Here is a 235,581-nt window from a genome sequence, read left to right as displayed (position 1 = left end):
ATATGTTGAAACCTTTAATTTTAGTCTTGTAGCAGTTTTTAATGTAATTTTCTAGGCTGCAGTACCAGGGGATGTCAGAGCTGGAGCTTATTGTGTTGAAACCTTACCAGTAGGAAAACTCTCTTGTCATTATAGAAGGGCACTAAGGAATAAGCCTGTGTGAAGAAACCAGATGCATAACAGGCAAATTGTTAATACCCTTGGGATTTCAGTTATATATATTTTCTCACAAAAGACAATTGCCAATAGTTGCTTAATACTCTGGGAAAAATAAGCACCATTTCATTATTTTTCTTCAGAATTGAGTCATATGAATATACTTAATCAAGCAATTCAGTTGTGTTCACTTAATGCAGCTGTTGGTTACTACTTTTATTTTTATCACCTATAAAAATGTATTATGAAGTTGGGCTTCTTGTTCCCACCAATGATAAACTGCAACATTAAAAAGAATACAGCTTGAGAAATGTAGCATAACTTAACTTTGTGAACTGTCAGCAATATTACTGCTTTTCAGTCATACTTTGATATTCCAGTTCTAGGAGAAACTTTTTTTACAGATACTGCTTTCAGTTAGTAGAAATGCTATACTGCTTAAAAATGTAAAAGAAAGGAGAAATGGGAAGATGATTGAACTCTTTCGTTAAACTGCTTAACAGTGAGGCAGCAAAATCTTTTCTAACTCTCATCAGTTGAGTAAGAAATTTTATTTCTTAAAAAAAAAAAATATTGAATTCGTTTCAATTTTATTTCTTTAGAAAGCTTTCTGTAAGGTGGTTAGTACAAATTCACTTCAATTTGGAGACCGTAATGTCATGGAGAAATAAGAGCATGGGTATTTAAAGGTATTGACAAATTCGTAGATCTCCTGATCATGTGAACTTAAAAATACTTGCTGAATCAAAGCCTGCAAAATCAGTTCCATAAAATAAGAATTCCTGTGAGAGTGTTCATAACTCCGGTACTGCTGACTTGAAGATTCCAACCATCCTTTTCTTTGGTATGGTCTCCTTTTCTTGTTAGGTCTGTACAAAGTTCCCTAAAATAATTTTATTGCCTTGCGTAGTTTGATGTATAATCCCTCTTCACTAATCTTGAATGAATTTCCTCTGTATTGGAGTTCTTGTCCAAAATTGTCTGTATTTGGTGTCTATTAGGGTGGTGAGGCGCTGGCACAGCTGCCCATAGAAGCTGTGGTGCCCTATCCGTGGAAGTGCTCCAGGCCAGGTTGGATGGGGCCCTGGGCAGCTGAGCTGGTGGCTGGCAGCCCTGCCCAGGGCACAGGGTTGGGGCTGGGTGATCTTCAAGGAGCCACTCTGTGGTTCTGTGATTTTTAAATTTTTTTTTAAAGAACTTGTTAGAGGCAGAACAGCCAAGATCCTAACTTGGTAACTCAGCACTGTTTAAGTGCTTTACTGTAGTTGTGTTCTTAGTAGTTTGTATTTTGGTGGTTTTTCTTTTAAAAGTGTAAGCCATATCTTATTTTAATGATCTCTTCTTATCTTGCATCCCATTAGGTATTGCCCAGAGAACATTCCTCAAATTCTCAGAAGTTTCCTTAGTGTGCTGTTAATGTATACACAGCTTTCCTTAGTCAGGCCAAGGAGGAGTTTGCTATGCACAGTCAGCCAACTGAATCTTCACAGATCAGTTTGAATACTGTGAGTTAAAATATTAACAACTTGAAGTGCTGTTGGAGACTAAGATTTCTTCTTATAAAAGCAGGTGGCAAGCCCTGGAATTTGTTTGCACATTCAGAGTAACGGAAAGCTGCAGCAACAACAAGATTCACACGTTCTTCAATAAGCATCAAATAAAAGTAGTGTAACAAATCAGGAAGTTCCAGATGAATTCACAGGTGGAGAAGTTTTCTCAAGTTCACCTTATTTCACTAATCATGTTATTTTGTTTGCTTTACAGTCAATACAATCACACAATGGCTAAGTTTTCAAAGTCAGCAGCAGTTGCATTTAATAGCAATGGAAGTTATTAGTTTTGGAAGGGCTTTCAGAGAGCTGCTGATGTCAAAAGCTGGGCACTCACTCACAAAAATCTAGCATTGCTTGTTTTAAATGCTGGAACACTTACTTAGCTGTATTGTGCTTCATCTTTGAGCTGAATATCTTTAAGTGACATAATTTCATTTTTTTCATGCTGATTGCTTTGCAAGACCTAAAATAAAACAGAAGTGCAATTTCATTTTATGAATTACATCCAAGTGTATTGAATATGTGAATACTTATAATTCCAGATTAAGGTTTAAAAATAATTTGGCAGTTTAGATACATGAAGAATAACTTTCCTTTTACGTGCAGCCACTTAACTGTAGGAACATCTAAAGGCTGTTCTCATTGTAAAGTGACTGAATATATGCATCATTTTATTTCTTCCATCTTTTTAGACTAGTTTAAATATAAACCCATTTATTTTGTACTGCAATGAAAAAAATGAAAAATTGAATGCGTTCATTCATTTCTTAAGCATCTGTAGTGTCACTGATTTCAGCATATCTGTTTCTTGAAAACTTGTGTCTGCATTGAACGTGCAGATTTCAGTTGAAAAAGATGTAGAATTAATCCTGTAGAATTAAGCCTGTCATAAGTGTTAAAGGCAGAGGCACAGCCAGTATTATCTCTGTTCCTCTGTTTACTGTTAACATAGTTTTTAGAAGCTCTTTTTGCTGTCCAGAACTGTACTGACCAGCTTCAACTCTTATGTAGCTTAGTCTGGGCTGCACAGATTTTTCTCCTTACAATGGCAGATGGCATCTCCATAGTCTTCTGACCTTGCTGTCAGCAGTCATACACTTTCTTATTCTACTTAAGTTCTAGAAGAACCCTATTCTTCCAGGCTAGCCTTCTGTCCTGTATACTTGTCTTCCAACCCTTTGGAATTGCCTGTTCCTGTGCTCTCAAGAGGTTGTAATTAAAAAGTGAGAAGCACTGATGGGCCCCAATGCCTTCAAAAGCTGTTTCCCAGGGGACCTCATTAACTAGTTCCCTGAGCAACCTGAAATCTGCTTTCCTTGTATCCAGAGCTGAAGTCTTGGTGGCAGTTTTTGTCCTATCTCCAAAGATTTAAAAATCAGCTGCTTCATGATCACTATAACTAAGGCTTTCTACAATTGCTGCTCCATCCGTGAGACCCTTTCTCTTTACAAGTAACAAACCTCTATAGGTTACTCCGAAAGTAATTCCTCCTGTTTATTTCTGTGGAAAATATAACAGATAGAAAGAGCACTATTTTATAGAGCAAATTCTCAGCTACAAAGCACAGTCTCCACCATTAACTATGCATTTTCATCAGTGGTGATCAAGAGCATGCATGCTGCTGTTGTAAAATTCTGCACCAGTGGAAGTGACCTGCTGTTGCCACTGCTGAAATGCACCTCCTACCACTTCATTGTAATCACATCCACTGCTTGTTCTCCATAAACATTCAGCAAGTGTCAGTGAATGTCAGTGGGTGCTATTTTTTCTGCATGGAGGAATTTGATGACACACCTATGCTCCATATGCACTTCCTTGTCAGACACCATTCTATCAGACTGCCTCTCTGTTGCCATCTGTCACGCAGCAATAAAATATAATATTGGCAGGAAAGTTCAACCTCTACTGCCATACCATCAATATGTGCCTCTTACATCACAGGGCGACACCTTAAATGGGAAGCATTACTTTCAGAGCAGTCTCTCATAAGAACAAGGGTGGTTTGGTCTAGAAATCTTGCATGGTTCCTTAAAGAATAATTCATCAGTGTTGTCATCCTTGCTGGACGGTCCATAGTAGACTCACCCGGTGACATCTGCTTTATTTGCTTGTCCCTTAATCCTTAACCAGCGGCTCTCAACTGTGTCATCACCAACTACGAGCTCTGTAACCAGCTCCTCCCTCACACAGCACCAGCCCCTGCCTTGCCTGTCCCTGCTGAAGGCCAAGAATGACACACAAGTCATCCATCATGACATGGTACTCTTCCCACCAGGTTTCACTTGTGCCAATGATGTTGTTGGGACTGAGCCAAGGCTTCTACCTCCTCTTGCTTGTTCCTCATGCTATGTGCATTCATGTAGAAACATTTCAAATTTGTTGTACCCAGCACCTTGTGGAGCAGACTGAAGGATCTCACTGTCACACTCTTGAAGTTTGGCATGTCATCCTGTAGCTTATCACTGCCGAGTCTAGTTTTATCCTTTTGCCTCTTCAAATCTAGTTTAAAGCCCCAGTAACTTCTGTGCAAGAATCCTTTCCCCCTTCTGAGAAAGGTACATCCAGTCAGGTCCCTGCAGACCTGGTGTTGCATAGACTATCCTGTGAAGAAAAAACCTCAAATTCTGTTGGTTACACCAGCATTGAAGCCACACATGTATCAGCTGGGTCTGCCTGTTCAGTATTGTTCTCTTCTACTGAAAGGGTAAAGGAAAATACTACCCACCCCCCATTGCTTTAGACATTTGCCCCATGGCCCCAAACTCCCTTTGGGTTGCCCTGGGACTTCTTGCTACCTCATTTGCTGACATGGAAAACTAATTATAGTCAGAAGGCTGTACTAGGCTAGTGAGTTTTCTAGTGATATCTCTTACCTGGGCCCCAGGGAGGCAGCAAACTTCCCTATGGGTTTGGTCTGGTCAGCATATCAAGCCTTCTATTCTCCTTGGAAGGGAGGCGCCCATGACAACAACCCTTCTTTTCTTCGTGACAGAGGTGGCTCTGTTTTAGGGGACAGGCTGACTTGCCCTGGGTGACTCCTTCAGCCTGGATGGACCTTCATCTACACCACTGTTTGCCTGTCCATCAAATTCCTGAGCCTCATATCTGTTGTATAAGGGCATCTCAGAGGGTTGGGTAGGCAGGGAGGGGATTCACCTGCTGCCCTGAGCAGAAATCTATCTTTACCTTCTGTCTTCTACCTGCTTTTGTCTCCCCCTGTATCTCAAGTTCCCTCCTTCTACCTGGTGATAAGAGGCCAGGGAGTCCCTTGTTTCCTGCATCATGGCTGGACGCATCACTGCCACATCTTAGAGCTGGTGCTCTTCACAGTATTTTTATCACTGTCATAGTAGGACTGAGTGCACCTTCGGCAGGTTTGCTGATGACACCAAGCTGAGCGGTGCAGCTGACACAACAGAAGAAAGGGATGCTACCTAAAGGTACCTGGACATGCTTGAAATGTGGGCCCACATGAACATAATGCAGTTCAACAAGACCAAGTGCAAGGTGTTGCACTCGGGTTGAGGCAATCCCAGATATGAGTACAGGCTGGGAGAAGAATCTAATTGGGAGCAGACCTGTGGAAATGAACTTGGGGGTTCTGGTGAATGAAAAGCTGGGCATGAGCCCACAGTGTGCACCTGCAGTCTGGAAGGCCAACTGGGCTGTGCCAAAAGGGGGTGGGAGGGGGAAGGGGTGCAGCTGGGAGAGGGAGGGGATTGTCCCCACTGTGCTCTGCCCTTGTGAGGTTCCATCTCGAGTATTGCATCCAGGTCTGGGGCCTCAGAACAAGAAATGGAACAGAGTGTGAGTCCAGAGGAGGGCCATAAGGATGGTCAGAGAGCTGGAGCATCTCTCTTATGAAGAAAGGCTGAGGGAGCTGTGCTGAACCCGCAGCCTCGAGGCAGAGAGTCGAAGCTACCGGACACCTCGGCCACCGCCGCACACCTCTCAGCCGGCCCCGAACCCCGCTAAGCCGGCACGCAGGGAGTTAACCGCGCCCGGTGCCGCGCTCCTTCGGGGCGGGGCGGCTCAGCCCAGCAGCGCTGCCGCTGCCGGGAGGCGGCACGGCTGGGTCTGTGGGAACGCTCCGAGTGGTGTTCGCTACCCCGTGGCGCCCAGGTGAGATCGCCGCACGAGGGGGCGGCACAGGCGGGCGCGGGGTCCGCGCGTCCCAGTGGAGCGAGCGCGGTGCTCCGCTGCGGCCGCCCCCATTGCGCCGCCGTAAGGATGCCGGGCCGGTGCTGAGCGGGGTTGTGAGCGTTCCCTCCGTCCCGTGCGGAGGTGAACGTATGAAAGAGTTTATTGTTTTAAGTGAGGGAGATTTATCACCCTTTATGAATTGTAATACATTTCCTTTATTCGGTGGCTTTTAACGTGCAGCCTTCAGTTTTCTCTCACGCGGTTCTTTCTCGACTCTTTCCAAATGCATCCCTTTTGTAATTCTGTTGCAGAACCGGGTGGTTTCCGTTTCGTCGTAGTACCTCCGTGCGATCGGTCCCTTTGTAAGGAGCGGGAGGAGGAAGGCTTTGTCACTCGGATCTTCCTGGAAAGGGCATCCCCTGATAGAGCTAGCTTTGCACGTAGTCACTGCTGAAAATGATAGCAGATCATCTTGTTTATTTATGCATTTATTTCGTGTAGGTTAGGGTAATGGGTTAGAAAAGGGGATGAGCGAGGGATAGGAGCGCTGTTATTTCTGGGAACTCGTGTTTGGTCACCTTTACTCTGCAGGAGGCACAGATAGAAGTGCTTTTAGGGTTACGAGGAGGAGCTTCGGGAGGAGGAGATGATGAGTAAGAGGTTCCCTGGAACTCGTGTTTCAGGCGTATGACAGTTAGAGAGGGGCTGCGGGGACCGGCCAGAGCCATCAGAGGAACAGACAGAGCCCCCACAGGGGCCTCTCTCCGGCAGTAAGGCAGGTGCTGCTGGACAACAGAAGCAGTGGTGAGGTGGGGATTGTCTCAGGAGGAGGGCGGGGGGGAGAGGGGGGTGCTTAGCCATGTAAACAGCGGGTGCTCATTTTGCCAGAGTTCTAAAAGCTATAGTGTGGTGGAATTGGTTTTTTCTTTGTTTTTGTTTTAGTATTTGTGACAGTGTTTTCTATGTAGGGGGTTTCTATCAGTGTTAATGTTAAAGACGAGACTGTTCTAATGCATTTATAGCAAATGATTTTAAAATATAATTCTAGGTTCAAGCATACATGGCTCCCGGTGTCTCAAATGAGAAGAAAATGGAAGATGAACAGTCTTCAAGGTGAGATTGAGAAATTTCTTCTCATGTCCAAGTTCACTCTTACTTTCCTTCCCAAACTTTAAAATTCATTACACAGCTGTTTAGTGGAAGATGAAATGTTATAGGAATACTGACTGTAACATCAAGTATCTACAAAGAGAGCTTTTCTGGAAAACCATTTTCATGTGAAATTTTTCAGGCATAGATGATGCTGTGATGGCTTTTAATCCGGTGAGCTGTTGAAATGCTGACTTTGGTTGCTGCCTGTAAGTTGACCTGCAGCCTGAAGAGACAGAACAAAAATGTCCACCTGTTTGTCTCATCCTTTATCTCATTTTAGTAAAGCCGTATGTGTGTGTTTAGCCCTCAGATATTCATGTTCTCATGAAACCCCCAGAATTATAGGTGCCTTGAGCAGTGTGAGGGAATAAACTGTCTGCTCCATTGAGCTCAAGATTTTTATCAGGCAAACTTTGCCTTAACTGTAAAAGCAGGGCATTGGCTCCATATGCAGATAGCAATATGCTTACTTTTATTGCCCATTACTCCAGGGTCCAAGTCTGCAATTAGATTTGGATGGGCAGATAACAAGCACATGTCAGTTACAGCATTTAAATGCAATGAGACTGTGGGGTGAGGAGTGCTGCTGAAGGATAGGAGATGAAAGAGGTGGAAAGCAGACACAGCTGAGGAAGGAAGCTCTAGTTGGGCAGGGCAGGAAGACAGCAGTGCTGGTACAAACCACTTGAGTTTCACAGCCTTCTAATAGGGGCCTCGCCTTTTTCCAGTTTATTTCCTGGAGAGAAGCTTTTACTGCTGGTGTTCTCATAAAGAAGGAAATATATTTTACATGTCCAAGAACGAACTGCAAAGTGATTTCAGATTATATCCTCTTTATATCTAATAGCCATTACTATCAGGATCAGCCCAGCCAGCTATTTGCTCTGTGTTAGCGATCCAGTTGGTTTTGGCAGAGAGTCCCACGAAACAGCTCTGAGAAGGCAGCCTGGGAATTCTGCTTGAGGGAGCTGGCAGTCTCCTGGGTGATGTGCACTGTGCCGAAGTGCCATAACCTGCTCTTTGTTTCTCCTGGTCTCACCATACCAAAATTCTTTCCGTAGGCAGGAGTTAAGCTGGGTGGAAGGAGAAGAGCTGCTCACCGTGTCAGACTGCTCTTTCAGTTACTGAAAAGCATTAAGCAGTGGTGAGCAGAAGCAAAGTGAGTGGGTTGGGGTGCCTTATGTTGGTTGTAATAGCTGCTGATGAACTGATGGTAACATTAGAGAAGGACTTTCAAAAATAAGTGATAGAGCACTGGGTTTTTAACTACTTTCTCTGCTTTTTAAGGAACAATTCAGTGAACTCAGTATGGGCATATAGGCAGTTTTAGGCTTCTTAAGGTAACAACAGATCCTGCATAGAATTGGTAGATAAAGATGTAGGTCCAACAGGAAAGTACTAGAGGCATTAGAAGACAGGATAACCTAAAACATCTAACATCCAAATAACACAGACACTTGCGTTTAGGCTTCAGAGTTTTTCCTGGAAAGTCTTTATTCTTATTTTATATGTTTTATTTTTCATAAACTCCAGAGAAACTCTTTCATTTGTCTCCTCTGACAAACTAGCCCAAATTTGCTGAGCCACGCTGTGTCTGCAGTAAGCATTCATTAAGCTGTTAAGTCATCTTCTTTTGTCTGGAAGATACTTTATTCTTTATTTCATCTCTCAAAAACTGCTTTGAAGTATTGATTGGTATTTTACTTCAGCTTGTTATTATTGACTCATATTTCCTACCTGTTTCAGCTGAGCGGTAAACATGGAGTACAGAGAGAAGGAAGATGTTTTATGAGTCATTTAGCTTGCTTAGTTCACCACCAAATTTTCCATGAAGGCGGTCCCACACGCTAACTAGTTCATTTTTCTCTCATTGCTTTGGTATTTCCTGGTTTTCCAAAAGTTGTCTTTTTTAGGTGTATCACTTCCTTACAAGAAGCAACTTAAGAGGAAATGAATTCTTTTTACTTTTCCTTCCCTCTCTTCTTGTACTGTATTTCCTTTCTTTTCTTTTTTAATTTCTTTCTTTGCTTCATATTTTCATTTGCTTCTTTCCTGGACTATTCAGTTTCTCTGTGCTCTCTTTACTGATTTCAGGACATAGGTTATTTTCTCCTGGCTGGATGACAGAGTAAACAGTGAGGCAAACTGCCAAAAATTGTGTTTGGGCTTGTCTGTAAAGCCCAACTCTCCCCACCTGTCCCAGGTAGCTAGGAGGGTCTTTCAAAACACAGAGGTCAAGTTTGCTTTTCGGCTTTGTTGTATACTGTCTGTGTACTAAAGTGATCTATTGAATATCCCCTGGTCTTGTTCCCATTGCTCTGCTCACCTCCAAGCCCCACCCTGGGTCACAGCTTTGATATTGTTCAAGGTAAAGGTTGCACTGTTGTAAATGTTTTCCACTGCCTGTGTTTTTCTTCAGCACTTGCATCCTGTGCAGTGAATGGAATGCTTACTATCAGGTGTGACTTATTACATGATAGAAGGAGATTATAAAATTTAGGATTTCCCTAACATAATCTGTGTGGAACCAAGATCAGGTAGTGTAGGCAGGCTTTGATGTGGCATTTCCCAACTTTTACTGCCCGACTTTGCAAAATTAGAATGTTTGATGTGTTTTTATGTATTTTATATGTTCCACCATGCTGCTGTCCTGACAGAGAAAATTCTATCCATCTGTGCAACCCTCACCTGGAAAAAATGAAAGAAGACATCCTATACCATTTTGCTCTTGGGACCGGTACCCATGATTTTCCTGCACTGTTTGGAGACGTAAAGGTAAGAAGCTGCATTTCATTCAGCAAGCTTAAAGCTTTTCTGCAGAAGGAAAAAGTAGAGCTGACTAAATAAAATTAAACAAGGCAGCATATTGCCAGTTGAGGGAGGAATGGAAAGGGGATAAGACTTGCAGGTTGTTGGTTTTTTTTTTTACTATCCATATCAGTTATAATAGTTTCTGATTGTCTTTTTTCAGGAAGTAAAAGACAAATATTGCAGTCTCTATTTAAGTAGAGAAATCCATTTTTGAGGTCTTGAAGTCAAAATCTGTATTTTACTAGTTTAATCAGGTTGAAGGCCTTTGAGTTCTGTATTGAATTTTTTTGGGGTATACTTTTTCTTAATGGCTTTTTAGCATGATAGAGAAAAGAACCACGTCTACGAGTAGCTTTGTGTTAAGGTGCCAGCATACTCTTGTTTACCTCTGCATGAATCATCCAATCAATTTTTGTTTTGTTGAATGCCATCCGCACCAGTTTGTGTGTGTAGGAGGAAGTCCTTCACGGATGAAAGCTTTTATTGCCTACATAGCTGAAGAACTTGGACTTGGGAGCCCTGGTGGTGACTACCCCAACATCTGTGCGGGAACTGACCGTTATGCCATGTACAAAGTGGGACCCGTTCTGTCAGTCAGTGTAAGTGACCTTTAGGAAACAGAACGTAAAAATGTCCATCCAGATACTACACGTACGTCAGATATTGAACATGATTTAGTGATGCTGTTCAAAGTAGAAAATATGAAGCATGTTTCTTTTAAACGCTTTTGATGAAGTCCGCCTTTTATGTGTTTTCATCCATGTTCACAGTAGTCCTGTTGTCTATTTAAGAGTTTCTGTTTATCCCTTTCTTGTAAAAGGGCTTATCCCCGAGACACTGATTCTTTTCTTGCCTTCTTTTCCCTCAGTGTAAAGTAACCCTGAGGTGTTGCAAAGCCTTAGAAATGTTTTGAGCGGAATCACTGCTGTCTCATCCCTGTTTTTTATCCTGAATAATGGAATCATCACTTGATATATGTGGGACACTGGAAAAAATGCATCTATTGCACATTCCTACAGTGGCATTTTCAAGTGTGCTAACATAGCTTACGATGGGCATTCCATGAGAGTTATGCCACCAACTTGTGTACGCATTCTAAAAATTCGCACCTTTAATTTGTAGATGCAATTACACACTTGAATTGCAATAACATAACTGTAATATCATTCTCACCCTTTCCCTTGACATCATCATACAAGCTGAATGGACTTGCATTTGAACTTTGTGACTAAATAAACAATGGTTGTGTTTTGAAAAATTTGAGCTTAATTAGTCACTAGCATTTCAAGTCGGTAAAAAGAGGGTTTTTTACCATGTTTAAGAAGAAATCCGTGGTGAAGTAAACTTAATGTAAGCGTAGGAAAGGATACTGATTATATTTTCAAGAGCATAAATATTTTATGAGTCATGATTATTAGAAATACCGAACTTCATCTATAGTCCACAGATTCAATGGGAGTCCTTGTGTTTACTGTTCAGAAGTTTTTCAGTGGGCCCATGAGTGTTTTTTGATGGTGAGTTAAGTGGCATTTGGAAAAAGTATCAAGAAGGAGATAACACCTAACTCCTTCCATGTATATTTTTCATTGTCTTTGTGAATGTCGAACATGAATTTCTGCTTTCATTTCAGCACGGTATGGGCATTCCTTCTATTTCAATCATGTTGCACGAGCTGATCAAAATGTTGTATCATGCCAAGTGTTCCAACATAACCATTATTCGCATTGGCACCTCGGGTGGAATAGGTATTTCCCCTCTTGATTTCCTTTTTTCTTCAAACCAAAGCATTTGGCATCTCTGTTGGAGAGCAAAGTGTTTCTCCCCAAGTGATTTGTGTTCAGAACAGATTTCCACAGCAGGTTGTCTGAGTACATTTAATCATATAATAGAATCACAGAGTGGCTTGGGTTGAAAGGGACCTCAAAGCCCACCCAGCTCCAACCCCATGCCATGAGCAGGGCTGCCACCCACCAGCTCAGCTGTCCAGGGCCCCATCCAACCTGGCCTTGAGTGCCTTCAGGGATGGGGCATCACAGCTTGTATGGGCAGCTGTGCCAGCGCTTTACTGCCCACTGAGTAAAAAAGTTTTCCCTAACATCTTTCCTCTTTTAGCTTAAAACTGTAATATTTCTTTTATTTCCTGGGTCCTAATGTCCTTCCATTTCAAAACAATAAATAATTTTAATAGAAAAGGAGGTATCTACCTCTCTAGATAGATAAAATGCACTTACAAGATCTGACAGAGGGAGAAGGACATTCCTGTACTGTATAAAATAGCAAAAATAAGAAAGAATATACCATGAAAAAGTCAATATTTCATTTTTTCCCAAATATATTTGCAATAATAAACTGATGCGGTGAGGCATACACACACAAAAAATATCTCTTTGTGATTTCAGGGGTAAAATTATCACTTTTAAAAGAAACAGGATTGGGTGAAGGTGTGTGTTTCTGTCTGTGGAAACTAAGCATTACGTGTATCTGTTATTGAAACTGCATCTGTTTCTTCCCACTGCAGGTCTGGAGCCAGGCTCAGTGGTTATAACCAGGCAGTCTGTAGATGCCACCTTCAAACCTCAGTTTGAACAGGTTGTCCTGGGAAAAACTATAATTCGCAGCACAAATCTAGATGAAGAGCTGGCTAAAGAGCTGCTGCAGTGCAGTAAAGAAATCAATCAGTTCAATACTGTCATTGGAAACACTATGTGCACTTTGGATTTCTATGAAGGTATGACTGCAACAGACTAGCAGAAGTATGGATTGACATACAGACATCAGGTGCTTCTCTGGTCTCTCAAATATGTTAACAAAATCTTTCAAATCTCATGAGAATGGGTTGAAGACAGCAACTAATCCTGCTTTTCAGGCAGTTACTGGGTGTGTGACAAAGGGTGCTATGTGCAGAGGGACACATGCACATAGTCCCCAAGATGGATCAGAAGCAAACAGTGTCAGCTTGTGCATTTATTCAGACCAATTGCAGAGACAGGCTGCACTGAAAAAAGGAGTCAGGAATATTTTCGATACAGATAGCAGGAGCTGAAAAGAGGCTTAAGGGTGTGAATTTCAGAATACGCCTCCTGAAAACAAATAGATAGTAAAGTACCATGTCATTTAATTATGCTGTATGTGATGTGCTGCCAGCTTACCTGTAGGTGTTAATCTCAAATAATCTGAATAAATTTTAATTTCCAAAGAATGGTATTGCACAGAATTGAGGGGTTTAGAAGGGACCTTTGGAGCTCACCTGGTCTAACCCCCCTTAACAAAGCAGGTTCCCTACAGGAAAGTGTCCAAGTGGGTTTTTAATATCTTGAGAGAAGGATACTCCACAACCTCTCTGGGGAGATTGTTCCATCACACCCACAGAAAAGAAGTTCTTGCTCATGTTCAGATGGAACATTCTAGGTTCCAGTTTGTGCCCTTTGTCCCTTATTCTGTTGCTGGGCACTGCTGAAAAGTCCAGGCTGAACAGTCCCAGCTCTCTCAGCCTTTCCTCATAAGGGAGATGCTCCATGCTCCTCATCATCCTTGTAACTCTCCACTGCTCTCTCTCTAGAAGTTGCCTAAGAATTAGTATTAACTATTTAGCAGAAGATACTCCCAATCTCTAACCATTTGAAGCTAGTATCAGGAAGGCATTTTCAGGCCTGGTGGTTTTTCTTGACAATGATTATATACAGGAAAAAGTGCTGTACTTCCATACAGCTTAAAGCAGATGTAGTTTGCTGCGAAATTCGGACATGTGCCCCATGTGGGGAAAGCCACTTGATGTATTTTTCTGTTTGTGAGTTTGAAAGTTTAAGCTGGAGAAAACCAGTAAAGTTACTGTGAGTCACATTATAAAAAATGCAAGTAATACCTAGAAGCTCTAGCAGTAACTGAGAGTCACTTTTGTCTTATTTGTCTTTGGGGATGGAGGAAAATGTTAGTAAAATCTAGACACTGTGGATGGGAAATTGCAATAAATGGGTATTTTAGAAATTTAACTTGGTTTATGACTTATTGTATTTCTACAAAATGGCTTTGCAGGACAGGGAAGGTTGGATGGTGCGATCTGCTTGTATAATGAAGAAGAAAAACTGCAATATTTGAAGGAAGCTTATGATTCTGGTGTCAGAAACATTGAGATGGAATCTTCTGTCTTTGCTGCCATGTGCAATCTCAGTGGTGTCAGAGGTAAACTAACTTAAAGTTGCTTTAATCCAACATCAGAATTTTTTCTTCAGTGCAGGAGAATTCAGGTAAAAATTATCAATGGGGTACTGCATAATATACCATCTGCATGAAACAGCTCTGGTTGTAGAACTGTTACTATGATTGCTTGATTTAGTCACATATATTCAAAATTTATGCAAACTTCTCATAGTTCTCATATACTTCAATTCTGATCAACTGCTATTCCACCCATTGGCAAGCACATAAGTCATAAAAGCACCTAATTACCCTGTAGCACTGATTTGTTTTCCTCAGCTAGGTTTTGAAGTTTGCTGGAAGCAACTGGTTAATTTAATCAACCAGATGGTTTTAAAATGTATGGTGCTAAAATCGCTGTCTACACTTCTATATAGATTTGAAAGCAGATTTTGTGTAGACTTACGGCTGTAATTCTTAAACAGTTACAGATTTTTGGTAGCATCATAAATCTTTCCTAATTATAAAGTGAGATTTTTTTTTTTTACACAAGATAATTAATTTTCAGTAAATTACAGGAAAAAAAGAATAATTATAGTGTTCTTATGTTTGTTCAAATGTTTATGATTTTTAGACTGTCTGAGTACCAGAGTGCCATATCTAACTAGAATGTCTTTTCATTTCTAGCTGCTGTAGTGTGTGTCACTCTCCTGAATCGGCTCGAAGGGGACCAGATCAGCAGCTCACACGATATACTTGTGGAGTATCAGCAGAGACCACAGAAATTAGTGGGATATTTTATTAAGAAAAGTCTTGGGAAAGTATGACGTGTCTGTCTTTGGTTTTTAGAGACAGAAGGCTTTTGCACAGCGGAAGTCGTGGTCACGACCTCCGTGCATTAAAGGTTCTTTGCCTCAGAATAGCTTTCAGCATTCCATGTACATGTGGAAGTTAATCATTTGTGTCAGTGTGCTTTGGGAACTGAGTGTGCTGAATGCGCTTCAGTTAAGATTAGTTTAGTTATTGTTGCTGGGATTTAAGATTCCCTTTTCTGAGTGGAAAGTGGATCTGTTGTGAAGGAGAAGCTTGCTGTGACATATGAAAAAGCTTCATTTATCCCTGCTGCTAAAGAAAAAGTAGGAAGAAAACAAAGTACTTTTTTGGAAAGTACTTACAAACCACCAAATTAAAATTAATTTAAGAATGTTAATACCTTCCTTGTTGTTTTTTAAAAAATATATAAAGTTATATAAATTATAACAGCTGCCTTTGTTGTTTCACTTTGTAAAGAAAACTTAGAGTGAATGCACTTTGTTTTTTCCAGACATTGACAAATAAACAGTATTGTTTTCATATGGTGATATTTCAGTAAATTGCAAAGTGTGAGACTGGATTTCCTCAGATTTATGGATTTGACACTGAGCTGTTGAATATCTGTACTTGCTAGATACCGATCCAACAACATCATTTGTATCTCATTTAAACTACACCATTGGGTGAATACCCACGGAACACTTTTACTGTAGTCATTTTGCATGGAAGAACATAAAATCTTTTGCTGAATTGTTGCTCCTGCAGCCTGAAGGCAAAGTTAGAGGCATTCAGGAGATGCACAACATCTTCACAGGACTGCATGATGCGGTTCATTTTCTTCCTCCCACTTCATTTCTTTTTAAATTTTTTTTTCATTAACACTTAACACTCACTCTTGCAGTTGTTTCCAGTTCTGAAAAACTGGAGAATAACTATTGACTGCACGTGCCACCGAAAATGTCTGCATATTTTTTTCTGCTGTCATTAGCCTAGTTTGTTTTAGTGCAGGTAGTTTTTGTTTTTCATTTTTATTTTTAAAATCATAGTCATTTATTTGCTGCTGCAGTTGAAGTATGTGATCAAATAAAGAACAATGTGTTTCTCTCTCTCTCTATAGCCCCATTCTAGTAGGGGTCACAGGTCAAGAGACTCAACTCAGAACAGTTGTTCCTAATATCAGCGTGGAACCAATAGCCAACAGGTACCATAAGGGAAAGTTAAAAAGAACTTTGAAGAGAGAGTTCAATGGAGCATATAAACAGGAGGGGGAACGGCTGTTTACATGGGGGGGATGTGATAGGAATGGTTTTAAATTGAGACAGGGGAAGTTTAGGTTAGCTATTAGGAGGAAGTTTTTCACACAGAGTGTGGTGATGCACTGGAACAGGTTGCCCAAGGAGGTTGTGGATGCCCCATCCCTGGAGGCATTCAAGGCCAGGCTGGATGTGGCTCTGGGCAGCCTGGTCTAGTGATTGGTGACCCTGCACATAGCAGGGGGATGAAACTAGATGATCATTGTGGTCCTTTTCAACCCAGACCATTCTATGATTCTATGATCTTATGATTCTATATATTTAGCTAATGTAGGTTTTATTTTGGTGACAATAGTCTACAACCCTCTGAGAACACGAGAGTTAGATCAGAAAGGGAGTGATGCAGCAGTAGGCATGTTCACTGAGACAAAAACTGGAAGAATTTGATCAATTCATCAAAAATGGAAGGGAGGTCTATTGCAAATTGGAAACTGCAAACAACGACTAACGTCCTACTTTTTATAACTTTTTAACTGGGAACATATTGGGAATGGATAGTGGAAAAGATGAAAACGGTGTTGTCATTGTTCTCTTTTTAATCCAAACATGCTTTAAATACCTTTGATTTATTTATTCTCCTTATTCTAAAAATTCACTTTCTTATTTTATGTTCAGGATAAGCAATGAAGGTAAGCTTTTCAGAAAATGTTTTTTTTTCCCCCTCTAAGTTCAGGAAGTGTTTTGGGTGAAACGCAATCTCCACATTTTGTTAGAACTGTTTCTCTCTTAAAAAAATAATTGTGTAGTTCTACCCAGTGCTTGCCTGTGCTTTGCAGGAAGTGAGATATGTGACAAAGAGCAGCCTTGCTCTTTAACCTCCAATTCCCAGAACAGTAGGAAGGAAATAAGAAGAGTGCTTTAAGAAGAAACATGCTGCACTCTAGGCTGAAGCAGTGGTGCCTACGCAGAGTTGAATGGTGTGGGCTTGGAAGAAAGAACTCCTAGAAAACTTCAGCCATGTCCTTCTCCTTCCCTCCGTTCCTTAGGGCATCATATTTTTCTTCCTCTTAAAATAATTTTCTTCTTTCCAAAAAGTGATATAAAGGATTACATCATCATAAAAAAAATTAGAAATCAAAGGAGACCAAATACGCTGTTTTTTTCCCACTGTCAACATCCTGCAATACTTAATTCCTAATACAAGAGGGTGCTGTATAAACGCATCCTACGTGCCAAAAAATCTCTTGGCTAAAGAGGAAACTTGCCAGTAAGTTACCTGATAAGAACAATTGAATTAGACCTTGTGACTGTGTATGGACAGAAAGATAAAGACATGAATCAGCTGTGCGTGCATCCGGCGGTGAAGCTACTTTCCGGTAGATTTTACAGAGGTCCATTACCAAAAGCAACCAAAGTTCCACTTGTGCTGTCTAGTCAGCATATACTTAACAATACGCTACAGAAACAGTTTATTCCAGACATCAGTAGGGATAACAACAAAGGGGGAAGGCAGATGTGATGAGCATGGAAGAATGACAAGAAAACAATTTTTCTACCAATGATTCCTAGCGTTCTGGCTTGATCTAATCTTTCTGTGAAAGAAATGGTTGAGAGCACAATGTAAGATAGCTTAAAACACATCTGTTGCAAATTTGAAAGAGACCGAGAGTGGGCAGTAACTTGATGAAGTTGAGTTCACTTGAGGAAGTTAATTTTTATTTCTTGCATCTTGATGTTTTTCTTTGGTGGAAGTTATGAGAAATCCTAAAGGGAAGTGTGATGCAATGACCAATTTCCAAAAATGCTTGCAGTATAGATGTTTTTATCTCTTCAAAACAAATAACATAATTCCTATTAGAGGGTATTTTGGGGATTTCCTGGAAGCATAATTACACACATTTAATACATAACATCTTTTTAAAGATTCTTCTTGTGTCCTTTCAAGGGACTTTCATTGTGCTGTGCAGCAGAGCTGGATTTCCATCTCAAGTCCTCCTGGATCTGAGAATATTTTGAAATAAAATGTACAAAGTACTGCAGTTAACATCCTCAAATCAGAGATGTGTTTCATTTCCAATGGCAAGCTAGGAGAAAGAAGCCAAAGACAGAGCATGTGGATGTGCCATCAGCACTCCCTTCCTGGTGCAGGGAACAGCTGAGGTTTGAGATCAGGCCTGTGTGCAATGAGTTGCAGGAAAGCACAGCAGTGATAATATTACAGTTGCTTTATGTGAGATATTATGTTTTCCTTTCCCAAAAAGTTATTCAGTCATTAAGTTGGAGTGACTCAAATACATAGTTTCTTTTTCTAAAATAATTGCCACATTGTATTTTAATCCAGAGTATGAATTAAATTACAGTTAAAAAAAGGTCCTCTGCCTGCTGTATAATGGAGAGAAGACAGGTTACTGAGAGAAACAGCACTAAATCTGAAATTCTGCCACTGTAATAGCAGGAATTGTGCTGACAGGGGCAATGCTTCTGTGTAGGCTGCAGGAAAATGCTGGAGTGGGAAAAGACAGACAAAGCCGGTTTTACACGACACAGAAACCTGATTCCAGATGCTTCTCATCAGCTTGTAACTGTGAGAAAATTTCCCGTAGTTTACCACCAGTTTGTCCATTACAAGAACACACTTCCTATTGCTGCCCAGAAGCGCAGCCCCACCAGCAGCCCTGCTTGCCGAGTTCGGGCTGTTGTCTTTGTTCACTGCACGGCTCTGTTTTAATCAAATCTTTTACCAGACCCTGCCTGCAACCAACGTTTTTAGTTGTCTCCTGACTTAGCCCATGGGAAGCATCTCCCAGGAAGACTAATTGAATTGTGTTGAATCGTTGTCATTCTGCTTTGTCTGTGCTGAAGGGCTGTTCTGTGTCAATATTCATGAGCAGCACTCCTCACTGGTTCAAAGGGAAGCCTTGTGATCACACAGTGAGCCTTGTGAGACGAGTTGTGGGTGGTGGTAGGAAAACAGGCCAGTCTGCCTGATTCCTAGCCATGCTCTCTCACAATTAGACTGTGTTCCTGTCTACCAACCAGTACGCGTAGCTCCTGGCCTGTAATATACTTAACATACAAAACAAAGTTTCTTTGAATGTTTTTGCCAGCTGAGCTGTAATTAGAATGCACTAAAGCTGTAGGACAGACATGGAGAGTTGGTGGTGCTGTAAAGCAGACAGGTTTTGAAGCTGAGGCTGAATGCTGGTGGAGAGTTTGCTGCCTTTTCTGCCCCCGTGGTTCCAGATATCCTGTGCACTCAAACAAGAAATGTCCAATTCAGCACTGTGACAGCCTGCTCAAGCTGAGCAGAAATCAGAGAGCATGCATTGCTCTATTTTGTCCCACCCTGTCCAGCTGATTCTGAGCATATATATATTTCCTATTCCAGAAAGAATGAGTGGAGCACATAGTAAAATATATTACCTTCTAATTTGCTCTGTAATATTCAAGACTCCCTGACACTGTGCTGACGAAACATAGACCACTCAAGAACATCCAGGTTGGCAGCAAAACAGCTGATGTGTTTTCAGAAACTATTTAGAACTGATCTGCATGTCTGCTTAATTTTTAATAGTCATCTCTTTGGTGCCAAGGGTTTGTCAGGAAGGGTTGATCTCATATTTCTCATCTTTCTAGAACACTTCAAATAATACAATGAAGCCTGTCTTAGAGGTAATTTCCCAGAATGGCCCCACAGGGATTGCTCTTGGATGAATGTTTATGATGTTATCTTTGGCTTTCATCTGTTTTGTTCTAGAAAAACAAGTGTGCTACTGGAGAACACCTTATGGGCAGGAATGGATTTCTTTAGGAAGGGACGATGATACTCGAGGGCAAATGAATTTAATATTGAGGAAGAACTTTTTTACTGTGGGGGTATCAGAGCAGTGGACAAGGCTGCCCAGAGAGGGTGCAAAGTCTCCTTCTGTGAGGATTTTCAAAGCCTGCCTGGACATTTTCCTGGGCAGCCCACTACAGGGAACCTGCTTTAGCAGGGGTGTGGACTAGATGGTCTTCACAGCTCCCTTCCAATCCCTATCACTCTGTGATTCTGTGATCTCACTAGTGAAAGTTGTTTATTTCTGCGTGTCTTATATAGTAAAATGAGGAGTTGGTTACTAATTAGTGCTGAAAATTAATTGCATACAAATCAGTTGTTTTCTATATTCACAAAGAGCGGTTTAGCATTAAAAATCGGAATGCGTTTATGAGCATGTAATTATATAGAGCATATCAAATTATGTACATCGTACGGTCAGATGAACAGAGATTTTGCAGAATTACTTGTTCAGAATAATTTGGCAGATGGTTTGCATACTGTTGAGAACCGTATCAGTTACTTTGATAATAACTGTTTGAAATTCATTATACTGAATGATTAGTTTATCATTTCCTACAAAACATTCAATATAGATTCTGGCCTCCAGCCTTCCAAAATTGCTGCGTGAGCCCATACACATATTCATAGCATTCAAGTATTGACAAATAAATTTGTAAAAATGCATATTTGGACTGTATACAGAATAGCCCTCACACAGAAGGTGATGATGCACTGGAACAGGTTGCCCAAGGAGGTTGTGGATGCCCCATCCCTGGAGGCATACAAGGCCAGGCTGGATGTGGCTCTGGGCAGCCTGATCTGGTGGTTGGAGACCCTGCACACAGCAGGGGGTTGAAATTTGATGATCATCTGTGGTCCTTTTCAACCCAGAGCATTCTATGATTCTATGATTCTGTGATGAATGGTTGCTTAATGCAGAAATATCAGACTTCTTAATTTTTTTTGATTGCCTTCTTAGCTTAAATCTTGAGAAAGTCAGACTCCTCACTAAAGTCTTCTGTACCTAAAAGGTTTTTAAGTGTTTGAGGATTTTACACTCTAAGAAGAAAAACAGCCATGCATGTTAAGATGCCTCTTTCATTCACTTGTATACAATTTGCAGAAAATGTAATGATCCAATTTATTTAGCAGTAGAAAAAGATAAAGAATGCTTGTTCATGCATAGCACTGTTTTAGTTTGTATGTGTGATTCTGTCCAGAATATACAGTTTTTCCATAGGTAGTGTTTAGCGAAAAAGAAAAAAATAAATGTCAAAAAAACACCCACTGTAAGATAAAATTACATATACGTATGTATATATTACATATACATTATATACATAAGATGATGTGATGGGATCACCACAGTGTTAGATGCGTCCTTATAAGGCTAAATAGCATACGTACTTTCTCACTTCTTTTTTTTCAAAAGGCTACAAATCTGCATATGAAATGACATTAATACTGCAGATACAAAAAGTCACTGAACTCTGGAAAAAGACAAAAGTGTTTAACATGCTGTCCATTTTTTTTTTTCCCCTGTTATTTGCATTGATTTTTCATGGCAGAAAAATAAAAACAAGAGCGGAATATATGCGGGAGAGTAAAGCACCCTGAAGGCATTCATATAAACCCATCCCCTCACTGTTCATTGCACTGAGAAGCAAGAGGAAAGATGAGATTCCTCCATGAAAGCAAAACAAGAGGCAGAAACATAATATCATTTGTTCTCAACAAGCAGGCAAATCTCTTGCACCTTTCCTCACTGCTGGAATCACTCAGCTACTGAACAGTATGTTCGGACTGCTTGGTGAGATGATCCTTGGCTAGAAAGTCCTGAAGAAGCCATTCTCCAAGTAGATGAAGAAAAGAGGATAATGGGGCACGCAGTACGCCAGTTCAAGGCACTGTTTTGGAAGAATTGGCTCTGCCGTGTGAGGCAACCGGTGAGTTTTTGGAAATGATAAAATAACATAAATATTTCAAACCTTATGTTGCTAGGAAGAGTGTATTCTGAGCTCTCTGCTGGAAATAGTGTATCTGTCAGTCTGTCTTGATTTTCCCTTCTCATTGCACACTGTTAAAGGATTGGCTGACTGCTAGTGGTTCTTGTTTTGCTTTTTGTCTCCTTGTTGTTGGAAATACAAATATAGAACAGTAGTGTGATTTAATTCTAAAATGGCTGAAGTCAGTAATGCTTCACAGTTTGAAATTAAGATAGAAAATCTCATTAAAGTTTTTGAAGAGCCACAGATAGTCTTTTAATTATCATTAGATACTACCAGTGCTTGTAGCAGTAACAAGGATTAAAATTAATTTCCTTCACATTAGAAGTAATCATTGGTGATACCAGTGATTGGTGTAATGCGTGTGTAATTAGTACCAAATTTTAATTATTTTAAGACAGAAAGGAGAGAATTCTGTCAAGTGAAGTAGCATTTTTGCAGGAAAAAGATGTCACTACAGTTACTAGTTTCTCATTGATTTCCCTTGTCTGTGTCAATCTAGGGATTTGCAGTGAGGCACGATGGCTACTTCAGATTTGATTACTTCAATTAAATAAAAATAGAGCTTTCCATTTCAGAAATATTTTACATAAGCTGTGATTTAGAGAGAGAATTTCATTTTCATATGATTTCAGGTGGTATATTTTAAAAATATTGTTATATTTTTGGAAGGGATACTGTTTGTTATATTCTTCATCGCTCCCAAATGCTTCTGAATGCTTCCAGTTCCTCATAATTCAACCTATGTGTCTTAAATGGCTTAATACCTCCTGCTGTCCTCCATGCTGATCATTCTCTCATCCTGCTCTGCCTAATATATTTTTTGAAGGAAAAAGTTTTAATTCTTTTTAATTCTAAGCTTTCCTTAACGGTTCGTTTCCTGAATAGAGAACTTAGTGAGATGCAAAATTCCCCAAACCAGGAACTATAATGAATGACCCGAATCAAACTTAATTCTGCATGTCTAGAGCCAGAACTGCCCTGAGAAATTTTTGAAAATCTCCTTATATGCTCACTGCATGAATACCAAGCCATGAATGTGCCTTATCTGCATATACTCAAGAGTATTCAAGGCGGATCACTAAGGATGAAGTTTTAAACTATGTATTTTAGAAGCTCAGGAGATACATACTGCCAGCAGCAGAGGCTCAAGGCTAGGTTGGATGAGGCCCTGGGCAGCCTGAGATGGTGAGTATCAGCCTGAGTAGGTGGGAAGCAGCCCTGCCCGTGGTAGGAAGCTGGAACTGAATAATCTTTAAGGTCCCTTCCAACCCAAACAATTCTATGATTCACAATTCCTCCTGGCTGCTACTGCTTACAAAAAGATAACTGAAAGCAAAAAAAGACAGTGAAAGAAAAAAACCTCTGCCCTTTTTAAAGGATGTTATAAGTACATAAATGCACCAAAAGTTTCTAGTCAAACAAAAGAATCAAGGACTCTAGGAGCAAAGATTGGTCTTAATCAGCCTAACCAGCCTCACCTGGGACCTCCAGCTACTCTCCCAGCCTGGTCTATTTAGCTCAGTCTGGCTCCACTGTGCCTGGTCATGGTTTTGTCTAGGTAGCATAAGATAGTGATTGATTCTGGTTGCTCTTATTGGACCTTACATTGATCTGCAAGTTCAATTTCTGACCTTTTTTCTGATCTGCTTCATCACTATGATGTGATCTGAACTTCTGGTTGAAGCTGGTAGTTTTTGGGATTGTCCTTTTCATCTCATGGGACCCTGAGGGATGGCTCCTGTCCAGCCAAGTTTTGTCCTTCACTATTACCCAAAAATGTAAAAGTACTTGGCCTGGTGTTCTTTGGCTTGCTTCTACCTGATTTTAAATGGGTTTAGCTGGCCTTTTTCACAGGTCTGATTCTGCTTCTGGGTTTTGTTCTTATGTACTTTTCCCAGCTGTTTTTGTAACACACCTAAGCTTAGAAATTGCTTTCTCAGTGGAATTTTGATCAACAACTAAGCTATGTTTTGAAGTAAAAATACTCAATAATTTTCAGAGAAGCTAAAAGCCTCTTCCAGTATCTCTAATGGGAGATATTTAATGTGCCTTTTCTACTGCATTCTTGTTTTCAAGATTGGTCTTCACACTTCCCTAACTCCCTTATTGTTCCCACCTTCACTGCCTTCATAGCACTGATTTCTTTTTGAAATTTTGCCAAAGATCAGGTTCTGTCTTTTTTTTCTTTTTTCAGCTGGAAACTGAGGCACCTGTGGAGTCTTTGTTTGCTTCTTTTCCTTCATGGAATCTTTCTGGCGAGAGCTGCATCCTCTCCCTGGAGATGGAAGCAGATGCTTTTTGCTCATAAGAAATATGCTTTGTTTCTATACATCTCACACTGTATCAGCTTGGATATGTTTCCATTGTGGCCCTAGGAATGGGAAGGTGGGGAAATGAGAGGTGGCCATGGGTAGCCTGAGGCCTATTAGCTAGTCTTCAGAGTGCCTTACTGCTGAGGTGATGAAGGCAACTTTTAGAGAGTGATGACTGCAGCTGAAAGCAATGATACACTGCATCAGCTGAGGAGGATGAGGGGATATGCCAGTCAAGGTTCAGGACAGCAGGCAACAGGGGAGCATGAAGAATTTCATCAAGATGCATTGCAACACAGGGTTCTCAAGAGGATCAGCTGTAGGAATGCTGTAATTCTGTAGTGTCAGGCTTATTTTGTATTGACCAGAGGATATTACGTAACATTATCAGCAGAAGAGCTGAAAACTGCATTTGTACATATTTGGTAAATTTATAAGGAGTTTGAAATAAACTGTAAATTGCTATTTTGTTGTTATTTTATTTTGCTGTAAGCATTTATAGATGAGATTTTTTTTTTATTAAAAGGTATTTAGACTTAAGTTATGTGCTACCAAATTCTTCTTTTTTTTCTTTTTCTTTTTTCTGTATCACTAATATTGTTTTCATTTCCCTTTTCAGGTCTTGTTCCTCTCTGAAATACTCTGGCCATGCATGCTCTTCCTGATTTTGGCTGCAATCCGCTTCCAAGAGCCCCCGAAACATAAGGAAAACTGTATGTTTTGTTTCACTTGTGCTGTTTTTCCTCTGGACTCTCTTTTAAGAAGCATTCAGGAAATACTGAAGATAAAGCAGGAGGGGTGACTTACATGTAGTGGAGACAAGAGATAGAAACCTAGGGTGTGATTAGATCTTATCCAGCTGTGGTCCTGAGCAAGTCATTTTTAGATGGGGGAAAAAATACAGAGTTTAAGGTACCATCTATCAGACTAGTTCTAGATATTTACTCCTTAATTTGATATATTGGTTGCCAAAAGGAAGTTATGTTGAGGAAAGCAGAATGATCTTTCAATGATGCTTTTAGTTTTAGCTATTTTAAATTGAGAGATTAAGTTAAATAGGAACCCTATAGCTATCCCTTATGTTACAAAAACAAAAAAGAACAAAACCTGTCATTTTGAGGTTTAAATTCTCAGAATACAAAGAAACTTCACTTTAATCAATGTTGAATGTAAATTCACATATAACAACACTAGTTCCTTCACCTTATGAAAGCCTCAAAGAAAAGAGGAAATAATATTTAATGAGTAATTATATGTTCTGATCTAGCTTGCAAGACATTTTGGACTGACTGGCTAGCAAGGTTTTGATGTAGCAATGGCATTACTGCCATGAGAGTGAGCTCTTCAGAAAGTGCTCTCTACCATTACGTTGCCATAGTCTGATGTGGGAGTTACCTGTTTTCTGTGGTGAATTAGTTGTGCTAAGAAGGAACACTTGATACTAATGCAACATCATCATTCGCAGGTGACAGAGCAGCTTTCTAGGAGAAGGGTGCACAGTGTTATGGTACAAGTTTTATAACTGCAGCATTGCTGGTTTTAATTCTGTTGCTGCTTGATTTTTAGGTTATTTAGAAGCTCGGGATTTGCCAAGTCGGGGCCTTTATCCTTTTGTGCGGTCTCTTTTCTGTAATGTTGGCTCAAGATGCAGGAATACCAGTTACTCAACACAGAAATACAACCGCTTACGGTAAGATGTACAAGTCTATGCAGTGCTATAAGAGTCACGGTAGGTCTTTTTACAGCAAATATTTTTGTCTCGTAGATAGGAAGAACAGGAATTTTGTAACCACATGAAGTTTCTTTTAGTATCATTATGAGTGCAGAAGTCACAAGGCTTTGTTTTATGTCTCTTTCTAATTTTCTTTGCCCTTCATGCACAAATTTTGTGCTTTCTTGCACTTCACTGTTGCACATGAGAGCATACTTCTATGCTTAACAGGAAAGACTATTGTTCTGTGAAGGTGATACTGGCCAAAAAAAAATATACCGTACATGGATTTATACTTTGAGATCATATATGGTGGGAAGTATGCATGCAGAAAAGTAAAACAAAGACAGCTCTTAAGTAAGTTCTACAAAGAGCCAAAAAGGAGTAGCAGAACCTCTGTAAACAAGAGAATGTGAAAAAGTAAACTGTAGGAAGGCCTACATGTTATTTTTTTCTTGATGTTGTCATGATACTGTCCTGTGTTAGTCATAAATATCTTATTCTGCTTTGAATGATCACGTTTTAAGCCTATAGGTGTAAAACTATAGTAGTATTTTACAGTGATGTGTGAAAGTAAAATAAAAAACCGTAACCATTTGCCCAGAAAAAAACAAAACTGAGGCACATCTCAGGTTTAGACAAAGAGAAGGTAACAGACCTCTGTGCTGTGGTCTTGCAAACTCTGTGAAGCTTGCTACTTGCAATAGTAATATCAAATTATTGGGCTATGGTGTCAAAATAGCTCTTAGTCTTTAAAAAAATAATTTCCTAAATGGATAGTTTTTATTTACATCACCACTCCAGTTGCTATTTTAAGTGTGTTAAGCCCCCAGGACCAATGAATTATATCAACTGCCTTGCGTGATTATTTACACTACTTTGACTGAACTGCCCAAATTATATTTCAGCTCAGAAGAAAATCAGGAAGGAATTTCCTGGAGGCAGTCTTAGACCTACTTAAAAATGAAGGAAATTATTCAGTTGCTTTTTTCTTTTTTAATTGAAAAATAAATTCTTCTATGTATGTAGATTTCTATCCTCAGAAGGCTACGCTGAATATCGCAACCTATGTCAGGAAAAGGGTAAAAGGTAACATTAGGTTCATCCTGAGGTCAGTCTATTACAGCAGGTTCATCAGCATAAATTAAATCAGCCTAAATGTTGCTTTGGCTTATGCTGTCTGCTAGCCTTAGGAATCCTGGTTGTCAGCTTGGTCAGCCAAATACCACTGAACTCTACAATGTCCCTGTGTTGAGAGACAGGGTGACATAGGAATAGTAATATTAAATATTTTCCCTTTGAGGATTTACGTCAAACCATAGCTGGTTCTTTATGGTCCTTTTCAGGAATGCTTCTCATGAACAATGTGTTTGTTAAAGGCAAATCAAGGACTCTAGTTTGCATGGACGTGTGATACACTTCACAACGCATACTGCATTGATGCTGACAGTTTAAAATATAGCTGTTCTTTGGAGAAAAAAAAAAATTAAAAAAATCCTGTGACTTCTATTGGAACCTCCATTATGAAAACCATAAACACCCAAATAGCTGTCCAGTCTAACAGACTCCATCAACAGACTTTTGGTGAGCAGATGAGTCAGGTGAAGGCCAGGATTAACTAATTTTTCAGCAATATCTGCCCTGCCTTTGTCATGGTTTTGGCTGGTATAGAGTTAATTTTCTTCGTAGAGGGTCATATGATGCTGTGCTTTTTCTTCTTCTACTTTTTTTTTTTTTTTTTTTTTTTTTTTAATTTGGTAATAGTGGTGATAATGTTACTGTTTTCAGTTGTTGCAGAGCAGTGCTTACACAGAGTCAAAGACTTTTCTGTTCCTCATGCTGCCCTGTCAGCTTGGAGGTGGAGGGGCACAAGGAACTGGGGAGGAACACAGCCAGGACAGCTGACCCAAACTAGCCAAAGGCTTTGTTTCTTACTCCTTTTTTCAGTCACTACAACAGGTTCTTGCTTGCAGAAATTTAATGTGATTCACTAGTCCATCAAACAGCAGTATCTCTGACCTCCTTAGCATTTGAGTGCATGTAGGAGCTCCCAAAGCAACAGGTGTTTTTGCCTTCTCTTTCCCATGTTTTTCACACTCCAGTCTATCTTACTGGAGCACAGAGTAAAACTGAGAGCAAATCATGTAAAAACCATCCAGCACAGTGTCCTTCAGTAGTTTTACGCTCCCATGCAAAAATAAGTATGCATGTGCATGTAGACATAATATATTCTTGATGCTTTTAATTCCATTGCAGATCTTGCAGAATGAGTTGCAAGGTCGAATCCCAACTCAGACTCCTGGAACTATGTTTGTTAGTCTTTTCAATGCCACAAAGAAAATAAGTTTAGATTTTCCTGCACTTGAAATACTTAAGATGATTAAAAACTAAGACTCAAGACTGCTATTTCTAAGAATGTTGATGAATTTAATTAAATTCACAGAATTACAGAATTGTAGGGTTTGGAAGGGACCTCTGGAGACTGTCAGTTCCAACCTCCTTGCATATAGTGTTTAAACAGCTGTAGTTGGTAGCATAAATATCAAGACCTGATAACTTCCAAAAGAAATACTTGCTAAACTTGCAAAAACTTGAAATTAAATCTAATAAGGCCCAGGGGTAGACTTGATTCTGATACTGGTGTGGATGACTGAGCTATCATCTTACAGCTCTGTGTGCTGAGATCACATTTTGCTTGTGCCATATCAGGGACTTTCTCTGGACAACACACATTGAGAAAAGCAGGGAGGTTGTATGGGGAGTACATGAAATCAAGCATCAAGTCAAAGAGAAAAGTGGGTGGGTGATTTGCAAGAAGTTAATAGACAACTCTGGGCCTTATTTATTTTGAAACAGGCACATGGTAAGCCAAGTCAAGCTTATGGTCAAAGTCATGTGGAAAGCAATTTTCTGTTTCTTATATGCTGTTTTGGACAGAGAGATGCAGGATGCTGGGATAATCTGTGAAAGTTTGAAGTTGGTGAAAGATTTTTATAAAATCCTCTTGGCTGGCAGCTAAATTGGGATCAAAACAAACTGCTCTGAAACAATAAAGAACTTGTTGGTAGTTCTTAGCTTAAATTTTCTCATCAACCTGTAATCTAAAGTTGCAGGAAACTGAACAAATAAAGATTATGGAAGGAGTGCAAGAGAAAGGTGCTTCTTCATCTGCATGCTATTCGGTGGCTGCATTTTAGCAGAACTTTTGAACATATCTGATCCATTTATATGCATTATTGTTTTTATTTTATGACTCTTAGTATCTTATTTAAATAATTGGGAGGAAAACAGTAATATGGATTCAACTAAGGATCATAGATGAAATAAAAATTATTCTAATTAAGTAGTTCTGACAGTGCTTAATATTTATTCTTAACTATAACCTGATAAAGAATAAAATTATTTTCATTTTTTAAAAGGATGTAAACACCATGTATGTGTGAATGATCTCAAGTTATCTGCCTCTTGGGACTTTGGGTCCTTAGTAATTTCCTTTTTCTAGCAGAATCAGGAGCTTAATGCTCTGACTTTGTATGTAGGCTATGTACATTTTCTTCACAGCAATTCAGTTTAAAAATAACCCAAACTTTGTGATTAGGTTCCTTGAGTTTCAACACTGAATTTCACTTTCCATGCCTTCGTATACAGCTTAAGTCAAGCTTAGGATTCTGCCATGACTTCTTTCATGCATTTTCTTTTCCTCTCTAGCTGAAGTACCCGTAGGATTTCTGTGGCCTTATATGAGTTGAGATACCACCACTGCTGAAAGTTTGTATGGCGTGTCAAAAAAATGCTGACTGGAAAATTTTGCACCTAGAGAATTGACAATAATTGCGAAGGAACTGTTTGTCTAACCAGGATGTGTTCCTTTTGGGATGCTTGTTCATAGACTTGCTGCAATGAAGTTCTGCTCTGTGATGTTCATGGTGATGTTTGTAGGAATCATCTGGAAGAAATAAGACAGGATAAACTGAATCAAGTGAATTAGTTTGTGGATCTTTTTCTCCTTAGATCTTTCTTTACCAATTGATAGCAATCATGCTGAAAACTAACATTCATGTTCAAGTCTGACAAGAAAGGAATGTGACTATTTATATAAATATTCTACTATTTAGTAGTGCTTATGAATCAGTTAATTATTCTTCTAATGAAAATTCACAATGTATTTGCTACTTGACTTCACCCTTATATCGTTTGAACTTTCTATAAGATAAATTAAAATGCCTGGCAACTTGTTAAAGATAACTGTTCCATTGCTTATGGTGCCTTGGGGTAGTCTAAGTAATGCTGGCCTGTAGAGGTGTGTAAAAGATCGTTGAACTTACTTCACAGTGGAAGTACTATTCTAGAACTGTTGTGTTACTGAAAAGCCACTAGATGGTAGCATTGGAGGGAGTTTAGCTGTAAATTAAAACCGAAGGAAAGCCGGTAGGGGCAATATCTTTTTAAGAGTTTTTTTTTTTGACGTTTTTGTAAGTTATTGCATGTATCTGAAAAAAAAAAAACCATAATCTCATGTACAAGTGGTACAAGTTTTCTTAACAGACACTTTCAGAATGTATGTCAGCATAAGGAAAGATATTTAGCCAGTGACACAATTCTTCTCACTTTTCAATTAGAAAGGTACCTTGAGGAGCGTGTCACTTGGAATCAGTGTGCAGGTGTCGGTGGTGTTGTTTTTTTTGTTAACATGATGTAATTGTTATGACAATTCTTTTGCCTAGTAAACTAAAAGGGAAGCACCTTTTGTCAGGGCCTTATCCCCATTCTGTCTGGTGATGTCTCCCCTGTGTTGGACACTGGTTGCAGTGTATTGGCTTACATGAAATTGGAACATGTGAACTTCAGGGTACAGGCTGTGAAAGAATCATCATCAACTGGAATCTTGATGCACAAAGGAACAAATTTGACTTCACTGTATGTGTTCATCTGCTGTCAGATTTGTACTACTTGAGCAGGTGAGCTGCTTCAGCTCAGCAAATTTACAGTGCTCTCTTACCTGAGGTTTTGACTCAGTTGTGAAACTTGCACACTAATGAACAAAATAAAAAACAACTAAGTGTATAATAGTTCTGAAAACAAAAACGAACAATTAGAATGCTGCTATAAGGCAACATTTTTCTTAATGACTAGCTTCCAGGTTGTAATTACTTATCTTGTCCTCTTGTTTTTCTGTGGAAAAGTTCTTCAGGTGTTGAAAGTGGTTCAGAAAGTTTTGCAGGACCTGACTTAGCGTTTATGAAAGAGATACAAGAACTTGCAAAGGGATTTACTGAAACCACAGAGAAAACCATGGCTTTAGAAAAACTGTGGGAAGAAAGCTCAAAGTTCTCAGGTAAGCTTGATTTTTCTAATAATGAATTGCTTTGTCTATAATGATACCCATCAGACAAAGGAATATTTCTATTTTAAATAAAATTAGCAAAGTCAAATTTAGCTAACACAAAAATAAAAGCCACTTTAGTGATTATTATTACTGTGGCTATTCTAAAATCTCAGCTTTCTGGAACTGTACTCTTGTTTTTATTGATTGTTAAGAAAATATTCTGTGATGAAGGTTTAAAGATAATGATTATTAATTGGAGTATGTGGATACTTAGTCTAGTATGTTATCTAAGTGTAACTATCAGGGTTTAGCCAGAAGGATCTGTTGGTTTGGATAACAACCTAGCCTGTCTTCCCAGTTATATCTGTTTTAGTAGAGAGTAGAAGGATAGGAAACTCATTTCCTTGCACCTTGTAACCTTCAGGTGAACAAATCAGTCTTGAACTAAAAGGGCGTGATTGGAAACACCATGTTCTGACTTTCCCCACTCTGTTCCCACTCATACTGCTCAGTCTTGCTGTGCAGCAGGTGGCTGAGATTTCGAGAAGAAAGATTAAGGTGAAGCAGTTGATTTCATACTTGGCTCTGTGGGGGCTAATACACTCACCTACTATTGATGTGATGATTTTGTCTTACTGAAAAGTGAATGGTAACGCATTTCTTTTGTTTCTGTAATAATTGTAAAAATATTGGAAGGCATAGAAAATTGGTGGCTTGCTAACTTTCTACAGAATTACTTGTTTCACACCTGTTTTATCCTTTAGAAGTATACTTTGTTTACTATTTGCTATTACTTACAAAATGGATCTTCTGAAGTTAATAATGCCTCTTTGTAAAGGAAAAATATCTGATTTTACAGGGCTTCATAATGGCACCACTTTTCTTACTGTAAGTACTTTTACATTTTATTTCTAAATAGTTCTGTTTTTTTAAGTGTCTTTATTGTAACTGTTAGAAATTTCTATCCTGTCAGGTTTTAGTGAACTGCCTTTAAAAAAATTGTTATATTGCTGAAGGAAATAATATCTTGGATGCTTCAGTGGTTTCTTGTGCGCTGATTTAAACAACTCTAGGTTGTTAGTAACCAAAATCCACAACTTTTGAAGACTAGATATTTATTTGGAGCAATTTAAAACTCTGTCTCCAAACTTTGAGTAGTTCCATAAAATCAATCATATTACAAAACATCTCAGAAGCAACTCTTAAAGTGTGCTCATTATTTAAAAACAAAACAAAACAAAAAACCCTAACGCCTTAGAAAAGGAATATAGTGAGATTGAGAAGATTGGTCTCTTGGAGATTACTTTGAATTCAGGTTTATTATGCAATAAATACAACATGAAGACTAAAGTGGGAATAAAGGAAGGCAGGATTGTAAGATGTAGCATAACTCCTTCTGGAATTCATTTGCATGTGAAGTGAATTCGGGCTCTGTGCAGTCTTTCCACCTTTGCAATCTCAACAGAACAAGGAAGACTCAGCAGGCACTGCAGTGGATTTCAATTGCTGTCAATTTTGTACCTTTCACAGAACACTGGTTTCACTTCAAAATATTGTAAAATTATTTTTCTCCATAGTAAATTGATTACAGCTTGCAATTTCACGAGACCTACATTTCTGATTCATAACTAGAAATCAGATAGCATTTTCATAGTAATATTTGTCAATTGCTCAAAAGCTACTTGATTGGATGGAACTTCATTAATCATATCATAGAATAATAGAATGTTTTGGGTTGGAATGGATCTTAAAGATCACTTTGTTCCAATTCCCCTGCTGTGGGCAGGACTGCCCTCCACCAGCTTAGGCTGTGCAGGGACAGGAACAACTGGGCCTTGAACACCTCAAGGGAAGGGGCACCACAGCTATTCTGGGCAGCTGTGCCAGTGCCTCCTCACCTTTTGAGTGAAAAATTGCTTCCTAACACCTAATCCAAATCTCCCCTTTTTTAGTTTAAAGCCATTTCCCTTGTCCTATCACTATCAGACCATGTAAAAAGTCGGTCCCACTCTGGCCTGTAAGTTCCCTTCAAATACTGGAAGGCTGTAATGAACTCTCCCTGGAGTATTCTCTTCTCAAAGCTGAATATGCCCAACTTCCTCAACCTTTCTTCTTAGGAAAGGTGTTCCAGCCCTCTGATACTCGTGGCCTTTGTCTGGACTCTCTCCAACAGCTCCACATCCATTAAGTGCTGGGAGCCCCAGGATTTGGGCACAGTACTCCATAGGAGACCTCATAAAGATAGAGTAGAGGGGGAAAATCTGAAAGAAGTGTACCATTGTTAATGGCTTGCATATGCAAGCATCTTTTAGTAGAATGTCTCTCATGTTACTATTATGCAGAAGAGCTCAACTGAAACATTAAACTAGATAAATAAGGGCTGGATAATGAACAGCTATGATAAATCCATCTGATGGTTTAGTCCTACAAAAGATGTGCTTTGTGTTCTTTTACCCCAGTCAGTTAATCTTTCAAAAGCCATTTTCACCAAGCAGTATTTGACACCTATCCCAGCTCCGTGGGAGGAGCTGTGAGGTAAGGATGGCATGTCCCTGGCAGCATGCTGCCCTTTATCCTTAGGCTTAAAGTTCATTGCCAGGGTAAAGAGCTCTTTGTGTATGAGATATCATAGGCAACCCTTCTCTTTAGGGGAGTATAATGTGTCTCCTTGCACGTCTGAGCAGAAAGATTACTCAGGTTTTCTCCCAATTCCATTTACCATAAGAGTAGACAAAGTCATGTGCAAGATAACTACTCTTAGTTCAAAGTATCACCAAAATGACATTGTGAATTAATGAAGTTAAAGGGTACGCTTCATACTTGAAAAAAATATTTGAAATAGTTCAACAGGGTTGGGGAAGTAGCAGATGCCTGCTGGTTTTCTCTGCTAATGCAAGTGTCGTGTAAATGTGTTTTCCTCACGTGAAGATGGATTTGAATGAAGCAGAAGAAATCATTTCTAAAATAGAAAACCTGTACAAACAGCCATCTTTCTGGAACCTTTTGCATTCTCTCCCTCGCCTTGAATCAAAGAACTTATATTCAGAGGATGGATTAGCTGCCATAGCACAGTTTCTGGAAGTTATTAAAAAGTAAGTACTTATAAATACTCTCTTAATATTTTACCTGAAACTCCTGTTCTTTTCACAGGCTACTTAATCAGTATTCTTAACATGCAAGGAAGGTGAATTTTTCTCTTGATCATGTGTTGCTTTTATAGAGACACTGTGGGTGCTTTCACCCATTCTGAGTACTTCATAACTGTTTTTTAAATGTCTGTCCAGCTCAGTGGTAATTCTCTAGGAAAAAAGGAGGTTTATGTTAGAAATGGCTTTAAACTTTGCCATGTATTTTGGCATTCTTCAAAAGATTTACATATGAATGTAAGAAAATCTCACAATTTGGATTGTAATCAGCTTAATATGTATTTAGCATTTGGACAATATCCATTGCATTTCTCAAGACTCTTGTTTCTACTGCAAGAAAAGAAGCAGTAAGAAAAAACCCAGAGGACTGTATTCTGGATGTGATAGTTTCTGTCTCAGGTAAGGGGCAGTTGGATTCAGAGAGAGACCTATGCTATCAAAAGAACGGAATACAAAAAGGAGCTGCAGGAATTTTCATTGAAATAAGGAAACCTTGAAGTGACAAATACATTTGCAAGAGTAGGTAATTGTAATAGATGATAAGAAATTGTCACTGAATTCAGTGAACAGACATGTAAGGCTTTGGGAAGCCACCAAACCTATCTGCTTGTGCAAGGCTTGGCACGAACTTCCCCAGCCTTATTCCTTGGGCAGCAGAGGCCTAAAAACTTTGAATGCCAACTGTTGCTGCTTATCCTCTAACATCTCACTGTCTTTTTATCATTAAAAAAGGCATGAAGGATATAATAGCATAAGGTATTTTTGAAACTGGGGAGCAAGGCAGAAAGAACTGGCTGGATGTCTGGGCTCAGAGAGTAGTGGTGAATTGGAGTCACATCTTGGTGGCAACTGGTCATATGTGATGTTATCCAGGGATCAGTACTGGGGCCTGCTCTGTTCATTATCTTTATTGATGACTGGGATAAGGTCATTGAGTGCACCCTCAGTAAGTTTGCAGATGACACCAAGTTGGCAGGAAGTGTCAATCTGCCTGGGGGTAGGAAGACAGGCTGGATAGCTGGGCTCAGGTCAATACCCCCAAAGCAGAAGGCTTTTACTGAAAGGTTTGTGAACTCATTCAGAATCTAAGCACTCCTAAGGCAAAAACTTGACCGTAAGCTTGTGGTTATCATTTTTATCTTCTTCAGCAGCAATGGCCAAAGACAACAGTAACCACTGTCTGCTGTGCTGGGTCAAGCCACTAACCTGATAGTATAATCACAGCAGTGCTTTTTTCTACCTTGAGCTCATAGGAAGGTCAGAGTGAGAGGTGGGGAGAAGGGTGTGAGCAGATGTGTGGGTACTTGCTGCCAGCTGGGTCAGTCCCCAAGGGATTAATGGCAGGAGACTTGGCTTATGTTTTTCTATTTTCATTTATTATTTTATGGCTTTTTCACAGTGTTGGTGCCCTTGAATGACAGAATTTTCCATAAATAATAGCATTTGGAAATGAAACCACAAAAAACAATGCTTGCCTTGTGACTGTCCTCATATTTCTAACTTACATTTCTAGACAGAGGTCCTGGTTCAGGCAGAATTTAGTTAGCAGAGAAGATTCTAAATTTACAACTTCTCCTGTTTCTTTGCCCTGTACCATCTTTCTTATGCTCTCAGAGGTACTTAGCAGACAGTAGCCCACTAGATAAAAAGAGACTACTAAAAGCCAACCTGAGGGCTTACAAAAAAATAAAATAAAATAAAAATTATATATATATGTATATTTGTCCTTGTCTTGTGTTTTCTGTGAGGGGACAGTAAACTATCTGGTCGAGACGTGTCCTGGTCCAACACTTTACATACGTATTCAGGTAACTTAGTGTTACTGTTTATTCTCACTTATTTAAGAAGCGTTTCTGCAGCTCCTGATCCAGTCTAAAAAAGCTGGATTTTTATTTGCTAAGTAACAGAGGAATACATTATAGGAAATAACTAAAAAGTTTAACACAAACTTTAAGTAGTAACTTACAGCTACATTAAGATCAATAAAAATTAACAGCTAGGTGGACTGAAACTGGTAGTTGTAAGAAATTCAACAGAAACATTTTTATTAACACATTCTGTAATTTGCTCTAATTTACTGTGAGAATACTTGTGCTGTTGTTTTAAATGTTTTTTTTTCTCTGCAGATTGAGTAGAAATAAAAGCATTCTGTATCCATCCTGATGTCTTGCTGCAGGGAAGACTGGGAGGATGCCCGTGGTGTTTTAGCAATCTTTTTTGATTCTCATTTTTAACTCATATTTCCTTCTTTTCCTGTCTCTTGTTCCTGAGAACACTGATAGATCTCTTTCATTTTCTTAATGAGAAGTGGGTGAAACTCTAACTGTAAAATCTCAGCTTGTGATATTTTGATTTAAAAACATAATATAACAGAAGTTCACTTTTTTCAGCTATATATTCAAACTATATATTTTAATTTTCAGCTGCTTGAGCTTCATCTTTTTCCACCAAACCCCTTCAGTTTTGCGTGTATGGAGAGCTTGATTTTTTTTTTTTTTTTTTTTTAATTTACCTTTCAGTACCTTAGTATCATTGAAAGACTTAGCTGTGATGCCACTGGGACAGACTTTCCATGAAGTGATGAAAATCGCTCTAAATTTAACTGCTGCATCTGTACAGGAGAGGAGCTTGGAGGGTAAGGAATTTGCTTTGGATTTTTTTTTTTTTCTTTTCAAAAGTAGCTCATAAGTGTATTGGGAATATATAATACTGCTAACATAGACAGTTACTGCTAAGCTCCTAACATGAAAAAGTCTAATTATTCAACTACGTTGCTCCAGCGCTAACTCATTTCTTTATCTGCTGTCTATATGCTAGTAACTGCATTACATCAAACCATGGCAACTTTTATGACCTAATGTACCATGATAATGATCATTCAGTGGTGAGTTTTGGAGAAAAAGTTAATTGCTTAAAAAGAGCAACCTCTTTCATTTCATAGAAGGATAGGCTCTTGCTTTGGACATGCACATTAAATGCTATGTCTGTTTGACTTTTTTCTTCATTCCTTGGCAACATAAATTCTTAGCTGAGAAGCTCAATTTTCCTCATCTACTGCCTGATTACAGGAATTAAGTTGAACTGGAAAAGGTAGGCTGGACCCAGGACAACTCTTCCAGATAATGTTAGGAACAAGTTTCTTTGGTAAACTGTCTGGAGAACCAGATACCAGGTTGCAACTGTTTGCTTTGCATAGAAATCCGGGCCAATCATTGTATGTGAATCCAGGCCAATCATGGGGGTTTAAATCCCCCTCCCCCTGACTGTCAGAAACACAAGTGAAGTGGTAGAAAGGTGTTTGCTTGAGCCTTTGTGCAGAGGGTGGGCTTTAATTCTCTGGGTCTGAGCACATGTCATTGCTATTGTTTGTTCTTAAAGCAGACTTTGTGTGTTCGGCAAGTATTTTTGACTTGCTCCTTTCATCTCAGCCATGGCAACTGTGTGGGCTGATTGGTACATATCCCGTAGCAGGTTCTTTGAGAAGCAAACCCAAAACCTGATGTTGGGAGGATGTTTTGAAAACTTTCTCTCTTTGAAAAAATATAAACTATGTGAAAGCAAATGTGCAATGGAAGCTCCAAATTAGGAAGCTAGAAAAGCTGGGGCTTCTTCAGTATGTTTTTATTGCATTGTGTTACGAGCTTATAAAACTAAAAGAATTAGAGTTTACAATATGCTCATAACCAAATGTTCAGATATTTATGGCAGTTCAGGATTTATCTGAAAGATAGAGAATGAAGAAAGTTTAATGCCAGAAGCTGCCGTGTAGTGCAGTTAACAGGTATACTGATAGCAAAGTAAGCAGACCTTAGTGTTCTACCTGTCTAGCTCTTATTACAGTGGTATTCTGCAGTGCCATGCTTCTCTGTGGGCTAGACAAGATTGTGTGAGAGGTGGGTACGTATTATATCATTGGCCCCATGTCTTCACTAGGACTTCAAAGCGAGCTAAAATGAAAGCAATGCAAAATGACTTGGTTTTTTCATGCCTCTTACTACAGCAGAGTTGTGATATCCTTGGTGATCCTTGGTGATTTGTGTCACCAGGTTCAGAAATGGCATCTTTTTATGCAAACCCGTTTATAAAGTGCAACTGGTGTTCTCCTAGTGCCCTCTCTATCAGAGGTACTTCATTTTAAGCTTATGAGCACACGTTTGCAAGTTACATGTATCTGAGCACCTAGTTCAGAATGGCAAACTGCTGGATCTGCTCTCAGTCACTGTGCAGGGTCATCTCTTCATGATGCTATCAAGAGCTGGTGGATATCATCAGATTAGCTGACCTTGCCATGCTTCTAATACAATTTGGAACTTTAATTATTGAAATTTGTGTTCAATTGCTTGTGTTTGTTCTTTGTTTTTGTTTTTCTTTCCCCAGAAGCTGGAAACATCACCTGTGAACCCCATGAAGCTTGATTTATCAAAAAACAGCATGAACAAAGAGTAGGAATTATGTTAACAGAAGTTTATCTTTTTTCTTTCAGGTTTTCAGTATAATCTTTCTCTAGAGGATGTTTTGCGGAATCCACGTGCTGTCAGAGAAGAACTTGAATTCAGATTTGGTTTTGATGATCTTCATGTTCAGAAACTTCTAAGTTATACAACACAATTAACAAAGGTAAATAACCTGAAAAATTAAATGTTTTTCTTTCCTCTGTTTTTATTTTCTGGTAACAATTCCTGAAGGCATTTTTCATGCCTTACAGAAACTACAATGTTGTATTTGAAAAACAGGCAGAAGCATAACTTCTACCAGAAGTAAAGAACTTGGTTGAATGTTACCAGCCAAGTTTTGAATCTAATTTTTTTAAGCTTTATTCAGCAAGTATTTGAACTTTTTGAGTTTGAATTGAATATGTGGTTAGCTAACAGCATGACTAATCACTTGAAGCCATCTGTGACTAAGGGATTGCTTTTCATATGAAGAATCAAATTATTGAATCAAAAGATTTTAATAATGATGTTAAATTTTTAATTGTCCCTCTGCATTGTGTTGCCTTATAGAAGTTGCAGTGATGACTTTATTTCTGATGCAATCAAGATAACAATCCCTTTTATTGACAAATCACTTGTTCTGAAATAAATCTAGAGGTTGTAAGAAATAAAACTGTATGAAGAACCATTGAAGTTTTTACTGAAATTACAGAGGAAGTAGGTGATACTGTGAAGGTGTGAAGAAGCTACAAGACTAAAAACACTATCTTAATTCCCTTTAAAATAAATATCTCTAGCATCATCTAGAATTTCTATACACAAATGTACTGATGGAATCTAGTCATACATACTAACGAATTTATGCTTTTCTGGACTTACCACTGAGTATGGTGACGTCCTGGGCTTATTATCCAATCCTGCAGAGAATTTTTAACTTACTCCGTTAACTTTTAAAATAAATCCTAGATTTGAAGTTGCCTGGATTCATTTGACATCCAGTATTTTTCATCTTTGTTGAGCAAAGAATGCCTGTGTATATCATGGCTGCTGATGCACCTTTTCTTCTCAGCTAAGCAGTCTTGATATGAATATACTTGACTGATGAGGTGTCTCAGTGGTGTGTCAAATTTTGAAGGAAAAATTTCATCTCAGAGAGGGCTTTTCTGTTTCTCCTGGATCAACATGATGTCCTGTGTTGTTCTTGTTTGATCTGCAGAACACTTGAAACATCTGTTAAATTTCTACAGAAGTCCAGCTTTGAATAGAGCATGCTGGTAATTGTCAGAAATCTCTTTGCTCTTTACCAGGGGTGGTCTGAAGTTGTTTTTGCTAGCAGCTCATTATAAAAACAAGTGATTTACATGAATGGGTGAGTTATATTAATGAATAAACAAAAATAAACAAAGCTCCCTTTGAATGGCCTTTTAGTGACATCACTGATGGCCAGTGTGGTCAACTCAACCAAATATTTGGCAGCAGCCTGCTATCCATGGTAGGCTGTGTAATCCCAGGTCGCTCATTCATTAACACTTTATAGATTAAGCCAATATCTTCATATTGTGTGCTTGTGTTAGGGCTCTGAAGACCCTCAAAAGGTATGAAGAAAGGTACTGAAGCCTGGACAATGTCTGATCCAAGCACTTCAGTTCTGTATCTAATGTCCAAGGTGGTTTGAGGTCAATACAGCTGCAAAACTGTCAGTACATCTTCTAGTCACAGTTGAAAGAGGTTAGGCTGGAAAGTACCTCAGAAAGACACTATTAGGAAGGTTTAAGATGTACTAAATTATTTTAGAAAGCATTCATAAAATTTATATGATATAGAAAAATGAATCTTTCAGCACTGAATTTAGAAGTCAGGCTATCGGGAGACGGGTCAGACCCCTTGATCACATTGCTGAAATCTGCCAACTTCAATTTAAAAATTGTCTCTGCATATAATCATTGAGATGGTGTACATCAGTGTACTGAATGTTTTACACGTTAGTAACTTTTATATTTGTGAAGTTGCTCCTATGTAATTATTCCAGTGCAAAATTATAGTGTAGGTATGCTATGTAATTGTCAAGTTATTTCACAGACAACACGGGTGTTGAAGTTGCAACACTGGTTAGATACAGGATGAAAATTCCTTGTTACAAGTCTTGTTATTTTGCCTGGTGCACAGTAACAGTAATGGGGCCATGGTTATTTTTCACAGAGCTCTGCATTTGGGGTACCCAGGAACACTAAGCTGAATTAAATGAGCTTTGATGTTCCTTTTCATTAGATAAGTAAATTGATAGGAAAGGTAACACTTGGTAGCTCTTTGACATACTTATACTTTTCTTGTCTCCCTGCCAGATTCCCACAGAAGAAACAGTGGAGCAGTTTGTGTGCTCTGCTCTGTCCAGTGTACCAGGATATGAAGCAAACAAAGAGAATAATGAAGAAAGCTGTATTTCCACATCTCAAGAGGCCAAATTGTATCTCATCCATGCTGTCAGCAAGCTCAGACTCTATGCACAGGTAGACTTCAGGAATTTATTAATTTTTGCATGTAGGTTGTCAACAGTGATTCTATTAAAGGATCTGAGTTAGATATTAAATATTGTTGCTATGAACTTTTTTTCATTTTACTAATAACAGAAAGTAATAATTCTCATAAGTAACTGTTACAGTAGAAGTATAATCTATTACTATGTGTTAATTTAATCAGATTTTCTCACTAACTCAAACGCAGGATTGAGATTGAATAGGGAGTATAGTAAAACATATGCTGCAGTGGAGTTCTGACAGAAGGAAAACCAATTTACTGTCTCACCTGAGCCTATATTTGAGCAAAACTGGAAGTAGAATATAGTATTAATTTTTAATTCTCCTCCACTATCTCAGGCAATAGTGACTTTAGTGTGTTGAGGTGCAAATAAGGGTAAATCTCCAGGATAGCATCTTCAAATTCTGCTCTGACAAAACAGCGGGGCATGCAGTCTCTATGGTGACAGATGCTCCTTAAGGAAAACACTACTGTTCTTTCATTTTAAAACATTTTTTAAAATGTTATCTGTATATTAAGCTGCTCTCTTGCAATTTTTGCAATATTATCTACAGGAAGCTTGTAGTACTGGAATTTCTTTAAAAAGTAGCCTTCATTTCTCCCTTGATAAAAGTTGTACTGGTCAAAATCATCTCTTAATGTGGTTGCCAAGACTAATGACTATTTTAGCCATCTGGTAATAATTTCAGACATGGTTTATAGCTGTTTGCAAGGTGATGTTGCTATCACAAGGAAGTACTGTCAGCTGTTGGCCTCTGGAAATTCCCTTGGTGAGCTGATTTTATTTTACATCAAAATTCTATTATAACTATTGGACACTTAGGAAGGATAACAGTGCAGAATATAAGGGCAGTCTAAGGGCTTTGCTAGGACTTGATGGACCTTCTTCTAGGCTACACAATGGGAGCATGGAAGTTTCTTTTTCATTTGTTTGTGTAATGGACACCCAAAATGATGGGGCTTTCCCCCCTTTACTGAAGAAACAAAGGCACACAGCAAAAACCCAACAAAAAGCATGCAAAGTCTGTGTATTATCTAAATAAGTAAGCTTTGATTTTCTAACAGTGTGTATTCTGGTTTGCCTTCAATCTGTTAGGTATTTGAGCAATGGTTCAGTAGCAGCCACTCTCAGAATCTTCTTTCAGAACTTGAAATAATCATGGCTGATTTAATGTCTCAGCTGCTAGAAGACAAAGAGGCCAGGAAAATTGTCTCAGAAATAAGTACCTTGATCCAGCAGTGGGATAAGAAATCACAAGCTTATTTTTCAGAAGAACATACTGCACCTCATGATCTGTAAGTTATAGTTACCTTTCTGCAATTTGAGTTACAAAGTTCAGATTAAATTTCACATTTATTTTTGCATTGCATTTAATCTCTTTCTGACTTCTGACTATTTCATGATTTTATTTCTCATTCTGTAATTCAAAACCTCATATGCAGTCAGATAATTGCTTTAATGCATATGTGTTCTGAAAAAGAAATTTGATCTGTGATTCAGAGTATTCCTACTTTAAGGTTTAGTAGAAGACCGGAGTATGTTATCCGAACTCATAGAAACAAACAGCATGATGAATTAAAGTCTGAATGCTTTGCTTTGTTTTACAGAGTCTAGTTCCCACAAATAATTGCTGTGACTCAGTTATGTTTCTCATGCAAGTCTGCCATAGGATTGATCTACTCACACATAACAAGTCCAGTGCATCAGAATTGTATTGGATTTTTGTTGTAGGGATTGTACTTGTGTTAGTTTTCAAAGGAGATCTTGAACAGAAGCCTACTATGGAGAACACAATTATAATGTAATACTACATGTTTGAAGATAAATCTGAAAGATATAAAGAGCTTCTACATCCACAAGTAGAAGGCGATCACACAACCTTTGGTTCTGTGGGTTTATTGCTGGTTTAATTCACTTACAAATTGGGCATAGTCCTTTTTCCATTTTCGAAAATATCTAAGCAGAAAAATACAACAGCATCCTTCCTTACCATGCAAATAAATGTGAAATTTAAGCGCAGGATTTTATAACCAAGCAATCTCTAATGGAATAGCAACTAGTGCCTCTTCTTCTTTAATTTCTTTAATTTCAGTAAGTGACTTGATGGAAAATGGACTTTTTTTGTGGAAAACTTTTCCATGTTTTGCTGGAAAGAAGGAAAGGAGATGATTGTGTGTAAATCTTTTCTTGCATTAAAATTTTCATCCTTTAGGGAAATTAGTCTGAGAAAAGAAGACTTGTTCATTAAAACTAGCTGCACTCCTCACTTGGGAGAACGATCAGTGACTGCTGCAAGTTAGAAGAGTTCTTTGGTATTTTGCTCCTTTCTTAGTGTGCCAAGGCTTTTATAAAATCCACGATCTAGTGTTCAGAGAGAATTGCAGTTAAATTGTTCAATAGTTAGCAGAAGGTTTGGCATTTAGTTTGTCTTTATACAAGGAAACTTCTATACTGCTGCTTTATAAGAAGATACAGATGATAGAGGGTCTACACAATAATAAATAACAATTTTCCAGCAACTTTTACCTTTTTACTTATGGCGCACAACAGTTTTGTACTCCACTTGTTTTGTTTGCAGAATCCTATATCTGAAGAAGATGCAGGCTGTGCTGCAGGCTCTGCCTCAGTGGTCTGTTGTGAAGAGATTACGTCTAGTAGATGGAGCTCTGAGGAATGTAGTATTACAGTATTTAAACTTCGCTGACGGTAAAGTTGCATGGTGATTACTCCTTACTTGCACTGTCCAAAGGCAGTTATTGCAGGGACCACAGTTTCCTCTCATGAAAATAATGAAATCTTGCTGAAGTCAGTGGAATGACTCTAATATAAATGTGAAAGAGGATAAGTTCATGGTGTAATAGTACTGGCCTTCCTGCTATGTCTTGAACCTTTTCCAGTAAGGGGATGCAGGAGGAGAGAACAGTCTTTGATCCTCAGAAGAGCAGACTGTGTCTGTTTTTTGCTTTGTGCAAAATGATTGAATGCTTTGGGCTAGGACATAATCTTAATCAGGTTGGAACTTTTGTCTCTCCAACTGCTCTGTTTTTCAAACCATGTCATGCATAGTTTACTTTCCTACCCCTGAATCATTCTGTAGGTTACATATTTTTTTTTTTTTGTATTGATGGGGAACTGTCTTACAGAAGCTTTACATAGCCTGGAGAAAATGATTCCCTTTACCCAAAGAAATGAATCTGTTCATCTGGACATCAAAAAGCTTTTTGTGGAGCTAAAACAGGTATGCTGTCATTTGATGTCTATATATTAGCTCTGATAAGGTTGCACGGGGTTATTTTGGGAGTGTATAGTACTTACTAAGTAGAGTATCTAAATTCTCATTCTTCAGCATTTTAGTCTAACTTTACTTTGTACTTCTTTTGGTCTTTTAAATTTTAGATTCAATTGTGAGAAGTTAAAATGGAGTGTTAATTAATCTGTTACTTTATCCTCTAATGCATTTTTAAAGCGGCAGTGTATTCACTACATTTTAGATGTTGATGAGCAACTCTTCCTATGTCTGTGCTGATGTGCTTACAATGTTTGGGAAGGCCCTCAGACATCCACAGATTTCTGATACCACTGATAATTTAGCCATATATATGTGCACTGGCAATGACTCGGAGGTGGCTTTCAAGCAAAGCAACCAGCTCCAGTCACTAAGGAAAGCTGTAAGTATTTCTGAATTCTTGTTTAAATTCTGCTTGCAGTGCCTTATTTATATTGGGATTACAAAATGTCATAAATTAATGAGGGTTATATCTTGCTGCTTAGTGTTTGCTGTTAATGATGAGTGAGTGTAACTGATTACTTGAACTGATTAGAATGTGCCTGGGGGAAAAGTACTTGTGGTCCTGTAGGGTGAATGTGATGTTTTAGATAAGTTATGTAGCTGTGATTTCCAGAAAAAGAAGACTTGAAGCCCTGCACATTAAATGTAGATTATGTTGGATTTCAAGAACACTGTTGCAAAAATCAGGACCAAACTCTCAGGGGAGTTTGTCTTTTCCTGGTTTCACACTATTGCTCTGTTTACCATGAAAGGTCCTGCTCCTGCAGAAAGTAACTCAGGGACAACAGAACGTGCCAGATTCAATAGTGGATGATTTTTTGGGATGGCAAGAAATAGAAGAAGAGTTAGCTGAAAATCATGCATATTACTGTGAAACTGATCCATTGCTGAGTGCAGAGGAGGATGTCCATTTCAGCTCTTGTGAGGAACAGCTTCTCTTCTCACTGTATGTATCTCTCAGATGTATATACAGGTACTGATGCCATCAAGGAATAAGGTATTATAATGAGTAAATGAATAGATAATAGGGTTAAGCCTCCATTTATTATAAATGAATCTCTATATTAATTAATTGCTTTAAAATAAAATAGGATATTATTATTTTTAGCTACGCGAAGCATAAGCATCATGCCATTAATGTGAAGTTATGTTTACTGTGGTAAGATGACCAGTATCACAAATTTGTCTGGACTACTGACACACGTGAGAAATTTAATGGAGGAATATACTACAAAAGCAGTGATACCCTGCTTTGGCAGGGGGGTTGGACTTGATGATCTCTGGAGGTCCCTTCAACCCCTATGATTCTGTGGTTCTGTGTGATTCTGTGATTCAAGGATCTGTCAGAAATTCCATGAACTGAATTGGCAGCAAAGATTAAATCACCAATATTAATAATATCTTAGACTGTAGAAAATTTATATTGCTTTTTGTCCCTTTCACTGTTGGATGGTGGTTGATTGCCTCCTGTGTTTGAAATTGCCAGCAAGACTAGTAGTTTTACATTTTATTTTATGAGCATCGAAACTACTAAAAGAGCTAGGAGGCTTCTGGGAGCAGAAGTTTGTATTTAAGTAACACTGAAGAGCAAGAAAAGCATTGCTATTCTTATGTGGGGTTCTGTTTGCTGATTAATGCAAAGGCATACCCAGGACAAGAAGCAGCATTTCTTGATATTGTTTTCAATTTCAAAATGCTACTTTTGAATGAGTGAACCTTGTTGATGTCTCAAAAAAGGTATTTTAGAATTTCTGTCTGCTCAAAAACCTTTGTGTAGTGATAAAGTTGTGCTTAGAGTGGGTTATAACTATGCTGCTTCAGTAAAGAAATGGGAAAAGGAATGTGGCATGGACATTGGAATATTTGCTTCAATTATTTTCTGAAGTCAATAGCACTGCCCATGTGCATTAAATTGTAATAAATTTAGATAAGGGTTTGCAGAGAAACTCCATATATTCACAAGCTAATTTTCTTTGTAACTTAATCACTGGATCTCTGTGTCATTTCAGAATTAATATTACCCTTGAAGAATTTTTTTTTACTTTTGAAAAAAACCCATACTGGAAGTATTTAACAACTTTCGTCCAATGGACATGCGAAGTAGCTCAGCTCACAGATGAGGAAGCAGGCACCACAGGACATCAGTTAGGTAAGTAAAGAGTTACCGCACAGGATTTATTCTGGTTGTTCAATTTTAGGGGACAGTAATCCTCAGAAAGGGACAAGTTGATAATTTTAACACTTCTAAGCCTCTTTATGTTTCAGTTTTCATTAATTTCACCAAATGACTGAACTGTAAGCAAAGAAAACTTGTAATATACTGTGGCTGATTTGGGAAAATATCTGTAATTTTTAGTGCTGGATGGGAATTCTTTGGATCATCATTTCTGTTGAGAAAATTCAAACTGGCTGAACCTGGTTGGAGTCTCATTTTCTTGCAGTGGTATTCTTTCAGGAAGACTCGTTAAGTCCAGCATGTAAATGGAAGACCAAATGAGCTGGCCACTATGTAGTGATATTCCTGGACTGGTTTCAAATTAGTCAATGACTTTGTGTTTGATTTCCTTCATCCCATCCTGTGTTTTTTCATATGTCCTGAGCCATCTGCCATTAACTTACTTGAAATATATTAGTTTTTTTCTTATTTGGTCAAAAATAAAATTTTTTGGAAAAACTCTAATGTGTCACCTGAGGAATGGGAGAGATTTTTGCAATTTTAGATTTATTTCTGGTAAAATATTTGTATTATTCCATTCAGTGCTTTGTGGTGCAAATGGGCTTGGGAGCATGGCACAATATAGCTGATCCATAGGGGTTAAAAAAATTACCTTCTTCAACATCACCATTCATTTCCTTTAAGTAGTCTCTCTAGTGCTTACATTCTTTCACTGCTTACATTTCCATCATTTCCATCTTCTGAAGGACTTGGCTTTTTTTTTTTTTAATGACAATTATAAAGATCTATGAAGAGCATGTTTATTCCAAACATTTTCCTTTTTCTGCCCTCTGTCCTTTTGCTCATAAAGCTAGTCAGAAATGTGTTTAATCAGTAAGTGGGCTGCTGAGAAATGAAATGCAAAAAAAAAAAAAAAAGCAGTTTTCTTTAATCAAAGAACTGTATTAGTGAAATAAACTGTTAAAATATGAATTGAATTGATTGCACAATTTTAAAAATCAATTACAGTTCAGGTATTTTGGATTTCTAGGTATTAATAACTGAATTTCACAAGACTACTTCTTTTTGTACTGTAATATAATTCCAAGGAGAAAAAAATAGTAAAGTACATTTCAGTTGGAGTGCAGCACTAAGTGCATTTTTTACATAACAAAATTAATTTATTTTTTTCTAGTCTTTCTGAAGTTTAGTTCATATATTGTCTATATTTCCTTTTTTTCTTTAATGGATTGACTGATACAGATGTGTCTTCTGTAGAGCTGATATTTATTGATAATGTATTTCATTTGTTTGAATAGAATTAGAATTAAGATGAAATCCTTTACTAAATATTGCATATTTCATTCTTTTAACATCTACTTTAATGATTATCCACAGAGAGGGAAATACATGTCCTGCTACATCTGATAGAAGTTTTTAAGGCTGTTTCAGTGTGAGATGATCAAGTTGTTCATAAAGTTTCCCTGATCTGTCTTTTGGTATCAAAATTTTTATTTTTTGCAGATGGATCTGAAGCATCTCTATGTTCTAGTCAGAAACTTGGTTTGGAGACTATCTTAAGTCATTATTTATTAGCATTTCTGCAAGATTTATCAGATCATTCCTCATTTATTTCCTGGGCACGGTAAGGTTGAACTAATCAATGCAATTTCTTTATCTGTGGAACTCATTACCTCATCTCTACTTTGGATGCTTGTAGTTCTTTAACACATTTACTGTGCCATTTTCTTCCAAATAGCTGGTGCTGTTCAGTGTAAACTGGGAAGCAGTGTAAGTAATGTGTTCTTACAAAGCCTGCTTATCACAGCTATGTTATGCTTCTGATGAACAGTACAACAGAAGACATTTAATCACCACTCTGTTTAAACAAGAAAAACACATACTTCATGGAACAGCCTTAAACTAGTTGTGGCTGCTATTTAATGCTATTAACTGTTTACTGTGCTTTGCAGATGATCACACTGATAAGAGTGCTTTCTAACTAAGTTACGTTTCTGGACTCTGACTTTATTTTTCATTCTGCAGCTATTTAGCTCTCTGCTATTTCAATCCCCTGTGTAACCTGTAAAATGGAAAAACAAAACAAAACAAAAAAAAAAACAAAACAAAACAACCCACCATCAGTGCAGTTAAAGATGAAGACTTGAAAGTTTAAACGTGACATATGTTGTCTTCGGTATACTTTGGAATGTTGCCTCTACTCTTTCAATAGGCCATGTCATGCTTTTCATTGAAACTTGATAGGAATTTTAATTTAAAATGGGCTCTAGAAACAAGTAACTGATGATTTGAGTTTTCCAAATCTTAAATGATTTTGATATTTAGAGTACAAGCTAAATGTTTGTAAGATGAAATATCTGAAATACTGCTTCTAGAGCATTCACTGTTTTTTTTCTGCAATAGTACTAACAAAATGGAAACAAAATCCTTCACAAACATTTTAAATGCTATGTGTGGCCTTCTGCTTTTTAAGTACTTAAAGAACATAATTAAGGAGAAACTATCTTCAACCTCAGAATGTATGAGGTACTTAAAACAAAAGGTGTTTGACTCTTTGTGGCTTACACAGTTAATTATAAGTGCTGCTAAATGCACTCTTTTGTAACCTAGATACCTATATTCATGTTTTAATTTAAATGTCTGTGACTTTTCAGGTTTTTCTGACATGTTTTTGAAAACCGAAGTGATCATCAGTTAAGCTATTTAAAGTCTTGTAGTAATTACTTATGGACTGCTGTTTGAATAATAATTGATCTTTCTTTGACTTAAGTAAATACAACTATATTCTAAAATTATAAAATATATATATTTATTTGACTCCTGCCTGCCTGCTAGGTAACTAATGAGAAAAAACAATTGTGCTTAATATTTCAGGAATTTGACATCTATAAAAGAGTTTTTGAAGTCAGAAGAAAATATATGGATTTCAAGTGAAAAGGAAATGGATGACATTTTACATCTTGCAGAAATTGTAGAAGAAATTGTAGTGTTTAACTTCTCAGTTCTTTCAGGCATCCGACCTCTAATGGAAACTACCTTGAGTGAAGTGATTATGTGGATGAAAGGGGAGGAATCCACGAGAAATATTTCACTTGCAGTTTCTGAGCTCTATAATGAAATACAAAAAAATTTACAGGCTCATCTGAGATTTTGGATGAAGGAGAAGATGGATTTTTTCTGGGAAATGTTGAAAATTGTGTCTCATGAACTTAATTCCAGGGTTTCTCACATAGGTCAAGTGGAAGTTGAGGAGACACTGGAATCTTTATCTAGTTTTATATCTCCTGTTACAGAAAATAAAAACAGTCTTAATAGAAGCATTCAATTGCTCAAAAATATCCTAGCAGATTGGCAAGATTTAAATAGTCCTACTCTGAACCATCTAAAATACTTAAGAGAAAACTTTCTAAGGAATCTCTATGAGATTGTATCGTTGGCTGACAGTCATGTCAATGCATCTTTCAGCATAGGTCATGGAGTGAGTAATACCTCCTTTTCATTACTGTCAAATGCAATGTTTATATATAAAGTACAAGAGTTAGGCAAAATTGTTCCCAATTTCTTTAAAGACATTCAAAAATTAAACAGTAGTAGTGTGGAATCACTTCTTCAGATACTTTTCTCTTTGTATCAGAACGCTGATCTGCTCTTAAATGCTGAGAGCAATAACACTTTGATGTTTCTTTATAACACCTCAAAAGAAATTTCATCCTTTCAAACATGGAATGATTTCCGAGATATGGACCAAATTTCTGATTTTCTATCTGAAACTTTTGATCTTCTTTGGAACTTTACCAATAAGTCACTCTGTGAAAAATTACTGGCCTTTTACAATTACACAGAATTTCAGGCCTGGTCTTTTATACAGGAAGGCAAAAAAGAGTTGCAAGTTGTCTATAATATTCTGAGCAGCCTTAAAACCTTATTTTTAGATGAAGACCTTGAAGCAGCTGCCTTTTGTTATTTGGAACAATTTTTTGACATCTCCCCAGAATGCGTTGTAAGAAATGGGTGCGTTTACTTTTATCCATCAAACATCACTTCTGTAAATGATTCAGCAGAGGTTTACAATCTCCTGCTTCCATTGGACAGTGTCTTGTATAATATAACAAAACTGGAAGATAAGGTAAGTTTCTCTTCTGCTTTGCATTGTACTTTTACATGGCTTCAAATATGGACAGAGATTTTTGAAGAAACATCCAGAATCTTAAAATTGAATTCAACCTTTTTTGTCTATCTAAGAAATGATTTGAGAAACCTCTCTGAAAGCATTTTAAATACAACTCATAATGAACTGTGCAATAAAACAACAATGGCTATTGTTGAATCTACATCAGCAATTAATCTGTTGAAAATGATAGTTGAAGGTGGTGATTCAAGTGACTGGAAAGATTTTGAAACTTACCTTTCTGTATTTGAAAATGTTTTTGAAAATGCAATTGATGATGCAAGTTCGCTTAAAGGTAACAGTTCAGATGATGTTTTAGAAATGATTGAAGTTGTGATAACTGAATTGCAGCAATCCATACTAAAGGTTGTTAATAGAGACTTTTTGAGTTCTTGGCTTAATACATTCATCTCAGGAGGATCGGAGCGAGAAAGGAGCTCCAGTGAGTTTTCCATTGGGAATTCACTTTCTACTATTCTCAAACTCTCCCAAAAAGAACTTGGATTTGTTCTTGCTGAGATAAAGGACACTGCTGCTTTCTTAACATATGCACCTCTAGATAAATATTTGGTTTGTGCTAGCGTTTTACAGAATATTACAAAATTCATTTCTGACAGTACTCTGAAAAACATAAACTATTCACACTTGAATTTTTCATCCTATATTCATTCCCTGCTCAAATCTTACAGTGTAATAGAAGGAGTAGAGAATTGTAATGGGTGGATCCATGGACTTCATTATCTCAGTGAAAAATACAAGTCACCTTCTCACCTTGAAAATGCAAAGCATATTTTATTTCTACTGAAATCTCTGGGAAACACTGAGACAAATGCTAAGCTAAAAAACACTGTGGACTTCCTTAATTCAATTTTCAATTTTATGATCCCTGAGTGCTCTGTAACTGGTTATGATGTGATTTGTGTAAACATTTATTTCAATATTATAGGAAGAGCTTTGGAAGTTGTTCTCCCTGAATTTAATGTACAAAATGACACTAATGTGCTTGAATATATTTTTACATTCTTAAATAATTCTGGAGGACTAATACAAGAGGTTGTGAATAATTTAATGGGTCACTCACAAAATACATCAGATGATACTGGTTTCAATCACTCAGTCCATGGATCTAACAGCACTTTAGGGACCTTCCTTAATCCCTTCCACAGTGTTTGGCTTTCCTCAATAGAACTTTTGTCAGAAATTCAGCATCTTCTTGAAAACAAAACTTCTGAAATGCAAGAAAGCAGCTCCTCTTTCTTTGATGAGAAAAATATCAGTTTGTTGATGGAGATATTTCAAGTTGTGCTTAGTAAACTGAATAAATTCAATTCAAGCTTGCCTCATGAATTGCAGGGTGAATACAATACGCTTCTTGAGAGACTGACAGAAAAAGCAGCTCTGAATGGTAAACTGGTAGGTCTCAAAATTTTCAAGTCTTCAAGCCTTACTAGTTTTCCAATAAGAAATGGTAGAGAGTTTCTAGAGCACATGATAACCTTGGTGCAAAATCTGAAGAACGTGGATATTGAGTTCTTGATAGGTCAATTCAAACAAGTCCAGATGGGCTTGGACAATTTCTTTAAAAATATCAAACCTCTGCAGAGGGGGAGTTCTGAGTTAGAGATGTTAATAGACTGGTGGGATGCATTTGAGAACAGTTCATGTAATTGGAACCTGACTGGTTTATGGCACATCACGCAACTTTTTCAAGAGGATCTCTCTGATGTAGAAGAGGTGTTCTATCTTCTCCTTGATGTCAACAGCGTTATGGAAAGTCTAGCTCATGGGAACATAACAGAAGTACTAGCTGATGTGTATACTTTTGCACTGACTCAAGAAGCAAAAATGTCAATGTTTACAAAGGAAGAAATCTCTAATCAAGTAGAAAGTCTACTAATGTTATTAGAGACACTGACAGATGTGCCTAATGAACCCTCAGAGGCCTCAATTTGTTTTTCTGCAGAATTCTGCTGGATTCTCAGAATGGTAACACTTCAGAGCGATCCCACTTCCAAACCTTGTGACTTTATGCAAAGTAATTTTCCTCTGAATCACAGTGCAGTCTTACACAAAGAAGTGAAACTTGTTACTCTGAATGACAGCTTCTTGTGCACTATGGAAGATTTTCAGACTGACATTACTCATAATCTCACTTGCTTTATTCATCAGATTAAAGAATGGAACTCTATTCTTTTGAAGTTTTCTGAGCTCCATCATATAAATGATTCATTTCTTAAAGAACTGCTAGCTTTTTGGAATGAGCTATACCGCTATGCTGTACCTCTGCAGGCAAATAATACAAACTCAACTGTCAACTGTTCCTCCACGTCAAAGAGAAAAGTGGCTTTAGAAATCATAGAAACTCTGAGTAGTATGCCGGCAGCAGAAATAGAGATGTCTGAATATGTTCTTGAACAGCTGAATGATCTTTATGGTGGCTTAAGCTGGAGCAGGCACTCAAGCATATCACTTACAGAGACTGTTTTACCTTATGTCAAGAACATGACAACTGAAGTTTCTGGACTTTTGGATACAGAAGCTGTCCATTCTTTTCTTTCTGTAGTTCAGCCTTTCATGACTTTGTCTTCTGTTGAAAACCAAGCTTACTCGATACTCATGGTATTATCATCTTTAAATGGAAACAACAATATATCTGATAACATTGAGAACATCTGGTTTCCTGTAGTTAAAAGAACAGAAGATTTGTTGTTGAATTTCAGTGTGAGACAGTCACTTGCAGTAATAGACCAAGAGTTTCAGCTATTAAGGTTAGCCACTGGACGGTCCTCTTCAGTGACTTTTGATGTGTTAATACAGCAGTTTAATACATCATCTGTAGAGGCTGCGTTAAGAAAACTTGAAGACATACAAGAGATTATGAACAGCTTTCTGTGTGAGTGTAATAATCAAAATTATTCTAAAGTGATGCAACCTCTAGTCCTTCTTATGGCTAAAGAAAAATCATCAGATCTACTGCTGGTTGTTAAAGATATTATTGACTTTCTGGAACTATTCCAAAATAAATCTAAAGAAGATTACACCGATATGTTGTTTGTTGATGATCACCTTAGCAGAGAGATATTGAATGCTACTTACATTGCTAATTCAGTTTTTCAAAACTTTCTCTTTCATATGATTGATGACCTTGCTGTTACAAAAGAAGCTCTGCATGCAAACAGTACTGAGCGTAAGATAGTTGACTTCATTGATTCATTTTTTGATAATGCGCAATACGAAAATGTTTCTACTCTGTCACAAAGCAGAACTCTGGAGATCATGCAAGAAGTGTTGCAAATTACATTTGCATATTTCACAGAACATAACAGGAATAACGTAGCTTTAGGAAAGGATTTGAGGTAAGCAATTTCTATGTACTACTGTAAACGTGTGCCAAAACCCAGCAGTGACAAAAGAACTCTTCGTATGCAGCTTGCTCAGTTTTTTATTATTATAGTATTTCATATTTGTGCCTTTGTATAAAGCAATATTGTGTTTCATGTTATGTTGTGTACAGTAGATGTATCAAATTACATCACATGGTTCAAGTTCTTGATGTGCTTAGTGATCTGTATTGGTGATCAAGGTGATTTCTTTGGAATTACAGTATCAACTATTTCAAGAAATTAGTTGCTTTAAAAACTTTTCAGCTCTGAAAACCAAACCACAGTTTTATTCAAGCTTTTTGCAACTGACAAACTGTTCATTTTCTTGTGACTAGGCCTCAGGGTTTGAATGAACAAGTGCTTTGAAATCATACACAAAGTAATTCAGATTCCTGCACTAACTCTTCAAGCAATTGATTTTGCACACCAGAAAACAAAAAACAGATTACAGCACATGTATTCATTTTCTTCAGTGATGAGAAAATTCAGGAAGCAATTAGTTCTTCATGTGAGGGGAAACAAAAAGGTTTCTACTGGTGTTTTGAGAGATCCTTCTTTTGAAAACTGTGACTAGGATTGAATAAAAATAACTTAAATTGATGATGTCTTATGCAAACAATACGTCCCTTAGAGGGTATGAGTGCAGTACATATGCTTACATGTATAATATATATACACGAAAATGTATTTGAATATTAATTTTTTCAGTCAATATATAAATATATATAATATATAGTTGATACATATAGTTTTATACATGTATACACAATCATCTGTACGCATTATGGTTAATACATATTAAGGTGTTCAGTTTGAGAAATATAATTTCTGAAGGAAACAGCCTGTGATCACTTTTGTCAGGTTCCTCAAATATAATCTAGGCTAGCAGCAGAGGATTTCTCCTTTGGGGAAATATTTACTAACAACTTATTTAATAGAAGTGCTGCTAGACCAGAGTTGCTGCATTTAAGTAATGCTCAGTGAATCTCGTGAGACGGTTGCTTCAGACAGTTCTAGGTGGTCTTACTGATGGGACCGGTGGTCCTACTCATGTAGCATAACAGAGAAACAGTGTAATGAAGTTGTTGTGTGACTCTAATATGTTATTTAGAAATTGGAGATTCATTTTTATGCAAATATGGTATTAGCCCAATCCATTGAAAAATGAAAATCAATGCTAGAAATGTGGTTTCTTTTTCCAAAATGCTGATTTTCAGAGGTGTTGGGTGTTCTGCTCTTTGCTCTCATTCAGGAGGTACTGTGAACAATGTGTTTCTGAAAACTAGCTTAACAACAGTTATGATTTTACTAAAATACTTGATGATATTTTATCTTGATGGAAAACTGTTTTTTAATTCCATGGAAACGTTATGTTCTGACTCTGAAACAATTCAGACAAATATTGGATTAATGGCTAGTCGTATAACTGTTAATATTAAAATCCTATCATGGTTCATTAATGATTGTAGTTGTATGTAGTCACTGGAAATTTGTTATGGTACATTCATTATGAAAATAACACTTTTTCATTAATCTTTCCACAGAGCATCTAAAATATGTCAAATTCTTCAGCAACATTTGCAACCTACTAGTGTTCTACTATTGCATAAGTTGCAGTTTGCCATTTTGAATATTCTTAAAATCTTCTCAGGTTGGTTGCCATGGTTGTGGCTGTTTGGATCACTGTGTGCACTGGTTGTATTGTTAAGACTTTACTCTGAGAAAATTTATAAAAATGAATTAATTTGGGCAATGCAGAGCAGTGCAAGTATACTAATGCAGGGAAATGAAACCAGCAAAGGCGCAGGAAAAGAGTTTGATCTCATAGAGGGATGGTTTTTGAAGTGGCCATAATGATTAAAAGCCTGAGTGAAAGCAGTTGGTCTTGCAGCTCCTCTCCTATCATTTTTAGGCACATATTCTTTCCCTGCTTCCTGGGCTTGTTAACTTACCAGGACCTCTTCCTTCTTTCCTTGATTCAACTCACAGAACAAGTGGAAGTCTGTATAGGCATTTGGGTTTTGTCCCATTTTTTTTTTTTTTTTCTATATTTTTTTTTCTATTAGATTAGTGAAGTGAATAAAATTATGGAGTTTTTTAACGACCAGGAGTTGGCGCCAGGCAGCATTCAGCTAATAGAAATGAAAAACTGAGCAAATGTATGAAGGAAGTTTTATCTCCTGCTTCTGAGTAGATTATGGATAGACTATAACACCACTAAAGCAGTGGATTGGCTAGCTACAGCTCAATAACTTGAACAAATTATTCTGTATGAATGCCTTTGACTTACTTTTTCATGTTGGCATTAAATTTGAACACACTGAGAAAGGCCTTGCATTGACATAAGGGTATAATTTCTTATTATGTAATGGTGAACAGCAGTGGGAACTTAATCTAACAAGCCCTTCTTGCACTCTAATGGAAAATAAAGTTGGTCAGAAATATTTCTTAACACCTTAAACACATCAGACTTTTGTGTTTATTTGCTTTTAGAAAAAAATCCACCTTTTTCTGTTCCTTTTTGTTTGGTTAATTTTTCATTTGTGGACCAATATGTATGCATTTTTAAATGATTAAGCTTTGGACTCTATCTTACAGAAGAACCAGTTGTCACTGGCAACCTTTTCTGTGTTGTTATGAAGTGTAAAGATGGCATGATGCGTCACTTAATAATCTCTATAATTGAAGGAATCAGTCTGGTTCAAGACCATTATCAGGTTTGAACAGTTTTCACACGTATAGGTGTTATTTGAAGAGTATGTTACACTTGGGAGACTAATGTCAGACGATTTTTTTCTCCTGCTTTTGAAATGATCTGTCCCCACAGGGCTGTATGAAACTGATGTTTGTATGGGTGTAGTTCTAATGCATGTTATAGTGATACACAGAAGGAATTCCTCAAATTAATGAGCTTTAAAAGCTGTAAATATAACTTGAATTACAGTAACTAGAATAACTGAATTGCCATTCAGTACCAAACAGCAGCCCATTTTAGTTTTTCTAAGTTTTATGATAGTGCTAATCTCAGGAATAAGAGTACATTTATACTTTAAAACTTTTACAGGAACAGCTGGAAAATCAAGCTAAATATAAAGCTGTTCAATTTAAAAATGGCAATTGTGGTTACCAGATGGGGATCCACATTTTTATTTTTTTAACAGTGCATGAAATTGCATGCAGTCTGGGTTGGGAGGCAGTAGCATCTGGCATTTAGTTTGATTCATCCAGAGCTTTGGTAATCGCACATAGATGTGTGCACATCTGTGCACACATGTACAAAATACTCACTTCATGCTTTTAGTGCAGAATTTACCTCCTCTTTTCATGAAATAGTTCTTCTAGTCTGTATTCTGTCTACCTGGAGAACTTGCTGACATGAATGGAAATTCATTGTTTTAAGGTAAACAGGCAAAAGAGGCAGCACTCATATCTTAAAGTAGGCATTTGCTGAAGAAATGTATTTCTCTAGTCTCCATTGTACTGTGACAAACTTCTGCAAAAATAAAATAGCAAGATCAGAAATTTGAATATTCAGGAGCAAAAAGAAGTGAAAATTAACAACAGTGCATGATGCAAGAAAACTATTGTATATAGGTATCCCGAATTTAATAAATAAGAAAATGGTGAGCCTAAAATAAAAGCAATTTTATTGAAATGAAATTTCTAGTAAAAATGTTGAAATTTCTGTTATGGGATGAACCCCCTTGATGTTAGGTCAATTCACAACAATTTTTCACTACACAAAACTCAAATCTTTCAGAACTCTTGGGTTCTGGAAAATCTTTGCCCAGTTTCAAATGGTGTGAGTAAATTAGTAGTACTTGAGTAAATTAGTAGTACTTTATTCATATTGTCATATTGAAAATATGCATTATTAGATTGCTAAGACTACCCATATCAAGCAATAACGTGACCTCATGAATTTGCTAACAAAATGATTACTGTGTTTTGCAGAGTATTGAAAGAATGTGGAAGATTTTCAACAAGGGAGACTGTGAGAGCATGGCATATGTAAACCTAAAACTTTCTGATAATCTAGAGAGCTTCCTGAGAGCCTTACAGAATACTACTGATGGCAGCTGTGATTGTCAACTAATGTTGGAGAACATCCAGAGACGCTTGCAAAAGTAAAGCCTCTTACATCTCAGTACCCCAAATGGTTCTTATTAGTGATGCTATTTTGTGCACGTGTTCTATATTTTGTAGTTAGAGGATAAATACTTTTAATCAGTCTCTTTTTTTGTTGTTTGTGTAACTGAAAATTGAGCAAATACAATGCAGATATTATTTAAGTTGCTATTTAGCAAAATTCTGGTTACTTCATACTTTTGCTGAGCACTTACATCTAATCTTTTGGTTCATGAGTGCTCGTAAACTGTCAGGATTGAGCTCCAAATAATTTCAAATAGTTGCTTAATTTCTTGAGGAAAAATAATAGATTTTAAGTAATTTAATAAAACAACTACTACATGTTTCAAATTGATTGTGTTTCAAATTAATTGTCAGTTAGAAGTGGCTGCTCTTGTAATTGTTGCTATTGTGGTTTGATTATTTTTATAATAGGATTAAAAGCTCTGTATGAATTATTGAAATAACATGGAGGAATGTGGGCCCTGGGGTTTTTCTTATAGACTGTAGAATGAATACCCAGTGTTTTAATAGTAAATAATTTCTGAAGTGTGAACGCTCTGAATTCTCTGCTTAGAATTAGAATTAATTAATCTGTAATGAGAATGCTTTGCATCTCTAGGTTTTAAAACTCTGTGCTCAGTAAAAAGTATGGAAGTGGGATGTTACTAGACCTGTGCTTCTCTGTAAGCCATTTTTTGTAGAGCACTGCAAGCACAGACATCTTCCCATCATGATATTCTGATTCAGGGAAGGAATTTGATAGTCTCTGCATTACATAAAAGCAACATACAGAGGTGTGTGGAGGTGCTTTCTGCATGTGCAGCGTGCACACAGAGCGTAATGTGTCTGACCTTTTTCTTCAGGACTATTTCATTGTTCATAATACTTCATATACATACTGAAGTCAATGATTTAATTCTGGTAAAGTGTGAATCTATGGTTGTCATTACAGACTGATTGAAAATTGGGAGATACAGTTGTCAGAAAATCCTGTGGTAGCTTTTCTGAGCAATTTTAATCTTTTAAATGGTGAGTTATGGTTTTCCTCAACACTTTGAATCTCTACTTTCTTTTTTTTTTTTTTTTGCAAGAGAGTGTTGTAGTTTGCAGACTATTGAGGGATGTTCCTTATGGAGAGTGACCTTTAAATTTGAATCAGAAGTAACTTATACAATATGAAGTTTTAATGCCCATTATGCCCTCTCATAAAAAATCTAGAGAAAAGGCTGCAGTTTCTGGGAAACTTAATTAAGCAGGTTGGATAGCTCTTATTTTTATTTTCTTGCAGATATGAAAGTCAAAGATTATGTGCAGAATATTACTGAATTGAGGCTGGACATTCTTTCTTCTGTCAACATCTCTGAAGAAACTATCAGTAGCATTTTGGAAGCTAATATCTCTTTTTCAAAGGTAAAAGATGAAAAAGAAGTGTTAACACAATAACCCAGAGCCAACTGAAACAAAAGATGAATTATATGTGAAATCTTCTGTTTTCATTTGTAACTTCTATGTGAAAGTTCATGAGATTTGGGACTTGAAAATGACAATGTGAAATATTAAGACAACAATTTTTATAGTAGCACCATTCTTGCCTAAATTGGGCTGCTTCATTACTCTCAGCACTGTTTCACTTTGTGCTGACACTGAATTTGAGTTTTGCTATTCTGTTGGTTTTTGTCTTCCCTCATTTGAATCTTGTAACGAGCAGTCAGATTTGTTTTGTATTCTTTGATGTGCTCCTCATTGTTCTTATCTTTTTGTGTGAATTTTGCTTCACTTTTATTTATCTTCTTTACTTGTCCATTATATATTGTCTAAAGAGTGGATTGAAGAAGTTCTCTGAGGGAAGGCCTGTGTGTATACTACATTTGCTGCTGTTTCCTGTGATCCCTGTGATCATACAGTAGTAATAATAACTGCTGACTAACTGAAAGTTTTCTTTGCTGTTAATGCCTGTGTGACTGAAATGATTTGGCATAAACTGACGAGGTCAATCAAGCAGCCACTGGATGTCACTGATGTTCTACTTGCAGAAATGATTGCAAGTTTTGTTTGTGAAAAGTGTGGCTATTAAAAAGGCAGTTCATACAGTTGTGACTACTTACAGATGATTTGTTCTTCTACTCCTTTGGTGTTATGGCTGCCTTTATTGTTAGCTTGTTATTTTGATACCATAAATGGTAATGAGAGAAGTCATCTGGAAGTGATTCAGTTAAATGGGATTCTGTGCACCTTGATCTTTTGGAATAATGTTAAATGACTGAATTCGCTAATGATTTCCTATCTTCTTTTTTTTTTTTTTCCTGGCAATGTACTACATAGAGTTAAGATATATGTACACATCTCACATTTGTGTATTTATACAGAATTCTTTTTATATGTATATGCACTTAAATCTTCCCCCTGTTCAGTTGGAGCACTAAGAACTGTGTCTTTTAGTGATTACATACAAATAATTTTTTAAGCTATAACTATTTTAAGCATAGATTATGTTGCCATTGTTGGAAAAAAACTAGTGACACTCACAGGCATGTGCAGCTGTGTGTGTCTGTGACTGTATAGCACTACTGTGCTTGCTTCTGGGATGGTAAGAGTAAGCCTGTAAGCTGCTCATGCTTGCTGCATTTAGCTTTCTATCTCAGTGTTATGCACTAGGCATTCTTATAGCAATGGGATTGTGTTTTAAAACTATGCAAAACCTTTAATCTCAAGATTATAAGCATTTATTTACTGAATATAAAGAGTTTGGCATAGCTCTGGTACTCACAAGGCTGCAAAATGAGTTCTGAAGGACTTGGTCCAGTAGATAAAGTACTGAATGGATAAGAACTGGAGTGAAACTGTAATGTTCATGTGGGAATAAGGATATGAATTTCAAATTGCATAACAGAGTCAGATTTCCATCAAAACAAGAAATCCAAATCAATACCTTTTTACGCTACAGGCAGAATTATATTTACACTCATATTCTGGTCTCTGTACGCACACAAACAAAAAGTGTAAATTTAAAAGTGTAGGAAATGATTTGGCATCATGATTCTATGATGACAAAATTATGGAAAAAAGTCTGAAATTCAAAAGGTTGCAGATTAAAATGTTCACAGGAAATAAAGAATTAAATTGCATAGTGGCCAACTGTGGGTCCTAGTTAGATTTTCTTATGAATCGTTTCCATCACTGGGTGCTGCTATCAGCATTAAATGGAAGAAGTGCAAGTGGATGCTGTCCCAGGGGGTACTGCAATGGAGCCCTGAGTTCTGTACTGTGGCTCTAAACTGTCATTTTCCTGGACTTGCTGCCATTTGCTTTCTTTCAGACATTTCACAAGAAAGAGAAGCTAAGAACTGCTTATATATCTGGGCTGAAAGCATTTGTCTTTCTGTGATGTTTTTATTAGAAGAAAAGAAAATCATTATTTCAGCAAATTTTACTGTAGTCTTACCATAGATCTGCTTAGGTTTTTGTCCCTTCTTCTGTTAAACAGTAACACCTCAAAGGAGTTTTGGACTAAGAAATGTGAGCTGGCTCAGAGTGATCATTGTGTCACGTAGGCATCCCTAAGTGTTGAATCTGTGATCTGAAAAAAGTCCATACTGTTTGATTTTACAATGATTCACATATCTGTGTTTTGATATTCAGGTGTTTCTGCTACAAAGAGGTGTATCTGCTAGAACATATATAGACAGTGTTCTAAATATGCCCGCTTTAAGGTATCAGTGGCCATATAATGGATCTGTTCACAAATAAAAATGAATGTTTATTAGAAACACACTTCATCTATTTATAAGAATATCAAATGAAAGCATACCAATCTGATAGAGAGCTGGATAGTTCATTCTTTCAGTTTTGTTGAGAACTGCAAATTGCTATGCTACTTGAAAAATTCTCATTTTATTTACTGCAGAGGAAGGTCAAGCATTCCAGGAAGACAAACTTTTAATATGCATACATTGTGATAGGTTTTTTACAGTGCCTTTGTGATAGCCTTCACTCAAAGATGTGATGAAGAAGTACTTAGCCTTCTGCTCAAGCTATCTGAAAAGAGCAAAGCCTCCCTGGCAGTGGAAGAATTGTGTTCTTTACCAGCACTGGATCTTTACACCACATTTGTACTGATTATAAAGAATTTGAACTTACGCCATATAATTTACACGGTAAGATCATTCAGTTCCTATGCTTTTCATTTGAAGGTGGCTTAAAGCACGAAGGGAGATAAATAGTACAATTAACAAATATAGTATTTTGTTGCTTCAAACATCCTTTTCTGTGGAAGCTAGCACTAGCCATGTGGTCCTTTTTGTCCTCATTTAGCTCAGCAAAGCAAACATAGTTGAACGGGGTTGGTAGATCTTATTGTATTCCATACTTGCTCCCTCAGGAAAATTATCAGTGAGGAGTTAATTATGAAAGTAACAGAGAAAACACAGGAGGTCAGAGATTTAGCTGTATTAATCTTTTGCAAAGTTTGCATTAGCCACTTGTTAATTTTTGTGAAACACTGATTTGACATCGCTGGAATGAAAAACAAGCATAGGAATCCTCATTTTGTGCATTACAAACTTATTTCCTTAGACAAAATTATATCACCCTGGAACATATTTTTTTTTTTTTGTAGCAATCCTGCTGAAAAGTCAGGTGGTTTCTTCAGGAATGATGTAAATATGTTTTTCCAGCTCAGAGGATGACTCTCTCTGTAAGGGCAAACAAGCCATATTTCATGTGATCTAAGTCAGATAACTTTTGACTGGTTCAGAATGTTTCTGTGGTTATTAACAACAATTAGCACAACCGAATGATGACAATTCAGCTTTGTCTGTTGGCATCCACTCTGTTTAATCTAACTGAAAACACTCTACAGCAATTTACCCTGGTAGAAAAGTTTTAGAGAACTTATGATCATAATAGAAGACAGTGTTTGTATACTCCTGGAAAATAATGGGAATAATACAGTGCCAAAATTAAAATGATGGGGTTGCAGAAGTCTGCAGCAAATATGTGCTGTGTCGAGATTTGTAGATTATCTGGAATTGAATGTGGGTTTTCAGAGGGATGTTTCCACTTGTTAGAGAAAAGTTATTGGATGGAATTGGTGATAGTTGTTTATTTCAGATCTTTTGGGTCACTGTAAATAAAATACTATTAAGTACAAATAGTGGAAAGTTACAGCATAGTCTGGAAGAATAATTTGACAACCACAGATCCTGTATTTATTTTATGTGCTGCATTCAAAGCTATATATATATTAAAAAAAAACAACAAAAAACATCAAACAAACAACCCCACAAAAAACAAACAAACAAACAAAAAAAAAACACAACAAAAAAACACAACAGAAAATGATGCTTCCAAGAATAAAATTCTGCTTTCTGGAGTGAATGCCAACCTACAGTGGCAAAAAGGAAGAAAAAACAGTACTATCTTCTACTGAACTCTAATGAAGCATAATGAGTTCCTAGCATAGAAGAAATTTTTTTTCAGCTCATCCTAAATTATTGTGGAGGCTTTGCTAACTTTTTAATCAAATACAGATTTATTACATGGTATTTTTTTTCAATATATGAGTGTAGGTGAAATCTGAAAGGAATATTAGGAGTAGATGTTATTATAGTAGAAAGTGTCTTATTCAAAGATAGGTGGATACAATAAAGATAGAAGAAGCAGATCGGAGTATATAATGAGATTATGTTGTTTTTTATTATCATGCATAGGGACATAACTTAATCAGTTTGCATTACCATAATGTAAAAATGGCCTATAAAAATAAAGGAGAGAAAGCAAACTCTTAGTGCCAAAACATGCATGGCGACAGCAGCAAAAGGCCAGTTGAACTTCTGTCAAGGAAGGAATGAAATTCATGTAATTATTTTATGTAAAAGTCATTATATACTAAAAATGGAAAGGGAGGAACAATGTGAAAGAAAAGTGCGTTTTCTAATATGATTCCTAAAGCCACTAGATTTAATTTAACTTATATTTTAAAAATATTAAACTGTTGCACTAGACACAACCTGTTGAAAGAAAAGATATCATTTACACTGGATTCTAAGGAGGCAGAATGTTGCAGACACCATTAGTGTGGAAGTTGGGTAGGACAGCTCTCCATCTTGGCAGCTATAAGCATATTACCTGGATTTACATTACTAATTCGTCTTAGGCCAGTTCTAGAATTTCTAGATAGAATTCTTTAGGTGAATTTTGAGAGTACTAGGGAGTTTTGTTAAATGAGGTTTGCAGGAACATTTAATAATCAGGTTTAGAAATAAAATAATTTTGAATGTTTCATCAAAAGTTTAAAATTCCTTCTTCTACATGAAATATGTTGCCATGTATTTTCCTTCTCTTCCAAGAATAAGATACCTTCTGAGATGAGCAATGTACTAAGCACATTACTGGATGTGGTCTCTAGTATCAGCTCTCTTCTTAATAAAGTCCAGCATGTAATGGAAAACCTCCCAGTGTTCCTTAAAGCAATTCAAAACATTGGGATGTTTGATATCTCTGCACTGCAACAGGTATGTGTATGATTTTCACTATGCAAACTTAATTTCCATTTTGATGTTTGGGATGTATGATAAGAAGGAGGATTGCTAGTAGACATTCTATATTAGAAAGTTAGGAACTCTTTTCTCTGAGTGTCCTTTGAAGCACTCTGGTAATTTTGATGCTGTGAGTTTTTTCATCTCTCTTTTTTTTTTTTTTTTTTTTTTTTTAAATCTGTGAGACTATAGTCTAAGAGTTAATGGCTAGTAATATAGCATGATTATTCATGGAATTCGGAGGTAACCATGTCTTTTCAGCCCATGCTGTAGAAGATGTTGTTAAGATGTTTTTTTTGTTCTTGTTTTCTTTTTTTAATTAACAAACTATCTTTGTTTAGCAGCTACTTTGATAAGGAGCACCTTTACTTTTTTTAAGGGATAAAAGATAGCACGTGTACTTCTTGAATCTTCAATGAAATTCTTGTTTTGTCTGTTTTAATGTTTTTATGCCATTGTTCTATTTGCCATTAAAAATAAATGTGTAATGAAATGAGATGATTATTCCTTTTCTCCCCGCTCTTGAAGTTAATGTGTACACATCGATGCTGCTGATATAATGGTGGATCTTATTTTTTATTTAATGCTAATTAAATAAATTAGAAAAAAGGCTCCACCTTTCAAGAAGAGTCTGTTTTCATAATAAGACCTGCTGACAATTCTGGCATTACCTTCTCAATTTGCTGCATGAAAGCTTAAGGTTGACGGGGCTAAATGACAAAGATTCCTCAGTGGTTAACTGCAATCTACAATAGTGACTGCCATCTACAATAAGCACTACCTAAAAACACTGTTGTCCCTCGTGATCTGAATCGTCTTGTGAGCTGCTCTTCTGTATGACTGAAGGACATGCTGAAAAATAATGATTGGTGCATATTTGTTCTGGTTTTGTTCTTTAGAGTACTTTTCTGACTTCCAGAAAGGTGGTTTTCATCAGGTTACATCTTTTGATTTTTCCTTTAACTACTTCTGATTATGTCAACTTAAGATTTTCCTTCCAACAAGGAAAACATTCTTTTCAGAGTGAAATCCCAAAGGTGCTTGCTTATCTAATAGAAAAACTTTGCAAATATCATTTAAAAATATTTAAAAATTTTTTCCAACAGCAGAGGGCCATCTGGTCATAGACCTGATCTTTGCTCCATGGAAACCCATATTATTCAGTATTACAACAGATTTAACACTAGAATTTTTTGTTCTTTTACATCTTGCCATGTTTTGTTGCATTCTGAAAAAATCTTTATTTCTTTTTTGTGTGTTTGTGTAGTAAGTTGCTGTTTGTTTTTGCCAAATAATCATTTGTCAAGGATTAAATTTCTTGCTATTTTTTTTTTTTATAAAACTGTTACATGATGTTTTTAATGGCCCTTCTGTCTTCAACACTTCCTTCTTTTGTGAACAAGTAAAAATTGCTTATTTTTTAGTCTGCAGTGGAATTGCCAGGTAACAGCCTGAACCAATGGTTAAGCACCAGGTGAGATGGCATAGCTAATCCAGGAGGCTCAGGTGCATGCAGTGTACGTGAGTGACTGGAAGGGTTGGAGGCTGGATCGACCTCACTCATTCAAGTATTAGCAGCTGGGGGAGTAGCATTACACAGAGATTACACTTCTCTTGCGCTGTCGCTGGTTGTTGGAAGGAGTGAGCCAATTTTTCTTCTTTATTACCTACTATTGCTCCTTAGAATCCCATTGCTATATGGATATCCTTTTCAGGATCAACCGCATTTTTCTGCTTTCTAATAACTACTTTTAATTCTTATTTATTTTGTTTTCTTGTCTTTTCTGTAGTGGCCAATCTTGTGCTGCTAAGTAATTGTGGCTAAACTGTGTATGTACTTTTCTCCTTAAATATTTTCCTCTACTTTCAAAGAAATCCAAAAGAATTTTATTTTTCTGATAGCCAGTAACAAAATAGTTCAGAGACCCAGAAACATCACCAATTAAAGCAGCACAGCTTTCTGAAGCAAAAAATACATAGAAATTCAACAGGGAGTAAGACAGATTCTTTCCTAATCTCTAACTGAAAAAAAATTTTTAAGTATGATTTAAAATAACAGATATAGATTTTTTTTGTCTCAAACTGAAAAGCAAGAAATAATATTTTAGTATCTGTAAAGTGTGAAGCTGAACTGGTATTCTACACACTTCAATAAAAGATTACATAAAATCTGAGTCTCTGCCAATAATAACTGGAATACAGAGCCACTTTCTACTGCTACTCTCATTGAGTGAATGGGTAACTCCCTTGAGCGAAAAACAATGCTGATTTCAATCATTATTTTTGCTTGTTTATTCGTTGTTATAAGTTATTTACTTCTATGTCAAGGTGAATTTTTGGCCTATTTGTTTCTCAGGACTAGGTAAGGCCAGGACAGAACAACAGGTGCTGAATTATTGAATGCTGTTGAGCGTGAAAGGCTGCCTCATTCTGTTACATGTTCTCTGCTAAATGTAACAAATCTGTGTTAAAACTATCATTACTGAGAAGCTTCTCGAAGTTGCAAATATATAAAATTATGACTTCAATTTATCCAACACTAGAAAATTTATTATTGTATAAAAAATGTCATGTAGCTGTTACAACTTCTGAGTTGCCCACGCGTTTGTAGAACACAAATCATAGTCTTCTTCTGTTTTCCTAGGTTAAATGGATTTTTTCTAGCTTTTTTTTTCTTTTTTTTTTTTTTTTTTTTTTTTTCTGTTACCGTCTCTTGATTGTCTCACATATGCTAGGATCATCTTCACATGCTGTGGTAAGGTTAATCTTAAATGTTGGGGCTCAGAGATATGTTCCGTCCTTAGGGGAGGTATGGCTGGAGACTTGTAGTTCTGTTTATTCATATCCATGCCTACTAAAATGACTTGCTAATTTTGGGAGTCATCTTTTCCATCAGATGCATACATTTGAACCTCTTATTTCATCAAGGATCAGTAATGTACCCAGGAAACTTTATTTTATAATAGTAACTAATGATTTCAGTTGATAAATGTTTAGCACTGGGAATTATACTTGGCTTACTTTAATCAGGTAACTGGCTTCTTCCAATACAGTGTTCTTTTCCCTGTAGTGCCTTCAGATTTTGGATGATAAGCAAATTTCTGTAGTTTACTTCTCATTTCAGAACTAGAAAATTCATTGAAGGGAACTTAAGTTCAGCCTCAGGAAAAACATTAGGAACTTCTGTGATTCAATATTTTCTTCTTCTTCGTAAGGATCCCTGCAATATCTTCTTAAGGCCATTTTTTATCCACTGCATAGATATTGGATTAATGTTGATTAATGCTTTCTAGGATAAGTACATTAATCAATTTTTAGTGTTTACCTGAACTAGAGACAGCATATGTCTTTTTCAGGAAAAATCATTTGGCTTCTGAAATAAATATTGTGTTGGTCTGGAGCAATAATTTGATAAAGCATTAACTTCTATTCTTCATATACTGTTTGTCTCCATAGTAAAATGTGTTGTGTTGTCTTGCCATATTAAACATCACAATAAAGTACCATTATCTCCTGGGGCACTGTGCCACTCATCATTAAGTACAGATTTGCTTTCTACTTTTCTTTCAAATATTGCTATCTAAATTTTGATAGTTCAGACAAATTTTTACCCAAGTAAGCCAATTTTGCCATTTTTTTTTCCAATTCTGCTGATGTCAATACAATACAGATTTCTTGTTCATGTCTCTGTCCAGAAGTAAGAATATCTATTTTTGTACGTTGTCCTTTTGTTTCATCAGAATTTGTATGATCTTTAATCTCCCTCTATTTTTCAGGAGAATATATGTATTTTTTATTTTGTCTGCTCAGTAATAATTCTGGATTTTTGAAATTTTCTTTGTAAGCTGTAATTTACTTTGACTTTTCGGTTTTATTTGTTGAATAAATTGAATTAATTTGTTTAGCTGATATTTCTACTCCAGATGAATTAGCTCTTTAAAATTTTTTTGCTTTTCATATTCTTTCTAGGTATGCAGCTGTTCAGTTAGGTCAGAAATCCCAATATTATGAAGGTTTTTTTTGCCTGTTTGCAAATTGCTTGTAGTTACAGATAACTTTTTAATCTTTGGTGCCCACTTTCCTTTTCCTTAAGTTAGTTGGCAACTGACTTGACTGATTTTTTTTAATTTTCTTTTTTTTTTTTTTTTAATGAGAGACTACTTGTTTCAGTGTAAAAGCCTTGATTGTGGACATACTTCATTTAGCTTAATCTAGAACTAGTGGATCAAAGATAAATTTTATGAATACCCATCCTATGTAGTTCTTCCATTTTATCAAAGCAAAATTTTAGGAAACATTCTATTGATTCATTGGATCTTTAGTTGAAAGGCATTTAGTAGATTCCAATCTGATGGTGGCAGCTCACTGTATAAATATTCATTATTTGAAATTCAAGTCATTTTGATTGAAACCAGAATTAATTAGGGAGTTTGTGCTCTTTGACTGAAACAGAGCTCACCCTTCTGGTGCCGTCACAAGGAAGGATTCAAAATTACTTTATTCAGTTTATGAAGTTTATTTCTTGTTACCAGCATATTGAGTCCAGAGTTGTAGGTAATGGTGCTATGAAATCTAAAGTTAACTTGTTTATTATGTACATATGCAAAAAGTCAGGTTCTGATGTCAGGTGTTTTAAATAATAACACTTGTTAGTATATTTCTCTAGGAATTAACAAAGAAGCACCTGCCACTTGAGTAAACGCTTTGATCACAATAAACAGTTTCTAACAGCATAACCTCTAAACTGTCTGTGATCTATTATTTATGTAAAGAACTGTACTATTTTGAAAAATGACACTGCTGTTAAATACAACAAAACAAACAAACAAACAAAAAAACTCCAGTGAATCAAATGTTAATATCAGTGTCAATTTTCTTTACTAACATATCAAAACACTTTTTCTGTTTGCAACCTTTGCAGTCTCGAAATGCTATCTGATAATCCAGTTATGTTCTTCCTCACATGCATCTGCAACAGTGATGTGTACCATGTGGTTCAATACATTCTTCAGTTATACTTTTGCAGCACATTTTCTTCTAGCTGTATCCTCTTTTGCACCTATGTAGTTTACCAGTAGACACCAGTTGCATCTGAGCATGTTGTCTGAAGAATGAAGCTTCACATTTTTTGAAGTGTGGTTAATGATGGTTCTTAAGCCATAAAAGCAGTCAGATTGCTCTCCTCATTAGATGCTAGTCTTGAGCAAGTGGTAATTGTAAATACTGGTATGATTCAAGATGTGCAAAAACTAGAAGTATATCTAAGAAGTTAAAAGATATATTGAAAACTGGATTTTTGTAATGCACGGTGTTTTTTTTTGTTTTAGCAACTGTTTTCAATGTGAGTATTCATATGCAAATTGACTTCAGTTGTTTCTACTTTGTGTGGAGTAGATTTTGTGAAAGCTGTAGTTCAGTTGCTTTGATATTTCCATTTCTTTTGAGTCTACCCAATACAAGTATTTTTTTATTAATGTAATAATATGTTACTGTCTTTCAACTGTCAACTAAAACTACAATAGCTTTTTTTCCCCCCCATGACAAAGGCGATCAGGAAAGCGGAAAAGAGCACAGCAAGCCCTCGTTCTTGTAAGCAGTTTCAATAGCTCAGTTTTGTTGATTTCCTTAGATTGTGAGAACACCAGGAGTACTTCCTGAAGCTACAAAAAGTAACTGGTTCATCTGTATTTGTTCTAGTTCTTGCAAGGTGGACGGTTCAGAAGTTCAGCTATTGGATCGCTGGAGTCTGTAATCAAGGCAGTATGTAAAGAAGAATCTCCGTTTTTCAGCAATGCAAACCTGTTTGTTGATATGCCCAGAATCACGGGGCTCTTAGAGGACAATATGGGAAAATATGGGATTCCTGAAGATTCAAGTGAGAAAATCTATTGATCACAAGATGCACATATACTTTCAGAGCTTAAATACTTTTTCCTGTTTAAATGGAAAATGCCAGTTGACAACTCAGTTGATATTGTAAACCTAAACACAAGGGATGATCAATAGAAGCTTTGCTTCTGAAAGAGAATTGTGATGAGACGCAAGAAGTTCTAGTTCTTTCTTGTCCTTTAAATAATAAATAAGAATATTCACACCTTAGAGACTTATTCTGCTTGAAGGAAAATATCATTTAGCATACAAATACATTTTTGAGGTATAAAATGGAAAATTGTCTATTGTTGCATAACTTTCTTCCTTGAACATAATATTATGGTGGTGCTGCGCAGTAGAGTATGCAGACTTTCTGGAAAAAATAAGTTTTTAACAGTTGAAATATCTATTCTTTATCAACTGCCAAGAATGTCTGTTCTCTCATAATTTCACCTCTGCTACCTTTCTTCAACATACTTTTGACTTATCCTGATTAATTTAATACTGTTAATAACCTGTTGGTGACTGGATACAAGAAAAGAATGCAAAGAATCTGTGAAACAGGATTCTGCTTCTGCAGTCTTGGCTATATCAGCAGGGAGCCGAACCTCTGCCTTAGCCTTGTTCACTTGTGTGTAGGAAAGTCAGAACAAACTCAAATTAGCAAGTCTTCTGTTTTTTGGCATATTGCTATTTTTGAGTAGGCAGTTTAGTCTCTTAATTCCTTGCTGTCATTTAGCAGTGATTGCCATTAGTAAGCAATGTTTCCTTGAAGAAAGTAGAAGTCTGAAGAAAGAACTGGGTGTTCTAAATTTTACATTTCTGACTTTTGTTTCTTTTATATCTGGCCTGAATCTAAATATTATTGGCTTAATTTCCTGTTATATACAATAATAATAATAATCTCCCTTAAGGCATTATTAATGATGTTTAATGGCATATTTGCAAATCTGCTCATAATTTAAATAAATAGTATACATGAGCTAGGCATAAGTATCTAAATGTTTCCCACAGTAAACTCTTCACCTTTGCTTGAGTACAACATGTGAAAACTGGGATATCTTTTGGCCAATTCCTTGGCATTCATTTTGAAGGACGTGATTCCATCCCAATGTATGAATAACTTAATCTGGTATACAATAATATGTTTTAGGTAGGAATGAAAAGTGACTTATTTAGATTTTTTTTTTAATCAGGAAATTGGGCATCATAGACTAATGCAATTTTTTCCTGCAATTTTACAGATCTTAGTGAAACTGTGCAACAGCTGTATTTGTAAAGGATTATTATCCTTCTTAAGTAGGAATGAAATCTGGTGAAAAACTGAGGGTCTGGAGTGAATGTGGTTCATTAAGGTGACTCTTCTGTCACCATTAATTTTGTGTGCAGAGGTTTTACATGCATATCTCTACCTCTAAAGTGCACTAACGCAGCCTTTAGGGCAGATGAATTTTGAATATAGCTCTCTATATTCTTGTACCTAATTACTGAGGTTGCAGAACTTTAATTTGTATTTTAGGTAGTGGTTAAACAATTTCTACTCTGGGATATCTGAAGTGATTATTTACCGTCAGCTGATAATATCTGGCAGGTCATTGTGACAGATCGTAAATTAAGACCGAAGACTTAGATTAAAAAAATAAATAAATAAAGCCAACCTCACCCGTGTTGACTTTCTGAAACACGAGTCTGTCTTTGTTTTTGCAGCTCCTTTTTGTCTGAAGCTTTATCAGGAGATTTTACAGTCTTCAAATGGGGCTTTGGTATGGACTTTCCTGAAACCTTTATTACATGGGAAGATATTGTACAATTCAAACATCAGCATGATTGACCTGGTTATAGAGAAGGTGTGTATCAAAAGCAACACTGTTTCTATATATTGATTACTTTTTTTGTCTCTGTACTCCAATTTAGGAGTTCTTCGTACTTCATTTCTTTCAGAAGAGGTAAAAGCAGTTGGATAATTGCTTTCAAGAAAATTGGAACCACCTTGCCACCTGAGTTCTCAACTTTTTCCTGCTTTGAGTTTTAATATTTCTCCTAATGCTTTTTTCTACTTGTTAAACTGGTTTCACCTCAGAGTGAAAACGAGAATTTCTTACAGAGTACCATAATCCTTGTATAGGAAGATTAAAAAGAGAATTTTAGCAGAGGCGTGGTGAGACTCATGCTGTATCGATGTGCAGAATGTAGATACTGCAAGTAAGCTTTTGCCCTGAACATTTTATTTATGGGGCACAGCAGCACAGAGAGCTGTGGGAAAGTGATACTCAGGAACAAAAGCCTCACTGAGCTGCATAAAAAAACCAACAGGCTGCAGTGCATCTTGGTTTCATTCCTGATCATGTTTTTAGTACTAATACTATAAATATTTCTGGCCAAGATGCCATATATATGTGAACGTTAATGACTTGATACCACTAAACAATTTTACTGTCTGGTGTGGCAAGTAATCTGGTTTGAGCATAATTGTCTGCAATGATGTGTTTGTTCACGGCAAACTTTGAAGCACATAGGTAAAAGAAGGGGCAGTTACTCAGTCTAAATACATCTTAGTGTTCTGTGCTAATTTTGCACTTATCTTGCAAAGATGTCATTTTTATATCACAACATTATTTGTTGGAGGAATGGCAATTTAAATTCATTTAAGATCAAGAAAAAAAGCTACTTGTAAACAATGCGCAAAAAGGCTTAGTAACCTTAAATATGATGACTATTTCCTGTGTAAATGGAGTACACTGTGGTGTTCCGACTTATGCTCTAGGAGATTAAAAAAAATAACCTAAGCCAAATGGCAGTGAATTGGAAGTAAGGTTTCAGTGATTCCATATTTTGCAATTAAATAACTTAATTTGGGAGACAGCTCATCTCTATAGAGTTGAGTATAATTGATTTAAAAGCTTAAGCTAAAACTGAAGATGTTATAAATGGAAATTTTATAAGGACTTTATTGTGATAAATGATAAAAAAAAAAAAATCATTGTACACAATTATATCCTATGTTACACTGACACTGATAATTACATAGGGCACTTCTGCATTAATGTTTTAGTTTAACCCAACTGGCAGCTGAACAACACACAGCCTTTTCTCACTCCACCTCCTCCCAGTGGGGTGAGGGAGAGAATTGGGAAAATAAGGTAGAACATTTAGGTTGAGATAAAGACTATTTACTAAGACAGAAAAGGAAGACAGAGAGAACTATAATGAAAATCTATATAAAACAAGTGATGCACAAAACAATTGGTCATCACACACCAAATAATGCCCAGTCAGTCTTGTCAGTTTTATAGGTTTTTCATGTTCTGTCATATGGTTTGGAATGTCCCCTTGGCTATTTTATATCATTTGTCCTGGTTCTGTCCCCTCCCAGCTCCTTGTGCACCCCTAACCCCTTTCTGACTGGGAAGTATGAGAAGCTGAGAAACTGAAGTGGCCTTGGCTCTGTATGGGACTTCTCAGCAATAACTAAACCATTGATGTGTTATCAACATAGTTTTTCTCCTGAAGCCAAGACACAGCATTATACCAGACACCATGAAGAAAATCAATTCTGTTTCAGTTGAAATCAGGAAAATTATTTTGCCAATTAATATGACAGAATTGATATCTGGAAACAATCTATAACAAAGATCTCCTAGCATCTGTTGTGTATAGGTATGTTAGTGAAATCAAGACTGAGTAATAGAATTCCTAATGCAGTTGCATTTTTTTTTTAACGTTCTGGAATAATTCAAAGATTCTGGTAGATGTTTCTGGCACATTTGTTAATGTTCTCTGGGACCCAGAGTTCCATCAGTTTATTAAGAATCTGTGTAATCTGCACCCCACTTCTGCCATTTATATCTAACAAGGAATTCATAGAACTGCTTGTGTTAGAAGGCACTGTTAAGATCACTGACCTCCAACCCTCCTACAATCAGCAGGTTTGTCATCCACTAACTAGATCAGGCTGAGTATACTTGTTTATATATAAATACAAACATAGTAGTGTTGTTTCTACAATGTTTGTATTTCTTATATTACACAAGCCTCTCAGTTGTTTTTCCAACACAGACAAATCTTATATGCAAAATAATGATCTAGGGGTTCTAAAAGCAGCTGCTAAAAGATGACCCTTTACTCTTACACAGTTAAATATCCTATTGAAATAGAAACTGTTATTTACTTTAGACAACATGACCATATATCAGTAGTCTACTAGAAGACAATGAGTATTAAAACTGAAAATGAAGTAGATACTTGTATAGTAAGGGATATTCTGAAAGTTTTTCCCATGGCTTGTTTAATTTCTGGGCTATGTAACCAATCATTCTTTGATAAGTTGTGAGGTTATGGATTTTGCCTTCTAAGAAGTCAATGGTTCTGATGCGTAGAACAGGTATGACCATTAAAAAGTTGTGCTGCAGCACTGGCTGAGAGCAACGATGTTCAGTTGCAGTTGTCATCCAGGAGTTCAAAGACCATGTGTGATGCCTTTGATCCTTGTTAACTTTTTTCCACTGATGAGCTGATCTCATGAAAATACATCTCAGTGTTGATCTTAAATTCAGGATAAACAGAAGTATATATATATCTGTTTATATTTATATATATATAAACAGATTCAGAAGTAGAAATAACACTTTGTGTTATGTCTTTGTAATTGGAACAGTCAGAATACATATATAATGGTAGCAGGATGATTCAGAAATAAAAGAAAAATAGTCTAGCAAATCCATCAATTTCAACTTCCTGTTTTTTGTCATTTAAAATTAGAAAAATAGATAATGAGTCAAGTAACTTCTCATTCTGAACTTACGTAGCCTGTCTTGGCTTTGCATAAGCGCACTTGACTTGTCTGTTAAAAGATATCATTATAAAGGCAGTGAAGTCTGCTCAAAATAATATTTTTATTTGTGCTTAAATCAGGAAGAAGCTTAGACGTATTCAGTCCAGACAGGGCCATATATGTTATTCAAGACTATAATTTCAATCAAATGCAATACTCAGCCTAAATGTTACATATTTATTTTAGTGGATCTCCATTCTTCAGGGAGAAGGGTACTTAAAGAGAATTTTTATTAAACATCAAACTCCAGCTACTCATTAGAATATAAACTCAAAGGAGTCTTCCTTTTACCTCAAATTCTGACTCCTACTGTGGCCAATAAAGATTGTATAGGAAATTGCTGAAGAATATGGCAGTAAAGTGATACTTTCCCCAGATACTGTCCCAACTCCCAAAAACATGCCAAGATTTTACTGAAATAATTTGTCCACTTTTTTTCCAGCTCATGTAAGCTCTTAGCATCCACAATGTCTGTGGAGAGGTGTTCTAACTACCTCTTCCTTATTTACTTGTTCTTTAACTTCTCCAGAGAGCTGAAGCACAGCTCCACTTGAATTTTTAAGCTGTTTTATATCTTCCAACAATATTTACTTCTATTCTATATGTATACTTCTCTCCTTTATTGTAATTTCTTCTTACTATTATCACAAAAAGAAAATTTGCTTAGAGATTTCAAAATCATTAGTCTGTGCAGTCTCCTGGTTCCGCTGGTATTTTTTTTTTTAATTAAAATTTTATGAATAGCATCAATTTTTGTTATTCTTCAAACCCCTTGATACCAAGCAATTGTAATCAGAAAGTTATTTTACACTGAATCCAGGTCTTCAACAGTTTCATCCTTGAAATCTTTTAGAATTCTTGGCCAGATGTTAACTGTCCTGAAAAGTACTTCCTGTTCATTTTATTAATCTACAGGACCACTTTTTAAAAAACTGCTGCTTCAATTTGAGACTTTCTCTAAAATGACCTCAATTGTTTGTATAAGGAGGTTGAGTATTGTAATGGATACTGTAGATCTCTGTAAGTGACCTCAGGAAAAAAAAATCTTGTGTTGGGAATCAGATCAAGAAGCTCCAAGATCTGAGCTCTTTTAAGATCCCTAATGAACTTCCTGATCTCGCAGCTTGTAGTGGCTTCAAGTTGAGACTCTGTCGTGACCTGCAGTGTGTGGAATTCTCCCTTTTTGGCTCTTTTTACCTCTAGAGCCTTTCTGGTCTCCTTCAAGTTGTTGCCTCCCTGTCTGGACAGTGGGTTGCGTGATCCTAGTGTTCAAAGCTGGAATTTCAGCCCACAAGTTTTTTTTTTTGTGCTCATTAACAGAAAAACTTGCTTAGTCAATTCAATGCTGAACTTTAACATTTAAGATCTCTCTCCCTTAGAAAGTGATATAGACTATCTCACATAAGCTAAACACACAGATTCCTTCATGAAAATGATATGTCTTTGGGCATTTTGTGCCAGAAATGGGAAGAACAAACACCACAGAGTGTTTTTCTATATTAACTTATGCTTAAGTATGCATCTCTGGTAGAGAAGGAGTTATGAGTGCTAGGTGAGTTGTTTCGCAAAAGGCACTTAAAATATTATGGCAAAAAATGTGTACTTTTAATAGGAATTGCAAAACTGTGGTCCCAAATTTCAGTTTACGTCATCAAAGAAACTCGTTGCTGGGAAATTCCATGATATCTACCATAATAACAAAGTTTGATTGTAATGGAAAATCTAGTTCTTAAAAGCACTTCTATGACTGAAAATACCAATTTAAACAAAAGTATACTGCTATGCCATCTAATATTGAGAATGTTTGTGATCTGTTAAGATAGGATGGAAAAAATTGATGGTTGCTAGCTGCTGGCTAAGACAGAAATTATAGCTTATGCTTCACTGGTCTGCAGAATATTTTGCTGTACTGTGAAATCTACTTGTAAAAGAAATATTTTTGGTCAGTTGTCTTCGTGATCCAGACTGTGCTTCCAACTTTTAAATTTAATTACATTATCCTAATATCTAATAGAGCAAAAGATCCATACAGCTTACAGAATCTTACTTTTGAGGAGGATGTCTCAACTGTATTTTTTTTTTTTTTTTTTTTTTTGCATTCTGAAGCACCCCTGTGATACTCAGTATAAAAGAGACATTATGAAATAAAGAGGTTTTTATGACCCCTCAGATAGGAAACATAAACAAAAGTTTTCCTGTAGTGTGTTTTGTTTAGTATTCAGAGACTGCAGTAAATACTTATTTAAAAACAAACAAACAAAAACACATAGGTATACATACAGTTGACTATCAAATGATCTGGAAAGGAGTTTCAGGACATCTGAAGCATGCGGGTTTTTCCTGTTTCTTGTGGTTTGCTATGCTTGGTCTTTTTCATTTGTCTTCACATTGTCTTTTTCCTAGGCTAATTTCACTTTTGGTTTTGTGGAAAACTTGAAGACTTATTCGCAAACATGGCTAAGGATGTCTGAAGTTTTTAAAAACCGTGGAAATGTCCTCATGGTCTCACGGCTGCAGGTTGGTGAAACGTAGTATGGTTTTCTATGTTCTAATGAACTGATGTAGGTGAATTTCTATATGTGTAAAGTTACCCATCTGTCTTGCTGCTGCAGAATTGAAAAAGAGACATGTTAGCTTCAGTTTGTGAGCCCACAGTATGATATTGACAAACTTCAGAGCTTGTTACTGGGTTTTTGCCCATTCTACATCTTTGTCTTTTTTTTTTTTTTTTTTTTTTTTAATATACCAGTAAAATGTAGTTTTGTCATGGTTTACATGGTAGGCTATTATGTGAGAAGCTGTTAAGCTGTTATAAGTGTTAAGGAAGTATGAGCCATACTCTGGGGTTTATAAGGCCCTGCCAGGCAGGAGAGGGAAGGTACCGCTCTGCTCTGTACTGTGCGGCCTCTCCTCCAGCACTGGGTCACCACAGTGCAAAAAGAACATAAACTATAAGGGAGCAGTTGAAGAGATATTTAGATGGAGAAGGAGTAAGAGGTCGAGATACATGAAGAACAGGTGACGTCTGTTGGTTTGCTCAGCCCAGAGCAGAGGAGGGGAAGCAGGTGGGGGTGAGGGAAAGGATCTGCACCAGAGGATGGTGAGCATGGAACAGGCTGCCCAGGGCAGTGGACACAGCCCCAAGTGCCAGAGTTCAAGGAGTGTTTGGACAATGCTCTCAGGCATAGGGTTTGGATTTTGGGTGTACAGTTTGGTGCTAGGAGTTGAACTCAGTGATCTGTGTGGGTCCCTCCCAAGTCAGAGTATTCTGTGCTTGTTCTGTAAGCAAAATACTGTCATGGCTTTTATATTGACTGAACTTATTAAGTTCAAGTAAGCAATGCAACTAGTAAACAGGCATGAGACTTGCAAATCCCAGGAAGCCCTTGTAGTGCTAATTCATTTTCTCCCCTTAGAACTTGGCAAATGAGATAAAGAATTGAAAGCAATATAAAAGGAATTCCCAGCCGCCAGTTTTTAAAGATGTTTATTTCACTATTGCCAGTGCTAATAGTTCAGTGCCCCAGAAATCTTGCAGGAAAAGAAAGTAAGTTTCTGTCCCAGTAGTTTTGTAAAAATATTAGAGTGGAACAGGTTAAAATATTAGGAATAAAATAGGATGGTGAAGTATAGCAATGGGGAGTATGTGGGCTGTAGTTTATTTTAAATGGGTAGAGGTTAACCTCTGAAGGGGGTAAGACTGAAAACATGGAGAAGCTGAGTTCTCTGCTGTTACTCAGGAAATCGCTATAAGAGGAGTATTTTGTATTTCTTTAGTGAATATAAACATGAAAATTATCTACCACTTTTTATTTTAGGAAACACTGCAAAACAATTTTGTAAAGCACTTTGTGGAAAGTAACCTGGATATAGACCTGGAAAAACTCTTCAAGAAAATGCAAGTTTATGGTATGTCTAAGAAAGTGCATGCATTGATTACCCTTATTAGGTTTTTAATTTAATACTAGAACTACATTTAGTTGGATTTCAATATTCTGATTGCTTAGATTAAATTAAAATAGCAGGCTTGAAATCTATTGTTAGTCATATATTTCTAAATGTCTTAGTTTCTGTGTTAAATTTGTACATTGTATAATATTGAAAACTGAAAAAATCTGGTAATGAATTAGAAGTGGCAAACTGTCATGGAACACTTACAAACATAGTAGCTTTATTTATAAGGAGGGAGGGAATATGTAATCTCAGTAGCTACAGTTCAATTATTTAGCAGTAAATTTTTTCAGTGATTTTGAAGAAAATCTATATGATTTTAATGGAAGTAAATCAGATGTGGTATGGTATGTGTTTAATCAATACAAGGAAATGCTGTCTGTAACTCCTATTAGTAGAGAGAGAATTCCATGTCATCTCCCTGAGCCCCAGAAAAGCATGAGATAGGGTTAATATCATGGAGCAGCAATGCCTGGCTCTGGTTGCCAGAGTAATCAGGGTCAGACCCAGCCCTGGGATGGCCAAGCAGGACCATAGAGATGGTGACCAAGCAAAGATAACACCCTGCAAGTGGAGACTGGTGCTCAGATCAGCAGGTTCGTGGTTAGGCCACCAAGGAGTCCCTGTCAGCCATAGCTGCACCCTTTTAGCCCTGAGCTCCTGGCAGCTAGACTTATTTTTAAACAATCTGATAATTGAAAAAAGTAACTGATGTGTTCTGCTATCAGTAAGTCAGTGCATTCTAACGGAAATTGTCACTGGCAGCATTAGAAGGAACAGTTTGTGCCAAGGAAGAGTCTAATGTCATTTAAGAATAGCTTATAATCATGAGGACTGAAGAGAGAGAAGTGACAGAGAGTGAAATAACAGTGTGACATCATGCACCAAGGGGGCTTGATGCTTCTCAAGATAGGACAGTAGTAAGGAGGACAGATGTGTGTAGTTTGTCAATTAACATTAGGGTAATTACAAGCTAGACAGTAATCTGTTTAAGTCATTGTGGAGGGATGGAGAGTGAAGAACTCTTAAATGCTTTACTGAAGGGGCTGGGTGGCCCATATTGTTGAAGAAAAAGTCAAAGGAGGGTGAGGGGTCCAGGTCACTAATTCTGCCCTACTGTTTACAGTTAAATAATTAAATATGCATGTTAAAAAATAAAACTAAAAAATTGAGTACCTGAAGTGCAACTTTTATTTGATTTTTGTACCTATCTCTAGGCAAGAGATGGGTAAAATCCACCACCACTCGTGAGAGCTTGTAAATACTGAAATGCGTCCTCAGTCTTTAAATGTACTATTGTTCTGAGTTGGTGCTATTTGTGGTTGACATGAGCTGAAGTTCTTGGGTTTTCTTTTGCATAAATAGGGTTTGAGATTTAATTGCAGTTGATGGCCTTAATTTGAAAGCTAGTACTAGCTGCATGCACTAAAAACATAGCAAGTAGTGTCCATAATGCAAAATCCAAAAGTAAAAGATTTGGGCACAGTATCCTTCTCAGGCTGAGGAGTTCAAAATTCTGTCTGCCGTCTCAGGAATATTTGTGTTATCACCACATAGTTGGCTAGTCTGGATCAGAAACAGTTTGCCCATCATGGTGAAACTGGACCACAATAAAATTAAAATACAGGAACAGAAATACAGAACTGGAAAGTTAGAAGCAGGGAAGACAAAGCTCTTAAACTACAGGAGCTCCTGGAAATATAACTCTCAATGTACAGATGTATTTGGTTTGTACAGACCTAACATAGGGAACTGTATGACAGATTGTGGGTTAACTATCTCATTAAGAAGATATCAAGATCTTTTGAGTCATAAGGTACATCTTCACTGTTGCAGACACTTCACAGAAGTCTTTGCAGAGATTTCTCAAGCTGTAGCTTTTTAACAGTCAGGGACATTTGACTGTAATAAATGCTTAATAGTCTTGGATTGAAAATACAGGAAATCATTGAAGTAGAATAGTTTATGAAGCCAGGATTTTTCTTTTTGATGCAATACAATTGCTAAATTTATCATAAAAAGTGAAAAATCGATATAGGTGATAGATCATACAGGTTTTATTTTTATGTTAAACTGATCTTGATCCAGAGTGTCAGAGCACTCTTCTGCATTTATACTTTGATGTTTCTTTTTACCGGTATGTTTACAATGAGATGCCTTCTAATTATGCTCAAATCCAAGCTGTTTGTACTTGTATGTTTTTACTTCATTATTATGCTATATATATATATAAGTAATGGGATTAGAAACATTTCATCCACCCTGCAACTTCTGTTGGAAAGTTTCATGTGATGCTGAGTGAATTGATGCAGAATTCTTTTTTTTTTTTCTTCTAAATGATTTTGCTAGGAGACTCCTTGCAAAGTTACAAATTTCTAAAACTGCTTTACAGGGTATTGTGCCAGTTTTTACTTTTCTGGAACAAAGTAAATATTGAAGTGCAGACAATCAAGTTTGTGTTTTTCTTAAACTCATATTCACTTTGTAAACTAGCCTTCTGTGGGCACTGCAGGTCTCTCTCTCTATGCTTGCTTTCCAATCCAGCAATTTGCAATCCTCTTCTGGGTGTAACTAATTTTGTATAAGCTCGATCCTGCTAGAGCTTATGAGGTCTATGCTGAGAGCATTCCTTATAAACCTCTGAAGAGGCACAAGGAAGCAACTGTGCAGGAAATTCTTTTTATATTCTTGCTCCCTGAGTCTTCCTATTGTCTTTCAGTCTTCTTCATTTTTTTTTTTCCAAAAGCACAGTGTATTTCACAGCTAAGGAATTTCTGTTTTGGCTACATGTGACCTGGGATGTAGCAGTAAACATTAAAACAAACAAAAACAAAACAGCAGGCAACTTTCCTGCTTGACTTTTTCCTCTACTGCCCTCATTGTCATTAAGCAGTTCCCATGTATGCATAGACAGCTGGAAGCAAACAAATAGCTCTGAAGTCATCACTGAATCCTATGCTGATTCAAAAATTACTGCTATATTCTAGTTTTTCTTGCTACCTTTCATTTAAATAGCACTTCTGCCTTATAGCTTTATAGAAGAGTTATATTTTCTCCCAATTACTTGGCAGCACATTGAATAAATTAAGTGGGAGATGAGGGATGAGTTCTATATAACAAAGCATGAAGGTATGAGTATAAATGGCTTTGCTGAGTTTTTTATTCATAGTTACTAGATTTATAATTGAGAAAGATTAAAGAAAAAACTTAAGTCTAAATCTTAATTCTAAAGCTTTCCTGTGAATTGTATCTGTTCCTATACATGTGTCTTACTCTGCCCTTGTGAGGTCTCATCTGGAGTACTGTGTTGAGGCCTGGGGACTCCAGCACAAGAAGGATGCAGAGCTTTTGGAGTTGGCCTTTTGGAGAGCTAAGAAGATGATCAGAGGGCTAGAGCACCTCCTGTGAAGACAGGCTGAGGAAGATGAGCTTGTTCAGCCTGGGGAAGAGAAGGCTGCAGGGAGACCACACTGTGGCTTTTAAGTACTTAAAAGGAACTTTTAATCAGGAAGGAGATCGACTTTTCATATTTTCTGATAGTGATAGGAAAACGGGGAATAGTTTTAAACTAAAAGAGGAGAGATTTAGATTAGGCAGTAGGAAGAAATTCTTTATTTAGAGTAGTGAGGAACTAGCACAGGCTGCCCAGCAAAGTTGAGGTGCTCAAGTCCAGGTTGGATGGGGACCTGGACAGCCTGATCTGATGTATGGCAGGCAGCCTTGCCTATGGCAGGGTAACTTTCTAATAGTTAAAGCTATTTTACTTCCTTTTTCATTTTAATTATGTAGTGGTCCTTTTTCACCGTGATTGGCAAAGTGTTCTTGATCCAAACTAGCCAACAATGCAGTGGTTAAGCAAATATTCCTGAGAGATGGCATATAGAAGTTTGAGCTCCTTGGTTGAATGAGGATACTGTGTCCGAATCACTTACTTTCTGGATTTAGTTATGGATTCTACTTGTTGTGCTTTTTAGTGCATGCAGTTAGTACAAGCTTTCAAATTAAGGCCATTAGGCCATTCTGTGATGTACAGATGCTGTTTCTATGCTAGAGTACAGAAGTTCCTGAAGACTGTGAAATGCAATTTGAGAAACATTTAACTATGCCGTACTCCAGGAAGTAATAAAGTCACTATTTTTTTTTATGATAAAATATTCAATAGTGTAATTATTGAGATTTTTTTAACAGTTAAATATTTTTTTTTTTCAAATTAAGATCTTATAAGGATCAGCTGCTTATATGTATATGGTTATATATGTATGCACAATTATAAAAATAAGTGATAGCTTAACCCTATTACTTGGGATTAATATTTCGAATTCTCTATTCTAATTCCACAAAATATATAAAAACTTGTATTTCATTTTTTGCTCTCCTGAAGGATAGTATTAAGATGTTTGATGCTATTTCTCTCAACCTGTGAACTTACTCTATCGTTGCTTGCTCGTCTTCTGAGTTATAGACTTCTGATTCTTGTGGTTCTGCTTTGTTGATCTTTGTCCTTCACACTGGTAATCATATATCTTCTTCAGACTGCTGCACATATCTTTCCACTTACTTGCCTTCCTGCTGTATTATTTCCTATGCTGCTGCTGAGTAACACCTACAATCCAGGATTTTGTGTCACCACTGTTACCAAATGAGGTCATCACCCATCCTTTTCAAAGCCCATATGTTCAAGAGAGTCTTGAAAAATTTAAGAAGAAATCTCATTGGGTGCTTTATAACTTACTTTTTATTACCTGAGAAATTCAGTTGTTTCCATGAAATATTGATAAATTTAGATTTATTTCTAGCTCATGCTATCCATTTGGTTATTCTCTAAAACTTAAAGGTATAGCACCATTCTCTAAAAGTAGATGGAGATCTGAACTCTTTCAGAGGCTCAGCTCTCATAGAATGCAGTTATTAATTCTGTAAACATGATCAAAGTGAAAACGGAGAGGTTTTAGTTTTATCCAGATGATTTTTTTAAAATGTAGTGCTTGAATCAAAATGCTTCTACCTACAAGTTACTTGAAATATTTCCAGTGTCAAGGGGATAAGAACTAGCTTATACATTCCTAGAATAGAGATGGTTCTCTCAAGTACAGTAACTTGTATTTGTGGAAATGGTTATGGAAGGATAAGGAAATGTTGTAAGGTTCTCTAAGATGTAGGACTTATCTTTTTCTGGAACTTGTTATATATTATTCTGAAATTTGAAGGAAATATAGTTGAGGATTTGTAAGAACTGATGTAACATGACCTATACTTTCACACGTTCATACTAATATTCTTAAGCTTTAAATGTAAAAGGTATTTACTCCTGTGTGAAAGTGAGAACTTATATTTTGTTCTGTTTAATTATTTAAAGCTTAGACAGTCTAATTTATTTCCTCTTCTTCTTAGAAATTATGATGGGCAAGACACTTAACAGCTCAGCAAGTAGACAAATCGACCTGTTGTCACAACTCATAGTAAATATCTCTTCTTGTGTATTACTGGATCGTTTCCAGTCTTTTGAGTCTGTTGATAAATTGGAGGAGAAAGCTCACGAACTCATGCAGCACAATAATTTTTTGGCTAGTAAGTATCATATTTGAAATGCATATTGACAAAAAAGTTAGAATTTAATTGTTGTCTGTTACACATCCAGTTCTTGAACCAGCACCTAAGAAAAATAAATGTTTATTCTGGGCAAATTAATTGTTAAGTAATTGACGTTATTTCTTTTCCATCTTGGCTTTACATGCTTTCTCTATGCTTTTTCTGCATCGTGCCTTCATGACCAAGAATTAATTGTACGGAGTTTAAATGGCAAGCAATTTTTTTCTTATTACACACAGATTCTCTGTTTGCATAAATGGTCTTTAAGTTGCATGTAACTTTTCTAGGTGAGAGGGAAAGGTACTGTCTCCTTTTAAGTCAGTATATGCTGTGCCATATTTTTTCCCCTGTTGTTTGATTTATTTATTGCCACTTTAGACTCCATTAAGTATAAAATGAGTCATGTCAAAGTAGTTACAGAGAACGAAATGCAAAAACTGTACTAAACCAAAACTTAAGAATAACTCTTCAGTCTGGAATCCTGTGCTTGCTCAGTCACTCACACAATACCCACGTTTGCAGCATGTGGAAATGAAACCTCAGATCAGTAAAAAAAATCAAGAGGCCATACCATAGGAGAAATAGAATTTCTCAAGAAGTCTTCTTAGGGAATGAAACTGTCTGGCCCTTCAAAGAAAGAAACAGACATCTTAGCTCACTGAAAATGAAACTGTCATGTTGTAGGTACATTTTGCTTTCACTTACGTAAGGGAGGTTCATACAGAAAAGTAAGCTGACATAAGCCTCATGTTTTTGTGGTATCATGGCCTCATACATTCTTTAAGAGAACAAGATGGCTTCTTAGGAGACCTAATGTGTCCATTGCCCAACCACTCTCAGTTATAGGCATATGTTACTTTCTGTAGTAAGATGAGAAACCGATGTTGAATTTACCTTGCTTTCTTTCTAATTAGGCTTATCAGATGTTTTAGAAAATTAAATGATTGCTTAAATGGGTTAATGAGTTTGAAAAAAAAAAATATTTCCAGTGGAGTAAAATATAATTTTTATTTCTGAGAGTCAAGGGATCAGTGAGTTGTCTCTCCTTTCCTAAAGAAAGAAAGTCAACTTTTCACACTCATCAGGAAAACCTAAAATATCTGTCATCCAGAAAAAAAAATTAAAAAAGCCAAGACTTAACCATTCCAGCTACAGATAAAACTTTTCTCCATGCTTTTTACTGTGCTGGAGAAAATAAACATGCAAATTCTTCTTTGCAAAAGCAGAAATGAAGTAACTGACTCAGATATTAAAAAATCAGAATGGATTGGTACTGTTTTCCTTGTCTCCCACTTACAAGGATGGTTAACCTTTGGACAAATTTTGTAGCAGCTTTCTTTTACGGAATGAAATAGTATGTAGTCTTCAAGGTTGGGTTTTATGTGGATATAAAGAGAATAGACTATAGTTCAAAAAAGCAAATTTCAGTAATTTTCTTATATAAAACTGTTGTTTCAAACCCATTTATTGCACAAATAAATATGGATGTGAAAAAATGTAGGACTGTATGAAACCCACAATTCTTGAGTAGGGATTGGGAGATGTTAAAAGACCAGGGGTTATCTATGTAAGTAATACACCATTAAGGCTTGAGTATGAAGTGCTTTTTCTTCTTGTCAGGTATCATCTTCAATACAACCGGAAACAAGACGCCAGATTCCAGCGATCTCCTTACACAGCACATTTCGTATACAATTAGAACCAGCGTTCTCTATAGCATGAGAACGGACTTGATTAAAAACCCAGCATGGAAATCTCACCCCCAGAAGCTGCCATCCGATGGGTTTAAATACAATCATATCTTTATTCCTCTTCAAGACATGATTGAAAGGGCTATAATTTCAGCACAGACTGGGTTAGATATCTCAGGGCCAGCAATTCAAGTGCAAGCCATGCCTTATCCTTGTCATACCAGTGATCTGTAAGTAAACTTTGTACTTCTTAATTCAATTATGTAATTGGGCTATCACTAGAGAGCTTAGAGAGCTAGTAGATCTTTGTAATGATTAAATACTTATCCTAAAGCAGAACTGAATCAGTATGTCCAGTACCAGTATTGCAAATGTTAAGAGGTGGGATCACAACACATAATGCCAAATGATCCCTTCCAAGATATTTGCATCTACAATTCATAATAGTCTGCTGGACAGAAACTGTTTCAATGTGTGATCAACTTATACTCTTCAGGGGAGCACACATTCCATTATCAGTTGCCCTGTTTGCAAACTTAGAATTGGCTCACAATATGAGTGTAATGAAATATAGTGCAGAGTTAGTACAGGCAAAAGAAAAATTGGAGGATTGTTCTTTGTAAAATCATCATAACATCCTGAGTATTAGAAATTACAGTTGGTGATGAGACGTTTTTCAATGGAGTAGAAATTGACTGTCTCATGTTGTTGCTTAATGCACATATTTGAGTTCTGTTTGATTATGAGTGGAGCCTCATCATCTAAAGAAAGATTGTAAGTTCTGTTGTAGACACATGCAAATATAAATTTATACTAATACTTGTTTAGCTTGTTGCATGAAATATAAATGAATTAAACTGAAGTAGAATATTTCTAATTGCTCATGTCAGATCTTATTTTATGCATAATGTGAGAATAGTTGCAGTAATACTCTGCTACAAAATCTTTTATGTCTGGGGGCTAACAATTCTGCATATATATTCTTTCATAGATTTTTGAACAACATAGGTTTTTTTTTCCCACTTATGATGATGTTAACGTGGATGGTTTCTGTTGCTAGTATGGTTCGCAAGCAGGTTTATGAAAGAGAAATTCATCTTGAAGAGGTAAGGGAGAGTTAAGCTTCTGAAAATAAAATGTAAAGTATACTGAGATACAAAACATTAAACATTTAGGTTCCTTTGTGTACTCATAAATCTATCTGTTCTGGTTTTTCCTTGTTTTTATCGTGGGTAGAAACTTCAGGTTCTAGCTGCTGCTTTGAGTTTGAGCATCAGCCCCCTTAGTTTGCAAATATTTTCCATGGGATAAAACACAACAAACAAAAGATCTATAAAATTTGAAGATGGAATCTTGAAGAGAGGTCTTGTGATTAGAATGGTTTGTATTTTGGATTCTTTTTCATGTTTAGCCATATTTGGCCTAATATGATAAACCTGCGTGTATTAAATTAAAAACTTGCTATGTTCTATGTATGTCAGAAATATAAAGAAGGATGAAAAGTGAGATAGAACTATTTGCACAGATCAAGAACTAGTCTCAGCAGGTAATGAGGATATTGACAGACTGAAGGTTTTAGGGTAAATTTTATGTTGAGATTTTTTTGAAGAATTGTACTGATCTTTATTTTTCTCCATTGTCTTCTTTCAGTTTGGGAAATTATTTAATTTATCTAATCTTTGATTTGCAAGATGGATTTTAGAATGCTTTAGAGTATTATCTCAACTTTGTGAAGTTCATTTTGATCATCTTATAAAAATGCTTTTGAAATAGTATTATCTTGTTTTTAAAAGTGTTTTCTAGAAACAGAGGGATGAGATTTAATAGCTGGCTAAATTATTTGTGTACATAGAGGTTTTCAAAAGTACCTGTGCTTTACTTTTAGTTCAACAACATACTGGGGAAAAAAAAAGTGGTCATACCTACAGCACTCTATTTGTACTTCTTAGAGTACATATAGGCAAATTTCTCACTGGAGAGCCCAGTAATCTAACATCTAGACTTGCAAACCCATGCAAAAACTGTGTTGTGCCTGGGATTCTTTGTGCTCCTACGTGATAAGCTCAAAACAGTGTTGAATCCATGAGAGAGCAGCAGAAGGAGGTAACAGAGAGAAAGGAGACAAGTGATATTAAGGGAAGATGACACCCTTTGAGCTGGTAGTATCTTGGTGGTGATTTGTTTTGCTTAAAAACCAAAATGAATGTGTTATTCTAACTTCAGATTGCTCTGCTGTATTGTCTTTCAGTATATGAAGACAATGGGAGTTCATCCAGCCGTTCACTTCCTTGCTTGGTTTCTGGAGAACATAATTGTGCTGACAATAAGCAGCTGTGCACTGGCCATCATTTTAAAAGCGAGTGGTATCTTTGCTTATAGCAATGGTTTCCTCATCTTCCTTTTTCTCCTGGATTTTGGAGTGACAGTTATTATGTTAAGTTATTTTCTGGGAGTTTTTTTTAGCAGTGCCAATACTGCAGCTCTGAGTGCCAGCCTTGTCTATATGATCAGTTTTTTACCCTACATAGTTTTGTTGGTCTTGCAGAACCAGTTGAGTTTTACCAAGCAGATTATGATGGTAAATATTTCTTTTCCTTGTCTATTTTTTTTCTCGTTCAGCCATATTTGGATTACCTTAATTCCAAAACTTTAGATTGTAATATATTTATTTTATCCCACAATTTTGTTTGCTTTTTTTGTTTCACTGGAAATAAGTCACTCTTTTCTTAATATCCAGTTAAGCAAATCTTTTGATTGTAGGAAGGAATAAAGAAATAAATTTTCAGGGAAATTTTGTAAATATGCAGAAGTATGAAGAAAGAACTCTAAATACTTTTCCTTCAAAATATTTCTACTATTATTATTGCTTAGTTCTACAATGGCTTTATATGAGCAGTGTATGTTATCTTGAAAAATATGTCCAATTAATGTAGTTTCTGGCCTAGAAAAACTTGAGCAAAGTATTGTCATGGCCATGTTTCTTCTTGCGGCCATCTCCTGTTTATGCCAAATTTGATAAATGTGCCAAATTTTTTAGACACATTTTTTTCTGGAGATTTGGAATTAAGGTGGTCTGTTTTCTTTTTGGTGAAAAACACAGTGGTTTACAACTGCGTTAACTCTAGAAGCAGAAGTAATTAGGTGATTAATTAATGCAATTACCTACTGTGAGATAGAATAGTTCATCTTAAGTGTTGAGGCATTTAATATTTGTTCTGTGAGCACTCTTAGAATAAACCATTTGCATAGACTTGAGTTGCTTAATGTAGATCAACAGTAGATGAGTAGATGTACTATACATCTTTATCTACAACAGATCATAGCAGGGATTTCAGTGTTAATAGAAGAACTATATTCTATATATAAATGTTGCTTTTAAAAGATGAATGTAAAAATCCAGCCCTCTTGCTGTTGAATCATGATCATCATTTTTGCAGGAAAGTGATTTTTCTATAGTTTTCTTGTTAATACTGTTGAAGATATGAAGATATGTTTCCTTGCCGTTGCTTCATATGTATGTCCTTTCTTGGTTTTTTTTTTTTTTTTTTTTTTTGTATGCTATAAGCTGTTTTATGCCTTTGTACTGTCTTAATGTACCATATCCCAAGTTGGACATCAAATATCATCAACATAAAATGGAAATTGTATTTCACACTTTATGGCTTTGTTCCTTTAAAAGATAGACACACAAAATTTCATTAAGATGATGGAACACTTCACAGTATTTTAAAAATGGAAAGTGTTTTTCTGCTTGGTACTTTCTGTTTCAATTGGTCAGATAAAATATATCAATTCTTTGCATAAAAGTAGATGCAGATGCAAGACTGCAGTACTGAAGCATAAAAAGGCACAGTTTCTTGTTATTTTGTCATTTTCTCTCCCATAGGGAGAGAAAAGTAGACATCAGATATCTTGCACAGAAAAAATCACTGCTGTTGCAAAATAACTCGGATGTACTGCAATTGCAGCAGCATGTGAAATCATGCTACAGCATGTGAAAAATGGGATGGAATTTAAAGAGAGGGAAAAGGCCATCAAGTGGGACGGTAGAAACTTGAGAATATAAGAGGCAGGGACTCAGTTAATGGGAATTAACATGAAATCCATGGCACTGATGGTTTCTTTTTTTAAGTAGCAGCCTATGCCATCATTATTTATTCAGATGGCTGGCAGGATGAGTGCCTTTGTGTTAAATATTACAGAAACCTTATTTAATTGCTGTTTTAAAACAGGAGATAAAATGAACCTTAATCTCACTTTCAAACTATAGAACTTTATCTTTGAACAATGCTTACTAATTTTTTAATGCTTCGAATTTTCCCATCAGACTTCACAAGGTTGTCAGTGTTTTTACATTGATGATCGATCTTACTTTCATTTTATATTGCGTCACTGAACTTGGTAATTTTTTATTTTTTACATTTTTCATACTGCATATTTAATTTATGTTGCCTCTTGGAAATTATTTTCCTCAGAAGGATGCTATCTCAGCAGGTATCCTGTGCACATGTTCCTGCTACCTCTGTCTCTTGCTGAATTCTGATCTTACAAAAATGCATAAACCACTGCTCTTACTGCAGAAAGTATATTGCTTTACAGGCTGCTATAGTGCTACATGTTACATATTTTCAGTATGTGGTGGATTTATGGTGGTCTAAAACTTGCAATAAATTAAGTACTACTTTTCATTATTGATAATTAGGTAATTGGAGCACTTTAAGGTGGTGCAGATACGACTGAGGTATGTGGGAGAGTAGTGTTAAAATGTAAAAGGAATAACGACCACTCATTTATTTGAAACAGAGGCCTATTTATTTTCTGCTTGCTTTTAGTTTCATGAGTTTCATAGCAGTTGTAAATGAATCATTTGATGCTCACATCGTATTTCTCCTCTGGTGTTGCAGTGTCTTCTCTCTACAACGGCCTTTGGACAAGGAGTATTTTTCATTACATTCTTTGAGGGCCAAGAAATAGGTAAGCCATCTAGTAAAAAAAAAAAAAAAAAAAAGTTATTATTCTTTCAAAAAAATTAGAGTTGGAAATGTTTATTTTTTTCTGAAAAAAAGACCTTTAATCGCAAGTAAACAGGGTACTTCATAGTGGAAGAGAAAAGCCTTTTTAGCACCTCTTGAAAATCAAATTAAGCTTGTGCCACTTCCTATCAGTAAATGAAAGTGGGCTTAGAACTACTCTTAGAACTGCAATGCAAATGATTGAAAATCCTCACAGATGTCAGTAACATCTCCTAACACTTCAGTTCTCCAGTGTTCTCCAGTTAGGACTTATACAGAGATTTTTTTGAGGTAGATGTGTGGGGGTTCACACATGCACTTGTGCATAACATGGTAGAGATTGATGAAAACAGTATGGTACAGGGCTAGAACAATCTAAGTTGTTCGCTATCAGTGTGAAGCTAACATAAATGTTTAACCTCTATGCACCAGAAAGTAGAAGAAAATGGCCTTTGGTTAGTAAAATATTCTGTACTTTTCTCCTTTGTAACCTTATTTGTACTCAGCCAGACTGTTTGAGCTTGGAGACAGGTAGTGAAATTTTCCCTTAAAACTACTGTGAAGGTGCAGAAATGCATGAGCACACTGCATTATCTTTAAGTGCCAGAAAGAAAAAGTACTTTGGAAACTTGCTAAGCACAAGTGAACCTTTCTATCCCTAAGCCAAGTGCTGCTCCCTGTTGATGCTGAAATTGGAGAAGTATTTGGGACCTTGAGAAATATCTACAATACTTATGTATTTAAGTATAGAAAAAAATGTAATCTCTTCATTTTGTCATTAGTGAGGTGGATCAATACTAATAGCAATACATATTTCAAACCACTAAGTATTGGGAAAATACTTAATCATAATTATACAAAGGTAGATGAGTGGAAGTTTCTTGCAGAAAATACTGAAGATCTCCACTGGACACTTCCATCAAAATGATTCTTCTTTACCGAAGAAAGGGCAAAATATGCTGTAAAAAAAAAAACCAAACCAAACTGCTCTTCTTTAGAACAGGAGAAAAGGATTGCAGAACCAGTATCATGACCCTTTGTACTGCAAACAAAAGTAGCATTTCCTCCACCTCCCCTCCCTTTTTTTAAGAGGAAAAATGCAATGCTACTATTTATTTACTTCTATTTTACTTTTCCTTTTACAAATATGATGGCTTTCTGTGGTGCTGAAGTTTTCCACTTTCTTCTTTTCATGTCTTTGCAATTGAGCAATTTTATGAAGCAATTATTCAGCAAGCTTGTAGTTTCAGTTTAATTCTAAATACACTCAGTGCCCCCAAATGCTTGCTTCTCAGTTAAATTTACAGTTTTCAGATTTAATATTGTAGAAATCTTTGTGTAACCCATTACCTGTAGTATCAGCAATATATGCTAAAAAACTTTTTTTGAAGTCCAAAAAAATTTTTTGAAGAAGTCAGCACCTGATTTTGTCAATCATAATTCTTATTCTTTTGTTAAATTAAGGGCCATCTAAAGCTCCATAAATAACCTTTCTACTGAAACTTCTCTGCATTTTCTCAGTAGCATTGTCACCTGCTGTTCTAAACAGAGGCTTGAGAGGCATAGCAATTTATTTCTATTCATTGTGATTACTGTTATTACATACTTTTTATTCTGTCAGTGCTTAAATACCCAGAAGTGTATGTTTTTGATGTTTGTGATCTTTAATTCTGTAATTATTTATCTTTGACCTTCAAAAATTATTGCTGTTACTACAACTACCAGGAATTCAGTGGAATAACATGTACCAGCCAATGGTGAAAGGAGGATACATGACCTTTGGATGTACCTGCTGGATAATGTTCTTCGACTCCATTTTGTATTCTGTAGGTGGCTGGTATTTCAGCAATATTATTGTAGGTAAGAATTCTTTTGATATTTTTGTAGCATCTATAGGTGCAATAACTGAATTGAATTGATGGAGATGGCTATCTTCATTGTACACAACTAAAACAAAACCATGTATTTTTTCCAAGTAAGGCTTTTATGAGCCAAAACAGCCCAATTGCACTTAGGAACTGGTAAGAAAGACTTTTTTCTCAATAAGTATTGAATAGTACTGGAAAAAAAAAAAAAAAAAAAAAAAAAAAAAAAAAAAAAAAAAAAAAGACTAGATTGTGTAGCCAACTGTGTAATCAGCCTTGTTTATAGCTGTGACAAATACAGGATCATGGAGTTATTAAGGTTGGAAAAGACCTTTAACCATCCAGCTACCACCAATATTGCCCACTAAAACGTGTCCCTAACCACTAAGTCTACTTGTTTCTTAAATACCTCCAGGGATGGTGACTCCTCTACTTCCTTGGGCAACCTGTTCTCACCACTCTTTCTGAGAAAAAATTCTTCCTAATAACAACCTGATGATTTGTAGAATCATAGAATTGTTTGAGTTGGAAGGGACCTTAAAGACCATCTAGTTTAAACCTCCCTGCTGTGGAGACAGAGTTGCCACCTACTGTATCAGATTGCTCAGGGTCCTATCCAAACTGGCTTTGAAAGCCATGGAACGTCCACAGCTTTTCTTCTCTGGTCTGAACAACCACAGTTCTCTTAGCATTTCTTCTTAGCAGAGGTATTCCAGCCCTGTAATGCCTTGCTGAATGTTTAAAGTTTCTTTTCTCTGATATGCATGTGTCAGATTTTCTCCTAGATACTCTGTATTTGTTAGGTGAAAAGGAAACATTGATCTTGATAGACAGATGTGTGTGGAATGTACACTCAAATGTTACAAATTTTAACTTAAATCGATACCTGCTATTCAGTATCAATGAAATGCAACTCCAGAAAGTGTGTTACGCAATTGTTAAGCTGAACTTGGAAGGACCTGCTAATGTCGAAGTTTGATTTGTGTGAAAGGCCATGCTTTTGCCTGTTCTGTTTGAGTAAATAAATGTCTTTTATCTTGTCTAATTTGCTTAAGTTATGCATGTAATGATGAAAAGATAATGATTGGTGCAAGGGATTATCGTAAAACTGTTTACAATAGCAGGCAGTTTGTTGTACTTTCCATTCTTTCTAAAATATAAGATCAACTGATTGTGTCTACATATTGCAAATCGCCTAATTCTCACTCACCTTAGACCTGGTTTGGAGATGGTGTAATGTGCAGAATTTCTGAGATGTCATAATTTTATGGCAGAATTGGGTATTATGGCCCAAGTGACTTTTTTTCCACTTTGTTGAGATTTGTTAAATTCATCTAAGAGTTACTTAAATGCTATAGCAAGCTCTTTTTAATGATAGGATATTACTAGCCCATATACAAATGCCAAAACAAAACAAAACAAAAAACCTAAGAATTTTGCAACTCTTTCTTTTTTACTATTTCATGTAGGAAAAAATGGACTAAGGAACTGTTGGTACTTTCCTTTTACTTTTTCCTATTGGAAGAACCTATGTGGTTTACAGAGGATGAGAAAACATTATCTGAATTCTAACATGTTTTTCTTCAGTGAAAACTTCAAAGAGAGAGGTTTGTAGTCATGACAGAATTTTAGTAAATACTCTCCTGAATTGTTTATTGATTTTGATCAATGTGCATTTATATTGCTTGGTTCTATACCGTACACTTTTAGAACTTATACCTTTCTCTTTTCCATTACATACTATATACTATGAACAATATATACTGTTAATTTTGCTATCACATATAATACTTGAATGGTTCAATTAAAACCATTAAATACAAATGCTTATGAAAACTCTTCAAGAATATGTAAAATAAGTATCTCTAAGATTCATCTTGTCTCTGTATTGCCTTTTTGTTTTGTTAGGACAACTTGAGGTTCTTTATACCTTTTTATACTGTTACTGAATCTGAAGAGTCTTTTGCTTTATTAATTTTTTTTGCAGCAGAATTTTCTTCCACTTCTACTCCTCCCTCCTTATGGAAAGAACACAACTTTCACTTTTTTCCCTTTCTGATTTTCCTCTTCTATTACCACTCCTTTTTCTGTCTCTGTTTCTTAGCTTTCTTTTTAAGAAGATACTATTGTAATTATATTTTTATTTGCCTTCAAATGTTTTCTCTGTTCTTCTACTTTGTATTGGGTTACTTAAAATTTAGATCTCTTTGACTTTCTCACGTTTCATTTACTATGAGTGAAGGACTAAGTCACCTTCCCCCTCCTATATTCCCTATTAGAACAGCATGATGAATTGTCATTTTTGTTTCAGAAGTTGCAGTAGCTTGGAAAAGATCCAGTTTATTGTAGTATATATGAAAAAGCCGAATTATTCAACAGTTTTATGTTCTGGTCTTTCTTAAAACAGTGTAAATTTCAGAAAGTCTTGAGATTCTTTCAAGTATTTGTGGATGAACCACTCTGAATTGTGCCAGAATAGCTGCAATTTGGAACAATTCCATTTTATTGAGATATGATAGTCTTTGAAACTTAAAATGAAGACTTTCAGTGTTTACTGTTGGATTTTCCCCACCCACTGTGTAAAGAGGAAAAACTAGTAACTTGTGAAGTTACTAGTATAGAGCTGATCTTTGACTCAAGCCACCCAGGTTATTGCATACAGCTTTGTCAATCTGTTAGTCTCACTTCCACACTCTTATACATGATGCATGCCTGTAACCTAAACTGCCCGTATGTAAATTCTAATGCTGCCATGCATGCAAATAAATGTGCTCCATTTCATGAGAAATGAGTTTTATTGTACTGATAATGGGATAAGTGCGTTCCTGGATAACTAGATTTCAATAGCAAAATGGAAGACACGCTTCCCATCATTGATTCTGACATTTGTTCCACAGAGCACAGTTAAGAGCCAGGTCAGGGCAGTGGAAAGTGCCAGAGTGTGGATCTGATTTTAAGAGATGAGCTGACAGAGGACTGGTTGTTGGGTATGCACCTGGAATTTCTTCTTTCAGGATACGTCCTAGGGTGATCATTGCAATGTTTGCAAATAGTAGGGAACTATTCCTCTGAAGCTTCCCCAAGATGCATTGTCTGAGGCTGAATCTTCACCTAACTCACCTGTTGAGTTCCAGAAAGTGCTTGCAAATTTAGAATGCAGTAAAAAGGGTGATGATGTATATGTATACACCTATACTTGACAGATGTAGTCTCCTGACCAAGAAGATGGAGAAGCTGAGTGGAATAGAAAAACCTCAGTAATGTCACAGTAATACCTTGCTAGAAGGTAGCCTCGTGTTTCTGGCAAAAGTTCTGTGTGGAGTTATGAATGATTGTGGAAGGAGAAAAAACCTCTTCATTCACAGTCTATTCAAATCAATTCTTGAAATCGTAAACTCAGTTTATAGATATGAATATCACACAGATATATATACATATGTCATGCATAAATCTTTATTCCCATAATTCTCTTCCAGAACAAGTTCAGTTTCTTTAGACTAATGTTACACTTAGCTTTGTTTAAAAGAAAAATACTACTGTCAGATTCCTCATTTGCAGTTTGTCAGTAAAACATTACATGTTAATAATATGTGTATGGGGCTTGTGACTGACTGGTTATGTTTGGAAATTAGAGACACTTGTGCCAAACTTTCCTTCTAGTATATGAAGCCAACTTGGGTCATGTAGTCAGTACAATTTGCTGAACCTGGTTATGTCGTGGTTAGAACAGTGCTGAGTATATACTTGAATTATATTTAAATTAATCAAATCATTTCACAGTATCACTGACTTACAGAAGTTGGAAGGGACCCCTGGAGATCATCCAGTCCAACCTCCTTGCTAAGCAGCTTTCCCTCAGTTAAGTTACACAGGAAACTGTCCAGGGGGTTCTCGAATATCTCCAGAGAAGGAGACTTCACAACTTCTCAGGGTAGATTGTTCCAGGGCAATGTCACTCACAGTAAGGAAGCTTTTATCCATGTTCATTTCAAACTTCCTGTCTTCCAGTTTCTGCCCGTTGGCTCTTGTTCTGTCACTGGGCACCACTGAAAAGAACCTACCTCCATCATCTTGACTCCCACACATTAGGTATTTATTAGCACTGATAAGATCCCCTCTCAATCTTCTCCAGGCTGAATAGACTCAGATCTCCCAGCCTTTCCTCATAACAGAGTTGCTTCAGGCCCCTCATCATCCTCGTGGCTCTCCACTGGACTCTCTAGAAGTTCTTTCTCGAGCTGAAGAGCCCAGAAGTGGATACAGTGCTGCTCAAAGAGAGCTGCTTTGCTTTACTGAGTGAGAAAATTAATAGGATGAATTGGCCATGCCTGTTAATGCTATGTTAATGTTATATGCCTGAAACTGATTGACATATGAAAGAATTAACACAGAAATTTCATATACTTATGAACATAAAGTAGTGATTTTTTTTTTTCTACCAGAAGTAAAATATAATACAGCTTTGTTATGACAAGTTTGTGGGCATTCACTCAGCCTGGTGTAATTCTGCTAGGCTGCTTCTTAAAACTGCAAATTGGCCAAAATGTTAGCAAATATTAGCTGGTACAGGGTCTCTCATTTCAGTTAAGCTTATGTGAGTTCAGAGCATCTGAACATCTTTCAGGTTTTTGGTAAATGGCAATAAGGTTTTAGTTGTTATTCCCTTTGTATATGTGTTGAGATTTGAAGATCCTCTTGGTCTTCTGCTCTTCCCTTTACAGATTTAGCCCCTCCAGGCTGGAAAGGCACTTGCACAGAAGGAGCCACCATTGGTGTTGTGTTGCTGTCTCTCACCAAAGAACATGTGGATAGCCATAAGGCTGCTGTTAAAGACCTCAGCCTCACCTTCCATAAAGGCCAAATAACAGCACTCTTGGGACCTAATGGAGCTGGCAAAACAACAGTTATGTAAGTTTGCCAGTTAATGGTGCTGTGCTCCCTTCTGGTCTCTGCTATGCTTTCTTACTTCAAAACATTTGTTATCTCTTTCCTGCATTTATTTTTGTTTATGCTGTTTTTAAAATAAATATTATCCTTCAATTTTTAAACTCCTCGTAACATGTGAAATGTGAAGGCAATATGTCTATGACAGAAGCAATGCAATGAATTATGTTCTCTGTGCCACTGACACCATGATGAAATTGGTCAGTAGCATGCTTGGGCGTGCTTGGTCGTGGAGATGAGCACCTCTCATGAAAGTGTTCTTTTCTGGCATTATGCCATTCTGGTACTCCAGTCACACAGAGTATGTGGAGCCTTAAGGGTTTTTATGTCTTGCTTCTAGTTGTTGCAGGAGGCTTCCTGACCAGAGACTGAAATAAAATGAAAAATATCTGAATTAAGAAGTATGTGTATTTCTAATTTTTTGATAATTCTGATCAACTTAAATAAAACCAGTGATGTAGAACAGGGAATCCATTAGAAATTAGTCCTCAATGAGAATATACATGTGGAAAAAGAAATGATGGACTGTTAAATTTGGCTGGGAAAAGTGACTCTGGAATTGAGGGTGTGAAGGGTTGTTGAGATCTTGAAGGGGAAAAAAAAAAGAGCCAAAAGCATTAGCAGTGTTCCTCTAATTGTTAAATTGCACCGATGTTGCTGCACTGATGTTAAGATGTGCCTCAGGAAATCATAGAATCATAGAATGGTTTGGTTTGGAAGGGATCTTTAAGATCATCTAGTTCCAACTCCTATAAGCAGGGATACCTCCCTCTAGACTGGGGTGCTCAAAGCCCCATCCAGCCTGGCCATGAATGCTTTCAAGGAGGGGGCATTCATAACCACCATGGGCAATGCGTTCTTGTGTCTCACCACCCTTCTAGTAAAGATTTTCTTCCTGATATCTAGTCTAAATCTACCCTCTCACAGTTTAAAGCCATTTCCCCTTCTCTTGTCTGTTTGCCCTTATACAAAGTTCCTCCCCAGCTTTCCTTTAGGCCACTGACAGTTACTGAAAGCCTGCTATAATGCTCTTCCCAGAGCCTTCTCTTCTCCAAACTGAAGAGCCTCAGCCCTCTCAGTCTGTCCTCATGGGGGAGGTGCTCCAGTCCCCTGAAAATCTTTGTGGCCTTCCTCTGGACCTGCTCCAACAGCTTCGAGTCATTCATGTATTGGGGGCACCAGAACTGGATGGAGTACTCTAGGTAGGGTCTCACGAGAGCAGAGTAGGTGGGCAGAATCACCTCCCTTGATCACACTTCTTGTGATGCAACCCAGGATACGGTTGGCCTTCTGGGCTGCAGGTGCACAATGCTGGCTCATGTTGAATCTCTCGAGAGTCAATACTCCCCTTTTGCTCAGGGCTGCTCTCAAGCCGTTCTCCACCCAACCTGTATCTGTGCTTGAGATTGCCCTGACCCACGTGCAGGAACTTGCTCTTGGCCTTGTTGAACTTCATGAGGTTGTCATGGGCCCACCTCTCAAGCCTGTCCAGGTCCCTCTGGGATGGCATCCCTTCCCCCTAGTATGTCAACTGCACCACTCAGCTTGGTGTCATTTACCAGCTTGCTGAGGGTGCACTTGATTCCACTGTCCGTGTTGCCTACAAAAATGTTCAGTAACACTGGTCCCAGTACCGATTCCTGAGGAATGCCACTTGTGACTGGTCTTCACTTGGGCACTGAGCTGCTGACCACAACTCGGAGTGTGACTGTCCAGCCAATTCCTTATCCAGCAAGTGGTCCATCCATCAAATCCATTTTTCACCAATTTGGTGACCAGGATGTCATGTGGGACAGTGCCAAATGCTTTGCACAAGTCCACACAGATGACATCAGTTGCTCTTCTTTTATCCACTTTTATCCACAGTGCTTTACCTCCTTCATAAAAGGCCACCAAGTTTGTGAGGCATGACTTACCCTTGGCAAAGTCATGTTGGTTACCACCAGTCACATCATCTTTATTTCTGTGTGCCTTAGTAGGGCCTTCAGGAAGATCTGCTCCATGATCAGGAACAGAGGTGAGACTTACTGGCCTGTAGTTCCCTGGATCTTCTTTTTTTCTCCTTCTTAAATATGGGAGTTATGTTTCCCCTTTTCAAGTCACTGGAAACTTCACGAGACTGCCATGACCTTTCAAATATGATTGATATTGTCTTGGCAGCTTCATCTACCAGTTCCTTTAGAACCCATGGATGGATCTCACTGAGTCCCATGGACTTGTATCCAAGTGTGAGATATACTTATATGCTGATTTTCTTTCCTTTTCTTGCACCAGATCATTGTTGACTGGTCTGTACCCACCCAGCTCTGGTACCGTTCTTATCAATGGAAAGGACATACGAACTGACCTGGCTGCCATCAGGACAGAGCTGGGTGTTTGTCCACAGTATGATGTTCTGTTCAACATACTAACAGTACGAGAGCATCTGCTCCTTTATGGATCAGTGAAGGCACCTGGCTGGACAAATGAACAGTTGAATCAGCAAGTCAGTGGGTAAGAATTCTTTCCTTTGTTGTCAAGTAAATCAGTCATCTATTGCAAAACACTTAAGCAGAAGTGCTAAAGCAAAATTGGAAAAAGAAGTAACTGGAAACTGCAAGATTGATTTCCATGAGTTTTTCTCACACTTTTCATTCTGAAATTGATTTTCTAGTGTCTAGCCTTTACTTGCATATATTTGTAGTGAAACTGTCAATGTTTAAAAATCTGGTACACTGAACTATCAAATGATCATGTTTTGATTGGAGCGGAGATAGTTAGCCTGGTGGCAGCTGTAGTGGTTTCTGCTTCATGCTGTCTGCCTTACCTTCTTACTGTTGCTGGATAGGCAGATGGAAGCTAAACTAATGTTTTCACCCTGAGATTTCACTTAAGTATACATTGACTTCACTATTTTTTATTACTCTTACATTTCTCTGAAAATTAGTAACAAAATGTATACTCTTTTAATAGTGTGCCATTGTAAATATTGCTTACCTTGTGATGCCTGCTAGCCTTTGGGGAGGGCTGGGCATTTCTACACGTCAGTGGAAATGCCACACTGATGGAATTTTTCTTGAGACTACAATTAGGCATATGCAGATTGATTTGAGGCAAGGTGGCTTTCCTTTTTAGCTGCTATTATAAAATCCTGTTAGTTTAAAATTTTTATCTGAAAAACCTCTGGCAAGAGACGCTGCAACCTCTCTAGAAACAAAATAAATGATTCTCCAAAACAGCAAGGGGAAACCAAATATAGTGCTTAGTTAAAATTTATACAAATATACACATTTATTTTATTGTACTTAGTCTGCTGATCTGTAATTTCAGCAGCAGCCTGTCATAGTAATGGCACATAAGCATGCTCAGGTCCCTGCAGGCTTTGTCACTTAGATAAAAAAAAATAAGACTATAAATAGCATAAAATACTTCATATAATAATAGGAAAAAAGAAAGAAAAAAAGTTTTTCATTAAAGAAATAAAAAGAAGGCAGCTTTTAAAGAGATTAACAATCATCAGTTTCCTGGATACATATCTCTAAAGCAACTACAAAAAAAATAAATTAATCTGCATGTTCACTCAAATGATTCAGGGGATTACTTTAGGACCATTAAGCCTTTTATATCTTGTTTGCCAAGCTGAAAGTAACTGAAAGCTTTTTGGTCAATGACCAGACATTCAGTCTGATGAAAAGTAAGTTAGCGGTATTCAGTACTGACTTATTGGGTGCATGCCCACACCCTGCTCAACTGCAGAACAGTTGAAGGGCTGCACAGTGTGTGTGTGTAAGGCACTCCCCAGTCCTTCATACAAGAACCTCTAAGCAGCTTCAAGTAGGTTACCCGATCTTCTACCTGGATATTGTTAATCTGTTTACTTCAAAGAAGCATTTCTTAAATAACAACAACAACAGCAATAATAATAATAAAGCAGTGTTACAAGAAGTAGTGTTACCCTATTGTTTACTTCAAATGTTCAGATGACTGCAGGCGTTTTTAAAGTTGATTACAAGTTGCAAAAACTGAAGCACTGTTTGAGTTGTGAAACTAACAATCTTTACTCACGGTTTAAGGGCCTATAATCTAGAGTTTGCTTAAATCAATAAGCAAACTAGTATTTATTCTGTTGAATTTAATTTCAAAATTATTCAAAATTCAGTGGTGACAGGTATTATTGTTCATAGGTAGAAAATAAAGCTCACTGTTTTCTATTAATTTTTGTCACCAAAATCTAAAATCAGTCAGAAGTATGTTTTGTTACTTTTCCTTCACAATCTTCTTGATCATTCTGTAGTGAATGGATGTGAGATGACCTGAAAGCTTTTCCAAACTTGGTCAAGCATCTATATTCCTTTTTCAGAGCTCTGGAAGATGTGGATTTATCCCAACACCAGTACAAACCCATTGGAGCCCTTTCTGGGGGAATGAAAAGGAGGCTGTCAATTGCCATTGCCTTTATTGGAAACTCAAAGACTGTTGTTTTAGATGAGCCCACCAGTGGAGTAGATCCATGTTCCCGCCGTAGCATTTGGGATGTTATACTGAAGTGCAAAGCTGGTACGAAGTATAGATGCATTATTTGTTCCTTATTTTCCATTCTGAAATTCTGTTTCAATAAGTTTAAACACGAAAGTTTGAATATTAGTATTGCTATTTGGTAACTAAATACATTAATTTCAGAACTAACATTTAATCAATTCAGGAAACTTTAAAGCAGCCAAGTGAGACAACAAGAATTACCTCTTAACTCACAGAAATATGTCTAATCCAATAGGTTCATTTTAGTTTTGTGGACCTTTCCTAGCATTTCTATTGTCTTTTGTTTGTTTGTTTGCTTCTCAAAGCCTTCTTTTTCCTGGATTTTATTTCCCATTTTGTACGTATCTATATGTATAGTGACGATTTTCTAATGATGATAGACTCATCAGTCAGTCTGCAACATTAACTTTTTAAGTGCCTTGAGGTGAAAAATGGACTGTGGGGAGTCAAACTTTTCAGCAAGTGAACACTCGATTAGCTGTAATAAACCACAGTGAATAATCCATCAGACACTGCTGTTGTGTGGTTTTAAAAAGTTAAGTTCTTATAGAGTGGCTTGAACTTATGTCAAGTCATTACATATAATAAAAGGAAAGATCGCTTAGACCTGAGTCTAGAGTGCCTACTGAATGTAAATCTTGAATAGAGGTTTTGTTTGTGTCTTGGGTTATGCTTTGAAGGGGCCTGAAACACATTCTCTCAAGGTTAGAGTATCTTCCCGAAAGGCAGATTTATTTCTGTGGGAGCAAGGATTTGTAGATGTACTAATCTTTCTGACACAGGTTGCACACTGATCTTTACTACTCACCATCTTGATGAGGCAGAGGTGCTCAGTGATCGCATTGCCATTCTGCAACAGGGACAACTGAGGTGCTACGGTTCTCCTTCTTATCTGAGAGAAACATATGGCCAGGGACACAGTCTAACGCTCATAAAAAAGGTATACTGAAAATGTATTGTGCAAAACTTAACAGTGCCTGCCAAGTAATAGTTGGTTATATTCCAAGGTTATTCTAGGCATACTCTTCCCTGCCAGGAAGTAATATATGAGAGAGAGACAGCAAAAAAAGGTTTTAATAACTTTTCTTATTATTTATTATGAGTATTTTACATAGAAGAATACATAGAAGAATACAGGGACATCTCTGAAAATGATGAATTTAAAGATTTAACTGAAATTTCAGTGTTCTTTATTCCTGTGAGGTAGTCTTTTTGTCCCAGGTTAGATGACGCAGTTTCGTCAGTGGAGATTTTCATATATGAATTCTACCATCAAGTTCTTTGCTTCTGCTAACTTTTTTTTTTTTTTTTGTGTGTGTGTGTGTGTGTGTGTGTGTGATTGTTTTTTTTTATAGCCCTCTGTGTTTGAAATCCAGGATCCTAAGCATGTTGTCCAGGTCACGTCATTTGTACAGACTCACATTCCAGAAGCTTTCTTGAAAGAGAACAGTGGGACTGAACTAACCTATGTGATTCCGGAAAGGGCAGATAAGACCTCTTTTAACGGTCTTTTCCAGGCTTTAGATCAAAACCTTCACCATTTACATGTGACTGGCTATGGCATTTCTGACACCACCTTGGAAGAGGTATTTCTAGTTTTCTTTGTAATGGCACTCTCGTTTTAGAGAATCTTGTGTTTGCTTCTATTTGCCTTTGATTGTATCTGTCATATTTCACAACAGTTTCTTGTGAGAAGCTTGTTTAAAACAAACAAACAAAAAAAACAAACAGACCAAAAAAAAACCCACAAAAATCTATACTTTGTATTTTTTCTGTTACTATTAAAATAAAAGGCCAGTCCAGAACAATGACTTTTGCCAAGAATCTGATGTGAATCCCAAGGAACTGTATAAATCATAAAAAGTTTTCTCTGCATTTAACAAAGGAAAATTTGTGTCTGACTTGATCAAAACTGCTATTGTTGTCCTAGATGTCTAGCATCTGAATGAACTTTGAGCATGTAAGATTGAAAGTTTGGTTCAGATAGCTCTGTGGAGAGGAAAAAGAAATACTTCACAGAAAATACTTTTTGAATTGCAAAGATCTAAATCTTAGGACTTCGCATAACATTGCAGAAAATCTCTAAGGAATATTGTGTGTGTACTGAGGAGGGGGGAGAGAGAGAGAGAGAGATGAGCACTTATGTATACATGCATTTATATGCATATATGTATATATATGCACACATATGCACACGCTAAACAGAGCAGAGAAGGGGACTCTGCATGCTACTTCATCACTTTGGAATTTAGCTGTGTAACTAGTCATACCAGTGAGAAGTTGTGTTCCTTGGATTGTTTTTACCTGGACTATAACTTCTAAACATCAAGATTATAGATCATTTTGAAAATAACACCTTTTTTCTACTTCAGGTGATGATAGGAGACTAATGTCAGTTTTTATGATACAAAGACTGCACTACTTTTATTTGATGGTGCAATTCACTCAGCATCACTTTGTGAAACCGATTTCTCCTATGACTACCTTTAATGACTACCTATACCTATAAAGACAGGCAGTGTTGGACAGTATTTCTAACAGAAAAGTGAAAGATACGTTAGTTAAAAACCCCACTCCAATAACAATATATGAAATACAGATGCCTATGAAGTGTTATCTTTTAATATACAGCAGTAAACTGTACAGAAGTGTCTCATCTCCCTCTGTTTCATGGAAATGTGTAAGATGCTATGTAATGTTGTAGTCATCTAGAACACAAAGTCCCCCACATAAAATACTTTTCACAGTTTTATGAAGATGAGGCTTCTGAAGGCCTGTCAGATGCAGTTATGCATTGTATTTTTACTGTGTGTGATATTCATATGGGAATTAATGGCGTTAGATGTTTGAAAGTGTCAACAGTTCTGAGTTTGATGGTAGTAGTTTAGAATCACTGCTCATACATAATCTATGGGGAAAAAAATAAAGAGAACCTTATTATTGTAAGTAAAATCTCAAATGTCAGTTGTTCAAGAAATTAATTGAACAGATTCACCACCAAGTGGAGCTGCTGTACCCTGAAGTGATGCATTGGAATATCTCTTTAGGACTGTGTTCATATACTACAGACTTTTTAGCAGGCTTTATAAGTCTAAACATTTTGTTTTTAAACTGCAGTTCAGAGAACACTATGACAACACATGTATGTTTTATTTTGAAGTGAAACTCTATATAACTAAGATTTTTTATAAAGAGAAATAAAGAGCCTCCTTGTTGATTCTCTCACATATGAACGCAGTAGGTTAGCTGATGTGGCAATGGACGAGGGGGAAAAAATATATAATACAGGTTTCTAAGCAAAGTCTGTCTCTTCTATGTGTAATTCTATGAGGTGAGTCAAAAACAATTGGAAAACCCTGTAATTTGCTTTCAAATTATATGGGATGATTAACATGCTGTAAGTAAGAATAATATTTACTGCCAGCATTTATAGATTTTAAGGCAATGCGTATACTGACAAACTTTTTTGGTACATCCCTATGTCCCTTTGGGGCATCCTAAGACTTTGCAGTATTTGTAAAGGTGAAGATGTCTCTGGAAGAATTGGAGACTTCTTTGGTTGTGCTTCATCTGCTATTCAGTTGTGAGCTTTCTTCTGCTTGTTTTCTGTAGGGAGGGTTAAAATAAAAAGCTTTAAAGATGGTATTTGATATTGGTGTATCATTCTTCAGCTTGAAGACTTAATGCATTAATTTAGGATGATTTCTGCCATCTCCGTATCTCATCATTAGTTGCTACAACCTCCATACTCCATTTTCTTATCAAAAGCCTCTTTGCACTGGCAACTAAATGGATAGCACATAATAGTGCTATTTAGTCTATTCAAACAATTCAATCTGAAAACAAAGCACTCTGACTTTAAAGGAACAAATGTGTTACAGTCTTTATTTTACCCGTTGTTTTCATTCTCTCATTCACTCACCATTATTCTTCTTAATGTGAGGGATACTTCCTCTTGCTAAAATCTTAGACTTCAAGGGAAACCTATTTGCCATTCGTTCTTCAAAAGGATTTTGAATTTCTAACAAAATAAGTTTCTGACACGTTCAAATCTCTCTAATATTATATTTGTTTCATTTTTTATTTAAAATCTTTTCCAACTCTTTTTGTGTACTTCATAATGTTTATAATCCAAAGATAGGAGAGAAAAGAGGGGGATAGAAGAGGGGATACAGGGGGTGCATACTTGAACTATGTATATGCTGAATGCTCTCTGGAGGATGATGATTACCTTGCCAGCAATTCTGAGTTTTCAAAACTAACTCCTTTCTTGATTAGCATGGAGGAGAGAACTAAATCACTTTGCAAAATAAGATGTGTCAAAATATCTCTTATTGGAATTTCTTTAAATTCACTTTAAATTGAAATAATCAATTGCCTCAAAACTTTCCCAAGAAAGGCCTTGACCTATTTTGGCCTTGAAACAGTATTCAGTTCAGTTTAGTATGCTCTAACATCTAATAAGAACACAGTTATGTTAATCTATTTCATTGTGGTATTGCCACCTGTTTAGATCTTTTTCCTAGAGGGCAACACATCTTCTACACCTGTTCACAACCTGGTGGTTTGAAAGAAGCTGCCTGACTGGTAGCTGCTACTTGCCACTAATGCTATCCTCCTAAACAGCCAGCATTATCTCTATCCCTAGGAATGGCAGAGATGGTCCTACAGAATCAGGCATGCAGCCAGTTCTCAGGGCCAAGTGCTGGAAGTGAGCCAGGCTACTCCTCTCTTATTTTAAAGGAGGAAATTTTATTTCCTGGAAAGCACAAGGTTTTCTGTTGCTCTGAGCTGTCAAATGGCTATCTTCGTCTGTGTATATAAGTTTCACAATCAGGAGTGTTCCTGTTTGGCAGGTGGCTGAGATCAGTGGCCAGACATTGACTCAGGCCACGTTCACCCATAGTGAATATCTGTAGGACTGCTTCTGCATCATTCCAGTTAGGAAACATTGTAGCTCCAGAAGGCTATATTAATCATGAGCCTGGAAGAAAGTATGAATATAATGTGAATAGAAAACATAGCAAAAGGAAAACTGGAATTTATTTAAGGTTTTAGTGTGGATTACAACTGCAGATTAGAAACTTCCAAGGGATACTGGGTACCATTGGTACTGCTCAGGAACTGAAGAAAATTCAGCTGAGCTGAATTTTACAAAATGTAATTATTCCTCACATGAAAAATGAGTATTTTCTAAGAAGGAGATTTTCAGGTTTGGGTATTTGAATGTTATCTGTCGTGGTTCTAGTATAGAACAATGTGTATGTAGTATTGTTCTCTGCTCAAAGATGTGTTCGTAGGAGTCTGTATACAGTATTGGGAAGATGTTAAATGCAACTTCCACGTGATCTTAATCTTGTGTGCTTTTTATTTTTTTCCAGGAACTTTCTTCTGTCTTCTGTTATTACTTTTCCTTTTACCCTCACAAATTTGAGCACGCTTTTCCAAGTGTTTTTTTGTAAATAAACTGTAAACAGCAATTAACATTTCCCACTCAAAAATAGCTAAGATACGCACAGGATTTGTAGAATAAAAGAGCAAAAAAACAATGCTAAAATATCAGAGTATAGCATATGTGTCAGCAAAATGCTGTGGGCTGTTTGTTTGTTTGTTTGTTTGTTCTTTTTTTTGAGTGTATGGTAAAATGTGATCTTTAAGTGATGTGTGATTACAGACAAACTTTTTCTTCTTTACCCCTGGGAGAAATTTTGATGCTGATCTGACCATGTGCAAGTGACAACCTGCAGATTATTTATTGTCCTAGCCATAGGGCAGTAGTTCTTTGTGGTTTTAGTCTGTACAGTTTGCTTTGGTTTGCTTGATGGATTTGGTGTGCAGATGAGCTGCCTGCAAGCAGGCCCAAAGCAGCAAATTAGAATATGGCTTTGGGCAGCCAGGATCTCCCTGCAGGGTCTAACAGAGAAATGTCAGGAGGTATTTAATTTCTTCTATCCCTGCAATTGCTAGTGGCCAGAAACATTCCCTGAAACTTGATAGGTAACAAATGCAATCAATGATGACAATTAAATGGCAATTACATTGACTAAGATAAACTTAGTTTATATAGCAGTCAGCATATATAAACTCAGCAAATCAAGAAATATATTTCCACAACAATGAAATACTTCAAATTGTTTGTGGGTTGTGGGTTTTTTTTTTTTTTTTTTTCCTATAGCACAAATTTCTTAGAAACGTGGAATTTTTTTTTGTTGTTGTTTGTTATAGCTGGTATTGAGTTTTTTTGCAGAAAGAAGCAAACAGCTTCTTAATGATTTTGGAAAGTTTTAGCGTAGTTATAATTGGTATCTTGCAGTTCAACTCAAACAGAGCAGAGAAGGATTTCATCAAGAGAAAGTAAATCTTGGTTGTAATTTTGCTGTTCAATTAGAGATGCTAACAGTAGCTGTATTTTCTGTTATTTATTTATTTATTTATTCTGGATTTCCCAGGTCACTGTTTCAATTGCAGTTCAGATTAGGATATTTTTAATTTTATTTTTCATTTGAGTTTACAAAAAGTGGGCTGAGTATTAATAACTAAGTCACCATGAAAGCTGCTCTAGGCTTCATCAAGGCTGAGAAACTGAGAAATGAAATGCACCTCTATAAAATTCAAAGGACTTTATGTGTATTGAACTATGAAACAGGATTAAGCATGCTGTAGGGAGTGTAACACAAATCTGTTTAACAAAGTGCATTTACTAGGTAATAGATCTCATTGTAAAACTGGTGTAATCTGTTTCTTTTAATGTTATCATTGGCTTCTTTATGATGTGTATGTGTTTCCCCACTTAAGAAGATCAAACTCTTATTATTTTTGTCCAGTGAAGATTTTTAGATTTTTATGTTTATTAAAATAAAATAATTTTTGTGTTTCACACAGTTTTTTTTAGATAACAGGATTTTCATTAGATCAACAGATGAGCATCATCTTCCAATCTGGAGTATGCATGCTAGTTGTTTTGCTACAAAGCATACATTAATTAATTAATTTAAAATTGATTAAAATTAATCTCCTTTTTCATATTCAATGTCAAAGAACATTTATCAGTTGCTGAGTGATAATGGCAGTGGTACAACTAGAACTCGTAGCAGATCCAGATGTGTCCATGAATTTCCAGCTTGAGTATCAGAAAAGACTTGAAGCTGCCCATATACCCTTGATAAAAACTAAAGGAAACAAGTTCCTATATGTGCCACAGTTTAGGAGCATAAAATGTCAAACAAGCATAGCCAGTCTATTGAAAACTCTTATCAGAAAGTTGGTGACTAGGACAACAGCACTTTTTATAGGTGGAGTATATTGGAATTTATTTCTTGCCCCTTATTCTCAGGGATACCTCTTCCAGAGTGTTTGAATAGTTTTATATTCATTCTCCAGCAGAGTGGCCACTACAGCCCCTACTACTGTCTTATAATGGAAAGCTACCTACAGTTTAAAAATGAGTAGTCTATAGAAAATTGAATCTAAATCATTTTTTCTACTCTCTGAAAGGTATTTTTGAAGCTACTGCAAGACTCGGAGAAGATGCCATTTGTTCCAGAAGGAGCATATCCGAACAATGCAAAAGATGCTGAATCAGACTGTAAGTAAAAAATTAAATACTTTCTGAGGCAGAAATCCAAAGATCCAAGCTTGCACCAAGCTTCTAGACTTGAGGGGTGCATAAGCAAATGGAGAACACTGTCTATAACAATCTGGTAGTAGCTTTATAACTATTATGCTTCACCTAAATATCACTTGACAATTTTCTTCCCATCCTTCTAAAACATGTTCACATGCACACACTTTCTCTTACTGCATCAGTGCTCATGTACTTCTTGCTTCCACTCTCTGACAACTAATTACCCCCTTTAACTCACAGTGGATAAATATTTCTGAGGTACACAATGCATGTATTATGTGGGATCAGTTAGAAAGATATACTCATTTCCATCTACGTTCAAATAATAATAATGAAATTTGTTTCCTCCGGTATTAGAAAGTGCTTTTCCTCTTCTTTGACATGTTGTTTCAGATTCGCTTGCTTATTTTTCAAAGAAACTGTAGCATTTTTTACATGCCTGCCTGCAAGCACAGGAAGAGCTCCTTATTAACATTTGTGAAAGCCTTAGGAAGCTTGTTCTCCTTAAAAAGTCTTGTTAGAAGTCACCGATGTGATGCCTTGCAAAATGCAGGCCCCAAGGTTGCTAATGTTGCTTGCCAACCAGGCTAACCAGTATTTTCTCACTGTTCCTGATAGTCTAGTCTGTATAATTATCATGTTTCTTTCTACTTGAAGATTTGTGTCTAGATTATAGAATTCTTGGGTTAGGAGTACAGCACTTTATTCTGTATGGAGTATTTTGCCTCGGTTTTTGTAGAACATGGGCACAGCGGCTCCTGGTCCGTGAATATGGATTTTTATTATTCAGGCAATGGAAACAATAATTTTGATCTAATCTATTATTATTTGTTATAATAACTTCAATTGGATCTGCCAATAGTGAATAATCAGTGCCAAGAACTGTGGCCTAAACTGAATCCTTTCCTATCAAAGTGTGAACTTGACTGGATAACGTTTGGGAATGGTTTTTTTTATTGGGATATTTCAGTTCCTGTTGAAATAAGGAAAATATAACTATATGGTATAAACAAAACAACAACAACAGAACAACAAAAAACTTCACTAGGAAAAGAAAATTTCCACAGTAAGTGGTGAGAACAAGATTTCTGTTTAAAAGATAGTTTTCAGTAGCTCTTTTTAAAGAAAATAACAGTCAGTTGTGCATTTATTCAAGGCTCAGATAGGATTTTCAAACCTGTTTCAAATCAAGTGTCTTCTCCACATTGCATTTTCAATAACAATAAGATTTTACCATTCCTAAACTAATAAAAATGCAGTATACTGTATTTAAGAACTTGATATCTTTTATAATCAAACTGTTTAGTACTTGTCACATTTATAAAGAATTGAGTAATCAGAGGCCCTATGTTTTTCAGTCTGATAAATTATAGTAAGAAATTGTGCTAATAATGCCATTTCTTTAGGGATGATAGTGCTAGAAAATTGTCATTCAATGCAGATGACTGTCATTCATCATTAAGGACAGTTGTGAAGTGTAGGCATAAGGGATCTGGAAAATGGTCATGAAGGTATCCATCATTGTCAAAGTTAACCAGAATACTCTGTGGGCAATAGCTTGACCTGTATAATTTTGAAAGCAAATTCAAAGGCAGTCAAACTTTCTTTTGTCAAAGTAGTTAAATGAATTTAACTAATTTCAAATTAGTTAAATGAAAAAACCCTCCACAGCAAAGAGTTTGGTTATTGGGAAGATCACAAGATACTGCTATTTGATTTATGAAAGAATTTGCATTAGAGAGCTCCATTTACAAAGTGTAAGACAGGAGTGTTGGGTATCCTTTGGTGGTACTGAGGCCTTGAGGACTCAGGTTTGTGTAGAAATCAAAATGTTATGTTTTATCTCCCAGAAAAGTTGGTGTATTGGAGCTGTGTCCCATTTTAAATAAGTAGAGAAAATGAATGAAACCAGTTCATGACTTTGGCTGATGACAATGTCAAGACTCAAGAAGCATCTGCTTGGTAAAACAGAACAGTATGTTACTGAAGCTAGAGCTTTGATACTTTCTGGTCTTATTTTACAGTGATTTACTATGCTACATCTGGCAGCTGGTAGGGTGCTGCGTTTTTAATTTGTGACTAAAACAGTGCTGATGACACACCAGTGTTTTGACTACTGCTGAACAGTGATTGCTGTGCCAAGGCTTTCTCTGTTTTGCACTCTGGCCCCCTGTGTACTGCATGTAGGCTGAGTAGGCTGAGGAATATACAAGAAGCTAGGAGGGGACACTATTTGGACTAGAGGATTATTCTACTCTTTACAATCACTGTTTCACACTATATAGTGTCAATATTGTGTCAACCTCTGCAATAAAAACTGAGGGGAGATTTTTTGGGATGGAGGTAGTCATTGCTTGGAGACTGCCTGAACGTCTACCCGTGGGAGGTACTTTACAATTGTCTTTGCTTTTTTTTAATATATTATATATATATATATATTATATATATATATTTATTATATATATAAAATTTTCTTCCTCTGCCCTTCACTTACGAAAATATCTTTATACTGACATGTGAGTTTTCTTGCTTTGATGCTACGGGGCTATTGGAGAGAGTGAGTGAGCAGCCATGTGGTGCTTAGCTGCTGGCCAGAGTCAACCTCATCTCTCCTCTTATACGAAATAAACTCAGAATTATTTGACTATCTCTAAATGGAAATATTACTGGGAATTAGAAGTCCATTAATTTATTTGTAATGTATACATATAAATTAATAATAAAATTAACTTTAAAAATATAAAACATATTCAGTGTAACTTCTGGTAATGTTTCTTAGCAGAAATTTTACTCATTTTTAAAATTTTATTTGAAGGAAAAGCTTGGAATAAAACTTACATTTTCTTTTCATGAGAAAAGTTAAGATTTTCATTTTAAGTCATGGTATGCCTACGTATGCAGACATAACACATGTATATATTATAAAATTCATTGATTTATTGATTTTGATACATTGATTTATGATTTATTGATTTATTGATACATTGATTTCCTTCAGATCGTTTACTGCTGTTTTAACTATTTTTTTAGAGGAAATATTGTGATTCTGGCATATGTTGAAAATTTCTCCTCTTCCAGTTCTTTACTTTCTTATTTCTCAACCCCAAGTCTTGCTTCTTTTTTCTTTTTGTCACACTTACAGGAATGTCCAAAGCATAGAATATTAGTAGTCATGAAAAGATTTCTGATTTCACAGGTCAGATCATCTAACTTGTTTAAAGTTAATATACATTTTTATTTTCTCAGTAAGGACATAAATGTAGCTCCTTTTATCCTTCTGAAAATAAATGGTTAGGATTTTATGCTTCATGTGTTTCATTCTTCATCTGCTATTTCTGTCATCCAGAAATGTTCCCTATCAGTTGCTTTCCTTGTGGTTGATACCTGGTCTTTTTCTTAGATCTTGGGCTTTCTGTTAGAAAGGTTTGTTCATTAAATGGCTATTAGCAAATGGAAAGATGGAACTCTTTTTCAGTAGAGAGAAGAATGCTCACAATGCCAAGAAGTTGATATGCTCCCTATTCTCCATTTTCTTTCCATCCCCATATTTGTCTTTACTGCTGGTAAATAAAAGAAATGAACCCTGCCTGCCTTGCTCATAGAGGCCTTTTTGTTTCTTTCATCCTTACTGATAAAAGTAATAAACTGCCTGCCAAAAGGGGCTCTCAATTAAAATATATGATTGCAGTTTTCTGCATGGATGAAAGCAGCTGAGAAAATAATCCCATCTGAAATTTCTGTTTTGAAATCATCATTTGCTCATGAATATATTCTGTTGATGGAATTGAGATAGTTCGATAGAAGGATAACCTTTGTGTGTTAGTAGTAGCTGCTTTTCTTCACTGTGTAATTCAGCATTTTCATTGGTTCCTAAAGTGAAAAACACTTAGTCTGAGAAATATGCTTGAAGAAATGTCATGCATATATACATATAGAACAAGATGTGAGGTTGTGGTTTGAAATTTACTGAGTATTTCTCATTTCTAACTAATTGAAAATAATGAAGAAAAGTGTTGTACCATCTCATCTTATGATGGAAGAGATACTGCCTTTTCTATTCTATTTAGAGGAAGCATGATCATCTAGAGAGACATTTTTTGTGACAAGACAGGTGTGTTAATGTGATGGCGATGACTACATGTTGAATTTCTATATATCTCATCCTATCTCGTATCTCATCTTCCATGCTTAGGTATTTCTTGGAGTTGAAGGACAGAAGATTCAAATAGTTGTGGATGCACTAAAAATACTTTGCTTATCCAAAGTTAATTGGTGTAATGTGAACTGTCTTAGCACTTCAACCAAGTGATCAAGTCATCCCACTTCAGTAGCTTGTATGTCTTGCTTATTAGCATTTTGATTTCTCCTTGACAATATGTTTCTTTAGGTTCTGGTTTTTCTCTTAGATTTGCCAGTGCTTCCTTTTCTCCCTCTCTTCCCTTCTCTCCCTGCCTCTCTCTCACTTGTGTGTGTACATATATAAACACACCAGAAGAATATATTGGTGTGGCAGCAGAGATTGAACCTTCCTGCCGATATACCATTATATTTTGTTACTGTGTGACAGCTTGCAGCAGAGGGACGGTCTGAGAGAATGGCGTCTGACATGGGAGTGTAGCTGGAGCAAAGGTGTGCCACTGAATTCCTCTGTGTGGAAAAAAATGGCACCAGCTGACATTCATTGAAGCTGGATGTTTATGGAAAGCAAACAGTGGATGTGAGCACAGTGAGATGGTGGGTGGTGCATTTCAACTGTGGTGAACAGCAAGCCATGTTCCGGATGGCCATACAGATTTTTATAATAGTGGCATGCAGGCTCTTGTTCATTTGTGGTGAAAATACATAACTAATGGTGCTAACTGTGTTGAGAGACTTTGCTCTAAATTACTGTGCAAATATAAAATATGACCTCTACCTCTGCAACCTTGCCTAATTTTCAAGAATTTCCTGTTGTTTTCTATCAGTTCATATATATTGTTTGGGCTATTACAACAGCTACATGCAGGGAGATGGTATTGCTAGCCTTTATGAAATTTTACAGTACTTTAAAATCCTCTCTTTTAATGAAATATTCAGCAGGCTTGTTCTGCACTCTGCAGGACTGCTTGTCTTTCATTTCGTATCATAATAATTCGTAAGTAATTCTTAATTAATTAATAAATAGAGAAGTAGAAATCTTCCTAGGAAATTAGAGGAGATCCTAGCAGACAGGATTCCTGTATTAAATTACTGCTTTTGTGAATGACTTTGTCATTGTGCTTTTTAGTGATGTCTCATTTTTTTTCACATTTGTAACATTTCCAAAAATCTGTATTCAATGGCAAGTTAAAACAGCAAGGTGATGGGCTGCCTAATGCAACACTAATGTGGGCACAAATATAGCAATTTTTACTTCCTAGTTTAAATATAATATATTAATATAATTAATATAATAAACATTTTTGGTTCATGCTCTTTCTGTTGCTCAGTAGTATGAGTTTTACAAAGATAGTATTTTCAGTGTTCAAGATAAACTGGTAATTTATTTTCTTCATAATATGGGATCTTTATGTTGGAGGAAATTTTGACTCAGAGAATTGAAGTCTCAGATATGATATCAGAAAACATTTATTCTTAATGGCTTGTCTCACCAGTGGAATCATTTTTAATAAAGGGTTTGTGTTCTTCTGAAGGCATCCTAATCTTCAAACTTCTTCTTCATTCTTACTATATTTTGTGCACCCTTTTTGGTCACTTAAACTGTGCTTGGTAAATATTCAGTACTTTGGATAGGATTCAGACTTATGATTGGGCCACAACTTTATTAAAGGAAAAGTTTAAATAAATAGTTGTTCCACAATCCAAGTTTAGCCTTCCTTAATAAAAGGAATGAAAATACAGCGAAGAGGAAGAAATAATGTAATAAAGCTTAACGTACTGTGAAATAGGATGATGTTTGTAAATCAACGAGGCTCTTTGGTAAATATTTTACAGTTCCTTATATGAATATTATGAAACATCAGAATGAAAAGCTCTGTGTTCACTCATGTAAATTATCAAGCCCAAAAATGTAGAGCGTGATTTAATTTATTAACTAAATTTGAAACGCCTTTCTGAGAGGAAACAAGCACATGACATTTTTTTGCCAGCCTCGGTGTGTGAGGTTATCTTATTGTTATGAAAACAATGACTCTGTAAATTAATTTTCTATTTCAAGGAAGAGTAGCTGATGTAAGTTACTAAATCCATTTAATCAGGTCTGAATGGATGCTGGAGAAAAATCTATTTTATGGGATCAGATTTGGGGCAAGTGGTGGTCTAGTATTTTATATATTTGAGAAGTGGTGATACTAGTATCTTCTGTCAGAGGCATGTTGGGCATATCTCTTATCCTAATTGTAAGAATAATTTATTTTCTTAAAAGTGGTGGTGAGGGTGTGGCAGCATTCAGGTAGTGAGATTGATTGGCCATAGACATAGGACTGGAGCCTTGTTTTCTTAGGGATTGCACAATGTAATTAGAATATGAGTTACCTTAAATTGATGAAGTATTTTATACAAACTCCTCTGCACCTTCTCTGTCAAGGGTTAGATCCTCCACAAATGCGGATTCTATCCTCTCTAAAGAGAAGATTGATGAGGGAACATACAGCAGACATTTGTGAAAGCATAAAAGGAATTATTGGAAATCCATGCTAATTTAGCCAATATGATTCAGGTTAACCCCTGAAGGGGAAGAAAAGTGAAATAGAGTAAGTTTTGTCCTAGAGAGAGTTTTGTCCTAGTGATTTGAAGTGTTCAACATGGAAGTGCTGGAAGTATAGATTAATACAGATGAAGGCTTGATAGCACAAATGGATTGATGCTTGATGGCAGCTTGATGGCAAACTGAACATGAGCCAGCAATGTGCCCTAGCAACCCAGAAAGTATTCTGGACTGCATCAAAAGAAGTGTGGCCAGTAGGGCAAGGGAGGCAGTCCTGTCCCTCTGCTCTGTGCTGGTGAGGCCTTATCTGGAGTACTGCATCCAGATGTGGAGTCCTCAGTATAGGAGAGACATAGACCTGTGGGAGAACATCCAGAGAAGGGCCAAAAAATGATCCAAGGGATGGAACACCTCTCCTATGAGGTCAGGCTGAGGGAGCCTGGAGAAGAGAAGGCTGCTAGGTGCCCTAATAGCAGTCTTTCAATATCTAAAGGGGGACTGTAAGAAAGAAGGGGACAGACTCTTTAGCAGGGTCTGTTGTGATTGACAATGGGGAAATGGTTTCTGACTTAAAGAAGGGAGATGTAGATTGGATAAGCTTTTTTTTCTTTCTTTCTTTTTTTTTTTTTTTTTTTTTTTTAATAATAAGGGTGGTGAGGCATTGAAACAGATTGCCCAGAGAGATGCCGGAAGCCCTGTCCTTGGAGACATTTAAGGTGAGGCTGGACAGGGCTCTGAGCAACCTGATCCAGCTGTAGGTGTTCCTGTTCATTGCAGAGAAATTGGACTAGATCACCTTTAAAGATCTCTTCCATCTCAAATAATTCTATGATTCTACAATTCTGTGGTATATATTTTATAAATGAAGATGCTATATGTTTATGTGCACATGCACACAAAGATTTTAAAGCATGCATTTTGCTTTGTTAATGTTCTTGCATAATGTTGCATTACAGTTGCAAATACAGGTCCTTTAACTTCAACCATGTAAGTAATTTAATCTAAATTGTCATTTTTATCACTGTTTATTTTTAAGAAATTCTTATCAAGCCTAAACATAACTTTTACTTCTGAAATGGAAAATTGCTTGGGGAGAGCTTTGTGGAATATTTCTATTTTCTTGTGTTTCTGTTCTGTCATTTTTTATTTTTTTATTTTTTTTTTTTGTAAAAGAGCCGTCAAAGAGATTATTTCTGAATACTCGTGGTTATAGAACATGATCTTGGAACTTCTGTTTTTCCTTCTGAACTTCTGCGTTTTCTTCTTCTGCAGTTGAAAATAATATGAATGTTCAAATGTATTGAGAATACCTTCTCAACTTAAATTTGTATGTTGGCAAATAGAAGTTTTTGGAAGAAGACTCATACTATTGTATTTAGGAACACAAGGGTATATTTTGCTGCATACTTTTTCTGTATAAATGTCTTAAGAATCACTCAGTAGATGCAATCAATATTTGCGTAGATAATTCAGGAACACTAATGTTACTGTTGTGATGAACTTAATCAAGTCAGGTTGTAGGAAGTGAAAATAACATAGAGGAAGGTAAATTTCATCCTTCCTTCATTGTTTTTATAATATCAGCTTTCTTAAGGCGTTTTAGTACTTCAGTTTAACCTTAGTATTTAATGACAGAATCATTGGATTGGCTTCGTTTATTTTGCTTGTATATTTGCTGTTGGGAGAATTACTGTATTTGCATTTCTGAGGCTATGATAAAGTTTTGAACTAAGTTATTATTTGGATTTCTTTACACAGATTTCTGTTTCACACTTTAATCGCTAGAACTATAGGTATAACTGCTTGCTTCTCATTTTCAGGTCAGGACATTGCTAGTAATCACACATCTGTTCTCTAGATGGTAGTAACATTCTGCAGGAGGACAAGAGTTTCATTGCTTAAGCTAACAAAAATCTGGTTTAGGAGCTACAAGGAAAATATGCAGAGCAGATTCATTCTGAAAGGCAGCATACCAAACAACCAGCACTTAGGGCTGCATTTCTTTTCGTTAGCAGTTCAGGCAATAACTTTGTATGGGTCACAAGGTGACAACTTGTTAAGATTTTTTTATTATCACACTGCTACTAGTTAATTCCTCATCTGAAACATATAAGTGCAATTTCATGACATATAGACCCTATGTTGGACTTCTGTATAGGTGGTAATTTTAATCTCATTCTGCATGTCTCTCTGTTTTGCAGTTTGTATGGGTTACTGTATTCATTGGAGGCATTAGGAAAAAAAATGGAACACTCAGTTCTGTTAACCAAGATCTTTGTAGCAGTTTAGTACCACTATTTATGAGATAGCAGAATGCTTGATGAAGTAAGCTGTTCATCAGATACATTTTTCAATTGTTTGCTGTAGCTGTAGGTCTGAATAAAACATGCCTCTTGTAATACTCACTCATCTTTCAGTTTTGTTTTCCTGCAGAAATTCTGACATGATTGTATTGTTATTAGAACAATTCCAGTAAAGACAGCATCTAAAAATATTCCTAATTATTCTTAATTATTGCTCCATTTGTTGTCGAAGTTTTCACTGAGCAATTCGAGGAGGCTTGTTCCAGAGTGCTTTTAAATCTTGCATTTAAGCTTTTATGCTGTGATAGAGAGACTGCTCAGCTTGTTTCTCATCTGCTCTTTCGCCAGTTCTTCACCATCACAGCAGAAATACTGTGGGCTGTAGCTCTATTATCTAGATATGAATCAATCTTGAAATGTTGTAACCTTAGTGTAGGTGTGTTTGTCAGGTTCTAATAGCTAGAGTATTTATTTACACTTCTAAAAGTGTGAGGAAATGGTCTCAAATGATGTGCTGTTTATTGTAAAAAGAGTATCTTCTGTCACAGAAGTTTTATATGGTGAATGTCTGCCTGTGCATGCACAAATGTATTCTTACTTTCTGCCAAGTCTGCTTTGTATCAGGTCAGTTGGAGTCTCTTCTAGACAATTCTGACAGACTGTAATTTCCTGCATTTGTGCTTGTAAAGAACATTATATGGACTGCTGTGAATTAAGGCATTGCCAATAGGCTTCTATTTTGTAACCACTTTCCTGTGCCTGTTTTTAATCTATCCCTCCTTTTTCTCTCATTCCCTTCTCCACATGGCAATTCATTGCAGGTGCATCACTGCAGGGAAGATAGTACTACAATAAAACCAAATATCTATTTGGAAAATTATCTTCTAGAAATTGAAATTTGCATACTTGTTGCAAGTTAATCATGCGGAAATTTGGAATTGGAGAATTAGGGTTGCCCCAATAACAGTAATTTTCCTTTTCAGGGCATGATATGTTTATGTCCATCTGGCTGAGTTTTTCATCTATCTTTTGTTTCCAAAGAATATGGTCTTTCATGATTAATGTTTTCTGGGGACAATGGAGTTGACCACAGAAGACTTGAAGACACTTGTACTTTACTCCAACTTATTCTTCAGTACTATTTAGGCAAACTAAAGTATACAGAAGAAAGAAAAATAAAGACAAAGACAGTGAAGGATGGAAACAGTGTATTCAGAAATATACCCTTCTCCTTCAAGACCAGACTAGTTTAGATGGCCAATTATCCTTTGTTTTCAGGGCAAGAAACCCTTTTTGATTCTCTTTGGGATGTGCAGGATAACGGATGGTAAGGCAACATCACTGCTGCTTATTTCTTTACACTCAGGCAGCAGTCATATTGTTCTCATTGGTAAAGAGAGGAAAATCAACTACGTCGTACTTGAAATCTAATCCCCTTAGCTTATACCTGTAATAGTTCTTTAATAAATGGAGGAGGTGCTTTTACCACTCACTGTTACATTCCAAAATGCATATATACTCAGATGAATTTTTCTTATGTGCACGTGCTTATCCATTTAGCTACTAGTAAAACCAGCAAATGGTGTTTTGACAACAGCAGCAGCTGGAGTGTTTTTTTTCCCTTAGCTGTTATGATGGCTATAACTGTGGTACCTTGGAAACTCAATGTGAAGTTAATTTCTGTTGTTCCAGCCATGTTATGGACTAGTAATAAGAAAAAAGCAGATTCTCACCACCTTTGATCTCTTGCAGTCTACTTTTAAGGCTGAATCCAATGAATAGATAAAGCAGACATATGGGTTTGGGAAGACAAAAGTGTAAACCAGCTGCATAAATTAAAATCAAAGAACTCAGTTCACTGATTCTGTTGTCATGTTACTTTCCTTGTCTCTAGTGGATATTAGTAATGTATTTTCCATTGCTGTTGGCAAAAAAAAAAAAAAAAAAAAAAAAATTGACACTATAACAGACATCAACTAGTCTTTATCTAATATTCTGGATTGTATTACTAATGGTAATCAGAAAGTATGTTCTCATTAACTATGTGCTTCATTTATGTTTCCTGACACACATACCAAATGTAGGTAGTGCATAAATGATTACAAAAAAGCTACAAGTTTTGTAAAGCAAACATTAATTTTGTAGGTTCTATCTAAGATAGAAGTAAATTAAAATGTGGTTAATAGATACCAAGGGTTAAATGTTAAGTGTACACATAAATATTCTGAGATTTTTTTGTGCCGAGTAATTTATACCTCAGGAATCTTAAAAGATTTTTGAGTCAGTTATGGAAAGCCCAATACAGACTACTTTTCACAGTGTCTGCAGTCAGACAAAATGGCACGATGCATGGAGAACACAAAGAGATCAGTACATGAATGCATAATGCTGTTATACAAATCAGTTGTGCTTTCACATCTGATAGACAGCAGTACTGAGCACAATATGTCTCAAGACTGGTACGATAGTAATATAAGTAGATTTGAGGCAAACAGTGAGGGTGATTAGGCTATAAAGATTTTTATAAGAGAAGACTGTGAGCTTCAGATTCTGTATGCAGAATATAGATTGGGAGCTCTTATAATCCACCTGTAAAAAGATTTAAGATTGCATCCAGTACCATCAAACAAAATAAATTCAAAACAGATAAATAAGTTAGTGATTTCTGTTGTGGGTTTTGGTTTTTTTTTTTTTTTTTGTTTGTTTGTTTTAACACGAAACATAATGGCATGAAAGACTTCAAGGTCACAAAGATTAAAATATAAGATGATTTGACACATTCTGCAGAGATTTATATAATGCATATGGACTTTCTTAGAAAAGTCAATAATTTTAAAAAGTTTAAAAAAAAATGGCTGACACAAACAAATACTTTTAATATAATGATTTATTGCATCTTCTTGTGATACATCTTGGCTGGCCAGCTTCAGAAATATTGAAAAAGTGTCAGGATATTGGGCCAAATGAACCATTGGTATTATTTAGAATGACAGTTTCTCTTCCTATTGCAATCTGAATGAATTTGTTAGATTTTCTCTCTGCTCCATTTGTCAAGAAACAACATGAATGGCAGCTTTGATTTCCCTTCCTGCCCTTAGAAAGTAATTGTGATAGCCGTCTTTCAGAGATTCAAAGGGAGCAAACATTTTGAAGGATTTTTCACTCACAATTCATGCTTATAATCTATGAACAGATCTGGGACTATGGCAGATTTTTCATTGTATTCTGCTGCTTTGTACTTTTCTTGCATTTCAATACTTTGAAAGCTCTGATAAGTGAAAGATGGGACATTTTGCAATTGCAGAGACACTCAGCTAGAAATACAGGATCTCATTTATTTTAAAAACACCCATCCCTTGCAAATTATTCTTCTTCCAAGTGCCTCTGTGTGTTAACTGTGGAAAATCTTACCATAATATGATGTAATTCAAAAAGCTTCCATGAAATTTTGCTTAAAAAGATATTCTTTTACTAAGGTTGTCTTCTCCTAGTTACCAAATTTATAGAAAGTCAGGCTCCAAACTGCAAATGGTCTTGACTAGGGTATTTGATTATAGGACCGCTGTCTGAATTTTGAAGCTACGTTTTTTTCTCCACAAAGGACTAAAATCCTAAGTCCCTTTTGTATGAGTTGATAAGTTAGTAGGACATGTCTGTGATTAAAACTGTTAATAGTCGAATTTCTGACTATTCTGACTAGTCAGAGAATATATAAGATAAAAAAAATGCCACTCAGTACCAGAATTAAAAGAATAAAAACTGTTTTACTTTCCAGAAATAGAAATAAAATTAATTGCTAAGAAGTAATTGGAATCTGATTGAAACAAAAGCTATTTAGGGAACGAAGAGACGTTTGGTGATCATCTTGTCCAGGTTCCTACTGAAAGCAGATCGACTTAGAAGTGGTTATTCAGGGCTTTGTTCTATCTGCGCTATTTGTTGGTTATCACAACAGTTGATTTTTTTCGTGATGTATTGAGTAGGAATTTCCTGTATCCTAGCTGGTACCTGTTGCTTCTTTTGCTTTTTACCTGAACAGAAGCTCTTTTACTCAGCACCACCACTGCCTCTGAGTCCTGTCTCTGAACTCATTCTGTCCACCAACCCTACTGGCAGGTGGCTCTCATCCAAATGCTCACCTCCTGCAGCCACCTCCAAACATGTGGGTCTCTACCAGGTGTGCTAGCACATGCTAACCATCATTGTTAGTGTTTTCCTCACAACTGGCTTTTAGGGATACTATAAACCCTTTTACTGCACCCAGTACCACCAATCCAGTCCTAAGTATGGTGCAGAGAGCATGGCTTTGTTGTCTTTCTCACCCTACTTGTTCTAAGGATGTTGTGGAAGACCATGTCATAGGCTGCATTCAGTCAAGATAAAAAAAACAACGCTACTCATTCCTTGTTCACTAAACCAATCTTGTCTTTGTAGCTCGTAGGGCCAAATAAGTCCTGGCCTTGGCAAATCCATTCTGGCTATTCTCAGGCACCTTATTTTTTTTTTTTTGCTCATCTTGAAGGTGGATGTGATATTTATCTTTTCCAGAAATCTTAGTTTTGGAAGCCCACAATACATTCTATGTCACCGTGAAGTCCTCCCACCTGACTTATGTAGGATCAAACCATAGATGCTGAGATCTCCCACAATGTGTCTACTTGATATAATTGAAATCTTCCATAGCAAAGCACATATAGTTTTTAAAATAAGAAATTACAAGTTTACAGTCCGCCTACAGGTTGTTAGATAGCAAAGACTTTGAGCTGTATTGTTCAATGGCCACTCAGTCAGAAATTCAACATCTCTTTTCTGTTTTTCCCCTTGTTTGTCCTACAGTACTCTCTTCTGGGATTAAATTTCTAGTAAACTAGGAGAAACTGTGCAAAGCGAAGGACAGTTAATTTAAGGTTACTTGAAAGCTCTCTTAAAAATAGTTGTTAAAATGTAACATGGAAGTGCTGTCTTAAGAGACAAATCACAGGGGATTGTAAAATATGATATGTCTTTGAGCGCTATGATAAACGGACTATACAGTTTTGTTACAGTGCAAATTTTTGTGGTGATAAATCTACTTGAGACTGCTATGCTCTAAGGAGGAAAAGAAGCTGAAGGTAGGTTCAGTCTAGCAAAGCTGGAGGAGCTGCACGTACCTAAAAGGCGTTACAGCCTAAAATAGAGGCCAAGTGATTGGTATGTCTCACAAGTACACACTCGAGCACAACAGTAGACACAAAGTGCAACAAAATTAAATTCTTTGAGAGCATATCAGGAAAATTTGATTGGTGAGATGTCAGTAAACTGTGGGAAAACTCCCATGTGAATGTGACAGTCTATTGACTGGGACTGTGAAAATTGCTTTAACTAAAATATGAATAAATGTTATCAGTGCTCTATGAGCAGAGAAAGGGAATGCTTTTATGAGAATTTACCTTTCTAGAATCTATATGTTGTAACAGAACTCTGTAGAGTTCTGTTGAAATCCCTGAGGAAAAGTTGCCATTGATTTCAATCGTTGCAGATCGTGACCTTGGTGCTAATAGAAACCATGTTTCTTGGTCATTTGTCTAGGAGCAAACATGACAGTGCACACAGAATGGATATACCAGTGCAAACACCACAGACGAATAGGTATCCAGTTCTCCTTTATTTGTGTACAGCGAGTACAGAGACACGACTGTAGGTTTATAGGCAGAGTTAACTAATTTTACTGAGATGGGGGAGATTTGTACTGCTCCACCCAGTTGGATACTATAGATTTGTGTAGTTTTTCATTCCTATCAAAAAGTTGTGTTTTATATTTGAAAATACATGCAATGTAATTTGATTTTCTTCAGGTTTATTTTTTAATTTCTGTCTTGCAGATATCTCACTTATGGAGGCCTCACGTGTGTGTGGAACTAATCTCATTCTTGCACAGATTGTTGCCCTTCTGCTGAAGAGGTTTCACCACATTAGGCGAGACTGGAGAGGAACTCTATCGAATGTGCTTCTTCCAGTCCTTTTTGTTGCACTGGCAATGGCCTTGTTTAGTGTGAAGCCTCTGGCTGTTGATTATCCTTCTATCAAGCTGACACCAAGACTTTACAAGAATGCAGAATCCTTCTTTAGGTAAAGAACTCATTGATCATCAATATCCAGGCTTCTGGAACCTTTATCCTTGAGTTCCCATATTTTTATGGGTATTTGTATTCTTCAAATAATGATGAATTCATTTGTGTTTTTTGTTTGTTTGTTAGTTTTACAATAGCTGTTTATTTTTCAGTTCTTTATTACATTTTTTAGATTATTATGAGGGGGACTTATGAGAGAAACAAAAAAGTAGAAGGGCATTATATGAAGTATTTGCTGGTAGAAAGACACAAACTTTGGAGTAGTTTGCGTTCAGTACAGATCATGACTGCATATATGTAAATGTTTAAGTGCATTTTAAAAAGTCTTTGCATGCTTCAGCATACTTAATTGATTAGATCAGTATTTTTCTGAAAAAGTTCTCAGGTTAGACACAGTACCACACAGTACTAAGGAAGTTTGTGCCCTTCTAGCTGAACCTCTAGTTTTTGTATTTTTAGCTTTGAAGCCATCTAAAGTATTATTTCTCTACAATATCTATAGCTTATAGTAGACTTACTCTGTATTACCTGTAAATCAGACAGAGTTTTATCTATTGGACAAATATCCAGATATATTAATAAGATAATATGATGATATTGAATTTATAAATGAAACACAAAACACTTATAACATGTCTGTAATGAGAAGAATGCTTGTGGGGAGAAGTTTAGATTTGTTTAGGGGTAATTGCATTGAATTTTCTTTACAAGTTCAGATGTAGGCTTTGAAATTTCTTGTTTTGTATGTTTCTTATGCAGAGATTTGTTAGTTCTTTCATTTTGTAGAAAACATGTAGAACTGTGAAGCTGAAAGTTACTAGAATTAGACAAATTAACATGTTTGTGTTTCTTTCCTCAAACCACCCCTTTACCATTTGGTCCACTTTGAGCAGCTCTGGAGATGATAATCTAGGAAACCTTTCTGAGATTCTACTGAGATATTTCTTTGACTGGGACTTCACATGCATGCATTCAAAACAAGGGTAACTGAATAATGTAACTACTTTAACATGTTCTATATTGATTTAACACTTGCTGCTAACTTGAAATGGAGATGCAGATAGTAGTGAGGAAATCAATAAATCTAGCATAATTATATTTTCTTTGAAATTTTAACAGAAAAAATTGATTAGCCTTATGTTGGATCTAGGAAAAAATTTGCTGATTGCATATAGCTAAACAAAAGAGAAAATAGAAGCATAGATAAAAACAAAAGATGTAAAGAAGCAGTGAATTTATTATTTTTTTCTTTTTAGTGTGAACTGTCTCAGCCTTCTCTCAGCAGTCATAGAATAGTGTAGCTTGGAATGGACCTTAAAGGTCATCTAGTTCCAACTCCCTGCCATGGGCAGGGCTGCCACCCGCCAGCTCAGGCTGCCCAGGGTCCCAACCAATCTGGCCCATCCCCTCCAGGGATGGGGTACCCACAGCTTCTCTGGGCAGCCTGTGCCACTGCCTCGCTACACTCTGAGTAAAGAATTTCCTAGCATCTAACCTAAATCTCTGCTCTTATAGTTTAAAGCCATTACCCCTTGTTCTGTCACTCAGACTGTGTAAAATGTCATCTTTGTTGTTAGCTTCCTCAGTACTAGAAGGTTGATGAGGTATCCCTGGAGCCTTTTCTTCAACAAAAATCTCAGCTTGGAGGTCCATCTCTCTCAGTCTTTCTTCATTGTGCTCCAGCCCTCTGAATGTAATGCTGTTAAATCTGCTTTGACTAAGGAGCTAGTATCCAGATAGAATATGTGTAAACAGGCTTAATTGTTAAAGGTCTGATTCAAATCCCTTAGATGTCAGTGACAGATTTCTCATTAATTTCAGGAGGATTTTGAATAAGTCTCTTGACTTGTATGAATGTGGGTTAGACAATAATTATTGTGGTGTTAGGAAGAGTTCCAGATGTTCTGCATTCCTAACTTTAGACTGTAACTATTCTTTACTTACCTTACTGATGCAAACACAAAGCATGCAAATTCTTTGTTGCTTTACTTACATAAATATTTGTTGTGAATCCCCTTTGAACTCAAATAAACAAAACCTGATATTCAGCTGCTGCTATGGTAAAACACTAGGAAGGTTCTCAAGATACTAGATTTTGTTATTTCCGAGTTTCTTCTATAATATATTACTTTCTCTTGATGGTTGTTTATATAATTATGTTTATTCCCATTAGAAAAAATAATTCATGCTGGCAGGTGGAATCAGATTCACTCCTGAATTCATGTGGATGCATGTCTGAAAAGGAAGTAAGTATATCTCTGTGTATGTATTTATGTAAAAAATTTTTGTGTGCTATATGCAGTACCTGAACTGTTCTTTTTGAAGGGGCAGAGGAATAGCTGAGGAGGTAAAATCTTAGATCACTGACCTTCTTTTTTTTCCTGACCAGATATTGCTTTATCTCATCTAGTATTTGGCTTATGTATTCTGAGGTATTCAGAGAAAAAGCCTGCACAATTTTGTTACATATCTAAGTGCGTGTATTTCTGTATAGCAGAAATGTCTGTAGATTGAAATAGCAGGAATCAAAGATAGGTGAACCCTTCTCAGCAGATGCAACTTGGCTTCAAACATGATATAGGACTTTGCTTACAAAATAGTCATGCAGAATAAAGTTAAAACATTACACTTGATTCCCTGAAAAACTACCTGCTCTAAAATGGAAAGGACAGGTTTTTCTAGCTGTTAGAAGCTACCAGGGAATCTGTGATTGACTAGCGTTTAATTGTTAGAGTTTATTTTTGTTTTGAACTGTATATGTGAAAATAAAATAGCTTTTCAAGGGAAGAATTTTGGAAAAGTTAATGAATTTCTAATCTTTTTCACTAGTGACTTTTCCAGTTGAATTGTTCTGATACTGAGAAATAAACTGGGATGTGAAACTGTGTATGCACTAAGTTATTTGCCTTGATGGGACCATTTCATCAATTATTTACATCCTTATGAAGGAGATAAATTTATTGGAGTGAGAGTTGCATCTGAAATTTTAGGAAAATTGGAAGGGGGAGCTAATTTTTGACTTCACAGGGCAAGGAGCACCTTTTCCTCTAATACTGTAGAACGATACTGAGAATAAAACAAGCTTAAATAAAAAGGTGGGGACTCAGTGTCAGGGAGAGACCCACTAACTGGAACTTCAAAGGTAGTTTGTCAGTGGAGGCAGAAATTTTACCTGGAGCTATGGAAAGCTAGAATATCTGGTACTGATTTATAACCATGTAGGGTCAACATGTCAAATAAGCATGGCAAATTTTCAGATTTTATGTATTATATACTTTATGAGGTTGCTCAAGTATCACATCATAATAACTGTGAGAATATCCAACTGAATTGCTAGAAAACACCTTCCTTTTTTTCCCCCGCTACTATCCCTCAGTGCATGAATCAGAATTTTTGTTTTCGTCCTATATTCTATTTGTGCCTTTTGTGTTTATTTTCAGGCACAAAAGTGAATAGAAGTCTTGTTGTCTTTTTCATTGCTGTAATCCTGTCTAAATTTATATTTAAGTTTTGATGTTTTCAAAACAAAACTGACTGACAGGGTTGCAAGGGAAATCAAAGGTGGTACTCGTATGTAGGTGACAGTTACAATTATTTGAGATGCTTTATAAAAATGAAACCATACATAATTTATTCAAAAGTTATTGAAGCTAAAAAAAATTAAATTCAGTTGACAAGCAATGCTGCAAAAACTGTGTACAAATTTGAAAAAAAAAGGCTAAATTTAGTGATGCTGATTTTTAAATGATTTTTTAAAGGCCATTTGAGTTATTTTCTGTATACTGTTTTCCAGATGTGTCCAAGTTTCAATACCTCTGTTCCCTATGTGAAAAATAAGAGAGGACATATTTTATACAATCTCTCAGGGTTGATTGTGGAAGAATATTTAGTGAGGCCTTCCAACAAAGAAAGGTAACCTAATTCTAAAATGACAAAGCAGTTTATCCTTTGTGTATTAAAAAAAAAAAAAACAAAACAAACAATAGTAATTCTTTCTGATCCAAAGCACAGGACTGTGTAAGGGGGCAGTTGTCTTTATCTATTGTTTTTTGTTAAGGTGAATAGCCTTGTATAAAGGTGACATGGAACTCCCTGTATAGCAGTTTCTCCGAGATTCCTCCAGCAGTTGTCATGGCTCTTTCCACACAGTAATTTCAGTTGAAAAATAATGTGCTAATTTAAATATTACCACTTTATCATTGCAAAAAATGACTGCTAAGGAAGATGGAGTTTAAGCTAGGTAACTATCTATCACCTTTTTGTCTGTTACCAGATATGGTGGTTGGTCTTTTGGTGGGAAGAAAGCTTCTGAATATCAAGAACAAAAATGGAATAATATGAAATATAAGCCTCTGGTTAAGGTAAGGATTGCACATGTGCACACAGATATGCATTTCTTGCTTCTTCAGAGTCCAGACTTCACTGCACTTGGCAAATGATAAATCATTATATAAAATTCTTGTATTTATAAATTGGTCTCTGTCTGTAATTCTTAAAAATTTCCCATGTTCTGAAAAGTGGTTTTAAATGAGTCAAATGATCAGCCTTCTGTTGTTTATCCCATGAACCTATTTCAGAGTCTAACTGAGCTCATCTTTAAAACTATTTTTTTAGGTAGCAAGTGCAAATATCATTTTATATTCATTTGTACTCTGTAAAGTCAATGTCTGTCTGAACCCTTCTTTATTTTTGCTTAAAGCTTGTTTCCAAGGCATTTCTTGCAATAAGGCTCTGTCTTATTCAGGAGGCAAGTGGTGGGTGTTGCTGTGTGGCAGCCAACATCACTCTGTGGACAACTTTACATTTGAAAGCATTTCTTTGAAACTGCGTTCTGAACAGAGTGTTCAGAAGAACTTACTAGCAGAAGCTCTGGCCTATGACCAAATAACTCCAGTTTGGTTTGGGAGACTGGGGAATGATATCATCGTATCCTGTGAAAAACAGGATGCAGGTAGGCCCTCCCTGCTCCCTCTCATCTGCTGGCAAGACCTGGAAGTTGGGAACAAAGGAGTTTCTGCTGACCCCAAAGCCAGAAGCTGCCACTCCAGAGAGAGCTGACTCAACGATTTTGGATTTGAGCTGTCACTCCAAAGAAAGCTGACTCAACCACTGTGGACTTATTTATAACTTGGTACAGTCGTTGTCATCATCCTCAACCAAACAACAACCTCAAACACTACTGACGATCAAAATCTAAACTATAAGCAGTGCTGGAATTCTGGTGGTGACTGTCTCTCTCTTGCTTCCTATATGGACTCATTGCTTTTATTTTCTATCTTTTCTATTGCCCATCTTCCCTTCCCCATATCCCTAAACAACTATGATTTGTAATAAATTGGTCGTGCTAACTTTTGATCCATTATGTCTTAATCTCTCCATCCGGGTATACATATATTAAAATATCCTCTCCCTCCTATAAATTGGAGTGAGACAGTGTCTGAATTGGGGAAGAAAGTACCAACTGAATGTCTCAGAAATTTGTTATTGATCTTGTACCATTTTTGCAATAAATATTTTTTTTCTTTGCTACGTTTCTCTCTCTTTTTTCTTTCACATTTTTTTTCCACTCCCACTCTTTGTTTTATAAAAATAAAGATTTAGGTTCTGGGAGTAGTTACTTCTACATAACAAGTGGAAATTAATTTTGCATAACTGCCCTGCAACTTCCCATTTTTATCCCAGAGGAACTTGCACCTTGATGAAATTTGTTGAGCTGCGAAATCTGGGTATCCTCTCACAGTGGACTGTACTGTCTTGCAGTTCTGCACAGAGCTACCCTTGAGAACCTGGAACAGAAAGATTTTTCTAAATGCAGATGAAGTCAGGAGCTTTTTCTGGAGGACTTCTTGTATACACTGGAAAGATGTAACTTGGATTGGGATCCAGAGGCTAATGGGGAATTTTCAGAACAAAATATTTTTTTTCCTCTTGGGAATGTTTTGCGAAGTTCTTTTGAGGACCACTCTAATGTAAGACCACTAAGGAGGAGAACAGTTTCGAAGAATCTTAGTAACCTCTTCTCTTTTTATGCAAGGAGATTTCTTATTAGAGGAAGCTGTGAATCTTGACTGTCTGGATTCCAAATTGGAGTATGAGAGAAAGATCTTTGTCTTGAAAATGTTTTGGTCTTGACACTAGACGCAATTTTCTCTTACAAATGAAGAAGAAAAACAAAAGCTTAATTAAGCTCTATCTCAAATTCCCTTTTGGTACAAAGTGCAGTTAAAACAGTATGTAGTGACTGCAATGCCCTTTCATTGTACTTTTGTTTGAAAATAGCAAATATGAACACTCTGCCTTATAAATATTTTCATGTAGGTCATTTGTAATCTCTTTTACCTCCAGATTTCTTATACCTATGAACTCCAGTTCCATAAATCCTTATTTAGTAATTTGAAGTAAGATGTGTTCTGACTGCTGTTTTCATCCTCTGTATCTTCATAGCTTTAAAACTACTGTTTCGACATGCAAGCACTGTGGTTTTTGTCAGGGTCCTTTATTTATTTATTTATTTATTTATTCATTCATTCTTTCAATGTCTTACGCATAGAGCTCCACCTGGTATTGACAAAAGGATAAATTATAATTCTATGTTTGTGAGTAAGCTTCATATTTCAAAGCCAAAGAAAATATCGGAGTGGATTTATAAAGGGCACTGTGTTATCTAAAATACCTCCTGGAAGTGGCTTTCAACTGATACAGTGTCAAATTATTGCATTAACCTTTCAATAATTAATGACCAGACTTTTACTTTGACCTTTCAGGCTTGTTCATGAGACAGTGAATGTACCATTTACATAGTTTCATATGAAGTAAAATGAGAAATTTGCATTTGAAGAGACTTACTGTTTGATTCTTTTCATTTTAGAAAACTTTGGAATCTTTCTGTTATTCCCCATTCCATTAGTCAACTTATTTTTCCTGTTCAAATTAAAAATACCTATTCAAATTCTGAAATAGTTTTTACCAACAGCAAATATGTATGTGTTCAGAGATAACATGGAAAAATAACATGGTGACCTGCAAACAGTCTAGGAGACTCCTAGAGTCCATTGGCGACTACTTTCTGGTTCAGGTATTGGACATGCCTGGACCAGAAGTGAAGCATTGCTGGACCTGTTACAGTTTGACAGCATGGTATAGGGTAGGGAGGGAACTAAATGGGAGGACTTGAACGTTTCAGACCTTGCCTCATAGCAGAATACAGAGGGGAGATCCAAGCAAGTAGATAGTGAGGAAAATTAATTCAGAAGGAAAGAACTATTAGGAGAGAGAAATAGAACTGAAGAGTAGATAGCCTGCACTAGGAAGCATGGAGAAGATCATGGCAGAAAAGCCAAAGTCTGGATCCTAGTGTTCAAGTAAGGATTGTGATGGATTCTAGAAGGGAAAAATACACTATTATCTGCAACTAATTTGGGGGTAAGAAAAAATTAAAATAAAAAAGGCAGATATATGTGGAAGAGGACTAGATGAAAACAGCATCTTGAGTAATGGAGAAGTATTATTCATGGAAGTTTCCAAGACATAACTGTAATTTCAGAACAGGTTTAGGAAAAATGAAATCTTGGAAGATGAAGTTAAGGCAAGAGAGACCTACATTAAAAAACATGTACTTTGACATACAACTCATAGTCCAGAGACAAAGTGAGAACCGCCAAGTGACAACCTGAGATGAACAAAATGCATATTAGCAAATAATTGATAGCAAATAGAAAAAGGATAAGAGTTTGTCAACTGCATAAACAAAAAAGGGAGATGAAAGCTTGATATCCAGTGAGGAATGGATGGTAATTGAAGATGATTTTAAATGTGCTTCCAAAACTGAAAACAAACATGCTTTGTTTTCTCTGATCTAGTTTTTGGTAAGGATAATGTAGGGTTAAAGGCACTTTGATTAACAGTTAAGGAGGCATAGAAATGAAATTGATTTCCAAAGGAAAAGGAAAACTTAGACCTCCATGTACTCAGTTTTGGGACATAATTAGCCTATCGGCATTGATTCTTGCACATGGAATCCTAGGAGAATATGCATTTTAAGTATGTTAATCAAGTTGGGTCAGTTCTGTCTGATTTAAAGATAAAGTGTATGTTACATCAAAAATGCTTCCCTATGGTCCTCAGACTCAAATCGCAGGTGTTACTTTGATAAGTCTTTTTGGAATGTCAATAATTAACATGCTTCACTTATAACACTATTTCTCTTCATCTTTTCTGTTTTTGTTTAAATTGTGAAATATTGCTTTTACATTGCAATCCTGTATTATTTGCTCAACCAAACATTTGTGAAATAAAAAAGTGTTTCATTAAGCCAGAGAATCTCAGTTAATTATTCTGTTTGCAACTTCAACAGTAGTAAACAACCTGCTGCGTTGTGTTGAAAGACTGGTACAAATAAAGCAATTCTGTTCTGCCTAGGCCATCTTCTTCTGTAAATAAATGCATTAAAAGAATTCATCTTCAATATCTTTATGCAATTCTTTAAATTATGGGTGTTTTCAGATCAGTGTTCAGACTCTTTTGATTTTTGATTCACAATTTCCATTCTCTCTTTCAGGTGTGGTATAACCAAAAAGGTTTCCATTCACTGCCATCCTACCTAAATGAACTCAATAACTTCATTCTGTGGCTGAATTTGCCCCCAGCTGTGGATTGGAGACAGTATGGTAATATTTCTTTAATTGTCTGTTAATATCTGTTATGGTTTTATGATTTTTGTTATCAGTATTCCACATCATAACATCATGTAGTACATTGGCAGTTGAAGAGTTAATGCTGCATTTCCATGGATTGTCAATAATTCCAGGTACCTGGTTCTCAGAAAGAGCCAACTACAGATTCCAGAAGACTTCACTGTTCTGTCTCTGTTTTCCATTCAAAGGGAAAGACAAAATTGTTTGGGGGTCATGAGGCTACCCACTCATGTCCACTCATCTCTGTGGTGTGTGCTCCTTAGCTTTCCCGCCTTCAGCATTAGAGTAAGGCCTTTTGAACAATCTCTCTCTCATTTTATTTATTAGCTTCAATTTCACCTTTATTGTATTACATTGTGTGTTATCTCACATTCCACTGTCGTATATATAGTAAATTAGTTTCCTCTGTTAGCTCGCTGCCACTGTTTTGTTTTTAGGCACATCTCTCTATCTTTTACCTTTTTCTCCCTTCCTCATCTCCTATGGGTCTCCCTCACCTATTACTCGTAGAACCAGGCTGAACCAGGCGAGAACTGTTGACAGTATCTTTTGAAAAAATAATTTTTAAATAAAATAAGTTTCAGTATGAAGGATTGACATGGTATCAAGTCAGATTCCAGAGTGACAGGCTTCATAGGATATTTTGGAAATGAAATAGCATGTTTATCTGTGTGAAGAATGTTGTGTGCAAGGAGGTAACATTTGAATTGTACTGTCTCATCCATACACATTTTTTATGAAGGATATTCCTATGGACTAAGTGTAAATTGGCTTGCTATGATAGGGATGCTTATTCTCTGGGAAAATAGGGCTTGCTTAAACAGAATGTTTAATGTGCAAGAATATGAATTTATAACTTATTTATTACTTTAATTTTATTAAGTAAATACTTAAAGTAAACCCAGTGCATCTATTGAATTCACACTGCAGTGTAACGTAGTGAATTCTTAGTACGTTGAAATCTGAGTTTGTTAGTTCAGGCTAAATATTGTTCATTCTGGTTCCTTTCATTAGCAGAGGTTCTGCTAAAGAAGAATTAATTTGAAAAATAGCTTATGAATACTTTTTAAGTGTACAAATGTGAAATGATGCTCAGAACTTCCACTGCTTTTTTCTAATATTCCTAAAGCATCTTTCTTTTCTTTCTTACTGACTTTTCCTGAAGGAGGCAGTATTATTTTTCATATCTGGCATTCATGTTGATGTCTATATTTCACTTTTCATATGAAAATAAAGGAATTTTATTTTTTAATTTCAATTTGGAGACTTTCAAGTTGGGTTTCTGTCCTTTTTAAGCGGAGGAGAAAAGGGAAGATTTTTGTATTGGTTTGATTCTTTGTGACTTCATATTTATAATAAAGAAAGAAGAGGAAAATTAGTGAAAAGGAAAGGGGATCTTGGGTGGTATAAAATAGAAATTCATTAGGAAATGTTTTCAAAATGGCAGGTGAAAAAAAAAAGTTAGCTTTAAGGATGGCTGGAGTTTTATTTTTTTCTAAATGGATTATGAGGAAAATAAAAAAAAGGGCCAATATATTTCTGAAGAAAGTTTAGGTTTAGGTGAAATAAAGTATTTTAATGAGAACTTTTAATAAAAAATAATTTTTAATCAAGTTATCCTGCACTTTATAAATACTGTTGAAACTGATTTGTTTTCTGTAGCAGTACACATCCCATTTGGTAACTTAAACATTTAAGTACCCTTATTTTTGTATCTGTTTGTGGAGATTTGGGAATTTACTATCTGGATTAGAATTGAAGATTATCATAGTTATCATAAGGATTGTGATAGTGTTGTATTTGGTTCTGCTGCAGACACAAAGATGTGATAAAATAGTTCCTGAACCATTGGATTGCCAGCAGATTATATGAAGGTCAAGAACGTTTACTATGCTTTTCTCATTAAAATTGTTATATTTAATTATATGTAGATTGGTTATTGGAAGATTATATACCATATTTCTAGACTGAGATCCGCACAATTAGATTTTTTTCCTCAATTGAAAAATCGTTTTATATACAAGGGTCATTCAACGGTATTATTAAAAACTACTCTGAAGGAGCTTGTTAGGATGCTGCAGATGTGCAGCTTTATAATACTGACTTGCATTGATGACATATTTTTTCATAGAGTAGCTTCTTCCTGTCAACAGAGCCAGTGCTTACTTCTAAGTGACATAAAAATTATTTGATCCTTGAAAAGAGAGTTTGAGGACACAGTCTTTACTTCTTTCAACAAAAAATATCTTGCTTTGCTGCAAAAATGACTTCAGTAGGATAGATCATTACAATGCATGCAGGGAGCAGAAACTGTTATGATACTGAAACAACCTTGAAAGAGGTCAACAGCTTACTTTAAAAGCTCTTTTAAGTACTGAGAACCACTCTACTTAGCAGTTATTTCCTGAGTATGAATTTAATCTAAGATTTTCCAAGTCTCTGGGAGGAGGGAAGTCATCACGGATAGTGTGAGTAGTTCTGCCTGCTTTAATTATAGGGGATTGCAGCCTAGTAGTTTACATAAGAGAGCAGAACTGATCCCAGTCTGTGATAGATTTTAGTGATAAGGAGATTTTCTTCAGTGATGAGGAACACAAGCTTATAAGTGTCAAGGCTTTTGTATGAGACTTTGCGGAAAGAAACTGTAACCAAATGTTGTGATTGGTTATAACTAACGGATTGGATGTCTATTTTGGAGTAGCAATTTAGAAATAATTACTATAAGAAAATGTCTCATCTTTGGTACCATGGGGATATCTATATCTAGCTTTGGAATCATAGAATCATAGAATCCTTAGAATTGGAAGGGACCTTTAAAGGTCATCTAGTCCACCTCCCTTGCAATGAACAGGGACATCCACAGCTAGATCAGGTTGCCCAGAGCTTGCTCCAACGTTGCCTTGAAAGTCTCCAGGGATGAGGCATCCACCATATCTCTGAGCAACCTGTTCCAGTGCCTCACCAGCTCTCTCACCATCCCCATAGGAGAGGTGTTCCATCCCTTGGATCATTTTTGTGGCCCTCCTCTGGATGCACTCCAACAGGTCCATGTCTCTCCTGTATTGAGGTCTCCACATCTGGATGCAATACTCCAAGTGAAGCCTCACCAGCACAGAGCAGAGGGGCAGGATCACCTGCCTTGACCTGCTGGCTGCTCTCCTTTTAATGCAGCCCAGGATCCCACTGGCGTTCTTGGCCGCCTGGGCATACTGCTGGTTGATGGCCAATCCATCATCCACCAGTTTCTATGTTGTTACACCTCTTTTGGAAATGCTGCATTGCTATAATGAGATAACACAATTGGGAGTAAATAACAAATGAAATGATGAAGTAAGAGGAATAAAAGTTTAAAAGGCAACATACTTAACTTCAACTTGAGATAAACATTATGATCAAATAGAGATGTTATTTTTCACATTTAATTGTATAATGTTCCCTCAAAATACATTAAGCATGCTAGACTACACAGGGAAGGAATATTATCTGCCTCTTAGGGTAAGACTATACTAAGAAAAGATGAGTGATATTCATCAGTAATGATGTCTGTAAAGTGCAGTAGTTAAAAAAAAGTTCCTACATAATTACTGAAAGAACAAAAATCTATCAGTATAGAATGGTCTTGTATGATACAGCTGCCCTATCTCAGTACTTCAATAGAAGTCATTGTCATTTTTAAAATACCTTTCATGCTAGGCTTCATTGTAAGGTTCATGCAGTATTTTCATTTATTATGGATTTAGTTCTTCGAAAGAGCTGAAGGGATCAGGAGACATAATTTCATCTAAATTTCAGTGTAAAGTAACTGTATATTCTGATTCTGTTCTCAAATTGTATTTTTAACCCTCTTTTCAAAAGAATCTGTGAAATGTCATTTAAATTTCTTATACCTGTCTGGTTAGTGGGCCAACCATAAAATTTAAATAATTATTGAGGTGTTGCCTCTGAAATTCTTCATAAAACAAAAGTTGTGATTTTCAGTAATATAGTAATGTTTCATTTTATACAAACACAAGTTTTATCATAAGTTTTAAATGTCCACAAAGATGAGCTTGTAAAAAACATATATAGCTTAACTCTAGTTTTTTATGTTTATGTACTGTTTTATTTTATTGTAATTTATTTTTTTATACTCTAAACTAAAACTATTATAATAAGGAAACCTAGGATTAGTTATATAGACCCATACTGATACTGATTTATGTGCTCAGTGCTCAGTATGCTGCACAAAATAAAGAGCCATTTTGAAAGGAGTGTCAGGTGATACACACAGAACACTACACAGAATTACATATCAGAATACATATGATAAAAATACATATCATACATTTAAGGACAGCTCTGATTAGCCTACAGAGATGATATATAACTTTGAAGACCTTCAAGGCTTATTCCCAAGATCTCTTCAGCTTATGCTGAAAAAGTACTTCCTGGTCTGTATCTCTGTCCATCTCATTCTTTCTCCTACTGTCTTAGTTTCTTGAACATTCAAAATGAAAAGTTATGCATTCTACAGCTACAATCTACATAAGGACTGTATCTAGACTAGTTCTATTTCCTCCAAAAAAAAGCTCAAAATAAAGCAACTGTTGTGGAGTTCTCCTTCTCTGGAGATATTCAATACCTGTCTGGACACCTACCTGTACAACCTGCTATAGGCAGCCTGCTTTAGCAGAGATGTTGAACTCTCTAGAATTCCCTTAGCATTTTTATCCAAATGCTTAGAAATAAAATTCTTAAAATAAAATATAATCATCATGTAATCATCACATACATCTGTTCAATAGGAATTTTGTCATTTGGAACTTCTTGGTTTATTTGTCTTTTTTTTTTTTTAATATCTTGAAGATGATGTTTAGTTTTCAACTTAATAAGCACCATTACAGCAGCTTTGCATAATAAGAATGCACGTAAAGGCAAGAAAGCATCAATAAGCACATTCTATATCATGCTAATAGCTATGTTGGGACAGAGAGATATATAAAGAGTCTAGGTGGATAGGAGGAGAAATTTAGGAAGAGATGAATTATAAAGGTATGCTAAAGTGTTTGTTAGTTCATTTTTAAATGCATAATACATGTGATATATATATAATGGCTTAAATGAGAAATGCAGTATTATTTTAGTCTTGAATGATACCATTTGATTTCACTTCATAGGCTCAAGATAACTTTTTTCCTCTAAGAATTACAAACATGTAAATTAATTATCTACTTTTAAATGGAGGAAGAGATATTGTTATACTAAAAAATGTAGCAAATGGAGGAAAATGTTACACTCCAGACTAACTGAAAATTTTAAAGTAATGAATGAAAAACTAGTATTATATTTATGTTATAATTTGTTAGGATTTGGGATTCCAACAGAACTGACTGCTTATAATAAGATATAATAATAATAAGAGCATACTTTGTTTAATAGTGATCAGCAGCCCTGATACCTTTCATCTTAGTTGTCTATAAATTTTCAAAAATGCAATCAATTTTTTCATCTTTGTATTTTGAATGGAAATTGACTGTAGAAAATGGTTGCTACTATTAAGAAGAGTAATAACTTTTTTCATTCTTCCTTAGAAGGGTATGTAGTGTAGTTCACTTTTTGGTCAGTATTGTATGAAATAAGCCTGCAAGGAACAATATGTTTGTTTGTTTGTTCCCACCATTTTCTACATCCCAGCAACTGTGTCTTTTTCAGTCTCTATTCTGTGGCAGAGAGTTTAGCAGTATGTTTCTATGCACGGGATCCAAGAATTCCAATAGGAATATTTACACATATGAACGAAAAACATTCTTTTAATATGCATACTTCAGCCATTGAGAAAGCCTAGAAAAACTTTCTGGTAATGAAACTCTTTTCTACCATGTGACTTTTCCTTTATACAAATGGAATTTCACCCAGTGCTTGTATCCAGTGGAAAAAACAGTTTTCTATATCTCTGTCAGGTTTTACATCACAACAAATAGCAGCTATTAATTAAGAAATCAGTGGTATAAAACAAATGAAAATTTTAAACAGGCAAAAGACATGAAAGACATCTACATTTAGCACCTGCATTTATTAGCAGTGAACCAAAACTTTGTTAGCCTGATTTTGAGGCCATTTGGGCCTCATTGCACAGCTTTTACTTGTATTGGAAAACTCTTCATCTTGTAGTAGTTACATATGTGAATTAATAATCATCCTATGTGATTTAAACATCACAGTATCAGTGATCTTTTAACTATGTTGTCTTTAAAATGAGGAATGAAAAGTTAATGGGGCAAAAAATAAAAGCATTTATGTACTTAATCAGATTGCACCTATTACTGGAATTGAGACAACCTTTATATTTATACAACTTGATGCTAACAAAATATGACAAAGTGTATTCAAATAAGTAGCAATGCATAGATTTCATCTGAGACAACCACTCATTTATTTCTTTGCCAAAGATATTATAGTTATGTTAGGGTAGATTTCTTTTTTATAATTGAGAACATGCCAAATTTATTTTGAAGACATCTTCATCCAATATTTTTTAAGAATTTCCGGTTTTATGTATAGTACAGCAGTCTCATTTGCAGTACAGATCCTACAGCAATACATGACACTGTTGAACCTACTTCTGCAGTTCAGAGTGCAGAAAAGCAACTAGTACTTATGTTTATTTATTAGATCCAGACTCTGGATATTACTCAACGGGATACACTATTTGGTTTGACAGTTTGGTGATTGAGCTCTTTCTGTTGTTAATTAAGTATTTAGCCTTTTCATTCATCTCTTATAATGAGATTTCATAGAGAAAAGAGTCCCTTGTAGGTGCAAACAGTGATCTCTTGCTAATGATGGGAATAAGGTAGATGAGGCCAGTGTTCAAGACACTGATTCAGCTCAAAACTAGTAAAAATTTCCCCCAACCTCTTCCCACATTACTCATTATGGCACAGACAAGAGATGTACAATCAAATAGAAACTAATATTTTAGTTTGTGAATCTGAAATACAACTGAAAAGAGAGCTGTTTGATATTATTTAAGAATGTAACATTTTAACTTTTTTGTCAAGAGCCTGATCAGTTTCCAGCACTAGTTCAGTTTATTTTTCTTTAGTAAAAATGTTTTAGACATTCTACTCTTTTGCTTTAGAAATGATATTTTGGTTAAGCTGGGGAATAGAAAAAAAATAAATTTCACAATATTTTGAGACAATTTCATTTGATGTTCTTATATTGAAAATTATCATTTTTACAGCAAAAGGAATAAAAGAGAAGCAAATAGATTGTAGTACGATTTTACAGCTGTCCTAAATATTCAGGTGACAGTTTATCAGAAAATAGAACAAGGATTAGTGAGGGAGAGCAACTAAGTTTTACGTCAGTCATAATTATGTTGATGTCTTTTCTGGATTACATACAGCAAATCTTCAATTTAATTTATAAGCTCAATTTTGTGTTTTAAACAGTTTAGAATCACAGAGAGATGAAAATTCCCACTATTATCGAGTAAAGCGTAAGAAAAGGATACTTGCAAAATATAATGTCTTTGTATTTTTGTAATTTGTAAATAAAGGAGAGGTAATGCAGAACTGAATCCTGGTTCCAGACAGTGAAATTGTAAGTTGCAGGTCCAGAATCTGTTCAGTTCACCATGATAACCAAAGAGAGGTAGCAGAAAATGTAGCAAGCACATTTTGCTGCTTTGAAGCCACCTTTCTTCTAAGGACAGTGAAGATTTTGCAAGGTAAGAGTTTAAATGCACGATCAACCTCCTTAGTCAAAGTGTGATGGCTGCAGTTCACTTTCTTTCAGTTCTTTGTCCCGCTCCTCATTTCATCCTGCTTTGCTTCTTTCTTTTTCTTTCAATACAGGTTTTCGTAAGTTTTGTTTCTACTTTGATGCTTCGCCTGAATTGTTTCAGAACTGCTTGTATCGCTGGAAATTGAAAAGGAAATGAACTGTTGTGAATTTCCAGATGCTGTATACTCTAGAACTTAGTCTTCATGAAGCATTTATTTTTCATAATTTTTCTTCTTTCAGGGATCACACTCTACAGTCAACCATACGGAGGAGCCTTGCTGGATGAGGACAAAATGTGAGCAAACTCTTAAAAAATACATAACTGCTGCAATGAATACAGAACTGAAGCTGTTAATTTAATAAGCTTATTTGTTGCATGAAATAGGTATAACCTGATGGATTCAACTCAGTTCTACTGAGTCAAGCATTTTCTCTAGTTTTCTGTTTATACGTTGTCCACTGTTTGCATCAAATAAGGGTGCATTGCTTTCTAGAGAAAAATATTGTATTTACCCTGACTGCAGTTTTGAGTGTATTCTGACATTCTCAGACAGTTTAAGTAAACTATTGTTCCTAATTTTAATGCTCTGTAAAGGTTGAAATATTTGCAAAAGCTCCACTTTATTATTGAAACATTTAAACACAGGCTGTGTTCTGTGATTCATGTATAGTTTTGTAACTCAACACATTATCTTGAGCCTGTTCTTTAATGAGATGTTGACAATGTAGAAACGCGGTCTTTGCAAACAGGATTAAGGTCCTAATGTGAAGTGTTGTTTTGGTAGAGTTGGATTTGAAAATGATGGGGTTTTTTGCACTGTATTTTCATCACACCATTGTCTTTTGTATCCTAGAATGGAAAATATTCGTCAGTGTGGGGTAGCACTCTGTATCATGCTGGGTTTCTCCATCCTCACCGCATCTATTGGCAGTGCCATAGTGAAAGACAGAGTATCTGGTACAAAACGCTTGGAACATATCACCGGCCTGGGTTACAAAACATACTGGCTTGCTAATTTCTGCTGTGATATGGTATGTATCCTGTAGGGGGAGGCATGTGCTTCGCTGTAAATTTTTAATTAGTTTGATGTAAATGAGCAAAATTATGTCCATAAGATACATTAAAATAATTTGAATTGTGTAGAGCAACAACTTTTGGCTATCATGTTTAATGTTGTGACACTGATGCTACTTCAGTACTGAGATAAAATTCTGTAAACCAGAGATTGCGTTATTCATTTTCCGAAGAGGAATTGTAAGGAGCTGAAGTGTATGCTAGCTTTAGGCACCTGTACTATTTCACAAATAAATGGATACAAGCTAATCAACCCAGACAGAGAGTATCTTCCACACAGCGGTTCATGGCAGGAGTTATTCTACTTTCAGTGCTTTGAGTTGCCACTGGCAAAAACCTTCAGAATATGGGAGAAGCCTGGAAATAATACACAGCCACATTAAAGGCTTAATTATGTTGTATGTTGGCAGATAATAAGAGCAGTATTCCCTTCTGATATCTTCTGTTTCTTGCAGGATAGACAGTAGAAGGTCTTATAAATGAATTCACTTTCACAGAGTGGCCTAGAGCAGAAATGGACAATTCTTTGTCCTGTAAATTTATTTTTCTCAAAGTATTTTCTATCTTTTTTTTTTTTTTTTTTTTTACATTAGACACAGTATTGTTTGTATGCGGATTATTAACAAACAGGAAAAACTCAAAATATTCTCTTTTAAAATACAAAGTTTACCCACCTAACCAAATGTAAAGATAGAAATGCTACTAATATCTGATTAACATTAATAATCAGATTAATGCCAACAAAGTTAAATAAAGTAGGAGTTTTTATGTACGTTCTTTAAGACTTTTCAGACCAATGAACAAAGGTGGTGAAATAGAACTAATGAACTTGTAGGTCCTAGTCACTGACTTCAACTATATAATGAAAGTCCTCTGGTTTCCCTTTGAGCACAGATTCCACAAATGTTCTTCAAATATCTGTTTTTGAAAATGGCTCTTTAAAAAACAAAAGAAAAAAATTCTCCATTTGTATGTATATATGTGTGTGTGTATGTGTATATATACACCACTAAAAGGCTGTTTCATAGTTCATCTGTAATAAAGCCTTGCTATAGTACCAGCTGTGTGTTGGGAAGGGATTTGGGATTAAGACATCTACTTGTGAAAACTCCTGCTTCTAGAGAACTCAGGTGCTGCATGTTTATTGCTCATTTAGTAAATGTTTTTAGAAGAAAACTTTGAATGAGAAGATGTTTTGACTTAGGAGAGTTTTTTCAGAGGCAATAAAGGCAATCATCTGGATTATTCAAAAGTAATGCAAAGATTCATGCCTCTAGAGGAGGGATAGAAATCTTCTACATTTTGTTTAACCCACTAGAAGATCATGGAAGGAAGGTCTGGGGTTTAGCATAGGCAGTGCAAACATGAACTGGCCTTTTCAAGAACAAAGATTTTTTAGAATGCTCTTCATTCTCATTCAAACTTTTATGATTCTGAAACATTAGAGATTCACCCATCCATGCTTGAAATCGGGGTTTTCTCACTTGAGCAAGCGTGAAGTAAGAGCACATTTATCCAAAAGTTATTTACATGGTCAGTCAATCTTTGTATTCACTTTTCTGCCATGTCAGGTAAGAAGGCTTGGTTGAAAACTTGTTTCTTCATCATTCAGTTTCTCCTTGTACAGCGAAGTCAGCTCCTTGTTATTTTCTGCCAACCTTTTCCTTTCAGAATGTTCTCACAAATTCAGCATTGTACTGCATGATCAATCATGATCTGGGAAAGAATGGACACTACTTTAAATGCTAATTGTGCTGCAGATCATCTAGGGACACTGAGCACCTGAATGTATGAACTGTCAAATCTGAAATCTCTCTACACATTTTAAGCATTTCAGGCTCTGTCCTGTATTATTGGTAGCACAATCTTTAATAGACCTGCAGAGGTGTTTGATTTATGAAACTGCTGTCATTAGCTTGTTCCTAATATATTTATGCACAAGAGTAGTATTCATTACAGTGTTCAACAAATAGGTAAAGTTTAAGTGCTTGAAAAATTACATGACAGATTGCAATGTTTTGTTAAGATTGTTTCACTAGAGAGGCAAAATACAGGAAATATTTTTGTAATATAATTGAACATTAAAAGTGTTTTTCCAGAAAAAGTAATCAAATATATTTATCTATTGAAATATTTTAGTCTCAGATGCTTTGTGACTTCTATGACATGTTTCTTAAATGGCTCCAGAATAACTGACTCTCAAATCTGTGGAGTAGTATTGTACAGTATTTATGTGTGCCACTGGTGGTGCCATAAAATAGACTGTGAACAAGATGAAAACATCGCTCAATTATCCTGCCTTTAAAAATGTCTGTCTTCCCAACAAGAAAGAAATGATGCCCTCTGGTTTCAATGTGGACTGATTTGCATTGTGTTTCAGTATGAATATCTCTTTTTGAATTAAGGATATTGTGCAACACCAAGTATCTAGCTAGAATAATCATTAGTTGCTTTTAATGCAGTTTCATCTCAGAATCTAAGCTATGTAGGCTTCTCCAAAAGCTATGTCTTCTCTTTATTTCCATGGAAACTACAAGAGATTAACACAGAGCACAACAGTACTATTTGATAGAACAAATTCTCAGCTACAAAACACACTGTCTTTCAACATAGCCACCACCATTAGCTATGGACTTCTGACAGCAATGGCCTGCATGCCACGCTTCTGAAAATCTGCACCACTGAAGGTGATCCAATGTCACTGCTGCTGAAACACACCACCCTTTGCCTCACTGTGCTCACATGCACTGCTTGGTCTCCATCTACGTTCAGCAAGTGACTAGGAATGTCAGTGGGTGCAATTTTTTTTTCTGCATGGAGGAATTCAGTTCCACGCCTTTGCTTAATTGGCGCTTTCGTGTCAGATGCCATTTTGCCAGAGTGCCCCTCTGCTGCCATCTGTCACAGCAAGTAAATGTAATGGGATTTTGGTGGAAAGGTTCAGTCTCTACTGCCATAGTACCAATGTCTGCCTCTGATGTTGTGGGCCAACATTAAGGAAAAGAAAAGAAACAAAATAGGAGGCAATACTTTTGGAGCAGCCCGCACATGTTAGGATAAGATTAACTGTTATATAGCATGGGAATGGAGGCAGTCATCTGCAACTCAGCTTCTATGAAGAGAACAGACAGATGCTGAGAATGGAGCTGGGTGCAAATTTTTATATCTTGCCATTGCTTGATCTGAGCAGAACCCATCTCTCTTGTCTGTTTGGATGCGAACATTCTGTACCAGTTACATCCTCCCACTCTTCTACCTTTCAGTGTTGTCTCAGGAGATGAAATCGAAACTGCTTCCTCTGTTGCCTAATGCCTCCAACTCTTGTAAATATTATACCTGTTCCTATTAAAAAGCTGTTCTTGGCTTCATCAACACATACAGTCCTTCATTAACGCCTCTTTCAAAGTTGTGTTCTTACTGGTCTCCTGTGACTGGTATATAAATCAATGAAACTATTCCTTCTGGATCCAAGACGGTGTATTCACAATACAATTGGATGTTTTGGAGCAATAGTCCCATATGGACTCATTATCTGGAAGGGTTAGCTTGTTAAAAGGATGTATTGGAAAGGTCAATAGAATCAAAATTAGGGGAAATATTCTGTAGATGTATTTTATTTTGTCAGGGTAAATCTAATGTGTATGCATATAAGAGAGTGCTTCACAGCCAGCATTGGAGTATGGAATAGCAGAGCTCTTCTGCCTAATACTTCCTAATCCCTAATTCTATAATTATATTTCAAATATGGAAAAGTTAATTTATAGAGCTCTTCTATGCTCATTAAGGAAGACCAGTAAAAAATGCTCACCTGCTAAGTACCTTTTTCTTTTTTTCTTGTATTTCTAGCTGTTTTATATGCTACCCGTCACTCTGTGTGTTGGTGTTATTACTGCTTTCCAGCTATCAGCCTTCACTTTTCGAAACAATTTGGCAGCCACTGTTATCCTGCTGGTTCTCTTTGGGTATGTGATTGGAAGTGCTACTATGGAATTACGTTTTGTAGAAAACAAAGAGAAATCTTTACACTTGCTTTGTACCTGCTGCTGAATGCATGGTTTTCTCTCTTTGGAAATGATTATGATTCTTCAAAAGATAGTGAGAAAACAGACTGAAATGTGAGTTTGAAAGTTTGACATGAAAGGGTGAGGAGGTGGAATTTTCTTGCTCACTCAGGAAATAATAAAAGAACTGTAAAAGTCAATCATTTGCCATTAGAAATTGACCATATGCTACCTTACAGGAAGGAGGGAATAATGACAGCCAGGTCAGAATTTTAGTACTTAGCATTGCAGATCATCACAAAGAAGAGTAGTGGCTGTACTTTGTTACAACTCTACCTGTTTTATTTAATTCTGTAGTTTTACACATCTCTGGCAACTTATATTTCCAGTGAAATGGCTGTCCAACATGGAGTACTGAACCGGTTGAAGATCTGTCTCCAAATAGTACAGTGGGAAAGGAAAGTCTTTCCATCCATCCTTTGTGCTTAAGTTTCATATGTGAGAAAATGTTTGTTAAAAGATGCATGGTTTTGCAATAATTTGGAAATCAAGACAGTGAACTCTGAAATGGTGAAAGTATAGTTTTACATATATAGCTGAAATGTGCAAAATTGTTCATGTCTGTGCATCTTAGGGCAGTAGGTATGTGTATGTCTATAAAATCATAAAGTGAGTAGATAAAAAAAAAAATTTCTCAATTTTTTTTCCTTTCTCAGTTTATCAACAGTTTCTTATTTTTTATTTTTTTTTGTGTGTGATAAATTTGTTTCTTTTAAAAATATTTCAGATATGCAACTTTACCATGGATGTATCTTGTATCCAGATTCTTCTCAAGTCCAGATGTAGCTTTTATTTCTTACATCTCCTTAAACTTTGTGTTTGGCCTTTGTACCATGCTGGTGACTCTCCTACCTCGTTTATTAGCTATAATTTCCAAAGTCCAGGTGAGAATGAAACCTTAGCTTTGTGTTACTGTATGTGAGAAGTATACATACATCTGTATGTGTACATGCCTATGCATGCACATAGGTCCTGCTGAAAGTAATGCCTCCTCTTTATTTCCATGGAAACTACAAGAGATTAACACAGAGCACAACAGTACTATTTGATAGAACAAATTCTCAGCTACAAAACACTGTCTTTCAACATAGCCACCACCATTAGCTATGGACTTCTGACAGCAATGGCCTGCATGCCACGCTTCTGAAAATCTGCACCACTGAAGGTGATCCAATGTCACTGCTGCTGAAACACACCACCCTTTGCCTCGCTGTGCTTACATGCACTGCTTGGTCTCCATCTACGTTCAGCAAGTGACTAGGAATGTCGGTGGGTTCAATTTTTTTTTCTGCATGGAGGAATTCGGTTCCACGCCTTTGCTTAATTGGCGCTTTCGTGTCAGATGCCATTTTGCCAGAGTGCCCCTCTGCTGCCATCTGTCACAGCAAGTAAATGTAATGGGATTTTGGTGGAAAGGTTCTACTGCCATAGTACCAACGTCTGCTTCTGATGTTGTGGGCCAACGTTAAGGAAAGAAATAGAAGAGAGGTTGGCATTACTTTTGGAGAAGCCCTCATATATGGATATTTCTGTATATATATATATATTTACATGTGCACAGACAAGATCACTTCCAGCAGAAAATTTAGCCATCTTAAACCTTCATGATTTTTTTTTATCTCCATATATATTGTTCTGCTTATTACTATCTTGAGTTTTGACATGCTTATAACTAGAAAAAAAAAAGATGTAGCATGTACTGTAATAATGAATTAAGTTCTAATTTGTCATAATAGAGGCTATTCAGATCCATTTGAATAGGTTATATACACTGTAAAATGTCTTTGAATAATATTTACATAGGAGATAATCTGCTTATTTCTAGGATCTGTAATGCAGTGTTTGGGTAGCAATATGCATTCTCATTCTACATATACAATTAATTCATAACCTGACGAAGAAAAATTCAGAATGTGTATTTGACTACCTATGCACGTATTAAATCAAAAACTTGCTGTTTGAAGCCAAATATGGATTATACATCACTCAAGTTTGGAAGGACACTGACTTGGTGTTAAGTAAATGATTTAGAATTAATAACATTTAGATATTAATATTTTAAGTAAATGAAATGATCACAGCCATGTGTCTCTTCTGTCACTGTCTGTAAATGTCAACCTTCACTAGTATTCCACAGCTATGGGCACTCTAAAATTTAGACATTCTAAAACACATAGTAAGAGATGATTGTTGTTTCAAAAGAGTTCACAGTACGTTCTGCTGAAATCAGTTTGCCTTGAGTGAGATTTGAATGCTGTATCCAGCTTAGTGAAAGCCCTTAATATTTGATTAGAAAAAACTCATGTTTTTTCCTTTTTTTTCTTTTTCTTGCTGAATTTTAAGAGCTTTCAGAACATCTACAAGATCCTCAAATGGGCATTTATCATATTTCCACAATTCTGCTTAGGCCAAGGTTTAATAGAACTTTCATACAACCAGATCAAATTTGACATAACCAGCAACTTTGGAATAGATTCATATATAAGCCCTTTTGAAATGAATTTTCTGGGATGGATTTTTGTGGAAATGGCCCTACAGGGAACAGTTCTTCTTCTTTTACGGCTGTTTTTCCATTGGGATCTCCACCAGAAACCAAGGTGTGTGTGTGTTATCATTTGTGTTCTGCCATAGTGGACAGTTGACTAATTTTTAATGTAAGAAATTGGTAGCATTCCATTCATCTGGGGAGTCTGTTTTATTTGTTTCTAAGTTATTTGAACTAAAATATATGATGATTTTATGCTCTCATGCTCCCATTTTGAACTAAGGATTTCCTTTTCTGATATAAGTACTGCTTCAATGTGTTTATATTCAGTCTAAAGTCCCAGTTGCTGTTTCTTATGAGTAATAGAGTACAACTGTGTTTTAGGGAGGAGAAAAATTTAAACACGTATGTGATGTATAAAAAACACAAATACTTTCTGTCTTCCTTGGATTCTGCAGAGGTTGAATCAACAATCTTTGAAGGATTGCAATTAGGGAAATACTCAGAGTATAGTAATGTCCAATTTGTTGTCACTTTCTATTTTAGGGGTCAGCATTTAGTTAACAGTGTGGTCAATCCATCAGAGGACACTGATGTAGAAATGGAGCGACAGCGACTTTCTAGGGGAAGAACTGGTAATGATGTCCTTCTTCTGTACAATCTCAGGAAGTGTTATGGAGGTTTCAATAAGAAGAACACAGCTGTGGAAAACATAAGCTTGGGAATAACAAAGGGAGAGGTAAAGAGGACTTTTTTTTCTTTCAGAGTAACTCTTGACTCTGAACAGTTGTTCGGACCTGCATATCTGCAATCAAAGTATGGTAGATAGTAGTAGAACAGTTTTAATTGTAGCCATTTCTGAAAATTAATAACTTGATAAGAGTAGAATTTTTTGTGATCTTCCAGAAGCAACAGTTTGCATGGTTGTTCTTTTTATTTATTTTATTCAACACTGTATTAGAGTCTTAATTCTTTTATCTTGTTTATCTTAAGCAAGTTAATGTTTTATTGGCTAACATAATAAAATACCAGGGAGTAGCAAAGCAGTTCAGTGTCCAAAGAGAAATCAAAGAATATCTAACTCAAATGCAAATTGTGGATAGGATCCTGAGTTTGTCCCAAGGCAAGATTGTATTTCTCATATTGAAATCATCGGACTATTTATCAGTAAAACAGTTAATGAAACAAGTATTTTAAAAGTTGTGGAGTGCTATTTTTAGTCTTAATGCAAACACTGCCATTACTTAAGAAGGTATTCTTTGCAGCGGTGCTCTGTTTGGAGTCATTATCTAGGATGTTCACTGTTATTAACTTGTACAAAGTGAAACAGCTCAGAAATATGGACTCTATAGACTGGCTCTCAAATTGGATGTGAAAACCTCAAGTTCAATTCTAGCACTTTATAATAAAATTGATAACTAATGCATTAAATTGTAGAACAGGGGTTTAAGTGGAGGGCTAGAATACTAGATAAGTCACTTGTAGGAATGTAAGAGGTAATCAAAGCATTTTATTTTATTTGAAATTTATTTTCTGTTGAAAAAGGAATTGCACATACTAAACAATCATATTAACTATTTTACAAACAAGACAGGAAATATGAAAAATACTTATTGAAGAGTTAACGCAATGTAGTAGATCAATTCTTCTTCTTTTTTTTTTTTTTTTTTTAATCTCCCTTAGTGCTTTGGACTCCTGGGAACAAATGGAGCTGGGAAAAGCACAATGTTTAAGATGCTGACTGGAGATATTGTTCCATCTGCAGGGCGTGCTGTTATCCGAACTCCTACAGGGTAAATAATGCAGGGTTGGTTCAGATAGTGCTACTGGATAATGCCAGTGATCAAAGACTCAGCAGTCTTCCATCATTTTTACTTGTAGTATAGAGACCTATTTTGTTCCCTTTTAAATGTATATTGCATCATCACTGTCAAGCCTTGTCAGGAAGGGCAGGGATTATGACAGCAGTTATATAGTAGCATAAGAGTAGTAAGCCTTAATTTTAACAAAAATCTTCATGTTAGTTATGTCCAGACAAATGGACATATCACATATCACTCCATTCTGCACTGAAATGTTTCCAGCGTTAGAATGGTGATCACTGCTTCAAGTGGATACTTTTAAAATATTTCCTGGCACTTGTGTTGTTTAGTGTCATTAATTATTTAATCAATACAGACTGTAATTAGGATCGGAGATAGTCTTAGTTGTATTGAAGCTAACTTTGATGGAGGAATAAGTGAATAATGGCTTTTTTGGCTTAGATATAACCAACATTTACAGATTTTTACTAAGCACATTGTTGGGATGATAAAATTATTTTAATGTCAAGCCAAAGTAAAAAGTCCTTATATTGCACGTATGCTTATGAGTTTGTATTTTGGGCTCGTAAATGATTTTGAAGTTTCCTTTTTAAATTATGTCTATTTCAAAATATGTCTTTTGAAGAAGTAGAGGTGAGGGTTTAATTCAGAAAAATTTTAAATGAAATATTTTGAAATTTCCAAAATGAGAATTTGCATGTCTGTGTTTTAGAATTTAAATGCTCTTTTACGTCAGTATTTTCTCTCTTCTTTAGGGAAGATCCAGTAGATTTAATATTAAAATGAAAAATTCTGTTCAAGAAGTGACATGAGAGGGTGTTTATACAGATAGTTGTTTTCATTTATTTCCCAAAACAAAGCAGATTTTTTTTTCTCAACAATAATGACAAAAAAAAAAAAAAAAAAAAAGTGATTAAAAATTAGGTAACAAATAATATTTGCTGTTCTTAGAAACGTGGAGTTGGAATGCATTTACAAAGATATTACAGAGGTCAGAAGAGAATTTGAGATTTGTGGAAATACAGTGATCTGTAATGATTTCTAATATGCTATTGTCCTCAAGGGAGTATCTAAGCTTCCAGATTTTGTTTGGATGCTAAGAGTTACTCTAAGCTTTAACGGGACTCATCTTTGGTCCTTTCTGTGCTTTCAGGGATCTCACATAGGTTTCCCTACACAATGTGACATCACATCTTTATATAGGAAAATGAATTGATCTCGTGTTATAATTTCAATATCTTAATATTCACTTCAAAGCAACTATAAAGTTATAAGAATATATTTCATTGTCAGGAATATATTTTAATGACAATTACACTAGGTTTATTAAATACATGATTTATTTTATCAGAATTCCTAAAGGTGACTCTTCAAAAAAATCACAAAACAATTTAACAATACCTTTTACAAGAGTGTTTTAATGCACTTGTAGCTAAATAGATCGAAATTCTTCTGAGAGTTCAACTTTCATAGCTCCTGTTATTTAATAATAAATTTGAAAAGAAACTAATGCCTGATAATTTGTGCTACATAATAATATAATGCATGATTATATTAGTAGCCATCTTGTGTATTACTTTGATTTCTTGCACTGTATTTTTAAAATCTAACATGAACACATACCGTAAAATGTAATGTCGTTTACTATGAAGTAGAATGTAGATAATGAAATTTGACACATTTAGAAGATTAGAGAGGAAGTCGTAGGAGATGGTCACATTTAAGTGTCTATAATATCTTTGACAATATGATGTTGTATTATGATGTTAGTTAGCTAAGGGTTTCATTGGTTCTTCCACAGCTGAAGACAGAAGACCACAAGTGACTGTAAAGCCCATATTTCTATGTTTATTCTAATATTGTAGAGGTGTAAAACTCAAGTGGGAGCTGCAGTTGCACAGTAGCTAACCTTGGCAAAGCAAATTGCTTTGAGGCTAGGAGTAGAGATCTGACTAATTCCAGACTTCGTTGTGTGTGTCATATTAAGTTCTGGCAAAACACAATGTAATATGTTGCTGTACTACTGTAAATCAAGCGAGGACAATTTTTTTGTCAACCAGCCAGCCTGAAGAACCCTTTATTAGCACTTGGACTACTGCTAAAATTATTCATCCAAAGCAGAATATATATACATATTTTCCTGCATAGGTTTGATTTATAGTCTTAAAACCAAAAAAGAGAATAAGATTTTGATCAGTGAACCAACTCAATTATCTGTAGCCTGTTGGGAAGATACAAAGATGCTTGTGATAAGTTTTGAAGATACTATCTTAGTTGAATTACAGGCACAGTCATTTCCTTTTCTGTGGAGCAATCAGGTTTATCCTACATAAAAGTACAAGAACTGGTACAAATAACAAGTTTCTAAACAGTGGGAAAAACAAAAAAGGTAATTTGAAATATTTTGTGTTGCAGTTGATACTTTTGTGTCCTAAATCCTCATTCAGTTTTAGATGTCTCTAAATTGTTATTTACATCTTTATTAGTTGCAACTGAGAACAGCTATTAAAATTAGTGCCTCTGAGTCCTGGATCTTTAGCTATCACACTTAAGTCTTGGGAGCCAAAACCAAGAAACTTCAGTCTGATAGTCATATGAATCTCTTTTAATTTGTTGTACAATGTGTTCTCTAAGGAATATATTTACTCCATATGAGGAAGACAACTGCAGCTTTCAGATATTTGCTCTCAAAAGATTTGTTTGTGTCTGATAATTGTGTATGTCTTAACAAATGCAAAACTACACATAATTGTAGAACGTAGCTCTGTCTGATGTGCGTATTGGGTGCCCAAGGGGCTTTAGTTGGATTGATTTGTACTTGTTCCTGAAATAAACGATTGAAGGGGGATATAATGCTAAGAACTCTTTATTACACCCTATTATTGTTTTCAAGGGCCTGGTATTTCTCCGAGAGGCAGTGGAGAAGTTGACAAAGAAAGCAGTTGATGGCCACCACTTGCTGACCTAGAGTCTTCTTTATTTAAAACCTATGTCATTAAGCAGCCTCCATAGAGGCATTTCCTGTGGTAGTGATTCCTGATTAGTAGTTTGAGAAGCAACATAGACAAAGATTCCATCTCTGTGAGTGGAAAGAACACAACTCTTATAAACCTGTCTTATCCTGAAAGAATGGATAAGATTTTTTAAATTCAGAAAGTTACTAAGAGTTCTACATTAAAGGACATGATACTACAGATGTATTCTTTCTGATGAATTCTTCATGATCAAATAAAGAAATTAGTATGAAAATTTATTAGTTTAAATAGAGAAGATAACTGATTTAATTCCATGCACAAAATTCTTAATTTGTAGCTGTTCCTGTTTCACTGAATAACAGTGCTTGAAAGTTCTTGGTTAAAAGAAAAAATATATATATTTTCCTGATAATTAGTGTAATAGTTTCACAGAGTATGGAACAGAGTAAGAAAAATCTCTTTCAGGCAACTGTGCTGAAATCAGATTTGAATTTTACGAGAAAACCTTTGCACCTTTTGGACAACTGAAGACAAGAAATGGAAGGTCTGATTTTCAAAAATGTATGCTGAATTGGAAAGTATAATTTTTGGAACTTCAGCCTAGAACATTTTGGAGGTATATAGGGTTGCATAGAAAGAGCTGCGTTTCTCATACAATGATAATTAAGGGTGTTGAGGGGAATCCTCTAGACTCTAAAAGTAGGTAAATGTATTAATGATCTGCAGCTGCCTTTTTAAAAGGGCAGAAAAGCAGATTCACAATACCTTCATGTGCATAAAAAACATTTGTTGGCCTCTATGCTATTTATTTGTTGAATGTTTAATAAAAGAAAAAAAACATAAAGGAACATATCACTAAGAATTGGAAATAATTTCACTTTTTTGTAACAAAATCTTAGTTGAGATGCATAAAAGCTAGGGGTTGTGCAACAGATTTCCGTATTATTCAGATTCATAAAAGTGGTGCAGAAATTTGTATTAAATGCTAAATCTAGCTTCATTTCTTCTGCATGTTAAGTTTTCTTGGCATTCTCTTTGATTAGGACACTTTTGGAGAAGGGAAGGCTTCTGATCGGCTTTTAAACTCTCTTTTTGATAAATTACAAATCAATTAGGTATTTTTAAATAGTGTATGTGCCTAAGCTTTGATTTATATTAGTGTTTACATGAGAATGCTCGTTTATAGTATGCAAGCTGAGCAGTCTCCCAAGAAACTCTTTTTTAGTTTTTCATATTCAGCTGAAAAGCCTTTTAGGCAACTTCTAACCTTTGCAGTCCCATTCTGCTTGTAACTGTGACCTCATAAATGTACTCCAGTAAGAGAAATAATAGGAATTTATCACTAATTATAGTCACTCTTATAAAGATAATAGCAAAATGCTGTTCATAGGAGATTTTGCCTTTTTATTATTTTATGTAACTCATTAACATTGCCATTATCAGTGACATATCTGTCCAGATGAAATAATAATAAAAAAATTAACATATAAAGAAAGTGTGTTTTCCATTTAGATATATTTCCAACCTGAATGTTAAAAAGTGGCAAAGGAAGTAAAATACTGACACTAAAGTACCAGCGGTCTCTTTTGCAAAGTTCAGGAATATTAAAAGCAAAAAGGAAAGGGACTAGAAAATAAAGTTTTTTAGTAAAATTTGCTAACCTGTATTTATAAAGAATGATGCTATAAAACAATAGAAGATAATTGGCTGCATGGTCTGTATGCTTAGAGGGGTCCTTTATGCTCTCTGTAGTGCTTGTGTTCCTCTGTAAGGGTACAAATGGATTTAGATTAGCTAATGGTTAGCTCTACTTCTATGACTAGATAGCCACCATTGCACAAGCTGGCTAAATGAAAGCTAGTGTGGATGTTCACAAACATTTCCATAGTTCTTTTTTTTCTTTTTTTTTTTAGTGTGCAACTGGCATTGGATATTCCCCTATGCATGTTACAACCTTGGTCTTCTTTAATGGTGCTGTATCATAAAGCCTTCTTCAATTAAGAATGGCTAAAGATGGCATGGAAGACAAAATGTCAAAATTCTTATAGTTTGGTTTGCCTTTTTTTTCTCAAGCTGTTTTGCAGTCTTCTCCATTGTAGTTTGCTGAATAGAGTAGGCTTTAAGTTCATACGCTGCACAGTCTCAGTTGCTGTGGGTGCATAGTCAAAGTAGTTACAGCATGCCTAATCTTGTTCATAAGAGGCTTGAAGCATTTGGCTTTCTTCCATATGTAATTAATTCATCTCCTATGAATTTCCATTTCCTTCTGCACAGCTATCCTCCATGATAGCAACTCCCCATCCTATTTGAATTAAAAGTCAGTCATCTCAGCTATTGAATTACAAAGACATAGGACCTAAGAACTGTTCTCCAAAGATGGAAAAGTAAGATACATCTATATGTATATAGATACAATTTGGGCTTTTTGATAGTTATGATTAATAATTTAAAATGTAATTCAAATAGCTTTACTTGAAAGGCAGAGTAAATTTGCATAAATATAATGGCCGAGATGGCTGTTGTAACGGTGTGTATCTGTATAATTAGTTAAATTATACCTAAACTTCAGTTACAGTAATTATAGTTTAACCTTGATTTTTTATAATGTTAATTGAGCTTCAGTATGCATGGAATTGAACGTGCAGTTATGAGTACAGTGGAATGTCTAACTACTTCAGCAATTTGTAAGTTTATATTTCATTCTGACTAAATAATGGAATTTATCTCTGCAGAAGACATTGTAAGTAGAATATATATAATTGCCTTTATTTTTACTGCATTCAGGTACTACAGAAAGAGCATACAAAAACAAATGAAAATGTGCAGCTTAGTCAACAGAAACAATTTTTCATAAACAGCCAAACAGCTCGTATTGGTGGTATTAAGTTACCTTGAAATTGAGGTCGTGCATATGAATGTCGACCCACAGCTTCCTAAGCTATATTGTTAGTAACCACTGTGACAAATAAGAAGCAAATCCAGTCTCTGCAATAATTAGCCTTGTTTTCTGGAAGCTGCAGGTCCAGTTCACGTTGCAGAAAGGAACAGGTTTCATCCAAGATTTCTCACAATTTCTAGTATTCTTTTTTTTCTATTCAGTGCAAACAAAAGCTCAAGTCACCCCAGGGTAGCTCTCATGGCTGGAATCAGATTTCAGCAGTGTTAAAACACACAAAAAATGAATGGAAGTAAATGTCTTAGAAAAATCTGCAAAGGAATTAATTTAAATGGAAATTTTATCCAGTCAGAGTTTAGTTTATTATCCCCTGTACCTTGCAAAACTTACAGAAACCTCCTTTTTTCTTTTTTCTTTTTCTAGAAGGATTCACAACGATTTATCACAATTTTCACAGAAAAAAATGGAAACCAAAGTATTTAGAAAAGATTGGAATACAATATTTTAGAGGCTTCAAGAGCTTCCCTCAGCTTTTTTTCTTAAGAATGATGTATTTGCTGTTGACCTTTTCAGGAAGTATAATAAAAATGTAGTTTTGCAAGTGTAAATCTTTACTTAATGTATAAAGTATTCCGGACACATTCTGTTCGTTTCATATGTTGCAGCTGTTTCACTTTACAAGAGGAATTAAATACTAAATGGATGTATTGACTAAGCTTAATAATATATTCTAAAAACAAATCTTCAGGAAGGAAATGTGGACCATGTCTGAACTTGGTCAAGATACGTAATCAAAGTAACTAAAAAGATCTGAAGATAACCTATACTAAATATTTCCATAATGATGCAGGAAGTCTTGTATTTTCTGACTTTCAGCCTGTAGTTTTTAGGTATTACGTTAGCATTCATAGTGTCTACTGTCCTATGGACCGAAAGGCGGAGAGAAATTGGAATCTGAAGTTATATGTTCTGTATCTTTAAAATTAACTTTTCTCCTCCTGTCTCTCATGTTGTTTACATTAATGGCCTAAAGAGAAATGCTATCATGCTGACAATAAAAGGGCAGAAGACAATTGCTTGTTTTTCTCTGAGCCGAGAAAATGATTTTTCATTTTGCTGCAAGATAATCTACAGTTCACAAAATATAAGAACACATATTTCCAATTCAATTCTGATATTACACATTAGGATGCTTGCTAAAGAAAGATGTAATTAATGTACTGAGCAGCATCATTTTTTTTAATGTCATTTACAGCATAATATTTAGGGAAAATGTTTTCTGGTATTATGCTGTAACTACTTGAAATGCTCTTTTCATTTTGGGTTGGAAGAGACCTAGTTTCAACCCTCCTGCTATAGGCAGGGACACCTCCCTCTAGACCAGGTTGCTCAAAGCCCCGTTCAGCCTGGCCTTGAATGCACCCAGGATGGGGGCATCCACAACCTCGCTGGGCAACCTGTTCCAGTGTCTCACCATCCTAACAGTAAACAATTTGAATCTGAATCTACTCTCTCCCAGTTTATAGCCATTTCCCCTCATCCTGTCACTATGTGCCCTTATAAAATGTCCCTCCCCAGCTTTCCTATAGGCTCACTTCAGGTTCTGGAAGGCTGCTATAAGGTCCCTGTGTAGCCTTCTCTTCTCCAGGCTGAAAAGCCCCCAGACTCTCCATCATTCCATGTAGGTAATGTGCTCCAGCCCCTCCGATCATCTTTCTGGAGGTCCAGAGGAGCTCAATGTCCTTCTTGTGTTGGTGGCCCCAGAACTGAATGTTGTATGCCAGATGGGTCTCTTGAGAGCAGAGTAGAGGGACAGAAAGCCTTCTTTTGAACTGCTTGTTGATCCTTTCTTTTTTTTTGGACATTTACTCAGTGATATTGCTGAGGACAGAATAGGAGTTGTACTGTACATACTGAAAAAGTTTCAATAAAAAGCTAGAATCTATATGTGGCTTTTTTTTTTTTCCTGCTGTTCATGCTGCTTTCTGCAATATATAGGCAGGCATCTAGAGATGGAAAAACGTTAGGTCCATGAGTTCATTAGTGGATAAGTTAGAATTTCTTTATTAATGGGAATGTTCTAAGTGTTCAAGGTCAGCACTAATGGATGCAGTTGTAAGATAATGACCAAGCAAAGTAAGAGTATTAAATGATGTATTGTCACTGTATTCTTCTTTATGAAAACTAAAGGTTGCTGAGTGGGATCTTGTTCATTATAGGCTGTATGCACCTCATAGGAAGCACAGCACTAAACTCGTATCTGTGTAATTAGCACTGGGGACTCTGAAGTGTTTTTATTTTCTGATGCAAACTGAGTAACTATTGCCTAATCAAGTTCTAGCTAAAGGACATCAGGCATCTGTTATTTTTTGCAACCATGCACACTAATTTTTTGTTCTTTGTGGCACGGATCCATTCTGGAGTATATGTATCTATCCATACAGAAACTTCATGCTGAGTAAATGCCCCTGAATTTACCCCAGTGTGATTTGCTCTTTTGTGACTGAACTTGGCATATTACCAGAATTAGTTCTTAGTTCTCCAAGGAGAGTACCTGCACCAAAAAGAAAGTATTGTTACTGTGCCTGAATCTTTCTAGTATAGCAAAATTTATACAGTTCACTCTATTTAGTAGGATCTTGACAGCATTTTACTGTAGTTTTGTAATGTTAAAATTCATTAAATGAAGAATCCACTGCTTCTGTCAGGTTATGCAGACAACATTATTGAATCCATATCTTAAGGTAAATTTGACCTTAAAAAACTCATATGTTTTGATTATTTTATTTAGGTATACCTAGAACCTGAGCTGGGAGAAAAATTTATATATACCTCATTTAAAATAATTTGTAAGTAGTTATAGATTAATGATAAAATACACTCCCGTACCCTTCCACTTCCCTTTTTCTTTTTTTCTCCCTTCTATTTCTTTGTCTAGCGAGATGTCTGCAGGCAGATAGTTAACTTCTTTGGCAACATCCAAAGTTGCATATGTACTAAAATTTTACATCTTTGCTATTAAGAGCAAAAGCCCATTCTAATTAGTAACCAGCAAGGTTTATCACAATCATGATAAGTTGTCTTTTGACAGGATTAAAATATTTTTATGGTGTGATTCATCAAGTAAAATTCAGTGTCTGTTTTCTTTTTTCTTTTTTCTTTTTTCTTTTTTCTTTTTTCTTTTTTCTTTTTTCTTTTTTCTTTTTTCTTTTTTCTTTTTTCTTTTTTCTTTTTTCTTTTTTCTTTTTTCTCTCCCTCTCCTTCTTCTCCTTCTCCCTCTCCCTCTCTCTCTCCCTTTTTCCTTTTCCTTTTCCTTTTCCTTTTCCTTTTCCTTTTCCTTTTCCTTTTCCTTTTCCTTTTCCTTTTCCTTTTCCTTTTCCTTTTCCTTTTCCTTTTCCTTTTCCTTTTCCTTTTCCTTTTCCTTTTCCTTTTCCTTTTTTCCCAGACTCCTGAATCTTGTTAAGAATCAGGAGATACATATTTAGATTTACACTAATGCTGGTATTTGTAGATCTTCCATTTGAAACATTTACTTTGTGTCTAAGTGATCAATTGTATACTTAGTTCTCTTAATCAGAAACGTAAAAAAAATAAAAATGAGGGGGGCAGGGGGGGAACCATTCTGTAATTCAGAAGCTTTTAAAAACTTTTTCTTTCAAAACTTTTTTTTTCTTTTAAAATAGAATAGCTTAATTTTGACAGGTCTTTTCTGTAAATGTAAATCAGCATCATTGAATGTTGGATTAGATGATGGAATAAATAGGATAGATTTAGTGTCATTATGGCTAATGAGACACCCTTGCAATCAAGCTTACTTCTTAGCAATGAATGCAATTTCAAGTAATACAGTACAGCTACAAAGAGACGGACAAAGTCCCTGAAATCAGAATCACTTTTTTTTTTTTTCAAGTATTATGTTTAAGCTTACTAGGCTTTAATAGTTTTGGGGTTGTTTTTTTTTTTTGTGTGTGTGTTATTGCTTAGAGAACACATAATATGGATGTGTACATACGTACGCAGACACTGAGCTTGTGCTCCCTCTCTCAAGACTAATGTCTCTCTGATATTGAATGTGAATGTGATGCAAGTGCGTCTCCTTAGAGCAAGGCCTGTGTATATAGGAGAGGTAAACCTAGTAAGAATTACTTCTCATAGATTTTCCTCCTTCTGTGTTGGTCTGTGTATTTTGACCTGCATTCCTTTAGAGCAGTGAAACACGAATAGCAGCCCAAAAGCCTGAGAAAGGGACAAAAACCTTGCCATGATTGTGATTGGTACTGTGTTAAGTGATGGTAAGGAGCCTGAGTCGCTTCACTTACCTACACGTTAAAAGGCAACTGTGCTTGACTCTGTGTTCCAAGGGTGAAAATAAGGACTGTATTTTTTACCCAACGTTTTGTTTTTTTCTTTAAACAGCTCTGAAATGGATATACTGTCTGCTAGTTCTGAAGGCATTCTTATTGGCTATTGTCCACAGCAAGATGCACTGGATGAACTTTTAACGGGTTGGGAACACCTTTATTATTACTGCACACTGCGTGGAATTCCGAAGCAACATATTTGTAAGGTAATTCCAGAACAGATTTGTATGTGGAGCTGCAGCTAGGTTGGGCAATGGAGTTTTTAAAATGATGGTACTCTTTTACATGAGAGAATATCCAGTATTTCATCTTAAGAGTTTTAGTCATAAGGTTTTTATTGCTAATTTTTCTAAACAAAATTGATGTTTTTCTTTCTCTTACGCCAATTCAAAATGCAGTAACATCACTAAAGTGATGTTAGTGAAATAATACTAATGTAAAAGCAATCTCTGGTACACAAACTCTAAAGGAAACAAAATGAAATTTATAAATGATTCAATAACTTCATTGTCACACATAGAGACCTGGGAGGGAACACCACATGTCTGAAGTCATGCACCTTTTCTTCAGAGGTGAACTTTGTGGGGAGGGCGAGTGAAAGGCTGTGTGGTGTTTAGCTTCTTGCTGGGTTAAACCACAACAAAAACCTAAAAACCTGTGTGCTGAGGCCAAGTGACAGCTGTTAGCATTAAGCTAGCAGAAGTTTTCACCTTCACAAGACAGTGGCTGCATGCAAACTGCCTGCTGGGAGCAGTGTCTGAAACTTTCCAGCTGCAATACCAGGCATAGAGTTGTCTCAAGAGAAGAAGCCATCTCTGTGATGGAAGTTTCTGATTTGACTTGCACTTAAGCAGTCCAGTCTCTTGTGCATCTCCCTTTACAAGTGAAAACTAGAGTGTGATAGATCAGTACCATTTCTGTTGTATAGACTGTAGACTGGTCCCGTGTAAATGCTAGGTCTGTATGGTAGTCTTTACTGTCTGCTCAGAGAAGTTGTGGAGGTAATTAAGGCCAGGTTGGATGGAGCCCTGGACAGCCTGATCTGATGAATGGCAACCCTTCCCATGGCAGGGGGTTGGAACCAGGTGGGCTTTGAATCACTTCCAACCCAAGCCATTCTATGATTGTTCTTGTAACTTCCATGAGGCTTTCTCTCTTCTTCCTTTTCCTTTTCTCTGAAACAAAACTGCATCGCTTTTTTTCTATGTGCCTGTTGTCTTCTTGTTTATTGCCTTAGGGTCCACCAAGTGGTTTGCAATCTATTCCTTATCTGTTGAGTCTGACAACTTCACGTCACACCTTTTTTCCCCAACAGAGTATTCAGAAATAACTACTATCTTGACATAAAAATAGCATCAAGGAAGATAATATTTTGAATGTTTCCTTAAGCTAATTAGTTGGGTGTTTCTGGATCAGAAGTTGAAGGAAATAAAAGATTCTTACATGTCTTCATAATTTCTCCTGGGTTATCACCTTAACAGAGCCCGGCTGGACATTAGCTTAGTGCTTTAACAATACGCTTCTTGCAGGATGCTTAGAAATCACGCTGTGGTCTTTAATTTAGTTGTTTGCTGTTTTAAACTCAACATCACTGATTTTTGCTTCAAAGTACTCATGAAGTACAAATAACTTGAATATGTTTCCTTTGATCTAACGAAGATATGTGAAAAAATGATTGTTAATGCACTAAACTCCTCAACCATGAATACTTGTTTTCTCCATTAACAGGCAAGTGTAACAGTTGGGCTAAAATCCCGTCATAACTAGAATTTATTATTATGGCGCTTTAATAGACACATAGGTAGTAACAAATTCCAGCATTTGTCCTGGATCTGTGAAGTTATTCAAAAGGATGCTGGTAAATATTCATACATCTTACAATAATTATTGAATTCTTTTGGTCCTCAGTGCAATTTAAAACAGGAATAAAATTTAGATAGTTTAACTACACCACGGTGCTCTTTAAAATGCTGTAAATTTTAAAGCATTTTAAAATGCTTTCAAGCTTTTATTCTTATCATCTTCAGAAGAAAGAACGATATATTTTTATAATGGTCCAAATGGTCTTAAATGTCCAAGTGATACACCATATGCTACAAACAAAGCAGTTTCTAAGACAAGAAGAGTCTAACTTTCAGAAGCATTTGACTGATAGAAGTTCTTAGTTTTAAATAAATTTCAAGGCACTCACTAAGCTCGCAGAGTTGGGTTCATACGCAACGTGTTACTCTCAGCAAACACACCTTCAAATTAAACATTCTCCCTGTGTGAATACACTAAAGCCCATGAAGCTAGGCAGATAGTGACTCTCTGAGAGAAGAATGGAGTAAAAATGAGTCTATAATGTAGGCTCCCACAACAGCTGTTTGGGAGATAGCCACGCCGTCTGGATGAGGAACAGAGTCAGGATGTAATGCGGAGTCTTGAGAATGGATACATATCTGTGGTGCGCTTAAGGCCTTGCATTTCAATAAATAACCTGTCTTATGCTGCACTGAACTTAGCTCAGGTGTCTGGGAAACCTTCCAGACTGTAAAGAGCAAGAAGATACCACCACATTTCTATGCCGTGTCTGCAGAGTATCTCTCTGTATATGCAAATAAGCACTGCTGTGATTGCTGTCTCCTGCCTGTATTTGGTGAGGAGCCAGAGTAACCCAGCTTCCTATACTTTCTCTGAAGATCATATGACATTTTTGCTCTCTGGAAAATCTGTTATTCATTACATTGCAAATGTAGATGTATAATTGGTGTACCTATGAGTTTCCACTTTGTATTCAGATCCAGGTGTTCTCTGGCAATTAGTAAAAAGGTACTGCAGTGGCTGCTCTGAAAACAGAATGATAATTTCTGTACTGTTCCCCCCTTCAAGTGGGTCAAAATCAATTCTGTGTATTTAGAGATGACTTACATTACTGTGGTGCACTGAGGAGAGATGACTGTTAATCTGCAGACTATTCTGAGCCTTAAATGGTCTAGGTGTAGCCTTTTGTACCTTTGTTTCACATTTGTGAGATAGAGACCATTCTTCCTTTTAGTTGCCCTAGTTTTTGGTCTGTGTAAATGGGAGAGCAGACTTTCTTGCCATATGCTTGTGATTAAGGCATCAAAGCTTCCCACAAATAACATTTAGCTACTCTGGTTTACCTTCAACAACTGAAGTGCAGCTACCTCAGAAGAAAACAAATGTTTTTGTCAGCAGGCCCTTCCTGTGGTGTGGAGTTGCTGTGAAGTGCTGAACAGCTGCTGTGCTTCAACCCAGAAATGAATGGTGCCTGGAGAAAAGTGTACATTTTAGTTGCCTGTAAAAAAAAAAAAAAAAAAAAAAAAAAAGCTTGAAAGTGGTTTGGAATAGCAACTGCGTGGAAATGTAAGCCATTATTTTCTCATTCCCTCCTGCCCATGATATTGTCTTCCCTGTCCGCGTCTTACTTTTTCTGAGTGATGATTAGAATGTGGTAAGCAACCCACCTTTTTTTTGTTGTTTTTTTTTTTTTTTAAGAATTTGACAAGCAGGCAGGTGAGCTACAGAATGATTTGCTTCTGAAGAAATCCACTGAATCACCAACTTCAAGGCTCAAATCCTTTGCTAGACAGATTTATCAGCAGCAGGAGTTAAGTGACTGACATAAAGATGAGTGCATTTAATGTTCCAAAACAATAATTAACTGAATGGGAAAGGAAGAGAAAAATGGGTCATTTACTTTCAGTGTTAAGCTTCATGTAATATAAAGTTTTACTTTATTTCCCAAAAGTGCTCTGAGAGTTGGTTGTTTTTTTTTAAGGCTAGAAAGTTTGGCATAGAGCACTTGAGGTATTTAGACATAATCTCGTTTAGTAAAGTATTCTAATAATCATTTTTATTTCCTTGATACATCAAATTTCATATCTCAGTTTGTTGCAGAAGACAGCATAGAATCTGTTAAAAAACATAAAATACTAATACAGCGTTACATAGGACCTATCATCTGTGTGAAAACATTTGTGTTCCAAATCTCAGAATAGGCTCCACAAGGCCTTCAGAGACAACATCTTGCTTTGCCAGTCTGATTTCTCTTCATGTTCTCTCTCCAGCAACATTTTTGTGCTGTCTCTGGACTCTCATTGACTTGCTTATGTACTGTATTCTATAGCTGCTGAAGACAGGAGCTTGTAAAAGCAATTACCTTTTGCAGCACAGAGCTTTCATTCTTGCATTTTCTTTAGACCCCAAGCAGAGTTACACCATAGAGTTTTATAATCTGGGATAAATAACTTTTTTCCTTTCGAATTCTGGCCATAAGAATGCATTTTCCTAGAAGAGATCTAACAATTCTGTTTACTCTGTTTTGTGTGGATTTGATGATTGATTGTTACATATGATGTTTAATCTATATGACAACCTGATAGAACGATTGCTTTTCAGTTGACTCCAGAATTTACCTCATGCTGATTATCATTTGTACTAGGTACAGTACGAATTTTCACAGTTAGGTCAGGTTTGCTTTACACATTGTATTTATTTTTTCAGAAAATATGCAAAATTAATACTCTGTTCCTCATATCCTTTCAACTCAGGATAGATACGTTACATTTCCAGACTTCTAATAGATTGAAGCCTCTACAACTCTATATAGTTTTTCTGGAAAACATACTAGCTGGTCACTCTCAGTACCTCTTATTATTTACTTGAACATCAATGGTAACTTTGGAAGAGTGGAAAACAAAAACACATTATGGGTTACGTAGCTGGCATCATTTCCTTCTTTTCAGTGACACAGGTGTGCCTCTTGGTTTTCTGGTGGATAGAGAGCACCATCCCTACTATAATCTTTACTCTCACAAAAATTAATGTGTATATTAAAGTTACCTTGTCTTTTTTAGAATAAATGTAGACTTTAGGATATGCACAAAGTATTCAGTGATTTAGCTTAGATTTTGTTGATTCAAGGACTTTTTCCAATGTGTATTTCAGAGTTGGGAAAGTATTAAATTGATGTGGGAAAAAGGGAATTTTTTCTTAAGATATTAGATTTGGCTAGAAAAAGAATAATTTTAAGGAATGTTGGAAAATAGGGCTTTTTTTTTTTAATAATTATTATTATGTTGATGAGGTGAAGGGAAAGAAAGGAGTAGATGAAAAACATATTTATGGTCTATGGTTCTTTATGGTCCAAAGGCTGTCATAAAGCATTTATTTGCATGTAACTGCATTTTTAATTTGACCTCAGTGTTACTGGCTTGCTAAATAAATTGATGTATATCCTCACTCTTCACTGCTGAAAGTAATTGAAACCAAAAATAGAACATCATGATGAATATGACAGGGAGAGAAGGTGACTGTGGATATATCTCACATTAGAAACCATTAGAATTGTAAATGTTTTGCATAATTGTGGGTATCTGAAGATTTGTCACATGTCCAATTCTGAATTTCATTTAAAATATCTTTAGAGGGATTTTCATTTTTAGGTTATGGTATACTGTGTTGCAAACCACAAGACACAGCTGTCTACACAGATAAATAAAGTTATAACAGAGGTATGCAGGCTCTTCCACAGTATATCTTATATATCTAATTTCGTTCATATGATACCTTCATTATTAGTTAGTTCATATTGATAAAGCCAATGCTGTTTCTACTAGAAAGTCTTATGGTATACTTTCAAGAAAAGAGAAAAAGTTTGGGATCATCTCTTGAAGGAAGAATGAACTGTATATTCACGTATTTGTTGATGTGTACTCTGCATAAGAGTTGAGAAGGACTGCATGATTAGGAGACTTTTTAGGTGCAGCTGAGAAGCCACTCTAAGAAAGCTGAACAATTCTTCTGTCTTGATGTCAGTGATGTGATTCAGCTCCAAATCTGGCTGTATTTTATGTGCTTTGTGCAAAAAAGATATGTATCTAGATATCAAGTCAGATTATGGTGCGTACTGTAATGAACTACAATGAACTATTTATCTTGAAAGCTCTACGTATTCAAAGCAATAGTAAATTCAGTACTATGAAATGATTGCCACTCCTCTGTTGTGCCTTTTGTCTTGCAAAATTTCCATAGCAGAGAATTTGCCAGACTTTCTTTCCTTCTTAAAAAAAAAAAAGAACATGGCTAAGTCATGAGTATCTGCGCACTGAATTCTCATGTATATACCAAGTAGTTGGGAGAACTGAAGATGTAAAATTACAGTGCAAATCTTGAAAAGTTGGTACTTCTTAATGTTTCTTCTTACAATGAACATTATGTTTGTGCCTTCAGTAAAAATAAAAGTAATAAATAAGAGAGGTAAACTTTAAATTATTGCTACCCCAGCTTGCTAAAAGCTTCTGATTCAGTCTTCTTGGAGGCTACCAGACTGCAGTATGACTTAACTTTAATGTTTTCTCTTCTCTCTGTGGCAGTATTTCTTGTCTTTCTAAATTCTTCCCTGTGCATTCTTTCTTTTAGAGAATGGTGCTTAGCAACTTACAGCTGTAGTAATACATCAAAGCTGTCTTAGAAATAGTGGTCTGGTCAGAGCTAAATATTTGTTTTTGCTATGTTCCATCTCTGATAGGTAACCATCTTTTCCTTATTGTTTAGTTATAGAATGTGATATATATGTTCATTTTGGTGTAAATAAGAGATCACATGTTTTTTCACTTTCTGACATTACCTTAAAAAGATTTTTTGTGCAATTCTCTGCATATTTTTGGTGGATTTGTGGTAGGATAATTCTGTTGTCACTAACATGCATGCACGCATACACAGTGGTAGTAAAATGAATTCAGTTTAGATGTGGATAAGCTGTCTTCCAAAGAAAGCAAAACAGAACATTGAGAAATGTAACAATTTAAAAAAAAAAAAAAAGCAAAAATTAAAAATTATAAAAAAAAAAAAACATCATCCAAACTGCTCTTAGAATTAAGCTTAGGCTCTCAATCATTTCTAAAACCAAGGAATATTTGAGTTTGCAGCACTCGCACTGGTATGCAGCAATAGTGTCTAAAAGAAAGAAAGAAAAAAAACAACAACTGGGAATTACCTCTGAAATATCAGAAGATATGAACTTTTCAGTATAAAATAGCCTGTGGATGATTTAATGGCTGTTGATTAAGGTTTTTTGCTTAAACTTTCTCAACTTACTGTACTTAGAAAAATGTTTTTGAAATGTAGCTTCTGTCTGAGAACATGAACTGCTGTCAGATTATAATGCTATTAGATTATAAAATAAGATACAGAGTTGACAAGCTACTTTGCAATATCAGTGCCAGGATCCATGCGAGAGTATGGCAGATTCTCTCCACTGCAGCATAATTCCTGCCTGCAAAGAACTCCCTCTTGGAGATGCATTTCATTTTTTATGCATAATACTGAAAATCTTGCTTAAAAGTTCACAGATAACTTGATTATTGCATGAGAAATTTGCATGAAACCATGTTTATGATAGTTTATTTGGGATGGTAATGAATATTCACAAATTCACAACACTGTTTGCTGAAATATTTTTTTCTTTGAATTTTCTAAATCAACTCAATGCTGTCCATCTGATTTGCCTAATCTTTCAAATAATTGATTTTTTTGTTGAAGGTAGTATAGAGGGAGCTAAAAATAATGCACCATATTGCAGCAGATGCATGCATAGTGCTCTGTTGTTTTAAACTGACCACCAAAACGACTACTTGTTCTACAAGAATGCCCTACTTGTGCTACATGCAGCATAAAGCAGACAGGTAGTTTTGCAAATTTATTTGCCCCTTGAAGGCAGAGCTGCCAAGCAGCATGGCAATGAACACATGCTGTTTTGGGGAGTGGTGAGTAGGAAAGTCACTTCTGTGTCCCTGCCTTTGCATAGTCCAGCACTTATAGCTGATATAAGTGGAGCAAGGCTCTTCCTACACCAACATTTGAGGGAGCCTTGTGGATTAGAATTGGCAAGTAAAGAAGAAAGACTGCAGAGCATGAACATTGTCTCCAACTGTGCTCATGTCCATGCTCAGATTAGATCACAAATGGTTATTTAAGTAGTAAAAACCAAGAGCTATGTCTAACTTAAAGCTTTCTGATATAGAAGAAGATTATTTAATTCTAAATTAGCTTTTGTCTTTAAGAAACTCTGAGACTTTGACCCAACATTTGCTTTTCTGCCATCTACATCTGTTTGTGGATGATGTAGAATTTTGTTTCCTGAATTTTCAGTCACAAAGATGTTTGGTCAAGTGAATACTGGAGAGCAGTGTAAAATGAAGAACAGTTAAATTATTGAGCTGTCAAAAGAAAATAAATGTGACAGACTGTTTCAAGGAATGATGTAGTCAAATTTTCTATATAGGGAAATACATACTTGCGGGAATGAGGAGAGACCTAGAACAGATTTTTGTGTGCCTGTAGGATTCAATGTTAGTAATATTCAGCAAATGGGGAAAAATAAGGAAATAACTTCTACGTTTGTTTGTAATAAGAGTGAACTGGGTGCTTATTCAATCTAAACATGCTACTGTCATCTGAAATCTGGGAAGAAAAACTTTCTCACTTGAATGTGGTGTTAGAAAGCCAGTATTCCTTTATTCCTCACAAAATGTACTGGGTGACTCAATCAATTAATCAAGCAAGTGCTCTCAAAGTTAATTTTCTGCATTTAAACACTTAAGACATATCAATATATATGCAGTACATTGGTATATTCATCCTATTGACATATTTGTTCTTTTCCAAGAAGTCATTAATATATGCTAATGTCCCTCTGGGCATGCGCAGTTGCATCTAGGGTGGATGTATGACCACCTGATCCCTCCCCTTTTCTTCTTCCTTCAGCTTCATCACAGTGACTTTTGGCCTACCCTTAGCTGTTTTTCACCAGTTTAGAAATTTCCCATTGCTTGTTATGCTATGATGAGCAGTTTTCTGTCTTGGTGAACTATAACTCAGAACAATTTGTGTGCATCTCAAGAAAAAGTCCTTGCACTTCATGGAAACAAAGACAAAAGTATTCTACTGTGACTTCAGTGCTTCTGTGAAGCAGGAACATTGAGGGAAACAAGGCTGTCTGCATAACAGACAAAGCTAAACTGGAAAGTTTTAGAAATAGCACACATGGATTCCTTTTGGTCCTTAAACTAGTATGTTGATCCCTATTGCTAAGCCAACCTATATCACTTCCTAATTTGGCTTGTCCTTGCTGACCTTCAAATTTCCAAATGACAGGTAGCAGACGACCTTGTTACCCGGTTGCAACTCAGTGCCCATGCTGACAAAATGGTGAGAACATACAGTGCCGGCACAAAAAGAAAACTCTCTGCTGCTCTGGCTCTAGTTGGTAAACCACAAATACTTTTACTGGTATGTAAAGGCAATAATACTGTGGGTACTTTGGAAACATGATAAATAGACTGCACTGAATTTCCTTGTCTTGCATGTTGCCCCCATAAAATTCTGGTCATTTCCTGGTCATTCAAGGAGAATAACGATACACAAATGTGCAACTGTTCTGTTTGCTTTGCTGTATGAATGTTTGTTTTATTTGCCTGTATTCACAGATCAGGAACTGAAATTGTTTTTCAATTTTTCCTTCTTTTTCTTTTGGGGGTAGTGGCATGAACAGGGGAAAGGGACACTAAACAAGCACAAATGCAATTGTAGCATCCAGTGACCCAAATGGATATGTAATTTATTTTAAGATTTGTTTGTAAAGAAGAGAATATACTAAGATTTATGTATTCTCTACTTTTTATACAACATGAGAAAAGTATACATGAACAATTATACTGGTTTCCTCAAGAGGAAAGATTCTGTTTTAATTCATTATTTAATGCTGATGTAATTAGTTACTTATCTATATTATTTAGATAATTCATATTCGTTACTACATCATGCTTCGTAGATCTGCCCAGTTTTAATATCTTAATTGGATTCACTAATCAAAGTAATACTCCTGAATGATATTAAATTGAATTATGTTTTGTCTTGGTGCCTGCATCCTGCCATTTGTTTAGGCCTGAAACTGGCCTTTTCAGTCTAAGCAATGCTGTTTGTATTGAAGATCAGGGAATTAAAAAGCTATGGGAATTGCATCATTACTTCTCTATATTCTTTTTCTCATTATTACTTTATATACTGGAGCTGATCCAGAGGAGGCCACAGAGATGATTAGAGGACTGTAACACCTCTCCTTTGAAGACAGACTGAGGAAGCTGGGCTTGTTCAGCCTGGAAAAGAGAAGGCTCTTGGGGAACCTTGTTGTGGCCTTCTAATACTTAAAGAGGGTTTATAAACAAGAGGGAGACTGACTTTTTATATGATAGTGATAGGACAGGGGCAAATGGCTTTAAATTAAAAGAAAGGAAGTTTAGATTAGATGTTAGGAGGAAGTTCTTTTCTCGGAGGGTAGTGAGGCAGTGGCTCAGGCTGCCCAGAGAGACTGTGGATGCCCCACCAATGGAGGTGTCCAAGGCAATTGTTTTTACTTCCTTTACCTTTGCTTTGTTACTTCTCAACAGATAAAAGACAACTAAATTTCTTTTCACCTTTGTCATTGTTAGCTAAACACCAAAATCAGCATTAGATGGGATGATTTAGCTTTGGCTCTTGACAACTTTGTTGCAGGTTTTAGCAAGGAGTCCATGATGCAAATACATTAGCTAAGACCATAACATCCAACTAGATGCTGACACCCATTATGAAAATATATAATATTAAATGCAGCTTGGAATTTTTCCTTCTCCCTACTTTTGTAGTGAAAGATAATGACTTTTGAAAATAAGGTATCATTCTTTCTTCTGCAAGTCTCTCCTGTAAGTATATATATATATAGAACTTCATAAAGAAGAAAATGAATGTAAGTGTGCTTGAGCAAAAAAAAACCAATCAGGGCATCTTTTAATGATTTCCTGAAAATGCAGGACTTTTTTAGAGAGACAACTATGTTCTTTCGTTGTAATTTCTGTTCATTGTTCATGCTGAGCTGGAGTTGTGTGTTTTCCATATTGCTGTGTCATTACTTTCATTTTTCCTATAGGATGAGCCAAGTTCTGGGATGGATCCTTGCTCTAAACGTTACTTGTGGAAAACCATCTTGAAAGAAGTTCAGGATGGCTGTGCAGCTGTGCTGACATCCCACAGGTGATAATAAGCACCCTTATTTCAGCTGCCATTGTATTACCTTTTTCTTTCCTCACTTGTTATCATCTTTGGGAAAAATAGAATATTCTGAAGGTGTGCTCACACTTGTTTGAAACTCAGAGCATTTTTTTGCATTCTATGGCAACTCCTTCCTGCTCATGAAAGGTGAACTTTAAATTGTGGCTCAAGGAGGCTACAGGCAGAAGAATGATGCATCAAATGCTCCATTTTCTATGCTCTTTCCTTTCAGTGTTGCAGTATCACTTTTTGCTTGGAACACAAGATTTATCCTTTTGCAGTTGCCTACTTCTCAAATCCTTAGAAACACAGATGGGAATGTAAAGCCTCCTTCTGATGTTATTGATAATTTTATTATGTGTGATTGTATAGAATAAATATGTCATGACACTACAAAGATATACATCAGCTCTTCAGTGTATGCATTGATGGAAATGGAAGGGTTGACCCTGTCTTCTTGGAAGAGTGTATCTATATTCTGTATCTTGTCAAATCTTTGAAATGGATATTGGTGCATCAGTTTAACAGAGCATCAGAACTGTTTTGTAGCATCTACAATAGAATGGAATATCATATATCCCCTTAGGGAATATAGTATAGTAGATATGATTATATATGAAATGTCTGTGTCTGAGGGAAGAGGTCATAAAAAAGTGCCCAGAAAGGACAGAACTAATTAATCAAAACAGCAATGCAATAATTTGGCCAAATTAAATTTGAAGAGTAGATGAATTGATCTATGCGGCAAAACTTCCTTCAACATTTTCTAGATATTGTTAAATTTTTCAGAAGTTCTCAAAATTTATATTTATTGTCCCTGCACACGAGTGATACATTATTTCTAGGAGGGGGGAAAAAAAAAGCTGTCAGAATTTTTGTGAATTCTGTTTGTGGAAAATGAATCTTCAAAATCATGCACTTGAATGAGTGCTTAGCAAGTGTTTAGCAACTCACTTATTTAGGGAACAGAAGTCATCCAGTGTGAATTAAGATGAGTCATTTTCAGGAAACTGTGCTTTGACTTTTCAGTCCAGGTTAAGAACCCTTTGTTGTCAAAAGCCAGCTAAGTAGAAGAGCTCTGTGGTCTCATTACTAACATGCTGCAAGCAGGAAAAATAAATAAATAAATCCATCAAATAAATTGTTACTAATTGCTCATTTAGCTCTACAAATGAATGACTTCTGACTGAAGCAGTAATAAGTAAAGTAATAATGTACACATCTCATTTCTAATTAATAAGACATTGTTATATCAACTTGCAGAAATTATCATATAATATTTGCTGAAGGCCATTGGAGATTTATTTGAGATTTTCTCAAAGGCTACTTGCATAAGTAAAATATTTTTTCCTATTAAATGAATCTTTGTGCATACCAGCAAATAAATGCATGGAGGAATAGAAATGGTTTCCTGGGTAAAGATTAATTTTTGAGGTCTATTTACTTGTTAATTTATTATTATTATTATTATTATTGAGTCAGGAGAAAAATGAGTTTGTATTAATTGTCTACGCTGGCCTAATTTTGTGCTATTTTGCCACAAGTGGGAAATATTATGCTGAGGAAATCATTAGGAGGCACCGCATGCTAAAATGACTCAGCTGTCTTCCTGTTTTGTGGGAAGATGTGTTAGCCATCTCACCGTGTCTCTGAAATGCAACAGCTTGCTCTTTGTCAGTTCTCACCCTACTCCTGTCCCATTTTAAGAAATTATTCTAAGAAGGGTACTTAATCTCCATGCTTTTCCAGAAAAAAGCACTATAATTTGGACTGCACACACAAGACTCTAGTTTTCTCAGAGGGGATGGAGCAGAGTGAACTGCACTAACATCAAACAACTTCAACTTCTCTTTGAGAAGACAGTTCTTTGATGAATACGTCCTGACTGATGTCCTGTCTAAATCAATGCTTTGGAAGAAATGCTCACATAATTATGTGTAATATGTAGAAGGGTAACCCATCTGCCCTAAGCTTTACAAGTCAAAGTTATTCTTTGTCAACTGAAGCAATCACATCTAAGAGAATCTAGCTTTTATTATTCAGCTGTGTTACTGTGTCCTAAATTCTATTTTGGATTGTAGTGTATTGCAATTTCTTCTTTCCTGCGATCAGGCTAAGGGTAACTTTTCTTTTTGAGGCTATGTGTTGTGCAAGAGGTAAGCTGAGCAAATTTACTTTTTTCCCCTCTCTCTCCCCATTAGTGCAGAATGGTCATAAACATGTATTACAGGGAACAACAGAGTTCATGGTCCCACATCAGTGACATATTTGAGGTTGCCTACCAGTTTATTTGCCTGTAGCAGTAAAACCTTTGTATTGCAGCCAGAATTGTTGAATTAAATCTGTACTAAAAATATAAATTTGGTTTTGAGGCTTTCTTCTGGCTGTAATGTGGTTATACCTTTTGATATATACTGATGAGGGCTACAATTTGAATTGTTCCCTTTAAAGCCAAAGGTTTTGTGTACCTGTTTTTGTAGCTGTCCAGATTCCTTTCATTTTAACTTAAGTTAGATATATATGGTGCTCTCTGTTTTCACTTGTTCTGTTTTAATCCCTTTTTCTTTTTCCACTGTACTCTGTAGTATGGAAGAATGTGAAGCCCTCTGCACGCGACTTGCTATTATGGTGAACGGAAGCTTCAAGTGTCTTGGTTCTCCCCAGCACATTAAAAACAGGTATTATATATCACCACTGAATTACGTCCAATCTAAGAACTGGGTAGATATTTTAATAATGCCAAGGTATGAACACTTATGACTGCTGAGCACATCTTTCTTTTCCTGTCATCAATGGTGTTAAAAAAGAGCCAATTAGGATATCTTAGCTAGCTAAATTGACAGCATTTCTACAGTGCTTTGTAATCTGCACTGGCAATTGAAGAAGACAGATCTGTATCTAGAAGAAGCTCTTCTGCACTCAACCTGAGAAATGCATTTTGAGATTTCAACATTGGGTATCCTTTGAAATTATCATCACCTTCCTGGTGGTAATTTCTTCTAAGAGGAGAAAGTACCTGGCAAGTCAGCAGCTAGTAAAACAATGCATTTTGAACCACTGTTGTCTCCTAGTGAATTCACTGATAATTTTAGGTATTTATTCTATAGCTTTTTGCTTCCTTTTCATGGTGTCGATAAGCCTCTCTTCTGCTTCAGCTCTTCTCGCAAGTTAATTTAACATCTGTTAATGAAGTTGTTTATTTAGAGATGGGGCTCAATTCACCATAAAAAAAAAAAAACACAAAACCAGGAGCTGAGAAGAGAACTGCTGCAATTTATAGATAGAACATTTACATTTAGTAATAAGCAGAACTTTTATGGCACCCAGACAGCCAGCTGTGTAAAATGACATCACTTGTTTACAGGCAGCAAAGACTCTGGTTTGTACCAATTCAGCATTTAGCATTCTTAAGTGCAAATAAGCAAACCCTACGGAAATTACACTCTGCTGTGAATATAAGGCATCCTGTATTTTAGACAACTTTTTGTACTTTCAGAAGGACACTTCTGGCTTTTGGTCCTTTGCACTATATAGAACTTTAGGATTTTATTTTGATAGAAATATAGGCACTTGCTTGACCTTGAAGAGGGCCATTCCTCAAGTGCTAGGTTCACCTTTATCTTCTCAGATAATCTTAGAGGTCTTTTATAAACTTAATGATTCTATGATTTTAAACATACTCAAAACATCTGTGTTGGTTTTTTTTTTTTTGACTTTTAATAAGTTCTGGGAGAAACCAAAGAGCGTCCCTATTCTATTATTTTGCTTCTTTAGCTTCCAAACTTCCCTCCAGATTGAGCTCCTGACTGTGGTTTTCTTTACCTGACTGTTCAGTTCTCCAACGTAGGCACCAGGTTATCAGACATCTAATTAATAAGATCATCTTTAAAAAAAAACAATACTTCTGTGTAATTCACATTCAAAATTATTTTAAGACAATTTTCAGATATGCTATTATGTATTCTGTAGAGTTACATGGGCTTATACATCTGCATAAGATAAGGAAGGAAAGCAGGATTATTTACTTACCGCTCTAAACCATTTGAATAATTAAGCTTTAATTATAGTAATTTTATCATTATCTCACTTTCCACTTCATCTGTGAACATCTTGAAAAACTTCCAGTTATGAATGATTTTTTTCTGCTTTCAATTTTCTATCCCTTTCTGTGAACTAACAGCCCTGTGATAACTTTTATGCAGAGCAAAACTTTATTACTTCTTCATGATTTCTAAATCTTTTCTTTGGAAAACACCTGCCAGCCAAGGAACACATTCCTTAACAGGCACCTCCACAAGTCATTGCTGATTAATTTCATTTTTCAGTGTATTTCTGCATTACATTTGCTGCCTTTTCACATTGCTTTACATTTTGTTTAGCACAACAATTCTGTGAAGCAGTGTATGTGATCAAATGACAAAAACCATAAGGGAACCTAATTTTCCAGCATCTGATTTAATCTAAATTACTCATACCTTAAAAATTATTACTTGATGGTGCTTTTATGTGCCATGTGTGTGGATTAGTTACACTGGCAATATACTTATATTACTCTTATGTATATTATAATATGTATATGTGTAATACTTACGTATAGACTGAAATTATACCAAAATAAATTAATGGTGGCTGTGGTTTTAGATTACTATGTATTGTTTTTGTGTGTGTTAGATTTTAAAATTCATTATTTATTTCATTCTTAAACAAATCTTGACATCTTTGGTCTATTCTCAATTTTTTCTATAAATTAAATTATACAAATATTTAAAAAATAAATTAAAAGTGTCCTCATTTAGCCTTTCCTCTTTTAAAGCTAGCTATATTCCCTAAGATTACGTTTTTCTTCTCTTGGAGATTCTGACTGTCCTGATGGAAACTCTCAAAATTGTTTTGTTTGCTTTTCCTTTAGTACCATTCTAGCCCATTATGATCTACTTTCTGATGGATGTTTGATGAAGACTTAATGGGTCTTCTGTGGGGCCCTGTTAAATTTCCCTCTTTGCTGTGGTGGGAAGTTTCAAGTATTCAGCTTTCTCTCTCAGCACGCTTTCAGCCTTTGGCAGATTGCAAAAGACTGTCTTGGACTGAATACAGGTTTGTCAGAAGGCAGTACAAAATTCTGCTATGAAGAGTATGGATGAGCTCCAGGAAGATGCTAATGTGAAACATAAAAGCTTAATAGGGATATAAAAACTGACACATGCTGCTTCTAATGTGTGAGACTTGATTTATTTTTCCAGCTCTTTTGCAATCTTGTTACAAAAGGCTCATCCAAAATTGTCTTCTCACTACAATTATATGTATTCGAGCTTTTACTCCCAACTGTTGAGTCCTGACTATATTTATCAATGTTTAAAAAGATTTAAAGTACCCTCAAATATTTCTTGGAAGTATATGCGTTACACTTCAAAAGGGATTTTTGTTGCATATTTCTGAATAATGCCAAAAGAGGTGTTAGGTAGAAAGGATGAACTGAAGGGTAATTTCCAAAAAGGTAGCATCTTAGTTCTAGACATAGCTTGTATGAGATGGATCTGTTAGCAGTTGTGTCTGTTAAAACATAATTTCCACTCACTTTTGCCAACTGAACCAATTATTCTAAATTGTGAATGTATTATGTTTAAATTCTCTCTTCAGTATTCTCCATTACACTTCATGTTATTCTAAAAACTCACAGAAGCATTTCCACGTTAGATGCAGCTGGCCAGTCCTCTGAGAACAACATTTTGAATGCCATTCTTCATTCTAGGGCCATCTGGACAGACTTTTCTTAGCTGAATAACTTACACCAGCTTTTCAGGCACTGGACACATATCAAGTCTTTGCTCAAATTGTATCAGCAAGCCATCTGATTAAATTACCCAGCAATTAATTTGTTTGTTATAGCAGAGTTAGAATAGAAAATGTGTTGCCAAGCTATTTACAATTAACATTTTTTTTAGAAGGTTGATTAAGAATATTTTATTGCTTTTCTCAAGATAACTCACACTGGACTTCTTAAATGGAGAAGAGAGAATTAAAGATCTCATTAATATTTCAGCCTTCATTGGAAACAATGTTGTGATACTAACATAAATGTTAGCATTCACTTTTTTACTTGCTGTAAAGTATAAATGTGATAACAGTCAAAAATACAGTCTTTATTTGTATTGTTAGAAAGCATAAATTCCTTTTGTCCATGAAAAAATAAGGTAGTGGGTGTATACCTGTGTATTCATGTAATATTAGTCTATCTTTCCGGAGGAAAGCTTGAAGAAAAAAGTTAAAGAACTTTAAAAGACATGGACTGTGAGTTCAGAAATGGGCAATATTTTCATGCTGGTATTTAAATTTGTGCTACATTAATTCAGCCCTCCTGTGTTGTATGTGCATCAGAGTACAATTTCTTTGTCATTTTATACCATGTTTTCTGCAGGAGACTGCAATAAAGCTGTGTACATCTTCACTTAATGAACAGCTGAAAATGAATATTTCATATTTTCTTCCTTTTCTTGTATGTGATCTGTACCATCTTTATTAGGCATTTTTCAAACTTGTTTGTAAATATTTGTTGGAGCAGTGCTTCATGAATGTCAACATCCGTGCTTTTGATAATACTTAAAGGAAACAGGTTTTCAAATAATTATTTCCATTTTATAGAGATGTAAATGAAGCATTATGAACATTTTAAAGTTAAAAGGTTTTGGACAGCCAATCTGGGCAGTTTAAGGCTGAATATATTAGCATTACATGATACTTGATACATTTGAAGTACAACTTGTTTGTACTTTAACACTCTTTTGTTGGTTGATCAGAAATTCAACACGAGCTGACAGTGTGCTTTTGCAGCCCAGAAGGCCAACTTGTTGCATCAAGAAAAGCATGACCAGCAGGTCAAGGGAAGTGATTCTGCCCCTCTGCTCTCATGAGACCTCCCTTGGAGTATTGTGTACAGTTCTGGGGCCTCCGACACAAGAACACCTGCTATCTTCTGATTTAGCGGAAAGTACCTTGATTCCTTCTGCTGATTAGAGCCCTTGGTCTCAAGGTGGGCACACAAAATCACAGAAAGGCTTACGTTGGAAGGGGTCTTAAAGCTCACCCAGCCCCAACCCTGTGCTGTGGGATGGGCTGCCCCCCACCAGCTCAGCTGCCCAGGGACCCATTCAACCTGGACTTCAGTGCTTCCAGGGATGGGGCACCACAGGATGGGCAGCTCTGCCAGCTGTCCTCTCTAGCTCTCTCGGTGAAAAATCTTCCATCATCTAATCTAAATATCTCCTCCTTTAGTTTAAGATTGTTCCCTTTGTCCTGTCTGGGTGAGTAATAGTTAGTTGATTTCCCTTCCTACCCTCTTAACAGGATAGGAAAGCAGTAGTGAAAAATGTGGTCTGAGTGAGACTGAGTGAGTTACCACACATTACACATCTACAGTGGTGAGGTAGTTTGCTCCCATAGTGCTATTCTCATCCCCCAGAAACATGGACTGCTTTCTCAGCAACTTGGAATCTTATTTGCAACACATCCTGGATGTTACAGTATCTAAAGCCCTTGTCTGACCTTGTACCTCCAATTTATCTTGTGAACTATTCGTGATAGGGATTTCTGGAAGGAATGCTTTGTGATGACACAGTCAAAGCTTACACAATAATGGAAATACAGCAGCGGTTTAAATGTGAATATGGCTGTCTTTCATTCTAAATTTTTTGTTTTAACTTGATAATTTCAAATTGAAGTGTTGATAGAATCCCATTAGTAGACAATTTACTAATATCCTAATATCTCACTACAAAAAACAAAGAGGCAAAAAACTGACAGCAACACAAAGATAATATTACTTCCTCCTACCTTTTTGATTGTAGAGTCTCAGTGGACAGTAGTTCTGATTATTCTGTACCATCAGCCTTGCATAAATTTACTGTGCTGCTGTTCCTATTTCTCAGGGTATGCAGAATGTCATAAATGTAACAGATCTCTAATACTTGCCTGTATGTGCAAACATATACATACATTTGAGCATGGAAAGGTTTTCTTTGCATATTAACATCCAATTAATGAGAGTTTGTGAGATTCTTGTGACGTACTTGGAAAGTAATGCCTAAGCATTGAAATGTCTAAATTCAGAGAGCAAGGAAACACAGTACTCTACATTGTTCATAATTTAAGACTTTCACAGTTATGGTAATAGTATTGTTGAATACAAAAATTAACTTTTGGCAACTTGAGAGATAAGTCTGAGGAGTGTATAAACAAAAATGCATGTGCAGTATTATTGAACCAGTGTTACCTATTGTTTTAATAGCTTTTGTAATATTTCTATTGTTACCTTGGAAAAATCATGGTCAATTAAAAAGATGAAACAATCTATGAATAGCACATGGAAGATAGATTCTATAAGTTAGCTGTTATTGTATCTAATTAAGTTTTTTGTTTGTTCACCAGCACTGAGTTTGTTCTGAATAACAGCAGAAAGAATTTGCATTTTACAAGTGACATTATTGTTGCATTTTATATTAATTTAAAAATTAAAACACATTTTACTTACATTTAGAAACCTTTTTTTTCCTTCCTAGATATTGTATTTATCTGCCACTTAACAGATAAAATCATTATGTTTATTTTGTGATTGAAAACTATCATAAATTGTTTTTGTTTTTGTTTTTTTTTTTTTTTGTAATTCATTTTATTTCAATTTAATACTTTTTTTTTCCAATTTTTTTTGAGGTTCCTTTTATTTTTGATGCTTTTTTAAGTTTTATTCTTTTTATAAGCTGTATTTTTTTCTAGAGTTGCAAGGGGAATGACCTGAATCTGTATCCTGTGCCTGAACAATCATACTGGAATAACTAAGTTAGCTTGTTTCAGTGAGACTTTAGAAAAAGTAGAACCTTCTCTGTCTGCAAATGAATGCAATCTGAAGCCTTGTGGTGCACAGCTCAGTAACAAATTATTCCCCCACTTTGATTTATGGCATATATTCTGGAAGATGCAGTTCCTTTCAGATGTTAAGTGGCAATGTTCTTTTTATTATTTTTTTGTTATTCAGTAATGCCATTTTGGAGTAATCTTTTGATCAATCAGACTAGTGCATGCATAAACAATGCACAGTATATTTCCACTGGTAAACTTTCTGGGAGCTGTAATTTTTTGATGTATACTCTTATAAACATACACTTATATATAGAAATACATACGTATTTGTGCTAAAATTTATGATGCTTTGCTTATTCACTGATAATCAAGAAATAAGGCCAAGCTCGTGTTTTGCTGAGGTTTCTTTCAGCAGTTTTGGGATAGGGATTTGGAAAGAATGTGTTCTGGGAACTAATCATTTTTGACTCTGCTGTAAATTAAAACAGTGGTTTCTAGATTAGGAAAGGTTTGTTTGAGATCAAGCAGCTCCTAAGAGTTTTCAAGGAAAATACACACTATTGTACAGCAAATAGAATCGTGCTAATAATGAACTTTACCTTTCACAGAGAACAGAATGTCATCGGCTAGCTTTGGGAAACACTGGGTTAGTACCTCTAAGAATGCCATGTGACCACTCAATGGTAGGCTCATCTGAACAGCCACAAAACACTGTGTTCTAGCAACTTGTCCCAGAGACGGACATTGTGAAGTTAGCATTTCTTGATTTGCTTCCCGAGGTATCTCCTCTATTTGTTATTTGTAACAATTTTCAACCTTTGGGCAACTGAATCCACTTCCATTCCCATGGCATGACTTGAAGAAGCCCTAAGAAAGCAGTCAGGGGTTTTGCTCATCACTACAGTTCTGTAACTGCATGTTGTGTGGAGACAACTGAACTAGTGTTATGCTATCTATCCTTCTAGTAATGGCATCATGGCTGTGGAACTACATCAAAAGTGCAAACCCCTTTTCAGAACAGGGAAACCATTTGGGCGATTAGCCCAGGCAGACCTCTGCTTTATTTCTTACTATGAGCTACAAGGTCAGTCTCTAAACTCATCTAACGCAGTATTCCCACTCAGTAATATCTCCAGGAGAGAAAAGACTGAGGACAAGACAAACACATTAAGATAGTCTTCCACATAACTCAACCAGCCTTCAGTAATTAGCTGCTTATTCCTAAGCCAAATGTGGATTTTTTCCCCCTATGAATTTCCCTAATCTCTTATTCAACTCATGCCAAATTCTGGCATCCAGCACAGCCTGTGACAATGAGTCCCACAGTTTTCCTGTGTGCTGTACAGAAAATTACTTCCTCTTACTGAATTTGAATTGCCTTCCCTCTAATTCAATTTGATACCCCTTAATCTTGCATGAAAAACAGTGACATAGAAGAGTGGAGAAGTATTCCTTAATTGTATTGTATAGGCCAGTCATGATGTGGGGTTCTATAAAACACCCTTCTACCATCCAGTCATCTGAAAAGTTTTAGCCCGTTTTATAAATCCTGATATGGAAATTTTTCTATTCCTCCTTGCCATATTGTGCTCCTTTTTCTCTCTTGTTATTTGAGTTGCTCAATGAGCTTTGCGGCCTGTACAATTACAGGTGAGAACAGTTGGATGCATTTTTTGTAGTTTTTACTAAGTTCATGCTTCACAGGATGTTGCTGTTGATATACCAGTTTAAAATCAGCTGGGCAATTTAGATATTTGTTTTGGTCTTATGGTGGCATTGTAGTAGTTAAAACACTCAACATCATTAGATCCAAAAGACAAGTAAAAAAATGAGTTTGGCTGAAAGAGAAAAGAGCAATGATAAAGAGGATAAATATTTTAATTAGAATATGTGTTTGTGTCTCTGTATGCATATATACAAATAAAAACACAGGTGATGTTAAAGTACTATGATAGAAATAAGCAATGGAAAATATCTTCATTAAATAGCTTTGAAGAAATTGTGATTCTTTTGCAACAGATGGCTGCTGAACAGGTGTGCTGGCTCAACTCATGCCATTTTCATGGTAATGTTTCCCTGCATAGGTTTTGAACTATTAGGTGTTACAGGTTCAATCCTAACAGAGCTATTCAAACCAGATTGTGCTTTACTCTGTAATTCCAGTTTTGGTTTCTGAATTAATTATTGTCTGATTTAGAGAGGAAAACAGTGGAAAAAAATGGTCAACTCAATTTCCATTGCCTCAGTTTACTACTGGAAGCATCTTGCTGATTATAGCAAGGGGAAATGTTTATTTCTGATCAGCTTACTCTGTGTAGGGAGTTGCTGAGCTGAAAAGAATTGTAAAATCAAGATATAGAAGAACTATAATTTGATTGGCCAGAAGACTAATCTTTTAAAGTTTTATGTTTGGACTGAGCTGGTTTTCGTGCCATTCAAAATCTAGAACTGAAACAGTTGCACAGGCTTATTAGTCTATGCTAATCAGACTTTTGATTTATTTTCTTTGGAAACTTCATTGCATGAAACAATTTCATTTTATGAGACCAATGAACACCTCCATAAGCCAGTATTTTTCAAACTGTGATTCAGCAGCGGATGGCTAGAAATGCCAGAAAATTGATCAGAATCAATAATCTCTTGTAATGCATTGCCTCAAGTTGGCTGTCATCTGAATTGAACATTCTTGTTAACTATATCCTTGTTTGTAATATCTTTTTTATTGTCACACATATTTTGCAGGGATGATACTATGCATTTAAAAGATATAATTAGAGATGAATTTTTTTTATTAAATAATTATGGAGCAAACCAGCCAGCTGCTGTTTTGGATTTCACCTTCTTGTGGATCTTTTTGGTGTAACAACACCATTCCTCTGCCAGGTCACACTGGGCAGCAAACAGCTGGTACCCCACAGACTGGCCTGGAAATAATTTAACTCACTGATCATCCCTCAAGAAGAAACAAATAAAATTGCATCAGGATTGGATCTTCTTACTACATTTCAAGTGGGTCCATGGTTGTGTTTGACTAAAAAAACAAATAAAATGACCCAACCAACCAAAAATCGAAAAGAAAGAAAAGAAAGAAAGAAAAAGAAAAGGAAAGTAAAAGACAAAACAACCAAAAGCTTTATAATAATGGAGATTCTGGTACTGCACAAAACAGAAGTTAAACCTCTCATACTGCTGTATGTGCATTGCTGATGAGGGATGTAATGATATTCATATGAAGTGTTTAGCTGAAAGTTACTTAGTGGCTGAACAGGACATACATCTCCAAATAGCCCATACTATTTTTGTTACATTTTGACTGAGATTCTGTAGACATTAATTTCTGTATTTGAGAAGAGCAGCATCATAAAGATTTGATCACCTGAAAATGTGCTTCAATCTTGCCAGACCCATTTAATTCAGTCACTACCACTAATAAGCAGGTTTAGCCAGCAAGGAGTGCTGTTGTGGATAACGGAGGAAAGTTACTAGAAACAGAAGAACTACAGCAAGGGATTTGGGGTTGAGTAATTGTGCAGGTGGAGAGTAAATAAAAGGAAATAACATTGGCATGAAGGATGTGAGAGTGCTGGAGTGGGAATACAGGGGAACTGAAAGGTTCTTGGGAGGATGTGGACATGCAGCTAGAGATCCTTGTCCTCCTCTCAGCTCTGCCTTTCCACTACTCATGGGAATAGATGCAGTTTGGAGCCAGGGGAATGAAATCCCTTGAACCTGTGCTGCATAACTTCTGCCACTTACACAACATACATGAGGCTCATTTCAGCGTTGATAGGTTTATTGGAACTTCCCCAGTTACATATATTAGCAGGGAGTAAATCTAATAAAAAATGTGTTGGCTAGATTGGCTGTACTTAACTTTTATCACATGTATATTGAGAGAGAAATTCATTTCCAAAATTATTCTATGAGACAGATTGTGTGGCCATAGAGCTTAAGTATATTCATTAACTTTGCCATCAACCTAAATAAATTTTTATTTTATGTATGTGCAAAAACATATTGTGCGCACATTTGCTGAAATACTAACTGAGCTGTCACATCGTTAGGAAAGTTAAAATAAAGGATTTTGGTTCTGTTTATGATAGGTAATTGTCATAGTTTTTTTTGTAGTGCCAAAATTAACGTATAGTTCATTTAATTTACAGTACATTGTGTAATGAAACGTAGTATTCTAATTAAAACCTAGGGATTTAGCTTGGGTTTATTGTTTGTTTCTATTTGTTATCATTAATTTAACAACTCTCTCATTGAAATCATTGTCTGCCAGTAAATATTAAAGTGGTAATATCCCGGTGATAATGCAGTAGGGATACACAGTGTTTTATTTGCCATAATCGTTACAGGAAAATTAATTGAAATGAGTGCTCTTGCTGCCTTCATAGTGTAGACAAATGAGTCTATATTTCTGCATATCATTTTCAGGTTTGGAGATGGCTATTCTGTCAAAGTTTGGCTTAGCAAAGAAATAAGCTATCGAAGAATGATTTTGGACTGTCTAAAGCTGCATTTTCCTGGAGCACAATTTAAGGTACAGTTAAAATTCCTCATTATAGTAATTATTGTATGGCAAGATTAAGAGTGGGCTGATAAGAACCATGTTTATATGTGTTTAAATACATTGATTTTTCTGAAGAAAATATGCATAAGCATCTCTTTCATTTTCTTATTAAGCACTTGTTACACATCTGACTTGTGATATTGATTAAATCAATTCCAAAGTATTTCAAGCAGCATAAATATATAGGTCCTTTCTCAGAGTAATAAATTCTCTTTGATTTTATTGTGGACCAAGTTGAACTTGCACTTGCTTTGATTGGTTTCTCAGTCTTTAAAGAGATTGTTTTATTTGATATGGAACCTTCCAAAAGACCTACAGTAATTAGATTTCAAAGGACTTTAATTCTTAATTTTTATTTTTTTAATTTGTTACCTTTGTTTAGGAAAAAAAAAAAGTGAAACTATGAATGCCTTAGTTATGAACCTTCTTGCACATATGTTTATTCATGTTTGTGCATATTCATATACATATATATAAATGTTATATATTTTTTATATAATAGATATATAATATAATATCTATCTATCTATCTAAATATATACACATATATATATAAAAGTGCACACTATATATGAATTTTTAAATATATAAATTTTTTTTTTCCAGGAAGCTTATCAGTAAATGAATAGCATTAAGAGAGACTTCTGTCAGGTTGAAATTAAGTTTTGTTGTTCATTTTTTCTTTAAAGATGATGAGCATCCTACTGCAGAAATTGTTAGTAAGAATTCTTTTATATCTTACCCCACTGCATTATAAAATATCCTTTCTTTACATTTGTTCTTTGTTAGTTCAGTGCAAGAATCAAAGGCAGTATGTGATATACAAAAGCTCAAATAAAGTCCAGAGATTTACAGAAACCTTCCTTTTTTTAAATACCAGCTACTTTTTGCTATAATGGTGAGATGATCCAGTATTTTTTTCCTTTTGTATTATTGAAATAGTGTGTAGTCAAAATAGTCATGTGTATGGGTAGGCTTGCAGGTAAACAAATAGATTTAATTTTTATTTACTGCCTTATGTCTTCTCAGATAACTATATAAGTACTACCATCAGTTGAATTTAAAGCATATAGCATAAAGGTATCCTAAATTTATATATCTTTTATTAAGTTAACAAAATGCAATCTCAAAACACAAAATGTGTGTCTTCAGTATGAACATTTCATTTTGCTGCCGAAGGAGACAAAATGTGTTCTTGTTTAAAAGCTCATGTTTTTCATGTTTCATGTAGCTTTGAGAGCCTACTGAGACCAGTCTGGTTATAGCAAGCACAACTTCATCATCATATATAGTCACCTTTATGTATTTTTGTTGGTTTTGCTTCTTTTAAGGGACAACATCTTAACCTGCTTGAGTACCATGTACCACGAAGTGAGGGATGCCTAGCTGAGCTCTTCAGAGTCCTAGAGAACTACAAAGCTTTTCTCCAAATCAAACACTATTCCATTAGCCAAACTACACTGGAGCAGGTATTTTCTTCTTCTTCAGCAGTTCCAGACCATCTCAGGTCTACACAGTAATCACATTAACCTTATTGCTCTTACACTGTGGATAAGCACAAAACAACATGAGAAGGCGCGTATATGGTTGGACTGGATGATTTTGGACTGGATCTTTTCCAATCTTGGTGATTCTGTGATTCTACGGTTCTATGATATTTGCTATGAATGCAAGCTTAATCACTGTTTAAATACATCTGATTTGTGCAGGGTGAGAGGGTGAGACTCTGAACTGCCACCGCCACACATAGTTGAGATCCTATTAATACCCTTCAAAAGACTGAACAAGTCTGATAATCACAGTAAATCTTAGGCTTACAGGCCATTTTCCTTTGCGGGTTTTCTTTTGCAGTACTACAATACACAATAGAGCATAGTAGAAATGCACAAGCAGACTGAAGAGATCCTGCTATTAGTGACTGTGAAATCCTATTTGGGCAGAAGGAACAAGAAATCAATAGCAAGGATGACATTTCTGAATTGCTGTGATGTGTTTGAGCATCTTTGTATGTAACTTCTTGTGTATTCTGCAAACTGAAGGCCTTGCATTTGGTCAAAATATTAATTTTGTATGATAAATGGTGTGAAGTTATTCCTTTTACCCTTGTGCAAATCATTAATGAAATATTCTGATTTGTACTAATCTTTTTAATGGCTTTTGAATTATCTGTTCACAGAATGGATGAATATAAGGTGATTTGAGCCTGATGATCAGGAATAGTTCATGCAAGCTTTACTTCTCTGCATTATTCATGGTGATTCATCACCTCAGTCACCTACTATTACTTCTTCCCCAAGACAAACTGAGTGTCACTTTTAAACAGTTTAAATAGTTCTCTTGAATAATAAACATCCTTATTATTCACTCCAAGTTTGTTTGCACATGAATATGATCATTTGAATCAAGAATAGCCATCTCTTCTGTTCCGTTCCTTGCTGTCAAATAGTTGTGTGATTGAAAAGCAAACAAGCCTTTCTGTAGTAAGTTCTGTTTAGAAAAAAAAAAAAAAAATATATATATATATATATATATATATATATATATATACACACACATAACGGAGGCATGTGAGTTGTTGAGTAGTCAGTGTGCAGTGCTCAGAAGTATACCTTTGCCTTGAAGTCTCTGGACCTTCATTTATGTGATAGTGTTTGACAGAAACAATAGGGTCAAGTTCTTCTGTCATGCTTGCTGGGAAAAATGTTGCTCAAATAGGCTTACTCAGTTATCTTTATCCCAAAAAGAGACTGAGGAGACTGTTTAGCTTCCTTTATTCAAATAAAGGCAATAGGAACAGTCCCCTCAGGGTCTCTCAAAGTGTCTGAGAAAACAGACTCCTTTAGCTCTACTTCCCAGCCACATTGACCCTCCTGCTTTCCTCATTGGCTGAAGTGCTTGGAAATTACAGACTTCCCAGTCCAACTGATACATGTTCCTCCTTGTATGTGACCCCCCCTTCATATCATGCATAATATATGTAAGTAGCTTCAAATTTATGCTGGAGTTAGTAGGAGGAGTTTGCAGGGTGTAGAAGTTAATTAGGCTATTCATCCTATGTAGTAACTCCAACATCCGTAAGTTCAAGTTGTCAATCAAACTTTATAACTGAATCTTATTTGGTGATAGTTTACCAAGTAAGTACAGAACACAAAGTGGAGAGGAAGTTGTAAGCCTCTTCTCAACTTGTCTCCAAGGACACCTTGCTCGCAAGGCTGTTTTATCTCATGCTATTTCAAGTGCAAAGTAAAACAATTATTTCCCAGTAACTCATTTTACCATTGCTTTTACAGTTCATCAACCTCTGTGTTAGCTGGAGAGGTGAAGAGGATTTCTTTATAGAGTTTACAAAATATCTCTAGAGGGGTTCTTGCGGCATAAACTATTAATTTTTGTGTCAGAAAAGCAGGTGAAAAAAATCACTAGCCATGTCTCTGAATTTTCTGTTCAACTATTGTTATTTTGAAAATTCTACTTCTTTCTTGTCTTACAGATATTCATTAATTTTGCTACACAGCAGCAAGGAATCTCAGATTCTTCACAAGAATCTCCCACTGTTCCTCAAGACCACCTGCCAGTTTAGGATCAGAACAGGATACAGTTTCAACAGCACGTGTTCATATATGTGTTCGTACGTATATAAGTACACATTTTATATGCAGTGAAAACTTTCAGCTGTTAACTGTTTGTGACTGAGTGAGAAGCATGTAGTATGAGCAGAGGTGAGTTGGCATTTGTAGGCCAAAAGGAATGTTATCAGTTCTCAGTAATGCAAGAGAGTAGTGACCTGCCAACAAAAACTCTGCCAGAAAGTAATGTTTTGAAACTAACTGCAATTTTATAATAAAAAGGGCCAAATTAATGCATCTTTGCATAACATAAAAAGACTGGTCTGAAATGTCACTGTGTACAGTGCATTTTCTTTTGGTAGTAGATCTATATTCATTCAAATGCAGTAATTTTCTCTTGCATGCACACTTAGTTGCTAATTTTTATGTGACAAGTCAAGAAAAACTAATCAAATAGTAGAAATTGCTAAGCTATCACCCGACATTTGTATTTAATAGGAAAAATTGGGAGCCTTTTGACTTCTGCATTAATTCAGATCTGTGTTGTGACAAGTTAAATTAGCCTTTTTATTGCATAACGGATGCACTGTATTCCATGAGGATTTATGTTGAATAGGGTATTAGTGTACTAGTCTACCTCCTAGTTATGTAAAGTAAATTTAATAAGCTTTCATAAATCATACTTGACAATGAGTTTTCCCTTATGCCTACAGGTCGTTGCTGGAGAATTCCTAAGCATCTCTTTAATAACCTATTTCCTTTTTACCAATTTTTTCTTTTCTTCCCCTTCCCTCCCCCCCCCCCCACCCCCAAAAAATCTGTTTTAGTATTATGCTAAAAGAAATAAGCATTCAGACATTGATCAATAAACTTTTCAATAAATGTGTATTATGGTCTTATGTACTTCATATAAGGTCATGCCAGGGCATTCAGCCCATACATGTGTAAATGAAGTAAAGATTTAATGACTAAATACTTGTGTATGGCACTGGGAGAAAAAAAAATAAAAAAAAATATTGAGGAAAATTAATCATTAATCATTGAAAGGGCTTGGAATGTAGAATCTACGATACAGTGTCACAACTCTGCCATGTTCCTCAAGATCCAAAGCACAGAAGAACCGTCAAATCTGAGCAGTCACCACACCGGTAGAGATACAATAGGGTGGTCATGTTCAAGGTGAAATTCGTTATCTTTAATTTCTGCACGAGGCTGGGAGTGTGAAGATTCCATCAGAGCAATAATGGTTAGTATTACAAAGCAGAGTGTGAAAGAATTGGAGGGTGAAAGAAGACAGACACTGGAAATTTGGGCAGAAATGGGTATGTTATCATAAAACTATACTGCTTAGTTTCAGGATCTTGGGGATCTACAGGATCTACAAAGCACAGCCAGACATTTTTTAGTCATAATTTGAATTTACTTAACAGGTGAAAGTTTCTGAAACTCTTGCTGGGATGGAAAAACAGAAAGGACAGCATGACAAGAATTTGTGTTACAGAGCTTTTTTTTTTTTCTTCCTGTTCATGTGGTTAGATCTGTAAATTAGTGACACAGTTTCTTCTCTTTCTTTCCTTCTTTCATTCTCTCTGTTTCCTTCCTTCCTTCTTTCTTCTTCACTTTCATCCTTCCTCCCCCTTCCTCTCCTTTCCCCTTCCTTCTTTCCTTCTCTAATCTCTGTCTTTCAACTATTCCTTAAAAAATAAACATATGTGAGGAAATTGAATGGATGGATTCAGGACAAGAGATAGTGTCAGTTCCCTGAGCATAAGGAAGCCTAGCCAAAAGATATAAAATTATGAGAAGGGAGCCTATTCCTCCGCAGGAAGTGGGCCAGGGAGTTGAATTAATAAAACAGTCCTGCTTAGGTCAATGGAAGCATAAAAGAATACAGGACTTGCTGTGGTGAAACTCAGAAATGATGGCCTACCTGAATGTGTAGATAGAGGAACTTTTTCAGTGTTTGGCGGTGTAACACTAATTAAATGTCATTTTTCTCTGATTAAAACATGAAAGATTATGTTGCTGTAATAGATGAATATGGTAAATAAGGTTTACTCCAGACTGATAGTTGAGTAAATCCAGTTAACAGTGTTTTTCTTTTTTTAAATTGCTTCATATGCATCTCAGGAGACCCAATTTAATTCTGGCAAGTAGCAAACAATGTTTGTCTTCCAATCCTTTATAGTTGAAGAAGGTCAAAATCTAATTGACTTGCAGTGTACTGGTTTTTGTCTCACAGGGCATTTTCCCTTTCCTTGACTTGCTGCATTCCTGAAATATGTAAGTTTCAAGACCACTTTTTGAAGTTGCTTTTTCTTTTTTTTTTAATTAAAAAGTCCTAAACTTGTGGACAGACATTAACATTTACATGTTAATGATGAAATAATCCTTGAATTCACAGATCATGCAGAAATACCTCTTCTTCTAATACCCCTAAATTCTGAATCAAAGACATCTAGGGATTTTAAACAATAACTTCTGTTGTGAGATTTTAAATAGAGACTGTTCATATTATTTTAGCTGTAAATTTCTCTGTGAAAAAATACCCTTCACCCTGAGTGCTAAACTGATATTAAGTTCAAATTTAGAAAATCAACTGAGTATCTCAAATGTCAAACTGAGGAGACAGTTTTCATATTTTTGAGAGACTAATCCACTATGTTAGTCAGCGGAGGAGCTTCTACCAACCACAGTGTAGATTGTTTGAGGCCCTAGCTTAGTTTATGTAAAATTATAGAATAAGATGGGCAAAAATAAACTGTAGGTCTAAACCTTAGATCAAAGAATCACAAGTTCAATAAAGAAAGAGGAGTGTTTGGAGTAGTAGACAAGATGGCAAAACTCATCAGGTGAAGTTTTTTACCCTGCCTCATATTTAATTTCTGTAGATTTCTGCAATGAATAGAAGGAATTTAGTTCCTGGTATGGTTCAGTCATGACAAAAATGATAAATTTTACTCAGATTAGAGGAGAATGTTATTTCCAGCAGAGCCCTTTGAGCTTGTTTGTCGCTGTGAAATCTGGGATCTGAAATCTCCTTAATTGTGGAGTTGAGTCTGACTCTTGTTGAAACTGCTCAATTCATAGATCAGTCTAAACCTAATTTAGGTAAGAATATTACCTCCCTGGTCTTTTCCTAGTAAGTAGTAAAGCTTACAGTTTATTTGATTCAGCCAAATGTGATTTAATCCATTTGTATCAACACTTTCAAATTTTCTTTCTAAAGAATAGGGAGATCAAAGCTAGCAATGTGAATATCTCTCTTTAAGTGATTGACAGTAACTAAAGAGAAGGCGCTTCCTGAGTTGCATGTTAGGTACTTGCCAGTAAAACTAATGCTGCAAGTGCAATGAAGTAGGGCAGCAAGTGTGAAGCAGAAATTGCAACTATCTTGTCCTTGCAGAGGAAGCAATAGCCTACTGTTTTCACCAGGTAAGGTTCTGCTGAATGTTTTAGCAAATGAGTTCTCCATGCTGAATAATGATATGGAGTACTGAAGTAGTCAAGGCATTTTTCTCCCTAATTAATTTTTAGTAACATAGTGAATGTTGTTTCTGCGGTGCCCTTGTGCCTATTGCTATGTGGAAATATGTCTTGGGGCAAATACTGGCTCCTGCAATGGCTCTGAGAAAGCCATAATCAGAGACTTTCTCACTGTAAAAGCATATGCACATCCTTAGCTAAGGCAGATCAAATCAGCAGTGTCCATATCTGCTTTCCCACAAAATGAAAGCAGTGAAACAATAAAAAATAACTTATGTAAGTAAATGGCTACGTTGACTAGTCATAGTAGATTTCCATGTTCAACCTATTTATTCCCGCTATAGGATACCATACATGGATAATTTTGCTTCTTGTTAGGCTACTGGTGCCATGGACAATTTAAAGAAAATGCCTTGGGACTCAGCTCACTATGAGGCATCTAGCAGGAGTTGAACAATATCCCTTAGCATCTTGCAGTGTAAGGTAACATGAAGCAGGAGTCCTTCCACCCTTGTAATGAGGTTTATCAATAAGTGTATTGCACATAACTTAAGGAAAATAATAAAAACACTTTAACTTTTGTTGGAATAAAAAATTGCAAACTTAACTCCATGTAGCATTTTGACATCACTCTTTATTCCTGATCTACACACATTATTACATTCAAAATCTAAACCCCTACAAAGCCTTAACAATATTCTAAGGATTAAGTCTCTTGGAAATTGATTCAACTTCTTAAAAGTAGAGGGGTTTTTTTTTTTTTTTTTTTTTCTCTTTTAACTTGCTTTCAATCTGGTCCTTAAGACTTGAAAAATTTTGAGAGAGCTTGAGTGAAGAAAGATGGATTTGTTGTGAGTGGAATATTCATATAATGATTAGCTAAGGAGTTGTAACTAACAGTGTGTCCAAAAAGAGTGTGAAATTGTTTTCTTAATAGAAGTCTATTAATATGTATAATTTTATTAGTAATATGTGAATCTGCAGTAGGTTGAATCTAGATAGAAGAACATTCTCAGTCTCTGAAAGGTAAGTGTTTGGCACAACATTTTCAAGTCGTTTCTCTCATTTTAGTTGTCTCTCTTTTACTATGTTTTAGATTAATGGGCAGGAAAAGTTAATGTACAAAGTAAATTTTCATTATCTTTTCTGTTTAGCAAACTGTGCAATTAGCAATAGACTTTCTAGATATACATCGATTAGGAACAGAGGAATTGAAGCATCTCTCTATATAAAATGCTACAAAGCATATATGTCCAACCTGCTAGTTTTATGGTTTTATTTGCCCTCTTTTTTACATTTCAATAAAAAAATATGAAAAAGTAAAATAATTTTTGTTACTTACATACCACCTATTGTATATTTTATGTGGTCAAAAGGTTGGACACCCATGCATATTAAGTTTTAAAGTGGTATTTACTGAAATGTTTTACAATACATATGACTTATTGCATAGATATTACTTAGACTTCTGCCTCAGTATAAGTTTAACTACGAAAAGAATAGATATAGCTTTAAGCCATCTGGACACCTTTGAGTCTACAGTTCAGATAAATCTGAAGTATTTCTGTTAGACATGGTATCAACTTTCTTCTTTTTAAATTTCCAAACTTCAAGAATCATGGCAGTTATTCTTAATTTGTAATGTTATATTACTTGTGAATTTGTAGTTGGGCTTGTCTCACTGCTGGATTAAATAAGGATCAAAATAGCACAAGAACTTTGTGCTTGTTGAAGGATAGGAGGAGCAGAGGAGTGCTGCCCGATGGATATACAGCCAGTGGTCTCTTTAAATTCTGAGGAATGCAAAACAACTTACAGCAAGTGAGTACTATCCAAAAACTTTAACTAGAGGTTTACAACATTGTGAGACTTTCTAGCACCTAGAATAAAAGTGCTCTAAAATAGTAGCCTTTAACTTTCCATTCTTTTTGTTTTTAGAAGAGACAGACTAGGCCGAAAAAACTTGATCTTCTTTCCCCATTATAAACTGTTTGCTGGAGATAGAGATATTACTTTACAGCAGAATGTGAACTATCACAGTTAAATAATGTGGTTTCATATGCAATGCAATCATGTACTAACAATTTTTTAGGCAGCTCTTTTTAATTCCCTCAAGTCAATTCACTTGTCATGCTGAAGAAGTAAGAATTATTTGAATCAAAAGGCAAAGGCGATTGGGGGCCTTTTCTGTAAGAGCGTATTTGTATTTTAAGCAAACTGTTGTGGATATGATTGGACGATGAAAACTGAGATGCAATTATCTGATGTGATCTGAAGACATGACAGGACATGATTTCAAGACTTCTCAGTATAAATAGTCAACGTTGTTTTCCAATATAAGACGGTAAACACAAACTGACTAAATTTCTTGTCTGAGGCTGCAAAATAAGAAGTAGTAAAATCATGATAAGAACCCCTTTTTTTTTTTTTTTTTTTTGAGATATATATGCAGTCTTGTGATTGAGTTTATAGACAGCAGAGCATCAGCATTTTTTCAATCCATTGATCTTGTCTCGTAAGATAGGTGTCACAGTATTTAAAACTAAATTTTATTCATGGGTCAGTTCTCCAAACCCATCCCAAGTGTGCAGCCAGACAAAAAGGCAGAGAATGGGAGGGAAAAGAGAAATGAGGTTAATGGAAAAGGGAATAGAGTGAAAGAAAAAAAGACTTTCTGAAAAATAATTTGTTTTGCTGTACGACTGAAGTGGAGGAAATTTGGAGATAGGTTGCCCATAGCACTGTATTTCTCAAAATCACAAGAATAAGGGAGGCCATGCAAAAGATTTTGGGAACACTCAGAATAAAGAAAATCCTTAATTCTAATGGAAAACAAACCTGACATATTATTCTCCTTATTATTGTCCATGAAGGCAAAATTTGTTTACCACCTAGCAGTTGTTTGTTGTATATGAACTTGGCTGGCATTGTGTCAATCACCCACAGTTCTGCTCACTGATGGAGCCTTTGTTCATTTTTTAACATCTCATTGCCAAAAATAAGTATAGAATGAAAAGCAGGCACATGGCAGATTCCCATATAAATATATAGTATATAGCAATAGAGAAGCAGGTCCTAGCCTTCAGTAGGAACAGGCCTAGTTCAGACTTTCATAGAGCTGGGTCCTATATACTCTGACATAAAAACAATTTATTTGTTGCTTTTTGCTGTCAGTTGTGTTCACAGGGCTTCTCATTAGCCTTACCCCATTCTACAAAACTAGCAGTCTTTAAGCAGCCATAACAAAAAATAATAATAAAAAGAATACCAAGTTTTCTAGTTCGCAAATAATTATATCATTTTCCACCTGTTTGTCTCCCTCACATCCTGTTCCTTGGATTCTGCTTGTGTAGTCCTGAATTGGATTTTTCCACACATATACAGCGTCTATTTACATTAGGCTAAATGTACTATGTACAGAAATACATTTGTTATATAGCATTTTATCTCAGTCTTAAATTCATCTTGTAATGAAGTTGTGGCTGCACATTGGAATGCATGAAGGTGACTTTTGGCCTTAGAAAAATGAAGAAATGTAATCCAGTTTGGGAAAGAACTGACTGTGCAGCTATTATTGAAAGCTAACTAGAGGTTACAGTTTCATTGCACAAAAAGGTGTAATGGAAAGGAATAAGGGGTAAAAGACTGGTGACTTTCAACTTTTCCAAACACTAACAAGTCCTCAGTTATTCAATTGCAATTACAGTTCACTGAATTAGCTACTTGAAAACATAAACTGTGGGTTCTCTGGGGCAGATTCTCAACGAGGGTGTTAGAAAAGAAAGGTGAGAAAGAGCAAAGGCTGAAAGTACCGCAGCTTTGAACTTGCTCAGTAAATTGATTCAGCTTGTTTTTTCCCCATCATCTGTGAACTTTCTCCTTGCTTTGACTTGTGAGTCTCACACCTTCAGGAGAGAACAGCAGGAGCACTTGGCATCTGCTATATGTCTGTACTTGGGATAGAGTCTGGCTGCAGACATCTAACTGTACTTCTGTGCCTGAAGGGTGCATTTCTCCAAAAAGCAGCAGAAGCCCTCTTTTTAACTGCTTCAAGACATCAGTTATGGGATTAATTAGAAATCTTCTTGCTGTGGGCTTGCCACTTTCCTAATGCTCCCACTGCACATATATAGACGTATCAGACAAAATGCCACAAGGGTTTCAGGAAAGGTGAGATTTTTGTTTGAACCAGGGTTGTATTTGCCAGAAAATCTTTCTTCTTTTAATATGCTTGTAGCAATCCACAGCATTAATTTTGGCTTTCAATCCACTGCTAATCAGATCACTTTTTTTTTTTTTTTTTTTTTAAATTCACTACAGCTAAAACAACCTCAGTGTCTGAGAGAAGTCTTTTCCCCTTGATAGCTGCTTTGCCTTTTGCTCACTAACTTTGGTTGCCAGATCACTAATACAAAAAACTTCCCCTACAATGTCTCTGTAGGGCTTAGTGAAGAACTGGGACATTTTCTGGAGATCACAGCTCTGTTTTCCTTCTCCTTAATCATTAGAACATTTTCCCTAAATACATTTGCTACTCTTGTAGAGCTCAGTGGCACTGACAATCTCTTTGATCTGTTCTGCTCAGTACCAGATGTCCCACTTGCTTTTAGTTTCATCCAGCAGAGTTGGCATCAGTAGGTGGTGGGTGCAAAACCCTTTGCTGGGGAAAATGAAAGACAGTACTAGCATTTCTGTGTGATTTCAAAAAATGTGCAAGGAGGTCTCTTTCTTAGAAAACATTTCCTAATATCCGTTGACACGAGAACGGTTTCCATTTATGAACATTAGCTAACATTTGCAGAAAGCACATTATGAGCATGCAGTTTATTTGAGTCAATATATAAAAACACTGAGAGTTAGAAATGCTCTTCCTCTGTCACTCTCACTTATAGCTCCTAAATGCTAGGATTTGATCATTGAACAATTGGACCATGTTTTTCATAGAATCATAAAGTTGTTTGGTTTGGAAAGGACCTTAGAGAACATCTAGTTTCAACATTCTGCCAGATTGTATAGCAGGGACATCTTCTGCTATATCCCACTGCTCAGTGCCCCCAATCCATCCTGGCCTTCAATGTCCACAGGGATGGGGCATCCACAGCTTCTCTGGGCAGCCTGTGACATAGCCTCACTGCCCTCACAGGGTAAAATTTCTTCTGAATATCCAATCTAAATCTACTCTCTTTTACTTTGAGCTGTTGTCGCTTGTCCTATTACTTCACTCCTGATAAGGAGTCCCTGTATTTACCAAAAGGCAGCTGCTATATGATCTCCTGAGTTGAATGCAGTACTCCAGATGAGGACTCTCAAGAGTGTATTAGAGTTTTATTTGATTCACAAACCATGGAAAAACGTCTCACTACGACCCTTTCTTTGTTTGAATTTGAAGTGGTCAAAGACGTGCATAATACACAGAACATCCTTATTGATAAAATCAAGAGCCCAAAGATTGTGTCCCTAAAAACATGGATGAGTTTTAGTACTTTTTCAGTGGGTCTGAGCAGAATTGGGAAATCTACTGTACAATTAATTTCTTCTGCTCAAAGTTTGCATTTCTGAGGCCAGAATAGTTGGGACTGCAATTGCCAGTCTGAATGGTGGCTAAGGTAAGTTCTTTGCTTCTAGACTGAATGGGAAATGTAGAGATGTGTGAGATTCTGGCAACCTCAGTTTATATGTTTTCTTTCTCTGTTGCCAAGCAGCATATAAAATAATTCTGACACTGATTTAGATCACACTGACATAAAAACAAATAGCATGTTTGCATGTAGCCTTTTGGCTTTACTGAAACCCAGAGGGGAAATCACAGTCTAAGTCTTAATTATATTCTAATGGCAGAAACCCTCTTTAAAGGGCAATATCTGCCTTGAAGAGCCACTAAAATAAATGTAAAATAGGTAGAGAAATCTCTGAAAATGGCAGTAGGTACACAGTGGCAGTGTGTACTGGCAAGGAGGAAGAAACTGGTTGTTTCAAACAAAGGAGCAAGTATTTAATATAGTTTATTTGATGATAAACCAATGCAGTAAAAGCCATTAATCAATTTGGTTTGGTATGGTATTGTATCTGTTTCATTTGATATTCCCCTTTCACTAGTTTGACTTTTTTTTTTCTTGTATGTTTTTTTCCAGTGTGGGAAAGTAGAAGACTGGGAGGGGAAAAAGTTGAAGAAAATAGGAAATATTTTTGACTGTGATTTTTTTTTTTTCTCAAATGAAATAGGTGATATTTCAAATCAATGTGAAGTATCTACGTATTTTTTCTTTCTACCAAATGAAAATTATTCTGAAAATTAGTCCCTTAAGTGCCTTTGAAAATGCTATGCCTTATTACCCTACAAATTTGTCCAAATAAACACAAACACTCATTTTGGTAATAGATATATTTCTGATCATTGCAGTTCTTTTACTTATATGTGTATATTTTATTTGTTTTTACCTTGTAGGTGCGGATAAAAATATTAATTACATGTAATTAAAACATTATTTTCCACAAATACACTTCATTCAATTTTCATACCAAGAACAGTTAAACAAAATATGTGAAATAATATGCAGTATATAAAAGGAAATGTATTTCTACAGATACGAATAACAGAATAGAAGAATCTTGAATTCACTTTTATCTTGCTTTGATCTGAAACTAAACTATGAGCAGCAAGAAACACTGCATGCAGGAGAAGGAAATAAGGATGACTCATTTTCTTAATTCATATTGAATTGATTTTGTAAATAAAGGAATATAACCCTGTTTGTTAAGGTAGCATTATGTGGACTCTTTAAAATATTTTGATTTGCTTTCTCAAAAGATTCATCTGTATAGCAGAAAGTTTTATCACTGTCAGTGGTTTGTTATTGGACATGAAACTAAAACTTTTCATGATATTCATCACTGGTCTAAAGTTATTCCCTCTGCACAGCAGTGGGCTTAAGACTGCCTCTGAGTAGTTAGGCTTAGATTATGGTGAAGCAAATAGAATTTAAATCAACATACATCTGTGCAAAATTTTGCCTTCTAATATGCCATTACAGAACATTGCATAAAACAATTAGGAATGGGATCTTGAAGTAGAATGCAGACTTTAAGACCACCACTGCCTATGGCAAAGTTGGTATATGAATTTGTAGACTATATATAAGAAAGAGCAAACATTTTACTTGATATCTTTTCAATCCAAGATGTTACTGTATGTATTAAAATAGTTTTTTTAAATGTCTTTGAAAACTACCAGAAGTGAAGACTCTGCTCTTTCTCATGGCTAATTTATATGGTGGTGCTGAACTGTGTTGATATGGCAGAAGTAGATTTGATCCCTTTACATTCTATTTGATGGAAATGTTTCCAGCCTGCCACTGGTAGCAGTCAGAATGGAAAAACTACAATTCCTAGTTTTCTAGGTTCCACCAGTATTTTGATGCCAAAAGAATCTGTTTTCAGTAGTAGATTCTGCAGATGTTTCTGCTGTGAGTACTCCTGCTCATCAGGCAGCTAATTAATACAGTCTTGTCTTGTTAGCTTGACATTTCAGAGTTTAACTTATTCCACTGAGATGCCTAGGAGCAGCATTGTTTTAGGTAGATTGGAGTTACAGTCAGACAGTGTGTCATGCTGTGTTCATGTTTTGGATCTTCGCTTTGCAATTTTTTACTTTTTTTTTTTCATAAAGATGAGCCTTTAACAGGCTATAGCAGTATGTAAGGAACAATGTGGATTTTCTGCTCTACTTTTATCAAGTAGTCCAGGTGTTCATTATTTAGGTTGATCACCATGTATAGCAGGATGTAAATGTCAGTAATTGAAGCTGGTAGAAGTTCTCTTTTCCTTTAAGTTTATAAACTTGTTATTTTGAAGCTTATAGTTACTAGTTTTATGTCTTTGTACTGTGATGAGACAAGTAATTATGTGCAAAATACAGTCATATTCTTTTTGTTCTAGGAAAGTTTAACTGAGGATTGTGACTTGGGTCTGTGACACGTGTCTAGTTAAAATGTGCTCTTAGATGCAGTTATAGCAGTACCTCTCTCTCCCAAGCCCAAATACTAGTTTGTCTGCAAACAATAAGACATACTATTTGCAGTTTGGATTGCTAAGTTCCGTGCTAGGTGAAGGTTTACATTTCAAATTATTACTATAACAAAGTCTCCGTCCTTTCCTATCAAGTCACTTTGGTTGGATGTAAAGGAATAGGAAATGAGAGAAAATACTCTGATTCTAGTAGGTAAAAATTGTGCTTGATATCACAGAGCACTAGAGGGAGCAAGAAGGTAAAGTTCTTGGAAGAGGAGCTGCTTCCTTGGTGGCTGAATCCTCTGGGTCTGCTGTACTAGGTAGTAATTAAATCAAAGGCTGTTATGCCATTAAAAATGATAAAATAATAATGAGTTATGTCTTACATGATTTTTTATGATTGTTTTTGTTTTGCTTGAACTACCACCCCTATTGCTTTATTATTGTTTTGGGGTTATAGGGTAACTTCATTTTCATGTCTGCGAATGTGTGTTCATCTAGGCTAATGCTAGTGGACTGAATGTGAGGAAAACAGAAGTCCTTGTTTCTCCTCATCAGATGCTGCTTTAGGCAAATGTTAACCTGCCAAGAGCATCCAACGAGAATTTGCAAATGAACTACTTGTTACCCATGAGGAATAATTTTCTGACCTAAATTTTTTCTGCACTGAGAAAAAAATAAGAAATGGTATGCGCTTAGACACAGATGAGAGATTATTTCCTTTAGTACTTCCCTTCCGCACTCATATTAATATTAACTATATTAACTATTGTTAGATAATAAATTCAGGTGAACATAATATTGCACAGTTATTATTCACAAAATTGACCCTGTGCCTATAAACAGATGCTTTAACTGAGTGGATTAGCTCACTTGCATGTTATTCCAGGTAAATAACAATCTGCTGGTAGCCTTGGAAAGTCAAAGACAATTGGGGAAACATTCTCATCTCAGTGTGTTGAATGTTACTGGCTAACTCCTGCTGGGATTTGTGAACAAGATTGCCAGTGCAATGAATTGTAAATGCAACTCTACCAGTGCTGAAAAAACCCGTATTTCATGTGGCACCACGGCCATCATGACAGTGAATAAATTTAACTCCTCTCTTCCCTGTTCTTCTGTAGAAGTCTTAAAGACAAGTTTGGAGATGCAGGTGATGTTTGGTTTGTGAAGTTTGCCAACTGATATTACAGTTTGAGGGACTGTGAGGTTACACCTACTCCTAAATCCTACACGGATTCCCAGAACCATCGCAGAATCACGGAATCATAGGGCTTGTAAGAGACCTCTGGAGATCATCTAGACCAACCCTTTGGACTAGATATGGAACTTCCTTTGTTCCACCTCAGGACTTCCACAGTGACTGTTTGCCCTACCCTTGCAATAATTCAGCAAAGCAGAGCAACACTAGGACTGTCAGGAATGCCATTTCATACCCTACAGGACTGATGGTGTCATGGAAGCCACTGTGCAACAAGATGCAGAGCCCTTTTTAATAGTTTTCCATTGTGTGCAGACAGTATTTGTGAAAATATTTGTATGCTCACTGTGGTTCTTTTGTAAAAGTTTCTGTCTTGCAAATAATCAAGTTTCTCTTGATTTTTTTAAAATCACACTTTATATAAATTGGAGTTTATTTCTTGACTGTATTCACTGATGTCTTTTCTTTACCTCATCTTTCTATTACCAGTATTTTCACTGGTGACAGGTGTCAGGACAAGGGGAAATGGCCTCAAGATGCACCGGAGGAGGTTTAGGTTAGATATTGGGAAAAACTTCTTTACTGAAAGGGTTGTTAAGCACTGGAATAGGCTCCCCAGGGAAGTGGTTGAGTCAACATCCCTGAATGTGTTTAAAATCCGTGTGGATGTGGTGCTCAGGGACATGATTTAGTGGAGGGTTGTTAGAATTAAGGTAGTATGGTTAGGTTGTGGCTGGACTTGATGATCTTTAAGGTCTTTTCCAACCTAAGTAGTTCTATGATACTATGATTCTACTACTACATTAAAGGAGAGTATGGCAGTTTGCGCCAGCTGATCATTAGTCTTGGCTGTTTAATTTTTCAGATACTTCTCTAATTTCACATTAGCTGATATGGAGGTTGATCCGCTTATAAAAGTCCACTGAAATCAATGAATTTCTTTCAATTTCTCACTGATGTGAGAACAAGGACATGTCTGTGGGCCATTTAAATTTGGAATATGTATAAGTTTGATCTTTCAATCCTCTTCAAAAAACAACTCCTGTTTTTTATAAGCCAAATAAAAATAATTAAAAAAAAATTAAAATCTTGTTTCAAAATCAGATTGGAGGTTTAGGTAGGAAGTTAGGTGTTAAGAAGGCTTTTAAACCTTGACAAATGGAATCAAGAAGGCATATTCCTCCCTACTATATATTCTATATATTCTATATTCTAGCAAAACATAATTGCAGCTAAAAATTAACTTAGTGCATTCAGATCCCAATTTAGGAAAAAAAATAAAACCTCTTGAAGGCAGTAAAATAGATATTTAATCATAGTACTTTAATCTCATGAAGAACAAGAAAGTTCAATGCATGCTTGAAATTTAACATGTACTTAAAATATTTCCCCAAATGAGAAGGACTTAAAGTTCACATTTGGATGGTTTTCTAGGTGGTTCCAAAGGTTCTTGTGACATTTACCACAATCCTCTCTCTCTTTCTGTATTCAGTCTCCATTCAGACATGCATGCCACTGTTGTCAAAAGTTCAGAGGTTATGTAAAGGCTGCATTAGGACAGCTGTGATCATTTCACTTGCTGTCTTGCAGGTCAGATCTCAACGGACCTCAAGTTCTGCCCCAGGCCCACAGCTGCTTGTTGAGTCAGAGCAAATCATAGGAAAATGAAATCATAGGAAACTGTGTGTCCTGACTTTAGAAGCCATGCTTTTGCATAGGATCTCTCAACTATTAATTATCTTTTATGTTCAGAGTATGAGCTGAACATTGATTCTGCATGTATCTAAATTTTCTGCTACTTAATTTTTTTAATACTTTTTGAATCTCAATACAGCTACAATGGTAAGATCTTTCAATTTGAATGTCTTCTGTTTCTTTCTGTTTCCTAAAGTTTTATGGGATTTCAACTATTCTAGGAAAATAGAAATACTGAATTTAGAAATGTATGTATACACTATATTTTTTCTATAAAATAAAATTTATCTTTCTGGCAGCTCACCAAATGAAGTGATTGAAATCCTTGGACAAGAAGCTTTGTATGAAATAGATCTTTGACTGCATTTACAGACTCTACTTCTTATTTTAAAGCAAGACAATACATTTTCTTTATTAATTTTCATTATAATTTTAATTAAATATTTTTTTTTTTTTCTTTTTTTTTTTCAATTAACTGTTTCTTGTAGAGGAGAAAAGAGCAATATTTTCTTTTCAGATGTTTGGATTAAAAAGAAAAAGAAAAGGAACTTAAGGCCACTACTAACTGAAATAATTCTGCATTTCCATAGTGTTGAAAGGGTTGGACAGGTTGCAAATGCCTGGAAAAAAACAGCTGAGAAAGTGAAGAATTCCTATTTATTTAAAATAATTGAAATTGTGAAAGTTGGCAGTCACATGCGCTCAATTTATTGCTTCCACAACAAAAACTATCATAAAGTTCCTCGCTTCTTCAAGAAATAAGCATACAGGAGAGCAGACAGTGAATTCTCCTGTGCTACCCATGCTGACAAAACAAATGCCAATGTCAGTATCTACTGTGTTGTGTTTCAGCCCGTCTCCAAAGTCGTAAGAGGGTGAGGATCCCAAAGAAATAAATTGAAAATGCAAACATTTTTTTTTCTTTCCATCCCTCATAAGAATGTTTTTTTGTTGTTTTTGTTTAGATCATTTGTTTTCTTTCTTTTCTTTTTTCTTTTTATGAATAAGGACAGCATGCAATTTACTTACTTGTTTCAGAAAGGGGAAAGGAGTGGCACCATCAGCAGTTTTCTGATGGCTTATGTCTGCTTAGGATCACAGTATCATTTGAGTTGGAAGGTTATCTGACCCAACTGTCCTGCAATGAACAGGGACATTGCCAACCCAGTCAGGCTGCTCAGAACCAGTCCAGCCTGTCCTTGAATGTCTCCAGGGATGGGGCATCCACCACCTCTCTGGGCAACCTGTGCTAGTGCCTAAACACATTTATTATAAAAAAACTTCTTCCTTATATCCAATCTAAATCTCCCCTCTTCTAGTTTGAAACCTTTTCCCTACAGAATCACAGAATGGCCAGGTTGGAAGGGGTCTCAAGGATCATGAATTTCCAACCGCCCTGCCACATGCAGGGCACCAACCTTCCCATTTAATGCTAGACCATGCTGCCCAGGGCCCCATCCAATCTGGTCTTGAATGCCTCTAGGTACAGCGCAACCACAGCCTCTATGGGCACCCCATGTGCTATCACCACAGACCTGCTAAAGAGTCTGTCCCCTTCTTTCTTACAACTCTTCTTTAGATACCAAAAGGCTGCTGGAGCCTTCTCTTCTCTGAACAGTCCCAATTCTCTTAGCCTGTCCTCGCTGGAGAGATGTTCCATCCCCTGGGTCAATTTTGTAGCCCTTCTCTGGACATGCTCCAACAGGCTCATGTCTCTCCTGTACTGAAGACTCCACATCTGCACACAGTACTCCAGGTGAGGTCTCACCAGCGCAGAGCAGAGGAGCAGGATCACCTCCCTCACACTGTTAGCCACACTTCTTTTAATGCAGCCCAGTATACGGTTGGCTTTCTGGGCTGCAAGGTCACAGTGCTGGTTCATGTCCAGCTTACCATCACCAGGAACCCCAGAATTTTTTCAGGAGGACTGTGCTTTACAAGATGACTCCAGTTTGTATTAATAGTGGCAGTTGTTGCAAGACATTTTACTTGGCCTTGTTAAACCTCATGAGGTTCTCTTGAGCCCACTACTCAATTTTGTCTGGGTCTCTCTGGCTAGCACTTCTGTTGACTGTGTTAGAAATAGTGTTTTACAAAAGTTGAAACTGCAAGATGTCCAGCAATTATTTCTGTGATCATGCTGATGAGGTGGGACAAAACTAATACATAGGCTGGAATAAGTCCTGAAGAGAAAATGTAACAGGGCTGGTCTGAAAGTAAAACCTAAATAATGCCTCCTATTTAATTATGTTGGCCCATGACTTCATGTTGGTGGTATGGTAGTAGAGGCTGAACCTTCTCACCAAAATTGCATTACATTTTGTTGCCATGTGATAGATGGCAGCAGAGGGGCAATCTGACAAAATATGGCTGACACATCCAGAAGTGTGGATGAAAGCTGTGTAATTTAATTCCTCCCTTTGAAAAAAATAGCACCCACTGACATTCATCAATATTTGCTGTATTTCTGTGGAGATGAAACAGCAGATGTGGGTGCAGTGAGGCAGTGTGTGGTGCATTTCAGCAGTGACAACAGATACACTCTGTTGGTGCAAATTTTTATGAATGTGGCATGCAGGCTCTTGTTCATCACCAGTGAAAAAGTATAGCTAGTGGTAAAGAATGTTAAATAATAGCTATTTTGAAAAATAGGGCATTGTAGCAGAGAATTTGCTCTGTCAAATGCTGTAATTGTGCTCTGTTGCAGTTTCATAGAATCATATAATGGCCTGGATTGAAAAGGACCATTAATGATCACCTAGTTTCAGCCCCCTGACCCTGTGCAGGGTTGCCAACCACTAGACCAGGCTGCCCAGAGCCATGCCCAGCCTGTCCTTGAATGCCTCCAGGGATGGAGGCATGATAGAGGTTTCCACGGAAATAAATAGGGGCCATTAGTTTTGGACCTCCCTGCGTGCATTAGAACATGTGAGAACAGCACAAAGCTGTGCTAGAGAATGTTCAGAATGCACATGAGGAAAAATTTCTTTACCATGAGGGTGGTCAAACACTAGAATAGGTGAATATTCCTAGAGAGGTGGCTGATATCCCATGCCTGTCAGTTCTCAAGAGACATTTGGATAATGCCCTCAGAAACATGCTTATTCTTTTGGTTGGACTCAATAATCTCTCAAGGTTCCTTCCAACTATTCTGTTCCATTTTATTCCATACACATGATAAGGAGCCATAGAAGCAAACTGAGATGGATCTGTTGGGTAAATTACATCTGGATTTGTGTCATTCTTTTGCATACTTTCATTTACAGAGAAATGGTTTTTTAAACATGGATGATGTTTTTGCTCATCATGTTGATGTTCCGGATATGCTGCTCTTCTGATAATCACACACCTATTGTTGAAGATTTTCAGAAAAAGGAATTCGGCCTTTATTTTTTTCTGGAAAAATTCAACCCCTTCATTTTCCACTTGTATAAAAACTGCAGGTGCTTAGCAGTTATTAAAATCAGGCAATTCATCTGTGATTAAAAAAAAAAATCTGCTCACTTTTTTTGTATCTGTGTAGTATTGAATAAAGTTTTGCCACAGACTTCAAAGCGCTGCCTTCTTACTGTGGGAGTGAGGGACAGATCTTCATTTATTTTACATATATATTTGTAGATTTGTAGATTGGATTAATTTGCCTCTGCTTGAATATTCAATCTCAGAATTTCTTCTTTCCTCTAGGAAGCACCAACTCCTTTAGGAATTGTCTATAGCAGAGGCTGGGAAATTGATAGCTTTTTACATGAGGAAGACCCTCTCTTTAACAAGGTAAAAATTGTGTGTGCTTTCTTTGACGTTTTAGACAACATTTGAGTGTTTAAAAAAATAGTTACTTTATTTGCTTCCCTCCTTGGATATGTGAAGGGAGTGAATAGAAGTGAGTGAGAGACCTCACTCTCTGTTCAGTTTTCTATTTCTGGAGAGAGAGCACTGTTTCACGTTTGAAATGCAGAAACATTTAGGTTTCACTTAGCTTAAGGAAGTAAAAAAGGGGTGCTTAGTTGTCCCAGTCTCAGGATAATGTGGGTTGCTGTATTTAAACTGTATGCAGAGAAATCAGAGTGCCCTTTCTGCCTGCAATACCTGAAATTTAAAGCATGGAAATACTTTGTCATTAAGATGCTGTACCATCCATCACTCTAGATTTGCCTTATTTGTTATAGAAACTTTAGCTTCATTCACCTCATGCTTCAAGAGACTCAGAATATTTCTCAGATAGTGAGCTGTGCCAGCATGCTGAAGCTGAAGACATGAAGCGCCATCTGAAATGTCTAAGGCCTCTTGTGCAGAGTTGCTGCTGTTGGTGAAGCTTCTGCAAGGTGTAGGGGTGAGGTATTACAAACAAATGAAGAACAACTTTGCAACCACAGCCGGACCTCTGTCTGAGTCAGTTCTGAGTGCTGGTTTTCTTGTATGAAGCTATGAAGCCTTCCAAGCATAGGTGGGGATTTTGATATATTAAACTTTTTTTTTTTTTTCCTGTTGTGTAGTGTAGTAGAATATTACTTACCTAGTACCAGCAAACCCCATAAAAACTACTCGTAATGTACATAGATGTCTCTGAAAGTAATGTTTCCTATTTATTTCCATGGAAACCACAATGGAAACAAAGAGCACAATAACAGTATCTGATAGAGGAAATTCTCAACTACAAAACAGTATTTTTCAACAGTGTCGTTACTATTACTTATGTATTTTTGCTAACAGTGAACAAGAGCTTGGATGCCACACTCATCAAAATCTGTGTGGCTGAATCTGGCTTGTCTTTCACATTTCTGCTGCCACTGCTAAAACACACCACCTACCATCTCACTGTGGTCATGTCCGCTGTTTGGCCTCCATAAATGTTCAGCAAGTGTTGATGAGTGTCAATGAGTGCCATTTTTTCTACATGGAGGAATTCAATGACAAACCTTCTCTCCATCTGTACTTTCATGTGTCAGACATATTCCTCACATGGTTTGGAAGAAAAGGCATTCCTGAAACTCACACTGTTTTGAAACATCTTCAGGACACCTCCAGATTTCTTTGGCCTCCAGACAAAATATGCTGACTACCTACCTTACTCCATCTACTCACCTACCTTTTCTCCATACAGATCTTAGTTTCTGAAATTGACTGAAGTTACTTGCTCGAAGGGCATGGTGTGAATAGTTCCCATTCTTTTTAATTTTGCAATATCTACTCGATCTGTGAGATCTCTGTTTAGCATTGATGTTGAATACATGTTGGAATTTTTTTCCACATCCACAAAATCTTTGTCAAGAATATGATACTGAAAATAGTCAAGGAACAACTAAGTATGCAGTGCTGGAACACATAACACAGAAAACACCATGATCTTTGAGGTGATTGAATGAGCAATTCTACTTTCAAAAGAGAATTATTTATCATAAGAAAAGATACCTTAGATGTATAATTCTACCTTTTATAAAGCAATTTTATTGTTTGCAATTTCAAGTGATACTAATTGAAATACTGAGGAAGTAGTTGAAGAAAGCTGTAGCAGAAGCTTTAGAGGTGTTTGATGTGACCTATTAGATAGAAGTATGATTTGAAGTTAAAAATTTATTTTTTATATTGTAAACAGAACACTGTGTTTATGTATGGAGGCTTGTGTATTGAAGTGGTTTTAGAAAGAGAAATAATCTTTTCAAATACTAACACCGAAACCATCTCAGTGCTCTGAAAGGAAAACACCAAAAAGAGATCCAGAAACATGCAAGTACATGTAAGTTGCAAAGGTGCTAACCCTGTCAAAGTGTTTTCCTTGTTTCTGTGAGGGGACATGCTCATCAGGAAAAGAATATTTCTTTTATCTCTCTGAAAATACCCAGTTCTGACAAGCATGGAGACACTCCATGTGAAGTACTTTTCAAGACAGTAATTTCTATTCTGTACGAACAAAGCATTTAAACAACAACCAGGTCAATTTTATGAAGCCTGATGCTGAATGAGTCCAGCCTAGATTGTGTCTGATATCACTGGTTGTCTGTCTTCCACTGTGTGAGTTAGACATGATTGGATAGGACACTCATGGGGCTTGGGACTTTCATCAGCTCCAGTCTAGTCCAGCTCTGCTTTCTCCTACATTCAAAATGTTTTCATGGTTACAATGCCAACCACTGAGGAATTAAATAACAGCTTCTTTGTCATGGTAATTTGGGACTAGCATGTGTGAATCAGGCTAATAGGACTCAGACCTCAGTTAGGTAAAGTCTGGAAGTATCATGTAATGCCTTAAAGCTCTTTCATCTCAGAGAAGCTTTGTGTTTAAGTGATTAGCTACCTATTCTAAACAGGGATCTTGTAGGGAAGTTGCTAAGGAATTGGGTAGTGAAATATTTGAAAACACAGTACCTACTGTAATGAGGGATGTAGCTTGTGGGTTAGTAAGCAACTGTGATCCTACGAAGGGCAAGATACCGCCTATTTCAAGTCACTGGGAATTTTAGCAGTTATTTCAGTGGACACAAGTCAGGCCCATGAACTAGAAATGTATTTTGGCTTTTTTTTTTTTTTTTTTTTTTTTTTTTGTTAATAAAAACCCTTCTGAGTTAATCATGTTTTAAGATTGAGAACCAGATGTTGCATTTTTTTAAATTTTGAAACAGAACTCACAGGCCAAATAGTACTGAAGAGTGATATCTTTCTGTGGGAGCTGCATTACTCAGCTATTTCTTGAATTGAAGCTCTTATAAAGATAAATGTATTAGGAAATAACCATAAAGAACACTAGGGATATTTCTTTTGTCATAGTTATGCCTGCCTTAATCACGCCATAGTTAAGCTTATAGCTCTGTCTTGAAACTTAGTCTGAAGGGATTTTAACTCAGTAGAACTCAGTAGAACTAAGTAAGCCAGCAAAAGTCTCCAGAGTCAAAACTTGCCTGCCCTTCAAGGTACCTTCATCTGCAGTACTAAAAGAGATAATATTGAGTGGTTTTAGATTTTCTGTCTTTGTTGTTTTCTTGGGATTTGCAGTTCTTAAATAATTCATTTGAGGCTGCATATTTTAATTGTAAAAGAAAAAGGCAATGACATACACCAGTATGGTGAGTTACTGCTTTGTCTTATTGACTAATAAGGCAATATTTTATTTTGTGTGTTTATTTTCATTTTTCCCAGTTGCTTCTGATTCTCAGGTAATATATCAAGTATGATTTACAGTATATACCAACACAGTTCCTAAAATAGAGAGCTTTCTTCACTACATAAAGTAAGGAGTTTTGTGCCATCTCTAGCGCTCAGAAAATAATACCTGTATCCCCTGCATGTTGTACATGATAGGAGAGACATCTGATATGGATTTCTACCTGTCTCTTGACTATATACTAATATGGTAATGTTAAAAAAAAAAGATATTTTTCTTTACTCATCTAATCTAATTTGACACAGCTGAAAAACTTGAGTGAGAAGCATGATCACCTTAGAGTGGCTTGCAAGAGGAAAGAGATAAGCACATCTCAGGCATGATTCAGCCCATCTTTCCTTATCTCTCTCTTGCTAATACAGAGAGTTTTAGATAGCTATACTCCTACACAGATGGGGTCTGACCTCACTGAAGTAAACATGTTTGTCCATGATTTCATTCAATCTTAAGCAAACTTCATTGCAAACAGGGAATGGGAAATGATAAATTGTAAAATTTCACCCAGTTTTAGTTCCTGGAAAGATTTGAAGATGCTCGTGGTTTAACCTGGCAGGTGGCAGGTGGCTCAGCACCATACAGTCTTTCATTCACCTCTCCCTCCTTCCTGGTGGGATGGGGAAGAGAATTAAAAAAAAAAAAAAAGAAAAAAAGTAGAACTCGAACTCGTGGGTTGATACGAAACTATTTACTAAGATAGAGGAATGGGAAAAAATAATAGCTATGACTATCTATCTATATACGTACACATAAATGTATATAACAAGTGATGTACAAGCAATTGCTCATCACTCCCAACTGATGCCCAGCTAGTCCCATGAGACAGACTCATTTTAGAGGTATATCCTTGGTTAGATATATGGCCATGTTAATGAGAGAACCAGTTACAGATGGGAAGGAGTCAGTATTTCTTACAATAGTTTTGAGTACAGTTGGAAGGAAAAGATTTGAGAGAGAGAGGCTGTGCAAAAAAAAAGATGTCTGAGATCCTATAGTCCACTCAGAGCATAGGGAAAAGACAGGATTTATATCTGGAAATTTAGCCCCATACATTTGGTTTGAAGGTTAGAGTTATACTTGAGATGGCTTTCAGGTAGGTGCAATTCTCTCTTGGGCAAACTAGTCTACGATGGGTCTTCTCATGTTTTGTTAGAGGGAGATGCACTGCATTGAACAAGTGCAAAGCTGATGTCAGCTGTAATCTCTGAGAACTACTTGGTATATTTACTGTAATTCCAGGCTGTGGCAGGACTTCTCAGATGTAGGAATAATGGAATTAGATGGTCTGATGTAAAAGAATATCCAGGTTTTGGCTCATCATCATCTACAGTTCAGTTCTAATGTCTTTGGGAGATATGGAATCACTGTTGTTTTCTGAGTGCTGCTAGGCATGTTAAAGCTTAAAGATATTAGACTGTTTATGCTAAATCCCACAGTGAATCTGCAGGGAAGTGTGAGGACAGCTTATGAGGTCAGCTCTGAGCTCTCACTTTAAGATGCTGCATCTCTTTTCTCAACCTTCTCAAAGTGTGTTCTTGTTTTTGCCAGTACCTAATGTAAGTTGTGTTTCATCTAATTTGACTCCACTGCTTTTCCTTATCTAACCTTTCCGTAACTTTCATTAGCTGAGCTTCTCTAATCAAAAGGAAATTAAGTTTTTAGAAAGAAAAATTATGTTGTATACTATATATATGTAGTATGCTTTAGTGGAGCCGGCATAAAAAAAATCAGAGAATAGCCTTGTTTCTCACTAGCTCATGGTGAAGCTATAATGTAACTTTTGAAGTATGGAGTGAAATTGATGCCGCCTTTGTAGCGCAACACAAGACCTATCACAGACCAGTGCTTTGCTAGAGCACAAATGATCCTAACATCATATATGTCTCCATTTGCTGCTGCTCATCTAACTTAGACCTCTCCAATAAAAATGTTATCTCCCTGCAAAGCACTCTATTGCCTCTATTGCTTGAGATTTACCTAAATCTCAGGAATTAATTGAATTTGTGATTCTGCAAATATTTTAGATGATTAGTTTTTTTCAGCATTATCTTCTTAACAGACTTCTTTTTTTAAGTCCCTTATTGGAGGAGGTGCAGAAGAGACACCTTAAACAGTTATGCCTTGATGCCATCTCATATGATGATACATCTGCTAAATGTGTTATTTTGGGGAAAAAAAAAAAAAAAGAAAAAAAAAGAGTACTATGACACCCTGTGGTGAAATTACATGTAGAACAATCACCTGGAGAAGGAGATTGAGTAGTAGCTTAGAGCCAGAAAAAAGCATTGTGGGTCAATTATTAATTGAGAAGTTTCAGAATTATGATAATGGGAAGGTTCTTATAGGCCAAATTGAGAACACTTGCAGTTGTAATGACTCTTGGAGGTGTCAGGTTCATTTTGGACCACTGTACAGTGTGTTGACGTTGATTCCTTCAAAAATTTCTGTGCTTAGGATCTCCCTGGTAGTGTTATCTCCTCTTCTGCAAACACATGCATGTATTCACACTCATTCTGGGGAAAAATTGTGCTTTTTTTAAAGGTTTGGAATTTAGAGGTTTGGAAGCAGCAACCAGAGGCATTGAATGCTGAAGGAAACAAAGGAAATTCTACAGGATTTCTTCTAATTAGCTGGACTCTCCTTCAGTATCACGTTCTTTGTGGTCTTTATAGTCATTCTCTGTCTTCCTCCATCCCAGTTATTTACAAAACATTTGCAATTGTACCTTACTAACATTACCACTGGACATTATTAATCTTTGGTATCCAAATCCCAAAGAAACGTGAGCAGTCTAAATTGTAGCAGATTCTATGACACTGACTGAAAACCTACCAATTCAGGTTAAGTGCCTTGTTGTCTCCAGCGGCCCTGCCCCCAACATGATGAAGTTACTTGGTTTACACTGAACCAGTTCTGCTTGTATTTTGTTGTGGTGTTATTTTTCACTCAACTAATCATTCTTCCCCTGGGCTAATTTTCTAACATTGCTCTTTATTTGATCTCTACAGCTGTACTTTGGAAAAGAGGAGACAGTAGCACATAGTTCTCATTTCTTAAGTGACGTTTAAGAAACTCTTAAAGTTAAGCAGTAAAAAATATAATTTCCATTAAATCTCTGCTGGCAGCAACAACTGTGCCTCTGGCATTGAGAGTCGCCTATGTGTTGCTTGATTCTATCAGTTGTTGTAATAGACTGCATAATTTGTTCCCGTTGAAGTGATTCAATGGAAGAAAATAATGTGATTTCTTTTGTTGCATTTTGAGATTCGATTAATTATTATTTTGAAATCCAATTCTTTTAAGGCTTTATCATGATGTTGGTAGTGAAATTTTAAAAATGTGAAAATAATAAGGCACTGAAAGAGAATCTCAAAAGTAAGGTTTTACATATAAGATCTAATACTTGATTTCTATCCTTTGGCACTGACTACCATAGTGATTCCTACTCTTTTGGAACTTCCATCTTTGTGGAATGCAACATCAAATAGAAATCACTGATTTCTTTTTCCCTAAACACCTTGTTCAGGAAATGCCATTTGAAAGTCCGTCAGGGAAAGTAGGAGAAGGAACCATTTTTAGCATCAAATATCAGCTGATTGGGCAAGAAAGAGGTAAGATAGAATATAGGTGAATAACCTGTTTATCCTGTTTGCTCTTTTTAGAAATGTGTGATTTGGTAAACCTTCAGCTAAGTTTATGAATTTAGGTAATTTCATAAATTCTTAATGAACTTGATAGATACTAAGAAGAGGATAACGCTTCCCTTCAGTCTACGGTGATCTGCTTTTCCAACTAATGAGAGCCTTCCTATTCTTTTAAGCCATTTCTTTTGGGCGTTATTCTATTGCAAACAATCCAGTTTCACAGTTTGCAGGGTTTTCTACATTAGTTTTCCAGCAGTCTACATAGAGAACTCCTAGGCAGTGAGGAATTTTCCACTCCAGGTTTTCTGTTTGTCAGTGTAAGATACCTAAATTAACCTAGTTAGTAATTGGGTTACCTCTTTGATAAAAGGTTTACCTCTTTTGATTGTGCAAGAATGATTGGAAAATAGTTCCAGTTATTTGAGAATACTGTATGGAAATCTTGGCACATTCAAAATACTGTGACACAACACTAATTAGTTATTTCAAATCAGATCTATGAAGTGCTATTGTTATGAAACAGGATGACCCAGGAGAAACTGTAACAGTATCTGCAGGTGTTCTGTATATACTCATGTTCTCAGTATTCGTCATATTCAGAATTTTTTTAGTCAGCAACAGATCAGAAAATCTAGTGCGTGCTAGCTTTTTTATGGGCCTTTCATCTTGAAACTGTATTTTGTGCTGCAACATCAGAATTGGGAAGAAGAAAAAGAAGAAATTTTTCATCTTGTACACAGAGACAAACAGCACATCTTTCTTGCCAAAGTAACTGTGAAGAAGCAGACTCAGGAAAATAGAACTGATGGAAGGGAGAGGATAACCCAAAGAAGGCTTGTGAATGCACAGCAGTTTGATATCCAACACAGCACATTTTTCTTGATTTATGTTGGTATCTTTTACTTGGGACAACTTAAAGCAACATAAAGAAAAAGTGTGCTCAGGAATCTGAAAATAAGAAGATCCGAGAATGATATTTCTCTTCCCTGTTCTCTCCTGATGCATTACATGAGCTGGGTAGGCCACCACCTCCTCTCTTTCTTTGGTTGGAATCCTCGTCTTGGAGTAAGAGGCTCTTGATAAGTGCAGTGCTGTGAGATGAGTGGTTTTCTTTGGGGTCAGTAGATGGTTTCTATGACATGCTTATATAAATTTCCTATATATAATCTCATACATTCTGTATACAGTTAAATAGGTATAGATAGACAATGTATAATATAAAATATAGAGATTATAGATATACACATAAATCCATATTTTCAGTATTGTGGGAAGTGTATGGGAACTGCTGAATCATGGCCTGAACCTCTGACTGATCACCTGAGGTGAACAATGAGTCAGCCTTGGGAGCACAGGTGAAGGCAATTCACCTGTGCTGCTGGAAGGAGTGGAACTTGGCTCCACCTCTCCTACACCCATTTAAGAGCTGACTACCAGTGGGGAAGGATCTTCTGGAGATCCCTCCTTTGGAGTTTTACAGCGAGCCCAGGACAAGGGTAAGTGCTCTATCTATTCTTTCTTTGGTGTAATAACCTGGTTAGCTAAACTCTCTTATATTTCACAATTGTAACATCTGTATATTCATGGATTATGCAGGGAAGATATGCTAAAAAATATCCTTAATGATTTAAATTCAAAGAATAAGAAATGCAGCACAGTCCATCTTATTGTAGCAGCCTTTTAGGAATGTTTCTTGATAGCAGCAAATGGAATAGCTAGGATTTATTTCAAGTACGCTGCCTGTCAAGTTCTTCAAATTTAGACCAGAAAACTACTTGTGTAACTATCCCCACATCTGTGCTACAAATACATATGCATGCACACAACTAAAAATTCCTCAGTATTTCAGTGATCCCTGAAAATGTCTGAAAAAATATGCTGATGACAAACAAACTTCTCATGTTTTGGATAAACATAGCTGTACAAATACTTTAAGGAATATTTGACATGCTGACTGCTTGAATTAAAGCTAAGATGGAAAGGAGCTGACTAGGTACTCATGGGAGCAGAGCACTCAATATTTTAACTTTTCATACTCCTTTCTAAGTAAATCTTTACAAGAAGCTTTGTGTAGATAGTTGTTATAAGGGTGTGTGATAGTGCTTTACTCTTGCAAATATAGTTACACCATTTCCATGAATGCTAGCAATTGCGCTTAGAATTTCTTATACTTATTTAAATTCATGGTCTCCCTTGTGTTTTGAATTTTAAAAAAGTCCTTAAGAAGACATGTATGTGTGTGTGTATGTATATGTACAAATATATTATCTCAACTGAGATTGTGATTAAAAAAAATATGCAATAATTTGTTTATAAAAGTTACCTGGCAATTTTCCTTCCTCCAGTTGCACTGAAGGGAGTCATGAGGGAAAGTATACTTTTCTATTTTCAAGTTCTAAAGTTTCATCAAGTTTGAGTCCATTTCAAATAATGTTGAAAGCATGTGTTCCTGCCTCTTCATCATTTTCTGAATGAAATCCTTCAGTTTTTCAAATAAAGGCCTTGTTTCTTCAAATTCTTTATTTTGCCTAAACTTACAGTGTTGTCACTTGAATGTTGTGTCTCTCATCTTATCTGATTTGTCTATTGATTTATTGATCAATCCATCCTGCCAATGTAAATTAATGAAGTCTTCAATGGAATAATACTGGTTTTCAACAGCTGAGTTTTTTTTTTTTTTTTTTTTTTGGCATTCCGTATTTAGTAAGCATTAAGTATTAATTTCTGTCTGGTGATGCTTCAGAACATTTTGTACTTTCAGAGGTATGCCTGAACACTTTGCTTAATGATTGTATTCCTTTTGATCAAGCTATGTTTTTGTTGTTTGTTTGTTTGTTATTTTTAATTTTTTTATTTTTAATTTTTTTATTTTTAATTTTTTTATTTTTAATTTTTTTATTTTTAATTTTTTTATTTTTAATTTTTTTATTTTTAATTTTTTTATTTTTAATTTTTTCCAAAAAGGCCATAAGAAGAATGATTTCTGTTGTGGCTTATATCTCAAACTTTGGAGATTGCATAGCTGTGTACTTTCTTCTGCTGGTTAAGAGATTGTGATTGGTTGAAAGCAAATGCAGAATGGGACAATCACTAAGCTACAAATCATGATTTTTAGTAATAATATGTAGGGATGCCTCAAAATAATAGCTGGAAAAGTCAGTAGCAAAGGGCCAATATGTGAAGTGTTTCAAAACAATATATATAAGGCATCTTGTAAATAAGAACTAAATTAAAAGTGCAGGTGGAGAAAGTAATGGAATATAGGTCAGGGATGATTCTACAGAAGCCAGAGAATACCTGATGCATGTACGAGAGGCTCTGTAATTTCCACGAACAGTTTCATCCTTTAAGGCCAGAACGGAAAAAAACTGGAGTTGAAAGTGCAAGTAACACTAAGTGGTTTGGACACTGTTTGCATTTCAACAAGGTAAAGCAAGGGTGATGTGTGTATGCAGTCAGTGGTTTAGAAGCACAACAATAAGAAGTCTAGAAAGTGTAACTTGTTCAATACTATTTCTCCTCTTCTTTCTAATCAGAACTTCACAAATATAAAAGGTACCCAAAGTGTAATAGGTGTTTTCAAACAGCTGACCTAGTGCTCTGTAAAACAAGTTGTTATAGGATGGTGTCATTCATCTGGAATGATAATGCTCCTCAGAATTTCCAAAGTCTTTTCCTCAAAGCTGTTGTTGCCTTCTGTTAGCTATGACAGATGTGGGTGTTATTTACTCTCCAGTTTTTAGGTGCTCAAGGTCTGTGCTGGAATCTAGACCTGATGCTAATTATGGATTACTGTGTTAACAGCATCTTCTTATTTCAAAGGACAGCATCAGTCAGGGCATTATGTACATCCACTACACTCAGCACCAGTTTGACCAAATATGTCCTACTTTATACATTCACCATTTCGGTAGTTCCAGTTTAAGTTCTACTAAGTGTTTATTACTATTTATTACTTGCATTTTCCTTTCTGATTGACATTTGTTCAACATACATGGGTTTTTGAGTTTGTTTGTTTGTTTTTATATAGAAGACAGTATGACAGTTTCTACAATAATGAAAAATAATGATAAAATTTTCTGGGACAGTTCTTGAACCTTCTTTGCATGGGGAAACTAATGTGGAAGTATACCATTTGCCAACAGGAACAATGAATTAGAGTAATGGCATCAGAAGAAGTCACAGGAGGTTATGCTACTGTGCTTCAAAGGTTGACTTGATTCTAAAAATGCCTACATAAAAACTGTAAATATGTGTACTCCTTGGTTAATTTATGTTCAGCTAGAAACATTTGTTAATTTTGAATGCATTATTCACCACAAATAATTCCCATCACCACTCTTCTGTTGCAGAAAAGTCATTTGAACAAAATAACTTTTATTTCTTCTAATTAAGTTTTATTTAATGTCTGTGTTCAAGCAGTGGTGAATTTACTTTTCCCCCACCTGAGAAATATTTTTTTATTTGAAATTCATGTTTTCTATTTTTCTTCTCTCCCCCTTCAGTTCTGATCTATGCCCATTGTTTCTTTTGGAACTCATTATTTTAATGCTTTACTAGTTCCCAGTCCTGATAATTTGATAAGCACACTTAAAACTGTTCAAAATTGATCAACAGTGTAACTCTGATTAACACTTGAAAGTTCAATCATTGATTGTAACCTAAGCCTCTTCAATTACAGTGACAACGCTTCATGTTGTCAATCAAGTCTTTGTCTAGTACAAAGGTCTTAATTTAATTTTGAATGTCCTTTATTTAGGCATTTTTTCTGTCCAGTCTACTACTTCTTCTGTCTTTGTCATGGAGCTGAATTGCTATGGGAATATCACAGATATGTTCATAACAAAATATTAATCCTGTCTTTTTTGTAAGCAGAGTGTTCTTGTACCTCCCATATTTAGAGAGAGCAAAATATGCTTCCTATTAAATAATCTTAATAAGGGCCTTTGGCAGAGACATGAAACACAACTTGTGGCAAAATGAGAAACATTACAGTGAGGAGAAAAAAATGGCACAAGTCAGTTCTGAGTTTTCCACAATGGGTTTCTTTTGAATGTCTAGTGGAGCACAGTACATTCTTATACTTTATATACACCCTTTTTCAATGTACAGCAACAGTTTCTGAGAGAATGTCTGTTTAAAGTTAGCTTAAAAATAGACTTCCTCTTCCTTATTTGAGTCAGTAACAATGCTTTCAGTACATATGTACATGCTCATTAAACTTGCTGACATGTTTTTGACAAAGTAGATGTTTGTTATGTTTTTGACTCAGTATGACAGTGCTGGAATGAAACCTACCATTAATAATCAAATATTCTTTTTTCAAAGTTAGGAAAAAGATTGATCCCTTACCAATTCATGCATCAAATATTACCACTATAGACAGCAACAAGGATATACTAAATAGTCACTGGATTTTTCTCCTCACCATTCTTAAATACTAAGTCTCTAAACTCTTATTTAATATTCATAGGTTTCTGAGTTCAAATTGCAGCATAAGTAATATCTATAAAAAACCATGGCAACAATTCCCATTCTCTTCCATTACATCCAAATTTGAAGTAGTGAGAAATCACTTTACAAAAAAAAAAAAAAACAAACATTGTTACAGGATGTTAACAACTTGCTCTCCAATGCTTCTCCCTCCTTTCATACAACCTGAGAGCAAGAAATATTGTGTTTTCCTGTTAAATACAAAAGAAAGATAAAAGGTGTCATGTAGAGAGTGGAAATGCATCATCAGCAATAGAAAACACGTGAACAAAATAATTCCTAAACTTACGGAGTAGAGTGTAAATCTTCCTCTTCTCATATGCCTCCCTAAGCTTTTTCTATCCTCGTTACATTTTCACTATTTTTACTTGTAGCCATGCTACAGAAACTCACTATCTGAACTTGATGTACATTGTTTCATCACTTTATATGCTCATCTCTGTAGTTCTTCTGGTTGAAACAATTTATTAACAAAGAGAAGTCATAGCACAAAAAAAGATGGTAATCCAACTGTTCTGTGTGTAGTTTCAATTTCTTGACAGCTTCTGAGCAGTACTCTGCTCCCTAACAGTGTATCTAATTTCAAGGAAGGCAGCTGGAGTCACAAAGTACCCAGCTTTGTGTCTCAGAGGAGGGGTGTTTATCAGTAGGGAATGAAGTGCAGTGCAAATTCTGAGCCTGAAACAACAATCAATCAATGATCTTCTATATAGTCATTTCAAATATTCCGTTTATCTTGATGGCTGAGGATCCATTGAAAAGATTTGCTGCCAATGCATCTATATAGCCTCATCTCTTTGGTTTCAAAATTCATTTATTTTTCTGTTCAACAAAATATGAAAACAGCTTTTAAGATCAAAGGCTTTGTTTAGATTTGATTCATCAGGACCGACTTCCTAAATGACCAGTTTAGAGCAGACAGAAAACTGTATTTTTTTCCTTTTCATTTTTCATGTTTAGGTCTATCTTGCAGTATTTGTGCCAAATCAGAGTACAACGTTCCCTCCTCTTAGCTAGAGTCTCTAGGTACTACTGTCATGTTTAGAATGATATCGATAAGCATGACATCAAACTTGTATTTGTGCTCACATTGTTCTATTTGTAAGAGCAGAATAAGTGGCCTAGAAAAAACTAATGTGCTTTTTTTTCCCCTCCATACTAAATGTTATTTATTACTGCTTAATCTATCTGGTTAGTCCCAAAATGAGTGTTTTCCATCCATGCTAAATCAGAATCCACATGCAAAGGTCCCAGCTTTGTGTACTGGAATGTGTGAACATAATCATCACCTCTCATTTTACAGCTGAGAACCCTCTTGAAATACACTGTGTCAACATTTGTAAGCTTCTTCAAAATGGATAAAAATGAAGTACATCACTAATTGTGTCCTACAGTTGTTTGAATCGCAGCATAATTACACACATTCCTTTATGTGTGCCAGGTAAAACATGATGCCTTCTTATACACTCCAGGAAATGCAACTTGAAATGATTTTTTTCTTTCTTCTTTTCCTTTCTTTCTCTCTTTCTTTGTGATGCACCGGTAGATATCTAAATCACAGAAACAGAAATCATCATTAGGCAATAGATTACTACAGTTGCCTAAAATGCATTTTTTATTTTCTACATCAAAGATATGCAGGTAATAAATTATCAGTGCACTAGCATTACCAATAGATAATTTGTCATACCTACTGAGGGAGGTTATCTTGAATGTTGAACTCCACATAAAGGTAATTAAACTTACTCTCCTTTATATTTTGAAAGTTTATCCGGAGCCTTGTTGTGTGTCTCAGAAGTGCAAACAAACAATTCACAAAGAAAGAGAGAGTAAGAATTAAGGAATTTAACATCCATCATTATACAGGACTACAGGATACAAAGTTTGAAATAAAAGATGGTTGGATAAAATGAAGTTCCTAAGCCACTAATTTAGTTACATAAATAATGACTTTATTGAAAACAAACAACAACAAAAAAAAATCCCCACACTTTGGTCTTAGTTGTCTGTGTTTAGAGGATGGCACTTCTGCGCTAGATGCACACACCTTGTATAAGCTCATGCACTGCACAAGGCTGTGTAGAGATTCTGTTTTCTAGAGAGCTAACACAGCCTAAAGCCTACTTGGCAAACAAGAGCCTCCTTTTTTCAATCCATGTGCTGTGTGGTGAGTTACAAAGGAAAGAGAGTTCTTCCTTTGTCTGCTGCTTTGGAATGAACAAAGGGTGAGGGTTATCCAGAGGGGCTGGACAGATTCTATTTCATGCACGTTGTCCAAACTTCCCTTAAAAGAGCTCTTTTGGGTGCTCTGGGTTAGGCAAGGCAATCAGATGAAAGTGGAGGACAACAGTAGCCCACAACATAAAGCAACAGATCAGGTTCAAACCACTAGGCTGTGATCAGATCAATACTATGCCCTCCTGTGCCTGCTCCCTTCTGTAATAGTCCTTATACAGAAAGGAAACCAAGAGAACAAAAAAAAAACAAAAAAAAAACCCACAAAACAAAAACAGGAATGGAAGGAATAGAAAATGTGAGAAGTTTCTCTGTGTGAAGAAAGATTGAAAATCTCAGGTAAGAGAGAAAACAGGCTATCTCCATTGGTGATAGAATAAGGAACAGTATGTAATATGCAGAAAATAGAGATCAGATGTTTTCATTAACCATTTCTCAGGGCAGCAGCTTACACTATTATTATTTCTGAAACAGTTTCAGGCCTGCTCGTCTCCTGGTACTATGTAGCAGGGGATGTTATATGAATGCAGTTACAAGTACTGTGTGCAGTGTGCAAATCTGAAATCTTTTTGTGCATTTTTATTCTATCCTGAAGATACTGCTTACTTTAATCTCACAACAGTGCACGCTGATGCTAAAAATGCTTTGAATGCAGATGTAGCACAGGAATGATTTTGCAGATCAACTTTCTTTATAATCTGAGGTTTATGCTCTGGGGTTATTGCTGGGTGACTTAATTGCAGCCTTTCAATACCTAAAGGAAGCCTACAAGTAGGACAGGGATCAACTCTTCAAAAGGGTTGGTAACTACAGGACAAGTGGAAATGGTTTTAAGTTGGGGGGGGGGGGGGGATATTTAGGTTGGATGTCAGGGGGAAGTTCTTTACAGAAAGAGTGGTGAGGTGCTGGAACAGGCTGCCTGGAGAGGTTGTGGATGTCCTGTCCCTGGAGGTGTTCAAGGCCAGGCTGGATGGGCCCCTGGGCAGCCTTGGTCTAGTATTAAATGTGGAGGTTGGTGGCCCTATGTGTGGCAGGGGGTTGGAGATTCATGATCCTTGAGGTCCCTTCCAACCCCGCCATTCTGTGATTCTTGATTCTGAATCTTACTTTAAGTGAACTGATACTATCTGTGGACTGAAACTTTGGTAATTTATGTAGTTTGTAAATTGATGGTTTAGATAACTAAGTGTACTTGGCTGTTAGGAAACTACAAGAGAAGAGCAATTTGCATTTTTATGCTAATTTTTTTCTTTCTTGAAATGAAATGCTGATGTTTTAGAAAGGTTGTTAAGGTGATGGCTAAGATGCAGATAAATTAAACCCCAGTCAGTCATACATGTGTCTTCTCATTGTAGGAGTCTCTAATTTTTATTTCTCTCTAGGAAAAACGCCTACCGTGTAGTAGGCCTTGTGATGGTCTTAGAGACTCACAGTTACTTGTGTTTCTCGAAACTTGATTTTGGGGTTTGAAATTGTTGAGGCAAATGAGAATCAAAGCCACTTTGAAATCACATTTGTGATTACTGAATAAAAGAAATCTGCTACACAGCTGTGTATTTGAATATAGAAAATGCACATTGACTTGTTGTAAGAAATAAGATACATCAAGACCATTGTTACCGTGCATTATGATAGTTTAACATAAATTATGAATGAGAAGGGATTGAGATGCAGCTATGCATTCAAAATCCGGCTTCGGTACAGCTTTTTTTCCACAACTGTAAACAAAATAAAAAATCATTATATGCTGAAGATGCTGAAATGGCCAATGTTTTTTGGCTTTGGGCATATTACAGTTATGGAGCACCATAGGCAACAAATACTAAGGTGAAACACAGAACACACCAGATACTTTCTCATTAGACTGATTTGGCTGCCTGAAATCCTAACTTTGAAAATGACTTCCTTTCCCTCAGGTAACATTTTTTTTTTCCTGTGATTTCTTCTCCTTTGGTAGTCAATTCTGGGGGCAGGACAGCCTGGGTCTTGCAGGGTCTAGCGCTAGAGGACTGAGGCAACTTAGGAAGTTGGTGTCTTCTGAGGCAGCTGGCCGACCCACCAACAGGGTGATGTGATTTTTTCCTTCTTCAGCTCTCCTGCACTGTTCCCACAGTATTTGTTTTGATGTTCAATACCAGACTCAGGGATTTATACCATCCTCAGAATTTCTTTCCTTGAAGTTTCCTTGAAGGCTGAAGAACAATTGACAGCTTTAACTGATTATGGGGTCCAATTTGTCTTGTTTCAAGTATCACCATGAAGTAACTCTATAGTTCTGGAATTGCTACTTCACCAGTGAGTCTTACTGTTCATCAGCCTCTAGTCAGTCTAACTAGCATATGGTGGCCTTCTATCAGTACATAAGTTTTGGGTAAATTCTTAAGATGTCTTGAACTTCTTGATTTGTTGGATATCAGTGAATTAAGTTTTAATCTAATTTGGAGTTGAACCTGCTTTGGGTTAGATGCTGATCCAAGTCATCAGTACAAGCAATGTATACTTTAATCCTATTGTATGAGCAGTGGCTGTTGCCTATGTGGAACCATGTGGTACAATTAAGAGATGATGAGATACGTGTGGTCATTTGCTGATGGCATAGTGGATTTTTCTTGGATATTTCTAACTTTGATGAGGAAATCCTGAGTAATCAGCCATATATATATATGTTTATATATATATATCAGCCATATATATATTTGTTTAATCTTGAGCTATTTCTTTAGCATTCTACCAATACCCAGTTATTTCTGATACAGTATATAAAAATCAATAGGGAATCTACAATAAAAATATAACTGCAGTGTTTTCAGTATAAGGGATATATTCAGCTGTATGCTTACTTTGCATAGTGGATCCAGCACAAAGTAAAAATCTCAGGTTTCCTTTTATGAAGATGTTGGATAGACTGAGGTTGAGATGGCTGATGGCTGGTAGCTGATTCTTACCCATACAAATTGTAGGAATCTATCAGGAGAGATGACTCTGAATTCAAATGATGAAACAAATCAGTTAGTTGAGTATGTATTTCTGAAGTCATGTTGAATGGAGAGATAATGATCATATTGGAGATAGCAGGAAATATGTTCTCATCTAACCTGTTAAAACAATGTGTGAACTTTACTTAGAAGCTGTCTGGATTGATGAAACATCTCCAGGGATGTTTTCATTTACTTTGTGTAAAAAAAACTAGTTTCTTGTTTACAATGCTTGTTTATTAAGCGGTAATATTCAGCAGTAGACAGTAATTAATAGTATTCAGGGAAAAAACCAAAAACTTACATCAGAGTGAATTTTAACTCCAGTGAACTTGCCTAGTGAGACAAGGTAAGTAATGACATTTTACTGTCCTCCTGGTTGGGTCTTATTAACAGGTCTTTTTCTTCATTTTTTGCAAAGGTAGTAAAACACAGTAGCTCTTTTTCTCTGACAGGTAGACTAAAATGAGATCTTGGTGTGACACTTTCTTCACTACAATGAAATCTCTGAGAGGTTACTGGCAGAAGCAGCGTGTCAAACTATCGAGATATTTCTGCTTGTGTGTGTTTTTTTTTTTTTTTTGCTTTTTTTTGTTTTTTTTTTTTAGTTTCCTAACTAGCAGGAGATACCTTGCACATCACAATAACAAGTCAGCAATATTTCTACTTTTGAGTTACTCTTTTTTTTTTTCTGTATATGAAAATATTAGTGCTAAGGAAATTCAGTACTGCTCTTTTCCATTGAGAAGACATCTTTCTATGCAAATGTTTCTGTGTATTTTCTTAGGATTCTCTGGGCATATATATTCAGTGAAGCCTGTTTCTATAATTTTTGAGCAATGGAATTTTATCTGCTTACAGAACTTTGAGTATCTGGTTTTCAGCTTCTCTATCCTATTAGTACACCCTGTAATGCTTTTGCATGACAGCATAGGAACATACTGAATATCTGCCAGTAAAATTTCTAGGGTAAATTCCATGGGCATTGATAATAGATTTTGACTGTACTACAGCTGACTATGGGAGAAGTTAACTGTGCAGGTCAACATCCTATGGTAAATGAGATACTATGTTGTAGATAAGACTCAATTTTACGTGAGTGTCTTTAGTTTATGTGGCTATGATAGAAAAAATTCTCCAATCCAGAAAGCAAAATTTGCCACAAGAACTTACAGAGTGCATTGTTTCCTATATCTTTGTGCTCTTCTTTCACCATCTTACTAGTTTGCATAGTCAGTGGCAATTCCCACTCACTGTTGAAGAATATGAGCAAATATGTGGAAGGTTACTAGGTAAGGGCAGTCAGGAGCACTGATGTTCTACCTCAGTGCCTGGATCCAATATCTGGCATCATAAACAGCTTGAGACGAACTGCATGAATAACATAGTTGTATCCATCCCTATAATTCACTGTGGGCCAAGACAGTGTTTCCTTGATGAATATTCAACATATCTAGTAGCTATGAAATACTTGATAGCGTTCCATTCTCTCTACCCAGTTCAGCCTTGGGATCAGCAGAAGCCCTCTGCCTGTTAATTCTTAGCTCTGCCTGTCCTCAATCATTTTTTTCCTCCTGATAATGGGAGTTGACATAGTGAAGCAAACATCCAAGACCTGTGGTCCTAGCACATGCTCTGAATGGTAATAGTAGGCTACTAACCATAAGGAGGAGACACGTAGGGAGTTACCTTTCCCAGGCTGAGCTGTGCAGAGGAAAGTCTTTTAGAAACTCTCAGCCCAGAGGCAAATAAAGGATCTGTTTCTTCCCTTGGAGCTGATAGATCCTTACATCCACTAAGAACAGATGCAGACATTTTTATTTCAATGCAAGATATTTTTAAGCATTGCAAAACATCATCCACTTATCACATGCTTTTGAACACCTTGCATCAGTCAGCTTGCTGACCTGTTTACTTATTCGTCCTGGTTAAGAATAGGGTATTATTTAGATTTAAAAGCCTCTTATAATTGCATAAATCACTAGATGGAAAATGGAAGGATGGATAAACACAAGAAATGGAAAAATTCCTAAACAAAAAAAAAAAAAAAAAGAGACATGCTTGTGTTTATACTGCTAAGAAGTAATAAAATTATCTGAAATGAAAGCTTATTTGGTAAGGAGAAGTTATAAGGCTCATTGCCTATGGACCATTAAAGATCCATCATTGGTGTTGTAAGCTCAGGTCATACAATATTTCAGAAAGACAGAATACAAGAGGGAGACAAACCCTAGTGATTTTCATTAGATGTGTATAATTAAAATAATAAAGTGAACAAATCTATTACGGTTTGCATTAGCACAGAGAAAGACTAATGGCCAAAATCAGAGATTAGTCTGAAGGATTCTAAACTGTTGTAATTTACAGCTTACATAAAATCTCCCCTGGAGATCTGATCCATCATTTATTTAGAATCCTTTTATTCTAGCTGTGTAAAGGAGTCCTTAATTCTGGATGTGAAGTGTATTGTTGGCTCTGAGTCCCCCATAATAATGCCTGTGGCACAGAAGTCAGAACAGAAATTGCTGGAGCATTACTGTGTTTCTTGTATCTCCTGTTTGCAGCATCCTGGGCTAGAAAATTGGGCTTGTGTCACTGAGCAATCTCAATGGGTACATTTGCCCTGTGGCTCATCCAAAGGGATATTTGTGCTATATGTCACTCTTGGAGATGATGAAAAAATAAATGCTGAAGTAAAATTTAAATTATATTTAGTAGAAAGTGAAATGATAAGTACCTACCAAGAGAATAAAATTGGAATGGAAGAGATGTGGCCTCTACATCGCATCTTGGATTCAGGACATTATTAGTATTGTTTTATGTAAGATCAAAAAGCACCTGACATTTCCCAGTGGACTGAAATAAACTTGAGTAAAATATGAAGGACTCAGAAATGAATATCCTAGTTTATATAAATATCCAATGTTCCTGACTAATCATAGTATAAAATCACTAGGCCTGTTTACACAAGAATTAAAGTCAACAACTATGTGAGAAGTGTAAGCAACAACAGTAGAAGACATAAATAATTAAAAGAACTTGAAGATACTAAATACAATAAAAATAACTATATGCCAATAGGACTAAAATTAGACCTATATCCATGACTTTTTATGCGACAAAACTGAAAATTCACTGAAGAAAGACGAAATGAAAAAATCAGATGTGGGGATCAGAAAAGATGATGAAGATAATGATAAGGCAGACAATTGCTCGGATGTTTCCCCTGTTATTTTTGCTGGAAAGATCAGGAAAGATATTTCATCTGATGTTGTTTGTGTATGCAGTATTCTGAATGATTTTGTAGTTGGTAAGCAGTGAAATGCTTCATAGAACTATTGTCAGGATACAGCAGGTTAAAGTAACAAGATAACAGTAAAAATAAGCCAAATATTGTGAAAGTTTCCTGTTCTTTTGTATGTCATAGTAAATTAGATCTCTAATGGAGTATCACAGCAGAGTTTTATTCAAGTTTATATGTCTGGTGGATCTGATTGGAGTTTAAACTCATCATTTCCACACCAAGAAAGAATTCTAATCTGGTGGCGTTGGGGAAGGCTGAAGCTGGCTTCTCTGGTGTTTTACAGTGATTACTGTTGCAAATAAGTGTGTTTTCTGAGGAAAGGAAAGACAGATTTAGACAGTGTTTTGTCTTCATGCTGGTGCAAATGAAAAATGCATTTCCCAGAAAGCTTGCTAAGTTTGAAAGAGTGTTGAGAGCAATACTGAAAGACAGGAAGTCTTCCAGTGGAACAGAGAACATAAGGAAGAGGGGAAAAAAGTAGTGTCAGCTTGTTTTAATGATTCACATGACTGGCCCTCATGTGAACTCATGTATTGGTAGGAGGAAAAAAAAACAACAACGTTTTCTCTTACTCTCTCTACAAAAAAAAACCCTCATGAGGAAAGGTCTACTTGTGCCTACGGCTGTCTCTGTTCCTTGGGCTAATGGAGAACCACAACTGCCCTTCACCACATCAGATTTTAAATCCTAAGCATGCAAAGCACTTCCTCTATTTGCATCACCTGTGCAGTTATCTCCTCTGACAGATGATACAAATGGAGAACAAAGGCTGTTTTTTATTGCATATATTGATACAACATCTTTCATTTGGGGACTGACATTTTGTGACAGGCTGGCAATACTACAGTTCAGATGGGGTACGTGAAGTTTATGTAGAAGTAGTAAATATTTTCCAGGCACAATGTCTGAGATTGTCACAATTTAACAAACGTTTACTTGAGCAAGAGGCCAAGTGGGATATTGAACTGTGCCAAAAAACTAACTTTATGCACAACTCTAAACCTCTAGACAAAATAGTCATGTATTTTTTTTCCTGAGGCAAAGCAGAAGCAATGTATGGGTAGATTTTATTATTATTATTAAACTTTGATTTATGAATTTTAACATTAAAAAACAGCACTTTCAAGTAGATTGATCTTGAAATAAGCAAATGTGTTGTCATTTATCCATATGCTTAATGGTATGCTACTTATAATTGTAATGATTGTTTGCTGTGCATAGTTTCAAATAAAAAAATGCACAGATGTTTTTCTTATTTAAGTGCATTAAAATGCATGCAGAATGTTTAGAAATGCAAATCCTTTAAATCAACAACTTTACAAAATTAGGCTTTGTTCCAAGTTGTTGTAATAAGGCCTTTTGCATATAAATAAAAGAGTGTGTTACAGAGAGAGAGAATAAGTCATCTGCAGAACAGCATTCAAGACAACTGGAATCTGAAAAGGGTGAAAACACAGGACTTTTGTAGTACTGAGTGGTTAGCAGGTTTGGAGAAGTAATTCTCTGCAGTTATTTCTGTAGGTGATTGTATGGCAGCAGAATTATGTTGATGCATTTACCCTGCTGTAGTAGCATGGAAGGAATTTCCTCCATTAATATCTTAGTGCAAGAAGTCATATTGCATTGTTTTTATGTATGGCATTATTAGCTCAGTTAATACTATTGTGCCCCCTCTTACTCCTCTCGTTTACACTGTTATACCAGTTTCTCTTGAATTTGAGGAAAAGCAGATGTTTTCCATGGGAACAGATGTTAAACTACTGCCAACTGTTTTGAAATGATCAAACCATACACACTTGAGGACATGTAGATGATCAGCCTAGTGATAGGCTACTTACTGCTTATGGTAGAAATATTTACTCTCCTGGAAAATGCAGAAGGATACTAATGTCTCACTAAATATAAATCTCAGGTGGTTATCTCCTGAAATGAAAGGGAGATCTGAGGATGCCAATGAGAAAAGTCTTAGGAAAAATCTGAGACAAGTAAGAAATGTGAGAATTATTCTTGGTAGAGGAAGCAACAGAAAGAAGGAAGGCTACAAAGAATAGGAAATGAGTGATTTGAGGGTGGAGGTAAGGTTTTGATCACCAAATTACCTTGTTTTTATTGACCACTCCAGTTTTGTTGTATGATGTCTCATCTTTCCACGACTATAGAGGTAATGTTCTGTACAGGAAATCTAATATGTAAGTAAAATAATATTGATGAAGCCAAACTAGAGGGGAGTTTAGTCACTACGTGATGTGGAATGCTACAATGGTTCTTGTGCCAGGGGTTTTGTGGTTTGGTAGTTTAGGTGGATGAGGCACTTAGCAAGAAATATCTGCAGTTGTGTTGTGGATCAATGGGATCTTTGCTAGCTCAGCAGCCTATCTGTTAGCTGTGAAGTTGGATTTAAGAAGGTTTCATTTGATTTTTCCCTACTTTTCTCTTTTTATGGTTGAGTAACTGAAATAATGAGGACAGTTACTCAGGAGATACTAGTACAATTCCCAAGTCTCTCAGGCAGAGTAATGAATATTCTTTGCTGCTGCAAACATAAAAAGTGGAAAGACACCAGAAAAATATGCAGTGAGGAAAGGCTTACATAAAAGACTTTTTGGTAATACAAATCAGGTGAAATAGGCAGATATCTGTTTATCTGCAGCTGGCAGTTCTCTAGTCAGATTGTTTTAATCCTCCTATTCTAGCTGACAGTCATAGTAACACTGGATGTCACCATTTAGTGTCATTACAAACAACAGCACAGCAATTAGTCTTTACCTGAATATATGAAAAATAGAGCCTAGAAGAAATGCTTTCTGTCTGTTTTGGTGACTTTTTTTAAAAGTTGCTAAAACCCCTGAAGATTTAATCTCAGACGTGGTTACTGTTGTATTGCTGTTTCTGATATTTACTGCTAAAATCAGAGACAAATGCTGCAGCGTAGAACTAATATGTTAGTATGGAGATTAACAAAATATTTTTTGTAACACGTTATGGTAACTTTCCTGAGATTCAAATAGCTACAGGGGACAGAATTTCCTCTACGTTCTCCAAAGAACAGAATTATTCTGTGGAATGACTGATAAGTGTAATGATATACTGATTTTGTTAGAGCAGGTGTAGGATAGATAGGCCAGGAAGAGTGAAGACAAGAACGCAAATTTTGTTTTATATTGTGGTTTTGTTTTACCTATCTGTAATAAATTCCTATTGGTACAAATAAAAGTGACACTTATTTCTGAGCAATTGTATTTTATATCCAGTTTGCTCTCATGGGGTAAGGTTCAGAGGAATGGAAACAGATCAAAATTTTGACAGAGCAAGTCTATGTTTAAAAATAAATAAATAAATAAAAAGCATGTACCAATGAGACATCAGCTTCTTTCCTTCCCTACCTGGGCATATGCTTTTCCAGTGGGATCAGTTCTTTGTTCACTGTAACAAAGTATCTGTATGTATATTTACATGCACATTTGCATGCACGTTAGAACTTAAGCTTGAGAGGTAGACATTTTTATTCAGTAAAGTTTGAGCTTTGTCTACTGTAGAAAGAGATAAAATAACATGTGAGGCCAGCGAGCAGTGACAGATGAGTACTTAACTGTGAATAAAATGCTCCAGGAATTGCAGTTGGATAAACAGCTGTACTAAGTAGTACCAAAAGATTGTTTCACTCTTATCCTGTTTGTAACAGTGGTTGGGAAAAATGTTATTAGGCAGGAAAACTTCCCTTAATATTCCTCTGCTCTGCTGAACTACATGTTATCTTCAACTATTCAGTATTTATAAATGACGTTCTTCTTGAGTCTTGAATCTGTAAGATGCAGGGTGTCTTGCAATACAGACAATTTTTTGCCATACAGTTTCATGAGAAATTTCCTCCTAGTGTTGGATTTGAGCTTGGCTTCTACCTTCTTCTTGATTCTTGTCCAGTGAGAGCTGGACTCTAGTGCCATTCTCCTTGCAACCTCTAATTGAAAAGGATCTCTTTCGTATTGTCCTCTCTTGTTTCTTGCCTGGTTGAGTCCCAGTTCAATTCTTCCTCATGCACCTTGTAGCCTTTATGCGCTTTGTAGCCCTTCTGTGAACCTCTCAATTTTAGTCTTATGAGTGGATGTATAGATCAAATATTCCTCTTCTGCTATCTGGTTTCTTGGAGTTTTATTGTCAGTGTTAAACTGTGTTTTGCTTCTCCTGGCATCTCCTCTAAGTGACAGTCTGGCATTTCCTATGGAACTATTTTCTATTCTTCATGAGTCAGACAATTTCCATGGCTTTGTTTATAAGCTGTACAGTCTTATGTAAAACTTGGGGCTTTTCTTACTTTTCAGTTCACTTTTAACTTTCTTGTCGTTATAGACCAGCAACCTAATTCACTTACGGTTTAAATGAAATCCACCCTTCCTCTTAGGCTTCCTTTTACTCCAGAAGACCTTTAAGTTTCATTGTAATATTTTATGGGAAATGGACTATGATATGAAATATGTTTGTATAAACCATTCTCTGAAAATATGTAAACAAAAAGCACGGTAAATGTTTTAAAATGCAGCAGGGAATAGAATAGAAATAGAATAGAAATTTGATTTTGTTGTTGTTGTTCAGATATTTTTATTTCAGAATTAGATGATTAATCTATCCTTTATGTAACTCGACCAGGGAATGGTTGAGACAGATTTTACATAGGAGTTACTGACAGTACCTGAGACTTCAATTCTCTCCAGAAAAATCTGAGAATTAGATGAGAAAATTCACTGTAGCCTTCAATGCTATTTTCATAAGTCTTGCTTGTAAGAAAATTTTTTAAAAAAGTTAAATAATAACCCTACCTTTCGAAGAACTATACTTTCTGACTATTAAAAGAAGTAGTTCAATTACAAGCAGTTCTGCAGTAGAATATATTGATTTTTTTTTTTTTAATTTGCTTTTTATGTAACACATATAACAACATTTTCACTCTGAATAGCCTTTATTTTTAATGGGAGAAGTCTCTTTCATGCAAGTTAGTGGAAGGCCTTTTTAGATACCAGTTTCCCAGTCTGATGGTGAGCTAAAATGTAAAGAAAATGTGGTATAAATATTGTGCTTACTTACTGCTCTCCATGATAACAATACTTTCTTGATCAATGAACTCACAAAAATATACTGGCTTTTTATCTGTCAGAAATTAATGGTGAATCTTTTGACTTTTAAAAAAACAAGCTTATAGTGAACCAGGTTTAAACATTTATTTCACATCAACAAGGTTGCTTACTTGAATTATTTTCATTGTCTAAGTTGGTGTCAGGAAACTCGTCCCCTGAGGCTATAGCTGATGGGGGGGGGGGAAAAAGTCTCTTCTAGGTTTATGACTTAGATTAGGAATTTAACATTGACTGATTTGCCCACTGAAGGATACTTCTCTCGTCTACAGCTGGAGTGGAGTGGCTGCTGAGGTTGGGAGTATAAAAACAGTAATGATAAATTGCAGTAGTTTTTTTGACTGAGTTTTATGAGATTTTTGAAGTGTTGTCATTTTTCCTTTATTCTGTATGCGTACAAATAATGACAACATTTTGAACAGAAGATATGACAGAATGTGGAAAGTGAATTTATGAAAAAAGCTTTTGTATGTCAAATGAGTGCTTCTTAGTGTGGAAATCAATCACTGAGAGATAATAAACAAGAAAATAAATAACAAGTCTTTTTTCTTTTCAAAAGAAAATTGCAATTAAACTAAATAATCTTTGGTTTTATTATAGAATTACAATTAAAAAATCTTTCTAAAAAATTTATATTAGGTTAGATTTCTAAATATCTCTCTATACTAATACATTCTAATTTCTTTTTAACTGCTATCTGCTCTTTCTTGTCTGAAGGATCTTTGCCTCAATGCTCAATGTGTTTTATTGTTCTTGCCTATTCAGGCATCCAGAAGGACTGTTGCTAGGATAAATGATGAATGCTCTCCACTCTTTTTTTTTTTTTTTTTTTTTTTTTGTGAGAGAATATAAAGTAATGTAAGTGTATAAATGAAAAGCAACACATGTATAAGTGCTCCTTATGTCTCATGGTGACGCTTCTACAGGAAACAAATGAGACACTACAAATGTAAGTTGCAACATAAGGTACATGTAAATTCTGAACAAAGATAATGCCTAAAGTGATAATACAGAATCAAATGTATAGAATTTCTATCCTGTTTAAGTATTTA

At 36.1% G+C, this 235,581-nt stretch overlaps 2 protein-coding genes and 1 long non-coding RNA gene across 10 annotated transcripts in view; all 3 read left to right on the top strand.

Annotated features, from left to right (window-relative positions):
* Positions 1 to 5,733: 5,733 nt before the first annotated feature.
* On the top strand, positions 5,734 to 15,755 carry UPP1 (uridine phosphorylase 1). 6 transcript variants are annotated; one of them, XM_048939841.1, is made up of 9 exons: positions 5,741 to 5,831; positions 6,164 to 6,656; positions 6,901 to 6,965; positions 9,662 to 9,779; positions 10,256 to 10,414; positions 11,446 to 11,560; positions 12,334 to 12,543; positions 13,848 to 13,994; positions 14,637 to 15,755. In XM_048939841.1, the coding sequence occupies exons 3-9, from the start codon at positions 6,913 to 6,915 to the stop codon at positions 14,774 to 14,776; spliced, it is 942 nt and encodes a 313-aa protein (XP_048795798.1). In that variant the 5' UTR covers positions 5,741 to 5,831; positions 6,164 to 6,656; positions 6,901 to 6,912; the 3' UTR covers positions 14,777 to 15,755. The 6 variants fall into 6 exon arrangements, with proteins under 6 accessions (XP_048795797.1, XP_048795798.1, XP_048795796.1 ...); XM_048939839.1 differs by having other exon boundaries at positions 5,748 to 5,831; positions 6,164 to 6,214; positions 14,637 to 15,754; XM_048939840.1 differs by lacking the exon at positions 6,164 to 6,656 and having other exon boundaries at positions 5,734 to 5,831; positions 14,637 to 15,754.
* Positions 15,756 to 21,712: 5,957 nt separating this feature from the next.
* On the top strand, positions 21,713 to 190,770 carry ABCA13 (ATP binding cassette subfamily A member 13). The gene is made up of 61 exons (XM_048940607.1): positions 21,713 to 21,781; positions 24,776 to 24,869; positions 25,723 to 25,846; positions 31,051 to 31,202; positions 32,053 to 32,081; positions 34,122 to 34,285; positions 36,859 to 36,974; positions 38,823 to 38,956; positions 41,115 to 41,279; positions 42,404 to 42,603; positions 43,887 to 44,014; positions 44,452 to 44,546; positions 44,800 to 44,976; positions 45,350 to 45,543; positions 46,607 to 46,746; positions 48,277 to 48,397; positions 49,648 to 54,297; positions 55,869 to 55,975; positions 56,923 to 57,041; positions 58,279 to 58,451; positions 59,408 to 59,484; positions 59,744 to 59,865; positions 62,415 to 62,609; positions 64,803 to 64,967; positions 70,689 to 70,866; positions 72,570 to 72,709; positions 78,097 to 78,210; positions 79,512 to 79,602; positions 85,036 to 85,212; positions 86,854 to 87,154; positions 87,916 to 88,030; positions 89,173 to 89,502; positions 91,829 to 91,898; positions 93,662 to 93,796; positions 95,271 to 95,408; positions 98,523 to 98,709; positions 101,020 to 101,238; positions 103,085 to 103,281; positions 104,046 to 104,203; positions 104,619 to 104,849; positions 110,758 to 110,848; positions 125,737 to 125,983; positions 126,879 to 126,968; positions 128,159 to 128,231; positions 129,779 to 129,897; positions 130,259 to 130,346; positions 134,543 to 134,651; positions 142,689 to 142,743; positions 143,303 to 143,480; positions 147,370 to 147,485; positions 148,312 to 148,468; positions 149,928 to 150,181; positions 150,616 to 150,808; positions 151,753 to 151,862; positions 162,180 to 162,330; positions 171,287 to 171,421; positions 173,097 to 173,200; positions 175,804 to 175,896; positions 186,509 to 186,614; positions 187,976 to 188,113; positions 190,135 to 190,770. The coding sequence occupies exons 1-61, from the start codon at positions 21,713 to 21,715 to the stop codon at positions 190,222 to 190,224; spliced, it is 13,188 nt and encodes a 4,395-aa protein (XP_048796564.1). The 3' UTR covers positions 190,225 to 190,770.
* Positions 190,771 to 216,857: 26,087 nt separating this feature from the next.
* LOC125690700 (uncharacterized) overlaps positions 216,858 to 235,581 on the top strand; it is a 21,886-nt gene continuing 3,162 nt past the window's right edge. For 2 of the 3 annotated variants that reach the window (XR_007375750.1, XR_007375748.1), the window contains exon 1: positions 216,858 to 216,892. This is a non-coding gene — a long non-coding RNA (uncharacterized LOC125690700). The remainder of the gene's footprint in view (positions 216,893 to 235,581) is intronic. The other variant, XR_007375749.1, reaches the window with a different exon arrangement.

The sequence above is a fragment of the Lagopus muta genome, chromosome 3 (assembly GCF_023343835.1).
Source record: "Lagopus muta isolate bLagMut1 chromosome 3, bLagMut1 primary, whole genome shotgun sequence".
NCBI classification, from domain to species: Eukaryota; Metazoa; Chordata; class Aves; order Galliformes; family Phasianidae; genus Lagopus; species Lagopus muta.
The sequence above is the reverse complement of the archived record's forward strand: the minus strand, read 5'-3'. Positions and strand labels throughout refer to the sequence as shown.

What these genes read in the sequence shown, in the direction of transcription:
- UPP1 (XM_048939841.1), top strand. Translation starts at nt 6,913, where the DNA reads ATGGCTCCCGGTGTCTCAAATGAGAAGAAAATGGAAGATGAACAGTCT. An exon ending in CACTTTGGATTTCTATGAAG is followed by an intron (nt 12,544 to 13,847) that starts GTATGACTGCAA and finishes ATGGCTTTGCAG; the next exon opens with GACAGGGAAGGTTGGATGGT. An exon ending in CAATCTCAGTGGTGTCAGAG is followed by an intron (nt 13,995 to 14,636) that starts GTAAACTAACTT and finishes TTTCATTTCTAG; the next exon opens with CTGCTGTAGTGTGTGTCACT.
- ABCA13 (XM_048940607.1), top strand. Translation starts at nt 21,713, where the DNA reads ATGGGGCACGCAGTACGCCAGTTCAAGGCACTGTTTTGGAAGAATTGG. An exon ending in TTACCAAGCAGATTATGATG is followed by an intron (nt 89,503 to 91,828) that starts GTAAATATTTCT and finishes CTGGTGTTGCAG; the next exon opens with TGTCTTCTCTCTACAACGGC. An exon ending in GCTGTGCTGACATCCCACAG is followed by an intron (nt 173,201 to 175,803) that starts GTGATAATAAGC and finishes TGTACTCTGTAG; the next exon opens with TATGGAAGAATGTGAAGCCC.